Source organism: Grosmannia clavigera, assembly GCF_000143105.1.
Source record: "Grosmannia clavigera kw1407 unplaced genomic scaffold GCSC_89, whole genome shotgun sequence".
Classification (NCBI taxonomy): domain Eukaryota; kingdom Fungi; phylum Ascomycota; class Sordariomycetes; order Ophiostomatales; family Ophiostomataceae; genus Leptographium; species Leptographium clavigerum.
The window spans coordinates 106858-372123 of NW_014040569.1; the positions used below are offsets into that span (position 1 = coordinate 106858).

Consider the following 265266-nt stretch of genomic DNA (forward strand, 5'->3'; position numbering starts at 1 on the left):
GAAACAGTGATGCTCCAAGTGAATACGTCGTACGCGAGATACTTTCTTGCAGGCGTCCTCGCATGGAGCATACGCCCATGCCCGAGAGGGTCTACGACGTATGTCGGGCCAGGGGGTAGGAGGGGCGTCGTTCCCCACCCACACCACACCCCTCTACTCCGTACATAGTACTTCAGTCCGCTCTACTGAGTAATGTTGTACGGAGTACTTGCATCTGTATCCACAACATCGAACGACGAATGCGTGATGGTGTATGAGAAAAAGTGTGGATGGATGCGAGTGCGATGAAAGACGAGAAGTGACTGGGCACTACATGTTTGTGCTTGTGCAGATAGAAACGAAGTTGCAAAGGAAAAGACAATTTAGCTGATTAAAAAATTAGTACGTCGTACGTAGTAGGAAAATGCCAGCGCCGTGATGCCTGAGGAAGCATGAGAAACTGGCTTCGTACGATTGCTCCTGCCCCTTCTCCCACTGGCACTCCACAAAGTGTGTATTACCTGTCGTACGTACTATGAAAGGAACGGGCGCGCGGTCTAGCACGGCCACCTTTTGCGGCCGGCATACGAGTACTGTGTACGAGTGTTGATTCAATCGTATCGACACTGTGCCTTGCAGCAACTTGGGTCTTTTATGCGGCAATCGAGCGGAAACGGAGAAGGGGCCTGCAGTCGTAGTCGTCCGTAATTTGGAATGTGCCTTTTTATATTGAGAATTCGTCACTTTACTTTCGTCCTTTTGCTCTTATTTCTGTGCGCGTAGTGTTCTTCTTGTGAAAGTGGCCGCATGGGATATAGGTCGCATATCTTACTCCTACTCCGTACGGAGTATGAGTAAGATACGATGGCATCGAACGAAACTGCGCTTGCAGAAGTATGCTTATGTGATCGCTTCCCGTTCCCCTGCTCCTTTCTTTCAATAGCAGGTTTCTGCAAGCCAAGTCTTTCGTTATGCAAACACGGGCAACGGGCGGATAGCCACCTCTTCTTCCACCCCATATACGACGTGTCTTACAACGTACGGAGTACTCCGTAGTACGAGCTCAATACTCAGTTCCCTTCCTGTTTTGGCTTTCTTTCCCTTTTTTCTGCGACAACCTTCCAGCTCTCCACCCGATTTCTGGTGCAACGCTGATTCTCTCGACCCTGGCCCCAGTCGAATCCCTGCATCCTTGCCTGCATTCCGCTATTCGAATTTGTCAGTAACATACAAAAGAAATACGATGTACTTGTATACCTTGACCTGCGTGTTTTCTTTTTTTTTTCGGGCTCTTCTCACCTCCAGAGCACAGCCTTAGTAAGTCCTTCAGTGTAATTCACCTGAAGCAATCTATAGCACCGTTTCTTTCTTGTTCGGGTCATCTCTCTTCGTCGACTTCCGCGCGAATGACGAGGGTAGTAGGGCGACAAACGACGAAGGTTTGACTATGCAGAGCGGGTGACAAGCCCGCCACTGGCCGCGGCTGCTTAGCGCTGCTCGGAGCTGTCTGGGTAGCAGTGAGGTTAGCTTTACACAGTATATCTGCATCCCAATGCGAAAACTGCCCTTTAAGTTGACGCGCCAATGAATCAGAATACCCTGCGCTGGTAAAAGATAAATAGTTAAATATATCAGCATCCAGCGTCGTTAAAAGCATCGGTACGGCAGATCTACAGAAGATCTTTGCAGTTCGACTACGAACCATCGCGATTTTAGTCCCCCAGGGCAGCAGTCTCTTTCTCCCTCTATTTTTGATAGACTAGGTTTTCTACGCAAGCGATGTAGCAAACATGAGGTATTGCGCCGTCCTTTACTCCAAACAGCCATGCTCCCAGCAATACTTGGAGGCGCATATTCGATTTTCATGTTTGAAGAGGACAGCTCAAAAGAGAAACAGCCTTTGGAGGTACAATGTGTTGTGGAGCCAATATCAGGACAGCCGTTAGGCGGGGAGTGGGGAAAGAGAAGAGACAGCGTGCTTTACGAGTTGTTTTCATTACATGAACGGCCTAGTTTAGCGTGCTCTTCTCGCTTCCTTATCACGCACCAGTCTTCGCATATTCTACATTTGTTTGCACCATGCGAGGTACTCTAGCGGCCTTCCAGGACCAAAAGCGGACTTATCAACGGCACGGTTCGGTGCGAAAATGTGGAAACCTGTGGAAATGCAACGGAAAGACGGATGGAGAGCGAGCGAGCAGGCCTAGGAAAGCGAGTCATGAGGTAGAGGCATAATATGTGCAAGACGAAGGCAAGCAAGATTTGAAGAGGATTGATGGGAAAACGGCCCCCTAGAAGTGAAGAAAGACGGTTTAGAACAAGGCGCGGAAATCTCAGCAAGAAGGCCAAGAAGCAAGATCCGGCATCATAAGAGCACCACAAAACGTGGCAGGCCGGAAGGGGAGGACGTCAGCCAGACGATATTAGGCTTCTGCGTTGGAAAGATCGCAGCAGTTGCATGACCAGTGCGCGAGTACTCATATGGACTTACAAGTCAGATGCTCGTTACTCGTACTCCGTACTTAGGACGGGGAAGCAGATCCTGCGCATATGCGTAAGAATCAAATTGTGCTGAGCGGTACTCCGTACTTGTACACAGTAGTAGTAGCAAATCACCCCAGCACCGATCAGCGCCCATTAGCGCTACTACGACGTATGAAAGCGCTGTGGAGTATACCATATGGGGCGTCATTATTGGAACTACTCCGTACGAAGTACGGAGTAATATACACACAAATAATAACCCTACTATATATTACCTGCGCCGTGCTTAACCGCACTTGCAACACGGGTACTCACAGACGGTGCACAAGGCACTGTTATTAAGCCCTGATCTCCCATTAGGGGTCCGTTATGGCGTGTGCTTTCGCTTCATTCCGGGAATCAGAAGGGCCGTTGCCGCGTGGGGGCTTTAGGGCGTCTGCTTGGGCCTTCTGTCCCCCGCTAGTGGATGCTAGCCGTTGCCTCCCGAGCTGAGAGCGTGGCCGGACCACACAGCAGGAGTACGGAGTAGCTGGTGAGACGTGGTATCTTACTCCGTACTGTGTACGAGTTCGAAGCACGGGTAACACTACTATGTATCATACAAATAGCACAGGCGTTCTCGTATGAGGTAGAGTGCTGCACGCCATGGATCAGGCCGCCAACCAAACCCTTGGCTGGCTGGTATCTGGCTCTGTGATCCTAGTCATAATGAGGCGATTCCTTGTCATGACGGGTGTAACTGTCAGCAGGGAATTTTGCAAGTATTCGTATATTAAATAGTACATGGAGTACTCGGAATAGAAGACAGGACGTCGCTTAGTCGAGATTGCCGAACCCTGGTACGCGTACCATACTTTGACAGAAAAGAAAGGGGGCAAAATAGAAAAGATGGAATGCTTGGCTCAAATGTCACAAACAGGGGACAGGTCGACCTCTGCAGCACGCACCGAACAGCTCAAGAAAGGTCTTACTTGCAGAAAATGCGGCTGCCCCCCACGGGCAGTCGTCAATGCAGGCCTCTGCTGGTGGGAGTATTACGGAGTGATTCCGAACTCGTTGTAAAACAAAGGGAATGAGCGCTGGTCAGGAGCTAAGAAAGGAAAAGGAGTTGCCTTGGTCCTACTTGTAAGACACGACGTAACTTTGTGTACGGGGATCCTTGTGAAAATAGAAATCGGCCGTCTTATGCCCTATTACAGTCAAGCACGGAGATTCCTACTGTGTACGACGTACTCCGTAATATGTCGGGCTTGGTGACAAAGCGGGCCCCAACCTCCCTCGAGACGTCTCGTACAAGATGAACCAGACTGAAACGGAGGGGGTGTACGAGTAGGCTGGATGTGAGACACGCTGTACCATGTATGTACATGGTAGGTCCAGCTGTCAGGTCGAAGCCGTTGCAGATGAAGGAGGGCGAAGAGAGAAGCAGACGTGTCTGAAATAAAGGGGGAAGACGTGTTATTAATTGGCCGAGATCTACGGCGCACACAGTCATAAGAGTATTCCGTAAGGAGCAGTGAGAGACGAGATATATCACAAGCTGGGGTCGGGGTGTTCATGTGTGTGGTGGGCACGATGCTTTCTTTTGATAACGGTGAATATTACAAAGAGAGCCCGGCCCGATCCCAGCGGCCTGGGCTCGTTCCTTTTTGGTGATTTTGACAAGCACGCCCCTCCTTCCTTCGTTTCTTACTTTTCTTACGTGGAAAAATATCCTGCTCGGCTACGGCGAGCACTACATTGTACTTGTACGGAGTAGATACTATGTAAGATATCTTACGTATCTTAGTAAGATATCCTGGGGGATAAGGCAAGCCTGTTGAGGGACCCGCGTCGCCGGCTATTTATCCCGATCGGTCTGGACCCTCTTTTCTGTTTTCCATTCTATCCTCTGCAGCCACTCGCGACAATTTCTACCTTTGCTTCTGCATTCCGTGCTTGTAGGGCCACATGCAGGGCTGCGCTCTTGCACAACAAATCAGTATTAGTATCTTACTCACATAGCAAGAGTAGTGTGCTCTGCTCGTACAGTAGACTGCAGCGGGCTTAGATATTCACTATGCTGTGAGCGAACCGGAACGACTTACTGGCTCTCCCGTTCGACTAGGGGAGTGGGCACGTCCCCCATTCTGCATCTCGTCTCCGGAGTGTGAGAATGTGGAAACGTTGCAGGCCGATCACCACAAATGAAGAAGCTGACCGCTTCGCGTTGCTGGAGGTACGAGTACGAGTACGACTTGTGTACAAAGTGTGCACGAATGTGTCGACGCGAGTGTGCATGTTTGTTCAGGCTCGTACAGAAGATATTCGTACTCCGTACGGAGTAAGATACATACACGAGCTGTACTTCGTATACGAGCATTCGTACTCCTGCAACCACAAGCAGCCTGCAGCCGCAGCAAGACAGCTCAGCCGTCGGGGCTACTGGTAAGCTATGGAGTACTCCGTACTGCTCCATACGTATCCTGCATGGCCTTTGATTTCCGTTTTTCCACTTTGTGGGGCTCGAGGCCGGGGACAAATGGCCCGCAAAAAATAAGAACGTGCCAACGCGAGCGTCCGTCTGTTCTACCCTCGCACGGCTTCTCCTGCCGGCAATGGGTGCTCACCTTGTCCTGAAACGCGGATTACACGAGCTTTCGTGCTCCGTACGAGTACTATGTACGTGGGAGCCTGCTTTCACAGGTGCCGCGTGCTTGCCGCAATACCACGCTGTCCCTCCCCTGTATTGCGGTCTCTTACGACGTACGGAGTACGAATTCTCGTGCTCTGTACTCCGTACTCCGTACAATGTGCAGTGCTCTTATCTGCGTAGATACGAAGTAGATGCGAGTAAAATACGAGTGTGCAGAGCTGCTGTTTTTCCACCCCTCCGGAGCGTTATCTCCTAGGCACCGTCTTCCCTCCCCTCAAGCAAAGCACACTTTGCAGACCAGAGCTGCTCGCAGCGACAATAAACACACATGGCCTACGGAGTACGAAATACAAGTAGAACGCGTCCCGGCCAGGTGGTCACGCTCATCTGCCTCCCCTTCCCCTTCCCCTTACATAGTATTTTCTAGGCCCCACCATGATCCACGCAGCGAGGCTTCCGTGATAAGCGCTATGTGAGATATGTGCAGACCCGGTATCGTATTACGAAGTGGGCTTTGACCGCCTGCTCATTCGTCCGAGCAGGCGCAATGGCCAGCTGCAGGCGGGCAGTCTACCTGTAAGGAGAATTGCAAGCCGGCGAGGCCCATGATAACGCCCGGGTGGAGAATCTTCCTCCTCTCTCTCTCTTCTCTCACAATCCCTTTCCCTATCACCTGCATAAGGAGAGGGAAGGCGGACCCGTGTAGCCGGGATCGAGAAGGTCATGATCGATTGCCGAACCAGGCAATATAGCTCTCGTTTTCGTTCTCGCTCGTTATAATGGCTCCATGCTACTAAGTAGGAGACCAAATCTTCAAATTTCTCATTTAGACGGCATGACACATGCGCAAGACAGGAAGACAGGAAGAGGTTGTGGATCCGGAAAGAGTTACGTGAGCTGACGTACTGTCATTGCTACCACTGTCACTCTGCATAGCCCATCCCTAACCAAGGAGCTTCGTCGCGGGCCGAAATCGAAATGCTTGTATGTTAGCTGGTGACACAAAAAGACACATGGAAGAGCGTGTGACATATTAGCAGTAGGGAGAATCTCACACATTTTACGGAGTGCATAGCACGGACATTGCTCCTTCGAGCAGTGACAGGAAACGTGAGCAAAAAGGCGGTATGTTACCTTATGCTAGGTTGCCTGCTTCCAGGCCACAGAGGATACTTTCGGGAGAGGGCACGAGGCAGCTGCATACTCCGATGCAGGTGGGGAGGCACAGAGATTGCAAAGAGATAATACACGCCCTTCGGATTTGGCTCTCTCCTTTCTCCTCGCTTTTCCGGGGTTTAGTTTCGCACAACCGTCCGGCCCAGCGCTGAGAGACAGCATTAGAAGGGCAGAAACGACTGTGTCATATGGAGTACTCGTATGCGGTGTGACACAAGTTCACGGACACAGGAGATAGAGCCGTCTGCATATATGCACTCAAATGCAGGCTTTCTGTTTGCTGTCCTGCCCCACCAGACGGGCTTCTGTGCAGCCACGCTGCAGAGAGCAGCTGTTCTCTTGGCCTCGCTCTTTTGCCTCGGCCGTCTCTGCAGGTTGAAACAGGACAAGACGAAACAGAAAGCAAGACAGCTAGAGGGTCAACGGGACGCGTGCGCACGATAGCCGCACAGCACCGCAATGAAATGCGGGCTTCCGTCATGGCCCGTTACACCGGAGAAAAAGGCAATGGTAGGCGAGTCGTGCTTGCCGTCTTCCTGGTTGTTGTCTCGCCGTTTCGCCGTCTCGTTTCATCGTTTCATCAAAATCGCCCCGCCGTCTCCAGCATTTGTCAATGGACATCCACAAACGCAGCCTGCAAGTCGGCCGCGTTTCACTCTGTGCCGTCTGAGATTTTCCGGAGTGGTAGTGCAGGGCATGTTATGTCCCGTGTCTTTACTTCTGCACATCCGACGTCGCAACCGCTCCTCCACTCGCTGCTGAGCCGAAAGGAGGGCCGATCTCATGCCAGCAAACTTGCGCATACCCCTCCCCTCCCCCTTCTTCTCCGAGGCTCACCTTCAGTTCTTTGCTCTGTGTCGGCTTCTCGCCAGGTCCCGCTACATAAGTTTGGTCGTACGCATGTGATGACACGCTACTTGCCTTCCTACCAGGCTATGTTCTACCGAGCTAGAGTCTATCTCTCAGCTCGACCGGTTCTCCTGGATCTTGCACCTGTCTGTCACGAAAACACTGTACTTCGTACGCAGCCCAATGCCGGGCACATATCAAACAGGAACTTGCTTGCTAAGCGGGTCAATAGGTAAGATACATAGTAGCGCTGCGGGAGGGTTTACATTGGCCACACTGGTCCAGGGAGAGCACGATACGCGTTGATGGAGCATCGAGACAGTAAAGAGAGAGCAGTCTCTACGCTGTACGAGCAAGTGAGAACTGGCGATATCACCGTTACCCAGACCGCGCCCTAGATTTGAGGTAAGATAACTCCTAGGATGCTATCGTGCGGTCGACCCTTCTCAACCCGTCTGGAAGACGGTGTTTTCCATTGGTGGCAGTATCCACAGCTTCATCAGCCTGCTCACGATGAGAATGCAACACTGCCAACAAGGGGCAGCAGAAGAGGGCAGCCAATTAGCCCGGTAAGTTTCGCCACCGCCGTCAACCGAAGGTTTCGCTGTACGGAGTACTCCGTACATACTCCGTACAGCGTAGTAGCATTAGCGGATGCAATTCAATATGCCAGGTGCCAGATATGGAAAAAACGTCTTCACTGTCGTACATAATCAACGGCATAGGCCGAATTAAGAAGGGAAAAAACCTAGAGCTGTGCTATGACCATAACGATTACAATTATTAATGATACGGGGTAGCGTTGTAAGTGGCTCCTAACCGACTGTTCAAAGTATCTTACGAAGTACTCGTACGCGTTATTATACGTTCTTACCATGTATACTCTGTGCTCCGTTCTTTTTTTTAATCACATCTGCTCTCATCATCTCATCGGATCATCTGTCGCCATCGGCACATCGTCTCATCGTCTTCCTACCCTATCTCTTTCCGCACGACGCTCGCTCCATTCTTGGCCTACGGGGTCGTGGTCAGAAGCCGGCCGGGCTACCGGTGAACTAATATGTACGTAGCCCGCGGATCTAGAATGGCAGAGCCCGAGTGTGATATACTACAAGTGCTTGAATTAGTCGGGGAGTCCCGTGCGGTAGCAGCGGCGCTTCCTCTTGCTGTTAGCTGCCTGATTTAGACAGGGAAAGGCGACAAATCTTACAAGCATGATCATGATGCATCTTGCTGGGATGGAGGGAGGAAACGCCCGCTGCCAGTGCTACACCCCTCTGACGAAGGATAAGAGTGGGACGGAGAGAGGAAAAGAACAGAGAGAGCTTGACAGAAAAAGAAAAATAAAGAAAAGAAAGAAAAGAGAAAGAGAGACCATGCCTACGACGTATGGAGTACGATGCGGGTGCGTGATGCGGAGGCGATGATACTGTATTGGGAGAGAGGGGCAGCCCCATCTATTCTCCATTCTCCATTCTCCCACCCCCGTTTCCTCCAGCCATCCTTCGTCCAACCCTCCAAGTCTATTCAGACCAACGGCAAATCTGGCTAGCAACGACGGCCAATACCACGCAAAAACGCAGCCAGGCCCCAAAGAGAAGGAGGGCCAGAGTGGAAGGGCAAACGGAGACGGTGTGCGGCAGGTTTAACTTTATTTTCTTCTCGCTATTCTCGTCTTATTCCCCTCGGCCTCGACCCTGCTAGCCCAAGCCTCCGTCTCTCTGCCTCGTCCGCCGGCATGCTACATACATTGTATTGCTACATAGTGCATCGCCCGTCAGATCACTCCACCGCTTACCGCAACCGGACATTGCGCACTCGCGGGCTTCCCTCTCACCGACAGATTTTGGACCTTGGGGGCTAGAGGGGGGACAGTGGACTGCTGGCCCATAACCCTTAGGTACGAGCAGGCTTTGCACTCCGTACAGTAACGCGTCATTTTATCACCCTGCCGTGGAGGCAATGCGTTTGTCTTACACATACCTTTATGTACGTGCTTGTCCTTGTCATTCACCTGCTTTTTCTAGTCTTGATTTCTTCTTTTTTCATTTTATTTCTCGTCGTTTTTTCTTATCCTTCTCCCCCTTCAGATCTCCCCCCTGTCTGCGGCGCTGCCCCTCTTCGGACCTGCTTCGGTGTTGGGCCCGAGGCTTTATTGAAAGAGGGTAAAATACAAAGAGTAATGAGCAAATCGTCGTAAAGAGAATGTCTCCCAGCGGAGTTCCCCGCAGTCAAGCATATGGTTGACCACCAGGTCAGAAACGCAGACCGTACTCCGTGAAGTCTATGGGCCAGTGCTCCTATCTCCATAGAGAATCCCGATAACGTCGTCGAATTCTGAGAGTCTTGCGAATCTTGTGCGTCAATTCCACCGACATAGGCATAGCATTAGGTCGACAGGCTCTGCTGGGCGCCATTATTGCACGCTGCAGCAAGGCAGACCCGGACGATGAATGAGAGAGGAGAAACTACAAAGAGGGAAATAACAGACGGCATAGTGACATTCTTGCATCCTGTTCGTATATATTCCATACGCTGTAGGCTATCATCTATCCCATCTCTATCTCCATATCCGCCTCTAGGGGTACTCGTATATTCCATTAACATAAACAACACGTGCCTCCTGAGGTCACTGTCTTTTTATTATCAGCACGAGGATTTGAAGGACTTGGCGGCCTGGGCATTGTTGACTATATCACCCTGTGTAGCATTCTGCAGACTTTTTGTCTGTACTGTCTGACCTGTGGAGCACACTGATGCTTTTATACTCCAAATACATTCCAACCGACTCTAGATATCTTCATTGACATGCCACAAGAGTACAACCACACCGCTCGGATCTCCCAGTACCTCTTGTGCCTCCCTCTCTCTCCTACCCCCCCCCCTGGGCCGCTCCCCTACTCGCTCAGTCGGTCAGGCCGGCTTGCTTCACCAACCCGTAAAAGCGTCCCCGTTTAGCAATAAGTTCCTGCGGCGTCCCAAACTCAGCCACCTCGCCCTTGTCCAGAACCACCACTCGGTCACTGTCCAAAATAGTGTTGATACGATGGGCCACTGTGATGATTGTGCGGTTCGCAAACATCGGGGACCGCAACGTCGTCTGTAGCATCCGGTCCGTCTCCACATCGACGGCAGCCGTGGCCTCATCGAGAACCAGGATGTTGGACGGAGTTAGCATCGCTCGCGCCAGCGAAACCAGCTGGCGCTGACCCTGGGAAAGATTGGAGCCTAAGAATGCGTGACGGGCATGCGTTAGCACACGTAGCAAGCAGAGAGGTAAAAACAAAGGCAGTCAGACGCTAAGCGGAGAGGCGCATGGCTGCGATGCGGATCCGACGGTCTCCATCTCGACTACAGAGGAAATCAATGGCGACTGCCGAGACAACAGTAACTTTAAGAAAAGAAAAAAGAAACGACGATTTGCACCACTTGGGCGGCCGAGAAACCCTTGTACATGGTTGCACGGTGGTCGCTCCTCGAGCTTTTTACACCTGCCTGTGCTCTGCTCTGTGAGAGGCCATCGGTGTTGTCCGCTCTGTCTGCTCAACCCATGGCTGCAGCCAGACATAAGCTGAAAAGACGGTGACCCGAGGACATACAAACGTTGAGTCATGTGCCATGCAGGCCGAAAGGAAACAGACGACAAGAAAGGGAAAACAGGGGAAAGGGGGCTCCGACCATCCGGCGTGCTAACGGACAGAAAAAACTCGAACACGTACCTCCTTCGTTTATTCTGGATTCTAGACCGCCTCCCATCGATGACACGTGGTCCTTCAAGCGGGCATGTTCTAGACAAACGCAAACACGCAGACAGTCAGCGACAAGTGTAGAGAGAAAATGCCGAGGATGGCCAGGATAGCATGACTTACCAAGAACGGACCACAAGTCCGTGTCGTCGTGCACATGCGCTGGGTCAAGGTTGTCGCGGACGGTGCCCTCGAAGAGTGCGGCATCCTGTGGGATGATGGCCAGTCGACGCCGGAGGTCCAGCAGACCGATGGTCGACGTGTTCAGGTCGTCGATGCGGATGTGGCCTGTGTCTGGCTCGATGATGCGGAACAGAGCCAGGGTCAGCGAGGACTTGCCGGCGCCGGTGCGTCCGACCACGCCGATCTTCTCACGCGGCTTGATGTCCAGGGTAATGTTCTTCAGCACCAGGTCGAGGCCCTCGCGGTACCGGGCGCTGTAGTCGCGAAACTCAACCTCGCCGTTGGATGGCCAGCTGACCGGCGGCCGGTGACGCTTGATGATCTCGGGCGCTTCGCTGGGCAGCTGCGCATACTCTAGCACGCGCTCGACCGACACAATGTTTGTCTCCACCTCGACCGACAGCCGCACGATCCAGTTCAGCGCCGTAACAATCTGCAGCGCGTAGGACATGGCCAGACCAACCATGCCCGCGCTGAGACCGCTGTGGTTGGCCACTGAGATGACTGACAAGCCAGCTGCTCCGAGAATCACGGCTGCTCCGATAAACTCGAGCCGCACGGCCAGCCACCGGTTGGAGCTGATCGACGGGAAGAAGGCGCGCAGGTTTGCGTCCATGCGCCACTCGTTCTCCATCTCGAAACGCTTCTGCTGCCCGTAGGCCCGGATCGTCGACGTACCGCCCAGAGACTCCTGAAAGTGAGCGTAAATGGGGCTCTTGGTGACGCTGTCGAGGCGTTTGAGCTCCCGCGACGTGTGCAAATAGTAGCGCTGGATCCAGATGTACATGATGCTCAGTGGGATGACTAGTGCTGTGAAGGCAGGAGTCGATACCGAAATGATAGCCAGCGTGAAGCCAGACTTGGAAATGTTAACAAACAGCATGTTGAACGTCCGAGCAAGCACCTCATCGACACGATAGATATCGCTCGAGAACCGGTTCAGGATCCGTCCAGCCGGCGTGACGTCGAAAAAGGACATGGGCGATCGAAAAATCGCAGTAGCCATTCTCTCGTGCAGCTTGCGTGATGCCTGTGCAGAGATGAGTCAGCATACGTGGCCATCGTGTCTGGAGAAGCCGCTTCTTACCTCGATAGAGCAGAGTATCCACAGGATGAGCATTTGTGCAGCCGTCAGGAGTGCGCCGCCTATGCCAAACGCGAAGTAGACACCAATGTACTTGCCGACGTGGAAGTTGCCTCCGTTGCCTGCATTGTATTCAGCCCATTTCTTGAGCCATACGCTGCCACCCATGCTGGCCGTTTGGGAGGCAACGAGGGCCACTAGGTAGACTGCCACAGCTACCAGATTGTTTGCCTTGGCATACTCAATGTACACTGTGTTAGGAGAGATGATTGTCAGTACAGAAACACTAGATAGACAAATGGTTCCCTCCCTCTTACCTTGCCATTTCACCTTTCCTTGCTCTGAATGTTCCTTGTTCTGCTTCGTCCTGTTGCCGGTAGCCTCCTCGTCCCCGAGTTTGCCCCGAGGGCCGCGGAAGCTGGCCGCGCTGGCCCTACGGAGCGTGACCGTGCTGTTGGCCCGCTGTTTCTTGGGAGGCCTGGACGACGCCCCGGGCCTGAAGCTTTCTAGGGGAGCCAGGCCCTCCTGAGCCTCTTCTATTTCGTCGTCCATGAGCGGCGTCGTCTCTGTGTCAATGACCGTCGATGTCTCGCTGCCCGACTCGGCAGCAGATGCCGACCCGGACTCGTGCCCAGACGTCCGGATCAAGTCGCTCACAAGACCCTTCATGGCCATCAGCTGGTCGTAGGTGCCCTTCTCGGCAATCTTGCCATCACGCAGCATGTATATCGAGTTGCACTCTGTCAGGACAGGAATGGAGTTGGTGGCCAGGATTCGTGTCTTGGAGCTGAGGAGGCCTTCAGGGCCGAGGACGTTGTCTATAAGGTGACGGCCGACGTGTGAGTCCACGGCAGATAGCACGTCATCGAGCAGGTACACATCGGCACGAGCGTAGACGGCACGAGCAAGGGTCACGCGGGCCTTCTGGCCGCCGCTCAGGGAGATACCCCGCTCGCCCACCACGGTCTCATCGCCGTCCGGTAGCTGCAGAAAATCGTCTAGGAGCGCGCACGCCTGGACGGTCTGCTCGTAGAAGTGCGAGTCGAAGCGATGGCCGAATAGAATGTTCTCTTTGACGGTAGCGTTCATGATCCAAGATTGCTGGGCCACGTATGCCACGCAACCGGCGACTTCGACGGTGCCCTTAATCTTCCATAGGTCACCAAGAATTGCCTGAAGCAGCGACGACTTGCCGGTACCGACGCGGCCGACCAAGCAGGTGAGCTCGCCCTTGTGGGCGAAGAAGTCGATGTGGCTGAGGGCAGGCTTGTTCTCATGGCGGTCCCAGGAGAAGCTACCGTCACGGATGCTGACGGCCTCCTCGCCAGCCTCTACGGAAGGCTTGGAGGTAACGGCGTCGGACTGAATCTCTTCGGCGATGAGGAAGTTCGTCAGACGCGAGACGGCAACGCTGGCCTCAATAATGGAGGTGATGACCATCGGCAGCACGGACAGAGGAAACGAAAGTAAGTTGAACAGTGCCAGTGCGGGGAAGATGATCTCGGTCGTCAGCGGTTCGTCGTGGGTCAAGACAAAGACGGCAAAAGTCATGCACGAGACGAGGAAGGGCGTGGTGGTCCAGGTGAAGTTGGCAAAGGCCTGGTTTGCGCCAATGCGCCGAAGATTTTTGAGCTCCATGTCATTACGGATGTAGTTGAGCTTGTTCATAAAGGCAGCACCCCAGGCGTACAGCTTGATGCTCTTCATGTTGTTGATGATCTCAGAGATCAGACGACTGCGGGCATCCTTGTTCTTCATCTGCTGCTTCTGCAACGTCTTCATCCTGCGGGCGATAAAGCCATTCACGGGCACCATGACGATCATGGCACTGACTCCTGCGAACATGGTCCAGCCAACGAGCTGATAGAGCGAGAACATGCAGATAACCATCTGGAAGGGCGCTGACCATAGCTGGTGGGCAAACTGGGTCAGGTCCTGCAACCGCTGGACATCGACAGCCATATAGTTGACAATGTCGCCGGTGGTCTTGCTGGCACGGCCCTCATTGGACAGCTTCAGGGCCTTGCGATAGATGGACGAAGTCAGACCGCCTTTGATGCGCATGCCAGAGACAAATGTTAATTGGAAATACTGGTGGATCATTATCGTCTGGAAGACGGCAACGCCAAACATGCCCAGGGCGATGGCGGCACCCTGGATAGCCGGCTGCGGCTCCGTGCTCAGGTTGTACGAGTCGACAAAGGCGATGAGGTAGCGCAGCAGCTGCGGCTGCGAGAAGGCAGCCAGGTCGTTGCCAACCTTGAACACGGCGGCCATGGCGTACGGAGCGCCGAAGGCCCGGAAGAGGGTGGTCCAGAGAGACGGCCGATCAGGTCGAGTCTTGAGTTCCCGCTCCCAGGCAGCTTCAAAGGTGGCGCCAGTCACGGCAGTACGGTCGCTACTGACGAGGCCCCAAAGGTCGCCTTCCGTCAAATACGTCGAGTAGCCGTAACGCATGAGTGGCGTCATCCAGGAGAAGGTGAGGAGGGAAAAGATGGTAGCATGCTCGGCCGGGCACTCCTCGCGCTCATCAACAAGAACCTCATAATCGCTAGATATCTGGCGCGGCGCCAGCCATTCGATGAAAAAGGTAGCGGCAGCCAAACCGAAGCCGACGGCGTAGGTGACGAAGTAGGCCAGGTGGTCGACATAGATTTGCTGGGAGACCAGGGAGCGAAGCTTGACGGAGAGGGCGATGATGAGAAATAGCCAGTAAAAAAGGACCACGGCATTTGCGTTGCGCAGACGGGTGTGTTCAGCCCATTGGATGGCGAAGATGACGGCAAACGACACGATGGTGAGGATGGTAGTGTAGACGCGGAAGTCAGCAAACCACAAGGACGAGTAGCTGGTGATCTGGAAGACCAGTTGGGCCACAAAGTCGCTAATGACGGTAAGGAGAAGAGTCTGCAGTTGTCAGCAAAGGTCCAGCTTTGTGACCAGTCTTTGTGTCGCCTTCACTCTTCTCTCTCACCTGCTTCAGCCAGAATGCCCAGTTTTTGGGCAGGCTGTTGGACGTCTTCTTCGCAAAAAGCCACCAGAGCGTGACAGCACCAAACAGTACTCCAAAGGCAGACACGGACGCCACCCAGATGTCGATGAAGCATGGCGTAAAGTCGTAACGAAAGGGACTGAGAGGACCCCATCCCTCGTCATTCTTGCAAAACGGTTGTTCCGACCTGGCGGAACTGAGGTAGCCGCTGCCCAGTGGGTGCAGTGGCCGGTACCCAGAGAACGAACCCGTCTGCGCCATGACCTTCTGGGAGGAGGCGGAGAAGGCCGGGAAGAGGCCTTCGAAGCCGTCGTCCATGATGGGCAAACGCAGCTCGGCTGTAAGGACAGGCGGGATCGGGTGGTTTCACGAAGTTGATCTCAGACCCAGTGAGCAGGCATGCCGATGTATGTGTGGTATGGGAGGCCGGCCCTGCGCGGTTGCTGCTGATCTGGGAGAAGCCGCGTGCCTGCTTCACTGTTCGATGGCAACTATTCCGGGAGGGATGGAATCTCGACCGTAGCTCGTTCAAGGTAAGACAGCAGGAATAGCAGCTTTTCAAAGCTGGCAGTGAACGGTGAAAAAAGCTGTCCGATTGCCGGGACAAATGGACATGGGCGAACAACAATTGGTAGGCCGTGGGGAGCGTGCAGAAGATAAGGAGACGAAAGAAGCACGGAAAACGCGCGAGATTACGGAGTATGTATAGCCTCTCTGCCTTGCTGCAGTCGCCACCAATTAGCACGATGGAAGTAGGAACGACGTGCGAGGCCGCACTAGTTCTAATGAAGATAGGCGCTTGGTAGGTGTCAGATTTCGGATTTTTTTTTCCTCCTCTTTTTCCTTAACCGGGCGTGCAGATTTGTAAGCACCACTGACCGACGTTTGCTCTGAAACTACGAGCGGCAGTGGATGGAGCATGGCAGAATGGATTGGAGACGCGTTTGGGGCTGCACCAGCGATGCCGGACTTCCGTTGCTAGGAGCAGTCGTCAGGCTACACCGCAAGAGCAGCACGGGATGCCATGGGCTTGCGTCGGAGGATGCACGACGCTATTAGGCTAATGCTAGAATTACAGTGCGCGTAAATGTTCGACTGGTGAGAAGGTGTTCGGACAGTTTTGTTTATAAGAGCAGCAAAGTGACAGAAACGACAGCCTAGAGCTGTATGTCTACTTGTCATGCCGATGTCTGTATTTCTGTACTCTCGTCCCAGACGTTTTCGCAGCGGAGTCAGATTTGCCCAAGCTATAACATTCTACAACGGCTCATATTTCAGTCGTAGATATTTTTAAGACTTGGCAGCTCTTGTATCAACGTATTGAATACTTCTTTCCCAGCTGTCAGAGAGACAAGACTGTTTGCCAATCTTCCCAGAGACAAAAACTTGCGTGAATATATTTACTGTATCGCATCATGCCCATCGCCCAATTTCGGTGTTTAGGAAAATATATAGTGGAAAATAACCCCTCAACGACGTCATCCACCACCTCTGCAATGTTCAACTTCGTGGCCCTGTGGACTTGTAATTTCCGGTTGCGTCTCCGTGGTCACCTCTGCGCTCCTCTTTGCTCTTCTCGCAGCACTTTGTACGTCTCCCGCCACCATGTCCTGGTACCAAAAATCCTTCTCGCTGCCGTCGCGCTCCCGTGGGTCTTATCTCATCACCGACGTTGTCCTCCGCGAGCTGCCCGCCATCCGCGACTATAAAGTCGGCCTTCTGCACCTCTTTATTCAACACACAAGCTGTGCGCTCAGCCTCAATGAGAATTATGACCCAAATGTGCGCAGCGACCTGAGCGACGCCCTCGACCGCATCGCCCCGACTGAGGGCCCCAAGGGTGAGGCGCTGTACCGCCACGATGACGAGGGGCCGGACGACATGCCCGTGGGTGCTAAATTCTGCTGCCGAAGCAACTTTATAAGCTGACCGTGTTACCACCGCCCAGGCACATATCAAGAGCGCCCTCATTGGCGCAAGTGTGACGATTCCTATCCGCGATGGCAAATTGGTACGTACACCCCCCAATTACTTCCTTTTGTCCCTTTCCCTGGCTGATCTGTGCTGCGCCCATACTCAAGGCCACCGGGACCTGGCAAGGCATCTGGTACCTGGAGTTCCGCGCCTACAAGCACACGCGCAACATCGTGGCCACCATCCAAGGCGAAAAGGCATGAGCGCTATCTGGTTCCTTTACTCTTTGCCTAACAACTGGGATCGCACGATGTCAAGCAGAGCGGCAAAAAAGGCAAGGCGGTTCATACCAAAAAATAATATTATGTCGCTGCCAGACAAAAAGCACAATAAAGATTTTTGTCCGTCTCCTGTTGATTGAAGAACGGATGGAACTCGACTTCCCCTCGCCCCGATGCTTGTCAAATTCAACAGCTTATCTCGCGCCTTCAGTGTGTACCATTCTCCGTGTTCATGTCGGTGTCCTCACCCGCCAGTACCTTGGCCTGCAGCTCCTCGCCACCCAGCGACGCCCCTGACCCTGGCGTCGCAGCCACTACGTTGTCATCCTCGTCATAGAACTCAAAGTTGTACCGGCTCAGCAAATGGGGGATGGCCGACAGCTGGGGGCCATATCGGGCTGTGTTGTCGTAGAGCTCAAACAGCGGCACGGCCAGCAGCTTCATGTTTTTGGGGACGCTTAGCACTTCTTGGAGTTTGTTAGCAGTCGTAATATAGGTCTTGTCCCTCCGTCCTTCACCCCAACTTACTTGACTTGGGCAGCTGAATAAAATATAACTTCTTGCACTCCTTTGGCCGCGTGACGTGTGCCGGGATAAACGGATACATGAATGTTTCAAAGTTCGGTCGCCACCATTGGGCCAGACACTCGCCGACCTGCCAGTCGCCGGCCTCCTCGCCCTCACCGAGCCGGCCCACAGGCGCTAGGCGTTCGTCCAGCCGCGACTTGAAGCCCTCCACCTCCTCGTCCTCAGGTCGCAGGTAGTCGCCCGGCAGCTTGAAGAAGGCGTTGGCGATCTGCAGCATCAGGATGTGCGGGTGGTTGTGCTCGTGGCATACCAGAATACCTTCACACGTGCGCCGCATACCGTGGACTGTGTAGTGTTCCTCGAGCCGCCGCAGTCGCGCCACCACCGAAGGGTCCTCTTCCGGCTGCGTCTCCTTGACGCCAAACGTGTAGTTTGACAACGGGTACAGCTTGATTGTCTCGGGTTGGTTGCCATTGAACGGCAGTGGCACGATCGGCGGGTGGCCCGACTGCAGCGCGTTTCCGGTGATCGTAGACATTTTTGAACTTGTATTAAGGTGAATAAGTGGGAGAGCGGAGAAAGGGGGTATCGTATGTGATGTTGCTGTGTCAATTCGGCCGTCTTCTGCGCCGATGCTTCTCTCCCTGCTAGAGTCGCCTTTAGGCTGAGAGCTCGTTTGATCGCGTCGCCTGTTCGCTGATAGGTATCAGGTTGATATCACGCGCGACTCTGCCCGGGGCGAATGTGGCACACGGTGATGGTTCGACAGCTGGCGACAAGTAGTAGTCCGTACACAGCTCCAGTTGCTCATTGCAGCGGCTCCGTCCAAAACAAGCTCCGGCAGAATACGATGTCCTGAAGAGAAGGCGGTGAGAGCTGCGAGGCGTTTGTGATAACTAATCACCGGCCGCAATGCTTAACCTCGCAACACAACTGCCAGTCGACATGCTCGCCTTGGGGTACATATTTGTGGTTGCGGTCATGAAAAGGATACGCTTTTCCCGAAGCTTTCATCCCGTCTCTTTGAGGATGCCTTTAGAATGTGTACTATTTCTCGGCTTGCATTGATGCTTGCATTGACATTAAATGTCTTTTCAAGCGAAAGACATCTGACATGGCTGTCTTCTATGCTCTTTTGCTTCGACGTCGCTCCTTCTCACTCGATCTTCAGGAAGCGAATGCCAATTGGTGACTAGCTAAAGTAGTCTTCATACTACCTGATTATCACGTTTGTACTCGCTTAAAGCAAGTCTGTAACTCAGCCATGACCAAGTAACAAATCTCTAGCCCACGTTCACCTTGCTCTGTCTTCTTTGAAGCATTACTGCGTATATTCTTCCAGAGACTGTCCAGAGTATTTTCATCTCTCGGATTTATATGCTGACACGATTTTTCATGCCATAAAACGTCCTGCTCTTTGTTATTATTAGAGCTGTTCAGGTGGGCAGAAACTTACGTTAATTTTATTTTCCCTTTTCAATAGCTATCCATATTCACAGCACATATTTCTAGTTGTCACCATTAAACAACGCGGCAATATACCAGTTTATGAGTGCGTGATATAGCGGTCACAAATGCTTCACGGTATCCTGACTTCGAATCAACCTCGCACCCTGCCTTCTACAAAATATGGCTTCTAGAAGGAGCAATGGTGCAAGTAATTCGCCGCTGGTCATATATATTGACGATGATGGTGTTGGTGAGCTTCATGGGAGAAGCGGAAATGCTGTTTTGAACCAACGGAGTGGGAGTCCGCAGATCAAGACGGAGCCATCCGAGCAGTGGTGGGATGTAGACGCCTTTGATATTTCGCCCGTTTGTATCTCTGACGACGAAGATGGCACCGACGCCAATAACAGAAGCAGTGCTGCTGCTATTGAAATTGAAAACATCCCACAGCCCGAGGCGAAACATGAGGATGACGATGACAATGAAGCCCCACATGCCGAAGTGGCAACAGAACAAAGTCGAGAAGTCGCATCGTTGTACGAAACGCTGTATGGGGAGATTTCCTCGCTGCAGCCACAAACAGAGACTGCTGTCTTCAGTTTGGTTCAAACTGCACCAATGTACGATGAAGAGACTGTTGGTGCCGAAGACAATGAGCCTGGGCTCTTTGTGGACCAGTATGAGCCGATAATTGACAGCCAGATCGTGACCCGAGACGCAGACCTTGATTCTCTCTTCTCCTCTCCAGGTCCTGAGCCCCAGCTGGGGGACGTCAATGATTTGGCCTTGCTGGCCTTGCTAAACGAGCAGCGGCCGGATGAACAAAATATAGCTTCTAATTCCATGTTGGCTCAGCACAACATTTCCGAGTTGCATTTCCCAATGCCGTCTGGCGGCCATGGGCCAAGACTGGGAGGAGCTTCCCTGCCGACCACCGCACCGGACCAAGCGACGATCGATATTGATGATGCCTCAGATCCCATTCACGAAACTACACATAAAGGCCTAGAAGTAAGGTCTCCCCGTCAGATCACACCCGGGCCTTCTCTTCCAATCATGCTCCACGCAACCGCTGCGGCCGCACCCGATCCTCCGGTGTTTTCTTGGACCAATCTCCAGGCCGTCATTGCCTCAGGCTCACAGCCTCTCATGGTTGAAGCGGTAAGAATAGCCCGCTCCCTGCTTCGCCACCTCGCCAGTCCTCTCAGAGACATCGAGGAGCGTATTGAGGGGCCCGGATGGACGCAGCGCATAGCCCAACTACAGAACCACGCAAAGCCCACTCCGGTGCTGATTGGCATTGTCGGCCGCACGGGGTCTGGCAAGAGTTCTGTCATCAATGCTGTGCTGGACGAGGATCGCGTGCTGCCGACTAACGGCTTGCGGGCGTGCACGGCCGTAGTAACGGAGATTTCGTGGAATTCATCCGACCGCGAGGCTGAGCGATACCGAGCGGAGATCGAGTTTGTGCAGCCAGAGGACTGGCACCGGGAGCTGACACGGCTTTTTGATGATGTGACCGAGTCCTGGGACATTCACGACACTCGAGACACGGCTGGGGATTCGCCTGAGGCCAGCGTCGCACTTGCCAAGTTGCGTGCCGTGTTCCCCAACCGGGCTACCAGCCGATCCGCCTTGCTGGGCAGCTGTAGCCTCCAGACACTCATCGATGATCCGCAGGTCAGCAGCCTCCTCGGCAAGGTGCGGTCGGTGGCAGCCGCCAACCCGCAGACGTTTTATACACAGCTGCAGGCGTATCTCGACAGCAGCGGCAGTGGAGGCTGGTCACCGCTTACGGGGACTGCAGACGCACAAAAGCAGGCAGACATGGCCCTATGGCCATTGATCAAAGTAGTCCGGGTGTTTCTCAAATCAGATGCGTTATCTACCGGGGTGGTGCTGGTTGATCTGGTATGTTGTCCCCTCTCTCTACGGAAATGCCATGAGATTAATCTGCGACACAGCCCGGATTTGGTGATGCCAATGCGGCCAGAGACACAATAGCCGAACGTTACATCTCGCGGTGCGCAGCCATCTGGATCGTGAGTCCCATCACGCGCGCAGTCGACGACCGCGAGGCGCGTGAGCTGCTGGGCCGCTCGTTCCGGCGACAGCTAGTTTTGGACGGAACCTATAGCAGCCTGAGCTTTATCTGCTCGAAGACGGACGACATATCTGTGAGAGAGGTAGCCGAGTCGCTTGATGTTTCCGGTGACGTGCGTCGCATCTCTGCCAGCTTGGCGTCAATAGAGCAGCAGTTGGCACGGCAGATGCAACACCTCAGCGTGGTCAAGCAGCAGCAGAACCAGGCGTCCAGACAGCTGGACGACGTCATGACACGGCTGAACACCTTGGATGCTGCCGGACGGGATGTTTTAGACGGGCAGAAGAGAGCAGCAGAAGCAGACGGTCGTGGCAGCTTGAAGCGAGCGAGGTTGACAGGTGAGGCTACGGATATTACCGAGGACGACGAGCCAGCTGCAATCAAGGAGCCATGTACATCCGACGAAGCAGCCCTCAGGGACGTTGCTGCAGCCTACAAAGAAGCTTTCCCAGATGCTGACCTCAGCACAAACGGCTCTGATGTGGAGGATATGGAGGCTGAGATGGAGCTGGAGTTGCAACGGCTGATGCAGGCACGAGAGGACGCCATGGAACTGCTTTCGTCGGCGTATCTGGACATGAGTCGTGCACAGGAAGACTGCCAAGCCACCGAGCAAAAGCGCAACGAGCTCGTGAACGAGCGTGTGGCCATGTGCATGCAGCTGCGCAATGCCTATTCGCGAGCACACATCAAGACGGACTTTGCCCAAGGCCAGAAATAGTGCGTCTCCTTTTCTTCTTCCTTCTGTCCTTCGGCACGCTAACGTGGCTCAGTATCGACGACGAGAGCGCTCTGGTCACAAGAGAGTCAGCCGATGCTCGCAAGTATGATGACCTAGCCAAATCGCTGCCTGTGTTCTGTGTCAGCAGCCGTGCCTACCAGCAATTCCGCGGGCGGGCGGGCTCAGATGAGAACGGCAGTAGCAGTGGCAACGGCACCAGCGACGAACTCGGCGGCCTTGTCGACCGGCTGGCCGGCTCTACCTTTCCCCTGGGCTACCGACACGCTGGCGAGACAGAAATCCCACAGCTCCAGCAGCATGCCCGACGTCTCGGCACAGAATGTCTCGCAAGGCGTGATCGCAAAGTGCTCACCGACTTTGCCCAACTGCTGACATCGCTGACTGTGTGGGTGAGTAGCAGCGCCGGCGGCTTCGGGCTGCAGATCCATCTGGACCAGGAGCGCCGGGGCTACGAGATGCGTCATCTGGAACAGGCATACGACGAGCTGAAGCATGTAAGATACGCAAGAACGCAGTCGCCCCCCCTGGAGACCCTCCTGCTGATGCAGTCCCACAGAACCTGACTAGCACGGCCGACAAGTTCATTGCCAGTCTCCGAAGGGTCATGGAGACGGAGGTACTCATGAAGCAGACCCAGGTTCTGGCCAAATGTGTCGATGCGGCACCGGATATCGCGACCTCGTGGGCGGCGCCACGGAAAGCCGGCGGGCTCCTGTTTAACACTTACCGGTCGATATGCCGCAATGGGTACCGTCCTGCTCCCTCCCATTGGTCTTTCCACGGAAATCTTGCTGACTCTTTCCAGGGGATTTCCAACAAGCTCCAAGATCCGGCGCAACTTTAATGAGGGCGAGCATACACTCTCTTCCAGCAATATCTACTCTAGAGTATGCTAACTTCCAAAGAACTGCTTTGCTCTCTTCTGGACACCATCGCGCCCGCTTGGGACGTTGCTTTCAGCACCCAGATTCCTGCTGCTTTGTCCGAGTGTCAGGCTGTTGCCGAACAGCTCATTGAGCACTTCCACAGAAGGATGCGTGATCGCCCGATCCTGAGCCTGTGTGCCCAGAACACTGGCCTTGGCATGCTTTTGGAACACGAGATCCGCGGCTTAAAGCACCTTTTCCGCGAGGCTCTCGAGCTTGCCCGCCACCACATCGATACCTTTCGCCGCGATGCCAACCGCCTTCCGCTTGAGTGTGTCCACAGCGCCATGGCGCCGGCGTACATGACATGTGCCCAAGAATCTGGTATGTTTGCACTCTATCTTCTCACCCCGCCGGCTTCTTCTTCGTCAACTCACGCGACAGGCGCTGGCTGTATGGCCCGCATGCGAACAGCTATGGCCGACCATGTTCAGGCTTGCCGCAATCCCATGTACGCAAGCATCGAGTCGGCAGCCCGCGATCGTCTGGCAGTCTTCTCAGACGGCGTCCTCAAGGAGTTGCTCGTCGGTCACTACGACTCCCTGGCAAGCCTGTACCAAGACTGCAGAAACATGATTGTCGGCGTCGAGGCACCCGAGACCACGCGCAGCGCCAGGGACTTTGTGCAGCAGCTGCTCCAACAAGCCGACACGGCCTTCGCGTCTGACGTGCTCAACGCCGCCGAAGGAACCTAAGATAAGACGGGACCAGAATAACAGAAGGGGGGTTGAAGTGCAAGGCGAAAGGGGCAAAGAAGACGGGAAGGAAGGAGGGAAGAAGCACAATTCGGGATAAAGCAGAGAAGAGGGCGTATGACGAGACTGGACGCACACTTCTCGGGAAAGTGCACGCAGATGAGTGCCCGTTTACGAGCGTCAGCTATCTAAATATAGCTACTGCGACTTTTCATTCCATCTTTCTTACTATTCCGTAGTGTTTCCTACCCATACGATTTGATCTTTCTCTGAGGCTAACATCTCTAGAGCCATTCGGGCAGTCACCCACCTGGAGAGGGCTCCTTCCAGGACAGTCGGACACAGCCGTCACCATTTCTTCGACGTTCACTTGAAGGTGGCTGCGTGGCTTATGGGCGTCAGTCAGTTTACGCGGCACGCAAAAAGCCGAAGCTAATGACTGGGGTTGCTAGCGTCAGCCTCGTCTCGCGGGGCGTAGCACCGTGTCCGTCATACGAAACTACGAGTAGAAGGACGTACTCCGTACTCCGTACACGTCTGTTGTATGGCAAAATTTCACGATGCATACGGGGAGTAAGGCAGGCTGCATTATATTCGCATGAAGTCGCTATATTGAATACTCCGCAACTAATGTGTAATAAAACATGGCATCGCCTTCGTATCGCAGCATGTGGTCATGTGCGTGTCACTGCTATCTATCTACTGTTCCCTGTTACAGCAGTCCGGATCAAGGACGAGAGCCGATCGCCGCTGGATTAGTCACGGCTGCTCCCCACCTGCCCTGCAGCCCGCGCGTTTGGCTGACAGCTGCGGCCCACCTGTCCCCCATGGAGCGTAAGTCCGAGGGCTAGATCGCTGCTTCCCTTTTTCCCCTTTGCTGCCCTTGCTAATGCAATTTTTTCTTTTCTTTTCCTGGAGGGCTCTTAGTTGGTGTCATATGACCAATTCATGCCGACTAGAGATTCGTCCTGCTGTCGCCTCTTGACCGTCCCATTTCTCTCTTCTCCATCCCCTCTCTAACCTCTATACCCTCTCCGGTCTCTCTCACCGACCTGGATTTTACGCGTTGCCCACGCATTATACGACAGAGAACAGCTGATCCCGGCTGCCAGGCTGGCGCTGACCTGATCCGCCTGTGGACCAATCCTGGCGCAGCAGAGCCTCTGCACGGCCGCCTGGAGAGAGCCTAAAAGGATCCTCGCAAGAGTCAGCCCCCCTGCTACATAGGCGATAGTGGCCACGCTGTTTGCATTGTTTCCGCATTTCCTTCTCTCCCGACCTCAATGAAGCCCATCTCGACCGCGGCTTTCCCTTTCCCTCTTCGCCATGGATGACGAGAGAGTCCGGCTGGTGTCAGCCCTGCGGACGAGGCTGACTGATCTGGACGCCAAGGTAGTCGCATACCGCCGCAACCAGGCCGACGAGTTCCGCCGCTATGCTGCTAACCTGTTGAATGCCGTGGCCGCCGACGTGGCTGCTGATGTGGCCGAGACGATCAACAGCGGGGCCAAAGAGGCCAGAGAGGTCAGCGACAACAGCATCGACAGCAGCAGCACCGGCCATGCCCACTATGCCGCCCTGTACCCGGGTTTTCTGCGTGACGGCGAGACCGCCGACGTGGTCCTTCTGTCTGCCACCCCTCCGCCAGTGCTGCCGGATCCTTCACCACCGCGCAGTCGCAACGACGACTTCCGTGGTGTCTTCACGCCCCCTTTTCTCCCCCTTCTCGACGGCTCCACCCACAACCGGCCGGCGCGCTCGCTCTCAGATCCCGTGGCCGCCACTGCCAGAACAGATACAGCCGCAGCCGCCACACCATCTTTGTCATTCCCACCCCTACCGGCAAAAGAGACGGAGCCAGAGGAGCAACCACGGCTCAAAGGCGCACTGCGCCGGCCATCTCGGAGCCTATCGTCGCGCAGCCCGGCAGAATCGCGACGTGTGCGCTTTGCCTTCGACGGCCGCGAAGTGTTGCCCACGTCGCCTCCTCAGATCGACCACGTGCAGGACTTTTCATGGTTGCTGCCGAACTATCATACCAGCGGCTTCGGCAACGGCGGTGCTTTCGAAGAGATCGACCTGTCCCGTCACAGCGACAATACCGGCAGAAACAACACCAAAGAGTCAAGCTCTCTTCAGCCTAAAGACCCAGGTATCGCGACTGCCTTTGTGGGCCTGCATGCGTCAACACGTTCGCCGGCTGGAGGCGAACATGATCACGTGTTTCTGTCGGCTGGCAATGACTCACAGCAGCAGCAGCGACAACAACAACAAACAGAGCTGCCTGCAGGTGACCGCTTGTCGCTAGGCAGTAGTAGCGACGGCAGCGGCCTAGAATCCCACCGTCGCCGACACAGCCTCGTCCTTGACGATGACGAGCTGGAGCCTATACCGCTGACTCGTCGAATATCCTCTTCGGACCGCCTGCGCGCGCTCTCCAAAGTCCCCATTGAAGACCCTTCGACGTGGACAGTTGTCGACCCACAGTCTGATCCCGCAGATGTTAAGCTGGACGCAAGCACTTTTGTCTCGCAACCGACAAAGGCAGAGGACCACAATAGCCACAATCACAACCGCGGTAGCGATGGTAGCGATAGGAGCATCGCTGATTCATCTATCTCTATGCGATCACCGTGGGAGAAGACACGGTTGAAGGAGGCTGCCGACGTGGCAAATTCACCGGCGGCCCCGCTTTCGAGTCCGTCTGTAGTGCTGAGCAAGTCTCCTCCAGAGCCGACGGTCGAGGAACCTTCGCCAGCCGAGAACGGGACCGTTGTTGCCCCCATTACTGCTGCTTCTACCGCTGCTTATGAAAGTGCTACTACCACGCCCCCTGTGCAAAATCCAGCTATTGCCACGAGTGAAGAACATTCAACTTTGCAACCGAAGAAACTGGCGCCACAGATTGAAGTCGAGCTGGCAGAAGAGGACGACTTTTTTGAGTTCGAGCACGACATTGGCGGTGGAAACGACGATGCAGTGGGCTACCCTCTGGCTCGTGTCTCAAGCGTGAGGCCGTACATTAACGATGACGACAGCGATGCGGACGACGCCGAGACAGCTCTGGCCGAGGCAGGTGGCCTAGATGAGGAAGAGGCCAGGCTGGATGAGGAGAGCGGCAAGCTGGACGAGGAGGCGAGCGGACTGGACGAGAAGGCTGACGAGCTGCCGGCGACGATGGAAGAGACGAAGGAAGAGGCAGGTGGTGTGGATGACGCGGACCAAATGAACGGTGCCAGCACAAAGGCCGAATTGCTACAGGGCCTGCCTACCGTCGTGGCAAACCACCGGCAAATGATGCCGCGAGACGTCAGCCAGTCGCTGACGCGAGCGAGCCAGAACCGGACGAGCTATAGCCAGAACCAGAAGCATGGCCAAAACATAAGCCTCAGTCTGGGCTCAGCACATGGCGCGGCCTCATCCAGATTTGGGCGCGCTGGGATGGCCATGTCGCCATCCACGATGCTAGCAATGCCGACGTCACCGACATCTCCCACAACGCCGACATCGCCGACATTTGCCGCCTCTGTCGGTTCCTATCGCGGCCGGTCCATCTCCATGTTCAATGTGGTCAAGGACCCACGTATCCTGCAGGAAGTCGCCCAGTTAGGCGACTTCAACTCCTTTGTCGGCGGCGTGGACGGCCGCACGGGCGTGGACGGAGTCGACGATGTCGTTGGCAGCTTCGCGACCCGCGACCCTTTCAACAGCAACAGCATGGGCCTGTCAGGCACGCCGCGCAGCCTGTCCGAGCGCATGGCCATGGAAGATTCTTTCCGGGGGCGGCGGTGATAACGGACGACCTGTCTGGCGACCTCATCTCATCTACAGCGAACTACACAATTAGGACTGTACTTTTTTTGTCATTTTCTCTTGGGATGCTCTGATGCTCTACATTCCTTTATTTGCCTTCCCAAAGGCTTCTTAGTTTCCGGCTTAGCATCTTTTCCCGGCTTCTGTACCACTATATACAACTTGTAAACCTCCGCCACAATGGCCGGCAATAGCTATAGACAACATGTACTTGTAGGAATTATATACAACTATGGCTTCCAATCCGTTGCTGCCTATTGCTTTAGTGGCTTGTTCCGTGGTGGGGGTTGTTTCTTGCCTCTGGACCCACCCACGCCACTCGCAAATATGTACTCCGTACCCTGGGCAGTAGCCCCTCTTCCTCGCCCCCTCCTTTCGTTTCCTGCCGCCTTTTGGGCATCCCCCAATAACCGCCGCCATCCCTTATCCGTTTTATTTCTTCCGACTGGCCATCCCGCCTATCCTCCGTACAACAGCCGCAACAGCACATCGGCGCATATTTTTGTCTCCCTCTTTTTCTTTTTTCTTTCTTTCCCCTTCTGCTTGTCGCTATTCCGCCGATTTTCCGTCACATTGCCTCTCTCTGTGCTCCTCTACGCTGGCTTCTCCATCTCGACAACCTCAGGTTGTCGACGACATCAGCAAGGTCTTGGCTAGAACAAGCACGCCTGGTGCCGTACTTTTTTCGGGCGATCGACGAACAATCAGCCTCACCAACATCCCAGCAGCGACGGTAGCAGGCGCGTATACAACACCGACCCCTGCAACTCTGCCCTTACGATCGTACTCGCTCCCGCCCCAGCCTCCGCCTGTCCCTCACTATCGTGTATTCCCCTTTGCCACCGGCCGCCGCGAGTTTGAGGCAGAAGAGTCCAAGATGGACGGCAAGCGGCATCTCAACTCGTTCCAGCAGCTGGAGAAGCTGGGCGAGGGCACTTATGCTACAGTAAGCCTGTTTCTCCGCCGATATGGACAGACAATGCACTAACCGGGCCAGGTCTTCAAAGGTAGAAATAGGCATACCGGCGAGCTCGTAGCACTCAAGGAGATTCACCTGGACTCAGAAGAGGGTACCCCCTCGACGGCAATCCGTGAGATCTCGCTCATGAAGGAGCTCAAACACGAAAACATCGTCGCGCTGCACGACGTCATCCACACGGAGAACAAGCTAATGCTCGTGTTTGAGCACATGGACTGCGACCTCAAAAAGTACATGGACACGCACGGCGACCGCGGCGCGCTCAAGCCGATGCTCATCAAGTCGTTCATGTATCAGCTGCTCAAAGGTGTCGACTTCTGCCACCAGAACCGGGTGCTGCACCGCGACCTCAAGCCGCAGAACCTGTTGACCAACAGCAAGGGCCAGCTCAAGCTGGGCGACTTTGGCCTGGCCCGCGCCTTTGGCATCCCTGTCAACACATTTTCCAACGAGGTAGTCACGCTCTGGTACCGCGCCCCCGACGTCCTACTCGGCAGCCGTACCTACAACACCAGCATCGACATCTGGTCTGCTGGCTGCATCATGGCCGAAATGTTCACCGGTCGTCCTCTCTTCCCGGGCACCACCAACGAGGATCAGATCGTGCGCATCTTCCGCATCATGGGCACGCCCACCGAACACACCTGGCCCGGCATCAGCCAGTTCCCCGAGTACAAGCCGACTTTCCAGCGTTACGCCCCACAGGACTTGCACCACATCCTGCCCCAGATCGACCCTTCTGGCATCGATTTGTTGCAACGTATGCTGCAGCTGCGTCCCGAGCTCCGCACCAGTGCTCACGACGCCCTAAAGCATGCCTGGTTCCACGACCTCCTTGTCCAGCAGCACCATGCCCCCGCCGTTGCCGTGGGCACCCAACAGCAGCAGGCACAGTCCGTTGCCAAGCAGCAGCAGCAGCAGGCCGCTGCCTTGCAGAACCAGGCTGCCCGGGGTGGATACCAGCAGCAACCGCACGCACCCATCCAGACCTCGTACGATGGCTACTAGAGGACTTACACCACCTGGCCCGCTCTTACAAGTCAGTGCTCGCCACCCGGTTAACGGGCGGCATCTACTCCTGCTACGTAGTGGGCCTTCTTCAACGTATCGTACAAGCGGATGTCTTGCTACAAGTTGCCTTGGGTCCGTCAAGTCTGTTACTCCTCCTTCTGCTGGCATGATAAAAGGAACGCGTGGGAGGTATATGGACGAGGCTTTGCATCCTGTTCCGGCGCTAGTTCTGTGTTTTTGATCGTTTTACTTGTCTGATTCGGTTCTGTCCCCGTTTGTTTTGGTTATGATGGGGTTTCGAGGTCATTGGCTTCAGCGCTGGGTACTTCTGGTTTTGCGATTGCATTTTATACTATTTTTTCCCTGCTTGGCCGTGGGAAGGGCACGATTAGTTTGGAAGTGCGCTATTATGGGAACTTGATGAGACAGAATGATGGTGAACTATGATACCAAACAACAAAAAAAGAGTGGAGGATGTGGTGCATAATCCGGAGGTGGGGAGGTCTAGTCAGGGGTCGATGGCCATGGATGATGCCATTGCATGTTTCTTTTACGTTGCATCAGATATTCCTTGTTACGATTGCAGAGTGGAATAAAAAGGGTTAATTCTGCGAGTTGAATTGGATTATTAAGAAGCTTTCAAGATGTCTGTTCGCCTGCCTTTTTTTGTACCATGTGACTTTCTCGATTGCTTACTAACGATAAGACGTGGGTCGTAGATAACAGCCGGGCGTCATCCACATAATTTCGCCAAAACCGCGACATCTACGGAGCACCACATCTGCATTTCCTCTCCTTCTTCTTCCCCTCCATCCCCGCCCATTTTAAGACTAGGCTTTCTTCCCTGTGATCTTCCGGCCGTTTTAGCTTATTCTGTTGTTCGAATTGTCGCACCGGACGACCTCCAGCCCCCACCACCACAGCAAGGACCACAATCCCCCTTACGAGTGCTTAACAATAGCCATATATCGAAGATGACCGATGTGCGAAAGGGTCCATCGTCATCTCCGGCACCAGTCACGCCAGTAACGGGAAAGAAGACATCGTCAGTAACGCCAAAACAGAAGCCTGACGAAGAGACGATAAAAGTAGCGTCAAAGAAAGATGGAGCGGCCGGTAGTGCACCCAAAAACGGCGTGATTAAATTGAAGAAGCTACCGCCAAAGCACAAGCAACCAGGAAACTGGAAGGAGGGGACATTTGTTGACCGTGAGTGTACTGCAAGGCTGGAGGCACCTTCTGCCATGGTATTTCTTGATTATTGCTGACCTGCGGCTCCCCCCATGGCAGAAGAGAAGAAGAAGGCTGCCAAGTCGAACATCCCGGCGCCGTCACCGAGTCCAGTGGTCAACCAGCTTGACGAGACTGCGCGTGAAACGTTTGCTACTGGCAGACCGCTAGAAGACGCGCCCGACCTGCAGATATGCAAGCACTGCAAGAAGAGCGTGCTAAGCACGGCGGCCAAGCAGCACATTGCGGCGTGTCTCAAGATCAAAAAGGAAAAGGCTCAGCGTAAGAAGGAGGCCAAGGAGGCGCGCGAGCGAGCACGCGAGCAGCAAGCACGCGATGAGGAGGAGGCAGCTCGCCGGGCAGAGCAGGGTGCAGGGGGCGGCAAGGATGACGATAGCGACAGTGACGATGACGGTGGTGGTGGTGGTGGTGGCGGCGGTACCGATAAGAAGATAAGCGGCAAGCTGACGGGAAAGAAAGCGGCGGCGGCGGCGGCGGCAGCAGAGGCAGCAGGTGGCAAAAAGACCGAGGCCGGAGGCAGCGGCAGCGTGGATGCCAAGGGTGGTGTGGGCTCGAACAAGAAGCGCAAGGCAGACAGCGAGCTCGACAAGGCAGGGCCCAAGAAAAAGAAGAAGGAGGAGGTCAAGCCAAAGACGGCTAAGCCCAAGGGACCAGTAGACGTGGAGAGGCAGTGCGGTGTGATCCTGCCTAACGGGCAGCCTTGCGCGCGGTCACTGACCTGCAAGAGCCATAGCATGGGGGCTAAGCGGGCAGTGCCTGGCCGGTCGCTACCGTACGACATGTTGCTGGCGGCATACCAGAAGAAGAACCAGGCAAAGCAGCAGAGTGAGTTTTTTGCTTTGTGTATAATGTTCTGGCTACCGCCTCCCTCCTTACTAACTCGGTTCCAGAGGCTGCCATTGACGCGACCGCGCCAGTCGAGGACGAGGACGAGGCCAACAGCGGCGCGATCGACTCGGAGGAGGAAGCCAGCGCGGTCATGAGCGCAATGGCGCGGTGGCGGCCGCAACCAGTAGTGCCGCAGCCGACGTTTGCGCCCATCCGGCGCCAGTACCAACTAGCCCGGCTGCACGAGCAGCTCAACATGGCCACTAACGGCGGCCGCGTCAACATATTCCGCGTCGTCGGCTACGGCGCCCAGAAGCTGCCCGACGGCCACCCCGGCCTGTTGGACAGCGAGGATGCACCCGGCGAGCCCGACGATGCCATGATGATGCTGCCGCCTGCCCAGCCGGCCTCTGCAGGCGGTGGTGGCGGCCTGCCCTCTGTCACGCCCGTTCTACCGCCGATCCCGCCATCCATGGGCGCTATGGGTGCGTCCTCGTCGCCGTCATCGATGCGCAACCAGAGCAGTCCGGCAGCGATGTCGCAACACAACCAGCAGCAGCATCAACAGCAGCACCAGCGGCCAATACCCGTACCCTTGGCTGGCCGGGCATAAAAACCCCGGCCTGCAAAAGGCCAGGAGCAAGAAAAAGGCAAAATAACAAGCAATAGGGAATAGGCCGTTTTTGGATGCTGATATTCAGGGGGTTAGAGGAGGCGCAGGTGTGTGGGAGAGCAGCTGGACCAAAAGGCGTTTGGATTTCACGAGTCGAGACGAGTTGGAAGGGCGTTTTGAAAGACAAGGAGGGAAGGGAACCTAGCTTCATGGACCCAGGGTAAAGGTGCAGCAAACCGGGACTGCATCGGGCGCAAATGGAAACGGGGGAAGCAAGCGTTGGATTTCGGGCTTCTTTCACTTGTACTACATATTTTAGCATAATATCTTTTTACTTATGACTGTAACTGTGGGACAGCTGAGTTTTGAGAATGCCAAAACGACGTCGTTTTGGCTGATATTTGAGCTGCAACATGGCATTTTCTTGCACTGGAATTTCTTCTTCTTTGCACTATCAGATCTTACGCCGACAAGAGCCCGGTCTGCGCAATAGCAGCCCACTGACCGCCTTTCCTTGACGCATACATCGCCGCCGTCTCGCCGCCCTGGTCTTGTAGCGTGCGGATGTCAGCATGTGACGAGATCGATGGCGGCCGAACTAGCCCAATCTGCTCAGCCGACTGCAGCACAGCAGGCGGGAAGGCGTCCAAGGGAAGCTGGGACGAGAGGAAGAGCAGGAGGTACAGCACTTCCTCCTGCTCCTTCTCGACGGCTAGGTGCAGTCCGCTCTGTAGCCGACCCAGTGGGTCCTGGTAGCGTAGGAGCAATTCGGGAGAAAGCTTCGAGGTGCTGTCTTGCTCGTCCTCTTCCGTCTCATCCTCCTCATCCTCAGAGAAAAGGCCGACGATACCCATGACGTCGCCAGCGGCACACATGGTCAGAAATGCCCGAGCTGGGCGCGCCTCTGGATGGACCTGGAGGTAGGCCTCCTCGGCGAGGTCTGGATATATGTCATAGTTCTCCTGCAGCCCGCCCTCGTTGACATAGCGTGTGAGGATCTGGACACCGCTAGGTGGCAGCAAGCTAGACGACGACGAAGAAGAAGCAGCAGGAGGAGGCGTCGCGGAGAGGTTCGTCCTACATGACGGGCAGCTGAACGAGGTGGCCACTTGGGCAGCTTCATCCAGGAGGCATTGCCTGGAGAGGATAGCAGGAAGAGTCAGAAAACAAGGGAAATTGTGCACAGGGGACAGAACGCGTTTAATGACGGGACAGAGGCACTTGCCAGTGAAAATGGCAGCCACACGGGAGGAGGAGGTCGTCAGGGATGATCTCCTCGTCGGCCGCCGTTTCGGGGTCCGCGTCGACGAACACCAAGAGTTCCTTGCAGCTGACACAAGTAGCCATCTAGAGATGGACGGTTGCCAGGAAGGATGGGAGAAAGGTCAGAAAGCTGATGTGAGCCAACTTGGAGGGTACGCGAGAGGAGAATGAGAGAAAAACACAAGAGAGCATGGCAGAGAAGGGCCAGATGTAGGCCTTCCCAGATGCCTCAGCCTGCCAGAGCGACAAGCCAAAAATACTAAAAAGATCTGGTCCGGTCTGGATCCATCTGCGCCACCCGAGTGTGTCCATACCCCATAGAGGAAACGGAAGCCAGACACAAAGAAGATGGCGGGCGAGTTGGGGAAAAGGGAGAAGCAAATACTGAAAAGCAAGACAAATGAGACACAAGAGGCTTAGAAATGCGCTCTGTCGACTTACCGTCAATGTATTCGGCTGCCTGAACTGGTTCTTTCTTTGTGTTAGGCAGCCACAGAGCTTGTCCTCTTCGTTACGTTTCACGTAGGTCTTGCAAGACTCGTAGGCCTGACGCAAATCGTATCAAAAGATGATGGGGCAAAGGTGAAGGAAGGAGCTTGAAAAGGCTGCACTTGAAAATTTAATTCGTACAGAGTACGGGAGTACTGGGGAGAACCAGCTGCCCCACATCGGCCTCTCACGGCTGCCTGTGTACGGAGTACGAGAATACGCGCACTTCGCTGTGGCTGGAGCGGCCAGCTAGTGAGAGCTAGTGAAAGCCCTCCGTCACCTGGTTGACGTTTCGGCTGTCGCTCTCTGTAGCTGAGGTTACTCGGTCGTTCCTGCCCCGCCGCCCCCCCGCCAAAGTCCTTTTAACGAGCAGGGCCGCCGCATCACACCTTCCTAGCTTTTGTTCCATGCGCCGACTTGTTGAATTTGCCTCAACTGTCGCGGCGTTTTCTGTCCTTTTCCCCTCTCTAATTTCCCTATTCTCCCTACCGACGAATCCGATCTCTTAGAAGAGGATAGACACACAGAAGAGAGGCCACAGCCGACAAATCAGAACAGTCGACCAGATTGTTCCTGCCAAGCTCACGGGCTAGTTGCTACAGAGCCCGCGTCCCTTTGGTTCTCTTTTGGAACTTCCCGTCCTCATCCGTCGAAAACCCGCTCCCTCTCCGGGATAGATTGTGCAACTGACAGCGGTTGCACTTTCGTAATCATGAATGTTCTCAAGATCCAGAGGTGACTAAAAGCCCGTGCCTTGCACCCCTCTGTTCACCCTCGCCCCAGGGATGCTCTCTTGACTGCTCTTGACTGACACTTCCGTGCCAGGAAATTTCCTCAATTTCAGCAGAACGAGCTCTTTGATCTAAGCAGTGCCTTCCGCAAGCTCGACATCGATGACAAAGGCTATATCGACGAGGCCACCGCAATCAAGAGCACGCAGCAGAGCGAGCGCCAGCCATACGATGTTGTGCGCCAGGCCCTGAAGGAGGTTGACCTAGACTCGTCCAGACGGGTAGAGCTGGAGGACTATATCGGGGTGAGCATTTCGTCGTGTTCATACGCACGTGCAACAGCAAGAACGTTTCTAATACCTGTCGCAGCTCATTGCCAACCTGCGCAACTCGTCAGTCGCGCAGAAGCGAATGTCTGGCACCGTCCCGGCGCAGCCCGGCCTGGTCTCACCGCAGGGCACCGGCATCGTCTCGCAACGAACAGGAGGCCATGCGTCCAAGGGCAGCGTCGGTGGTCGTATCCATGTGCAGGGATCGAGCTCCAACACCACGCACACAATCAACGAGGACGAGCGCACTGAGTTCACCCGCCACATCAATGCCGTGCTGGCTGGCGACCCGGATGTCGCCAGCCGCCTGCCCTTCGCCATCCACACCTTTGAGATGTTTGACGAGTGCAAAGACGGCCTCGTGCTGGCCAAGCTCATCAACGACAGCGTGCCTGATACCATTGACGAGCGCGTGCTGAACGTGCCGGGGCGCAAGATCAAGAAACTTAACAACTTCCACATGACCGAAAATAACAACATTGTTATCGAGTCCGCCAAGGGCATCGGCTGCTCCGTTGTCAATATTGGCAGCGGCGACATCATGGAGGTGCGCGAGCACCTTATCCTGGGTCTCATCTGGCAGATCATCCGCCGCGGCCTGTTGGGCAAGATCGACATCAAGCTGCACCCCGAATTGTACCGTTTGCTCGAAGAGGACGAGACGCTGGAGCAGTTTCTTCGCCTGCCGCCTGAGCAGATTCTGCTGCGCTGGTTCAACTACCACCTGAAGGCAGCAAACTGGCCTCAAAGGTTAGTTATACGTCTCATTCAGTCTCCCTCACGCTCCCTCTCCCACTCTTCTGACTTGTCCTAGGGTCAACAACTTCTCATCTGATGTTAAGGATGGAACAAACTACACCGTTCTCCTTGCGCAGATCGGCCAGGAATACGGCGTCACGCGCGCCCCCCTTCAGACACACGACTTGCTGCAGCGAGCTGAAGAGGTGCTGCAGAACGCCGAGAGGTTGGACTGCCGCAAGTTCTTGACGCCATCGTCCCTTGTGGCCGGTAACCCAAAGCTTAATTTGGCGTTCGTTGCCAACCTGTTCAACAACCACCCGTGTCTAGATCCAATTACGGAAGAGGAGAAGGCAGAGGTGGAGGACTTCGATGCTGAGGGCGAGCGAGAGGCGAGAGTGTTCACGTTGTGGCTTAACAGCCTGGACGTGCAGCCATCGGTGCAGTCGTTCTTTGATGATCTGCGCGACGGAACTCTGCTGCTGCAGGCATATGACAAGGTGATCAAGGGATCTGTCAACTGGCGCCACGTGAACAAGCGGCCGGCTCATGGTGGCGAGGTAATGCGGTTTAAGGCAGTGGAGAACACCAACTACGCGATCGAACTGGGCAAGCAGCTCGGATTTTCACTTGTGGGCATCCAGGGCGCCGACATTACGGACGGACAGAAGACGTTGACGCTCGGACTCGTGTGGCAGCTGATGCGGCGGGACATCACGGTGACGCTTTCAGCACTGGCGCAGCGGCTGGGCAAGAAAGAAATCACGGATTCAGAGATGGTGCGGTGGGCCAACGATATGTCGCGCAAGGGCGGTCAGACGTCGTCTATCCGGTCTTTCAAAGACCCGGCTATCGGCACGGGTGTCTTCTTGCTAGATGTGCTGAACGGTATGAAGAGCAACTATGTGGACTACGACCTCGTGACCAGCGGACGGACCGACGAGGACGCATACCTGAACGCCAAGCTCAGCATCAGCATTGCGCGAAAGCTGGGGGCAACCATCTGGCTGGTGCCCGAGGACATTTGTCAGGTGCGGTCGCGCCTCGTGACGACGTTTATCGGCTCGCTGATGGCGACGCACGAAAAGATGGCGTCTTAGGCCATTCTGGTTGCATCCGCTTGTACACCTTCCATTCTGCCAGTCTGCCAACCTATCAACCTGCTTACCCGCCAGCCCACCAGTCTACCTTTCAACTTGGGCCTGGTACCACCTGGATATCTAAAACGAGTGGAATAGGAGAGGAGACTGGCTGGTTGTGCAACTGTTTAGGGCTAAGATAAAATTGTGTCGGGTACAGGTGCTTTTGCTCTTAATTTCCTACTCTCTTCCTGTTTTGTCTCTTCAAGCTCTCTTCTTCTTGTGTCTGATCTATATTTGAGATCAAGTGATGTACGGAGTACGTTCCCTGTTTGATAGGTCTCGTAGCAGCAGTTTCCGTGTTTTTATTGCCATTGTCACCTGTTTTCATTCTTCCAGCAGTTTCACTGAATGTTGAACGCCACCCTTTATCAGGAGCAGCAAATTGGCTAATATCGGCAACGCTATTGTTGGGTCATGAACTTTGTTCGGCGGAGCGGGTTTCATTAGTAATCCCAAAAGCCGTTGACAGCGACCCAAACGACGTCATGCCACTGCCATCAGCAGGCGTTCGCATGCTCTGCGGACTCCGCTTTCCCGCGTGCGAGGTAGCTCTTAGCAGCTGGGTCGCGGCAGCCTCGGCTTACGTGAGGAAAGAGGCGACAGACTACTGCAGTCCTGTCAATCATCAGCCGTTGATCGTTCTTGCATCTGGGTGCGCAAGGAAGATGAAAGAAGTGCGAGGAAGTCGCAACCGGCACTTTCGGAGCGCTAGGCACCAGAGGCACCTCGCGGGTTCCCTCCGCTTAGGTTGCTGGGGGCTCATCTGGATGCAGCAAAAATCTCAAACACCCCCCAATTGTTTACGAGCATTGGCTCGGCATTCGTTTTTTTCCACACCCCCTTTAAGGCCAGGCGCAACGGTCGTCGGAGCTTTTGCGTCGGCCGACTGCATCCTGGGTCGTCCGAAGCAGCCGTAGCCCTGCTCGCCGAGCACGAGGCAGACCAGTCTTTTTTCCTTTCCCTTTTTGCGAAATCCGCCCAATCCGCCTTTCTTCCAAATAAGTACACTTATTTGCTCTCAATCTCTCGCATCGACGCATTCGCATTTACATTTGCAACACCTACATATAAAATATACCGAAAAACGTACGCGACCGCACAGATAAGACACAAGCATACAGCCTCGCCAAACCAATCCGAATTACTTTGTCCCCTAAGCCTCGTGGATATAAGCTTTGTCTGAAGTGACTAAAGCCGTTGATCGTCCTCTCATCTGCACCCCTGTTTTGTTTGAACGACCATTTATTCTCTCCCGGCAAATAAGCTGAGCCATCATGGCCCCCGACGGGTCTATTGCAATTATCACTGCCGCGTCCAGGCGTCCTACCGCGCTGGGCGAGGCTCTCCGTGCGGCTGCGGCCGCCGGGGACAACACGACAAATACAGGCACCAACAGTTCTGACGTGTCCGTCGCTGCGTCAGACAGCCCCAGTGAGGAAGACTACGACGAGCTGACAGCCGGGCCACCCGACCCAATGGTGCTGCGCCAGCGCCGTCAGCCAACGCAATTGCGCCACGAGGTAGCGCAGGAGGATGGTGCTGGAGATAAGGAGGACCACACGGGCAAGAGTGGTGGCGTACGCACAGGACCTGCGGCCGCTGGTGCTTCGTCGACGCCGCAGGTCTCATCCGCTGCTGCTGCGGTTGCTACCGCCACTGGAATTGCTATAAATTCTGTGTCTTCGTCCTCGCGGCCGCGGCACGGCGGTCGCAAGCTGTCGGCAACAGTTATCTTTGAGGAGATCAGCCCGGCAGTCAGGGCAAGGCTGTCGGGAGCGACGAATGTAATTAACTCGTCAGATCTGACAGAGTCGACCAATGGCGATATTGGTGGTAACGTCAGCACAGGCGACAGCGCTGTGGACGTCGAGTTCAAGGGAGAAGCAGGAAGCAACGGCGGTGCGGTTGTGAACGGCGCAGCGAACAATGCACCGGTAGTTGACGAGATCGACGCGCCCGGGGACAAAACGAGCGGACAGAGCTTTGTGATATCGATCGACGACCCGAAGCTGGCGGAGATGCTGCGCGAGGACCTGCAGCAGATGCGTGAGGAGCTGGAGGAGCGGCGAAGGCTAAAGGAAGAGGAGGCAGAGGAACTGGCTGCCGGACCAACGGGGACTGGCAAAAAGCGACCGCAGCAGGCGAAGCGGCGGCGACGACGGGGTGACAAGTTTCGCGACTTTGTGTTTACGCGCAAGTTCTCGGCTTTTGACCGGCAGAACGAAGCGGCAGCGAACAGCCCATACCATGGCTTTTTTGCGCTCTTCTGGATATCAGTCTTTCTCTTTATCGTCAAGATCGCGGCAGAGAACTGGCGCAATACGGGCAGCCCGCTGGGAACAAACGAGATCATGGCCACCATGTTCCACCGCGACGTGGTGCTCATGCTGGCGTCAGATGGCATGATGTGCGCGCTGACGGGCGTCAGCTGGCTGCTGCAACGGGCCATCCTGGCCGACTGGCTTGATTGGGACGGCGCCGGTTGGGTGCTACAGAACGCCTGGCAGGCGTTGTTCGTGGCCGGCTTTGTCGGTTGGACCCAGCTGCGCGAGTGGCCCTGGTCACACACCGTCTACTTTGTCCTGCACGGTCTCGTCATGTTGATGAAGCAGCACTCGTACGCCTTCTACAACGGCTATTTGTCGACCATGTATAAGCGGCAAGCCTCACTGCGGACGCAGCTGGAGCAGCTCGAGGGGCGGCAATTGAGTGGGGAGAAGGACGAAGAAGGCGCCCCGGCCGTCAGTGAGGGACTAAACGGAAGCGATGAAAACAGGCTGGGGGAGAAGGTCGCTGATGCCCCCACCACCTCGCTCGCCTCGCTCGCCTCCATCCCTCCGCTAACCCCCTCAGCCAATCCGGAGGCAGTTGAACGGGTGGTGGCAGCACTGCAAACGGGCCGGCCGCTGGACGACGATCAGCAGCGCGTCTTTGAGCGCATTCTCCGTTGGGAGATGGACAGCCTGACCGAGGAGCTGCGCGGCAAGGCCACACAACCCGAGCGGGCCTACCCCCACAACCTTACGGTTGCTAACCACTACGAGTACATTGTGCTGCCGACGCTGGTCTACGAGCTCGAGTACCCGCGTTCCGACACCATCAGCTGGCGTTATGCGGCCGAGAAGCTGGTGGCTTGCTTCGGCATCATCTTTGTCATGATCAGCGTCTCCCAGTCAGCCATCTACCCGGTGGTTATGCGCACAGTCGCCATGAAGGAGGACGGCATCCCACTAGCCGAGCGCTTCCGCGCCTTTCCCTGGATGATGAGCGAGCTGATATTTCCGTTTATGATGGAGTACCTGGTGAGTTTGCCTCTTTGTGCCTTGTTCCTGTCCTTCTCTAACATCGCAGCTCGCCTGGTATCTCATCTGGGAGACTATTCTCAATTTCCTCGCCGAGATGACTTATTTTGCCGACCGCAGCTTCTACGCGGCCTGGTGGAATTCGGTTACCTGGGACGAGTTTGCCCGCGACTGGAACCGCCCTGTCCACCTGTTTCTGCTGCGCCATGTGTATCATAGCTCCATCTCCGCCATGAAGGTCAACAAACACACCGCCACGCTTATTACTTTTTTCCTGTCCGCCTGCATCCACGAGCTTGTCATGTGGTGCATTTTCAAGAAGCTGCGCGGCTACCTACTGTTCCTGCAGATGTGCCAGCTGCCGGTATGTATCTTTTTCCTTCAGGTTCTGTCTGCTCCTTGTCGACTATTGCTGACTCATATAGCTCGTGCGCCTGAGCCGGACAACTTTTTTGCGCAATCGCAAGACCCTGGGCAACGTCATGTTTTGGCTTGGCCTCTTTATGGGGCCGAGCATGCTGTGCAGTCTCTACCTGATTCTGTAGTGTCGACGTCTCACCAGAGCATGAGAGCTCCCGATGTCCTGTGCGCGCATCGTATTGAATGACCAGGGACAAGAAGGAAGTGGGGGACAGGGGAACAGACCAATGCAGGCAGGGCCGGCACAGCTTCCCCGGAGAACAGGCATAGGAGATTGGTAGACCGGGCGCAGCCTGCAATCTGCAGGCATCAGACGTGCCGCGAATGAGACCTGACAGCCGTTGATTTTTAGCATGTTTTTGCATATATTTACACGCCATTGCTATGTTTAGAGAATGTAGCCGGTTAGAGCATACAATACCCAACCTCTTCTTACTTTCCATTTAGATGCTTATAGTTTTATTTGCTTTCAATAGATGCTATGCAAGAATCATGGCAAGTTGCAAGTTGCCCCTAGTATACTATGTCCCACATTATATATTATAGTTGAAAACCTATGCTTTACGTCTGCCACGGCAGGTTTATATAATTTACTAAAGTTGTAGCATAACGTAAGCTTGTACTGAGTACACTCTTGCCTTTTCATTCTTGCTGGCTTTTCTTTGTATGCATCACGTGGTCCCGCCCTTTTTTCCTCCACGAATCGCATTAGTCCGGATTGGGGCTAGCTCTCTAGAGCTCCAAAGGCGCCGTGCCTGCTTTCCCTTTGGGTCGCATCTTCTTTGTGTCCGACTTTTTTCCGCCTCGCAACCCATCTGTCCTCCATTGCACGCCCTTCACCTCATCCTCGCACGGCCACTCATCTACCGCGGCTGAAAGCGATCACCCGAGTACTGCCCTTGTTCCGGAACGAGAAGGGTGTTTTTTTGTCCAGTCCATTTCCCCCATCCTCCACATCCCCTTTGTCTTCTGCTAAAAACTGTCACCCGGTCATCTCCTCCCCCATCAGTTTTTCCCCCTTTCTTACTGCTCTTCTCGATACAAACTCTGCAGACATGTCTCGCGGCGGCACCACTCTTTACGTCACTGGCTTCAGCCACGGCACGCGCGCTCGTGACCTTGCCTACGAGTTCGAACGGTACGTTTCTTAGACACTTACCTGGTTCTCCTCCATCCGCCTAGAGTCGACGATCGTCTACACTCGGAGACCCGCATCATTCGTTCATATTTTCTTCTCGGTCGCCTCGTCACATTCTCCTCCTCCGTTCCTCCTTCTTCTCCTCCCTATCGCGAGCGGAACGATGCTCTCCGGCGCAGCCTACAGAGACCGCTTTGACCATCGTCCTCCGTCCTCCGTCCTCCGCTTTCCGTCCTACGTTCTGCGTCCTCTTCCGTCCGCCCCCCGTGTCCCCCCCAGATGCGCTCTTGCTATCGTGCCCCATACACTTTGGCTCCCCGTCATGCCGATGCCTTCGCTACCGCGCCTGCTGTCGTCCCCACTCCAAAACCCGAAGCCGCGCGATGTCGGTCGCGACGTATGCATCCTGTTGCCTGACAGTCACTCCTCCCAACGAACGAGTTCGTCGTTACGCCATGGGCTGGAGTTCTTCTGCCTGGCATTTGGTGAGGCAGGCCTGGCTCCAACCCCTCAACACCCATGCCATCTATCAGGAAGGATCGCACTCGCATTGCTTCTGTACACATCCATGGCACAGAGGAAACGGCATGGCTGGCTCCAGACGGCCAACACCCCGCAGTTCACCTTCTTCCCTCAATGCTTGAAATAGACGCAGTGTTCTAACGATGACTGTCTTCTAGCTACGGACGCCTTGTCCGCTGCGATATCCCGGCTCCCCGGTCAGCTAGCAGCCGCCTGTATGTAACTCTATGCATGTGCGGTGTATGCATCGGCTTGGCTAACCCTGTTCCAGGTTTGCCTTTGTGGAGTACGAGGACCGTCGTGACGCTGATGATGCGTATCACGATATGCACAACAAGCGTATCGGTCGTGACGACATCCTGAAAATTGAGGTATGTTCATTGTCGTGTTTTGGTCTTTGAGATTGCCACAGCCCAGTGTTTCGGACGCTGACGTGTTTACTCTTTACAGTGGGCCCGCACGCCTCCCTCTGCTTCATGGCGGTTCGATTCTGGCCGCGACCGCGACCGCCGCCGCTCTCCGCGCCGTGGCGGTCGCTCTCCGTCTCCCCGTCGCCGGGACTATTCGCCTCGGAAGGATGACCGGCGAGACCGCGACCGCGACTACGACCGCGATTCCCGCCGTGACCGTGGTGATCGGTCCCGCAGCCCCGAAAACCGGTATGCCTCCTATACTGATGGCAAGCATGCTTTCTATGCTACGGCCAATTGCTGACTCTGCTCCTAGTGACCGTGATCGCGACGCGAAGGACGACCGCGACGACCGTGACGACCGTGACGATCGGGACGAGCGCCGCGAAAGTGCCACCAACGGCGACGACCGGAAGGGTGTGTAACGATGCATGAAGATCTGCTCCTGACCCAGTCGCCAATGCATACTAACATAGTGGCATATAGAGCGTGATCCCCAAGATAGCCCCCCGCCGGCGGCCCACGACGACCTGGATATCGCGGAGTAAACTGCCCATACATGGCCAAGAACAGCATGCATGTCCATCAACACTCATGAAATTGCTGCATTCGATATCGAAGACTTGACGGCCACAGTCCATTGACAAGACAAGGTTTATTGTTCCGTCTAGCCTGCTGATTATTTTTGCTCCCACGTCTCCGTTGCCAAGAAGAAAAGGAAGAGGGTTGAGTAAAAAACAAGAACAGCACCTTTCACGGGTTGCTGTTTTGTATCACCTCTTGCGGCGTTTTTGCTTGACCTCTTCCAGCTTTTTGTCCTTGTTTCTTGTTCTTTTATAGTGATCAGGTCGATCGGCGTCCTATCGCAAGCCTCTCCAACTCCCATTTCCACCCCGAAGTCCAAACGGCCGACCGGGCAACTTTTCACCTCTTGTCCCCCTATCACGTTCGAACGGAATGGCTCACGGAGGAAAACGAGCCTTCGGCGGTTTGTCTCGAGTTTCGGAAATCGGAACGGAACGGCGGATTGCGCACGGCGGCCAATGTCCAGGTTTCAATCAAAAGTAATGTAACTGTTGTTCTGTTTTCTGTTTTCTTTGTTCCCGATTTTGTTTTATTTTGTGATTGTGTTGTCTCCAATCAACAGAAAATACATAACTACGAGTACTCGTACGTAAAATAGAGGCACTGTGCTAGAGCACGCGAGATGTAAAAGTGTTGTGTTGAGGTAAATGTGCTGTGGTACCCTAGACATGTCATGTTATGAGTTTATGCAACCGGCCGAATCCAGAACACGTCGTAACTGCCGATAGGCAAACGGGCCTTCTCCCAAGTCCATGTCTTGTGCTACTGTCATATGTTAGTAACCAACGGAGGAAGTCGCCGAGATTCGGCTACTACAGCCTAGCGAGTAACCGGGATAGACTGTGCCCATGAGCCAACATCGGCAACACGAGCTTTGGTACTCCGTACTCGTAGAGCAAGCGCACGCGAGAGTCCTCAGAATTGTGCCTGGCAGAGGGACCCTGCTGCTGTCTCACGCCCGCTATGCAATCTGGTCACAGGATGGCCCCCAATTTTTGGTGAATCGGGCCTGCCGGGAGAGACAACAGCCGGAGCGGCTCAGTGTACGTTGCTGTGCTTGCTGTAAGACACCCGCCACCTTGTAACAGCAGGCACACTGCTCCTAATTCCGTCCAGGCCTATCAGCCTCGCCCGGCCAGAGGCTCCACCATTGTACCAACTTTCCCTTGCCGCTAAAAGGGAAGGTAGTTCCGTAATCTGGTCGTGACCATGACCTCGGGAAGAAGGCAAAGGCAACAAACTGTGGATAGAAAGAAAAGCCCCATATTTATAGGAGATATGAGATTTTGGTCTCGCTTGCTCTTTCTCGATCATGGTTTCCTGCTAACAAGGAGCAATACATAGTATCGTCATTATGGTCAGGGTAGTTCGTTACTCTGTCTATGGTCTCCCTTTTTTTGCCACCACCTTACACAGCCTTCGTTTCCTAAGATAATTTTTACTTGAACAGTCAGACGACAAAACGCGCACTCCCCAATAGAACTACACTGCTTGGCAAGCTGCCACGTTTACTCACACACTCCCGGCACTTCTGTTCGGCACCTGTTCGTACAAAATAGCGAAGAAACTAAAGCAAAAGTCAAAGCCACTCGCACTCAACCATCGGCCAGATACGCCTTCTCATAAAGGGATTTGAGCTCCTTATTTTGTCTCCTATAAAGGTGGCGGCCTGGCAATGCCACTCACTTCATTTCGCCTGCGCTATATATGATCAACTCAGCAGCCTTGCCCCCCTTTGAACGACACAGCGTCAACTCTGGTACGCCATTGGGTGATGCCGTAGCTCTTCTCTCAGCAAGCAAACTAAGACCGCCTCGTTCAATGCCATTTCTTACGCCCGCGCCTCGTGCCGATCCCATTTTGGCCTCCTCGTCTTCTTTTTCCTTTGCTCCCAGTCTTTCCGAAATACCCCTGCTATTCTATCTGTCTGTCGGCTCCTCTTATTAGCGACCTAATACGCGCATCCACCCAAAGTCGTCTCCTCCGCAAAGCCGCCCATTTCGGATTAGCTCTCACTTTGTATTTTTATTATTTTTATATCATCTAAAAAAAGGGCGCGGCTACGCCCGCGATCACAGCAGGCCGCTGCACACTGCTCTTGCGCCTTGAGAGGCTCTCTAGAGCGCTTTCAGCGAGTTCATCTGCGCTCCCTGCATCTGACTCATCTGTCCATCTTTCACAATGGCTTCTGTACGTTTTCAGAGTCTATCCATTGCGCAATTTGAGAGAGCTGGCTGCGCGCATCCGCATATGCTAACATTTTCTCAGGAGGATGTTCTTAAACCACCACCCCGGCCCGCCTCGTCCCCGGCGGTGACCCAGTTCTATAATTTCATATCCGATCCTCTGGTTGCCGCATTTTGTGGTGGTGGAGTGGCCGGTGCCGTCTCCCGCACCGTCGTCTCTCCGCTCGAGCGTCTCAAGATCCTGTTTCAAGTGCAGAGCGCCGGGCGCACCGAGTACCAACTATCCGTGGGCAAGGCGCTCAAGAAGATGTGGGTAGAGGAAGGCTGGCGTGGCTTTATGCGTGGCAATGGCACCAACTGCATTCGCATCGTGCCGTACTCTGCCGTACAGTTTGGGAGCTACAATGCGTACAAGAAGGTAGGCCAAAGCACGCACGGCTCTTACCCGTCTCTGAGATTATTCCGATGGCTGACCTTGTATGCAACCGCAGTTTTTCGAACCATATCCTGGGGCAGATATGACTTCACTTTCTCGCCTAATATGTGGTGGCTTCGCAGGTATCACCTCGGTAATATGCACCTATCCTCTCGACATCGTGCGGACACGACTCTCCATCCAGTCAGCGTCCTTCGCCGACCTGGGCAGCCGGCCACAAAAGCTACCGGGCATGTGGGAGACGCTGCTCTTGATGTATAAAAACGAAGGTGGCATGTTGGCCCTCTACCGCGGCATCATTCCAACAGTAGCCGGCGTGGCACCATATGTAAGCATGTCCCCCCTGCTCATCTTTCTAACAGTTGAGGTGGATTTGTGGATTTGAAGCTGACCGTTGACAGGTTGGGCTCAACTTTATGGTTTATGAGGCAGCTCGAAAGTACCTCACAAAAGAGGGCGAGCAGAACCCTTCGGCTGTGCGTAAGCTGTTGGCAGGTGCCATTTCCGGCGCAGTCGCACAGACCTGCACATATCCATTGTACGCACTCCCGGGTTATCCAATCCATATGTATTGCTACATACCAAGACTGACATTCGCCCGACAGTGACGTGCTGCGCCGCCGATTCCAGATCAACACCATGTCCGGCATGGGCTACCAGTACAAGTCAATATATGATGCTATCCGCGTCATTGTTATGCAAGAAGGACTGAGGGGTCTTTACAAAGGTGTCGTCCCGAATCTGCTAAAAGTTACGCCTAGCATGGCGTCCAACTGGCTAAGCTTTGAGGTAACCAGAGACTTCCTTGTCGGCTTACGTCCCGAGCCGGAAGACATAGCATCATAGCTATGACCTGTATGTTAAGTAGAAGGGGGATTGCGACCAAAAATAGCATATGCGGCGATTAATCGCTAAACTCTAGATAAAGCCTCTTTCCGTTGTTTCTTGCGGCCTTGGGTAAAAGCAGACAGGCGGATTAGAGGCACTGTACCTATTTTGGTCACACACATCTAAAGACAGGACCTTGTTCGATGAAACAGTCATCGGCAATGGTGATGGGCAGCGTTGGTTAAGTTAAGCTTAAGCTTTTGCATTATTAGGAAGGGATTCGAGATAGAATTTTGAGGACATAAGGCAATTAAACAAATGTTTGAAATGTTTGAGCATTGCAGCACGTCTGATGCAGAGCCATAGCTCTTTCACTTTGCACAGGAGTGAAGCAATGACGCCTGGTACATAGCAGACGCATCTTGCGGAGTACTCATCTTTGATGCCCGAATTCTCGGGCGCCGAATTGGTGTACTGTACGGAGTACGGAGTACAGAGTAAGATTTCTCAATTACCCTAATTGCCAGTACTCACCGCCTGCACACCAATTAATTTCGTGTGGCTCTCTCTGCATGGCAGATTTTCGACCCGCCAAAGCTTTAGTGTCCTAATTTTCGTCTTTTTCTTTTGTTAAGGCCCCCTCTGCCGTTCTTTTTTTTCTCTTTTTTCCAACCATCACGACTTTCTGCCTCGACAAAATCAACGTTCGGGTCCTGGGGGATTTTCTTATTTTCGAATCCTTAAGTCGACTTCAAGATGGGTACGTGAGAGATTACAGCATTCTTCCTGAAATATGGGAGAACGGCTCTTGTTAAGAGTGTGCGAGTGGAGGGAAGCTGGAGGGTGATGACGGACGAGGCAGTCAAAGGACCGAAAGAGAGAGACAGGGAATATGAGGTCGGCGATTGATTGGATCTATCCGCCCTGGAAAATGGGCTGAACATGACCATCTCTCTCCCTTCCTCCCTGTCGATGATCTTGATCGTCCTCTTGTGCTCCCCCGCCGCCACTGCCCTACTTCTTCCCATCTGCGAACCTTGGCATTGGTGTCGAGCGATTGAGGCTGGCAGCTATTTTCATTCTTTGATCTCACCCCTGGACGGGGAAGGGGGAAGAGAAAGACATGACGACGGCTGCTTTCCTCTCTCGGTTCTATCTCGACCCAGCCATCTGTTCCAATTTTTACAAATTGTTTTCTGAGCATACCAAAGAGACCAAATCGGCTGACTGGGAGGACACGACCTTTTCGGTTTCTTTTTCTTTGTTTTTATGTAGGTATCGATCTGAACAAGAAGCACGTGCGGTCTACGCACCGCAAGGCGCCCAAGAGCGACAACGTCTACCTCAAGCTGCTCGTGAAGCTGTACCGCTTCCTTGCTCGTAAGTTATCTCCTCCTTCCGTTTTGGCTCTTGGTTCTTCTTGACCGTGTCGTCTGTGGTACTGACAACGGTATCCTAATCACCTCCGCCAGGCCGTACGGACTCTTCATTCAACAAGGTCATCCTGCGCCGTCTCTTTATGAGCCGCATCAACCGGCCTCCCGTCTCGCTCTCGCGCATTGCGGCCAACACGCGCAACGGTGACAGTGCCAAGAAGACGATCGTCGTTGTCGCCACCATCACCGACGACAACCGCCTGCTTAAGGTGCCCAAGCTCGACATTGCTGCCCTGCGCTTCACGGCTACGGCCCGCGCTCGCATCGCTGCTGCCGGCGGCCGTGCCCTGACCCTGGATCAGCTTGCGCTCGAGAAGCCGACTGGTGCCAACACGCTGCTCCTGCGCGGCCCCAAGAACGCTCGTGAGGCGTTCAAGCACTTCGGCTTCGGCCCGCACAGCCACAAGGTCCGTCCACACCCTACTCCTGTCTTTTTTCTTCTGTTCTTTCTCTCTTCTAACCCCATTATAGAAGCCCTACGTCGCATCCAAGGGCCGCAAGTTCGAGCGTGCTCGTGGCCGGAGACGGTCTCGCGGCTTCAAGGTCTAAGCGAGACCTTGTTGCGTGGGGTTCTGTGGTGGGAAGATCTGCGTGTGTCTGTGTTTGCTTTCTTTTCTCTCCGGTTGCTGGATTGGGAGCGTCGGGCTCTCTGCTGTTTTCACGCCTTGCTCTCCGTGTCTAGAAGGAGGGCATGCATATCCAACCAGCAAAAGAGAAAGATGTGAAAGGACAATAAAAGAACGAAAAGGTCACAATGTGTTGGGGGGCGGGGATTACGATCTCGAATGGACTCTGTGTTGCATGATTTGGCGTGAATGGGCTTTATACCGCAACTACAAACCAAATCAAAACCGAATGATAACAATCAAATTAAGAGCTGTTGCGGACACTATATATGCGAGAGTAGGACTGTGAGTGGTATCGTCGTAAATATACAAGTATGTTTTACAAAAGTTGCACTTGTTTATATCGTCATTGAAGGTCCTCCCATTTGACGTTGCCTTTCCGTCTTAGCGCTACAAAAAAGGACTCTTTCGATTCCTATAAAACGATTTGCAATGTGTGTCAATCAGCCTGTTCCCACGATTCGTTTTTGGCATGCGCAATCAAAGAGACAACTCACACTCCTTGACGAGTTGGGCTTCTCCCGGTGCACCTTGGCAAACATCTTTAACAGGCGTGTCTCCAGGGCTTTGTCTTCACCGCCCTGGTAGAACTTGCAGACAAAGTGGCCGCCGGGTCGCAGCGTGTCACTGGCGAATTCGAGGGCGGCAGCGCAGAGGTCCTGGGAAACTATCAGTAGGAGATACGAGCGGAAATAGCGGGCGAGGTGGGAGTTCGTACCATACTTCCAGCGTGATCGCGGAAGGGCGTGCCGCTCGTGTTCATCATCCTGTACGGGTTACTTAGAGTTCTCAGCCAGAAGCCGTAAGTTTGGGGCCAGGGCGCTGACATGTCGCTCAAAACTACCTAAAGGGTGTCAGCGAAAAACATATGAAACACAACGATGAAGAGATGACAGAAATATGAAAAGGGTGAGCCGCACATCTACCGTGCGGCTGCTGTCGATGCTGTCTTGGACAGGCGCCACATCCTCGCCTGTCAATGGGAGGGCGCTGGTTAAAGCTTCCTCCTGTCCTATCTGGAGGTAGCTGGGGCGGTCGAGCACGATATCAGTAGCCTCTTCAAAATCGTCAGGAGCTCTGGCGTCGGGGTCGGACTTCGACTCGCGATTTCTGGCGATCGGCCGCTTCTTTGATGTGGCCAGGTACTCCTTGACCAAAGCGCGCACCGATGGTGCCAGGAAGTTTCCCTGGATGGTCGATACACCGCGTGGAGGCTGGGCAGGAATGAGATCGATGCCGAGCACTCGACCAGTCGGTTTTGTTCGCTCCAAGGCCACCTTTTAGGAGTGAGGGGAGAGGCGAGGCAGGCACGTTAAAAAGAAACTCCTGCCTGAGCAGCATGTCCTGTGCAGAAAGGCAACTCACCTGGGACCAGCTTCCCGGAGCATAACCCTTTTGGAGGTGTTAACAGGTCATTCTCCACAGGAGCCCGAACGAGAAGGAAGACTTACGAGATCCACGACCATCTGGCCAGGCCTAAAAAGGCGATATTTACTATCCATCTGCCAGATGTAAGCCCGTAGAAAGCAATCAAAAGGCAAGTAGAAAGCAAGAGGATATCACACCTCTAGCAGCTTAAAGGCGGCACGGCCCTTGAGACCCCTGACCTTGGCCTCGCGAGCATAGATGTCTTTCTCCTGGCGCGAGGTCCATCGCGAGCTAGACGACCCGGCGACCACGCCGGTTATGGAAAACAGCCGCCTTTGGCAGCGCCAACAGCATTTGGTTGCCGGCACCGGGAGGGCAGCCAGTCCTGCTGGCCGGCGGGAGACCGAAGATGCGTATGCAGGCCCGAGGCTGCCGGTGAGGCCTAGTCGCACCGCTAGCCGGCCGCCAAGCCTCTCAATGGCCGGTGACATGAGGGGGCGAAGGCGGATGCAGACACCGGGACGTTGGATAGCCGGCTGTTAAGGTGCAGAAGCTGTGCATTATCTCTGTTGGGACTGTTTTTGAGTTACAAAGCACGAAAAAATTGGGAATATTATTGGCAGCGAAGCAGAATGGCGGCCGCTGATTGGTGGCCGGTGTTACCTGCAGTTGGCTCACTTGTATGCCTGGCATCGTTGTGTGCTTTAGTGCTATCATTTGTCTAGTATTGAAGCAATTTGGGTGCTATTATATATAAAATAGTCGCAGAGGAAGAGCGCGCACTGACTTTAAAAAACAACGAGCGACCGGACGAGAAGCAAGTGATCCAGCTCGCAGGGCAACCACGATGCACAACCGATAGCCTTAGCAGCAGGACCGGTGTTTTTCGCATCGCTTTTATTCTTCGAGAGCCAGATATTTCATATTTACGCTACATATCTGCTCTAAACTGCAAGCAAATAAGAATATTATGCCAATGTGTTTTAAGGACTGCCTTCTTACTTGTGTCTCTTGTTAAGAGGGGTACAAACAGATAGCGCGCGGTGGGGCTTACGAAGCTCATGTTCAGAGCTGAGCTTCTGGAGTAAGATACTTTTTGCCTCTCTTCTAAGCCTTCTCTGTCTACGCTCTCATTATGTAAGAGACACAACTTCCCTTTTCTTCCTTCTAATACTTCTCCCTATTGACTGGCCTTGTTTCTCTACTTATGTATGCCCTCCGCCCCTCCTTTGTGTCCCAGAACTTCCCCTGGGCTCCGGCATTCACGGAAAAAAACCTTCCGGATCTCTCTGGTCGCGTCTACATCGTCACGGGGGCAAACACCGGAGTCGGCCGCGAGCTCACTCGCATACTCTATGGAGCTAACGCTATTGTCTATCTGGCCTGCCGTTCCGAGACTAAGGGCCGCCAGGCCATAGAAGAGCTCCAACTGGCAGCCACTCCCACTCACGGCCGTCTCGAGTTCCTGCTGCTCGACTTGGCCGACCTGCGAAGCATCAAGCCTGCGGTCGATGTCTTTCTCGCGCGCGAGTCACGCCTCGACGTGCTGTTCAACAACGCCGGCGTCCTAGTGCCGCCCGAGGACGAGCCCAGGACGGCGCAGGGCTACGACCTCGAGATCGGGGTCAATTGCTTGGCGCCTTTTTTGTTCACCCGCCTGCTGACACCCATGCTGGCAGCAACGGCCAGGTCTGGCGAAACGACGCCTCCCGGCAGCGTCCGCGTTGTCTGGGTTTCGTCCATCGCCGCCGAAATGTCGGACACTGGCGGCATCGACGTTGTCAACCTGCCTGCTACCACCCCTTCTTCACCCATCTTTCTTGCAAAGTACGCTGCCAGCAAGGCAGGAAACTATCTGCATAGCACCGAGTTTGCTCGCCGGCACCGTGTCGACGGCATCGTTAGTATCGCCGCCAACCCCGGCAACCTCGATTCCGACCTCTACCGCAACTCTGACAACAAGGCTGGCCTTTTGCATACGCTCGTCATGAAGGCCTTTGTCCGCTTCATGCTGTACCCTTCCGTCTACGGCGCCTACACGGAGCTGTTTGCCGGTCTGTCGCCAGACGTCACGCTGGACAAGTCTGGTGGATGGAGTGCGTGTCTCTACCCCTATTGTTGCGCTCTTAGCTAATCCAAGCAGTCGGCCCGTGGGGCCGCTTCCTCAGCATGCGCAGTGACATTCTCCATAATGCCCAGCCCAAGTCCGAGGGAGGTGGCGGTGGCGGCGAGGCATTCTGGGACTGGAGCGAGGAGCAGGTGAAGCTGTTCATGTGACATGTCCAGCAGGCAGTCCTGTTGATGTTCTACAAATGCAACATATCCCGAAGAGCGAAATCATCACCAGACATGACCATACAGCTTATAGTACCATGCCAGGATACCCGGGCTATCCAATCAATGTACACCCGCTCTATGCCAACCCAGAAAAGAAAAACACCTAATGCTAAGAACATATTGCCGACTCCTCACCCAATGCATAATGCATGCAAAATAACAGGTGCCTCAAGCAAGGAAACTTGCGTTTACTCCACGTCGGTCTCTCTTCAATGGTGAAAAGCCGCCACCGACAGCCCCAAAAGCATTTCGAACACCACCCAACATCGTCCGCTTGCCTGCTCCGGTCGCCATAGGCCGCGTGCCACCTAGCGCCTTAGCTGTGCGCTTGACCGTCGGTCCGGATGCTCCTGCTACTGCTTCTTCCACCACACTACCCTTTACACCTGCATCGTCGTCATCATTAAAGATGGTGCTGTTGCTGGCGCCCAGAATCTTCCGCTTCTTCTTCTTGGGCTCCGGCTCAGCTACAACTTTCGTTGTCACCGATCCTACGGCTCCCAGCACCTTCTTCGCCACTGCTGCCTTGATGGGAGGCCGGTTCTCCTGTTCGTTAGATGCCTCTGCAGCCGGCCCTTCTCTTGCCACCGTGCTCTCCTTTCCGCTGGACGCCGAGACTTGCACAATTTTCTTCAATGCCAGCATCTCACCCAGCACCTTCTCCTTGGGTGGCCGTCCACGTCTTTTGGGGGCTTCGCCACCGTCGGCCTTTTTCGACTTTACCGCAGCGATTGCTGGGACGTCGACAGAAGGCAGAGCTATGGACGACGTCACGGTCGTACCCAGGATTGAATCTTGCAACTCTGACTCGCCTTCGTCTTCCGGTGCTGATGCTGCCGCTTCGTCTGATTCTGGCCCTGGCACCAGGCCTTCTGTTTCAGATGGCCCGGCTGGCTCGGCCTCCACGTCGTCTTCCGCCATGCTCGCCGTCTTGTTGAGGAACGGCGTGATGGAAAAGTTCGACTTCTCAACAGCAACTATGCGGTCAAAGCCCCTCTTCTTAAGCGGCCGCTTCATTCGCCCTTCGTCGCCAATGCCGGGCGTCTGGAGGAGGAGCTCTGGGCCGGTTTGTTCAGCGCCTCGCCGCTTCCGCTGCGCTTGTGTCTGTAACTTTGTCGTTGTCTTGGCCGTCTTCTTGGGAATATCGGGAATGTGGTTCACGCTCTCTTTGGTCGTTGCCAGCTCTACACGAGCGGCTTTGAGCTCGTCCCGGACTTCGCGCAACTTCGCCTTGAGGTCTGCTACTCGCTGCTCAAGAGCCTCAGTTTGGCTGCGTGCTTCGGATAATTCCGTCTCGGCCTCCTTTCGGATACGCTGGCTTTCGCGCTTCTCGCCCTCCAGCGCCCTCTCTAGATCATTTATCGCATTCTTGAGCTTCTCGGTGGCTTTGCTGCCTTCCTTGCTCATCCGTTGCTCGGCTGTCTGGGTTTCCTGCCCCAACTGCGCCTCGAGCTCCTGGATCCGTTGTTGCATTTCGGTTTTGGACTCCATTTGCGCGTCCTTGGCGCGTCTCTCGCTGGCGACCTTCTTTTCGAGATCCTGTACCTGCTGGCGGAGCTCTTTTTCCATCTCGCTCTCCTGGCTTTCCTGTCGTTGAGCTGCTCGTTGTGCCGCCCGTTTTTCGTTAGCCAGCTCAAGCTCGAGCGTGTTTAGCTGTCGTTCGAGCGCCAGCTTCTCAGCCAGCACATCCTTTTGGTGTGCCAATTGGGACCTCAGATGCTCCACTTCGGGCTTCAGAACTGAAATCTCACGAGACAGAGCAAGTTTCTCTGTCAACACCTTGGTAGAGTCCTGGGTCACACTGCTGAGTGACATCAGTTCCGTCTGCACTCAGTCAGCAACTCTGTTTTCGAATTACATGCAATGGAATACAAAGTTACCCGCAGAGTAGAATGCTCGCGGACCTGCGCGCGCAACTGCTTTTCTTGTTCCTGGCATTTTAGTTCCATGCTATCCAGCTTGATGCGCGCATCTTCGTAGTCGAATGAAATCGTCTTCATGCGATAGTTCAGCTGAGACAGCTGGTCCTCAAGCTGGTCATTTTTCTCGTGCAGAAGTACAGCTTGCACCTTCTGTTTCCGAGATTCTTCCTCCTTGACCACGATGATTTCTTGGTGTCTGGCCTCTAAGTACTTAAGGCCAAGCTCATGGCTCCTCTCAGACTTCTGTCGCGTCTGCTGTCAGTCACCAAGCGGTCTAGATTGGAAGAGCTGTGGCGTTTCGGCGCACCTTGTCAATATCCATGTTGCTGATGACTATAGACGCGTCTCGTCGCAAGAGCGACTCGCCAATAAATAAAATAAACCGAGAAAAGAAAAGGAAGCAAACCCCCTGAAATAAAGACACTGGATAAGGAGAGCTATAGCAGATAATGAGCAAGCCGCCTCGATCCCGAAGGTCACACTATTGGCGAGATTTGACAATATAGCCCCAAAAGACGGACAAGTAACAAGGGAAAGGCAGGGCGTGTTTTGTTGTGTGAGTTGTTTACTTTGCGTCCAAATGAAGCTAGTGTTGATTAGCTCAGCATGTGAAGCAAGAGCTAGCCTTGCTCGGATCGGTACTAGAATGGTCCGGAGGAGCAGCACGTAAGATACGACGTACAACTACGAGTAGCCAATCAGTGGAAGAATTTCGTTACGGCGTACGTGGTTCCTTGAATTGGTCTAACAGAGAGCTGCAGCAGCTTCGCCAACAACGAAAGCCAGGTCTCTTCCCCTCTGGCTACACTCGCAGTCTTTGTTCGACAGCACCGACCCCTCGGCCCAGACGAAGAGTGCACGTCGTGTTCTGGCAGTTCTGTTCTTGGCACGCCCAACACCAATTTCCTACTTGTGCCCCAACAATTGCGAAAATGCGCTGGTTCTCGCTGCTCGTCTCGTCCGCCTTCGTGGCGGGCTCCCTCGCCGCTGCTCCCAAGGCCGATCTGTTCCTGGACTTTCATGCCCAGCAGCTCTCTTCGACCCCCATCAAGATCAACGATGCCAAGTACGGCAAACTTATCAGCGCACAGCGCAACTACAGCTCGGTCGTGCTGCTAACCGCCATGGACGCCCGGTTCGGCTGCCAGCTGTGCCGTGAGTTCCAGCCCGAGTTTGACCTGCTGGCCCGCAGCTGGACCAAGGGTGACAAGGCTGGCGAGTCCCGGGTCGTCTTTTCCTCGCTCGACTTCAACGAGGGTCGGGAGACGTTCATGTCGGTATGTGACGGCAGAACGCCTCTGCCACGCACTTGGGGCCCTCGAGGCTAATCCGGTTTCTTCTGCACAGCTCGGCCTCCAGACGGCCCCCGTCCTCTTCTTCTTCCCGCCCACAGCCGGTCCGTTTGCAGTCAGCAAGGCCGACCCAATCCGCTACGACTTTGGCAATGGGTACGTTGCGGGCTGAATGACTGAAAGACAGGACGACAATGTACAGACGCTGACAGGCCGTTGCTCATCAGTCCCGGCAAAGCTGAGGTGGTCCAGAACTGGCTGGCACGCCACCTCCCTGACCGGCCTCACCCGCCCATCCAGCGTCCGATCAACTGGGTTGGCTGGGCCACCGGTATCACCATTTTCTTGGGTGCGATCACAACCCTGTTTGTCGCTTGGCCCTACGTTCTCCCCGTTGTCCAGAATCGCAACCTCTGGGCGGCCACCAGCCTGATCGCCATTCTCCTCTTTACCAGCGGCCACATGTTCAACCAAATCCGCAAGGTGCCCTACGTGACCGGAGACGGTCGCGGTGGCATCACGTACTTTGCTGGCGGGTTCCAGAACCAGTTCGGAATGGAGACGCAGATTGTCGCTGCTATGTGTAAGAATTATGCACACTTTGGACATTTTGTCGGCTTGTCGCTGAGCGGATGCTGACCTCTTGTCTACTAGATGCCGTGCTGTCGTTCGCTACGATTTCTCTCGCCATCAAGGTACCGAGAATCACGGACGCGCGGACGCAGAAGCTGGCTGCTGCCATCTGGGCCGGTGTCATTTTCGTCATGTACAGCTTCTTGCTGAGCGTCTTCCGCATGAAGAATCAGGGCTACCCGTTCTCCCTGCCTCCGTTTATGTGAGCGCGGAGAAACGGGTGTCACGTTAGCGGCCCGGAGAGATGAAGCGTAAAGACATGACTGTGGTGCACCTACAGGGACAGTAAAATATGTTGTAGGCTGGCCAAGGTGCATGACGGCGGGCGAGACAACAGGGGAGAATGGAACGCAGTCGACATGTGTACAGTTAAACTCAGCACGAAGGGTGACATAAAAGGAGCAGTGTTAGATTTTAGCCCTGGATGGTAAAAATGTACGGATAACATGGGACGTCGGTCAATTTCTAGACGGTTACAATCGATTGTTGTAAACTTGTCGTTGGGAGCAATAGCCTTCATCAGAATCACGTGCTACCTCACATGTCCCTCTGGCCCGAACCGCCGCCGGCTAAGCTGAGAATGGAAAGCGGGGCTGGCCATTTACACGAGCAGGACCGGAATACGGCTATAGTTGCCCCGAAAGACCCGAGTTTGGGGACCCCATGTGGCCAGTGATTTTATTTGCAACCTACACGTACACATGCAATTTCGGCTTCTCGCCGGGTAGTGGGTCTGCAGTTCTTCGCAGCTTCTTGTGCACTGGAGAGACATGTCTCGCGTTGGTTGTGTGGATTGACGTCCTCCGACCCGTCTCTTGACTTCCGCTGGTCCTTGGAGCGGCCACAGCCGAACGTCTGCCTAGCTGCCACAACGGCGATGGGAGCTCTCCGGTTTCTGCCCCTGCGATGCAGCCGCCACACGCACTGCACCGCGCGGGTAGCACATCAACGGCGAGCGGTATCGTCGTCGTCGTCGATTCCGCTGGCAACACCGCGGCCGCGGCCAAAGACGGCAATCTTCTTTCCAGGTGGGTGCGCATCTTGTCAGCTTGTTCCCTCTTCGATCGGTGGCGGTGCCGGCTGCTGACACAGATGCTCGACCAGGCCAGGGCGTGCAGAGGGTGGGAATGTTGACGCCGTGGCTGGAGGCGTTTCCGGCGACGACGCGCGAGACGATGGAGGAGATTGACGACTGCATGGGATACCGGCTGACGGAGGTGATTCAGTCGGGGCCAGGACGACTGCTAACGGCGACGGCGCAGGCACAGCCGGCGATCATGGCGACGTCAATCCTGATCGTTCGGGTGCTGGAGCGCGACTTTGGGTTCCGGATATCCGAGCACATGGACGTGACGCTGGGACACTCGCTGGGAGAGTTTGCGGCACTGGTGGCAGGTGGCTACCTGCAGTTTCGCGACAGTCTCTGGCTGGTGCGACGGCGGGCTGAGGCGATGGCCAAGGCGACGCGGCAGGCGGTGACAGCGCACGGCGGCGGCGAGTACGGCATGGTGGCGGTGCTGACGGAGCCTGAGTATCTGCCCGGCCTCGTCAGGGCGATCGAGCGGATTCTGGGGGAGAAAAGACAGACACCACTGCTGTCGTCGTTTTCGCTGCCGTCGCTGTCGTCGCTGTCGTCGCTGGACCTGACACCGCCGTCGCCGTACGTTCCGTTCTGCCATCCGGCGCCGGTACACATTGGCAATATCAACAGCAAGAACCAGATTGTGCTGAGCGGCAGCATCGAGCGGATTCAGCGGCTTCTCGGCCAGGTGCGGCAGTTTATGGGCCACGATCCGCGGGCGGTGCGGCTCAGCAGCGACAGCCCTTTCCACTGCGCAATCATGCGGCCGGCCGTGGCGGAGATGCGGCAAATGCTGGAGCAGGAGCGGCCGTGGGCGGTGCAGTTTCCAGGCCGGCTGCCATGCATCAGCAACGTGACGGCGCGACCGTTTAGCAGCCGGCCCGAGCTGACAGAGCTGCTGGCGCGCCAGTGCGAGGAGACGGTGCAGTGGTGGGACAGCATCCGCTACCTGGACCAGGAGCAGCGCGTGCGGCGCTGGGTTGGCATTGGGCCCGGAAAGGTCGGCCGCAACCTAGTCGGCAAGGAGGTCGGCATGCGCGGTAAGGATCCGGTCAAAGGTGGCGGCGTGTGGGCCATCACAGACCCTAGCGAGATCGAAGAGGTGCTGCGGGGACTAGAGGAGACCGAGTCGTTTGTCGACGAGGAGTGAGCTGTCTGCGTGTCCTGTGTACGAGTGTTCTGGGTGTCTGGCTTGAATCTGGGAAAATGAGGCTCTAAATTGGACATTGTAGGATATATCCTTTACTATACAGAGTACTACTATTGTTATGTACACCGACCACGGGGAAGGTGCAGATAGGCTGGAGGCTACTACGGAGTATGTAGCGAGGCAGGCGCGACCGCTGATGACTAGCGGTGACTGCCCGGCTCCACTGCTGATGCAGCCGGAAGACCCACTAAAGTGCAGCCTTGACATTTGGATTCTAGCTATTGCCACTTGTCTTGGTCCTTTGGCTTGACATGTTTGTGGACGTGCTCTTCTTAATGTCAGTTTAGTTTACCCTCTTGCCTGTCGACATGTCCCACAGTAAGCTTCAGCTTTCCGAATCTATGCTCCTGTCTCGTCCTCTCGTCCTCTCGTCTGCCCTGCTAACCTACCAGGCAAGCGCAACACCAGCCGAGCCGTCTTCACGGCGCACGAGCGGTCGCTGGCCAAGGCTGCCTGGACAGTCTCGTCGGCACGGTTGACGCGCGAGTCGTTTCTGCCCTTTGGCGCCTGCGCCCTCTGCCTAGAGCCGGCCCAGGACCCGGTCGCCTGTCCAGCCGGCGACGTGTTCTGTCGCGAGTGCGCGCTGCGCAACCTGCTGGCCCAGAAGCAGGAGCTGCAGCGGCTAGATCGTCTGCGGGCACAGGCTGAGCGTGATCGTGAGGAGTACCGTCTGCGTGAGGCCGCCGAGGATGAGGCTCGTGCCGTCGTGCAGTTCGACCTCGTGCAAGCAGGGTTGGGAGGAGGAGGAGGCGGCGGCGAGGTGAGGCTGCGAGACGAAAAGCAAGAACGAGAAACTCGGTCAAAACCTCTGCTAGCTATCACTGTTGCCGCTGCCAGCACCACGACCACCGCCACTGCCGATACCTCGTCGCCTACCCGCAAACGCAAGTTTGAGCTCGACGACGGCGATCTGCAGCGCGTCGTCGATGAGGACCGCGCGCGTGCTCGTCGTGCCATTGAGGCCGATCGTGTTGCTGCCAGAGATGCCTCGGCGCTGCCGTCATTCTGGGCCCCGTCCGAGACCCCGTCGTCCAACCGAGGCGTCGTCATCGGCTCGACATCAGCCAACGGCACCACCAACACCACCACAGCCTGTCCCGCATCCAACGATGGTCACGCCCTCTCTCTGCGCACGCTCGTGTCGCTGCAGTTCGCCGAGGACGACGCCGGCCGTCGCATCTGTCCAGCCTGCAAGCGCTCGCTGTCCAATGCGTCACGTGCCGTCATGGCTAAACCGTGTGGTCACGTGCTCTGCCGCAGCTGCGTGCACCAGTTCGTGCGGCCGATAGAGGGCGGCAGTGGTGCCGGTGCCGGTGCCGGCATGCTGCTGCACGATCCCCACGCACCCGAGGACGAGGCCGGCGTGGTGCGCTGCTACGTCTGTGAGGCCGACCTGACCGAGGAGGCCGAGGGCAAGAAGCGCAAAAAGGACCGCAAGGACAGGCACAAGAAGGAAAAAGAACGCGTCCGGCCTGGGCTCGTCGAGCTGCGCAGCGAGGGCACCGGCTTCTCGGCCGGCGGTGCTAGCGAGGTCAAGAAGAACGCTGTGGCGTTTCAGTGTTGAGAGGGGATAGGATAGATATTGCCGGATCCTCCGGATGACTTGGTTTACCATTCTAATACACCATAAAGATACCAACGCTATGACAAGATGCTCCGTCGCCTGGTTCCCGTATATCCGATATCCTACCACACAACCCGCTGTGTGCGCGAGATCATGTTGTAGATGACCGTGCCCTCTTCCTCGTCCTCCTCGACGTTGTTATCGCTGTAGCCGTAAAAGGCCTCGCTCGGGCCCTGGATGCTCGGGCCGGAGATGTCGATGTTCTGCAGCCGGTCTGCCACATCCTCGTGCAGGCTTCGGTCGATGGTCACCAGCCCCTTGGCTGGCGGCGACGCCTGCAGCGCCTGCGGCCGTATCAACGCGTTGGTCGGCTGCGCTTGTGGCATCGGGCTGTCTAGGACGTAGCTGGTGTGCTCCTCGACCATGCCGAGAGACATGCCACCACCACCATAATATCGGCTCGGTGTCGAGGCCGCCAGCTGTTTCTGCTGCACAGGTATCTGCACAATCTTCAGCTCCACTGGGGGGGCTGGTATGGATGCCTTGACCGGTACCGGAGAGTCGACCCGGTGAACAGCATCAGGTTTCGGGACGACCAGCGAAGGCTTCGCCCGGGTGAAAGCCTCTGTCGAGGTCTCCTGGGTTGCCTGGACCTGTTCAAAGGCCATCTGCACCTCCTCCTGGGACTCAAACTGGTGCTCGTGCACCTGCTTCTGCAGCATCAGCTGCTGCGGCCGGACCGATTCGACCGTGTTCTCAACGGCTCGGTTCGCGTCCTCGTCGCGGACGTAGACCAATTTCCGGTCGTACGTCTGCTCTGTGTTCGTCCAATCCGGCAGACGGTTTGCATCTCTGCTCTTCCGTGCACGTCGGCCTTCGATCAGCCGCGTCAGCGCCCCCGCAACAGCATAGGCTAGCCGCAGCACGATGGTGTACAGCACCCGCTGGCCCGCCATGGTCAGGCCGTGGCTGAGAGCCGCCCGTGCCAGCACATGTGGCAGGCCCGCAAAGAGGGCCAGTGGCCGTCGTCTCTGGGGCGGCCGGGCCATGTCAACCGTGGCCGGGGTCGTGGCTGTGGTTGTGCTCCTGGAAGGGTGGAGCACGTCCTTGAAATCGGCAGCTTTGGGGCTTTCCGGGGGTGTGTCGACTGCAGGTGCTCCAGCAGACACCCCGGCAGCAGGGCTCTTGGCCACTTCCGCTGCGTCCTTTGCAATGCTCGCCATCTTGATCTCCACATCGGTTCGTGAGCCAAACAGCTGATTCCCCGTTGTCTCGGCCGCCTTTGCCGCCAGAACCCTGTCGATCCGCTCTGCCCGCTCTGCCCGCTCTGCCCTGTCTGCCCTCTCTGCCCGATCCATCTCCTCCTGCTGGCGGCCCGCTGTGAGCAGCGGGTACGTGAGCGTCGTGGAGACGGCCTTGCTGACGGCTGCGAGCACAAAGACAATCGCAGTGTCGAGAGCCGCGCGCGCAGCGAGCCGTGCTGCATGTTCGATTCGTCCCTGCTGGTGTCGTCTCCGGCCGCTGCCATAGCGCAGACGCTGCAGCCACGGCAGCTTCTGGCAATTGTAACCGAGCACCTGCTGCAGACAGAAGGCGATGCCGGGGTCCAGCGTCAGGGCCAGGTCCTCGGCCGAGCTGCTACGCCGGCTGGCCAGCAGGCCAGCCAGCCCATCGGCGGCCGTGTTCGCCGAGAAGATGTGCGAGCAGGCGGCCGCTGCTGTCGAGGCGAGAAACTCGTTGAAGCCGAGCTTTGTTGGTGTGGCTGTCGGCGACCGTTTCTGGTGGCGGACAATGTAGCCGTAGACGAAGAAGAAGAGGAAGCCATCGGCTGCGCAGATGAATGTCGATGTCGATGTCGATGTCGATGTCAAAGCCGAAGACGGCCGCTGTCGCTTGGCCGGTCCAAAGACACGGTCGCCCACAACAGATGCCGCTGCTGCAGCCGCTGCTCCGGAGACGGCCAACGACAGCACCGGGAGCGACATGTGGGGATGACTAGACCGGGCAAAAGCAAATGCCAGAGGCCAGAGGCCAAGTGCCAGACGCCAAAAGCCAAAAACCAAGAGCCAAAAGCCAAAAGCCAAAAAGGTGCCAGATGCAGCAAAAGGAGGGAGAGCGAATATAAAGCAGGGGGCTTGTGATACGACGGATCAGAACTCGTGGACCACCCTCTTCGACACTCTTTTGTACTGTCGGGAACTGGAAATCCGGATGGAAGATTGTGAAGAAAACGAGGCCAAGCCGCTTTCTGCTTCCCCCCATTCTGACCCCTGGCCGAGCGCCTGGGGCCACCAGAGCACACCGACTGCTTTTATTTACGTGTACTCCGTAATTTAGCTGCGCCGTCCAACGCCCCACAGAGGCCTGATAGTGGACCTGCCAACAACGCAGTCTAGGACAGACTGTGCAGCAGGTCAGCTGCGGCTGCACCCGACTGGCTGGCTTTGTGCTGGCGAGTTGGTCGACAGTTGGTGGAAACGGTGTGTTTGATCGTCTTGCAGACGTGTCCAAGATGATGAGTATCGTGCTTTGTTATTCGTGGTCAGCGGTGAAGCATGCAGGGATTGTCCTGTGCAGAATCACTCGCTTGTCGGCTATTGCCACTCGGCCAGGACCCGGCCGCCTGTTCTTCCCAGCTTGCCGCTACCACGCCGGCTTCTTCGCCCGCCCCGGCCATGTAACTCTGACGCCATCAGCTGCTCGTCTGTGGGCCTCTATGCACGCTCAGATGCCAGCATGGCTGTCAGCAATGCTGCCGAGGCCGTGGATCCCCGCCATGCACGAGTTCCTATGTACCGTTCGTACGGACTACGGAGTAGTCGACTGGTGGCAGGAACTTGACGCTCTGCATTCATGAGGTTTAATGCAATGCTTTGCGTTTTTGTTCAATGGCAAGCCAATGTAAACAAGTACCTTACGACTCGACTGTTCCTTGCAACTTCTTTGATTCTTCCTTGTTCTGACAGCCAGGCGCGCCCAGTGGGCCTTCTCCCCACCCCCTTTCTCTCCAGAAGGTTCGGTAGCAATGCGACTAGGCTACGAAATTGAGAGCGTGACCCCTTTTCGATTTCTTCGGCTGCACAGGACAGAAATTCCGCAGGGTAAAATTTGTTCTGGAAGCTTGATTAGCTGCCTTCACTAACCTTGCCTATTGCTCTTTACACACTTCAGCCGTTACGGTGCATCTCGAGTCATTTCGTTGCAGCGGAGCAGCCCGTTGTGTTGATGCATGTTGTGCTTTTGGTACGGATTAGACGCCATCAGTCAATTTCATACGTACTTTCTAATACGGAGTATGGAGTAATAATGTCTATAAATACACAAAATTCGAGTGCCATTTCACCACCTTTCGACGGAACTGTTGAGGGCTACACCGAGCGTACATTCCTATTCAGGTCTATTATGCGCGGTATGCTAGCCACACAATTTCAATGGCAGATTCTCCTGTTTTGCGCCTTCCTTGTCTATGCCCAATAACTCCGTCCAGTTGCTGCCTAGTTCTTCTCTCCACTGTCGCTATCCCATTCGACTGTCAGCGGGCTCCTTTTGCCATCTACGTCTCATGCGCATGCTGGTTCTTGCGCTTCCGCGTCGGTCGTGCCCGGTGCGAGAGCACCTGCGACATGATAAAGTGGCTGACGTCCTCGTCGGCCCAGTAGGCCATGTGCGAGGCGATGGTGTTGATGGGATTGAAGTCGAGCACGCTCCTGAAGAGGTTAATACTAATCAAAGGACAGCAGCATCCAAGAAAGACAAACTCACTCCTGAATGCTATAGTCCACACGGCCGTTGCGATTGAGCGCCCGCACCTTGGCCTCCTCACGACGCATGCGCTGCGCTTTGGCCTCTTCGGCCAGCCACTGGCTGCTGTGGCTGCCTGTCGTCGCATCCTCGCCTTTCAGGCTGGCGCGCTTCTTCTGAAAGTGCGAGTACAACGTCTCAACATCGCCGTCGACAAGCGCCACATCTCCCCCGGGAGACACAGCAGCAGCACCGCCCGCCTCCTGGCCTAGCTTCGCCACGTCTTCCTGGCTGAAGCCCAGGCTGCGGTTCAGCAGGTTGCTCGCAATTCCAGCCGACAAGCTCGACCACAGGCCCGACACGCTCTGACCAACCTTGGCACCGATGCCGGTCAGTCCCTGTGGCGCCACGCTGCCAAAGAGGCCGCGCTTGGTGTAGGGCAGCACCTGCGGCTTGAGGCTGGCCATGGGCGGTGAGATCAGCGGTTCCAGCCGGTAGCTGATCGGGTCCGACGGGTGGAACACGTTGAACAGCTGTGACACCCGCGGCGATGACACCACCCGCGGCTCAGCATCCGACTCGTTCAACGTGAGGTCCACAAACGCTGTGCGTCCTTTTCCTCCTCCTTTTGTTCCCCCATCGCTGCTTTCAGGCCGTGCCGCAATGGTCCGACCCTCCAGCATCTGGAATAGGCCCACCGGTGAGCCCAGACAGTAAAAGTCCTCAACGTCAAACGCAAGGCTCAGGTCCCGGGCTTGCTTGGAACTGCCACTGCCAGGCCTCGACTGCGCTACTGTCCGGTCATCCCGCTGCCGACAGAATATGTCAAACAGAATGGCTGAGCCGAGCGAGTGTCCGACGGCGTGCACCGTGCCCTTGAAGCCCGGGTTGCGCTCACGGAACAGCCGGTAGATCCGGTTCGCCTCCCGCACCACAATCTCCGAGATCTGGTCGCGGTAGGAGCTCTGGAACAGCAGCACGTCCAGCGCCAGATCTGAGATTAGCGACCGCGCAAACGCCATCCCCTCAATCGTGATATCCTCCAGGGCCGGATCTTGTGCATGTCAGACAGCGTCTCAAAAAGGCAAAAACAGCGAGCCACCACACACTTACATGAATCTTCCTCCTCGTTCATGTCACCGAGGTCCTGCGTCTGCTGCCGTCCCTCGTTACGCTTGGGAAAGTCCAAGATGTGACGCCAGCACACTGGTAGCACCTGGATGCGACAGTTGCCTGGACCGCCCGGCAGCTCCGAGTTCAGCGCCCGCAGACTGGGTGAGCCCGCGTACACTGCCTTAAGCGTCTTGCGCAGCATGTTGACGTCGTGGATGAAGTCTAGGCTCTCCATGCTGGACGTGTTAGTGTATGCGTGTAGCGTATACCGTATAACGTATTATGTCAGCATCATGAAGATGACTCACCGAATTCCCAGTAGTTGTCCGATTCCGTGAGTCACCAGGACAAGATGTTCGATCTCGCGACCCTGCGTCTCTCCACTCTGCCCGTTGTAGTCATCCTGGATCTCCTTTTCCTCCCGCTTGCGGATCTCCTCTTCTTGTGCCTCTGGCACGTTCGCGCTGCTGTTGCTGCGGCTGCTCTTTCCGCCGCCTCCCATCAAAGATGACAGCAGCTGCTTGCCTCGGAACTGCACCTCAGACACCGCCTCTGCATCGTCGCCGCCGCCAATGTCGCCGTCCGATCGCTCCGACTGTATGCTGGGCGGCGCCGACCGCCTCTTGAGCGCCTTGGCCCTCTTTTCGTCGGTTGCATTCCCGCCGGTCGGCTGCTGCTGCTGCTGCTTCTCTTTGCCGTCCTTTGCGTCCTTGGTCTCCTTGGTCTCTTTGGCCTCCTTGGCTTCCTTGGCCTTCTTTGGCTCCGAGTACCCACGCACCAGCTTGACGCCGCTCATGAAGCCACCGCCCGAAAAGCGCTCGTACACGGTCGACGTCACCCACGACAGCATCCCGTCCGTCGACAGCCAGGCCGTCGTCGCGTCTTGATATGTGGCCACATGGTTCATGTACTGCCCAAACAACCGGTGCGTCTGCAGCTGCGAGGAGTCGCCAGCCGTCGTAGACGTAGTGGCAGAGGTTAGAGGAGGCGTAGATGCAGAACTCCCCGGACCGCCAGAGCCACCAGAGCTACTGGAGCCTCCAGGACCGCCCGCATCTTCAGTCAAGCTCTCGCTCGCATATTGCCACGGCCGCACCTTCAGGTAGCCCTCCTCCAGCTGTGCCGCCAAGTTCTCCTCACACGGCCGCAGCGTCGAGCCCTCCTGATAGAACCAGCTGCCGCGCCGCACGTCATAGACCGGTCCGAGCCAGTAGACCGGCGTCAGCTCGCGGTCCTCAACATTCACGTCGAACAAGAAATCCTCGTTGACCGGCACTTTGACGCCGCGGCCGTGACGGGAACCAGGCTGGCCGGTCTGTCCGCGTCCCAGTCCGTCAACATCGCTTCCCTCCATCCCCATATCGCCCAGGTCGCCCGAATCGGCCGTGTCCCGTCGTGAGGATGGCGACCGCCGGCGCGTACCCCACGCCTGCGCTCCCGACGTCCGTCGGCTGTCCTCCATCTTTTCCAGCACCGCCTGGTACGCCGTCTCGATCGATCGGCTGTCAGATATCGAGAAAGCCACGTACTTTTTCGGCCGTGGCGGTGGTTTGCCGTCCTTGGCCACCGCCTTCTTGCCCTTGAACCACTCGGCCTTGCGCTTCGGCACGTCCACGGCGTGGAACCACTGCACGTTCAGCAGCGGGCATCCGGCTGGATACTCGCGGATGCTCCGTCCATAGAATGGGCTGATGCTGTGGTCCTGCACGCCCCCTGACGGTGTTGCTGCGCCAGAACCCATCGTTGGCCCCGACGTCGAGCCTAGTCCCAGTACTGTTGCTGCCCCTGTCGCTCCGGCTGCCGCAACTGCTCCGATTCCTCCTGGCCCGCTAGCCACACCAACAGACGGCGTCTCGGCCTCGGACCCTCGCGCCGGCGACGCGTTGCGCCGAGATGCTCCCCACGGGTTGATCGAGCTCAGCAGCGTCGCCCTGTCCGCCTTCTTCTCGCTCGTCGGCGCCATAGTCTCGCACGCACCACCCCGGTCGCACCACCGTCGCCCGATCGCTTCCTGGATGTCGCTGCTAGCTACCGTCGATGCCTCGAGGCTGCTCGTGCTCGTCGGAAGGCTGCAAAGCCGGCTGGCCAGCTGCGGACGCAGGCGCACTGCAACGGGAAGACGTCTCGCGGCGGGCGCCAACGTCGGTCGGGAACAGCAGAACTGCTGATTGCTAATTGCTGATTGCTGTCGCGACTGGTCACTGACTGTGGAGAGCAGTGGGGGTGCACCCGGATACCAGCGGGAGTGGCGGATTGGATGTTGCGATGTGGCCACGCAATCGCAGAGAAAGCTTTTTTTCTTTCCTCGTAGCAGTCACACCGTCGATGACAGCGAGCCCATTGGCAGAAAAGGGGAGACTGAAAAGGATTACGGAAAAGTAAGAAAGCCGAGTTGCTGATCCCCGAGGTCTGATCCGCCGAGAATACGAGCTAGAAGAAGTGGATGTGTCCGCACCTATTCACAACTGCCTATGACGGCATATAGATTAGTAGGCACTTAATCCTTATCTTTTGTTATGCCTTTAAGAGCAATAATCACGGCTCCGACCGCGATGAGTTATACTGTGTTTCTACGAGCGATGCACTGTACTTTTATACAGTCCATACAAGCGCAGCACTACGTAATTATGTATACCGATTCGCCGTATCACGTGCATCCACTAATTTTTAGAATGTTCAATTTGATAAATTCATACAACGGTTCATCTATCTCGTAGCCTCGTACGCCGGAGGTGGCGCTTCGTCCCAAAAGGTAGGGTTCTTGCGGTTCTCGTCGTAGACCCGCCTGGCAATCTCGCTCGCCATCTTCATAATCCACTCCTTCTCCACCACTGTTGACGAGTCGTTCTGTGCTGTCTGCGGTGGCCGTGCGTTGGGCCGTGCGCCGGACCGTGTACCTGGTCTTATGCCTGGCCGCGTTGATGTTGCTAATGCTGCGGCTGCTGTTACCGCCGCCGCCTGAGATCGCCGCTTTTCGTCGGCCAGCGCCGCTTCTAGCACGCCCCCCGCGTGCATAAACCCGGGCACCATCGCCCTTGGCACTGCTGCTTCTGCCGTTTCAGGCGCCTTCTGGTCCGGGGCACGGCCGGCTGCTGCCAGCGTTGCGCCAATGCTGGTGACTGGCTCGATGGCAATGGCGGCCGCTGTCTGTGCCTGCACTCCTTGTCCTGCCGGCTGTCCCAGTTCTGCTAGCCCAGCTAGCCCTGGTCTGCCCGGGGGCCCTGTCGCCAGTTCTGGCTGTACTTCCAGTTCATTCTCCTCGGGAATCGATGCTGGAAGAATGGGCTCCGACAAGGCGCCCTGCACCGATACGCTATCGGATCCTGTCTCGACCTCGCTGACCGGCGCACCGACACCAATGGGGGCCTTGCTGCTGCTGCTGCTGCTGTCGCTGCTCTTGCGCAGATTGACCACGCGCGTCTTCTTCTTGCGCGCGCCGCCATAGGCCTTGCTATGTCGGCTGTGATTGGCACCCAGGGACAGTCCTGTAGTCACGGAGCCCATGCTGACCATTGATGGCCGTGCAGGTAAATGACCGTGAACTTGGCTGCCCGTGTCGGAGAATGTATATGTGGTAGTAGTGGCGGTCGTGGATGTTGCTGCTGCCGTATACGAGTTGTACCGCGCCAGATTCGGTGTCGAGAACGGCGGACTGCTGCTGCTGCCGGTTCCGCCGCTGCCGTTGGCATCCTGCCGATCAACTGGCCGTGTCCATGCCCGAAAGACAACTTCCCGAATGCCAGGGGTGAACAGCGACAGTGTCCGGTGTGAGTTGGTAAGCGCCGCCAGCCGCACAAGGTTCTTCTGCGAGAAGAGCGACTGGGTTTCTGGGCTGCCTGTGGTCGACAGTGACGATATCTCGCCAGCGTCGATGGGGTTGCCATACGCGTCCACCGCATCTGGCGGCACGTCGGCTAACGGGTTCACGCGCACCTCACCGTCATCATCGGCGGTAGCGTTGCTGTCCTCCTTGGGTGCCTGGTCGGGCGACCACAGCTGAAGTGACAGGCGGTGAATGATGGCCGGCAGCTCATTCATCATCAGGTCGCGGAGTTTGCCCTCGATCGTCCGTTGCAGGTAGTCCCTAACAAACTGAATGGAGTCAAAGGTCGACGAGACCTTGAGCGATTCGAGGGGGTCATTGCGAAATACAAGAGTCAACCCCTTCTGTTTTGAAAAAACGACAATAATGAAGGCGGAGAGTTTGATTTCGGATAATGTGATTTGGAGTGGGATCGTCAAGCTGGATGCCGCGGCGAGTGGTTCTGGAGAGGTGAAGGATGGTTTGGAGGAGAGATATGTGTTTAGCGGATTGGCCTATTGTTACAGGACAACGCATGTTAGCAACTATGACATGCAATGACATTGAGGTGTAGTAAAAATGGGAAATGAGGTGTGTAAGAAAATACCGAGAAAGAGATATTGGCAACACCTTTCACGGCAGAATTGCAAGAGCTAAGAGAAACGAAAATAAACAAACAGCGGGGTTCCAAACATCTTCTTTCGGAAACAATGAGACTAAGCACCGTGAGATGCGACCAAGGGCGTTTATGGACGAAGAAAATGCACCAAGGTGTGATTGCCCGACGGCAGCCGGCACGATAACAGAAACAGAGACAAGAGTGGAGAGAAAGTTGCCAAAAATGGAATAGAAAGACGTTATCGTGTGTTCACCGCCGCTCGGACCCACTGCCCACGGAAGAGAGGGGCCGAAGACGCAGCACATGAGAGTGGGTGTTGCGGAGGCGGACGACAAGCAGCGTTACAGAGAACGCAGAATATCACTAACCTGTACGCGTGTTTTGAGGGTGAGAAAGGCATCGCCCGTATAGCACATTTTGAAGATGCCGCGGAACCGGTCGGCGGCGATATCGCCGATCTCGAGGATTTCGAGGTCGGGAGGGACGGAGCCTAGATTGAATTCGGTGACAATGATGTCGTCGACGATAATGGGAGGCTTCGGAGTCTTGTTCAGGGCAGTGGTCAGGAGGTCCCGGGCGCGCTGGTAGAAGCTGGCATCGGCCGCAAGCGGCGACCAGTTAAAGTTGAAGGCCATGGCGGCGGCGCCCGGGGCAAGAGCGTGTGTGCGTACCGCGTGCTTGCTAATCCCGTTTCCCAATCGCTTATACGGTCTCAAGACCTTGCTGCATGTTGAACCAAGTTGGAGGCTGCGGCAGTGCAAGAAAGAATTGAGGGTTGAACTTCGCGGGAGAGTAGTGGTATAGTCGAAGAGGGAAGGAGGGGAAGAGGAGGGAGAGTTCACAGAAGTCTTGAAGCTGAATGAGACTTCGGCTTTCGGTTATACTGGGGCGTTGAGGCCGTCGAGTCGAAGGCAGCGTTGAGGCCGGAGAGAAAACAAAAAGACAAAGAAAACGGGAGCAGGTTGAAATGTCAAGATTAGAACTAGGCTATGCAAACAATGAGGACAAGAACGTGCAAAGCAAATGAAGGACGCGAAACAATAGAGAAGCAGAGCAGCCAAGCTAGAATGAGCGACGAGAAAAAAAAAGAAGAAAAAAACCCCGAGGCGGTTGGGGAACTGTTCATGTGTGTGTGGGTGGGCGAGTGGCTGTGGTGGAGAAAGCCGGAGAGACGGATGGAAAGAAAAAAAAAATAGCAGAGCACGGGAGAAAAAAGCCCCCCGAGAAAAATGGGTGGTGTGAGGAAATTGGTTACAAGGCCGGTCGGCGTGCCAATTAGACGCGTATTTTTAGCTCCCTTAAACCCCCGCAACGCACTAGGATCTACTCCGTATTTGCAGTTTTTGGGAGTAGTGCACGTGATAACAGGCCGCCGCGGGACAGCGTGCCACAGTGGTCACAGCACGGCGATGGCTTAGCGACAACACACTACAGCACACTGCAGCACACTACAGCACACTACAGTGCTAGCGAGTGCTAGCGTGCAGGGACTGTAAAAATATCCGGGGGGGTTTTTCGGTGGGGTGACAACGAGAAGCTCACACGATTCTTTTCAGGCTGGCGGGGCACTGCACTGCAAAGGGGAGGGGAAGCCAATACTCCGTACGAGAGCCCAGTTGACTGCTTTTCGTGTGGCCTGTTATGACGTCTGTCCCCGAGCGGCCTCTCACGAGCGGCTGGGCCAAGCGGAAGTTCACGGAGGCATGTGAGATATCCTGAGACACCCGGCAAGGGGGATGTTCAGGAGGGCTGTAGAAGCTCATGTGCCTTATCGGACAGGCAAGAATAAGGGAAAAAAGACAACTAGTACTCCGTACTCCGTAGGCCGTCTTACGTGGGTGTACGAGTGAGACAAACTCAGCATTGGGCAAGACAACAGAACGCATGCAAGGAGAGGAGAGGCGGTGACGGCGCGAGGCTCCACCGCCTTTTCGAATTGTCTCGACGGCCAGTGGCCACAGTTGGGCAGCTGAGACAGAAGAGGGCGATGCCGGGGAGCCAAGGTGAAGGGAATGGACGAGAGAGAGATGGCCCGAGAGCCTTGCATGCCGTAACTCTCACGGACCGAAATGGGCAAGCAGAAGAGGGACGGATGCAGAGTGCATGCAGAAGAGGGCCAGGGCCGTGCATGGGTGCGATACAGCCCCTGCGAGGTGGCCAGGAACATCAGGCGTCCACATGCCCCATGTCAGTGGGGGGGAGGACTGCCGGGCGTGATAGATCAGATCACAGGGTAGATCAGAGGAGAGATTAGAAGAGACGGGAGGAGATTAAAAGGGAACTATTTGTGGTTGTGGCCGTGTTCAGGGTTTGTGGTTCGTGGTCCCTGGCCGTGCTCCCGCGGGTAAGACGGTCCTGCCGGACGGGCCTGTCGCCAATGAGAGCAGGCGGCGTGGTGTGCATCTGACGTCCTCGTTCAGGTGGTGCATGGGCTGATGGGCTGCCATCCCTGGGATGTAGGCTGTGAGAGGCCGAGAGGAGCGGGAATCTAAGCGGATATCTGAATACGAGTATGCTCGTACATGGGGATTATGAGATGACACGTAATCTAGGAGGAACGAGGCGCAACAGGAGACGGCCAGAAGAGGAAGCGGCGACGAGACGGCCGAGGTCGTTGGGCATTAGGAGAAAAGGGGGAAAAAAGCAGCCGTGGTGTTTACTGCAGGCGGCTCTGGCGGCGCCTGCCGTTTACTATGTATCTTACATATCTTTGAACGTAGCCTGCCTCCCGTTTTAATTGCCAATTTCGGCCGCGAACGAAGACATCTATTTCTTTAGCCCAACACCTTCTTTTGGTGTTCTTTTCAAGCGTCGCCGGTTTTTGGGGCCCGGGGCGCCAATCTGCCAGACAAGCATTCTTTTTTTCCCTTCTCTGCCCACGTCCACGACCCCCATACCCTTCCCTTCTCCCCCCACGCTCTCTTTCCCCACAGCCGACTGTTCTGGGTTGGTTTCTGCGCTCTGGCATCTCTTCACGAGCCCACCCCCCCAATCGCACTCTCGCTAGCCAATGGCCGGAAAAGGGGACGATGCTGCCATCGTCGTCCCGCCGGCTGGCGATGTTGCCGGCGCCTCTGCTGTCTCAACTGTCGTCTCCACCTCCAACTCGACATCCACATCTACCCGGAGATCCTTTCCGCCTTCCGCCAAGCTAGGTGTCCTTCCCACGACGGTGACCTGTACCTTTGCTGCTGAGGGCTCCGCCAATGCAGTCTTCCAGATGAGGCCGGGAGGTGTTGCTGCTGCTTCTACAGCTGCCTCTGCAGCGCCTGTATCCACCACGATGCTGCACCCTTCCATCATCACCTCGCATCTTCTCCGCGTCCCCAAGGCTGCTCCTGGCGTCAGTCCCCACGTCTGCATCGACCACCACGATTACTATGTGTCAGTGCTGCAGCCTTTGATTGGCCCTGACTATCTCGTCGGCCAGCGTCTTGTCTGCGGTGTCACTCAGCTTCACCCCCATCTCAACCGCCTGCTGGCAGCCCACGACGACGATCCTCACCGCCGCCGTCGTCCCGACTGGGCCGGCTGTCTGGTGGCCGATAACGTTGACGTCGCCCTGCTCGTCGAGGACATGACCGCTGCCACCGCTGCCACCGCCACCATCCAGTTCAAGCCAAAGTGGCTTGCCCAGTCGCCCACCGCTCCTTCTGGCGCCCGTCGTTGTCGCACCTGCGCCCTGTCGGCTGCCCTGGCCAGCAAGGGACCTGGAAAGACCAGCAGGACTCCTAAGCCGTGTCCGCTCGTGCTCGTGGCCGAAGAGCAGGCGCTCCGTGCAAATGGAACGGCCAAGGCGGCCGATCGCCTCGACGATGCCCTCTGGGATTACCTCAGCCGCCACCTCGGGCCCAACGACCCTGCCTCGGCGCTGCTTCCGGCTGCCCGTGCTGCCATTGTGCGCTGGGTACGCACGACCGATCTCTTCCGCCGCCTGGCCGTCATCCAGAGAGAGTACGACCCCAAGGGCGCGCTGTGTATCCGACCGGGCGACGACGGCGCTGCTGCTGCTCAGGCGCTGGACCGTCTCCAGACCGCCATGACGCTGCGCGACTGCACCTGTTACCTGCGCGTGTCTCTGCACGTCGACGGTCGCGTCTCTGCCGTCAGTGCCAAGCTCGGCGACCTCGACCGCAAGGACGGCCGCCGCCGTCTGGCCCGCTGGCAGGCCCAGGAGCGCGAGCTGATCGACGGCGGCTTCTACACGGCCGCCGAGGAGCCGCGGCAGGCCACGCAGTGCTGGCTGGAGCGCTGACTCCTGGCGGCTTATTCTGTATACTACTTGTACTTCTAGGACTAGGCATCATATATTTAGACATTCGGCTGGCTTCAGCATCACGGGCGAGGTTGGACCTAGACAGACATAAACAGCTGGGATCTGGGAGCTAGGGGCTGGCGGAATCTGGCATTTACTGGGAGCATTTATGCATTTATAGTCTGTCACCTCTTCATACATACACGGTGGCACATTTTCGGACAAGAGATAACGAGACCATTACACAGCATGATCGTGCTAACATTCACGCGTGGTGGAACGCGAGTGTGGTGACTTTTACATGGTAACGGTTCAAATATCATTAGCTGCTTGTATCTTGCCGTAGGACGCCATTGCAATGAAGAAGAAAAAGTACATAAAAGAGAGAGAAGTAAAAGCAATGCCGTAAACGCCTAGTACAACAGGCGACAAATATCCAGTATCTAAAATCGTAAGTACTCATGCAGCTTGCCGCTTCTAGGCAATGCATTGTAGATGAAGGAGAAGAGCAAAGACCCAAACCCAGACAGACGAGCGCATATCAAGGAAACAAAGCGGTCATATCCGCGCAACCGTAAAGCTGAGCAGGCTGCCGACTGTCAGGCCGGCCACCAGACAGAGACCCATGAAACCACCGGCCGCCTCCTGCTCGCCGTCGCTGACCCACTCGCCGGCCGCCATCATGGCGCTGGAGCTGAGGAAGCCACTGCTCAGGCCAAATGGCAGCTGCACACAAAAGAGGTAGAACAGATCGCTGTTAACCGAGGCACCGCGTCCTCCCAGATTGCACAACAAGTACAGCGGCAAGAAGGCCAGCCGCGCCACACTCGGCACGAAGAGCACCACGGGCCGCTGGCGCAGCCTCGTCGCCATCGGGAGCATAGTTGACATGCGGCCCAGCAGGTCGCCCAGGTTCCAGAAGAAGAAGGCGAGTGGGATGAAGGCCGACGGCTGCAACAGTCTCGGCTGCTGCGACATCGGCGGGGGCTGCGCTGCGTCGGGGCTGGTACTCGATGCCGGTGACCGCGGCGTCGTGACAGACAGCACCTTGGGCGTGAAGACGGGAAAGAACATGGTGATGAGGAAGCACATAAACACGGTCAGCGCGACCCAATGCAGCTTGCGAAATAGCGCCTTCATGCCGATGACCTTGCGTGCAGTCCGCTCAGCCTCTTCGATCGATGCCATGCTCTCCGAGAGCGCCTCGACCATGCGGGCCTCCACGAGCCGGTGGTGGCGTCTGACCAGCGGCTGGAAGGCGGCAAGGGCCACGACAGAGATGGTGACTGCCGTCAAGAAGTAGAAGAATGCCGACGTGCCGGCGGCCGCGATGGCGTCCTGGTTGCTGATAACGTCGTTGCTGGTGGCTGATACCAACTTCGGTGGTGGGCCGCCGGGTGGCCCTCCAGACGGCGCAAAGGCGAGCACAGAAACCATCTGGGCAATGGGCGGCAGCACGCCGGCAACGGCCTGTCCGGCCATGATCGCCTGAGTGTACTCGGGGCGACCAAACGACGCGGCAAAGGCAAAGGCGCCGTTCTGGATGAGGCCGCAGGCCCAGGCCGCAGCCGAGACCATGAGCAGCAAGAAGGCGAGGTAGACGGTCGGCGAGACGTGCAGGAAGAGCGAAGTCGAGGCCGTCAGCAGGCCGAACACGGCAACGTTGATGACCAGCGCCGAGTTGATACGAAACGGGTATGAGGCCGAGTACTGAATGTTGGTCAGCACCAGCATAGCTGCTAGATTGGTCCCAGTCGAGACGGATGTGATGGTCGACTGGAAGTTGGCTAGGGCCCACGGGTCGGTAGCGAAGCGCATCTGGAAGTATGGCGCCGCCGCTAAGAACATGTTCCACGCCCAGAGCATGGCCACGCCGATGATGGCGAAGATGCTGTACTCCATCCACGAAAAGACAGCCTCGTTCTCTGTCTCGATGTCTTCGCCCGAGCCTTCCAGCAGCGACGAAGTCGCGTAACCGTTTTCGTCCTCGCCCACGAGCGCCAGCGGGCCCCCATTCAGCGGCGCATACTCGCGCTCCTCCGCTGCCTTGGCCGGCAGGATGCCCCGCAGCCGGTCTATGATGGCCATGATGGGAATATGTGTCTTGCTGGTACGCCTGATGGGCGTATTGTAGGTATTAGGGGTGCGAGCTTGACAGAAGCTGTCCCTTCTTATGGACGACACGGGCAGATCGAGTTCGTCCTCTGGCTTGCCTGCCGCTGCATTTCTGGGGGAAAGACCCGCGATTTTATCGGAATGAATATGGGGGTCGGGACTGCTCGTGACGTTGATGGTGTTGCTGGTGTAGAGAAGGTCGATGGCGGATCTATCGGTCAGTAGGCTGACTGGTAGCCTCTCAGAATGACCCCCACTAAAATCAGAGACAGGGCTCCCAGTCGCCGCGGAGTAGAGGCCTGAAACCACGGCCGCCACTAGAAACGTGGCACACCGGCAAAAAGAAAGCCAGACAAGTGATCAATCGCCTTGATCGTCGTGGGTCAAAATCGGACTTGTCTGACGGACGTGGCTGACAGACGACGCGTGCCTGCCCTGCTTTTCAGCAGAATGCGGAGGGAAGCGACGAATGGGGCGCGTCGGATCATGCGCCACTACAGCTCGGGCGCGAGGCAGCAGCGTTTCGTACCAGGCAGAGGCCACACGCCCCCGCGTTCAGCAGATCGCCCGGCCGGAGCAGCCCGCTTCAGGCTGCTAAGCAATTCGCACAGCGCGAAAATCAGCGCCTAGCACGTCCTCGTCCAAGTTACCAGTCTCTCGTCTGCCTACGATGCAAAGTCGTTTATCTTCTATTTCGGTCAAAAAGACCAACGGCCTCGCCACAGGCTCTGATTTCTATTAGGTGTATCCTGTACGCCCTGATATCGTATGGCCTGCCTGCAAGTGGAAGGCAACATCCCATTACACGACAACATAGGGTCATCAGAAAAGCACTAGATATCAAAATGTAAAAACTTATGGGCTCTCAGTAGATCACCGTGTCCTCCTCTGTCTCCACCATGATATCCCTGTCTCTGTCGTCATGGTCGTGCCGGTGTGTCTGATCGTCATGATGTTCGGGCTCCTCCGCCTCCTCTGCCTGATCGTCCTTCTCGTCCGATACAGGATGTAGTGGAGACATTACTGATGGCAGAGGCGGAGCTGGTTCTTGGTCCTCGGGCTCCTTGCTGGCAGCCGTGGTAGGTCCATCTGCCGTAGCCTTGTCCTCCACTTCCGTCTTAGCAGCGCTGGTCGTGACCTCAGGCTCATGTGGTGGGCTCGATGCCACGACGCCCAGCACTGCAAGTCTCTCTCGCTTCTGGCGTGCAAACTCGCTTGTTTCACGCTCAATATTTTCTTCTGCGGCTAGTATCTGATCCTCAATGATCTGCTCCTGATGTTTGCTAAGCTCCCACGGACGGTAGTACTGTAATCGTGTCAGCGTACGGTCCCAGACTGTCCATTCGGCTGGAGATAGGACATGACTGTGGTAGCACTCACTAGTTTCGGCTCGCTCCTGGTCTGCAGGTTGCGCGCGAGGGCAAGCAGATTCGAATGGCGAGCGAGCATCTTCCAGTGTTAGCTCGGACCATGCGCAAAGGATGGGAGTACCGGTCACCCACCACTCTTTCGTCAAACTTGATCTGTTCGATCTTGCGTGCCGTCGCCAGCTTGGCAACGCGCTCAGCCTGTTGCTGCTTCTCTTCTCTGCTTTCTCGCTTCTCTGGCTGCTGCTGCTGCTGCTCTGGTTCCTGCCTCCGATGCGCCTGTGGCGCTGAGCGCTTTGCAGGCTGACTGAGTGCGCTGAGAAGGCCGCCAAAGAGCCGTTGTCCGCGCTTGCGCTCTTCCTGCGAGACACTGACCTTGCGCCGGTTCGGTGCATCCCGTGCGCTCGGCTCGGCTACAGGAGAAGGACGCCTGCTGTGTGACCGGCCTTGTTCGTTGCGTTCCCTGCGTTCCTCGCGGTTCGTAGACTCTCTGCGATCCCAGCTTCCCCGTTGCTCTCCCCCTTCGTGATCGGAGTAGTTGAGGCCCTGGCTGCCCACCGACCCAGGGCCTGATCTGCCGTTTCGGCCATGGCTATGGCGACGACTGTGGATGTCGTCTCGGCCGGTTTCGTCTTGGCGCCCGTTGCGCGCCGGCCCTTCGTCGTCGCCTCGCTCATCAGCCACCTTGGCCCGCTTGATCGCCGGCTCGTCGTCTCGGGGGTCGTCATTCGGTTGCGGTCCCGTGTCTTCTACCTCTCCCAGGGACATACACCCTTCTGAGTCTCTCCGTCTCTTGCCTGTCTGCGGCGACGTTGGCTGTCCGTTTTTGCGGTCCTCCCAATGCGAGTTGGTTACAGCCTGGTCTGATCGGGGTTCCTCACCATCTGGGGTGAGGAAGGAATCGCTGCATGAGGCCAAGCCCTCGTTAGCATGGAAGACTCGCCACGCGCCGACTTGAGATCTCGCGCAAGCCTCTTGGCTACTCGCCTATTGGTCGTCATGACTATCCAAGATACAAGCTGCCCCTTTCGGAGATTTACTGAAGTCTTGATGGTGGGGACGGAGCGAGCAGGGATTACATATTCTTTCCCCAAAGTGTCAAGGATCGCCTCGTGGGCATGATGGCCGATTGAAACGCCGGCTACAGAACCGAGAATGCTTGAGATAAAACAATCCGGCTGAGCTTCTGGAAGGTTGAGCTAAATGGCTAATTCGACAATTCGATAAGAACAATAGTGGATACATGCATAGGTGCTAGAGGCTTGAAACAGTAACAGATACAGCATGTACCATACAAAAGCAGATGCAATTCCTGTATACTCTGAACATTATGCTTTTCTCTTGAGTTCTGCTTATTCACACTGGCATGTAACATATGTCGGTTTCCGTATTCTGTACTCCGTAAATCGGGAAACTCGAATCCAGAGCCGCATCTTACGTGCCACTAGTTACAAATATGCACCAGCCACAGAAGTGGCTGGAAACCAGTGGCAAAGCGGTGATAAATCCAAGCCATACAGCAACAGCTTCTGTCTTCCAACTTCGACAAACGCTCGACAGCACCAAGTGCAACCGATTGTCTGTTGAAGCTCACTCGGACGAAAACACTTTATATCATCGATTCCCCCGCTGCTCCATTAGCCCAGCTCGCCTAACAACAGCTCGCCATGTCTCGCCATCACCCCGATCTCGTCATGTGCCGGAAGCAGCCAGGCATTGCCATCGGCCGGCTATGCGACAAGTGCGATGGAAAGTGCCCCGTCTGCGACTCGTACGTGCGGCCGACAACGCTTGTGCGGATCTGTGACGAGTGCAGCTTCGGCAACTACCAGAACAAGTGCGTTGTGTGTGGTGGCGAGGGCATTTCGGACGCCTTTTACTGCTTTGAGTGCACACGGCTGGAAAAGGACCGGGACGGGTGTCCCAAGATTATAAACCTGGGCAGTTCAAGGACAGATGTAAGTGTTTCCGCTCCAGACAGAGGGTCGAAGATAAACAGGCTGCATGCTAACAAACCAACAGCTCTTCTACCAAAAGAAAACAAATCGGACGCAATACTAGCATTGGCTTTGCCCTGGGTTTGGGGCTTGTTACACGGCACATCCGGTCCTCTGTTGAATTCAAGGCATTGCACTTCTAGAGTTGGCCAGGCCAGAGGAAACAATTAGGCACAGAGGTGGTATTCGGTCTGATTATTTTGATACCCACAGCATGATAGAAGCCTTGGGGGGAGAAGAAAGCGAGGGAGAACCAAGATTGAAGTAAGGAAAGGATCCTGTTTTATATAAAGGAAAGGGGGACATTTCGACGGTTGGAAAGAAGCCTGATAAAATAAAATAGTTGTACAACATAATAGCCCCGTGAAGAGATACCTGGGTTCGCATATCCGCTCCAGACGTGAAGACACAGACGCCTAGATGTAACTGACTTTAACACCCATGCCGGCCGTAGCCCTGACCTTGTTCCACCCGCTGCCCAGGACACGAGCCAGACGCTCCCGAACATTTCGCTTCCCCAACATGACGAGCAACGCAGAAATGAACAGAAGGGTACGGACTAGGGCCATTGGGCTTGCCTGGAACCTGGCGCCCATCTGGTCGACGAGGGTCCGGAGGCTGTGAAAGATGAGAGCGGTGCGTGATCCCAGGGAGGCATTGGCCTTGCCTTTGCCCTTTGGCGTGGCCGCGGAAGCAGCATCTGTTGCCGCTGTTGCGGACGCGGCCCCATTTGCTGTGGACGGTCGTGATGATGGGGAGGACCGGCCCCGTCCAGCATAGGACGGGGCCTTGTGACGGTGGGTGACGGAGCCGTGTTCGCTGGCGGCGTCTTCACGGCGAGCACGTTCCTCTTCTATTCGGCGCTGCTCGCGCTCCTCGTTTTCAGCCCGGGTCCGGCGGGCGTCCTCAAGCTGCTGCTGGTGCTGCTCACGCTCCTCCTGCTCGCGCTGGCTGGCCAGCTGCTGCTCCTCGCGCAGGCTCTGCAGGGCCTGCAGAAAGGCCTCCCGGCGCTCCTCGTCCAGGACGGGGCTGGCGCTGATAAAGTCCCGGGCGTAGTCCCACTCGTCGTTGCGGAGGAGCACATGCAGGGTGTAGAGCTCCAGGATCTTGACGCGGGCATTGAGGTCCCGGGGCGTGTCGGTGCCGGGCGTAGGCTTGGTCGCCGATCGGTGGCGCGACTGGTGGCGCGGGGATGGCGGCACGTCAAAGTGGCCTGACAGGTCCAGGTTCGGCATCTGCGAGTAGGACAGATAGCTCTCGAGCCGCTTCTGGTTCACGGCCTGCGACGGCGCGTGTGCCAACAAAAGCGTGGCACTGGATGGAAGACAGGATGTGAGCAGGGCTGCGAGAGCGACGGTGGAGAGTGGGTCAGACAGAGAAGAGAAGGAAGGCTTACAGATTGATGACGACATCAGCGTCAACGTCACCTTCCTGGCCATGATAGCCGTTCCGGACGACCTCGTCCCAGATGTCGCCATCGCGCACCTTTGCGCAGAGAGAGCGCCATTCCTGGGTGCCAAAGGATTCCTTGCCCTCGTCGGGCTCGAGCTCGAGGATGGCGTTGAGGACGGTGAGGTAGAGGCTCCACACCTTGACGCGGGTGGTGCGAGACGCACTCGCGAGCGGAGCCGGTTCGACAGCGGCTGCAGACGGGGCATCGGAGCCGTTTGTGCCGTTTGTGTCATTGGTGCCGTCCGTTTCGACAGGCCGCGGAATGAGAAGCGGCAGCAGCGTCGACAGGGCCTCGGGCAGCCGACGCGTCAGGAAGAGCGAGGAGGCCTGGCGATAGATCTTGGACATGCTGTTGCCGGCTTGGCTGTGATGGTGGCGTGGATGACCATGGCGCGACGACACGGAGGTGGAGAGCGACGAGATGGACGACGAGAGCAGCAACTGGCCACCGCGTCCGCCGCTTCTGCCGTTGCCGGCAAAGGCCGGGTTGATGGCGGCGGTATACGAGGTGCGGGAGGCCATGGCGGAGAAGCAGTCTCGTCGGACAGTCGCGTCTGGTGATGCGGATGACGAAAGACGAGGAAGGCTGGTGGAGGATACGGAGGGCTAGGAAGAAAAGACGCGTGCTTGCTCCTCGGAGATGGATCGGGCGCCGCTCTGCTGCTTAGTGGAGAGAATCACGGACAGCGGGCGAGGCCATGGACGCGATGTGTCGTGTTGTCGGTCGCATTCCTTGTCCCCCCTTCGACATGCTTTTCAGCGCGGCTGGACTCGTGGAGGAGAAATTGGCTGGAATCTCGGCAGGAGAGGCAGCTCTGCCTCGGCTTGCACCTGATCAAATTTGTGTGGGGTATTCCTTGCGTACGGAGTACTTGCGCTTGTTAGTCTGGAGAGCCGGGAGCCAGGTACCGGACTCCGTCTAGTAGCTGAGACCGCTTACATAAACGACACGCTATCCGATACGGGAGCTAGCGTGTTTTCGACATAGGGGCGGACATCTGGCCATGTCCAGCTCACCGCCATGCTCACTGCGAGCTTGTCTGGCCAGTATCGCTCATAAACACCTATATCCGCAAGCACAACGGTCGCATTCGTGTCGTGCCGTGCGGCTAAAGCAAAGGCATACTCCGTACGATACATAGGATTTTGCCACGTGACATCGGGACATCGGGACATTTCTTACCTAATCTGGCGTTGCTGTGAGCAAGAGTGGGCCTTTTGAGCTCGTCACCCCATCAACGAAACGCCCAGCCATAGACCAACACACAGCTGCAGGACAAGCTCACCGCACAACACCACGACAGACCAGGCCAATCAGCGCCTCTGTTGCCGGCGAGAGCTACCGCAGCGTGCTGCAGGTTGCCAGGATTTTGCCCGTATCTGGACACGAGCGGGGGGAGGGATCCGACGATTAAGCCTGATTCCAGTATTTTTTTCCATTACGCCGTATTTACCATCTCCGCCTCTTTCTGCCATTTCTGCCGTTTGTTTCTTTTTGGTCTCTCACATTCCTGTTACCCCTTTTGTCGGCACCGGGAGCTGCGGGCCCTATCGAATATTGCCGTCGTCCAAGGATCGCAAACACATATCAGCACGTCGGCACATTAGGACACATTCTTTGCTTCATCACTGCATATCAAGCAGGCGGGTTTCAACGACACAGGCCGGGCCGTTGTCGTGTCTTACTTGAGCGCAGCGGAGGAGCTGAGTAATAGTGAGCGGCGGCCGTTGTGACCTGGCCGTCCCGCATTCCTCAGCCAAGCAGGAGACGAACAGCGACCAACGACGACTACGACGCTGCCAAAGCGGCCACCATGGCGCCGGTCGACACCCTGGCTGCGGCCGGGTCCAGCTCCTACTCGTCGAACACACTCGAGGTCGGCGACGGGACCTGGGACTATACCAAGAATGATTTTCTGCTGCCCAATCTCGAGGGCCTCAACTTTGCAACGATGCGCTACAATGGTGGGTCCAGCTGCATTCCTCTTCTTGACAGCGTGGTGGTGACGTGAACTGACCGAGACGTCGTTCTCCTTGACAGGAATGGGCAACCGGTTCTCCAGCATCGCACAGTACCATTCGCTAGTGACGGGCCATGCGGTCATGGGAGCCATCACGTTCCTGGTACTCATCCCGATCAGCGTGATGATTGCGCGGTTCAGCCGAAGCCGGTCGGGCCATGCGATACGCTACCACACGTACCTCAACGTGGTGGCGGCCATGTTCTCGACGGTGGTGTTGATCCTCGGCTGGTTTGCCGTCGGTCCCCGCCGCAGCCTCAGCAACCCGCATCACGGCATCGGGATCGCCATCTACACGCTGATCATGGTGCAGACGATTGGCGGCCGACTCGTTCGCCACCTTGCCGGGCGCCACTCGCTGCGTCTAAATCTGCACCGCTGGACTGGCCGTGCCGTTGCCCTGCTGGGCATCGTGCAGGTGCCGCTGGGCCTGACGCTGTACGGCTCGCCCAAGGTGCTCTTCATTCTGTTCGCCATCTGGATGGCCTTTTTGCTGCTGGTCTACTTTGTTCTCAGCCACCGCCAGGGTGGTAGCTACCGTTCCGGCTCGTACCACAGCAGCAGACGGTCGTCAGGGCGCAAGTCGACGGTGGTCGGAGGCAGTAGCGCCGGTGGTAGCAGCGGTGGCGGCATGATGCGCTGGATAGCGCCTCTGGCGGCCGGAGCAGGGGCGTGGGCGCTCTTTCGAGGCCGGAACAAGGCACGATCTCGCAGCCGGTCGCGTGTGGACAGTCGATCCCGTGCGGACAGCCGGAGTCGCAGCCGGAGTCGCAGCCGCAGCTTCAGTCGCAGTCGAACGGACATGATGTCGTCACACCGAGGCTCAGAGAGCTTTGTGGAGGACGAAAAGTACCGCAACAAGAAGCCAGCGGGCGGTGGGTTCATGAGCAAGATGATGGCGGCCGGAGCAGCCGGCGGGGCGGGTGCACTTTTCAGCAATCTGCTATCGAAGCGCAAGGACCGCAACCGGGACGAGGAGTACTCGGCCGTGGAAACGGACACGCCTAGCCGATACGGCCGCAACAGCCAGGTGAGCCGGGCGCAGCGCCCACCACCGCGACGACAGCCGATACCCCAGAGCGAGATCAGCAGCTACTTTACGGAAGACGAGAGCAGTCGACTGCCGGCGCGGACAACATCGCCGACGCCGGCCTCTCGCCGTGGCCACGGTGTGGGCAAAGCAGTTGCAGTAGGAGCAGCGGCCGGAGCCGCAGCAGGGGCAGCAAGCTCGTCCCGACGCAACAATGACTATGACGGCAGCAGCATCAGCAGGCCGGTGACGCCGCCGCGGCCGTCACACCAGCGGCATCAGTCGGTGCAGGACAACGACGACGTATCGGACGACTCGCCGTACCAAAGCCCGTCGCAACGGACGCCAGCGGCGACGAGACCGGGCAACACGGCAAAGACAGGAATGTTTGGCGGGATGGGGCTCGGGTGGATCGCGAATAAGATTCGGGGAGGCCGGACGGCAGCAGAGGACGAGGATGACGGGCGATTGGGAGGACAAGGCAATCCGACGCCGTTGCGACGGGACCGGCGGTCGGAGACGGGAGGAAGCGGACGACCACCGACACGGATGCAGTCGATGTCAGACATGACGGACTCGGTGTTGGATCCAGTGAGCTCGCTGGCACCAGCGGCACCAGTGATTCCCGGCCAGGGGACGTCGAACCCGCGGCGGTCGGGACAGGTGTCGATGCCGGCGATGCCGGACTCGGATGTGTCGTCTGTCCTGCCGACGGTCCTGCCACAGCGACAGCGACGAGACTCGCAGGGGCAGGGAGAGAGCAGCCGACGAGCAGAGCGAGAACGAGAACGAGAACGAGAACGAGAACAGGAGCGACGACCAACGAATTCGGGTGGCGGCAGCAGCAGCAACAACCCGGTGAGCGTGCGGCTGCGGGTGCATGACGACCGTGGCGGCAACGTCACTTTGCGGCGGTTGACGGATGAGGAGGCCGCAGCAGAGCGCGCAGGCGGTGGCAGCCAGCAGCAGTTTCAACCGGCGCCATCGCAGCTGCACTCACAGCCATCACAGCCGTCCCAGCGGTCGCAGCAGCCGCGACGACGATACGACGACTCGGCGAGCAGCCTGTCAGAGGTGGACTCGCCAAGCACACGACGATACCGACGCGACTCAAACGGCATTCGGAGGGCAGAGCAGTCAGCTGAGCGGCGGACGACAGAGGCCCAGCAACAGATGCAGTCGCCGCCCCAGCTGCAGCTGACTAATCCGTCCGAGAGCACGGTGCACGCGCCATTGGATCCCCCGAATCCACCGTTTGCAGGTGGCCGGCGGCCCAAGGACTCGACGTACTATTCGGGCGGGGCTGCAGCCGGTCGCGGTGGTGGCGGCGAGAGCCACGACGAGCACGAGGCCGAGAGCAGTGTCGGCGCTGCAGGACCATCGAACAACAACAACATGATGCACCCGGCAGGACCAGATCAAGGCACGCTGTCCAGCATAGTCAGCCAGGACACACACGGGACGTGGAGCGCCATGAGTCCGTCGCCACGGGGACGACGTGCAGCCGCTCGTCCGGGGTCGAGCGGGCGGCAGGGCAGTGATGGCGCAAGCACGCTGGCGCCAGACCTCTCGGGACCATCAGCAGCCGAACGGCGGCGGAGAAGGCGGCTGGAGAGAAGCGAGACGAGCAGACAGCCGTCGCGGGTGGACTACCAATAGGCCTTGTTTGATCTGCATGAGTCGTTGGTGTTGCATAGCCGTATGTGAGATGCGAGATGTGAGATGTAGTTACATTATAGAGAGACAGGTCGGCCTGATGTTAATGAAATGGTGGTTGGTTTCAGCAGTTGCCTTTACGTGCATATAGAGTACAGAGTACGGAGTACATGTTGTAATTGATGTTTAATTGCATATTTGGCGTATCGATAAGACGCGTCTGACCCCCGCGCCAACGAAGCCGGCGCAAACAACGAGACGCAGCACGGCAGAATGGCGACACCGGACGAGACGGCGGAAACGGCGGAAACGGCGGGACCTGAACGTGACGACGGTGACGGGGACGCGATGGATGTCGGCCAGCCAGACGACGAGGTGGATGCGAGTGGAGAGCAGCAAGAAGAACAAGAAGAACAAGAAGAACAAGAAGAACAAGAGCAGCAGCAGGAAGAGGCACCGCGGCCGGGACCACGGGCGACGCGGCTGCAGGATCTCTTTGGCACGACGCTGGCACACACGCTGGCGCGCGTGAGCTGGGACGACTTCGCGGCCTGCTATCCGACAGCGGCGACCCGCAGTCCGGCAGCCCTGCGAACGGTCCACGGGGCCATGGTGCGGCGGCTGGGCGAGCTGTGTGCGGCCGAGTTTGGCGTCGTCATGCGGCAGCGCCAGGTGGTTCAGCGGCTGAACGAGCTGGAGGCGCTCGGCCGGGCCGCTCGACAGCGGCGGCTCGCACAGCCTTCACAGCCACCCCAACCACCACGACCGCCGCACACGCTTCCCCCGGCCGTCGTCCTCGACGCCCATCTCGCTCCCCAGAGACGCGTCCAGGCTGCCGATCTGGCCGCTCGCCTGCGCGCCTCCCACCAGACCAACGCGGCTCGCTTCGCCCGCCTCGCTGCTCAGCAGGCCGAGGCCGATCGGCTCGCCAGTACCCTCGAACGCGCCCTCGCCGACGCTGACGCTGCTGCCTCCCTGCTCGACCACCGCGGATCCGACGACGCTGCTCTGCTCGCTGAGCTCGCACGCGAGACGCGCACTGCTGAGGCCGAGATGACGGGCGTCTAGAAATGATGACTAAGCATTGATTGGTTCTCTCTCGTTCCCTCTACGACATCACGGCGTTACAAGGCGTCCTCACATGTTCTCTCCTGTATTCGTATTTTTGCCTGCGTGCCTCCTACCATGCTCCAATACAAGATTTTCCGTCCAAATGCAGGTCGCTGTGGTGTCTCCTACTTCCACGGTGGCCATGCCAAGATGTTGTCGATCCAAGAAAGAGAATGCAAAACGCCGCTGATGACCCAAGCCAAAGGTAAGAGACAAAAGGTATATACATCCGCTCCGCCCCGGCCATCCTCAGATCCGCGCGTTCTCCGTCCGGACCACCTGCCAGGGCCCAAACAGCTCGACCTCGCCGTAGCGCGGCGGGCTGACACGGAACATGTTGCCCGTCGTCCAGTCGACGAACCACTGCTTGCCGCGCATGACAATGTAGTTGCTCTTGCGCGGACTGCGGAACAGCAGCGTCGCATAGCACAGCTTGGCGTACACCATGTCGTGCGTCGTCGTCCAGCGGTGTCGCGGCTGCCACTTGCCCGTCTGCGTGTCGACCGCGTCGTTTGGATAGTCTGTCGCCGACAGTCGCGTGGCCAAGGGGGCCATCGGTGCCACCAAGGCCGCAGCTGCCTGGGCAGCAGCTGCTGCACGAGCAGCAGCAGCAGAAGCAGCCGCCGAAGCAGCCGCCGAAGCCGCTGGCGGTCCCGAAACGGTCCTCTCGCTCAGCCGCGATGTGGCCGTAAAGACAGACGATCGGGAGACGATCCTGCCCAAGCTAATGCCACTGCCCTCTTCCACACCTCCACCCAGGCTTTCCGCCCGCTGCAGCTCGCCGTCGAGGGCCTCCTGCAGCTCGCGGGCACCGTCTTGCTGGGCGCCCGCCTCGCGATCACGTCCACGATACCACCGGATTCGCTGCAGCCGCGGGATGCTCTGGTCTCGCGGAAAATCGCGCTCGTCAATGGGCAGCGCGATGCTGAGTGCCGCAAAAAGTGCGTCCAGCCAGCGCACAAACGTCTCCAGCTCGATGCACGCAAGCAGGAATTGGTCCGTCTCGGCTCGCACGCGGATGACATAACGACGTCTGCCGGGAGTGGACGTGCTCGTTAGCCACAGCCTCTCTTGGCACAGGCAGGACCGACACGACTTACTTGATGTAGTCGGATGCTATGCCCGCGTCCGCATACGTCAGGTTGTAGCTCTTCTCCAGGCTGCCAGGCCGCAGCCACGGCGGGTTATCCGGCGAGACACCCGGCCCTCCACGGGCCATCCGTCCGACCCAGCTGCGGTCCTTGCGGCAACTGTACACCTCGAGAGCCGTGCCACGCAGTTTCACCACCACCGGCGACCACCGCCGGTCGGCCGCTCGCTTGGTCGTGTTTTCGATCTCCATCTTGCGCTGGAACACGCCCTCCATGTTGATGTCGCACGTGTACGCTGGCAGCTCCTCGACCGCGCTGCTGCTGCGCACAAGCCCGTCCAGCCGTTCTTTGCCCTTGCTCTTGACCTTGCGCATCACCGTCGACGACACGGCCAAGGCTGGAGAGACCGGCTCTGCTGGTGCCGCTTCGCCCGCCTCCGCCCGCCGCATCTTCTTGAGCGTTGACTCGTACGATGGTGGCGGCTCCCTCGGCTTTTTGTCCACCGTCATCAACTGCCGGTAGAAGTAGTCCTCCTCCAGGGACGAGCGTCGTTGCAGCGTCGGCGACGGCGGTGCTGCCGAAGATCCTGGCCCCGCTAGCCTGAGCGTTTCCTGGGACACTGTTCGCTCCATCATCATTGCACGTCTTATTTCGTTGTCGTCAACAATTTCCGACTTTTGTCGTCGAGTCCGCGTCTGCCTCCCCCCTCCGCTCGCTCTCTCTCTCTCTCTCAACCCCAGTCGTCGAGTCCTGCTATAATAGCACCCAGCCCGGTATAGACAGATCAAAGGCAGTCCCGTCGTATGTCTGTGGGCGAGACATTGAGCACAACCACGTTGTGCAAACCATGAAGTGGAAATAACAGAGAACAGAGCACGAGTAATACTCGTATAATAATACGGAAAAAATAATGAATGAGCCGTTGCCCGCATCCGTCTAAGCCGGCCGGCAACAGGTGCCAGTCACGCCCACACTAGCATCTCCAGGCCTCGTTATGCCTCTCTTTCCATCAGTGCTTGCGGAGAGCATCAGCTCTAGCGCCCGACGCGCACTGCTGTGTGCGCTAAAAAGCCTGTCTAGTCAGAGGGGCTCCCCTTCTGCGTCACCGCCTGCCATCCTCTCTCGTAATCCCATTACCTATCAAGCGGTCCTGCCAGCACAGCTCCTTCCTATAACAGTCACGTTGTGCGGCTGATGGGCCGGGGAAGGCAAGAACACCATGGCCGATCCACCAGGGACAACGGCCACTGCAGCAGGACTAGCCCATGGCCCATTGAGGCTGTGCAGCGCCGAGTCCACGCAGCCAAACCACCAGCTAGGCTCTTCGAGGTAGGTGCTTTCCTGTCATGCTGTTGCCACACAAACTCTTATAGCCGAGTCTGCTTATCAGCTGCTGGGTCTGTGCGATAGCGTTATTACCGTGCTCTGTCCTCGTACGGGCAAGCTCCCCTGCCTCTGCGCCATTTGTCTCCTCTGAATTTCCCGACGATCGGCGCTATCAACGAACCCCAGAAACACCACCACACCCGGGCGAACACTATTCGGGAAGGCGCTTTACTAAGATGAGCCTTCTTTGTTTTGCCGCTCTTCTTACTGGATGTTGCCCCCTGCGAACTAAGAGACATCGCAACAACGGCCGAGTATTTAGGTCGTCCACTCCGTCTCCCGATGCAGCTCCGTGACCATTGCGTCGTACTCGTACGCCTCCAGTTCTGATCGACAAAAGTTGAAATACGAGTCTACGGAGTACTCGTACAGAGTATGAGTATCCCACCTGCTCGTGCGAGCCCTCTTTCCGATGTCCCTTGTCATTGTCCATGTCCGTGTCCTTGTCGACAATCTTCTGGCCGTGGCTCCAGAAAAAGCGGGGCGCGAGATTTCTGTTTTGATGAACACGGACCAAACATCGCTGGCCGCCTTTGCCGCCACCAGGACGGTTTGCTGTAACCGTGTGTCGTACCGAATACTATGTAGAGCTGGCCAGCCAATTCCTCACACCATCGTATCTCACAATCTCGACCATTTTCCACGAATCTACAGAGTGCTCGTAAGGCAAAGGCCAACACCCTTTAGTTATTCATGTCTCGATTATTCTTTACTGCCTTGCCACATCCTGGCATCCCGCCCTGATTTCCTAATGTACAGGCCCCCTTTCATTTACCCGTCTCCAGAACCGCCCCGAATGAAGGTGTGAAGCAGTATAGCATTTGCCCACGGGCATCATGCTGTCCTGTCTCGTGTGTCCCCCTCCCATCTCCCCCTTTATGCCGCTTGCCCCTCTCCCGCCTCCAGGCCTCTTGTAAATGCTTCAACCAAGCGGTTCAGAGAACAAAAGAAAAAAGAAAAACAATGTTGAACGAGGTCGAAGAAGCAAGAAAAGGCCAGGGGATCGTCACATATGAGAAGCAACGGCAGGGGTCTCTCGTTCATCCCCCACCCATTGCTTTCTTTTCCATATGCTCCTCTTCTCCTCCTATCCTCCTCCCTCTCCCTTTCGCTGTGCATGCTCTCACAAATCCTCACTTTTGACAAATCATGAAGCTTTTGTATCACAAATCAGCGCCGTACCGAAATCCAGCAAGAAAATAGTCCCCCTACTAACGAACGACCGAATCCGTTTAAAGATGAGAACAAGCCCCTCCGTAAAAGCCATACCCGAACTTTTGAAGGCCTGATTAAGGGAAAGAAAAGCTCAAATTGGCCCTTGGACCGCCACAACCGTACCCGACCGCCACGTTCATCGTGGCGCGTTCACTTACGACTTCTTCCAGCTTGATCTGGGAGTTCTCGACGTCTCTGGAGCCTTCACCAACAGCACATGTGGACTTCCGGCTCCTCACCGCTTCTCAGTGGCAAGACCGAAGAATAACCCGTTTAGGCGCTGGCCACCTGAGAAGGGGCACCACGGCCGCGGGCAGCACCGTTAGCACCACCGCGGCTGCGGTTCTGACCGCCCGAGAAATTGCCGCGACCACCTCCCTGGTTGCCGCCACGGCCTTCATAGCCGCCACGACCGCGACCGGACACACCTCCCCGGTTGTTGCTATAGTTAGCTCCGCCGTAGGCGCTGGCCTTAGGACGCCGTGCCTCCACCACAATGTTCTCGCCATTGATGGTGTGCGGGTTAGCAGCAACAGCAGCCAGGTAACCAGCAGGCGAAGCAAATTCGATAAATGCACAATTCTATAAAATTGTGTCAGCAAACACCCCGTGGTGTCAAGGAAGAGAAAAAAAGCTCACCTTCAGCCGGTTGATGTCGAAGTACACTACCGGTCCAAACGATTCCAAGTGCAGGCGAAGTGTCGGCTCGTCCACCTTCTCCGTCACATACTTAACGTATCCGAGAGTCGTATCCTTGTCCTGGGCAGAGCCGGAAATCGACTGTGCGCGGTTTTGCCGCCTAGAGTCGCTACCAGCCGTCTGCCACTCGCCGATATCTTTAGGGGCTGCAGCCGCAACGGGGGTGGCCGCGGCAGCAACAGGGGTCTCCGAGGCCGACTTTGAAACCGGTGCCGCCGGAGCTGCCGCAGCAGCGGGTGCCACGGGGGGTGCCGCAGCGGGTACCGCAGGCTTGTTAATGCTAGACGCAGGGGAAGCCAGCTTCGGCATGGCCACGGCTGGCCGTGTTGTTCCAGCTGCAGCTGCCGCACGGCTAGCCCATGTCATCGGCTTAGGAGGTCCCTTTGGCTTCTCAGGCTCCGCAGGAGCAGCCGCAACGGGGGCACTGGGAGCAGCCGGGGTAGAATTGGGCTCCTTTGGTGCCTCAACCTTCTTTACATCTTCCTCGGCGATTTCTTCGACGACCTTCTCCGTGTCCGGGAGCTGAGCAGGTGCGGCCACGCTTTCGGTAGAATTGGCAGTGGCAACATTCACAACAGATTCCGCAGGGGTGGCGACATCAGTAATTGACGAGTCCTTGACCTCCGTGCTTGCTTCCTCGAGCTTCTTGTCAACGACAATAGCATCAAGCTCGGGCTCCGGCACCGTCACCTCGGCCGTCTCCACCTCAGGCTCCTGCTCTGTCTCGGCCTCAGCCTCAACAGTGGCAGCTGCGGGCTCGACAACCTCGGCGGAGGCTGCTACCTCAGCAGTATCCTCCTCCTCTTCCTTAATGAAGCGCAGTATATCGTTGAGCACAAAGTAGCCGGATGGTTGCTGGGCGAGAACAAAGGTTTGGACGAATTTCCGGGGCTCTTCTGCTTTGTTGGAAGTCTCACCGATAACCTGGATGACGATGTTGTCGAAGGATGCCTGAGCATCGACGTTGGAGATCCGCACCTTGCAGTCCTGGAAGTCGAGCTTGTGGATACGTTCCTGGATGTCCTGTATTTAAAGTTACACATTAGTAAGAGGGATAGGCCACTGTAGTTAACATAGCTGCAATAAATTCATACCTGGCGGCCAACAGAGACCGGGGAAACCTCAGCCTCAAGCCCGTAGACGAACTGTGACTTCTTTCCGTAAAAAAGCTAATGAGGGGGCGGGGACATTTTTGTCAGCATATGCCTTGCAACGTTGGGTGTTTACGAATAAGTTCAAATTCTACTCACATGAAGCTTGTCAGGAGATTTGCTCAGTGTGGTGTAATACTGCTCCACAAAGTACCAGCCAACCTCGTCTTTAGAGAGGTTGCCGCCGGAGGAGGAGTTTTGGCTCGTCTCGTTGGTACTGGAAACAGTAGCACTGTACTGCTCGTGGCTAACTCCGTTTGTCGACATTTTCGAAATTTTTAAATGTGGTTTCTAGAGAGGCAGTATCGGTATGCACAAGGTTCGGTAGCTGTTGGGATGCTTAGATGCCAGGGGCGGGGACAAAAGAAAGAAGAGGGCGCGGTGGTCCGACTGGAGACGTGAGAAACAAATCAACTACGGCTTGCAGCAACCAAACGGCCGGGGGGGGAACTGATAATAGAAGCGGTAGATTTGCCACGAAAAGGCAGAGGCAGGCTTGTAGTAAAGGTCAACGAGTCGTGGTGCGGAAATAATCGCAAAATAAAGTGTTGCCAAATGTGGCAGATAGGGGGTTTAGTGGTGGGGGAATGAGCAACGGATGGTAGAAATATGTAAGTGCTGGTGAGCCTTTTTATTGCCTTGACAAGGTGTTCCGATGTCGTCTGTGCTCCTCGTCGATTGTCCACTTCGGGTGTTGTGGGCGATTTGAAGTGATGATGATAGAACACACAAATCAGGTTGAGGTTAAGGTTGACGTACTGGCATTCGCTTTTCGAACGTGACAAAAAAATTACAGGTAAAAAAGAAAATTAACCGTGCAAGAGACAAAAAGTGGGTCTCGCTGGTAAAGGGCAGGCGCGACCCAAAAAGTGTATCGTCTTTCCGGTAATCGTAAATATGAAATGCACGAATGCATAAATCCGTAAGTTCCAATATGCATGAAAACATAACGCATTTAGGAACAACAGACGCATGACAAGAGTTTTAAAAGTCTTGGCATGATGGAGAGTTTAAAGGAAAGTACAATACTTCTTCTTTTATTTTGTCCTCGCTTCTACCAAGACGTGAAGTTTGTACCTACATATCTTACTCCGTACAATGAATTGAATAAGAAACATAGGCTGCCAGTCCGCAAAGAAGATATTCGTATCCTAACATTTGTGAAATGAGTTATCACAGCGCTGTGCTAGACAACCTATGCTTCTGTTTATGTTCGATCGTTTTGGATTTTTGTTGAAGTAAAGACTGCTAGGCCGGTAAAGGATGCTACCAAGAATTCTATAGACTCTGCAGTTGTTTAAATTGTTAATGTATTCCGTTTTAGGCGCTGTTAGGCAAATTTCTACACAAGGCTATGCCGCGGCCTATCAGGACAACTCCATCTTGGGATCGTATTTGTATCTTGCCTTGCAAAGAGGTGCCAGAGCCTTTCCTTGTTTAGCTGAGAATACAAGGCTGGGTCGACTTACAGGGGAATGTGGGGGCGTTGTTCCAAAAACGGCGCCATACGTTCACCGTCTGCAAGTCAAGCGGCAGCACAGCCTAGTCGTGCCCAGGCCGTATCAGCAATGGTAGTTATTCTCCCAAGGTGCCGGTATATCTACCACCTACGTTGCATTGCATCTTTAAGATTATGGTCCCAGGTCTACCCCTCCTACAAGCTGAAGCGGCCAGGCATGATAGAGGCTTGTCAGCCCGCATAATAGTATGTTGCATCAGAACGAGAACAGGAACCCTAATGCCTTGGCCCAAGCCCCTATTTATCATAGCTTAGATCAATTGAGCCATGCCAAGAAAATCAGACGGACCGATACAAAATTTGGGGGGTTCGAATTTGGTGATTATAACCGACTGGTAGTAGATTTATACAGTCGTTCGTCCTGTACTGATTTGGCATCAATAGAGCACTTGCCATAGGACGGCGTGTAGAAAGGTACAATGTCCGTTCGCCAACTCGCCGATAGGAGTCTCATCTAAAGACGTGCCAGCCTCCGTTGGCCATATAAAAGCATGTTACCCCCAGACATACGCGGGCGACCGTCTCTTGTCTTCGATTCAGGTATCTTATAACCTAGCCTGTGTGCCGTTCTTTTCTCTTCTGCGGGCGTGTTCATCCGTGCTCCCCTTCCCTAATAACCGATACTGTTGCTCATCAGCTCCATGCATTCGTCCCGGTTCTGACTTGCCTTCTCCTACGATGGCGAGCATCACTTGCTATAACCTCCCCCACCGTGCGACTTCTGTATGCCGACGCGCTGACCGACACCTTCTTTGTCGGCTGCATAATTTTTGCGCTGCTGCTGCTGCTGCTCGCCGGCGCTGGAATATTCTCAGGAACACAGGCGACGGAAGCTAGCACTGTCACCAAGCTCAAGAAAGGCATGGATATTGCGTTCGCAGGCGTCAGCACGAAGATCGGTGCTTTCTGCCTCTTTTCCATCCCAGCCATTCGTTTCCGCTCCGTGAAAGGCAACAAGCTCTTCACCATCGATATCAGCCAGTATCAGTTTGAGTCCCGCTGGCGGATGCTGCTGTATGTTATCAACGTCTTGTACTGCATTATCATGTGAGCTGTGCCGACCCTAAGTTCCGTCCTATGTGGGGTGCCTGACCTTGTGGCTTCTGACAGATCTGGTCTACCTACCGAGAAGCCGAAGTTGCCCTCGGCAAAAGACAGTGTGCCGAGAAGCACGACTGGTGGTACGTTCTTAGGCACTCGAACACGCTGCCCTTATCGTCCGATAGACGACTAGTCTACTGGACCGCTGACCTTCGTTCTTGTGACTACTAATCATCGTCTGTAGCTAGTACGTACTATATGCTATGTCGATGGTCGTGGTGGTTTTCGTGTATACAATCGTTCCACTCGGTGCTCATGTACCCGTGGGTTTCCGCCATCAGTCTAAACACGAACGCAGGCACATTGCGCTACAGTATAACACAAGGGCCTACCGATGGACCAGATACTGCCGAAGCATTGATATCCATATTCAGAAAAGGGGTTTGGCTAGATAGAATAACAATTTTTCTTGAGGGTTGCTTTTTGTACGATATATTAGATTTTTCATAAGCTTTTCATGCACGTTACCTACAACCACCTACTTGATACTGTACCAGCCATCATTGTTCAAGTAACACTTACTATAGGACTAACACGCAACTCCGCGTGCCTAAATAGGGTGCAGCAAGTGCTAGAAGGCAGAGAAGAAAGACGCTGTTATAGCAACGGTGCTCTGAATTCAACGGTGTAGTTACTGAGACACTGCCTAAAAGGGCGATACGCAGAACCTCACTTGTAATCAGTTATCCTCCTTTGATTTATGCCCTCTGCTTGAACGGTTCATACACATTTTATTACTCGACCAACCCTTCTGTACCCTCTCCATCCTGTCACTTCTTCTAGTCTACCGGCGCCGTGCCTATCAAGTCCGCCTCTTCCTCATCATCATTATCAACCTCCACGTTAATTGCCTCCAGTCAACTGCTTCGAGTTGCCAGCTGCATGTCCACACCCCTAGGGCGGCTGCGCAACTTTGCCGGCGGTGGTTCTCGGGAGACGAGCTTTCCCCGTGCTTGGAACCGGTAGATGTGCCGGTGGTCCCAGACTGTGGTAAGCTCTGCCTTTGTACCTTACGTGCCTTCTTTCAGTTTGCACAATCTCAACAACCTTCAGGTATACCAGAGAAAGAACCGTGAAAATAGCTATCCCCTACGAATTTATGTCGCTTTGATCATAAAACTCCGATCATACTAGAGACCTCGTCTACTTACGGTGTATTTCTGCTCAGGCCTATAACCCTAAATGACTCAATCGCTGCTCCTGTCGATCAGGGATCATGCAAGAGCGGAGCTCCGGAGGGGTAGAAGATACTTACTCCGTACATGGCAGAGGCGTGAAGAAAAGCAAAACTGACCACTTTTTCCGTCCATATCCCAGAAGCCACCTTCCATAGGCTAAGAATGAGACTGAGAGAGCGGTGGAATGGACGTGTCGCAATCCGACCCACATTCGGTATAAGCCGTGCAAGCTACGAAGTATGGCACATCGTCTCACAAGCGACGTCGCAGTAGGGAGGGCGTGCGTGATTTGGTCGTTAATGCTGTACTCGGTACTCGTTAGGGCTCCCGCAGCTTAGGAGGTTCATCCAATAACCACAACGGCTAGATGCCCGTCCCGGACATACATCAAACAGGGCTGATCAATCCTTGCACCTTGCCAAGGCCGTATGAGCACTCCGTAGATGGATTTAAAATAAAGAAGGCCGGTGCTAAATTAATAATGGGCGTCCCGATGCGGGTATGATTGGCTTAGTGGGGATTACTGTTAGGTCAGCAACAGGCAAGAGTTAAGAAAAATCGAAAGATGGTCAATGCATTATTGGCAGTCGTTGCTTTGTATAAGCAAGCTGTTGCTGGCTCACTTTGTAGCTTTTTCGGACTTGCGGGAGCAGAAAACGAAGGCAGTATGATACAGAAAGGTCCGTTGGTAAGAGACTTTTGTCGATGGCAGAAACTCTTATAGATGGCCGGAGAGTATAACGAATCGGACGATACTTGTTCAACACCAGGAACCAAATTAGGCTCTAATTCTAGGGCCACTTCTGCCAATGCCCCCAGTTTTCAGTCCACTTTTTAGGGTGGACTACCTAATTACGACGTATAGCGAGAGGTGCTCCTGCTTCTGTACATAGTACGAGTACTCTTGGGTCAGCACTTGTAATTCGTACTCGTAATTTTCCTACTTAGATCTGATCCTCCAACGATCTGGTTTCCCTTTTCGACAGTTCTTTTTCCTCTCTCCCCCCATAAACGCCTCTCTTCCCGGCTTCCGTCCGGCACACAGCTTCGGAAGCACTGCCGTACCTTCACGCGAAACGCCAACAGCATTGCCCCTACTAACGTCTAAAAAAGAGGATCCCTGATACCCTAGTCCACACTGACGACAATACGACTCGTGACCGTTTCAGTGGTCGGCTAAAGCAGCCAACGATCTGAATTCCTAAAACAGACAAGAGAAGACATATCCCGACGACAGAAGCGAGGCAGCCGGCACTGGCACATCCTCCCCCCCTCCCACCGCATCCACTTTGTCTGTCACCCATGGTCGAAGCGAATCAGTAACGCTTCCCACCCTCCACTGCTCCCTCTTGTAGCTCCCCTCTCTTCGAAGCCTACGGAGGACGGAGCACGGCCGCACGTCATGGTTTTTTGTGGCAAGGCGTCTCTTAGCTGCAAGAATTGTCGCATAAGACGAATCAAGGTGCGTGCCCTTGTAGGCTTTATGTCCGGTCTATATCGTATTCCATATTGGTCTGGCGTGGCTCGCTTTTCTCCACGCTCCCCGGCTAGGCTATGGCATGCAGCGTGGCCAGCCCGGGTCCCCTCCATTCCTCTCCGGCCTAACCCCTGCAGTGGGCCTGTTTAACGATCAGCAAGATTGCTGACGTGGCTGCGCCTCTGCTTCTCTCTCTATCAGTGCAACAAGCTACAGCCCGAATGTTCGCAATGCACGCGGGCTGGCAAGAAGTGCCCCGGCTACCGAGACCAGCTGTCGCTGATGTTCCGGGACGAGACGGTCAAAGTGCGGAGCAAGTTCCAAGAGATTCATCCTCGCGGCGGCCCGGCGACCGCGTCGTCCTCAGCTTCCACGTCAGTGGCCAGCACCAAAGATGCGAATGCCCTGCTAGTCACTCCGGAGGCATCTTCCTCTGGCACACTGGGACGGTGGCCAAGAACCACGTCTCGCAGCGGGTCCAACCAGGTTGACAGGCCCTTGGTCAAGGAAGAAGACGGAGACGACAGAACAGACGAGAGGGCCATAGCATGGTTAGTGGAGACAAACAGGGAGAGCAGGCGCCTGTCCCAGACGCCGGATAACCTCGCGATTGTATCGGGCCGCAAGCCCTGTCCTCTGGCGGTGGGACCGCAGACAACGATGGCCGAGCGCGGGCTGCATTTTTACATTGGCAGCTACATGTACGGACAGGCGCATGAGCCATCAGACTCGGCGCTGCTCGCGATCGAGTACCCATGGCTGTTCCAGCCAGCGACGACTTCGCTCGTGTCGGCTGTAGGCCTCGTGGCTATGGCTAACCTGACTGGCGACAAGGAGCTACGGGACGTGTCGAGACAGCACTACCTGTCTGGACTGCGGCAGACGAACCAGTCGCTGATGAGCGCGCGGCTGCAGGATATGGAGACAACGATACGTGGCATTGTACTAATGGCCATGTTCGAGGTGAGCTAACGGGCATGGGGATGCTGAAGTTGAGGGATCCGACCTGTGCTGACCGATTCTATACAGGTCGTCCGGGGCGACAATGAGTCGTTTGATATTGCCAGCGTACATGTCAAGGGCGCCGCAGCGCTTATGCGCAACTTCCTGCCGCTGCTACCACCGGCGGCACAGCCGTTCCGGAGTCTGATGCAGTATTGCTTTTCCTTGGTACGAATTATACGGGGCGCCGCTCTGAAACCCCCTCTGGATCGCATTTCGCTCACTCTTCTAGCTAATTCCATGCTATGCGACGGGAGCTCGCATGCCACCAGTTGTCCTCGACTACGTCACGGCTGGGTCGCGCAACGTACCGGCGAATGAGCGAGCGATCACAGAGCTGTTGGTGGTGGCGGCTGGCTTCGTCAATCTGTCGGCGCACGTGAGGAGTCACGTGATTGCAGATAATATGGCATCAACAACTACCTTGATAGCAAAGACACGACAGCTGGATGCACGGCTGTCTGCATGGGAGCGCAGTGTACTTACGTCCAAGCAATGGCAAATGGAGTTGTGCCAGACGACGGTGCTGCCGCCAGATGCCTGTTTCGGCGGGCATTTCTACCGCTATGCCGACATGCCGACAGCCCGTATGTGGAGCTACTACAGATGGGTGCGGATCCTGAATAGCGAGCTGCTGCTGGACATGGCGGAGAAATGTCCACAGTCAGCAGAGGCGGCGATGCGTGTGCCAGTGGGAACAGGGAGACCAGGAAGCTCTGACATCGATGGCAACCAAGACGACCCAGACACAGGAGACAAGACCTTTGACTGCCTGCGGGCGCATCTCCTGCGGGTCATCCGCCGCATGGCCGAGGGGATTCTGGTCAGCACGCCCACATTCTGGCGACACCCGCGCGTGCCAAGAGAGGTCTACGACGCGCTGACAGCGCCGACAACGGTCCCGCCGCGCAAGGCCGGCGCCGGGGCGGTGGGTATGCCGCCATTGCTATTCCACCTGCAGGCGGCTGGCTGTGGGCGTGGGGTGCCCGAAGCTCAGTGGCGATGGGCACTGGCCGTGGTCGAAATGGTGTGGGCGAAGCTGGGCATGCAGCAAGCGCGGAAGATAGCTGACGCCATGAGGGCAAGCCGGCATGGCTGGCAGGGGATGCCCAAAAGAGAAGGCCAATGGGACGTAGTCTCTCCTTTTGACTCACAATACATGCGGACATGTACCACAGGAGGTGTTGAATAGTCGTGGTCGACAGGACGTACGATAAGTCTACGAATATGTTGCCATACGCATATAAATCAATACCATACATGCATGGTGCAGCTTCTCTGCAGCCCATTTCAGGGCCGGCCCCCTCCTTTTTTGTATACCAAACGCCAACAAGCAAATATGTGAGATGTTCCGGTCCGCCGTCTTTACTCCTGGTTGACTAGGCTGTCATCGATATGGCTGCGATAACGCTTCAAATGGGGTTCGCGGGCCCAGGTCTCGGCGAGACCGAGGGCAGGGTCTTCGTCGGGGTAACCGAGCTGGCGACGCAGCTTGAGGACCTCGTCGCGGACGCGCATGGCGACCTCTCGGCGGAGGGCGGCAGCGGGAGACTCGGTGGAGGAATCCGAGGGGGCGTCGGCACCGCCGGCAGCCACGAGCTTGCGCCAGCGCGCACGTTCCTCGGCAAAGGCGTCGGAGCCGAGGGCGTCGCCAAAAACGACGCGGATATGCTGGCCGACACGCGGCAGGAAGCGGGGAAACTCGCGGTCCTCGGGCATGACGCGGTCAGGTCCGTCGATGAACATGGGCACGACCTCGGGGGCTGGCTCGCTCTCAAGAATCAGCCGGGCGATGCCCCAACGGAAGTAGCGGAGTCCGCGGTCGCGTTGTTGGTGCACGGCGCCCTCGGGGAAGATGTGCACCCAACCGGGTCGGTTGCAAGCGAACGAGGCCGGCGATGGCCAGCGATCGACCCCGTTGGTCGAAAAGAAGGGCGCCATGGCGGTGGCGGACATTTTTGTCGTTGTTGTCGTCGTCGTCGGCGTCGATGACGGCAGCGAGAGCACGCCCACGGCCTGCTCAATGGTCGGCTGGAAGAGACCGCCCAGCGGTGAGTGGTTCAGGCGGTGTGTTGGCAGCGTCTGGCCACTGTAGAAGAAGTGGCCCAGCAGGCTGCCGGCAGCTGTATGAGCAGAGATGATCGAGGCCATGACCAGAATCCGAGACACTCACCTGTTCTTGTAGCAGATGTCGTGGGCACCGAGGCCCCATCGCAGGTTCCGGTGGTCCAGGGTGTACCGCCACGGCAGGACGCCCCAGATGAGCGGGTCGTCGAGGCTGCAGGCCGGTCAGTTGTGTGTGTGGGTGATTGTGTGGGTGTGGTACATTATGTGCCTGAAGACACGACACCTACACAGATACGTGGTTGCAGACTTGTCCATGTCAGCAGAAGATTAAACAGGATGAGACAGATGGAAACTACCCACCAGTGATGAGCCCCCGCTGCCGCGCCTCAATGTCGCGCCGTGAGTCCAGCAGAGCCAGGAACTTGTCCAGGCCGTGGACCTCAACGCTGCTGAGACCGTAGAGAAAGGTGCGGCAGATCAAGCCGGTGGTGGCCATGACGGCCGTGGACGCAGTCCGCCAGAGCAGGCTGGGCTGCTGCTGCGGTGCCTTGGAGACAGACATTGTACCGAGGAGAGAAAAGTCGGAGAGGTTTCCGTCTTGGATTCGAGGCTACGGGAAGGCTGCGTAGGCTGTAAGCGAGCGGGATGCAGTGCGGAAGAAGATGTGGGGGGCTGTCCGTCTGGGATGATCGTCTTGATGCCTCAATCGTTCGTTTTCCGAGATCCCTCGCCCATCCGTCTTGTCGGCCTCGATCACAGGGTTCGGGGGCGCCCTGGTTGTCCGCCTGCGAACCTCGTTGCAGACATTGAATAATATTTTGTTGAATCGATTTTCTGTTTTGGCCGAAAGCGGAGCCCTTTAGCGAAGAAATCGAGGCCTTCGCAACCAATCACGGCCACGATTCGGCCCACACGCGCTGAAGACAGAAACCTCCCACAGCACGCCAGGGGCTTCTTTCAGCGGCCGAGCCCGCTAACAGCATTTTGTGTCCGCTTGGCAAGTTAGCGTCAGCCAGCTGTGTCTGAGTAGGGCCGTCCCGTTCTCAACAACTCGTTTCAATACCGCCAATTCATCTTCTTCTTCTCCAACCTCACTTCGACTCGATATCCATCGCAACGCTTCGCCCCCCGCCCTCCACCATGGCGTCCACCATCCCGTCTATTGCCTGTCTGGGCGTGATCGGACGAAACGTAAGGCGGACTCTGAAAATAGCAGGGAGACTGGACTTCCCGAAAAGCAGCAAGCTGACGTCCCCCTAGAATAACCCCCTCCATATTTCCGTCTTTCCCTCCTACGACGCGGCCACCAACAGCCTCGTGCCCGTCCGCACGCCCCTCCAGTTCTCGCTCATCATCTGCGGGACGCTCGACATCTTTGCCGTGCGCTCCGCTGCCGCCGTCACTGCCAAGACCACCGGCTCCAGCAGCGCCGGCCTCAGCGGCGCCAGCGACGCCAACGGGCTGCTGCTGCTGCACGCCCTCGACGACCGCCTGGCCGCCTACGGCTACGAGACAAATACCGGGATCAAGCTCGTGGCTGTCGTCGATATGCGCGGTCGTCGCGCTTCCGTCCTGGGCGGCAACCTCGTCGCCGCCACCCCGAGCTCTGGAACGGGCGCAAGCTCGGGCTCAGCTTCTGCCGGCAATCGCAACTCTATGTCGCTGGGAGGCAGCGTGACCGGACTGCGGGAAACAGACCTGAAGCCCGTACGTCTTGCTGCATAGCTCACTCCTCCATGCCTCCCTGCCTTCCAGTCCTCTCACTGACCCCCTATCTCAGGTCTTCAAGGCCATGCAGGCCGCCTTTGTACGGCTGCTCCAGAACCCCTTCTTCGATCCCGACGAACACTCGCCACCCTCAGGTCATGGAGGGAAGAAGATCACCAGCCGTCGCTTCGACGGAGACATGCAGCGCATCGGCGAGGCCTGGATGCCAGGCGTCAGCATCGCATAAGCTGGTTGCACTAGAACCTGGACACCATCTGATTCTCTGGGCGGCTGTACCACGAGTCTTCTGGGCATCTTGCCATATATACCGAGCTGAGCCCTACCGGGCCGCGCGACACTGTCTACTGGCCCTCTCCGGCTAAGCCGCGACAACGCTTTGTACCCCAGCCGGTCTTCAGCTCCCGCCACATTGCACTAAGCCGTGCCGAACGGCTGGTCCTGGGACTCGGGCTGAACTCCAGTATCAAAGACTGGTTTTCACGCCACTACAAGCACCCAGAGAAACTGATGCAACGTCACACCGCGCGACGGGCTGTCAGTACTGATGCTCATCCGTGCCACCTGCGTTCCTCAGACAGAACTGCCCTATCTCGATTGCATGGCGGGATCAAAGCAGGTGGTAGGGACAAAGCCGGAAAATGGGACCTTGTCTGCGAGGAGCGTTGAAAACACAATGTGAAGATAAACAAGTAAATAGACAACATTACGACTGCTATGAATGTATAAACACAAGACTGACGAAATTCTGACGCTTTCCTGTACCGCCTCCTTACTATTCAAGGAGAGGACCGATTCTGCAGCCTGAAGTGTTTGGTCACTAAGGCTCGCCATACATGTTATAGGGACTACTACTTGTGGTGCTTTGGGCTACTTGGTCTTGAATCAGGCATGCCTATCCAGTTTTACTTGCTTGAATGCTCGTGCTCATCCTTTAGCGTTGTCGTGGCATTGCGATCTCCGACGACTTTCCTCTACAGGCTCGGCTGACATAGTTTTGACTGATGATGTCACTTGTTCCCAACAATAAAATGCTGCCACTCAATGGATGATGCGCTTAACAGCCGCCTAGTATTGTCGTAATCCCCCCAAGGGCTCGCAGCGTATGACAGTGCGTAAGTTTATCATTGTTCTACTCGTAATAAATAGCCTTCAACAATGTTTCGGACAGACTCAGCAGGTATGCGAACTCTCGCAATGCGCTGCCTCAAACGAAATGCTGTCTTAAGATACATTTAAGCTGGGCAAGGAACAGGGCGGTGAAACGGTACCTGCCTCTATGGGCTGGTCGGGTCTTACGTGGTTGGACAAATAGGGATTAGCTCTTCCCGCGCTCAGAGCAAATTAGTGGATTTCAATGTGTTGTCCACGACAGCAAGACCAAGCTCAATACAGCAGCGAGCTGACCAGTAGCAGAGCAGAGTTGAATAGAGGTTCCGCCTCAAAATAAAAAAATACAGCAAAAAAAATACAAAAATACAAAGTCAAAAAATCGATCTTGCGGACCGTAAGAGGCAGACAGAAAAAAGGCCCTGCACAATCGTTGTCAAATGTCATCGGGCCAGCTGTTTCCGCCTCGCTGGGCCACACACACGCACTTCTCAACCCAATCTCCTCTTTAGCTCCTTTGTTTCTGCATCCGCATCTGCATAACAACACCATCCACTTTGCATCGCGAGCCGCATCTTTGCATCAAATTCGTCGGACCGTCTTTTTGCCTGCGCTTTTTCCTCGTCGTCAACGGATACGGTCATATCCATCTCCCTGTCCGTCATCGCGAAATCTCATCCGCGCCCATCGTCGACGTCACCCGAGATCTCGCGATTGCTTTGACGCATCCCTTACCCCCCTGACCAACGGCTTTCGGCCATCGGTCATCGGCCTGTCGTCGACAGTCAACGACCGAACGACATCTCTCACACCGCTCTGTCGAGCTGGCAACTACCATAGCACATCGCAAACATGTTCTCCCCTCTTGAAGGAGGCCCGGCCACGGCCACGCGCAGCCGGCGGCGGCAGCGGCCCATCACATCCGATACCATACACCAACAACCAAAGGCTAAGCGCCAGCGCCTTCCCCTGAGCGAGCAGACTTTTCGCAACCCCGAAGTCGCGCCCGAGATGTTCCAGGTCAAGGCCGACAAGGCGGCCATGATGACCGTGAAGCGTGACGGCATCGAAAACGCCCTGCCGCCCGTCCAGGCCGCACCCAAGAAGGAGCTCAGCGTTCGCTCCAAAAAGTCCAAGGCCGGCGAGCGGATCAGCAAAGGCGACGGAAGCATTGTCTTGGTACGTTCCCCATCTCTCTCCCTCATAGCCGACGCGGCTAACATATCGTGAAGGCCGGCAACAGCGCGTACACAGTGAGGGCAAGCTGCCCGCTCTACCAGACAGGCTTCGGGCTGAACCCGGTAGTGAGTCTCCTCTCTCGACGCGACTTTATACGGCTGCAGACGTTCAAGACGAATCCACTACCCATCTAACCGTCACAGGCTTTCAACATGGATCCATCTACTCAGCCAACGGCTATGCCGTCAGCCTCACACACACCCACGCCATCGTCTGGCCCTATACCGCGAACAGCCCATCCCCCGAGACTTTCACATTCGCGCTACCCTATCCGTCAAGACACGCGTCCGATCCCCTTCCTCTCGGCGCCCTCGTGGCTCCGTCTGCGTCATCTGAAGAGCCCGGCCTGATTGTCATCATGCCCATGACCGGCAAAGTCAGCTACTGGGAGTCCATCTCGAGCGCGGCCACACTGGACTTCTTGCGCCAACAGCGAACTGGCGTCGAAGACGTCATTCCCGGCATCTCCTCGACTGAGTATGTGACCGAGATCATCAACGCCGAGCCTGCTGGCTTCATTCTCCTGACCAGCAGCGGCCGGCTCGCCTGCATGAATGTGCGGGATGCGCATGGTCGGCCGGCCATCTCGGTGCAATTCTTGCGGAGCGCCGGGATGAGCGCCGTCTCGACTGGCTTCTTCGGTAGCATTCGTTACGCGCTGAAGCAGTCCGCTGCCAGAGAGGACGTGGTTGCCGTTCGGGCAGGCCCTGTCTTCAGGATTGGTGAGCGCACCGTGTTGGCCGCCAATTCCAAGGGCAAGTTCAGCGCCTGGAAGGTCCACCGCGGAGGCAGTTATGACACTGTTCTCGACACAGACGCACGGGAGCCAATCATTAGTGCTATCTGTCAGTTTGACGCCAGCGTGGACAGCTTCGCAGCCGAGTCCCTGGAGATTGTCGACTTCACCTTTGTGCCCAAGGGCATCGAACACAAGTACACTGATGCTGTCCGTCTTAGCAACTTCACCGAGTCCGACGATTCCTCCATACATCAGCTCCTACTGTTGGTCGCCCTGCCACGAAAGACGCGCACACCATACTACCTCATCGAGCTCATCATCTCACACGATGTCGCCCAGGTGGGCATGGTTCGACCGATCACGTCTCTCACGTCTCCGATTACCACACACCAGCCATCTGCCGAGCAGCGCCCCCGTGTGTATCTTCCCAGACCGGCCGTTGTTGCTTACGTTGTGCTCGACAAGACAGTTGTCATCGCATCGCTTGCGCAGCCTCCCGAGACTCCGGACTCTCAGCTACAGGGCGAGGATAGGCACCTCCCTGCTAGTTTCGAGGACGTGGTCGACTTTCGCAGCGACAGCACGCTGGAAATCGTCGGCTCGGGTGTTGAGGAGCCCATGGGCAATGGCTCGTCCGAACTGGACGGCCCGGGTGCCGGCGCTGTAGCATCGCGCCTGCATCGTCACAAGACAAAAAACCCGGCCGCGGTCCTGATTGTGCGCGGCGTCGGCGTGGTCCGTCTGGCCACGATAGATGTCGATCGCTTCATCAGCGACAGACCTCCTGAGGTAACGGCGAAGAGCAAGCTAGAGGAGGCGGTTTTTTTCGGCATCAAAGACGACAACCCGCTGGTCTTTGATGGCAAGCGGCCGTCGCCATTCTCTGACCACGAAATTGGCGAGGCGGCCATGGAGTTGAGCCGCGACATCCTCGGCTCGAAGACGTCGTTTACGCCCAAGGTGCCAGCGTCGCTCGAGAGCAATTTGCAGACACGTGCAAACTACCTCTCCAGACTCGTGAAGCACCTGAGCGCGCGGCACGTCCGGCTCAGCCGCCGCGTGCGCTGGCGGCTGCTGTGGGACGCGGAAAAGATGGCGACGGCGTCGGCGATGTGGTTTTTGCACGAGCAGTTCCTCACGGACCGCGCAGACGGCAAGACGCTCGAGCGAAAGACGATTGTCTCGGAGATTGTCGAGTACATCCACGAGGACGAGAAGAAGAATCCCAACCGCGAGGTTGGCGAGGTGGATCGCGTGCGGCACTTTTTCGTCAACGACGTCTGGCGCATGGACCTGTTCATCGCGTGGGCATACGAGGTGATCAAGTACGTGTACAAAGACCATCTACTAGACGACCGTGGCGTGACGCGACTCATGTACGAGGGCGTGCAAGTCAACTCTGGTGCGCTCAACGGGTCGGCAAAGTACCGCGTGGACCATCTCAGCTTCTACGGGCTGGAGAAGGAGGACCTGGAGTCTGGCATTCTCGTGCAGGGTTACGAAGGTTTGCCAGAGCCGTGGACATCGACATACTTTATTACGAACAATGCGAAGCGGCTGGTGGATCTCTGCTGCAACTGGCTCGACCAGTTCTACCCGAACAAGGTAACGTCCGCAGCGGCACCGGACCCAGGGCTGATCGAGTCGATACGAGAGGCGCTGCCAAGCTTGACAGACCGCTACCTGCTGGCACTGCAGGAGCACTACCGGTGGACGCAGACGCGCGAGGCTGAGTCTGAGCGTCTATACGGCGACCGCTGCTCCAAGACGTACTCTGAGGACCGTTACTCCAAGGTGTACCGGCTCAAGAACTACGGGCTCTGGGACGACGCCATCGCGGTGGCCAGGAAGCACAACTCGATCACGGCGCTAGCCGAGATCATGGTGGAAGAGGTGCGCAAGCTGCGCAGCGACGCGATGACGGTGGACGCGGGCACCAGCCGGGCGACGGAGAAGCGTGCCTCAGCGCTCGCTAAGGAACAGCGGATAGCCGAGTGCTTTGTGGAGTACGGACGGCCGTTTGCCTTTGCCGTGTACGACATTCTGCTCCGCGACGACGGGATCAAGGCAGTGCTGGACTTCCCGGGCGACACGATCGGATTCGCGACACAGTATCTGCGGTCAAAGCCGGAGCTGGCCAAGATCTCGTGGATCAACGACGTGGAGCGTGAGCGCGACGTGGAGAAGGCGGCCGGCACGCTGCTGACGCTGGGCATGGACCGGGAGCAGCGGCTATGGAACAAGAAGATCGAGCTGAGCCTGGGCAAGCTGGCCTTGTTGGCAGAACAGGGGCCGACAGCGGCGCTAACAACGGCCATGGCGACACTGACGACAGCTGCACCGACCGAAGCAGCAGCCTCAGCGGGCAGCATCGCTCAGGTGGACCGGCAGTTGGGGATCATAAAGATCCAAGACCTGGTGTACAGCTGGGTGCTGCCGTCGATCGAGGCGGCAGTGGACGAGGGAGCCGAGTTGCAGCTGGCGATGGAGAAGCACGCAGGACGGATCCCGAAGCGACAGAAGGCGCTGCTACACGTGTTGGAAGACGGGTTGAGCCGGCTACTGCGACACGAGGCGCTAGATGCGTTTGGGCTGATTGACGTGCTGACGTTGATGGATGCACGTCGTGACGAGGTGCCGGTTGATCAGGATGTCTTCTATCTGGCGCTGCAAGTAGCCTACGGAGGTCTGCGCGACGGCGAGGAGCGACAGCAGGCTCAGCGGCTGATCTGGCGACGCTGCTTTGCGCGGGACGACTGGACTAAGATCAACAACACACAGCTGCAGGACGACGAGTCGACGGCAGCTGTGCTGGCGATGACAGCAGTATACACGACGGCGTACGCGCTGTGCATTGAGCGTGAGTTCCAGAGTGGTGAGGGGATGGATCTGTTCGAAGGAGCCGGATGCTAACTGGGTGCAGACAAACTCGACGCTTCCATCTCATATGCAGTGGTTAAGCCATCCGAGGCCCTGGGCGTCTACACAGACGGCGGCGATCCGGCGACGACGGCGCGCTTTGCCAACTTGGAGGACGCGTTCCGCGAGAAGATGCTGGATGCGATGCGGCAGGAGGACACGCTGCTCCGGCGGTACATTGACAAGTGCCGGCTGGATGACTGGTGTCGAGCAGCCGTGGAGGCGGCCGAGAAGGCGTGCCAGGCCGAGGTGGACCGCTTGACGGTTGACCGAGAGGGCGCGAAGGCACCAGTGGCACAGGCGAATGGGAAGAAGCTCTTCGGAGAACGGTCGTCGTAATGCAAGGGCGGAGTGATGAAAGAAAAAGAAGAGAGGATGCACACGACAGGAAAGACTGAAAGTCTGAAAGGCTGAAAAAAGGCTGGAGCAATACGGCGTTGGTGGTCTGCGGGTCTGCGTACGACCAGGGTAATGGATGTTCTCCTGACTTAGACTTACTGGAGAACAAGCTGTCCTGAAGAAAGTACCTGTCTTTTTTTTGTTTCTCCGTTCTTTGTTCTTTGTATCTTAACTGTTTGTGTACGGGCTCTTTTTGGGGGAAGGAAGGGGGAAGAGGCTGGCCATAGGATTCCATGTATACACACTAACACACACACTTTTTTTGTATACAAAGGGAAGAGATGTGGGACGAGCGAATGGCAACATGCAGGTCGTCCAGTATACGGGTAGAAAGGTAGCTTTCAAGGAAACCTGTACTGTCAGACATCACGTACGATACGAAAACGAACGGATGTCAAGCACAGTGCTTCCGCACAGTATGTATGTACGAGACACTGGCATTTGGTCAGAACTGTGTCAGCAACCTGCAGCCAAAAAACGTTTACTGTGGAGGAGAGATCAAATTTGACAGACGGAGAGCCAGGCCCTTCGTCGAGCCCAAATCGACAGCCAGGCGGCTAGTTTCACATTTTGGACGGCCAATAACGGCCCACTGAAAAGTGGTTGGGCCATCGTTACGGAGTCTCGTAATGTCGGTGTGCTCGGACAAAGGAGGGCTGTTGCAGGGCTGCCGCTGCAGGGCCGAAAAGTGAAACTGTCGTTTGTCCGAGTTTCGAGTACGGTTGAGCATTGCTGTACGACGATGCCATAGCTTCTGACAATGTGTGCTGCTTTACTATCTTGCATAGTAGCCTGGCTGGTCCAATCGGGAGGCGGCAGACAGCTGGCAGAGCTAACGGGGCTTTCGACGGTCTGGCCGGCCTGCTTCTTGTTCATGCTCTGCCTTTGTCAAATGCTACGCGTCTTCTCCTGTTCCCGCCCCGTCCTCATTTCTCCCATTCCCTCATTCTCTCGCAAGAAGGGAGTACGTAAGATACTACATAGCATGTATCTTACTGCGCACTCCGTACTCCGTACTCCAAAGCTTTGCACGGCTAACGCTGCAGAGATGTGGGGGACTGGTTGCTTGGTTGCATTGGTAGGCATGTAGCGTTGAACTGGGGTATCGCGCATGCAAGGCCCAGTCGGATTCTGGGCTTTTCTCGCCCATTGCAGCTCGCCGGGGCGGTTGGAAGGGCTTGCCGCCCTGGGTCTCCTTTTCGTTGCTGCTCTGCTCCTTATTTTAGAGTCGGGTGGCAAGAAGCAAAGAAGTCGTCTCTTCTAGCCCGCTCCAGCCTGCCTTCTCGTGCCTGGCCTCTTTGTCGCCGACGGCGAGAAAGCGCTGCACAGCCTCGCGCACACCCGACAGACCTGGCCTGACTCGTCTGGCTCTGCTGTCAGGGTTGGCCGATGATCTCAAGATGGTCCGTACGGGCAGGGTGGACCTGCGGTGTTGCGGCTGGGAGGATGCAGGCACTGGACGGCCTTCGAGGCTCGTATTCCATGCGCGACGCAAAGAAAACCCTTCTGCGCATCTTACGATAATCAATACGACAGCTCAATGGACGACCGGACAGGCCTGAGACATGGCCTCTTTGTCGCGCCCAATGCTGTGGCCGCCACAGCATGATGGCACGGCGATGACGGTAAGCAGCTGCTGCTTTGGGGGGCGTCGGCCGCGTGCCGTCTCTCCATTTGCTGGCGCTGCTCAGACACGCCTTGTCCTGCTGACTCGATGGCCTCTCTCTTCATTATTCTGGCCTCCCCAGTAAAATACGCAATCCGCTGCGCCAAAAGGAGAGGCCCACCTGCAATTCCTCGGCCGACTCCACCTGGCGGCCCTCTTTCCCCCTTTCCCTCCTGGCCTTGCCGTGCACAATTGCCATGTCTCCATGTCACTCGGTCAGAGATAGGAAGGTGCGACGACATTGTAGATAGGAATCTGCTGCTCTGCTCGTACAAGTGCAGACGTGTGTCCGCTGGAACGCGTCAGGTTGGGAGGAGCAAAGCATCAAGGCAAGAGCCCGAAGTGATAGCTCGCCAATCATCTGTACTCGACGTGCCATGGCAGCTAGCCACTCTTACTCCGTATCCTGCCCGCTGCTAGCTCTGTTGCCCTGAACCACCCAGCCCGTGCCAGCACCCATAGCGCTACCTGCCACTGCAAGGTACCTAATGGTCCAGCCCATAAAAATCTAATCTGTTGGCCCCAGCCGCTATTGTTGGGGGCCTGCCATTGCTGTCGTCGCCCCTTCTCCCTTTTCCTGCAGCGCTTCCTCTCCTTTTCCTTCTCTGTCTCGTCCGTCCTTCTTTTCTCGCCGTTAACGTCGCAAGTATTCCTCTCGTCTTCTTCGCCCTTCCTAACCCATGTCTCGCTCCCCCTCGTCTCTCCTCGTGACCGTTGCCGTTCTCCCGTGCCTCTCTGCATCCTGCAAGGCCAGTAAGGAATGCCGCCTTTCCCCTCTTGACCGCCTGTCCCATAATTCTCGACCTCAAGCCAGCCAACCACCTTCTACCACAGTCCCTGTCTATTTCGGTAATAGTCCATAATACGACGCCACAGGTAGCTTGCTGCCCACAACAGACACACCAGACTACTACCCGCCCCCCCCCCCCCCCCCCCCCCCCCAAATTGCGGCCTCGCCTAGTTTTTATCGTATCCTGCCTTACTGGTACTTCTGCTTTACTCTCCTTTTTCCTCTTACTCCTTTTTCCCATCCTCCTCTTCTTCTCTTCTTCCTCTCCTTTCTTTCCTTCCCTCTCCTTCCCTCCCTCCGTCTCTCCTTCCCTTACTCCCAATTGCCACAACAGAGTCCTTCGAGTCGGTGACCCCTTGGCGTTCTAGTCCGACTCGTCGAGCTCGCCGTATTCGTTGTCATCGCGCCTCGTTACCTTGGCTAGCTGTGACCCCCAGCGGCCGCCACCGACACCGATCCAACCAAAATGGCTTCATCGTCATCAAACGTCGTCGGCGTGCACTACCGCGTCGGCAAGAAAATCGGAGAGGGTTCGTTTGGTGTCATTTTCGAAGGCACCAACTTGTTAAACAGCCAGCAGGTCGCCATCAAATTCGTATGTCGCATCCCATTCCATCTTCGACATGCTTTCCATCTCGCTTGCCCATCACCACTCCGATTACCCGCTCTCTAACCACCCCATAGGAACCTAGGAAGAGTGACGCCCCCCAACTTCGAGATGAATACCGCACGTACAAGATTCTCGTCGGCTGCCGTGAGTTCTTTGGTCTTGCTGCAATCCATTCGGACTACGTCGATAACCTGATGCTAATCTATCATTTCGCTAGCCGGTATCCCCAATGTCTACTACTTCGGTCAGGAGGGTCTCCACAACATCCTAGTCATCGATCTGCTCGGCCCTTCGTTGGAAGACTTGTTTGATCACTGCAACCGGCGATTCACTATCAAGACCGTGGTGATGGTTGCAAAGCAGATGGTACGGTGCCAGCCCCTGGCTCCATTTGTTAATCATGGTATTCTAACACTAGCAACAGCTCTCCCGTGTCCAGACGATCCACGAGAAGAACCTCATCTACCGTGACATCAAGCCCGACAACTTCCTTATTGGCCGGCCAGGCACCAAGGCTGCCAATGTCATCCATGTCGTTGACTTTGGCATGGCCAAGCAGTACCGCGACCCCAAGACCAAGCAGCACATTCCTTATCGCGAACGCAAGTCCTTGTCCGGAACGGCCCGCTACATGAGCATTAACACGCATCTTGGTCGCGAGCAATCACGACGTGATGACCTGGAGGCCTTGGGCCATGTGTTCATGTACTTCCTTCGCGGTGGCCTGCCGTGGCAAGGTCTGAAGGCTGCTACAAACAAGCAGAAGTACGAAAAGATTGGCGAGAAGAAGCAGACGACTGCTATTAAGGATCTTTGCGAGGGCTTCCCCCTGCAGTTCGAGAAGTACTTGACCTATGTGCGCAATCTTGGCTTCGAGGACACCCCCGACTACGACTACCTGCGCGACCTTTTCACCCAGGCTCTGAAGGACACCGGTGGTGTTGAGGACGGCGAGTATGACTGGCTCAAGGTTGGCAAGGAAACTTCCAAGAAGCCCGAATGGGACCGCCTGCACAACCCGAACCAGCGCCCGGGCCCGTCCAACATCGAGCTCCACGCCAACTCTCGCGGCGGCACCGGTACGCCTCACCAGAACGATCCCCGTGCCCGTCTGACTGCCGACCGTTTAAACGCCGCACAGCCCCCGCCTCCTTCACCGATCAAACCGAGTACCAGGAAAGATCGGCAAAGCGCCCCCGTCGCCACCTTGCCGACGAGGGGGAGCAGCGGAGCCGGGGGTCTTCGCGACATGAACACGCCGGCAGGTTCAACCCAGGCTCAGTTCCAGACCAGTACTCAAAACCTGCCTCGCCCCGCTGATCCGAGCAGCATTCCGCAACCGCCGCCAGCTGCTGTGCCCAACAGTCGTGCTCCCGAGCCGCAGCCCACAGGCTTCCAGAAGTTCATGAAGGCCGTTTGCTGTGGCTAAATTTGCGGTGATACCCGGCCCCTTGACCGATTGAAGGACTTCACCGGCTGAGGGGTCATCCCATACACTTTACACTGTCGCTTTTACTACCACCGCATGTTCTCACATGATTCTGTCTCCTCGTTTTCGTGCCTCCTCCCCAATTTGCGCGGTCTTCAAACTTCCCGAAGTTTCTACCGCTGCCGGTACATTGCACCTGGGAATGCTTGGCACTGATTGAGAGATAGACGGTGGCAGGCGAATTTCTCTTTTTCTCTCTTTGTCTCTCTTTTTTACTGGGGAAGAATCGAATCAGGCTTGTCCCGAGCAGTTGCCATCAACATATTGTCGTCTCCAGAAGGGGAAGGAGAAATGGAAACCGATCCGGTGCAATCACGCATCGCTTCTGTCTCTTGACCAGATCCGTCTGTTTCTATACTCGCTCTGGTCCTTCATATGTCAGAGACACGCAGATCCGGAGTCAAACAGGGCCGTGCTGCCTGACTGCAGAGTCCGAACAGCGAGAACAAAAGTGGCAAGAAAGAAACAAAAACATGTCACGGCTTTATTTCTTTGATGAGCTCAGGATCAACTTCGATTTTCGACCAATCAATCGCGCAGCACGGCGCCAGGGAAGTATGCTTTTAAAGGGATATTGCATTGGGTCTGGCAGTTCGTTTTGTTCTTATACTGTCATGTTTTTGTATCGTCGTATTAATATTGTGGGGTGGGAAAGAGTCAAGATTTCATTTCTCATTTTGAAGATAGCCAAAGCCAGAAAAGCATAGACGAATCGACTAAACATTCATTTGAGGAAAAGAAAGACGTGTCTCGTTTTGTATTGTAGTATCGACGTAGCACTACAATAACAAATTCGGGATTTTTTTTGAAGAAGACCAGTTGGTTATGTACAGTTCCTTCACGAACCCCCCTACTATTTTGTATCTAACCCCCGAAGCAAGCCTACCGACGAACCCAGATTCCAATCGTGTCTTTTCTAGGTGAGCTTTTGCTTGATGAAGAAGGACCGCAGGTGTGACAACTGCCAAGTGCAGGTGACGCCGAGCACGACAAGCTGGATAACGATCCAGCGGATGACACGGGCGTTGGTAGCCTCAGACTGATCACGAAAATCAGCCTCGCGTTCCTGGGAACGAGGGCGGTTGTCAGAACGAGAGACAGAAGACTGGGCAGAAGAGAGGGAGATGAACTCACGCGCTGGAACACCTGTTCGCGTCGGATGCCGTTGAGGCGCGAGTTGAGATCGCGCAGGCGGCCTTCGAGGTCCTCGAGCTTGCCCTTGTCCGTGCTCTCGAGCTTGCTAGACTCGCCGATAGCCAGGTCGAGGTTCAACTTGACGCCGCCGTTCCGCCCGCTGTTGGAGTTGGGCGTGAAACAGATCTTGTGCTCGCCAGCCTCGGCGGCGGTGAAGGTGAAGCGGCCGTTGGCAGCGCCGCGCTGCGAGACGACCCGGTGGTCATTGTCAAAGGTCTCCTACCATATTTGCAGCCTGTCAGCTCGAGCATGGTGAGAAGGCACGCGCATACGGGCGTGTGTCCGATGCAGAAAGACAAGAACCTACGTCGACCGAGATATAGGTGCTGATGCCGTCATGCTGTTGCCAGCTGTTGGTTCTATCGTCAAATTCGGCGGTATTGTAATGTCCGACCACCAGGGTGTCCTTGGGCAGCTCCTCGAAGAAGCACTTGGGCTTGGTGTTGTCAATGTACAAGTGCAAAGCGCTGGCTGCGCTGGCCAGCGTCAGCAGAGGGAGAATCGCCTTCATCGTGGCTGCTGTGTTTTGTCTGCTGCGTTTGCGGGCGCTCGTGGGTGCGGCGGGCCGTCTGTCTTCGTTCCTCGGGCTCGACGGAAGGATTGGCCAATTGGCTGGGGATGGCTCCAGCAAGAAATGGCGGAAGAGAGGGTCGTCGAGGTGGCAGATCACAATAATGCCGTCAGAGTTGTCGCGCGCTGGCTCTTGCAGAAATGTCCCCAAGCTGCCACGTTCGAAAAAAGGGACTTCGTTGGCCGTAGAGCAATCACGTGCAAAGCTATACATCCGCGACGACGAGGACACGCGCTTGATTGGACTACCTCTTGAGCGTGCAGTTATAGGGGCGAAGCACACTAAAAGCTTTAGCTCTGCCTCATGGCATCACGTGCACGTTTGGGGTAATCATTAAACGCGATTGCAGAATTATTTTCTACAAGAGTCGATGCACGACGACAATACATACTTTTATCCCCCTAACGCCGCTCTTTTCTTCTGCTATCCGTGCCGCCATAGAATGGGTGCCTTCGTACGTGCGTAGGAGCCTCCCGTTTCACGACTCGGATGCGATAGATAGACGGGCCAGAGAGCGAAGTCGGCGCATTTGAACAGCTAGACAGCAACGAACCGTGATCCATCGATAGGCCATCGAATATGTCATCGTCAGACGTGCGAGACGTGCTGAGCCTTCACCAGGATGGCGCAGGAAGCAGCGGAGCGGCCAGTCGACCGTCGAAGAAGCAGAAGACGGGGACATCATCGGCCTTTCTATCCGCATCGCGATCGAGCTTGAAGGGTCTGGCGCGAGAAATCCAGAGCCTCGGCGGAGCGAACCCCATCGCGATTGTACCACAGCTGATGCCGAGCTTCAAGAAGAGGAGAATATTTAACCGCAAGCCGACGGCGCACTGGGAGCTGCGGGCATTTAAGAACTCGGCACGCGAGGATGGAAGTCTGGTGCTGCGGCACTGGCGACGACAACCCGAGGCGAGCGAAGGCGCAGCACAACAGCAGACGGAACCTGGGAGCACAGTGGACTCAGAGGGCACAGTACCAGAGCCAGCACTAGAAGCAGCACCAGCACCAGCACTAGTGCCGGCACCAGAGGCGTCCATGGAGGATTCAGTGTTTGCCAAGTTTAACGTCAAGGTGGTTGTGCCACAGTACAACGACGACCAGTACAATGCCAATCTGGTGCACCCGGACTGGACGCGGGAGGAGACAGACTACCTGCTTGAACTTGTCAAGGACTTCGATCTCCGCTGGCCGCTCATCTGGGACCGCTACGACTACCGACCAGGCGGCGGCGGAACTGGAGGAGCGATTTCCTCGTCCACGTCACTCGTCACGGCATCTGGCACAGCATCGTCTCGGTCGATGGAGGATTTGAAAGCGCGGTACTACGAGATTGCAGCGAAGATGATGGCAGTGCAGAAGCCGGCGCAGTATATGACGCAAGCCGAGTACAATTTGCACGGGATGATGGCCAACTTCAAGCCGCAGCAGGAAAAGGCACGGAAGGCGTTTGTCAGCAATGCGCTGACCCGGTCCCGGGACGAGGTGCGCGAAGAGGAGGCTCTGCTGCTGGAGGTCAGGCGTATTATGGCTCGCGTCGAGCGGACAAACGAGGAACGACGCGAGCTGTATAACCGGCTCGACTTTCCCCACGCCGACACGGACATCAGCTCCTTCAAGACGAGCTCGGGCCTGCACACGCTGCTGCAGAGCCTCATGTTCCACAGCGAGAAGTCCAAGAAGCGCAAGAGTCTTGCAGCGGGCGAGGTGGCAAATCCGATGCCCGGCGGCGCTGCTGGCGGCTCCGGCTCGACGGCAGCAGTGGGCGGAGCGGCCGAGTCGGGCGGACGGCGTGACAGCATTGCGGCATCAGCTGCAGGCGGCCACCACCACCACCGGCGCGATTCCAGCACGGTCAACCTGGCGAACGTGGATGCAGGAGGAGCGGCAGCGGGGGTAGCGTCGGCGATGTCGGGTCCTGGGAAGAACAAGAAGGGCGGTGCACAGGCAGAACGGCGCAAGCTGACTGACCAGGAACGAGATGTGTATGGCGTGACGTACCACGACCGACTTGGATCCGGGCCGACGTTCCGATACGAGAAGATTAACAAGCTCTTTTCGCACAAGAGCGGCCAACAGCAGCTGCGCATCACGAACATCTTGAACGAGCTGGACATGCCAGCACGGTTGTTTATGCCGACGGCAGCGGTGACGGCGCAGTTTGAGCAGCTGGTCAATGCGGTCGTGCAGCTGGTGGACCTGCGCAAGGGCAGCGACAAGCTGGACAGTGAGATCAAGATCGAGGAGCAGCGGAAGATGGAGCGCGACAAGACTCGGCCGCCGCTGGCTGCCCGGGCAGAAGGGGTCAGCAGCGGAGACGCAGCGGGATTAGATAAGAAGAAGGCTGATGCTGTTATCTCGACGGGCGAAGCGTCTGCTGCTTCTGACACGATCACGGCAGATGGAAAGACGGAAGATGTCACGGCTGCTGAAGAGCGGCAACCGAGGAGGAACAGGACGGAAGACGGCAAAAGATCATCCGACAACGTGGCCTTGAAGACCGAAGAGGAAGATCAGAAGCCAGCAACGACGACAGCCGGCACCGGCACCGGCACCAGCAGCAGCGGCAGTGCAGAAGCTGATGCCGATGCCGATACAGAGGACGGCGACCCGGGCAGGCTGGCAGTACCGGGCTCGCGGCCGGGAAGCAGCAGCAGCGGCATTGCGCTGGTGAACACAGGGCAAAAGCGCAGTGCCAGCGTGCTGAGTGCAGCCAGCGACAAGAGCGCAAAGCGGCAGAAGAAGTGAGGTCGCTGTTCAAATTTACGATAACATGCAGTATTACAATGTATTGCCATTGCTTGCAGAATGTGTGCGTTACAGAGTGTAATATGTTGAGAATGCTTGTGATCTGGACTTGCACATTCGTTGCTACCGTTTGAGAAGAGTTTCTTGAATCTAATGGCAGTGGTGAACGACTCGCACGCTCGAGACACGGCATCTGCCAAGACGCGGGCCAGGCAAACAGGTCCGATGACCGTTACAGAAAGCAGCCGGTGTCGTCCTTCCGGAACACTGGGAGAAGCTCTGCCCAAAATGAAGGACGTCGAGATTGTGGGGACGGACATAAATAGAAGCTCGACAGCATCGCACCAATGAAACGGCTGATGCGTATCTTCCGCTGCAGAAGACGGGCATTGCACTGGGCGGCTTCGTCATGTAAAACAAAGGCCCGGCGGGATCACCCTCTGCTATCCGCGGCTACAAGACAAAGGGCCAATTAGGGGCCCAGAGATGCGGCCGCCAACGTCTCGAACCACACGTCACATCATCTCCGAGGAGGAGTCCAATCGGGGTCATATAGTTGCTATAATTAGGTCTCAGAAAGAGATGAGCAGGGAGGCGACCGAAAGGTCACGAACCTGTCGATATCTATGCACCTTGGCTTACGCCTATCTTGCTAAGCGCTAAGGGAATGAAGAAGCCAACAAGATGCTCGTGCATGCGTACCACTTCGGCTGCGAAGGAGCACGCGCTGTCCAGCACATGTCGTTGCAATATGCTTAACATGACACTATCATCTTGTGTCTATAAATAAATGGACACAAGCAGGCAAGGCGCCTGGAATCCGTACCTGCAGGTGATGTGTTAGTGGCTGCTTCCTGCCATGTTTCTAGAGCCTCGCATTGGCTCTATGCTGGTCAGAGACGGGCCACGCACGAGTGCTTGTATGAGATATCAAGCGGCAACTAGTAGCAACACCCCAGCCCAGTCTCATCTGTCAAGGTCCCCCCTGATCCAACGCCACGGACTGCCATGCAGAGGAGATCAGAGAGAGGGAGGGGGTGTGTGCAACAAGAAGCCCCTCCAGCCGTTTTCATGGCCGTTGGTTTCCTCGCAGGCCAGCCTGGTCGTGGCAGAGATGACTTACATCCCGATCTGGCAAGCCGTCAATGGTCCGTTTCATAAGGCCGTGGGACTTGTAGCGGCTGCTCCACCAGTGAGAGGTCATTATCTTCTGCTCCCAGTATCTGCAGAGGCTGGAGAGAGCCAAGATGAGCAACCGACCTGGGGAAAGAGGGGGGAGTGCTGTTGTAGAGTCCACCACAGCGTCTCGCCTGGACACGGTACCTGCGCCGTGACAGACTGACGGGCTGCGAGTGACGGAACGATGGAGCTGTGACGCCGTCTGACTTGGCAGGGCTGGCCGCCTCGTCCCAGGGTGTCGGGTATTGGGCAGCAGCCTGCCTGCCTGCCGCGCTGCTGCTTCCCCTCCACTGTGACTCGGCAGTCGAGTCAGCAGCAGCAGCGGCAGCAGCCTGCCAGGGCTCAAAGATGGTGTGGGGATGTCAGGGGAAAAGAAGGGGGGCCGATACTTGTGCTTGGGGGCAGGGCGGCAAAGAAAAAAGGGTGCATCACCATCAGCCTTTCATCGACCTTTATTCGCCGACTTTGAGTTGTGTCCTTCTCCGGTTCCCTCCCAGCCGTGTTTCTGCACGCGGAGAGTTGGGCCTTGTCTGACACATCATCCTGGTCGGCATCCTCTCCCCAAAAATAGACCTGACCGGCCGTTGACGCCGGGACGATGGAGGGAAGCGCCCATGTCACCCATCGAGCGTCCCTCCCATGTCCGTTCAATTTCGCATTCTTTCCTGCTGCAGGACGCACCGCCCAACACGTCCTCAGAAAGGACGCGCCAGATGTTCGCAGAGCCTCAATATACGAGATGGTGGTGAGGGGCAATTGTGTGGAGAGAAAGGCCAGGCGAAGGCCAAATCAAGCAGGAAAAACACCGAAAATAGTCGGCTATCCGTGAGGACGAATGGCGGAGGCGCCTTGGAGCCAGGCGCAGAATCTTCGGGTCCTCCGTGTCTATTCTTATTCGACAGATATCTGGGGTGAGATGTCGGGCGCTTGCGGCTTAATAAAGTGGGCGGCTATTTTGGATGCTCCTGATTTGCTGCTGTCAGACAAGAGTCAGCGACTAAGAAACCAGTAGGGGAGAGGTACGGAGTAGTAGAGACTATCGAGATTCGGTGCCGGCCTGAACCACACTGGAAAACAGCATCGGCAAGCCAGAATCTGGCGAGGTTGACTCAGACCGTATGCGCAATCAAATGAAGGCTATCGAACAGAAGTGGTGCGTCACGTGTGTCCAACGTGGCGGTCTTTTCGGGAAAGAGCAAAGCATGCGGCAGGCATCCGTATTCGATCAGTACTTTTAGCCGCCGTGGCAAAGAACAAAAAAGGATGGGGGAGTTGCGCCATTGTGCCGGCCGTTATTGTTTCAATTTCTCAGTGTTCATTTTACCGCTTCCCTTGGAAAAAAGAGGGGAGGCGAAAAATACAGTGGGGGTCGTGTGCTGGCCGCCAGCCGTATTTCGCAAGTAGGCAAACCAGACCGTTGGGAACAAATGGCCCCCAAACATCGTTAGCAGACCGTTTCGTCGACAAGAGGACGAGGAGTACGCAAAGGCAAGAAACAAGACAGGCGGCGGGATGCCCGTGTGATATTCGCCGAGACCCGTGGCACAGAAGATGGCCTTGCATCTGGGCCGAGCGCAAGCAAAGCCGCAGAATCGCCTGTTCGTCTCTTGCCATCTCTACAGGCAGCTAAGATACGAGTACATGCTCGTTCGTATCTACACAATCGCAGAAAAACGCAGTGAAAGCCGACAGCCGAGGAGAGATGGCCGGCTGATCGTTCGAGTCTGAGCACGGGCATCCGAGCACGGAGTACTTTGTTTGTACTCCGTACAGAAGAAGACGAGAACTGCGGCTGGTCATTCCACATCCTGGCAGGAAGGGAGGGGGGGTAGGGGGGGATGAGGACATGCATGCATGCAACATTACAACATTGTGCCAACACGGACGGAGACCAACAGACACATGTAGCATGCAGCCCGCCGTAAATAGCAACACCTATCTGCATTGGGGGAAAAGGCCGAGCAGCCAGTCCTGGTGTTCGTCCATGGAGATGCCAATGGCGAACAACATCCCGCTTGCAGTAATCTTTTCTTGTGAGCCGTTTTGCCTGCCGGTCAGACGAAAAGCTGAACGTTGACTTGTCTGCCTGCCTGCTTACCTGCTGGCGTGCATCGCCCTGCGGTTCGTTCTGCAGCCGATGTGCTCATGCACCTGCTGACAGCATTGGCCCCAACCATCCCCATTTTCTTTGTCTTGCCATCCAGACACTACCCCGCGGATGCTGTTCCGTTTCCTAGTCTGTCTCTCCCGCCAACGCCAGCTCGCACCAGTTCGCGCCAATTCGCACCCTTCAACCATCGCCGTTCAACTTCGTTGTCCCGTCCCGTCGTATCTTAATTTGCTCAAAACTGGGCAAATGCAGGCTTTCGAACGGGAGGTGTCGTCACTGCTGCTGCTTTTTTTTTTTTCGTGTTTCTGCGACGCTCGCTTGCGGCTTAGCGATGGGCAAGGATCACTCGGTGTGTTTCGTTCTTCTGCTCCTTGCAGGCTGTCGTTCCCCACAGTGCTGCTCGTACCCACGGAGACCTCCGTTGCCGTACGGAGTACGGAGTACGGAATAGAGGAGACCAGGGAAAAAAAGTATCTTAAGATACGTTAGGGGAGAACAAGCGTCCGGTCATCTCCCAAAGCGCCTGTCCTGACGGCATTTTCGACCAATCACGATTCAGAGCTGGGTCGGCTCCCCATCTTCTCGTCACGCTTGTTCCCTGCGGGCCACAGCACCTGCAAATGCCGCGCTCCTATTTGCAGGCCGGCGGTAAATGGCCGGGTAGGCTAAGAGCAGCTTGCATGCGGGTGAAATCATGAAAGGGGGGTGACTGGTCGTACTCAGTACTCGTTCGCAGAGATCGCAATCCGCCTCCCGGCTGACCCACATCCGAGACAAGCGCCACAGCAGAGGTCTCGGGGTGAGCAAGCACGCGTTACGGCGCAGAAGACAGAGAGAGATCACAAGACGGGTTGGGAGGCAAAAGTTCACAGGCAGTTGGAAGGCCGGATGGCTGAATGGCTAAAGGAAGATCCCGTCGTCGAGACGGGCCCTCTATGCTGCGCTCGGCCGCATCGCTCATTTTGTTGCTGCATGAGCGGACGGACACACACATCCTAAGCAGTGCATTCTCGAAGCAGGCCCCTGCTCCATCTGGGGTTGGTTTGTGCTAAAATTATCTTTCGCGCCAGGCACAATCATCGCCCTGTCGGTCGGCGCCTCTGAGGGTAGAAGGACGGCCATTCGCAGAAATGTTTTGAGTCTGTACGGGCATTGCCCCAACCGTTGATTGCCTCTCGCAGGATGCTCGGGCTTTAAAGGAAATAAGGACAATCCATGCACGTCGTGCTGTGTCTTTAACGATCCAGATGGCAGAGCCCGGGTGTTCCTTTTTCGGAAAGATTACCCGCCGGCCGGGGTCATCGTACTTTGTAGCGCAATACTTCTGGGGTTGTCGCTTGCTCTTTTTTTCCAGTCGGTCCCACTCAAAGAATGAGTCAAGGCAGAGCAGCGGAGCTGACATGAGAACAGGCCCTGGCGTACGAGTATACCGGGGATTAGGGCAAGAGCATCCGCAAGAAGGACGAAGAGACAGAGGCACGAGGCGTGCTCTTCCTATCGTAGATAGATTGGCCCATGCAGATACTGATGCCCAGATGCATATGCGTATGCCGGAACACGTTTTCGTTGTTCACTTATCGCATGTAGGCCCGCACTGCCGCGACGAGTGGTCCTTGACAGGGGACGAGAGGGAGGCATAACGGTGCCGATGAAGGATATATTGAGGCAAGGACGTTGGCTTGAAGGCTCGGGGCGTGGGATTTGGAGTGGACAAGACTACGGAGTACGAGTACACAGCACTCCGTACGAGTACTCAGGTGTGGATATTTCTGCTAGGGGTGGAATGGCGATGTGAGGGGGTGTGAGCGTAGTGGGGCTGCTGGCGTGAAGCGCAGCAATGCACCCTGAGACTTGCTCTGTAAACGCGGGTGGGGAGCCGTGCCTGCCCTGAAGCGAAAATCTTGCTCGCACTACTCGTATATCTGCAAAGCTATACTCGTACACAGTACACAGTAGCATGCACAGGGGGGGAAGGTGCGACGAAGGAGGAAGGTAGGAAACCGTGACAGGAAGGAAGGCAGGAATGCAGGAAGGCAAAACGAGAAGGAAGGCAGGAAGACTCGAGCACTGTGCACGGGAGACGCCTGTTCATTGTGTGCGTACACGTGCTCTGATTGGGCGGTCGCCTAAAAAGCCGGCCCCGCCGGCTGCTTCTGTTTCGATGCCCGCTCCTCCTTCCCGCTGGCGCATGCCAGATACATACATAGAGTAGTACTCGTACTCGTACAGGCGTGTACGTGCCCTCCGGACACACAGGCGAAGCCAACAGACGAGGAGGGGGAGGGGGGCTGCTTTTCTGGGCTCTGGTTGGCCAGCACTGCGGGATGAAGCACCGCCCACTGCGCCTGTTGGGCTCTTGCAGCGCTTCGTCACCAATCACAGCGGTCAACGACTACGGCAAATGGCCGCGTCCGGCAAAACCAAGATACGTTGGATGCGCAGGCCGGCCAGCTTCGAGTCCCGCTGGCGCTGCGTTTTTTTCTTGCTTGTCGTCGTCGTAGTCGTCCATGTCTCATTATTCCTGCATTGTCACCTTGAGTGGTCCCCTCTGTCTGCCTTTCTCTCCCTGCGGTGTGCGTGTGTGTTCTCCCTGCTCTCGTACCGCTCTGCTCTCGGACGCGTACACCTCGTCACGCTCGTACCTTAATCGTGCACCTAATTTGCGCCGCAATTTGACTCGTGCTCTGTGCGCTAGCTCCGTGCTCTGCCTGCTAGATGCTGCAACCAGCTGATTATTCTATCATAAACGACCAGCATGGGCAGATAATGATCCTCGCAACCAAGTCTCCTTCTCAGCATCTCTCTTTTCGAGTATTTTCTACTGGGAAGGTGGGGTCCGCAGACCCGAAAGCACCATCCAGAGGAAGTACAAGTACGTACTACGGAATAAAGCATCTGGTTCCAACGTACTGAGTAAGTGCAAAGTATGTTCGTACACGTACTCGTACGGAGTAGAGAGGAAGGGGTGTGGATGTGTGTTGGCATCTGACCAGGGGCCGGCTGCCAGCTCGCCGGCGGCAAAGCGTCTCCAGAAAGAAAGCTTGTACCTGTACTCGGACGAAAGAGCGAGGGAGGATCTGCCAGAGAGAGCAAGCGAGACACGACACCGTTGTCGGACAGAGAAGACAGAGGGGAGATGAGGGAGAGGGAAAAAAAGAAAGAAAGAGCCAGGAATGGGCATGGCGGCGTACTTGGCATCCAGCGCGTGGGGCGGGCCCTTTTTACGCGAGCCCCAGCTGTTCGCATGCATGCCAGCCAGCCTGCACAACTGTACTCTCCGTACGAGGAATTATTCATTCTGGACAGGTGTGGGTTCTGGTGGATTTGCCAGCGAGACAAGGTTCCTGGCATATCGCGCTGCATTACTGCTACTCGTGCTAGGGCCGGTCTGGTGGCGATCCGGGCGTTTCCAGGAGGACTCCTGTTGCTTCAGCGGTTGGCTCTAATTGTCAATCGTCCTAGCGTGTGAGCTGCGACACGACCCGGCCGGTAACGAGGGCGGCGGGAGGGTGCGCTGAGTTAGCGTACACTACGCAGCTAGCTGGCTAGCTCGGCCTGCTACGACGACGGCGTAAGGGTAGTGCTTGCAGGGCCCCTAGCACTCTCAGCGCTGTGGCCGCCCAACTCGGCCTGCTGTGGGCTATCTTATCGGACCGGTACCTGAGACGCCTTGTCCAGGAAGGCTCGGCGCCCGAAGCGCCAAGCATCGTACGGAAAGAGAATTGACAGATTAAAGGAAAAGGGAAAAAGTGCAGCCAAGAGGTCGACGGAAGTAGCGGTGGCACTGCTACATAGTATCTTGCAGGCCAGGTGTTCTGCCTGTCTGCCCGTGCGCAAGGCATAGGAATCGTACTATGTATCATTCAATGTGTACATAGTATTGACTCCATAGTCTTCCGGTATCATCTTCGCCTCGTCTTTTGGGCGCCTGGTCGCTCACCGCGCTCGACTGCCGGCCATCCGTGTCTGTGGCCGACTGCCGCCCACCCGCCTATTCCCTCTTTGGCGAATGCTCGTATCGTATCTTACTATGTAAGATACTCGTACTGTCAGGTCCCGGCGGTCGCACCGCCTTCAGCCCCATATCTGGCTCTCGTGCAGCTTTGCCAGCAAACGAGACGGCTCCAACAAGCTTCGCCTGCGCGCCCAATACGAAAGAAGGGCGAGGCCGTCTCATTCGTTGCGGTCAACGCCGCTAGACGTAAGACAGGCAGGCACGACGGGGGGGGCCCACCGCGACTCCCACATCCGACTCGCAGAAGAGCACCGAGAGCGCACAGGCTCTTTGCCTCTTTGCCTCTTTGCCTTATTCGGGCGTCCTCAATCTGCCAGGACAAGCCGCCCTACTATGTACTCCGTACTGACTGAGACACCAAACAGGCGCACCGCCCACAATAATCGCGCGCCAAAGCTCAAGCGCCCGCCCGCTCGCTCTCGAGTGTCTTCCCTCGACCCTTCCTTCGCCCAACTATTGCTGCTCCTGCTCCACTATAATCGCGAGGGAAAGACTTATTTTTGGCCCGAATTTGGCAGCGACGATTCAACTCAACTGCGCAAGTGCGACGAACACACCCCCCTCTTTCAGGCCCCAAACTAACTCTCACCCCCCCCTCCACCTTTCTCTCTCTCTTGTCCCTTCCTCTCTCTTTCCTCTCTCTTTCTCTCTCCGCCCCCCAGAACAACCGACGGTCATAAAGTGGGGAGACCACAGGTGACATCTCAACGCCTAGCCCGCAGCTTCGGCACGCCGCCTTCTCCTTCTTGAGCTTCGGCTGCCTGCCAGCCAATCCGTACGAGTAAGAACCCCCCTTCCCCTGAGGTAAACCGACCGTCCTCTTAGCCGTCTATTATTATTATCATTGTTATTGTCGCCTTTTAGTCGCCAGCGCTTGCTGCGTCCTCTGAGGTCTCTTCTCCGCCTCTACCTCTCTCCGCCTCTCTTCGCCCTTCTCTCTGCCTCTCTCTGCCTCTCTCTGCCCTCTCGACCTTACTCGCGTTTCCACAACGCCCTGCTCTCCTCCTTTTCTCTACTGCTGCCTCCCCAATCTCCAAATATCTGCTCGACACCCCCCCACCCCCCCAAAACCACATCGTCGGCCTCGCTCTCCTCTTCTCTCTTTTCTCCTCTTCATCTGCTCGCCAACCGCCTCCTCTCGGCATTCTGCTGCTCCGTCGCTCCTTCAGCTCCACCGCTCAGCTGACCTCGCGTCCATTGTCCTCTGCACCCAGAGTACCTCATCTTCCAACATTTTGTCTACCGCAGCTCTGGAGACGGCGAGCATCTGCTTCTGCTTCTAATACATACGCATCGCTAGCTCGCTCGCCTTCTTTTGCTCACTCTCTTTTCTCCGCCAGCCGGCTAGACTTATCCAGATCTGGGACAGCTCTCTTTATCGCCGCAGTCCCTTTCTTAGCCGCAGCAGCCTCTTCGTTCTACTCGTCCTGTCCACCCCTTTGCTTACGCTGGTCCGTTGCAATCCGTGGGTTCCATTCTACGTCTTACACAGCTCACCGAGCCGAATCGTTCGTTCACCTCAGGCCAATTCCAGCTGCCCCTCCACGCGCATTTGCTTCCGCGTATGTTACTGGCCTCGGATCAACGCGAGGACCTCTGGACGAAGATGCCAGCCTTCACGGCGCTCAACGGCGGTGCTGGCTCACCGAGGACGGCGGATGGCGATGTCGGCGGCTCCATTGAGGTGAGGCTGCCGCCAACGAGGTCTGACGAGAGAGAGTATAGCGGGAACAGCCAGCCGCCCAACGCAACCGAGCCGAGGACAATGCCTGACATCACTGCCTCCACCCGCAGAGACCGCGAGATCTGGAGTGGCCCGACTGTCGAGCAGTCGTCACGCCAACCTGCTGCTGCCTATCCAGATATTGAAAACCCTGTCAAAAGCCCGCAAAAACGCAAGCGGTCCCTGTCCGTAGACGAGTCGGCGCACCGGCTGGCTTCTGCACAGCAGACCAGCTCGGACCAATTGCAACAACAACAGCAACAACCGCAATACGGCCCTGACACAATGGCTATAGCGGCCGCTGCTGTGGCAGCTCGGGGTGCGTCGAGAGACGGCGAGCTGGATCGGCCTCACTCGACCACCGAGCAACGCGATCCCTATAACCTTCCACGCAGCCGGGACTACAGCGCTCGTTTGGCCGAGAACGACGAGCTGCAACGTGGACAGCGCGATCTGCATCAACGCGGGCAGCAGCGTGTCGAGCTCTGGTACCCTTCCTCCCAGCAGCCGTCTCGCGAGGACCGGCCTTCGGTCTCTGCCTACGAAGATGCCCGATACACAACTGGCGCATCCTCTATGCAGTCGCCTGCCGACGATCAGCCAGGCAGCGACCCGCATCAGCATGACCGGTCGGCTGGACGTGATTCCGGCTCCCCACAAAGCGAGTACGCTGGGCGCACTCCAGATGAGGATGACCGGCCATCTTCTATGCCTGCAGGCCACTCGCCCAGCCAGCAGCGCCGGGATCCCACAACTCTCCAGCACGGCGACCCGAAGCGGAGGAAGCGGAACTTTAGCAATCGCACCAAAACCGGCTGTCTCACATGCCGCAAGAGGAAGAAGAAGTGTGATGAGACCAAGCCAGAATGTAAGCTTCTGTCGCTTCCCCGATACCTTAGTCTGCTGGTCAAAATATAGTGCTGACCGTACTCCTTTTCAGGCAGCAATTGCGTTCGCGGTGGCTTCATCTGTGCAGGATACCCGCCGCAGAAGGGCCAATGGGGAAAAATCGAGCTGCCAAAGACTACTGTGCAGATCGAGTCCAAGGATCCCACCTACGTGCCTCCGGGGGCTTATGGAATGCCGCGAATCAGCGCCCTAGACAGTCAACCAGGAGCGTACCAACAGCAGAGACGAGAGCAGCAGCCGCCTTACCGTGGTCCGACCCTGCGTATCGAGCCGCCACAGGGTCGACCTCTGCAATCGGACGACGACCGGACGGCAACAACCATGCCAAGCTCCATCGCGGCCAGTCCGGAAAACAACAAGCTGTCTGCGATCTATGCAGCACCAGCAGCGTTTCCAACACCCGTCAGCGCCAACACGACGGTCCCTTTCATGGACCGGACACCCAAGGAGTACCAGCGTGTGCCTCCGCTGCATGATCTCAGCCGCAACGAGCCGGAAACGCCACAGCACTCGAGTCCTCTGACGCAACTGAACATCCGGCACTCGGACAGCCCCGTCCAACAGCAACGATCGCCACCGCAGCACCAGCTACACCACCCTTCACAGCACCCCCAGTCGGCGCCCCAACATAACCAACAGCCTGCACAGCAATCGGTGCAGCAGCCTCCGCTGCAGCCTGTTCAACCATCTGTGCAGCAACCGTCGCAGCCGCCTGTTCAGCTTCTCCACCAGCACGTGCCGCAACATCACCAACCACCTTTGCAGCAGCAGAAGCAGGCTCATCACGTGCTGCAGCACCAACCACCGCAACACGGACAGGAACAGCACGCAGTGCACGTGCACCAGCATCGTCCTTCATTCCCTCACCAGTATAATCCCCACCACCTTACCCAACAGCAGCAGGAGCCGTCTCCGATAGAGCAACCCCACAGGATTCAGCACCGGCCCTACTCGCCGCCGCCTGCCATGCAGCAGCAGGCTCCGCCAGTTGCTAACGAAGATGGCGGCAACCACAATACCAACGACAACAACAGAATTGGCAGCGGCGAGACCCGGCCTCGGCCACGGCGCAATGTGCCATTCTTTAACACTATCCCAGGAGCTCGGCGGGAGCGGGATGAGATGTACGCTGGCCGTCCATTCTTCCCGTTCGACAAGGAGCTGGTCGCGGAGCGAGAGCGATGCTCTGCGGCTTGCTGGAAATTCAACAACTCAATGAACCCGAACGTCGGCGTCTCACTGAGCGAACGCACGCGGCTGTTCAAGGAGATTCTGCAGCCACGCGACGAACTGCAGATGTCTCCCATTGCCCACACCGGGTCGGTGGGCGACCAGGTGATCGTGGAGGCGCCGTTCCACGCAGACTACGGGTACAACATCACGATCGGTGAAGACGTGTACATTGGGCGGAACTGCCACATCTCTGATGCGATGCCGGTGAGCATCGGCAACCGGGTTTACATTGGACCCAACGTGTCCTTTTACACGACGACGCTCCCGACCGACCACACGCAGCGCGAGGGCGTGCACAGCGCCATCCACGGACGCGGCATCACGATTGGCGACGACGTGTTCATTGGCGGCAACGTGACGATCCTCGCGGGCGTGAACATCGGGCACGGCACCACGGTGGGAGCGGGATCGGTTGTGTCCACGGTAACTTGAATCCAGCTTCCGCAAGACGTCAAAGGGCCTCAGACTGACTTGTGGAAAAGTCGCTTCCGAGATATACAGTCTGCTATGGCAGGCCGGCCAAGGTGAGGCGAGGGGTTGCGTTGGTGTAGATGTATAGCTTTTCCTGGTGTCTGCTGTTTTTCTCTTATGTGTGAGAGTGTAATGTGTCTATGCGGTCTAGGACAGTTGTGGCGTTTCTTTTTTATGTTTTGGCATGATACCCTGCAATGCGTACGGATGACATGTTGCGATTGCTGCACGATCAAAAGCAGAGGACAAGAGGGCCGCGGAAGAACAGAAGGACTGAAGATGATCTCTACGTGGATGCTTGCCAGTTGGATATGTTTTGATTTCCGATCATGTACACGAAAGACGATCTATCTGTAAGTAAGTGCGAACATGTATGTACCATTAGCGACAGCGTGATTTTGGATATAACAGCCTAATATAAACACGAAAACTGTCATTGACAATTTCCTTCTTCGGAGGTACACCCGTGCTGTAAGCAGTCCCTTGAAGCAAGATGGGTCTGATCGGTTAACGAGGGGAAGTATTATGTGATGGCTAAAATATCCCTCCTTTTGATAGGGCCAGTTTTTTAGACTAGTCGGCCTTGGATGTTGCAAGCTTGGGCTTTGCACGAACAAGCGATGTCTTGACGGCAGGCTGCCTTCAAGGAGACCGTTCCCTTTTAGCGGTAACTTGCCATCCTGGAAGAACTGTGATTCCTAGACACCTGCTAGCCTGCCAACGCAAGTAAAACGTGGTGGATGATAGCTGGGTCGGAAGATCTTACCGCAAGCCACTCTGCATTGATCACCGTCGCTGTCCCGAAATATTGCCTTCCTCCTATCGTCACGAAGCTAGACTGAGCGATCCACTCGTATTGGCTGCCGGCGAGGGGGCTTGCCGGCGATAGAAGTCCGGACACGTTTTCATGGACGGTGCGGTATTCATCCCAAGCGCAATGGATGGCAGTGTTGGTATGGAGTGCGATGGAAAGGGCCTTCCGGACAGTTGTCATATCTGTGATTTCTGCTCGCGAAGTTCGTGTATCTTTTGTACGTGTACATACGCGTTGAAGGCGTTGACGAGGGTAAGGTGATCTGAGAGCGGGTGTGCAAAATACCTATTTAGCCATTCTAGCACATTAGTATAGATTTTATAACTAGTCTTAAGTTAAGCCTAGGCTTAAATAGCCGTCTATATAACGCTATCCTAGTAGTAGTTAATCGCTATATAAAGCATAGCATATTTCACATCTTGGCTAGATCTGCAGCCTGTCGAAGTTCGAAAGGCCGTAGGAAGATTGGCCTCTGAGAGCTACATAGCAGCGCTATCTCGAGCATTTCTGTTGAACAGTTGAGCTTCGAGTCAGCCTTCGGGTCGAGCTTCGAGGCGACTTCTATGGCTCGATACCAAAAGGACTCGAGGGGACATGTCGCAGCTTTTATTCTAGATGCGGTAAGCTTGGCTTTCTTATCGAGTAGCCTCCTATTTCGCCCACGGTCAGTAAAGTGTTCAAGGGCAGATGAGGCAGATGATCTCGAAACACATGCCGGTATAGGAGGTCCTGGGCGGCACGAGAGATGGACTGTTTAAGGGTTACAGTAGCTGGGTTATAGTCGAAATCGACCTCCGGCCTGACCGCAAAGCTGCGTTGATTGCATTGAATGGGAATTGCATGGCCAGCATTGTTAACAAAGATTCGTGTATAGCTCGGCTCAGATGGCAAACGGCGGCCTTATATTACCGACAAACCTGTCCGCCAACCCGTCGCTCCCACTCTGGCCACTCATGAGAGCAGTTCTGTCAACAGCCTCTCCAGTGTGCTAACCAGCTCTACCACTGCCACTATCAACAACCTCAGCAATCCCCGGGCCCTTGCCATTTCTCTGCTGCTGAGCCCATATCTTCGACCGGCATGGGTTGAAACGACGAATCTGATGGAAACAAGGAAGCTTACCATCAATGTAATTAAATACGGATTGATGATTAGTGCGACTAATCAACACCATTTGGTCCTATGTGCCTTCCGCCCTTATCGAAGGGGGCGGCCAAAAGAAACATGGCGAGGTTGACTGCTCTAAGAAGGTTGTTGACGCAGATAAGGCGTCGATTCGTTCAGACCTTAGACTTATCTTCACAATCATCAATAGGCGAAGTTCTTGTATTCGGATTAATACCGATCATTACCAAACTTATCATCGGGTTGTCAGCTTCTACTTACTTTGCCAATAGGTGTGGTATTAATATGATTGCCGTGCTTGCTTGTTTGCTGGATGTGACCGTAGTTTCGGTTTCTTGTACGAGTTGGGTAGAAAAAGTAAAAATGCTGGGTGAAATATTCATCTCGTCCCCATAACAAAACCAAACTGTCATTTATATGGCCGAGGTTGGTCTATTCGGTCCTTTCTGGCCACACAACTCAAGTATTTTAGGCAACAACCGCGTCAGGCGTCCGTTCACCTTCCAGCCACACAAGCATAAATTCGGCGTAATTAAAAAACAATTCATAGCACCTAAACGAAGAAAATAAAAGCCTGGCCAACAAAGTTCAGAACATACGCACCACAAGATACCAACCAGTTCTCAACCAGCGAGATCACCTCCATTTAATATCAAGTATGGCCGCAAGATAGTTCAAGATCAAATTTTCGAAGACGACCTTGTCGGCCTTGCAGAGTTTTCGGCTGCGGCCAAGGGCTGGTATACTACCCCATCTTTTTAGAGTTTCTTTTCCACAAATAGGGGTACAACCACCAAAACAATTACCACAGGGACCCAAGATATAGAGAAACTCGAGTTTGAATACACGGTCTGGCCCACTGCTTGGAAGGACGAGGAAGATGACAGAACCGAAGGAGCCAATCTGGACGTGTTACTCTCCAATGCACATAAACGCGAGAAGTACTGGGAGTCTGTTGGAGTGCCGTACCGTCGAGTTATCTCGGACGGCCATGGGAAGCTCAAATACCAAAGCCAACAGTGGGCTAGCTTACTTGCAGCCGAGTCTGACCAGCACGACGACAGACTCGATACAGAGTATGTAGCCCTGAGCCGAGCCGCCGCCGTCGATCAGCCCGGAAAAGAAACGGTATACAGTCACACGGGCGACAGAGTTCAGGGAGTAGACTGGGTCATCGTACCCGTGTCCGACGTACCCATTCTCCAGGCCGAAGGTTGGGAACTTTCGTTTGCTCCGACACCCGCCTTTGAAGTGAACAGGGGCTACAACGACCTGAGGAAGTTCCGAAGCCAGTGGACATCGTGACAACGGGCCATCCTGCCGCTGACTCTGCACGCTTCCTTGATTGCGGCAACAAACTCATCGCCTCTGACATGACGAGAAGCAAGTGGTCTTATGGCCAACTAATTGGTGAGGGTGGATCGAGATCTGAGACAATCGCCCAATCTCCCACACATGCGCCATTCACCCCAGAATCTGAACGGACGGAGCATCGCTTAGTCACGTCAACCGCACATGTCAGGCAGCATCGTCGACCGTTTGGTTTCGGTCTTGGCCGAGGAGACTACGACCGGTTCCATACTTGGGAGGCATACGGCTGTCGAGTGACTGAGGATATGGTGGAGGATAAGCAGTGGTCGACGGATCCGTTTGAGCCAATGACATTAGTGAACGAGGAAGGAATAGTTGTGCGCACCGTCAAGATACCCTTCACAGAGGAAGATCTACCGCATGACAGGCTCTAGTCACTCTACGACGTTCTCTATGACGGTGACGCTAAAGAATCTAAGCCAAAGACCCCGGCAGCTCGCTATTCCGATACCAGGACTGGGCTTGAACAACCAAAGGCAAGAAGTGATAAAGCTACACCGAACCTTTGCCCGCGATTTATCCGGATAACCGCCTTGTTACCCCCCCTTTTTTAATTCCATGGACGAAAGTCCACGCGAACTTGCACTCAATGACCGAAAGATCAGTTTGATGATTACCGAAAGGTTGTTCTTGATAACTGAAAAGCCTTGGGTCTGGCCCTTAAGCGTCATTGGTGTTCAACCTGGTCGCCCTAAATAATCACGTATAAGGGGAGCGAGTTCGAATCTCGCGTGACGAGGTCTTGGCAGGGGAAGATTGATGGTTTTCGTCACTTATAACGAAAGACGATACTATAAAATAGGCAGCAAGAGTGTTCTCGGACTAAAGCACCTTTATAATCGGATTTGCCTATTTGGGAGCAGGAAACATCAGTACAAGAGCCGGAGATAAGCTCTTTCCGAACAAGGAAATAAATAATTGGGCCCGTATCGAACATCGCGCGCTGGTTTATATGCATCACTCCTGGCTTTGTTGCCTTTTCTGTTTTCTTCGGCACTATCTCAATACAGCCCATTGTAACAGGACATGACATATCTGGCCGACTATACATCGGTATTCCGAGTTCGGCTCGGAAATAAGGATGGAACCGGAATTGGTGGCAGCGGCAGCAGCAGTCAGAGAGGGGATCAGCAAGCAGACCTATCTGGCGTGAGCAGCTTGACGGGGGGACAAGGGTCGTCGTTGTTGACAGCACGGCGGGCGCAAGAACGGACGCGAGCGCGTCCAGTGGTGAGCTGTCACGCGTGTCGGACACGCAAGCAGAAGTGTGACCGTCTGCTGCCGTGCAGGACGTGCAGACGACGGGGTGATGAGGCGCTGTGTCGGTACGACAGCGACAGGGTAGAAGGCGTGACAGACTGGCCGGCGTCGCAGTCGTCGGGAGGGGGAAGGAGTGACAGCATCGGCGAGGTGGCAGCGGTGCGACAGGAGACGCAGGTGCAGCTGCAGAAGCTGGAGATGCTCGTGAACGGCATGGTGGCTCGATCGGAGGCCGAGGACGGTAAGGGGGGTGGGAAGAGAGGCGGCAGCAGGAGGAGACGAACGAGCAACGCAGCCAGAGGCGTGGCGACAGAAGGGAGCTACGACCAGGAGCAGCGGGAGCCGAGAGAGCGAGAGGAGCAACAGCGACAGCGACAGAAAGAGGCACAGAAAGATTTTGACCAACATGACCAACAAAACCTCTTCCCGGTGACTGATATGACTGGCGAGATGCCTGGGGCAACCAACTGGGCAACAGTGCTGGACAGCATCCGGGATATCCAGAGCTACCTGGGCAACACGGGCTCGGACGAGAAGACGGACGAGGCACGAATGGGACAGTCGCCCCGGGTGCAGCCACAGGTGGCGATGCTGGAAGAGGCAGAGTCGGACATTATCTTTGCGACGACGACAGGGGGAAGAAGCGGGAGCGGACAGGGCGGACGATTTACGGCAGCATCAGCAGCAGGGGAGCTGCCGGGACGGCAGGAATGCGACCGGCTGCTGACAGAGTACTTCCAGGCGCGCTTCATGAGGCAGCCATTTGTGCACGCAGGACACTTCCAACGGACGTACTCGCGTTTCTGGGCGACAGCGTCGGCGTCGGGAATCTGCGGCGGGTCCCCATTTCTGTGGCTCAGCATGCTGGCATCGACGCTGAGCATTGCGGCAACGATCACGGGGACGCGACAGGACAACTGGCTGCCCGAGAGAGAGAGGAGAGGAGGATTGGGGGACGAGGAAGAGGAAGGCAGCAATGCAGACCTGGCACTGGCGGCACGGCTGCGACGGCTGTCGACGCGCTGTCTTCTGGCGGGCGACTACCTGACAGCACAACCGCTAGTAGTGGAGGCGCTGCTACTCAACGCATTGACACGGTTGGTGCAGCGTCGCGACGCCGACCCAGCGCTCTGGGGGACATTTTGTGTGGCGACACGACTGGCGCAACGGATGGGCTACCAGCAGGTGGACGGCGGCAGGGTCGGAGGCTGTGGCCGCAGTCTACTGACGCCATTTGAGAAGGAGATGCGGCGGCGGACATGGTATGTGGTCGAGGCCTACGACATGCTCTACAGCTTCCAATTCGGCATGCCGGCCATTGTGCACGAGGCCGACACAGCGACAGATCTGCCACATAACCTGCGCGACGACGACTTTGACGAGTTCTGCGCGGAACTGCCACCTGACCGGCCGGTATCCGATGCATCCGTGGCCCTATACCACGCCTTGAAGCTGCGGTACATCCGGCTGTTGCGCCGTGTGGTCCGGCTGACGGGACGGGGGGGCGGCGATGCTGAGTCAGCTGAGTCAGCAGACTCTCTGGACCGCCTGGCGGCCGAGCTGCACGCCGTCTACGGCAGCCTGCCGGCGCACCTGCAGATGCCATGCCGTATTCGCGACTGTCCGTTCAGCGATACGAGCCACGACGTCATGAACCGGCTGGTGCTGGACCTGCTCTATCACAAGGCCATCTGCATGCTCTTCCGACAGGCGTTGACGCGTGACAGCCGGACGGCCTCGCAGTCGACGCGCCAGCACCGCCGCTGCTGTCTGGTCTCGGCCCTGCGCATCCTCGACTTGCACATAGACTTTGAGATGGAGACGCGGCCGGCGAGCACGGCACCATGCGGAACCGGCCGGCTGGCCACTGACCGCCACATGTTTGGCAGCGTGGCCCTGCATGATTTTCTGCTGGCTGCCACCATCCTCTGTCTAGACCTGATGGAGGGACAGGAGGACCAGGAGGATGGGTCGGAAGTGCTTGCCAGTACACACTCCGATAATTCGCTAGAGCAGCGCGCCGACGACCGCGACGCCAAGCTGTCGGCCCTGCGCGGTGCCTTTGCCCTCTGGAACGACCGCCGGCTGACGTCACGTGACGCTGCTCATGCTGCTCGTGTGCTGGGTGCCATTGTGCGGAAGCTGGAGGAAGCTGACAGGCCAAAGGGCGCGTCTGCAACGACGTCTCCTACCACCCTCTCCCATATGCCAACACACATGACATACGACTGGGCCGACCCCGGACCTTTTGACGCGGTGCTCAATGGCCCCTACAACCTGGACTGGGTGCGTATTTCCGTCTGCTCGTGGTGCCCGAACTCTGCTGACGGTCTACCCTCACACAGTATGCAATCGACTCGTTTTTGCTGGACCGTCAGCCAGAAGCTGACGTGGGCAGCATGTTGTGGTCGGCCGACCTGATGGCGCTGGAGAACGATTGACGATAATACGGAGTGAATCGGTATTCAGTATATATTTACACGAGATGCGTGTATCAGGAATGCATCTACTGCGTATAAATTCGTATGCATACATCAGCACCGCAGCTCGACCCCCCCTTTGCTGATGGTCAGGTACTTGACCCCTTTGAACGGCTTGACGCCCTCGCCGAGGCCGCGGCTGCGCCGCGGGTCCAGCACAATGCTGTCGATGCGCACACCGCTGGCAAGCCAGCCCTTGACGGAGAAGCTGACGGCCGCCGATGCCGGCATCAACATTCGGTTGCGGTCTCTCCTGCGCTTGGCGGCGGCGGCGGCGGCCTCGTCCTTTGCGTCCTGGGCCTCCTTCTCGTCTCTGGCGCTGGCGGCGGCCTTTTCTGCCATTTCTGCCTTTGCGGCCTTTGCTGCCGCCCTCTTCTTCTTCTTCTTCTTGGTCTGGGCCGGCGTCTGGTATGCGCCCTCGTTGATGGTGTCGTCACCGTCAGCGCCGTCGTCGTAGGAAGCCGTCGTGCGGAAGCCAAACTCGTCGCCACCGTCGGGACCGAGGCCGGCATTGTTATTGTCGTCTTCCGGGTCGTCGGGGCCGCTGTCGTGGCCGACGACAGTGCAGCGCAGACCAAAGTAGGTAGTGCCGGCAGCAATGTCACGTGCTGCAATATGCCAGGCGAGGAAGCGGTCGCCAGGATTGTAGGCGGCGTCGCCCTTGGTGGGCCGGACTTCGGCGAGGTTGCGAATGCCAGCGGGCAGCGGAACGGTGATATGAACGTCCTGCAGCAACGGCGAAGCGGGGGTGCCAGCGCTGCCGTGGTTGCCATTGCCGCTGCCGCCGGTGCCAGTGGCAAAGGAGCGGTTGACGTGGACGCGCAGGTCAAAGTCAGCGCCAACAGGGCCAAGGCTGGTGCGCATATCGACGGTGACGGGGAGGCGCAGCGGGTTGAGGGGGGTCTGGCCAGGGACAGCGCCGGCCATCAGATCGACCTCGTAGGCGGCCAGGACAAAGCGGCCGTCGGGCGGAACGAAGCTGAGATGGCCAGGGTGTTCACGCCAGCGAGCCAGACGGACGCAGGGATGGAAGACAGGCAGGTCAAGGAGGCGAGCATCCGACAGGGTGAGCAGAACGTCAGGCAGGCCGGAGATCTTGGCGGTGAAGGCGATGGAGCCGTGGGCGAAGGCGGCGAGAGGCCGGCCCGAGGGTGCGAGGGTGACGGCGAGCGATTCGACCACGTCAGCATACAGCTCATTGGACGTGTGGCGGACGTTGGCACGGCGCCAAGGCAGAGCGGGAGAGGAGGCAGAAGAGAGCGACGAGAGCGACGAGGGCAGGAGAGAGGGTGAAGCAGAGGACGAAGCGGCAGATGTGGCGGCAGATGTGGCGGCCGAAAGCGCAGCAGCCGCCTTTCCGGGAAGCGAGATGCTGCCGAGAAGCTTGCCGACGAGGCCTTCAACCTCGACGAGATCGTGCAGGGCATTGCCTTCGGTGGTGCCGACGGCGCCAGCATCGCACATCTCGGTCAGCAGCTGGGCCGCCACGTCATAGGAAGCCTCGATACGGGCAGCCGTCAACGGGCTGCCGAGAAAGTCTTCGAGCGCATCGGCGACGCGGTGCAGAAACTCGAGGGCCAGCAGCGGTTCGAGCTCCGAGGTGGTGGTCAGAAGCAGCAGCAGCGGGCCGTGGCTGATAGCGAACACGAGCGTCGGTGGCGTCGTTGCCGGCACGTACACGAGGCCGGGTGGTGGGGACCGTGTGGAGGAAGAGGTCGAGGTTGCGGCTTGAGAAGAGGACAGCCCTCCGCTCAGCTGCTGCAGTCGATCGAGATACAGCGGCAGCAGCTGGGCAGCCGACAGCGGCCGCGCCGTGTATGCGTGCGACAGAACCGGCTTGCTGGCAGGGTTAGGACAGGACACAGAGGCCGCGCGCGGAGGGACACCCACTTGTGCTCATCGTAGATGTGCAGCGCCTCAATGACACCGTCCATAGTTCGTCGTGATGGCCATGAGCCTGGGCGATGACGCTGGAGAAAGAACAGACGTGGGGCCACGACAGCGGTATAGCTGATAGAGGAAAGCGGTGAGCTGGCCACAGGCGGTGTGCTATGGCAGAAACATACTGCAGTGCTGCACAGTATTTTACCGTGCGCATAGTATTCGTGCTCGTTGCTCCATTTTGCAAGCATCCCACCACCCACCCACCATGGCCGGCGACAAGATCCCGACGCTCGCGTCGCTCGAGCGGCCAGAAAAGTACCAGAACCTGCTGAAGGAGGACCGCGGCGACGACTGTCTGCCGTGCCGTGTGATTGGTGGGTGCTGCTCTCCTGCGCGCGAGCACGGAGCACGAAGCACGAAGCACGAAGCACGACGTACTGACTGTATCCAGGCGGCGGAGCGTTTCTCGGCCTCGGAGCCTACAGCTATATCTCCGGCCAGGCACAGCTCGAGCAGCAGCGTGCGGCCATCCTGCAGAGCAAGTCCATGTTTGGCATGCGCAGCCGCAAGTTTGGCATTACCGGCATCTCGCTGGGACTTGTCTGGCTGGGCGTGTGGCGGCTGTTTGCGTGAGCAGACGGTGAGCGCCAGGCAGCTAGAAAGAACGAACAGAACACGGATGGCCTGTCCAGAGAGCGTGGTTTCAAGATGTGTGTAATATATTGTATTCGTTGTCAAATAGCAGCTTTTAGACGGGCGTGACACCACAGGTTAGGGGACAGTGCGGGTGATCTCACACACTGTACTATCTACTGGAAAAGTCTTCGAACAAGCAGCAGCGTTGACGACGACCACATCCCCGCAAATCTCATTCTTCGCTACAAACATCGTGATCGGCCGAGCACCGGGACACGTAAGGAACTGTGTCTACGAACCTATATGCCCATCACCATCCTCCGGCCCGAGCGGCCAGCGGCTCGGCGGTTTGTCGCGGCCGCCAACGACGGCTCAGACGACTCGGACGCCAGCGACAACGGGGGAGCATCTGTGGGACGGGCAGCAGCAGCAGCAGCGGCGAGCAGCCGGAGGAACCGCAAGCGGAGGCGAGGTGGCGATGGGGGAGACGAGATCGTGACGCCGGGCGAGGTGGTGACGGAAGATGCCAAATGGATGCGGTGAGTGCTTTTCTGTTCTGCCTCTCTTTTTTTTTTCTCTTTCTCTCTCTCTCTTTCTCTTTCTTTTTCTCTCTCCCTCTTCTCTTCTACCTTCTCCTTCTCCCTTCTCCCGCTAACTATCCCAGCGGCCACGGCACCTATGCAGACGAGTCTGGCGCCGGCATCGTCAGTTCGCTAGCCGGCACCGTCATGCGCACCAACCGGCTGCTGTCGGTGCGTCCGCTGCGTGCCCGCTACGCGCCCGAGGTTGGTGATCTGGTTGTCGGCCGCATCGTCGAGGTCCAGGCCCGCCGCTGGCGCGTCGACGTGGGTGCCGCCCAGCTGGCAGCCCTGCCGCTCTCGGCCATCAACCTGCCTGGCGGCGTGTTGCGCAAGCGTACCGAGACCGACGAGCTGCAGATCCGTTCTTTCTTTGCCGAGGGCGACCTGCTGCTGGCCGAGGTCCAGCAGATCTTTGCCGACGGTGCCGCCGTCCTGCACACCCGCTCCCTTCGCTACGGCAAGCTGCGCAACGGCGTCTTTGCTGCCGTCGCCGGCGGTGGTGCTGGCGCTGGCGCCGGCGTCGTCCGTGCTCGCCGTCAGCTCTGGACCATCGGCCGAGGTGGTGGTGGTGGCGATGGGGGCGGCCTCGACGACGACGACGACGACGACGATGCCCAGAACGAGATGCTCCATGATCACGGTCACGAGACCAGTCACGTGGTCTCGGCTCTCGGCACCGGCGCCGGCAAGATCGACGTCATCCTCGGCGTCAACGGCTACGTCTTCATCGGCGCTCACGTCGCGCCGCCATCGCCCGACGCTGCGGTTGATGCGGCTGGCGATGCTGGCCGGTCTGCCACACACACCTCTCATGCCTCGCACGCCGCCCCAGGCCCCCCTTCGGCCGTCGGGCTCAACAACATGGAGGAGGCCGTCAGCGCGGCCATCTACTCGAGCCAGAACGACCCTGTCAGCCGCGAGACCATGCGCGAGATCGCCCGGCTGCGCAGCGTCGTGTCCATGCTCGTCGAGCACCGCCTGCCCATCGACGAACCCATGGTCATGCGCGCGTACCGCGAGGCCATCGACTTGGCCCACCTGACGCCCGACCAGGCCGACGACGACGTCTATCTGGGCGGTGACCGCGGCGACAAGCTGGCTGCCGTGCTCGCCGGCAGGTGAGGGCAGCCAGAAGTGACCGCGTGATACACATGTACAGCATGCCGTTCAGATGTGGGGCGTATCTTACATTGCATGGCCATGGAAAACAGGCAGGGAATAATAGGAGTACAAGAGGACAATCTGGCCTGTCATAGAGCAAAAATATTCAGTGTCACAAGCCACAACATACACAACTGTGAACCGTCTCTCCCTCTTCATTTCTCCTCACCCCCTATTCCAGATCAGCGTCGTCAAGGCCTTAACATCACGGCCGCTATATGCCAGCAGGACAGCCAGACAGCCGCACCAGCGTACAAACGCACCTTTGGCGCCGGTGCCACCGAGGCCGAGCAGCAGCTTGACCCAATAGCCAAGCCCACGGACGGAGCGGCCGGTGCGGTCAAACTTGGGCTTGGGCGCTAGCAGATTCATCAGGCGGGTGTGACGGGAGTCGTAGGGCATGTAGCGCACGCGCAGAAAGCGGTCCATCCAGCCGGGCGTCTCGGCCACGGTGCGGCGGTGGGTGAAGGCGTCAAACGAGGCGTAGCCGCGATAGGAACCGGTGCCCGAATGGCCAACGCCGCCAAAGGCAACAGAGCTGACAGAGCCATGGGTGAAGGAGTCGTTGATGTTGGCGCCGCCAGAATTGACAGAGCCGAGGACTGGGTTGTTAGAGAAGGAGGAAAAAGGAAGAAAAGAAGAAAAGAACTCACTTTTCTTAACCTCCTCCTTGTTACCAAAAGCAAACAAAGCCAACGGGGTCGGGTCGACGTCGTTGGCGATACGGATGGCCTCGTCGAGGCTGTCGACGGGCAGAATGCTGAAGATGGGTCCAAAGGTCTCGGAGCGGATGAGCGGGTCACTGGCCGAGTCGACCAAGACGGCGGTGGGCTCCATGAAGAGGGCGGCCTGGTCCATGCGGCCGCCGACGACGACGCGGCCGGCAGAGGCGTCAAGCAGGCCCTTGAGACGGGCAAAGTGGCGGTCGCTGACGACGTGGGCGAGATCGCTCTGGTGGGCGCCATCGGGAAAGGAGACGGCAAAAGCGGCCTGGAGAGCGTGGATGAAGGGGTCGAGCACCTTGCGATGGACGAGGACGTAATTGTGGGAGATGCAGACCTGGCCGGCATTCAGAGACTTGCCCCAGAGAAGGCGTCGAGCAGCAAGGGCGAGGTCAGGCGTATGATCGGTGACAAAAGCCGGGTTGAGGCCACCGAGTTCCAGCACGACGGGCGTGAGGGTCTGGGCAGCCTTGGTGGCGATGATGCGGGCCACCTGGCGGCTGCCGGTGTAGAGGATCTTGGCCCAGCCCCTCGGAACGTCCTCGGACACGGAGACGGCAGCCGTATCGCGAAAGTCGAGCAGGGCCGTAGTCTCGTCGATGGCCCCGTTGACCACCCGGAAGGCGTCGCTGTCGAGCCGGTCTTCGATCAGCGTGCGCAGCACCATGGCCGTGGCCGGAGCCATCTCGGACGGCTTGACGACGGCCGTGCAGCCAGCCGCGATAGCAGCCACGAGTGGACTCAGCAGCAGCTGCACCGGGAAGTTGAAGGCGCCGATGATCAGAACGGCACCCAACGGCTCCTTGCGCGTGCGCAGTCCGGCCAGCGCAAACGTCGCCGGCACCTCGGGCGCACCCAGTCGCTCATCGGCCGCCAGCCGGTCCACATGGGCCTCCAGGAACAGGCAGTCGCTCTTGACAAAGTCCAGCTCCGACAGCGCTGCCTCGAAGCCGCACTTGTGCAGGTCCTGCTGCAGCGCTGCCTTGAGCGGCCCCGTGTAGTCCTCAATCGCCCAGTATAACCGCCGCAGCTGCACCTTGCGCCAGGCCACGTCCTTGGTCCGGCCGCTGCGGAATGTCGCCGCCACCCCGGCACACTTGGCCGGGATCGCGTCCAGGCTCGTGGCCTCAAACGGAGGGATCCCTTCCATCGCCTGCGGTTGGCTGACAAAAACGGATACGAACAACGGGGACGGTGCTGACAGGTCAGAAATACGACGTAGAGCGATGGCAGATCGGCGATAAATGGGCGACAGACCACGATACACTGATGACCAGCGGGATGAACGGGATGAAGCCGAATCCGATCACCCCCAGAGCTTTAAACACTTCGGGCAGGGACAGCTGCCCACACAGTTATGCTTAGTCATCGGACCGAGGCCCGCCTGCCAAACGTATGACGCGCCAACGGCTAAAGAGGAGAAGCGAAAAGGAGGAGAAGCGATCCTGGACGTTGGATGCATGCAGTCGTTCGGACTGTCGGTTTCACTTTGTATATTCCTGTACTGATACATGCTGGCACGTGTATCACATGCATGTCTCGCATCGGCCGTTGTAGATGTCCTGCTGTCAGCCTTCTGCTTCCCAGCCAGCCACTTTCGCCAGCATTCTCCCCAGCATTTCCAGCCTACCACCACCCCTATCGCCGTGCTCGCACTAGCTCGGCCACCTTGTCTGCCAGCGGGCTGTCCGACGCTGCCGGCGCCGCCAGCGAAGCCGCCACGCGCTGGGCCCCGTCCACCAGCGTGCCCTGGGCCATCTTCTGCTGGTCGGCTAGGAAGGCCTGTGCGCGCAATGCCTGCAGCTGCTGGCGTCGCTCCTCCGTCAGCCGCCACGCCTTGGGGAACTTGGGCTTGGTCTTGAACGTGTGGTGCCGCGTGTCGAGCGGGATGTCCTCCAACGTGTCGGCAGGGTCCTGACCGTTAGCTTGACTTTCTCTCTTTCTCTCTTTCTCTCTTTCTCTGTCTCTCTTCTCTCTCTCTCCCCACAATCCACTCACCTTGGCTTCGGCCACCAGCTTCTCCACCAGGTCGCCCAAGTACCGCTTGTTCTGCGCCTGGTGCTCAAACTGCTCGCAGCTCATCCGCACAATCTCCGTCTCCGGGTTGTAGCGCGCGCCCACCAGCTTAGTCAGCTTCCGCTGCTGCACGTCCGTCAAGCCCAGGTCCGCCGGACAGAACTCCACCACCACCTTCTTCTCGGCCGGGTGGAACTCGCCCAGGTACGACGTGAAGCGGAAGCGTAGCGGCATGTCGGCCGTCGGCGGCTCAAATGGTTTTGCCAGTTCTGGGGACGTAAGCGAGGGTTTTACGTATTGAAAGGGAAAGAGGAAGAAAAAACTCACTCGACAAAAGTGGCATCTCCCATGCTGCCAGCCGCGCATAGTGTCGCCGCTCGCGCAGCTCGTCCAGCTTGCCGTGTGCCATGCTCGTAATGTCGTCGCCGCGGAACTCGTCTTCGCCCACCTCGTCCGTGATCAGCTCGCCGTCTGGCTCCTCCTCGTTCCAGAACGTGTTCCGCTTCCGCGGCGTGCCTCGTCGTCCCAGCGCAAACTCTCGCCGCATCTCCACGAGCAGCCGTGCCTCCTGCTCGGTCCCCGCTCCCTTAGCCTCTGCCAGACCGGCTCGCTGCTCCGCCGTCAGCGTCGCCCGCAGCGCCTCCGAGATCGTCATGATCCGCTCGCTAGCTGCCTCTTTGGCCATCAGCTCCACCTCCCACGGCTCCAGCGCCTGGTCCTTGCCGCCCGCACCGTCCCCGCCGCCGTCCCCGCCTTCCCGCGCATACCGACGCCCGCTCGTGCTTGACAGCTGCCGTGCCCCGACTATTGCTGCTGCTGCTGCTGATGTCGTCGTTCGGATCCCTGCTCTGGCTCCTCCCCGTCGAGCCGCTGCTCCTGCACAGCATCTGCGCACGCAGAGCTGTAGCGACTGAACCGTGCTTGCCATACTTCCGGTTGCAATTGACTCCGTCTCGGCCCCTGGACGTGTGTGGACGTGCGTGGGCGTGCGTCGTGCGTCGTGTGTCGCCTCTGCTTTACTGACGTTGGCCTAGGAATTGTGTGCCGATTCCTGAAAATTTACATGTCACGTGCAAAACAAACGGCCCTGTGCACGGACCACTCTTTCCCTTGCAGAGCCAGTCTTGGCTTACATCCATTGTAGATGTTTAAACGAACAATGTTGGGATGTCGCACCATTCAATCCTAGCCAGCAGTTCAAGGCTTCAACAATTAGACTACCTATATCACAAACCGAACAGCTTCACATAAGGGATCGGAAGATTCTCTAAATGCCACTAGGCCAAACTCTCTTATGCCTTCTTCCCTGACCAGCCAATTGCGTCCCAGTCCTTGATCAGCAGGATATATATGCCACACACAAAACATCAGAACAGCCAACCACCAGCAAAAGGCTGAGTCGTCTACTCGTCATACAAGTCCAACTCATTGCCACCAGCCTCAGGGACTGCCGGCCCCGCTTCGATTTGTTTCTCTCCATCCTTTCCGCCATAGAAAGGATATAGAAGTCTCCTCGCATAAGCTGATTGTGTGTCCCTGTCCGGGTAGAAGTCAGGCCATCTTTCCAGGATGTCCTGAAATAGACTGCAGACTCGAGCCATGGCCGTCTGCTCTGGGCGGCCGGCATTGATTTTTCCAAGGCATGGATACACATCCTTGCCTAGCCCGAACACGATGCCGATCAGGTTTGAGGGTGCTCCCGCCGCGGCTCTGGTGCTGGCCGATGCCACTGACGATGCCTTTTCCGTCCCCGGTATCTTCTTGCGCGGTGCGGGGGGGACCTTGATATCAATCAATGGATCGCCGTCACATCGGAGGCACATTGCCAGGCCCAGCACAACACACTCTGGGTGGGCTACACCGACAAGCGCCTTTCGGGCCTTTTCCAGATCCTCTGTCAATGCCCGTCTCAGCCCGTCGGTCGGGCTATCTGCCTGTCGATTTTTCACTTGAATCAGCAGAATGGCCAGATCCTCGTCATCTCCCATGCAGATCGGGATGGCGATATCCATCCCTGGAAAGTTTGTAGGAAGAAAAAGAGCGGCTCCTTGTCTATACGCCAAGGCTAGGTCGTCCATGGTTGGGATGTGACTCGTCCGGACGAAGTGGTTGTAAAAGATCATGCCGTTCTCGAGTGTATGCACGATATTCGGAGCGTTCGAATAACGCCGCTCGACAGCCAACCAGCTCGAAGATCCAAGGAAGGATGTCCAGAGGTCCCTCATGCTCCTAGAATGGGGTCGTGACTCCAGAGGCCGGGAGACGTAATCGGCTGCAAACAGCAGGACCAGGGCCGCGATCATCTCTCCGGAATCGCCAAGGTTGCAGGCGCCCTTCTGCAGGTTGCTAAACCACGCCTTGACACAGCGTAGCCGCACCGCAGGATCTTGAAGCTCTCTGGACGAAACATATGCGAGGACAGGCTCACTAGGCTGCACCGTAAGCATGGTGTTGTCGTCTGAAAAGGATACGAGATACCGCATCCAAGAGGCGACGAGCGTCTCTGCCAGCTGGCGCGAAGTGATGTAGAAATTAACTCGACAGGACAGCAAGGCCAAAAGTCGAGCATCTGTGTTGCCTGCCATCTTGTTTGCAGCGAGCCGTACCAGCTCGCCGAGGCTGTCACCAGCCTCCATGTTCGCAGCCCAGAGCGGACGGCCATACGAGAACAGCTTCGTCACAGAGGCATCCGACCCATCGGCATCGTGCGGGCTCCTGTCCGCCAATATGTCCCAAGTATCGATTCGATATATGGGCGGAAAGACGGTTTTTTCGCTGAACTTTCTCGATGGGTCTTGCTCTACGGGCGGCACAAAATGGCTGATACGAGAGGTTGTGTCGAGCAGGATTATGAAGAACGGCGCACTTTGGTTGTCCTCGAACACTTTCCCGGCCGCTTCGCGCAGGGCTCGAAAGGACATGTTGTCAGAATCGTCGTGTAGCAGTGCTCGTGCCTCGTCTAGACAGATAATTGTGAAGGCGTCGTCTCGCTCTTTTGGATCTGTAAAAGGCAACGAATTTTGGCCGTGTTTGAGCAACACATCCTTGCAGGCAGCCAGATTTTCTTGCATTGTAGCTTCTGAGGAGGTCTGTAGAGGCCATCGCTTCTGGACAATATCGGGTTCGGCCGAGGTCATCAAAGAAAACAACCCCGGAGCGGTGATGCCGTTCTGCTGGCTGCAACGAACCAGATGAAGCTGCAGATCCAGGAATTTTATCCAGGTCTTCACCAGACTTGCGCGGTCGGATTTGTTTGTCATCAGAGGAAGCTCGCCAACCACAACAGGCCGTGGGTAACACTTTGACTGCGCAGAAGCAAGGTTGGAATACGCCACGTAGAAGCCGTGGCGTACGGCAAACTGCTTGATGGTAAAGGTCTTGCCAATCCCCGAGGGGCCGATGATTGTGGTGTACGGCCCCATCCATAAAGAGGGGGCGTCAACGTACTGAGCGAACTGGCCTCGCAGCTCCTCGATGACGGCAAAACTGGGGTAGCCGTGACTAGCAGTTGATTTTTCTGCTCTGTCGAATGCTGCCGATCGTCGTCTGGTTTCACTTTCATTCCAAGCAGTTGCCTGCCCCTTCGTCTCCTTGGCTTCATATTTTGCAAGAAGCTTGCGGTAGAAAGAATTAGTTTCATCCGCCGAGGCCGTCTTGCGTTCTTGAATCATTTCCAGCCATAGATGGACCACATTGTCAGGATCTTGGATGGTCATGATGCCCGGGTGTTTGCTCAAATTAAATGATGCAAACTCGATAATAAATTCGGCCAAAGTATGCCCCTTTCGCTTTCTTTCCTTGAACAGGTGCACGAAGTAGGCCTTCTCAAACCCATCGAGTCCGCTTCGGTCACAAAATTCTTCCGCCGTGATACTTTGACGCCACCAGGCCGAGTGAAGTTGGGAAGCCATGATAGGCAGGGTGCCGATACACGAAAGGAAAGGAGACACAAGTCGGAAAACGCTGTGCTTGTGCTTCCGACTAGAAGACGGAAGTGTTTCTGCGAGAGTAAAGAGAAGAGGGCATTGAAGAGGAAATCTTCTAGTCGTAATGTTGGGTGAAATTTCATAAGCGTCTACCTATACGCAAGATATAGGGCCGAGAAAAAAATATTTTTAAAAAAAATCAGAAAAATCAGAAAAATCAAAACAGTCCTCGCATAATCCCCCACGTAACACAAAGCTCCTGACTTTCCACGGAAACGAGAGAAGAAGACAGAAGTCGAAAGAAGCGAATACTGTCCACATACAGGTGAGATACAGAACAACAGCCCTACGCTGCTTACAAGATGGGTCATCAATTAGCGCCACTGCAGACGCACGGACCACTACTTTATTTAATGAAACCCTCCGGCCTTGGACTTGACAGCTGCCACGATTAAATAAAGAAGCATCACGGGAATTACAAAGGACCTGACCAACCACGATTATGTCGCAGCAACAGGAGCAGGGCGTCGAGGCCTACAAGACTGACAATCCGTTTGGAAGGAGATGCTTTGTGACGGTGGGCGCCACGGCGAGTTTTTATCGTTTGCTGGAAGAGATTCTGAGCGCGGACTTTCTCGACTTCCTGGGTGCCAAGGGCTTCGCAGAGCTGCTGGTACAGACGGGGCCGGACCAAGACGCGGTTCAGACGCGGATGCGGCAGCTGACGGAAGAGAGACAGCAGACGTCGAGCCGGTGGCCAGCCGTGAAGACGTTCTCGTACACGGCCGACATCCCGTCAGCGATGGTGCCATGCCGGGGTCGAGTTGGCGAGCGGCGGCCGGGCGTGGTGATCTCGCACGCAGGATCGGGGTCGATTCTGGACACGGTGCGCATGGACATTCCACTGGTGGTGGTGGCCAACGGGGCACTGCTGGGAAACCACCAGGAGGAGCTGGCCGAGGCAGTGCAGACGGCCGGCTGGGCTATCAAGGGCGAGCTAGGCCGACTCCAGGACGCGGTCGAGCGGGCGGTCGAGAACGCTGACCTGGACCTGCTGGCCGGCCGATTCCGGCAGCCGGAGCCGGACCAGTTCCCCATAGCCGAGTCCGAGCGCAGCGGACTGTTCGACTGGGCGGCCGTGGCTGCCAGCAGCTGTGGCCTGCCGGCACCAGAAGCGACGTTGGTGCAGCTGGACTGAATGGGAAGAAAGTGCTTGGATACTACTCTCATTTAGGGCGATTGGCAGGCGTATGCTTGCCCATGTATTCTATGTATTCCTACAAGCAAGCTGTACGACTCACTGCAGTCCTTGCACGTTCCAGATCTTGACGGCAGCATCGACGCCGGCACTGGCGATCTTGGAGCCACCATCGACCCAGGCGATGCCGTTGACGCCGTCCTTGTGAGCATTGAGTGCCTTGACCCGGGTGCCGGGCTTGGCCAGACTCCAGACAAAGACGTTGGTGTCGAGGGCACCGCTGGCCGCGTGGGTGCCAGCAGCGTTCCAGGCAATGGCGGTGACGCGGGCAGTGTGGGCCGACCAGCGATCAGTGGCCACGGCCCAGGAAGCAGTGTCGTAGGCAACGATCTTGCCGCCGGAGTTGCCGGCCGCGAGATGTGTGCCGTCAGCCGAGAAGGCGAGGGCGGTGACAGGGGCCGTCGAGCCAGTGAGTTGCTGTACGGCCGTGAGCTTGCTGCTGCTGCCGTCGTTGTCGGCTTTGTAGATGCGGACGAGCGGGTCAGATGGGCTGCTGACAGCCACGACGGTGCCATGGGCAGCAATGGCAGCCGGCGTGTAGCCCTCGGTGGCCAGCTCGCCGACGAGACGGTCCTGCCGGTAGACGACAATCTTGCCCGAAGCCAACGAGACGTACACATGACCGGTCGAGACAGCGGCCACGCCGAGCGGCTGGGCGCCCAGCTGGACACCCTCGGAGCCAGTAAACGTGCGAGCAGCCTCGTCGACGGTGCGCAGGGTGTCGTCCCAGCCGACGCTCCAGGTGTGGCCATCGGCCGCGGCAAACTGGCTGACCTGGTTCGAGTGTGCCTGGCCGTCGACGAGGGCGGCCTTGCCAGCAGCCACGTCCCAGTGGCAGACACGGCCATCAAAGCTGCCGGTCCACAGGTCGAGGCCCTTATCGTCCGAGGCAGCACCCAGGGCAGTGATGGACTTGTTGTGGCCCTGGACGACACGAAGGGGGCGGTCCTGGCCGGGCACGAGATAGTTGAGGTCACCGCTGAGGCTGATGCTGATGATGAGGTCATCGCTGCGACCGTGCGGCCAGACGACGCCGACCTGCTGGTCGGCCACGCTGGCCACCACGCCGGCTTCGCTGCTGCTGTTGCCAGGCCGCCAGAGCTGCAGCAGGCTGCCCGAGTCGACGTCCCAAGCCCGCACGGTCTGGTCGGCGCTGGCCGTGACGAGACGCCGTGAGTCAGCGGCCCAGCTGACGGCAAAGATGCTGCCCGTGTGGGCGTCGTCACCGCTGCTGCTGCCCACAGTTCCCGTCGGCTCGCCCGTCTTGCCGTCGTACAGCTGGATGCGACGGTCGGCGCCCACCGTCACCAGACGGCTGCCATCGGGCGAAAAGGCCGCGCCAAAAACAAAGCCCCGGTGCAGGTTGTCGGTCTTGGCGTTGAACTTGAAGGGCGCTCCGTGCAAGAAGCACATGGAGCCGTCGTCCGACACGGTGGCCGCCCGCAACGGCCGCTGTTGCCGCAGTGCCACCGCGTTCACCACCTTGCTGTGGCCGCTCACCTCGCCCACGCTGTTGCCGCTGTCGGCCGTGATGCAGTGGCCAAATCGCTCGCGCCCGTCGCCCACCGCAATAATACGTTGGCTGTCGCCGTCCCATCCAATGTCGTTGATCCGCCCCGACACGATCCCGTACTCGCCCTTGGTGTTGACTGCCTCGACCGCATCCCACACCCGCACCTTGCCCGACACGTCGCCGCTGGCCACGTAGAAGCCCGACGGCGAGAACCGCGCCACCGTCGTCGCCGCCGTGTGGCCTGTGTACTGCTTGCACTCGGCCGGCTCGTCGATCCGCCGCACAAAGATCGACTTGCCCGACTGTGATCGTCAGTACTGTGTTTCTGCTTCTTCTTCTCCTCTCATCCCCTCTTCTCCTTCTACTCTCGCAGTCTTTTGGTCATTCTTACTGCATATGCTATCCGCTCGCCCTTGGCATCCGCCGAGAGCTGCGTTGGCTGTCCCCGAATCGTCACCGGCGCCGCCGCCAGAATCTTCTCCACCGAAATCATCGCCATCGTCTGTCAATGCTAGCTTCTGTAGGAACTCTTGTCGTCACTGAAATCACCCAGACGCTCCTCGACTTCCGTGCAATCTTGCTGCCTGGACAAGCTAGCCAGCCAGACACCTCCAAATTGAAGCTGGCCTTTTGGCTTGGAGGGGCATTTCTTGCGGGGCTACCTGCAACAGGCGCTAGGACGCCCTGGCCGTTAGTGCATTAAGCGAGCCTAGGCCTAGTGCCGGCTGAAACTGGGAACAATCCATTAGTCAAGCTGCGGAACCTACGGGGGGAAACTACAACGATATCTTACATACGGGTACATACTGTAAAGTAGACTGATGTCCCACCAGATCCTTAGGCAACATGACAAAACACCCCTCAAACCATTGTTACCCCTTCTTCGCATGTCTGCCAGTCCCGGCATCAGGCTTATACATTATCTTACGTAACTGCTTTGCTGACCATCTTATCGGAAGTGGACGTGTCTTGGCCCACTGCCTCCAGCTTGTGCAGGTGTATCTCGTCCTTGCATATGTCTGTTCTGGCCGTTGTTTCGCTGCATGCAAGAGCCGCCGCAGGCCGGCGGAAGAGGCATCTGTTGCGGCGTTTCTAGTCGTCCTGCATACGGCTGGTAAGGGGACGACCATCCATTCGTCAGAGTGCCTGTCCGCTGCCCTGGTGTTGTCTGCCGATGTGAAGACACATTTTGGGGCGTCTGGTTGCCGTAGAAAGCTCTAGCTGCTGTGGGCGTTTGTGGGGCTCGCGGGAATCGCATGTTTTGCTGTTGCATCTGGTGGTGCCTCCGTCTCTGGTTTTCCACTTGCCATGCACCTCTCTGGTCCTTCTGGCTGTTTGAGTTGGCCTGGTAGGCCTGATTGATCTGATTGGCCTGGTTGCTTACCCAATTATTGCTATTCTGGTTGCCGGCATGACCCTGAGCACCTCTGTCCACCCAAAGATTCTTCTTCTTCTTCTTCTTTTTATGGTGGTCATGTGCCTCTGCGCTCGTGTTGTTGTGAGATGGCAGCCCAACTTGTCCCGTGTTCTGTGCTCTTCCGGCCGGAGTCATGACCTCCCTCGGCGTCCCATTTGCTTGCCAGCTCTGTCCCGGTGTAGATGGTCCAGCGTGTTGTGCCTGGCCCGCATTGCCCTGTCCAGACTGCTGTCGGTCTTTGGATCGGATCGACAGCGTGACGTTGTAGCCTTCTGGAGCTGTGATGGCTGAATTGACGCCCGAGCCATCGTACATATTGCTGCCTCTGGGACCATCCATGTTCTCCCAATTGGCCGCATGGGGTTCTACTGCAGGCCCACTGTTCTGTCTGTTCATGTTCTGGTTCCTCCGCGCCTGTCGCAAGTTCCTGCGCCATTCGGTCCTCAGTTGCGCCTTGATCTTCAAGATATCCGGGGGCACGCAGAACCTGTCATATCGCTTGACCACGAACTCGAAGAGACGCATCTTTGCCGTGCTCTTCACTCTCGACCGTCGCAGGCCATAGTGCATCAGCTGTGCCTCGTACCAGTGACCCGGATAGTCCTTCTCATCATTAGACTTATACAGAGCCCGGAGCTCCGCTGCCATCGCACGTCGGTGAAGCTTGTGACCGGTGGTCTCAGCATAGAGCTCTCCAGAGAATGTGAAGCCGTCTTTGGATACCGGTGGAACGTCTGCCATCGTTGACGTGTGTTGGTGTGTAGCGAGCGCGGGCACGACAGGAACGCACACAGACAACCAGAGAAAAATGATTAGAAAAAAAGGGAGAGAAACCCTAAACAGTTTGCTCTATGTTTCACAGAGCGATCACCTCTTGTGGGCAGATTTTTTCAGTCTGGTCTTCACTTTGGCCTCAGATTGATGTCTTCTACCACAAAGTTCGCATACCAACTACAAGTTTTCTAGGCACCGCCTTTCCTTCCCATTATATCATTGCTACCAATCTACATATAAAAAACTTTCGTCCCTATCGCTTGAAGCGTGGGCAAAAATCGGGATTGTACGAGAGTCTTTTGTCTAAGATGAGGCAGCAGGGTTCTTGAAAATTATTAGCTCTAATCATACTCCGTACATGGGAGAGAGAGAAACCACTGAGACGCCAAGAATGAGCCAGATCGTAGAGATATCACAGGAATCTACTCTCAGTTTAGTGGGTTTCTTTTCTTTTATAAACAATTTCCTCCTAGAGAGACCTGCGTTTGCTGCTGCGACACATACTCGAAGATGTGTACGACGAAAATCACGTGACATATATCTTATCGCCCAAGACGGTTCAGTATTAGAGACGCCATAAAGTTTTTGTAGTTCGCAATCGTGTTCTGCTGCAAGCCTTGGATAGTCACTGAGAAATGCTGTAATAAGCATCGCGTCTTCGCCGAAACACATCCCACAGGAACGATTCGGGTAGGTCTATCTTCCCCATGGTGCTTTTGCCGCGCAGCGTGGCCTTGCTTCACACCGATCTTTGCTTTCGTGTCATCGAGCTTGAAAGGGAGCCACTTGCGTTTGTTTTATCCGAAAGCAGCAAGCTGTCATTTTTGCTTTTAATAGCCCGGCAACATATCCAGTTTCGCGTTTCTCATTGTTCCCTAGCCACGAGCTTTGCGACCGCTCAGGCGACCCGATTCAAAACTCTTCTTTTGCTTCTTTTACTGACACGCGCCGCCATAGGAGCTACGTAGCTCAACACGTCATCGGGCCATCCCCTCATAGCAGGACGGGCATAAGCAAACGAAGAGCCTGACCGGCGGAAACATAGAGCAAAATGTCTGAGACGAAGCCAGAGGAGTCAGCGACCGAGTCGCTGGAGAAATCCTTCGATGTGGGCAACGACGAGGTGAGAACAAACATCATGGCGAAGAGGAGGACTAGGAGACGAACATGAAAATGTGCCTTGAACGGGAGATGGAAAAGGAGAAGAGGAAAATGAAACCCTGACGAGGAGGCGCAGGAGGAAATCTCGGCGATGAAGCGACGCGTTGCCGAGATGGAAGAGGAGGCCGCCCGACTCCGCGAGATGCAGAAGGACACCGAGCATCAGAGCCAGGAGCTTGCCGACAACAAGGAGGATGTCGACTCGCGGAGCATCTTTGTCGGCAACGTCGACTACTCCGCATCTCCCGAGGAGATCCAAGCACACTTCCAGAGCTGCGGCTCCATCAACCGCGTGACCATCCTGCTGGACAAGTTTACGGGACAGCCCAAGGGGTACGTCTGAACAGAACGATGCAAAATGCAACCACTTGTGCTCGGCCCAGTCCGGCCCGCTAATGCGTGTGCACAGATACGCCTACGTCGAGTTCTCAGAGCCCAGCCTCGTCGCCCAGGCGCTGGTCCTGAACGAGAGCGTCTTCAAGGGCCGCAACATCAAGGTAAGTGGGACAGGCTCCAAGCATCCACCCACCTCCTGCATCGCTACAAGCTAACCATACGGCTCCGCCGGCTGTAGGTCGTGCCCAAGCGCACGAACATTCCTGGGATGAGCCGGGGCCGCGGACGAGGCGGTTTTGGCCGGGGTGGTGGACGGGGGGCTTTTGGTCGGGGCGGTTTTATGCCCCGAGGCGGATATCGCGGCGGGTATCGAGGCCGTGGGCGAGGCGGCTTCGCACCTTACTGAACTGATCTGCCACGGCCGTGCGGACTCGGTCTTTTCTCTTGTTGATTGGGAGTTCTCGCAGGAGGCAATACGGCGTGTCGGGTTGCGTTCCCCAAGAGACCATAAGCTGTCCTCCTCCCTGGACGTGTACGATAGCATGAACTCGCGGGGGGGAAAAGACGGATTATTCTGGATGGAGGATCTCGCAGGCGGACGGGTAATATGCTGTACAAGTCAACGTCCCTGGCAAGGGGTTAATACAGCTCTTTTGGAATACGACGGTAGTATCGCATGCTCGCATGCTCGGATTGAGGTGCTATACTCCGTACTCGTACTCCGTAATGGCCGCACGGAGTACTCCGTACTTCGTAGACATGGCGCAAGGTGGTATCTTCAATGTCTGCTCACGCCTGCCTATTCGGGCAAGCTTACGTTATCAGCCAAGCATATGCTCGTACGCTTCTGGCTGCTTCTCGGCGCTAAAAATCAGAACCCCTCACTGGCAACAGCCGCGGGGGCGGCGGGCCAGAGCCACACCGAGCGCTAAGGCCTAGACTGAGACCTTGTAGCAGGCGAGTCACTACTATGCGCTGATATGTGCGCTGCATGTTCGCCCCTCCCCTCCTTTGGCGACCGCAGGCCTCCTCGGTTTCTCGTACGCTCGTCCCCTCCCAATCCGGCGACCTGCAAAAAGAAGCCGCAACGGCGCTGCCTCTTGCCTTTTCAGTGTGTTTACTGTTTCACTATTCAAAACCGTTGTTTGTGAATCTCTTTGCGCCCTTCGCTCTTCCATAACGCCTCGTCTGGGCGAGCATTCATCCAACGACACGATTCGTTGGAGTCCACCCGGTTGCACTGTCCCTTTTTCCTCCACATACGGCCTCCCTGCTTATCTCTTGCATCCTTTGCTTACTGAGCGTGGCCAGCCTGCTGCAAATGCTTGTTGATACTGTCAGCCGTGACCGAATCAATCCGAGTTGCCGTCTAATTCAAGACTGACGAAGAGGGCTGACGCAAAGGCAACAAATGAAAGCGGAAAGGCGTACAGAGTACTCCGTAGCGTTGGAAAAACAGCACAGCCCCAACGCTATCGCTAACTGGGCACTCCACCTTACGAAACGAGTTCAGGACGAATCCACGAGCCTGCAACTTTGTCATTCTTCTTTCGCCCCCTGACTGTCGCTTTCTGCCAGCCACTCTCCCTCATCTTCCGGAAAGAAAGGGCTTCTTGTGCTGCGTTGGTCGACATCTGTCGAATCATCGCACTCGCTTGGCATTTCTTCCCCTTTCCCGCCGCTCGATTGCACAACCCATCCGACACTTCGACCAGGACTTCTTTCGACTTCAGCCTCCACCTCTCCCCTGCATCGGTTGATTGAACACTCCACGTGTCTAGCGACCAGACCCGAAATCCGCCATCGCCTTTTTTGGTCTCGATTGCCTGCACTAGCCTTCCCAGCCTGCTGTTGATGCATTCGCCTGTCTCGCTATGAGCAGCAGCCGGGTAGATGCAGGGCTTTCAGCGTAAGTTCTCCTGTCTGCTTCCACAGCCTTGCCGGCAATGGGTGACCGGGAGCCTCTACGGACAAAGCTCCAAGGCCAGACCAGTCATGTATTGCCTTGACGACATGGGAACATGAACATGGAACTGACAGCTCTTCTCGGATACAGCCAGCCCAATCTTCGCGTAACAAGTATGGCATTACATCTCCGTGCTCTGACGTGGCTGTTTTGTTCCGGCCAGCTTAATTAACCTTTCTGCTTCTAGTCATCGCTGCAGATGGCCTTTACAAACGAGACGTCTTTCGTATGTGCCCTCCCTTCTGTGTCCTGCGTTTTTGCAGTTTCAAGCTCTTGGCTGACCTCGTTGTCTCACTCTCTCAGGCTTCCCGGACCCGTTCGCCGTCGCTACGATTGGAGGCGAACAAACCAAGACAACATCCGTTAGCAAAAGAACCTTGAACCCATATTGGAACGAGAGTTTTGACTTGTATGCATCTTTTTACCTGCCTGCCTTGCTCTTGTTCTTCGATGTCCTCTCGCCAGCAGCCACTAACGTTGTGCACCACCACGCTACAGCCGAGTAAACGAAGACAGCATATTGGCCGTCCAAGTGTTTGATCAAAGGAAATTCAAGAAGAAGGACCAAGGCTTCCTGGGCGTTGTCAACATCCGCGTTGGCGATGTGATCGAACTGGCTTCCGACGCGGACGGTGAGTGATTACCTAATCATCTTGCGCCCTTTCCTGGTTCTCATTAATACTTCACCGTTCTCATCGCCCCCCGCATGCACGACTTACAAAGTCACCACGCACATGGCTGACAATCCCTTTATATAGATCAAATGCTCGCACCTGACTTGAAGAAATCTACGGATAACCTCGTCGTTCACGGAAAGCTGATCCTCAATCTGTCTACCGACCTTTCGGCGCCCATCCGCCAGAACCAACCCGCCCCTCACGGTTCGCAACAGTCGTTGTCTCATCAAGCGTCTGCGCATTCGTCCAGCCGTGTATCGGTCAACACTACACCAGGATCAACCTTGTCAACCAGCACTGTCGATCGGTCTGACAGACCGCCGTCGTTTGCGGCCGGATCGAATGGTGCCTTGAGCCCGAACGGCACTGCTTTGCCGCATCGCCCTGCAAGCGTGGCTGCACCTACCCCCTCCCCCAACGGCGCTTCTGGTACGGCAAGCGCTCCGAGCGCGGCGATCACCACGACTCCAGCTTCTGGAACCGCTGCTGCGGGCGGGGCCTCGGCCGGCTCGCACGCACGCACCACCAGCACGATGAGTCCTTTCGAGGACCATCTGGGTCGACTGCCCCCCGGCTGGGAACGACGCGAGGACAATCTAGGCAGACAGTACTATGTTGACCACAACACTCGGACGACAAGCTGGACGCGGCCCACGGCTGGTGGCGCAGTCGAACGGTCGAACCAGCAGGAAGCGGCCACCCAGGTCGAGCGCCAGCGCCATCAGAACCGGACGCTACCCGAGGACCGCACGGGTGCAAATTCACCAACACTGCAGCAGCAACAAGCGCAGCAGGCGGCTGCCCAGACCGCAAGCTCATCAACCATGATGCACACGGGTGCTACTAGTCCTGGCACCGGGGAGCTGCCTCCAGGATGGGAGCAGAGATGGACACCCGAGGGCAGGGCCTACTTTGTCGACCACAACACACGCACAACCACGTGGGTCGACCCTCGCCGGCAGCAGTACATTCGTATGTACGGCGGCCAGAACAACGCAAATGGCGTCATCCAGCAGCAGCCCGTTTCTCAGCTGGGACCCCTGCCTAGTGGGTGGGAAATGCGGCTTACGAACACGGCCCGTGTCTACTTTGTCGACCACAATACTAAGACTACGACGTGGGACGACCCTCGGCTGCCGTCATCTCTGGACCAGAACGTGCCGCAGTACAAGCGCGACTTCCGACGGAAGCTGATCTACTTCCGCTCCCAGCCGGCTATGCGCATCCTCTCGGGTCAGTGCCACATCAAGGTGCGGCGCTCGCATATCTTTGAGGATTCATTTGCGGAGATCACGCGTCAGTCGCCGACGGACCTGAAGAAACGCCTGATGATAAAGTTTGACGGCGAAGACGGTTTGGATTACGGTGGTCTGTCACGAGAGTTTTTCTTCCTCCTATCGCACGAGATGTTCAACCCGTTTTACTGCCTGTTCGAGTACTCGGCGCACGACAACTACACGCTGCAGATCAACCCGCACTCTGGAATCAATCCCGAGCACCTGAACTACTTCCGGTTTATTGGCCGCGTTGTCGGCCTCGCTATCTTTCACCGCCGCTTCCTCGACGCCTTTTTTATTGGTGCTCTGTATAAGATGATTCTGGGCAAGATGGTCGTTTTGGCTGACATGGAGGGTGTCGACGCTGATTTCCACCGCTCTTTGCAATGGATCTTGGACAACGACATTTCTGGGGGGATTTTGGAGCAGACCTTTTCGACCGAAGACGAGCGTTTTGGTGTCATCACTGTGGAAGATCTGATTGAGGATGGCCGCAACATTGATGTGACCAACGAGAACAAGAAGGAATACGTTGATCTGATGGTCAAGTGGCGCATTCAGAAGCGGATTGCTGAGCAGTTCCAGGCATTCAAGGAGGGTTTCAACGAGCTGATCCCGCAGGACCTGATCAATGTGTTTGACGAGCGCGAGCTGGAGCTGCTCATGGGTGGTATTGCGGAGATCGACGTTGACGACTGGAAGAAGCACACTGATTATCGCGGCTACACGGAGTCGGACGATGTGATTCAGTTCTTCTGGCAGACTGTTCGGTCATGGGACGGCGAACAGAAGTCTCGACTCTTACAGTTTACCACGGGCACTTCTCGAATCCCAGTCAACGGATTCAAGGACCTCCAAGGTAGTGACGGTCCGAGACGGTTCACAATCGAAAAGGCGGGAGATATCCAAACGCTTCCAAAGGCACATACATGGTATGTTCTTGTTCTGATAACATTTAACGCTTTCCGCAACTGAGCAAGATGCTAATCGTGTCCCTTAGTTTCAACCGGCTGGACCTACCACCGTACAAGAACCTGGAACAATTGCAAGGAAAGATGACGATTGCCGTGGAGGAAACGATGGGTTTTGGCCAGGAGTAATGTTTTTGGAGTTCGACTCTATTTCGGTCCCGTTGTTTCTTGTCGATTCTGTGACTGCGAATGGCTCACGAACAAATAAATGCTTAACTCGCAAATCCTCAGCACCATATGATATTTCAGCTCACGCGTTGGATGACCTTTTCTTCTCCTACTATAAATCGACATGTGTTTCTTGTTGCGGTGGTACCTCGAGTGTCTCGAATGATTGAACATGTATCTGCCAGGAAATGCAGGTAAAATCGGCAAAACGCACGACAGCTGTTCGATGACGTGGAGAACTAGTGCCAAGCTGGCATGTCATCGTGGGCAAATAGCAAGCTAGACGACAATGTTCTTGTACAATGATTGCCAACGCAAAAAAAAAAAAAAATAGTGTAAGATGTATATATGTACATGTTTGCACAAATGGGCAAGGCGAATAAACGTGAATAAAATGATTTTGTCCCCTTGACAGAAACAGGCTTCTAGTCTGCTTTGTCTGTTTGGATGCCGTGATATATGTAGCATCTTCAGGGCGTCACGACGCGTTCTGTGAGACGTCCTCTCGTCTAGATGCTCCGGGACCGGGCTCTCGGTCTCGTTCGTCGCCGTTGTCTCCTCCTCGGGTGGACCATTACTTCCGGTACCACAGACGGGACGTCCGGGTGTTGCGCATCTTCCTCTGCAGCTGGAAGATGCCGTACATCAGCGCCTCGCTCGTGGGCGGGCAACCGGGCACGTAGACGTCGACCGGCACGATGCGGTCGCATCCACGGACGACAGAGTAGCTGTAGTGGTAGTAGCCACCGCCGTTGGCGCACGAGCCCATACTGATGACCCAGCGCGGCTCGGGCATCTGGTCGTAGACCTGGCGCAGGGCCGGGGCCATCTTGTTGGTCAGGGTGCCGGCGACGATCATGACGTCGGACTGACGAGGCGACGCGCGGAAGATGATGCCGAAGCGGTCCTGGTCGTAACGTGGCGTCGAGAGGTGCATCATCTCGACGGCACAGCAGGCAAGGCCAAAGGTCATGGGCCAGAAAGAGCCCTGGCGGCCCCAGTTGGCAATGATGTCGAGTGTGGTACTGAGCGGTGGTCAGCGGCAGCTTCCCCGATCCCAAGCATCTCTTTTTTCTTCCGTCTTGACCTACAGTGCATATTGGACGAGGCTCTTGGTGCCCTCCTGGCTGGCCAGCGGCACTTCCTTGCGCTCGCGCCGCGCAATGCCGGTCGCGCTATGTGGTGCAGCAACGTGCTCGACAGCCGAGGCGTTCTTCCGGCGGGCCGACGAGGAGATGGGGGCTTGGGAATTGATGTGGGAGAGGGCAACGGTCGGGGCGCCGCGGAAGGAGACCAGGGCGGAAGAGGTGCTGATCGAGCTCGGCTTGGCTGTTCCGACGACGTGTCTGGTTAGCACATGGAAAGGGGGAAGAAAGGGCGGGCAGACAGGGCAGAATGCCGGAGCTGAGGCTGACGAGCTGCCTGAACTGCCCAAACGGATTGGCCGCTCGGAGACGGTGACGGTAGCAACGCACCACGCAGCAGGGCCGTGGCCCTTGTCCGCAAAGATGCAGACATGTCTGTAATGGTTCTGTGGTGACGTGGACGGGAGACGGTTCGGCCGGAGAGGGGGATGAGGACCCGGTAAAAAAAGAGTACAGATTCGAGAGGAGGAGCTAGGGAGAAAGATCGATTCCTCCTCTCCGTATGGCCGGTCAGAAACAGTCAATTGAGGATTGCCGGCGGACGGGCGGGGGGGATCTGGGTCGATTGTGGAAGAGAAGCCGGGCTGGCCGTGATGGGAAGCGGAGTGTGATTGTTCTGTGTGCGTGGGATGGGGAAAAACAGTGGTGATAATTCCCCGGGTAGATAGAAAAATGGCCATTTTTGCGGCTTTTGTCGCTTTAGCCGTTGGTCAGAATAAGGAGACGCACGATTGGCCAGGACTAGGTCCAGTGGAGCACTTTGCGGGGCCAGGCGGAGGCTGTATACGTGCTTAAGCGCATTTCGCTGTATCCGTGCATTGGCGAGGCACATCACAATCGTGGCAGCGTGTGTAGTGCACAAGCATGACTAAGCAATCATATATACGTCGTATGCTGGGAAACAAGCCTCCCTCTTCAATGTGTCTAATAATGGCGTTGGATATCTTGCACGTCCCCGTCTGCGGGCCTGGCCGCCTAGTTTTTTTGCTTGTAGCGCTCCTCGAGCAAGTCGTTGACGCTCTTTTTCATGACGGTGCTGTCGGGTTTTTCGTATCGTTGCTGGAGAGCGACTTCGACGTCGGACGTCTTGCCGGCCGTTTGGGCGGTGTTGACAAGTTTGGACGTGTCGACAGCGAGGGCCTCCTTGGTCTTGCTGGCACCGCGTTCGACGGCACGGGTAGCAGCAGTGACAGCGCCAGCGACGCCGGCCTGAACGGTCTTGGCCTCAGTCTTGACGGCGTCAGCGACCTCGGCGACCTTGTCGCGGGCGGCATGGGCATTGCTGCTGCCGGCGACGCGCGACCAGATATTGCTGGCAGCGGTCTCGGCGTCCTCGCGCACCTCGACCCAGTCGGTCGTCTGGACCCAGCGGACGGCACCGGCCACCTCGGCGTTCCAGCGGTCCTTGAGCTCGTCGACGAAGCTGGAGCGCGGCCGCAGCCGTGACTGCTCCGGCTCGGTCGGATACGAAAGCGATGGCAGCGGCGTCGAGAGATCCGGCACAGCCGCTGGTGCCGCGGCCAGTCGTGCAGCCGAGACCGGGTCTGACCGGGCCAGCGCCCGCAGCACGCCCGTGTTGACGCGCAGGGCGTCGCACTGCACCTGGCGGTTGCGCTGGTGCGTCAGCACGGTGAGATAGGCCACGCCGAGCGTCAAGGTCACGCCGCCTGTCTGGGAGGTGTCAGCAGAAAGAAGAAAGAAGAGCGGGCTCCGTGTGTGCGAGACGGGTGCGATCGTACGAAACCGGTGGTGAAGCCCATCGTGACGGGCGCAGGACGGCGCAGGCGCTCAGGTCAGCCCAGAAACAGATGACAGAGAGAAAGGAATTGGAGCGGCTGAGTCGCTGTGGTGTCGTCGGGATGCCGTGTCGCGGAATGGAGATCGTAGCGTCGGCTCAGAAGACTGGAAAATCTTCCATGCTCACGAGCAAAAGCAGCCGCATCTGCGCCAGCGCTGGCCTGCGCTATTTCCCAGGGGACTTGTCGCACAGCGTCTAGCGGCTGTTATCGCCGATAAGCCCTGCGGCAGAGGCCCGCTTTTCGACGGCACTGCTGTACGCTCACGTGCGGGCGGAAAAAGTTCAATTCGAGGCTGTCTGGAAGGTGTGAGAGAGTCAGAAGGCAGCCTTGTCGCCACACCCATACATCCCGGGACCGAGCAGCAATTCAGGGTGCAGAAGACCGTGTCGACAGAAGAAAGAAGCACTTTTTGCAGCTCGCAGCTCGCAGCTTCCGCACACAGCCCACCATGGCCGGAGGTCTGGTCAAGTACCGGCACCTTAGCCGATCGTCATCGCATCGGCAGGCGCTGCTGCGGAACCTGGTGACGTCGCTGGTGAAGAACGAGGCGATCCACACGACGTGGCCCAAGGCGAAGGAGGCCCAGCGGCTGGCCGAGAAGCTGATCACGCTGGCCAAGCGAGACAACGAGGAGACCCGGCGAAAGGCCCAAGCGATTCTCTATGTGAGCTGAACAGACAGACAGACAGAAAGACAGACGATGCTGACCAACAGACCCCCCAGCTGCTGTTGCCGAAGCTCTTTGGCACGCTCAAGAGCCGGTATGCTGACCGGCCGGGCGGCTACACGCGCGTGCTGCGCACCGAGCCCAAGAAGGGCGACCAGGCGCCTTCAGCTGTGCTGGAGCTGGTTGACGGGCCGCGTGACATGCGTTTCGCCGTCACGGCTGCCGCTGTGGCCCGGGACCGTACCCTCGGCCGTCAGCACAGCGACCTGACGCTGCGCAACCGTGCCAAGGTCACGCGCTTCCGCCATGACGGCGAGACCGCCTTCGAGACCATGGTCGCCCGCACGCAGTCCCTCCGGCTCGCCGATGCTGGCCCCCAGATGGCCGACGTCGAGACCAGCATCTTCCAGCGCAGCGACCCCCACTGGACGCCCCGCAAGACCAAGCCCGTGCTCGACTTCTGGGATCCCAAGAGCACCAAGGCCAGGACCAGCCGCAGCTCACGAGACCTCGTCGACGCCCTCGGCGACCCCAGTCTCAGCAAGGCCGAGGCGGCTGCCAACAGACGGCGACCAAGGGCATGAGGCCGGCTGGAGGACTCGCGGTTGGCCAATCGGATCTCGCTCTCTCTGTTGATCTGCCACCACTGTACACTTCCACTTTTGCGTAGGATAAACTGCATTCAAGCATGTGTGATCATGTTGGGTATGTTGTGAGCTGTGAGCCGCGAACTGTGAATTGTGAGCCGAAACGTTGTATTTCCGTTCTGCCCATATAAAGGTCACTCTATATTGAATTTGCATTCTACCCCCCCCTGGCTTTTCCTCCCTCAGAACGCCCGCTCCTCCTCAAAGACAAAAGTGTCGCTCTGCTCGCGCAGCATCTGGCCGATGCGCTGGCTGCCGACGATGCGCTCCAGGCGGAAGGCGTCGTAGCGTGAGAAGACGGCACGGACGGAGCCCTGGCCGGGGCCGAGGCGTTGGCTGCGCTGACTGCGGGCGAGGTAGCCGCCGGCGATCTCGGCGTAAAAGGCCGGGTTGTCGGGCAGGCCGTAGAAGACGACGCGGCGCACGCCGCTGATCTGGTGGCGGCGGAAGTGGTGTGCGCGTTCGGTGTAGAGAAGCACGCTGTGGCGGCCGGTCAGGAAGAACGAGAGCGCGCGCGAAGCCTCGGCCGTGGATGCGTACTCGGACACCTGGCCGAAGCTGATGTTGGCCGTGGCCACAGACGTGGAGAACCAGTTGCGGACGCGGACAAAATCGAGGTACGACGGGATGAAGACGAGAATCCCACCGGACGATGTCGAGGCTACCGAGCCGGCCGATCGACCGGCCTTGGTGATCACAGCCGGCACGACGGCCTTGATGAAGTAGTCGAACCGGGCGTCCGGCTCAGCCTCGACGGTCGGCGCACTAAAGCGCGAAAACGTCTGTCGCAAACCGCGCACGCCCAGCCGGCCGATCACGCCGGCATGTTCGACCGGCTGCACGCGCACCTTGCCGGTCCAATTGGCTGCGTGGTGGCGGAACAGCTCGGCCAGCGCCGGCGTGTGCATGGCCGACAGCACAACGGTCTGCCGGAAGTGGCTCGCCTGGCCGTCCAGATACCAGCTGCGCACCCGGTTGAAGTCGCAGCCATGCGCGTCACGTGGCTGCCGGTTTAGGTGTGCAAAAATGTGCTCCACATGCTCCCAGTTCTGCATCAGCAGCGCGTCCGCCTGGTCGACCACGACGAGCTCGATCGAGCTCAGAAAGTCGTAGTCCGTCTTGCTGCGGCTGTTGCTGTCACTCTGGCCGTCCGCTGACGCCTTCTTGGACGTCAGGAGCGTGTCGTCTGAGCCCATGGCCATCCGCAGGCCCAGCGGACTCGCCAGGATGATGTCCGAGTTGTAGAACTGCGAAAAGTACTTGATCGACCGCCGCGTGAACTTGAGTCCCAGCCGGAACATGTCGTCGTCGTTGCCGTCAAACAGGTCCCGGAAGTCTGCCGGCCGATCCTCGCCCGACACCGCCAACCGGTCGTCGTACGTGTCGTCAAACCGCTTCCGGTTCTCCTGCTGCTCCGGCCGCCAGATTCCGCAGATCGCCTCCACCATCCGCACGCATGACTGCCGCGTCGGCAGCAACATCAGCACCTTGGGCCGCGTGTACCCCTGATCGCGGTACTCCACGTCGTCCCGTCCGTCGTCCCGGGCTACCTTGGCATTGTTCTTAATCACCTTGTCCCGTGTCCTAGGCGTATCGGTTAGCACAAGGTCAGAATGCTACAAGGGGAAGTACGGTGTCGGTCCACCAACTTAAACACATGATTCACTGCGTGCAGACAGGCAATGTGCCGCAGGCTCTGTCCGTTGGCCGGCGTCCGCTCGCAATACAGCATGTCATAGTAGTTGAAGAGCAGCGGTGCCAGCGACTGCTCCACGGCGTCAAAGACTGGCCGCTTCGACTGCAGCACGCTCTCAAGCAGCTTCTGTTTCAGCTTGAGGTCGCCCGGACCGGTCACGGCCGCTGGTGGAGAGAAGGCAGCCGCACTGCTGCTGCTGCTGCCGCTGCCCGGAAGAGAAAACACCATGCGCGAGCCTCCATCCGAAACCTTGGCCGTCGTCCACTCGTTCTTCTTGATCGAATGTATTCGCCGGGTCACCTTCTGCTCGTCTGGGCTGACGAAGTGCGTTTCAAACGGATCTGCCGTGTCAGCCTGGTCCTCCTCTTCGTCTTCGTCGTCTGAATCTGACTGGTCTTCCGTTTCGTCGACGTGATCAGGGTCTTTTGGAAGGTCGTCCTCCTCCTCGTCCACATCCGCTTTTTCCTCTTCCTCCTCCTCCTCCTCTTCGCTATCGCTGACACCAACTGCTGGCTCGACCTGGGCTGTTTCGACACTGTCACTGTGGTCAAGCTTGCGCTTCTTCGACGCAGGCTGAGAAGAACCGCTCTCGAGGCTCTTAAGAAGAGACATGTACGTCTTCTTCTTCCTCTCGGTTTCGGATTCTTCGTCCGACTCTTCGTCCGACTCTGGATTTGAATCCTCTGAGACGACCTCTTCTGCCGGTGGCTGTCCTTCCTCGTCTCTGTGCACATGTCAGAAATTTCAGCCGAAAGTGAGATACCGTGTACCCATGAGGAACTTACTCGCGCTTCTCAGCCAACCGAGAGCTGTCAAATCGGTTCCGCCATCTGTCGTGCTTCGAACCTCCTCTTGCAGCGCCCCGGCCTCTTCCCCGTCCTCGGCCGCCGCCACGTGGCCCGCCTCGCGAGCCCCCTCGTGAGCCCCCTCGGCCGCGAGAGCTGGATCTTGGCCCCATTTTCCAAACAGAATGACAAGAATTGGTGGACAGATTCACCGTAGACACACTCAGAATGCGCTCCTGCCGCCAAGAGACAAGAAGCTTTACCACTTATAAGTACGGCAGAAAAAAAAAAACTGGCGCCACAGGATCTGCGCCACACCATCCTATCGGCTTATCTTAGCGCGCACAACCACCCCCACCAGCAAATGCGAATGCCCTCGAAAATATTCTTTCACGAATTTCCACACCGAGCGAGAAGAGAGGGCCAGACCACCGACTCGCCGACCGAACCGCCGTACCCGATCCGCCAACCATCCGCATTTCAGCCGCTGCGACCATGGCTATCGATCAGGAGGAGTTTCTGCACCTCGCGCGCCCTGTGCTGCCGACGGGCGCAGGCTTCAGCACCATCACCGCGCCGCTTTCCGTGTCCATCCAGCCCCAGGTATAGAGTCTAGCCCGTTTGAGATGTGTTTGTCTGCGTACATCGAGCTTACCCCCCCCCGTGACAGGCAGTAGTATCGATCCTGGACCATGCCGTGCGGCGAGAGACGTCGTCGACACAGTCGGCCCGCGTCATCGGAGCGCTGGTGGGCGTGCGATCCGAAGACGGCCTCGAGGTCGAGGTCCGGTCGTGCTTTGCGATCCCCCATACCGAGACGGACGACCAGGTCGAGGTCGACGTCGAGTACCAGAAGAACATGCTGGCCCTGACTCTCAAGGCCGCCCCGCGCGAGTCGCTGCTCGGCTGGTACACCACCTCCCACGCACTCGATTCCTTCTCGGCTCTGATCCAAAACTTCTTTGCTGCTCCCGACACCGGCACCTTTCCGCACCCGGCCGTCCATCTGACCATCAGCACCGAGCCCGGCCGCGACATTGAGAGCCGCTGCTACGTGTCCTCGCCCGTCGCCGCCTCGCCCGATCGTGCTGCCGACTCGTGCTTCTTCGTCGAGGTCCCTCATCGCCTGCTCTACGGCGACGCTGACCGCGCCGCTCTCGAGGCTGTCGCTGCTGCTGCCACTCCTGCTCACCTCGACTCGCGGGCTGCTCCCGTCGTGTCTGACGTTGAGGCCCTCGCTAGCAGCATCGAGCAGACCCTCGACCTGCTCGACCGGACCGCTGACTTTGTCGGTGGCGTCATCGACGAGGAACGCGAGCCTAACCACGCCATCGGCCAGTACCTCATGAACGCTATGTCTCTCGCTCCCAAGGCTGACAACCTTGGCATCGAGCGCGATTTCAACAACCACATCCAGGACGTGCTCATGGTCTCCTACCTCGCCAACACCATCCGCACCCAGATCGACCTCGCCCAGCGCCTCGCTACCGCCACCCTTACCGCCCCCGACAAGGACGAGAAGAAGGACGGCGACGACAGCAAGAACGAGCGCGGCGCCGGCGGCCAGCGTGGTGGCAAGCGTGGTGGCCGTGGTGGCGGCCGTGGCGGCCAGCGGGGAGAAAACCGCGAGCCCAGAGAACCAAGAGAGTCCAGAGAGCCCCGAGAGTCAAGGGAGCCGCGGGAGGACTGATCTGCTTCTGATCCGCTTCTGATCTGCTTCTCGTATTTCCTCTCTTTTACCCCTTCCCTTTGTCGTCTACGAAAAGGATGAGAAACACGCATTTTCCGTCTGGATGGCCGGAAAATCGGTCTAGGTTTTGGTGCCCTTTGTGCCCTGAAGGAGGGCGGCCGGAGGAGGACAACTTTCCAACACGGCGCCGGCGTTGGCTGCCTGTCTTTAGAGACGGTAGGCGGCGGGGACCACTAAAAAAATCAAAGCAAAAGCCTTTCTTGTTCCCTACCTCTATACAGTGTTCGCTGCGTGCCCTCTATGAACCAACTGGCCTTGCCGGGGCATATGTCGCCTTTTACCTCATTCTAGTCCGAACTCTGCAAAGGACACGCAAATCCGCTGATGACGATGACGCCCGTTCGCCTGCATAGACCGTCCTCTTATCTCTCCCATCCTTCAGGACAGGACTTGAAAGGTCCCACTTCCCGTCCAAATAAAAAACGAATTATAGAGCCGTAATACACAACATGTCGAAAACGCCAATATGAAACCGTCCCTGTGTACGCCAATGCATGTTCGTTCCCAGCCCTGTCTGCACTGTCTGCACTGATTGCTCAATGTCGCAGTTCTGCCGCCGTCGCAGGCTTTTGCGGCAACGTCGCTGGGTTCCCGTAGTTGGGCAGATAGCTGAATGCCTGCGGCCTTGCTACCGGACCCGGTGCCACGCCTGCCTTCTTCGGTCCATATACAGGACCGTGTTGGACGTGTTGCTTGTGGATGTGTGCTGCGCCGTGAGACGGTCCCCGCGGGGGCGCGTGAAACGGCACCATATTGGGTCCGCGAGCGGCCACTTGGCTGCGAGGGCCGTGAACAGCAGGGTCCAGTGCCGGCCCATGCGGAGTCACACCATGCGAAGCCGGTCCCGGTCCTTGATATGCCATCGGCCCCTGAACCTGAGCCTGAGCGAACGGCGGCCCCGAGTTGTTTGAACCCTGTCGCAGCATGCCGTAGCTGGACACGGGACCCTCGCCGTACGGAGACACCGAGAGCGCTGGTAGCTGTTGATAACCATTTCCACCATATGCATTCGGCGGTCCTGCAGTTTGACCCTGTGGAAGGCCGACCATAGGTACATGCATGCCGCCACCGTAGTGCATCGGTGGACCCGGCGGCGGTATCGCTCCGTTCCCGGGCACAAACGACTGAGTCTGCGGGTTAAACGAATGGCGATTGTAGTTTCCCGCATAGCTTCCAGGAATGGGGTGCTGGCTCTTCGGGTCGTTGGGATTAACATTGACGGGCAGCTGGCCAAACGCATATGGAATTCCGACATGAGGCGGCAACGTTCGTGACTGTGGACTCGGGAATGGGTTCGGACTGAATGATGGAGGGGGCTGCTGCCACCGCTGTGCCGCCATGCCTGGCTGGACGGTCGGAGCATATGGAAAGCCGGGAGGAGCGGATTGTGTCGGGTAGCGCGATGGCACTGGCTGTGGGGGATATTGCTGATAAAGAAGATCAGTACCAGTACAACGTCACAAACATCTCCAGCAAGAGTCTGGAATCCACGCTGCTGATAGCATACCTGAGGGGAGGCGCCGGCCTGGGGAACAAGACCATTGCCTGGTGCTGCTTGAGGATAGCCCGATGGCGGGTTGCCATACGCAACCTGCGGCTGTATTGCGTTGGCGAAAGGTGGCGTTTGAACTTGCGCCGGCAGTGGCTGCACCTGCTGCTGGGACAGAGGGGGCTGTGCCTGTTGCATGACGGCCTGCCCTTGGGAGTACTGGACGTTGCCTGCGGGGATTATGTATTGCGGAGGAATCCAAGTCGGCTGTTGCGGGTGCGTATAGTATGGGGTATACTGAGACCTGGAGTCAAAACTCTCTGAGTCGTCTCGCCTTTGCTTTCCTGCCTTTAGTTTCTTGTTCAAGGCTGCCTTGTCCTTTGCGGACACAGAGCTTGCTCGTGAGATCCCCGTCCCGTCGTCGTTTTCTGTACACGTCATGTGAGCACATCACTGGTACATTGAATTTTTCATATTCTGAGCTTGGAACAACTTACCAGGTGTGGACGACTCTGCCGGCATGGAGCTGCCAAAGATGCGCTCCCTCGCTTTGTTGTAGGCCTCTTCGCGGGCTTCTCTCGACAAACTGAAGCGGCCTCGTCAGCACACTAGACCCAAAAATCGGTTAAATGGCTCTCAAGTTCTCACGTTTCCTTTGCCCGGGCTCCTTTGTCCTTGGAGTCACTTCCAGTCTCAGAATTTGCCTTCGATGGCCCTGCGCTAAGAGAGAGTTCCGTGTCTTCACCTCGCCGCATGATCTTCTTTGGCTGGATGGTCGGAGGAGGCGTGTTGCTACTCGGAGGGTTGACAGCGACCAGGCTGGCCAGCGGTGGGGGAACGCGGCAGAACGGTGTCCTGAATATGCGAACAGAACCGGCGACGGCCTCGAAAGAGTGTGTCATGTGGTAGTAATCAGCCAGCTTGTGCGTGAGCATCCGACAAAAAGAGTTGCTCGGTGGCAAGTCCATGAACGGTTCCCTACAATGAGTTACAAGTTAGTACGTAAACCCCATTGACAATCCATGTGAAGAGGCGACTGTAGAGACTGACTTTGAGTTTTGCACGAAATTGACAACGTCGCTTTCCAGCCTGAGAAGAAAGAGGCGGTCTTTTGGAGTCTGCATCGCATCGAGGAGCTTCTCATCCGGGCTCTGCCCATTCAGAGCATCGGGAGGCACTGTGATCGTGGCCAACTGCACCCGAGCCTCAGTCACCGGTTGCTGCTCTGAGGATAGGCTCCGAGGGGTCACGATGCCAGGAACAGCCGGCTCCGGGCTTATGTGGGCAATGATACGGGGTGGCATATCACCAATCTGGATACGGTGGATGCGAGGGGCAATATCAGAGCCCAGGCGAGAATTGACCACCAAGGAGCCACGGACCGAGAACGTGTCATCTTCGTCGGCTGCGGCCTTGACGCTTGCGCTGTCATCGGGTCTCAAGCTCTCCTTCTCATCAAGGGCGTTGAAGGTCGTCCCGGATGTGATGCTTTTGCCATCGAGACTGGGAGGCTTTGTGCCGAATTCAGAGTCGGCCTTCTGAGAGACATCATCAGATGATGGCTGCGACTGGATACTGCCATTGCTGTAGGATGGCTTGGTGCTCCTATCCGCCGAAGAAGATGCCATGCCACTGAGGACCAGATCAGGCCTTTTGAGCTCTGTCACTCTTAAGGCCTCGAGATCCGCCGTCCCCTCAGCAAAGCCAGCAAGTGAAGAAGTTTCCTTTCTGCTTGCCTTCTTTCGCTCTTCCATGCCTTCGCAGGTACTTTTACCTTCTACGGCAGTCAGACGAGCAGGCAAGCTGGAGCTCACAGATACATCAGGCGTTCCAGGAGATGCGACACTTGCAGAGGTCGTAGCGCCTTGAGCTCTGGAGGTAGAATTCACCAGAACAATTTCCTTCTTCGAGGCCGAGGCAGCTACCTACATTAAGAGTTTGCATTAGTCTCGAATTCCCATGTCACAGTACAAGTGGAAATCAATCTGAGCGTGCGGAAATTACCTTTGCAAAAGACAGCTTTCCAGCGTCAGCTGTTATTGGGGATGTTGCCATATTTGCTTTTAGGCCGAGCCGAGTGTTGATGGCGGTCAAGTCGCGATCAGAAGATTGACCCGATAGTGACGGCCTACCACGAACTGTTATATAGAACCACCAGACTAGACGTTTGATATTTTGCGCTTCAACGTCTCAAGCAAACAAGATCTGACAATCGTATATTGCCTTTTCGAAGCCGAAGTCAAACACGGAGATGCAGTCGAGTCTAAGGAACAGAAAATTTCAAAGCAGTCCTAGTGGAATGAGGTGCAATGGGGGTCATCGTCGTCGTTAATCCTTGGTATTCACGTCGTTGGGTCGCTATAATGTAGGACTTGTGTTCGTTTGAAAGAGGTAACAAGCCTGCTACCCGTGAGTCTATGTCGTTTGCCCAAATTCTCAAATGGGATCCACAGCGGCTTTGCGGTAGGTGAAATGAAGGGGTAGTTTGCGGTAGAGGATCTCGATGGTGTCCGGTGTCGAAACCTGGCCTAGAAAATGGCAAAGGGCAGCCTGCTGGGGAAGCACAATAACGGACGGGGCGGAGTGAGTGGCACGGTCACACGAAAATGGCGTCTAACTGCCGGGTGGCTGAGGCTTAGAGGACGCAGCGACAGTGTCGAGAAGAAGGTGAAAATAGAACGAGCGATGTGCAAGCAGGTCGGAAGACAGTCGACGTTGACTGTGTATAGGAGCAGAAATGTGAAGATGGCGTGAAAGAGGATGAGCAAGGGGCAACGTGGCAGCAAGGCCTGCTAAAATTGAGGCCGTCTTGGACGAGAACGAGTTCCAGTAAGTGAAGAGAGAGAGCAAGAAGAAAGTAAGGGGCCCAGAAAGGTAAAAAAAAAAGAGAAAGGAGGAAGCCGACGATCGGGCAGCTGTCAGAGCTGTTCCCATCCCTTTGCGCAGGCCGGCTCAGGTTCTTCCAGTATGCGCAAGGCGACAGCGGCAGACTAAGATGCAAAGTCTCCGGAACAGACACCGAATGAAGAATTGGCTGCGCCGTACCGGCTTGCAAGGCTGAAAGACAGGCACAGACAGGCTTGACTGGCAGCGTCAATGGTGATAGATTTTGGAGATGAGAAAACAACCAGTTTGATGGAGAAAGTGGAGCCGTGGGAAAAAGTGGACTGCAGCGTCTTCCAACTCAAACAGCCCCACTACGCTCTGCTCTGTAGAAACAAAATTGACCAGATTTGGACAGTCACGTGCAACCGGCCTCTGCATGTCCGACATACAGATTTACCGATGCTTTGTAGCAATCACAGAACAAGCTGCCGCGACGCGACACGACACAACGCCTCCCAGCCCCCCAGCTGCCGACGTTCGTGGGTGCTCAAACTGATTTGTCTTCTCCCGTCGCGTCACGCCTCAGATCCATAGAGATGAGTTCCTACGCCGGCCGTCGAGGGCCTCCAAAGACGACACCATCTACCGTGTTGTGCCAGAAGTGCCTGAAAAGAGATATGTTCTGCGCGCAGCCCCTTATGCCAAGCTTTAGCTAACATGCTTCGACCACGCCACTACTCGTATGAGTGCAAGGTGACCCCTCAGGAGCGCCCGTACAAGGCTCGGCCATCCCGTTCGCAGCAGCTCCGGAACCCCAAACTCGTCCCCAAGCTACACGAGGACACGTTCAATGCTCTCCAAATCAAGTAAGAAGGCGGCGCAATATAATCTGCGCATCTATTTGGGCCATTCCTCTAATTAAACGAACAAAACAGGGAAGGAGTAGCCGATCAAGAGCTAGCCAAGAGGGAGGCAGAGAGGGCAAAGACCCAGAAACACGGCGACAAGGAGGGAAACAAGAGCAGCGAGACGAAGCGTGGAAGACAGCGCTCCGTAAGCTACTCTGGTTCTGACTCTGGCTCTGACTCCGATTCTGCATCCTCTGTCGCATCGCGGTCAACAACCTCGCGTGGCCCAGAAGCGACTGCATCAGCACCCACGCAGCGGCCGAAACTGCTCGATGCACCGCCACCGAAATACGACAGACGCTCGATCTCCCCTGCCTCCCGTTCCCCTTCGCCATACGCGTCAGCCGACAATCGTCCCGCGCCGTCTAGGCGTATTGCGTCCAGACGCAGTCCATCGGTAGTTTCGGCCGGTCCTCAAACACGGGACTCTCCTCCATCACGTTTTCGGCAGCCATCTCCACACGCCCGACGAGACGATCCACACAAGGCACGTCTTATCTCATCCGACTTTTTTGATCGTCCAGAAGCAGTGGATCGTGGCCATGGGGCTCGTCCACAGCGACGACGGGACTCTAGGTCTCCAGATCGGCCCCCATCAGCGAGGGAGTCAGAAAGGGGGGGCCGACAGCATTACAGACAACGGGATGACGCGAGGGATAGAGAGAGCCAGAATGTGTACGCCAAACAGCAGTCGTCCGTGCGCGAGCGGAGTTTGAGCCCTTTCAGTAAACGGTTAGCAATAACAAAAGGCGCCAACCGAGGAAGGTGATGGATATAAACAGGTGCAAGGGCGTTGTAAAGAATAGCTGGGTATCAGTTTTATGCCCAAAGGCGGACACATACATACTTTTGGCGACTGGTTTCGCACCCACAAAACACGCCAAGAGCTGTTTCTGTTTACCGCAAGTGATTTGGACCTTTGCCTTTGGACTGTTGCGAAAGCCGCGTGCATCATTCGTCTTCCTCCGCCTCACGCTCCCGCCGCTCTTCCTTCTCTGCTTCTTGCTCCCGTATCCGAATGCCCTCTACAAAGGCAGCGCCCTCCAGAGCCCCTTGGCCGTCATCGCCTGTGCTGGCTGATGCCTGTGTCTGTTTCTGGCCCGACTGCTGCTTTGCCGACAGACGCTCGCGGACAATCTTGGAAATAGCTCTGTCGGTGCGCGCGTTGAGCGGCTCCAACCGCTTGTTCAGTTCTCTCTTCAGGTCCCAGTTTGGTTTCTTCGGCTGCAGCTTGAAGAGGTCAATGCCCTTGCTGCTAGCGGCAGCGGCACCGCCATCACCGCCGTCCTTTCCATTCGCGTCCGCTTCGTCCTCCTCTTCTTGCTGTCTCCGTATGTCGGCCTCGATGTCGGCTGCCTTGGCCTCCAGTGTGTCGCTACCGGCAGCCAGGTTCGGGGGTGCCTCAAAGCCCAGCTTTGCGCCACGCGCCTCGGGGTCGTAGTTTCGCCCAGACAGATGAAGCCGCGAGACATCGGGCGCCTCTTCTTCGGCAGTGTGCTCTGCACCACTGTCTTCCAACCCGGTGAGTACTGCTGGCGATACGCGGTCGGACTCTGGTGGCACGATCTCGTCTCCGGGCTGCTTGCGCTTGATTGACCGTAGCTTGGCAAGCCGTGCCTTGCGGTCGTCGGCTGCCGCACTCAGCGTGGCATGTGAAGATGACATTTTGACTTTGGAGAATCTGTCTGAAGCGGGAAGCTGCAAAAAGCTTCAAATTCGCTGCTCTCAAGCAAGGTATGCCGGTAGCTGTCGTGTCTGTAGGAAAACAACGAAATTTTAGTGTTATAAACGGATGACTAATATACGCCACAATGCAGCGCGCCTATCGTCGATAAGATGTCGGCGCCACTAAAGAGAAAATACCGGCAACTCGTCTTGACTTCACTCGTCTTGTCCACGGTTTCATAAAACGCAGGCTGCCTTAAGATGCCCGCCAATACTTGATAATTGGGCAATCGGCCTATTTGTGGACGATGCAGGCTTGCCCCTGCACTCGCGTGCGGCTACTCTGGCAATGCCAGCGGAATTGGCATCCGCCCCGGTCGTTCTCAACCGCTCCGGGAGCGAGAAACTTGTCGCAAGTAGCCGAAAGCAGCGCTCACTCCGACGACCCTGCACTGGACCGCTACATTCCTGGGAACCCTGAAAAATCAGCCCCCGAATTATTGGACGAACAACCAAACAAGGCCAGCAATAGTGAGCAGGGTGGGGCAATCTGGAGCAATTACGATGAGCTTTGGGGAGCTGCTGCAGCTGCGGTGGAAGGTGTCGAAAATGGGGTGCAGGCGTTGAGACAGGAATCCTCTTCAATAGCAGAAAACCGGGAGCCCATACGAAGGTCGGAGCCTGGGCGCCGTCCGAGCCGGCCATCTCCCGTACGAGACACAAAGTCGACGGCTACGACACATCTACGACACCCTCAATCAAAGAAACGCTGGACAAAGCGGAAATCACAGGAACTTCTGAATGCCCATGGATTTTTCAGACGCGCTGTCTCTCCAGAAGACTACCTACGCGCGAATGCGGCGTTCTGGTTATGGAAGAAACAGCTTTCAGAGACCTGGCAGATGCTCGAATCGTCCCAGCTTCCCCGAGCTGAAAGCGAGAGCAACATGCTTCGGTGGCTCCTAGAGCACAAAGATGGAGGCAAGAGCATGCATAAGCTACGAGAGACTTGGTCGAAGCTTTCACCAGAGCGGCGCCGTGATTTATGGCCATCCATCATGGTTTCTGCTCTGCGTTCTCATCCTGGCCGTGCGCACATCATATTTTCGGCGACGTTTGATGCTGCTCATATTCCATACTACGCCGTGCAAGACACCATCCATCATTTCTGTCGCCAGCTTGCGGAAAAGCCCTCGACGGACGGCTCTATGCACCCAACAGCTGACGAGGTCTACGAGCTCCTCAAAATGGTCTTGGAGAACAGCTCGTCAAATTACTTACGCTTGCGGCAGTCCACAATTTTTTTCCTTGTAAAGGCAACGAAGACAACGGAGAGCGTGGACAACCTGTATCACCTCTTAGTTAAACACGGGCACCCACTCCATAAGTTCACGCGGCTGCAGATGGCCAGTCGCGTCGCCAGAAACGCTGCGTTCAAAATGCCGACTGTCGAAATGCTTCAGGCCGCGCTGTCGGCAACGGATCTTGACATCAACACACCACAGGGAGCAGCACTGTGTACCACCATTCTGTCGGTGGAGGGAAGTGAGGGGACGGCAACGACCGACGGGCAACCCTCGCTGACGCCGGCAGAGATGTTTGAACAGCTGCTGCGATGCGGGCTTGAGCCGAACCTCATCACGTACACGACTATAATACGTGGCCTCTGTCTCAAAGGCGAACTGGAGGCAGCCCAGCAGGTGCTGCAACTGATGATCAATAATCAAACAGAACCCGATGAATACGTTTACTCCACGATGATGAACGGGGCCAAGCTTCGCGGGGACTTCTCCGTTCTCCGTCGGGTAGCCGAGACAGCAGCAGCCCAGAGGATCAATCATCCGATAGTGTGGAACGACTTTATCCAATCCATATATTCAACCGCCTTCGCCGAGGCGAGGGCGAATCCTGCCATCAAGCGGCCGCGTGTCGTGCCGTCGTTCCCGCTCATGCTGCAGACCTATTCCAAGATATTCGCACTTGAGCCGCTGCGCACTATTCTCCCTGATGCCGGATCGGGCGGCGGCCTGACCTCATCACACGCACAAGGACGGCAGACTGACGCCCTGCACGGCCGCTGGGAATTTGCCGCACAATTAGGACCGACAGTGCATGCGTTGCCCAAGCTGGAGCCAGGCGAGATTGTGGAACCGACCAGCTTAACGCTGACCACCATGATCTTGGGCTACATCCAGGGTGTGTCTAACCCTTATGACGTGATCGCGTTTTATTCGCACTTCCGCCGTCTGTTGCAAGCGGGCGACCCTGTAGCCACGGGTCTAGTGCGTGACCAGGGAACGCTGGTGCACGACGTTGTGGTGATGGCGTTGTGCGAGTATGAGGGCATGCTGCGCGTTGCTCTGGACGTTGTGGGCGACATGTTGCGGGATGCCGCCACAGATTTGCAGCATGGCGACAGCGAGGCCGCCGACTACCAGCCGCAACATCCGCCGCCCAGCGTGTACACCTGGTCAATCCTGCTGAATGGCTTCATGTTCCACCGACAGGTCAGGCAGGGCGAGCGTATCTTGCACATGATGCGCGACCGCGGCGTCGAGCCCAACCAGGTGACGTGGAACACGCTGATGGCGGGTTACGCACGGTTGCAGAACGTCAAAAAGACAGCCGTGACGTTGCAGCGGCTGGAGCGCGCAGGCTTCGAGCCAGACGACTTCACCTTCCGTGCCTTCTCGTACCTGGGTGACAAGTCGGCCATTCTGCGCTACATGGAAACGCGGAAGACAGCAGCAGCAGCTGCTAGTAGTGGTCCAAAATCAAAGATTGCAGGACAGCAATACGATCAGATGGCAGAAGAAGAGCGACAGGCACAGGCCGGAACTCCATCACCGCCACACGCAAGCAGCAGTGAACGTGGCTTGGGTCTGGGCCATGGTGTCGAGTCCCAATCTGGTCGCCGGCCAGCGGATGCAGTCACCAATGAGCTGCGCATGCTGGAAAATGAGGTGGAGGAAATTGCCAAGATGATGGACGAAGAGCAGCGGGATAGCGCAACCGCCAGCTTTTGATAAGCGTTCGGTTTGCTGGATGTTTTTGGAATCATTGCAAAGCACATCTGGCTCTGTTTCAGCCCTTTGTAAGATAGCATGAAAGATCGTCGGTACAGGATTTGGCTTGATAAGAAGGTCGATTTCTCCCTGCTTGTTTCCTCTTGCGACAAAGTGTGCGAAAAACAAAGACGGGGACACCGCAGTGAACGCACGAGGTTGGAACGCTCTTTTATCGTATTTGCGAACAGTCCCCTTTTTCTTTCCTTCTCTTCTTCTCCGTTGTTTCGGATGCAATCGGCCTTGAGTTGGTTGAGGGGAGCAAAATGCGAAAGGAGCTGTCGGCCTCGGAGGACAGACTGATGTACAAAAAGGCCCTTCGCCATCGCACCTTCCCCGTGCGGAAAAGCCTGATATCTAGCAATCGGCCCCTTTCTGCAAAAATAAACCTTCTCTAATGTTTATTTATCTTGATTCCATATCTTTCTCACGTTCTTCTCTTCCCCTCTATAGCTTCTCATCACTGTTTTCGTCTTGCGTTTATACCACCTCCAAGTCGACCCTGGCGGTTGACAGCATTGCCTTCTTCATAGAACAAACAGGCTTGGACTGCCGTATGCTTTTTAGCGCACGACATCCGAACAAAAGACAAGAAACTCGTTCTCAACATGGACGACAAAACCAGCGCCTCCCGGGACCCAGTCACTACTCCACCGTCGTCGGTGCGTGCTATAGTGAGTTGGCTAGAGACATCAGCATCGGGCACGGTTGCCAAGGCTGGAAGTACCGGTAGCACGGCCAGTGTTGGTCGCAGAGGCAAGATTGCAACTTCAGCAGTCGTTACCTCTCCGACAATTCCTCCACAGCCGTCGACAGTCCCCCAGAACATGCGTTGCCTTACAAGACAGCAACAGCAGCAGCAGCAGAACTGCGACGCTGAAACAGACCCCTTCATCTCCACGAGGCCAGTACATCGCCAGCTCTCATCGGCATCTACTGCCACAAGCTCCACCGCCACCACTGCCTCCTCTACCTCCACTGCCCCGACCACGTTGACCTCTTCCTCTGCGCCCTTCAGCAACACCCCGGAAGGACCTACCCGGCCCGTTCTAGAGCAGAAGACGTACCTGCTGCCAAAGCCACCGCCAGTACGCGGCCTTGATGGCGCCGTTGGTGGACACAGCAAGATAGGCACTGATGCTTTGTGCGCAGGCTGGCTCTGTGACGACAATCTCCACAATCACCACCATAAGACCAGCTCGCTGCAGCGGCTGGATGAGGTGATGCGAGAGCTGGCATGGTTCGCCGAGACAGACGGCCACTTGGACGACGACAGCTTTGAGAAGCAGGAAAAGGAGCTAAAATATTCAGGGCGTGTGTCGCATAGACGGCCTCCACAGGAGGTAGATGCCTATTGGCACTCTGTTCGACAATACTTGCACGTAACTGATGAAGAGCTGTACGGGTGACGGGCTGACGATACTATGAGGGTTGTCGGCTTAAAACATTTGCGGCGTCTATGTCGAATAGCGATACCCCGTCTCAGCCACGCTTCCCTTTGTAGCATTCACGGTACGAATTGGAAGAGCAAAAGGAGTTCGGCGTTTAATCTCATTTGAAATAAACGCGGAAAAAGTATAGAAAAGCTAGGAAATGGCTGCAAAAAAGGGGAGCCGAAGAGGGTCCAAAAAACCAGTAGGGGCATAGAGACAATTAATCTAGGTATCACACTTCTTCAACACACAAGTTCTCCCCCTTCATGCACTCATAGGAAACCGGTCATCATCCTTCTCGGGCTCGAACAAAAACTGCCGCGATCGAGCACTCTCTGCCTTGTACGGCACCTTGACTCCCAGTCTGTCTGCACTTGGTGAACTAGACACGCCAGACACGCCACTGTCCTTTTCATCGTATGTGATGCCCAGGCCGTTGGCCGCCTTATCCGATACCTTTCGCTGGCCGGTCGTAGACAGTGCTGCTACCAACATCCTCTTCTCGTCGTCGCCCAAAACATTGGCGTCGTCATAATCATCATCGTCCCTGATGGCCCTGTCGCCCTCTAGCATCCCCTGGCTGGCTCTGAGCTGCTCGTCAAGATTCATGAGCGCCGGCGGTCGGTGTTGCATTTCGCGCGCCTTGGTGAGAGAGATGGTCTTCTGCTGGTATGTGGTCGTAACAGGCACGGTGTCGTCGCGATCGATAGTGGCCTTGACTAGTGCTGCCATCCACAGGCGCCCTTGCGAAACGTTCGGCACCGCAAAGTAGTGCACCATGGGCTTGGTGAAGTTGACGGCCCGAGACAGGCCGGCTCGCGGCGGCGTGAGCTTGAAAATAAAGATGGAGTCCGATGATGTCGCCGCCTTGAGTGCCATCTCCGAATCTGCGCCTGTTTCTGCCAGCGTCGGCATAGAGCTGTTCGCAGGCACGGCTGGCGAAGCGGAGGCTCCCATGATGGTAGCATGGAGTCCCGTCAGACGATCGTTGTCGGCCGGCAACACACGGTGGAAAGAGATGTCAATCAGGCCCTTCTCTTCCTCGTCGTCTTCGGAATAGTAGTAGGCCAGCCGGCGGCCCTTGAGGACAAACAGGCGGGGCTTCCAGGTGGCCATCAGGTTCGAGCTCTTTTTCTTCATCCAGCCACTGTAGTCCGCATCTAGCATGGCTTCACGAGGCGAGATCTTCAGCAGCCCGCGCTGGTAGGCGCTGGTCTCCTTTTTGTTCTTTCTGCGGGCAGCGTTCGTGCGGGCTGACATCCCAGTGCCCGTGGTGCTGGGGCTCTTAGCGTCAGGCGAGTCGAGCTCAAAACTTGGGCCGACAGATGGCGTGCTGGAGTCAGTTCGTGATGGAGACTGCATGGGCGAGTCCTTGGGAAAGGTGTCGGAATGAGCGACGGGAGATATGATCTTGCCACGATCATGGCCAGAGACGGCGTCTGACAGCGCACGCAAGCCAAACCCAGGGGCTTTGAAGCCAGGCTTCACGGAAAACCACTCGCCATTGCGGTTAGATGCCGGTGATGCAGGGGAGACAGGAGACGGCCGTGTCCTGTCAAAGGAGGTCCGCCCATTGTTGTTGTTCGAAGCAGTGTCAAGCCGGGTGACGGTAGGAGCCAACGTATCCTTCGGAGGTAGAATGGGTCGCATGATCGACGAATCAGCCGTGTTGGAAGATGTGGTTCTGCGGTGCGGACCGGAACCGCCATTGGTAGCCACTCCATAGTATTTCTGCGCCGCAGGCGATATCGTCGAGTCTCGTACGGAATCGACACTTCCAAAGCGAGAGTGCCGCGATAGGGCCGTGGCACTTCTCACACGCTGCTCTTCCGCATACGAGTTTCCGGAGATGGACGCAGTTCCACGGCCATATTTCAATGCGCTATCACGCTGCTTCTTCTGTAGGAAAGACTTTCGGCGGTTCTCCGTATCGGGACCGGAGAAATAGCCCCGGTCGTAGTCGATAGCGGACTCGCCCAGGCCGCCTGCAAGACCGCCCATATCCAGACGCAGATCAAGCTCTGGGCTGGCCACTATATCGCGAACGCCGGCCGAAGACAGGGGCCGCATCTGCACGGACTCGCGTTGCACCCGCTGCCCTTGTGGCGCCTGTGAGGTATTGGCGGAGGCGCCGCCGAGCGTCCAATTGCGGTCAAACGAGGGCTGCTTCTTATGCTGTGGTGTAGGTTCGTCTGGCTCGGCAAAGTTACCGTTGTTGGACATCCGCTGAGCCACAGAAGACGTGCTTGGCAGGCGATAGTCGACAGATGAATGCCGACGTGAGTGGTGCAGATCGCGGATAGACGCCGCCGACGGCCTCTTTTCGTGGAAAACCGGCCGTCCTGACGCATTACCGTCGGAAGACAGACCTTGGGGCGACTTGTGCGAGGCGGGCGACATGGTAGGGTCCATCCTCGAGGCCTGGCTGAAAGACAGGCGTCTGGACTGGATGGAAAAGGGGCGGTCGTCGATGGGGGGCAGTCTCTGCTGCTGATAGACGGGGGTATTCGAAGAGCTGGTGATGGTGTTTGTCCGGCTGCGGCTAGGGCGCCGTGCATCATCAGAGCCGACGTCACTGCCATATGTTTGGGTGCTTCGTCGGGTATGGCTTGTGGTCGGTCGCACCAGGTTGTTGACCTCGTCCTGCAGAGTCTTGATCTTCTGCCACGTCTTCAAGCGCCGCCCAACCGGGCCCAAGTCAAATGCCTTGATGAAAAGAGACGCCTGGTCCATGCCCAATAGCACCTCGCCCGAAATTTCCTGATCGCGGAACACCTCGCAATGGTGCTTCTCGACTCCGGCTGTAAACAGAAACTCAGCAACATCGTCAGGGTTCCACGACTCCACCTCCGATCGTGTGTGCAAAGCCTCCTCCTCTTCGTCGGTCTCCTCGCCGTGGATATAAGACATGCGGTGGTCGAGCTGCGAGCTGTACTCGCTGCCCGAGTCCGCAGTCACAGCTAGCATGCCTCCGTTGCTGTCGGACGGTGAGCGCAGGTCCGTAATGTGCTCGTCGATCACGTTCAGCGTCTCGTGTAAGACCTGGCTGTCCTGGCTCGAGCTGACGCGACCGTTTAGCGTCATGGAGGAAGTGGGGGTTGTTGGTTGTAACAACGATCGGAGGGACGAAGCCGGCGCCGCGGCTGACACGGCAGCGAAAGACGGCGAGGGCTGTGAAGAGTCTGATGTTGATATGGTGTCTGTTAGGGTACCAGCTGTTGTGGGAGGCGATACATTGTTTGTTGTGGCAGCAGCAGTCGGGGACGGCACACCAGAGGCGACCGCAGCTTGCGACCCGTTTTCTGTTTGCGGCGCGAGACCCATGTCTCTACTTGCTTCTTCCGACTCGGTAGGCGTCTGGTTTCGGCTCTCCTCAGGTGAGCTTTCAGCTTCTGGGACAGGCGGCATGGACTGTTGCTTTGCAGCAGCTAGCGCACTCGGTCCAGTCAGGAAGCTCTTAGGCCCTGGTCGAGTGTACACTATAGAAGAAGAACTCGACGTCAGCAACGAACTAGGGTCTTTGGGCGCGCAAGCAGTGACCCGGCGATGGCTCATCGGGGGTTATTCGATTGCGTGCCACGACGACGCAGGAAACGGAAGGCCACGTACCTTCTGGGAAGAGTCCCGTATTCCCACTGACCATCTGCTTTCCCAGGAACCAGCCGTCGCCGAATTCATCATCACGATCCAGCAATTCTACCCGGTCGCCCTTTGCCAGCGTGAGTTCGTCGGAGCTGCGAGCCTGGAAGTCGTCTGCAAAATGGGAGTCAGCCATGTGGCAATGCAGCGCTCGTCTTCTCGTCTGGGACAAAATCGGGCCAACTCACGGATGACAATGAGAATGTCGCCCACATCGGGCCGGGACTGATGTGCTGCAGCCATGGCGGCAGCAATTAATAGAAGCGCGATTCGATGGCGATAGAAGCAGGCAGGCTGCGGCAGCAGGCAAACGGAGGGCCGAGAAACAAAAGGAAATGAAGACAAGGTTGGGCGCGCGAGATCCAAGAAGCCGGAAAGAAGGGGGGGTTTTCGGGGGGCGAAAGATATGGCCACGAATTCGATGAAAGGGGGCGTGGGCTTGCGAAATTGGGGAAAGCCGAACGAATGTTTGACGGGCGAGGCTTTGACGACAGGGAAGCTGGTTTGTTAAATCTCGCCGGGTATGTCTCGAGTAGTCCGTATGGCAGATCGAAAAGGGGAGGGGGGTAGCACCGATCGAGGGTATCGAATAGAGTGAGTGGGAACAGCAAAGGCGGACCAGAAGCGGAGGCGAATGTTGGAACGTTGTCTTAGACGGCAGGTAGACGAAGGGAACGTGGTTGGCGGTCTGGATTGCAAGAAGAAGAAAAAAATACAAATAACTATTAAGGAAACTCGAAAGACAAGAAGATGAGGATGGATTACAGAAAAAGAGCGAATTGGTTGCAGGACCGATTGGGCGGGCTAGAAGGACAAGGTAGAAGGAAAAAAAAATAGGGAAAGGAGGAGGGGGGAACAGTGGGTTTTGGCAGTCGATCGTGGCCGAAATTGAGTGGAAGGCACCAGAGGAAGGGCCTAAAAGGGCAAGCCAAAATTATACTATGCAGCCGGCAACGAGAATGGTCAGCCGATATGATGCCGCAGCTGGAGATGAATCCGCTCTGGGAGCTGGAGGATGCACGGAGCGAGACGGCCGTTGTCCGAACTCGTATCTCAACTTAAGATACATAGTACGAGCAGGAATGCATGCGGACTCCATACGATGCCAGCTCGTATTAGCGGCGGGCCACTCGTGCTCTAGGCGCCAGGCACGGCAAAACGCAAAACAAGAGCGATCTTGCCAGAGGCGACGCGTTCTTGCGCAAGAGAGGCTGCAGTTGCGCTGCAGCTGACCGTGCGCGCACTGAGTGCCACGCGAAGGGGAGAGAGCAGGTGCGAGGCGGAGCGGCAGGCCCTCTTTCCCTGCAGCAGCACGGGCGGGTGGGCGGTGGTCTATTCGTTTGACGATCGCGCGTAGGAGGGGCAAGGGTTTGATTAGCGGGGGGCCATAGGGGGGGGCATGGTGCGGTACAGGCGGTCTAGGGGGTGCGGAGTAGCCCAGCTAGGGTGTTGGGGAAGTTCTGCAACCCGATGGGTATTACGGACTACGGAGCATTGCTCCTTGGTGCTGTGTAAGATACGGAGTACTGTACAAGGCAGGCATTGCCCCGTTCAGAAGGAACGAGAAGGAGCGGATGACGGAGACGTAAAAACGATCGAATTTCGGTTCCAAACAACAAAGCATCAGAAAAGGAATGACAGCCCAACAGCCCCGGCTCGCCTGCAGGCTAGGGGCTCCCTTGCTGCGGCTGCAGAGAATGCATCGATAATATCATGAGCTCGCGCATATCTCACAGGCGGAACCATCACAGTAGCTGTTCGGTCGTAACGTGACACACAGTGTGGTACAGTGCATGTCTTCATTAGCACGGTCTCGACAGCCCGTGGCTGCCAGACGGCCTTTGGGAGCCTCGGCATCTCGAGATGTAAGTTGGGGTATTAAACAAGCCGACAGAGCTGCACTTTCCTGCAGACAATGGTCTTCAACCTGCTCCTCCTCCCACCATACCACCGCCACTCGCCATCATGACCCTTGAATACATCAGCATCGGCCGCCCGGCCGAATATGTCGTGCACGTCGAGCTGCAACGTCCCGACAAGATCAACGCCTTCGTGCCGGCCATGTGGGCCGAGCTGGGCCAAGTGTTTCGCCAGTTGTCGCGCGACCCCGACGTGCGCGCCATCGTGCTGTCAGGTGCCGGCGACCGCGGCTTCACCGCCGGCCTGGACGTCTTTGCCGCCGGCGAGTGGATGGGCGAGGCCTCGAGCCACCCGGAACCGGCCCGCCGTGCCACCAACCTCCGTCGTTTTGTCCACGACTTCCAGGCCTGCATCAGTGCCGTTGAAGAGTGCGAGAAGCGTATGTGCCATGCATTCTTGTTCATGTCCTCCTGTCTCTCAGTTTTGTCCTAACGGTCCAGCCATAATCTGCGCCATCCATGGCATCGCCTTCGGTCTCGCCATCGACATCGCCTGTTGTGCCGACATCCGCATCTGCACCCAGGACGCCCGCTTCAGCGTCAAGGAGGTCGACATCGGGCTCGCTGCTGACATCGGCACGCTCGCTCGCCTGCCTAAGATCGTTGCGTCCTCCTCGTGGGTGCGTGACGTCTGCCTGACTGCCCGCGTCTTTCCTGCCGCCGAGGCCGAGGCTGTCGGCTTTGTCAGCCGCGTCCTGCCGTCCAAGGCTGCCGTCGTCGCTGTCGCCCTTGAAACCGCCACCCTCATCGCTTCCAAGAGCCCGGTGGCCGTGCAAGGCACCAAGGAGCTTCTCCAGCACGCCCGAGACCACTCCGTTGCCGAGAGTGCGTCCTGTCCACCTCTCCTCCCCCCTTATTTGCTACTGACGCGCTGACTACGTACGTTTTCCGAATGCAGACCTCCGATACACGACCGTGTGGAACTCGGCAGCGCTTCAGTCCAACGATGTTCAGGCGGCGCTGGTATCAGGCATGCAGAAGACCCGTCCGACATTTGAGAAGCTGTAGCCTGGATTCATGAAGGATGTCACTGCCACCCACACGCGCATGAGCACAAGAGTCACTGCATTAAGTATATCGTATTAGGACAAGACGTAACTGTCGATGAAAAAAAAAGCCTTAGTAACGCCGCTTTCTGTCTAGTTCGAGTCCGACTCTTCGTCCTCCTGTTGTGTGGTTTCCTTTAGACGCTGCAAATACTGAGTTAGAAGACGACTGGGTTCGCCAGAAGTATGATACTACTCACGTCATCCAGCTTTGTCTTGAGCGACACCATCATATTCTCCTTTACCACGAGGCGCTGCTCGTCGAGCTCCTCAATAATGTAGTCGTGGTTCTGGCTGTCAATGTTCACGATGATGGACTTGATAGCCGGGTCGCACTCGACCAGCACTCCTACAGAGACCGGTCAGAATCCGACAGGACCACAAACCACAGGACTTATATGCACAGCGCGAACCTCGAATAGCGCGCACCATCTTTTCGTACTTGGCTTTTCGTGGACTGATTGATGAAAATAGATGGTGGGTTGGCCTGAGCACTGCACGCAGTCAGTCATGTTATTTCCAGACGATTTACGGCGTATCACATGCTAGTGTTCGTTTCTTTGCCGCTTTTATGCATGTTTTTATCGTTCTGCTTTATTAATGAAAAGAGATGTTGCGCACGGATAGCTGCATACCATGTACAATTCGCATCTTCATTCAAGACAGTAACCCCAACTTCAAAGCGTTGATACCTTACTCTGTACGCAATCACTCTCTGGGGCCCACACAAAGCCATTTTTATCTTCAGCTAAAGTGTATTAGACCGTTCTTTGGCTTTTGAATCTCGTCTTTGACAGTTAAAGTATATACTCTGTGGCCCCCTTTTCACATGGCTGAAGTCTACATCTTTTCCAATCCTCAAGCGCTTGCACCAATTCGTCAGCAGCCATTTAGTAGGCCTTTTATCCCCAAAAAGACAGCCTCTTCCCTGTCAGTTGTCTCCCGAAAGACTCTCTCCTGTAAAGCAAGCTCCCCGCGGATAGCCTTAGAGGTACCTAACTACAACAATACATGCGTGGTCACGGATAGCCGTTTTACGTCTGTATGTGCCAATCTGAACTTCATCTGAATGCTGTCTAAGAACTGCACTCTGTATATTTTGCTATACGAGCACTAATGGCAAAAGTGAGGGAATATCGTGTTGCATAGTAATTGTTGATTTTACGACACATGGTGGATATAACAAGCATTGAATATCTGCAGTCAAGAATACATCGACAATCTTCCTTTAACCTTGAACTTCGGCTTTCCACCTTCTCGGTCCGCCTACGGAGCTATGGCTAATGACAAAGGAAGGCGGCCGCTGCCAACCGGACCACCGACGCCACAGTTTTGTGAAACTGCCCACCGAGCTATTCTGGATGATCTGGCAGATGGACCTTTTCACCGACACTAAGTTAAGGCTGCATTACTACTCGCTTTCATACATCGACGACTAAGGCCAGGTCCTTGTCCCAAATGTCGTAAAGTCAATGGCCTTATTGATTTTCACCTCCTAGGCCAGTGGTAAAAGGGTAGGTGAACAGGACACGCTATTATAGCCAAGATAAGCCACAGACGGCCATGTTATCCAATGTGATACATAAGCATACACTGTTGGTTGAGCGGACCTGCCGCGACATCAACTATCTAAAGCAGTGCGGTACATTGATAAGCTTATGCTAGACATGAGATTCCCCCTTTGACGCGCGTTTGGCCGATTCGCTGACATGGCAAATAACCCCGAGCTAAGACCGCCGGACACCCATCTCCGACATGTTTAAGATTACGATAGGCATTCTTTCAGATTGTTGATCATCTGTCAAACCATAAGGCAGGTGTCCTAAGGGGGACTCATGGGGAACAGAGATCTCCAGTAGAAGTACATACATTTAAGCAGACAGTTCTTAACGGCCATAGAGTTCTGTCTTTAATTTACACAATTATTTCCATCTTACAACCCTTGTAAGGCTTTCTACAGCACTAATTTCTTAAACCTAATCTCTTTCTCCTTTAAAGTTTCTCTATCTTTATAATTACAAGCAAAAGTATGCCTTAGCCAAAGTGGTCTCATTAATCGAAGAGGAGCCTGTTGTTTTAGCTAACAAGTGTCTAAGCTATATCAGGACATGTGTATTTGTAACGTCCTTCAAACTATCCTTCATTATTGCCGCTCGTTGTGTAAAGGCAACAAGGCTTGCAATCAATATACGTTGCCTGCTAAATTGCTGTCATAAAACATTGTGCTTTTATAACTATCAATTATACAGTTAAAGCAATCATAATCTGCTTCAGATAACCAAAAAAGAACGGTATAGCGCTTGTCTGTTCGCTCCGCCGCTCTGGTCGCAGTACCGATCGCTACGATCTTTCTTACCCCGCCTAGACAGACAGTAAGAGGATGTGAGATAGGCTAGGAACTAGGAAATACAGCCAGGGATTACCAACTATGATATCAACTCTCTCTTTCTGTGTTTTATTATCTAAGAAAGTTCTGAAAACAATTCAGGGAGTTATTCCAATCTTTGGATTTCTTATAAGTGAACAATGAGCTATCCTGCTCCGTTTTAACATGTGACAGCTTGATGCAATAACCGCAATAGGTTGGTCAAGTCTGTAGATGGAGCGTAGTAAATGGCGTGATCGACGCCTTGTAAGGCGATATCAAACAGCTTGGCCAATGGTATGTTGCGCTTCATCTATCTACCATTAGCCTTGCGCATATGTCGTCAGTGGGGTTGTTGATGTCGGGGGTTCGATATTGAATATGAGAATTGTTTAAAATTGAGGTGAGTCCCACCTCCAGATGAGTCCTACCTTTTGTGTAATAATTTGCGTGTAGTTGCGGCTAAACTGTGCAATCCAGATCATCTATTTCAACCAAATATCTGTATCACATATCTAGCGTTAAGCATGAGTTCAGAGATTGAGAAGACAGGCAACCGGCCAGTGGACAGGCCGTTCCTTGGGCCCGAGCATGACGATACGGTTGACGAGACTGCGTTGCTCCGGAAGATCGATATTCGGCTACTGCCTGCAGTTGGCATCCTTTACCTGCTGTCTTTCTTGGACCGCAGCAATGGTATGAATTTCTTGACGGATTGTCGGTCCAGAACCAGGTGGAACGACCTTCCAAGATAACTTCTAACATTGCCAGTTGGGAATGCCAAGCTTGAGGGCCTAGCTACTGATTTGCATATGAGTAAGACCTTTGTCTAAAACCTCGGCTTTGAAACTGCGCACAGCTTCCTGACGAGACAAACAGCTGGGAATCAATATCTCACTGGATTGACTTTATACTTCATCGGATATGTCTTGCTCGAGGTAACTGAGAGTTCCGTTCTTTTGGGCTGGCAGCGATCGTATTACTTACACGACTGTCAAGATTCCTTGCAACATCATCCTTAAAAGGACGCGTCCAAGACTCTGGCTGCCGACTTTGACTATTTTCTGGGGCATAGTGGCTACGTTACTGGGCGTCGTACACAGCCTGGCTGGCTTTTTTGTTGCACGCCTCTTCCTTGGCCGTTCGTTTCCACATCTCCATCTGTTTTATGCCGTTTGATCTATGGATGCAGAGACGACTAAGCACTAAATATAGTCACCGAGAGTGGTCTCTTTCCAGGCGTGGTATACTATTTCTCTCTCTGGTATCGACGACGTGCACGGCAGTTTCGAATCTCCCTCTTCTTCAGCGCTGCGGCCCTCGCAGGATCTTTTGGTGGCATATTAGCATATGTGAGCCTGTCTCGCGGCTGGGTTGAGAAGATGATAGACTGACACTAAAGCGAAAGGGTATCGGCTTTATGAGAGGGACTGTATGGAAAAATGGATGGCACTGGATATTTATCCTGGTGAGTACCCCCGAGGATACTTTGGAGGCCGGGCACCCGGCCATCTAACAGACGTTGCAGGAAGGGCTATTTACCATAGTGGTGGCAGCACTGTCATATCTCTTCATCTATAACTATCCAGCGACAGCAGAGTTTCTCAGCGACAAGCAACGCCTGTATATTCAGAGATATCTGGCAGCCGATAGTGACGCCACTCATGATGAAGCATTCACTTGGGGAAATGTTGCGAAAGCGCTTCGGGACCCGAAATGCTGGCTTTACGGACTCAGTTTTCATACAATGAGTCTTCCCCTGTACACTTACTCTCTGTTCATCGTGAGTGTCCCTTTTCTTGTCAACGATAATCCTGTCTACCCATTAGCTGACCGCATTGCAGCCTACTATCATCAGTGCGTTAGGATACAAAGCTGCTAGTGCACAGCTTTTGACCATACCACCGTATGCTTTTGCCTTCATCACGACTATTGCCGTGGCCACCATATCGGAGAGGCTCAACCAAAGAGCCTTGTTTATGGCTGGCTCAGCAGTCTTTGCAGCTATCGGGTACATTATCCTCCTCACCAACAGCGAGCCTACCCGTCGACCTGGGGTATCATATGTAGGCACGTTTTTTGCAGCTGGAGGTATTTATCCAGCAACTGCACTTTCATTGTCCTGGCCTGCCATCAACGTTTCTGGCCAGACGAAGCGCGCCATTGCCAACGCGATGCAGATCAGTATCGGAAACCTGGGAGCAGTATTGGGAACGCAGCTATACCGTGCCACAGATGGGCCGCGATATTTTGTAGGGCACAGTGTTGCCCTTGGTTACCTCGTCGCAAACGCTGTGGTTTCCGGGGGCATTTATTGGATATTGAAGAGGGAAAATAGCAGAAGAGCTGGCCTTACTGAGGAAGTGAAAGAGATAGGATACATTGTAGACTGGGAGGGTGACGATGATCCTCGCTGGCGCTTCCAGTATTAAGCATATCGGGAGGTAGAGATTTTGTTTTGATTTAAGAAGGAACCTATACATCATCGAGCAGTAAAGCTGTTTCCCCTTCGTATATCCCTCAACTTAGCTGTAACCTCGGTGAGACATAATGTCTGGATTTGTACCGCAACTCTCTTGACACAGAGTCTTTCAATCATGGCACAGACTTGATATATTTCATGCTTGTCAGAATCTTCTCTGTCTGGCTGCATGGGGATTACGACATCGCCGTTGACTATCGGGAGCACAAACCCTTTCACCAGTACTTTGTATGCGTGGCTACCTAATCTGTGCTGATCTTGATCCTCTGGATACCCTTTACTCTGTATCACGGGCCAATTGGGCCCAACCCATATAATATGGGTTCCGGGAACCGGCATCACCTAGAGGTATCCTGCTACTTTGTACGACAATCTGACGTTCTGTAAGCGTATATTACTAAAAGCATTATGCGTAGTAGAGCTTAAGTCAACTATTCCTTCCTTGTCAAACAATCTTAAGTCAAGTTGCCCTGTCTAGCTCCGATAGGACTATAACCAAAGAGTAGAGTATAAACTACTAAAACCCTGTCAAGAAGATCGACTACGCTGAACTACACTTGACTGAAGAATTGGGATTAAGCAACAGTTGGACTCGGGTCTTAGTGGATCAGGTTCAAAGGGCCCTGTTTACGATGAGGGTCGGAGTAGATAGCCGGCCTAGTCTGATCCCCTTCATCTGACACCTTGCCCTAAACAGCAACAGTTGACGTTCCAAATTCGGTAGTATAAGAAGAGTATTCGAGCTATGTAGAGACGCTATCCTGCTTCTTTCTCGTCATTCCCAGCACCTGGTTTACCATAGCTCTAGAATCTGAACATATAGGATGGTTCTTGTCATGCCTAGATAGACAGATCCGGAGACCAGGTAAGGAGGCCGTAAAGAAATTCCCCACCTCTCCCGTCACATTCTCCTAGGGGGGCACGGGCTTAACCCCTCTGTTGATCAATTGTATGTGACGCGATATGGGGCGGTGCTACGACATTCGGATTTTTGCACGCTTTACCATGGAACTGGTACTGTACTCTACGGCTTACGACTACGGGACGATGGTAACAGCTCTCGCTTATGATATAATAGTGCAGGAAAGCTTGGCATGGACGAAAACGACTAATCCATGAAAGCCTTGTGTGGGGGCGGTATCTAAACTCCTTTCGGCCAGTAATCTACATAAACTGTTCCAAATGCTAACGACTTCGCCATAGAAGGTCACGTCCTACCATAAGTGCACCTATCCGCTTCGTTTAAAAAGTTTGGAAATTCTTCAGAGGTAATAGTAACAAAACGGCCCCGAAGTCGTGTCCATAACGTTTCTGATTGTAGTGGATGGCGCAGCATATCCCAGATCAATCACATCGTCAAGCGTTGTGTAGCGGGATGCCGGCTTGTTGTTCCAGGTTATGTGTCCAAAGTTGCCCGCCTTGAGGTCACTGTGGCGGACAGCAGGGTCAAGAGTTTGCCTACGCGATTCTTGTGAGAACGGGGTTTTTGAGAGTCGCACTAAGAACAAATGAGGACAGGACATACCAGAGCGCCCACATTCGGTCCATCTGGCAGTGATGGAGCCAGAAAACAGGGTCACCGGGGGATGCAAAAAGATCGCTACTCGGATCGCCACTATAGTTATGTATATTAGCGCGGTCTACTTTGCGTCTTTGTTTTCTCCTTCTGACTCTCTTTTCTTCCAGCTCACTCACCCAATCGTGTTGTGAATACCGCCGTGAGGCCCAAGAACAATGTTGTTCGGGATGCCTTCGAGGAGGGCACGATACGTATCAATGTTGGCTTTGCCGAGAAGGTCTATACAGCTGATTAGTACTGGTTAGACCAGGCGATTAGTACTCTATCACTTACCTAGAACAGTAGTATAGTTTGCGTATTCCATGTTCATGACGCTTGCAATATCACGCGTCAATGTGCGCGGGTTATAGCCCAAGCCGCCGTCCGGACCAGGGACCATGCCCTTGACACCACCGACGGGACCAAGGTTCACAGTCAAGTTGGCAAAGGCACCAGTCGTGACGTTGCCGCCGCCATCTCCGGCCGGCAGCTGGATATCAGAGCCATTAGAGCCTGCAGGGGCCGTAATAACGCGGCCAGAATGCGGGAAGTAGTCTCCGTTGCCACCGAGACTTGTATCGCTGCCATCAAATATGGGAGAGTCCTCGGTTGCGTTGGCGTAAAGCGGCCAGTCCCAGTACTTGTAGCTGTCAGAAAGCGGTGCATGTGGAAAGTATCAAGTATTCACCACTTACGGGCTGGTAGCCTTGATAGCCACACTCATCGCGCAATGCCTTTTCGTATGAGTATACAAACCAGCGATGCCAAGCCATAAAGTTGCCGGAGTAGTGAATGGTTAGCGTCTGTTGGATATGAGTGGCAACAAAGTCATCAAACTAGTAGCGGTATCAGTCACGGATCTAGCCGAGAAAAACGAGAAATCCCTCACTCACACGGGACCTGGCACCCGAAGAAACGTTGGCCGGCGTGCGAGACGGCAAGATCATGAGACACTTGACGGCACCAATGTAGTCGAGTTTCTCATGTCTAGATAAGGCGCCACTGTCCGAGTCAGTGACAAGGGGAGGAAATGTAGTAAACAGCACAACCTACTATGCTCGGCGGTAAACAATCTTATCCGGCGTGCAGCTGGAGTTTGATTTCGTAGCGTTTAGCTGTAGGCGAAACTGAAACAGGTCCGTGATGTCGGCAATGACAGTTTTGACCGTTATCTCATCCTCGATCAGGTCTCGGGAACTGGACGGAACTGTAACAGCAGCAGCCACAGAGGCCAGGAGGCCAGCCGTAGACGCAAAAACAGGTGCAACCTTCATTCTGAAGAGACAGACCGCGAACTGGGTCAGCTTGATTGGAGGTATAGAGGTAGGGTCTCTGACCAGAAGAAGTGGCCTTTCGCAATCTCGTCAAGGAATTGGCCGAGTACATATAACAAGTTTCTAATCTCTACATCCCCCGGCTACCAGCCAGGCGAAAATAAAACGCTCACCATCTGGCAAACAATACGACGTTGATAATGGTGAGAGGAAAACCCTGCAGGTCAATCGTTGTCGAAACGAACTACTATGGCATGTAGTGGTATGCCTACTTCTTAAATGCTGGGCGGCTCCACAGTTATACGCGTGCAACAAATCGTCAGCAGTAAGTACTTCGTACGCGTATTCAGCGAACATACGGAGTACCCCGTACGGAGCAGTAGAAATCGCCGTGACCGGGCAAGATAGCTACGTCGTAGGCCCTTGGCACTGGTACTGCAATAATAGTTGTCTAGGTAGTGGGTTTGCTTTAGAAGGATCCACCTGTCACTCAACAAGGAGATCCGTAACTGGTCGGATCTGACCCGCATAGGGATCCCTTCCTGCCGCCATTATTGCCGGGTCACTAAGGGCGCATATACCAATCACAGTTGCAGAAAGCAGTAGCAACGTAGGAGCCGCTTGGATCGCGCTCTCGGGCCACTTACAAGGCAACGTGCCAGGATCGTACAAAATAGATGACGTTGGACAGTGGAGGAGGGTAGTACTCCGTAAAGAGTACACTACATAGTACGAAGTACTCCGTATATATGTAAGATAGGACCGTATGTAATACATGATGACGTGCCCTGGGGTTTCGTTCATCTTTCCGTACATACGGAGTAGTAGCGGCACATGGGAAATTCCACGCCTTCTAGCCAGTAGAGCCCGTGGACGGAGCCGATGTGGCCCAGACTGCTATCGGCTTTGCCAAGGAGACTATACTTTTTTGACAACGGTTAGTCTGGCTAGTGTGAGTTGGTCGATTTCTTTACTAAGTACAACGTATCTTACGAGTAGAATTGCCGGGCTTCTTGTTGCTGCCAATTCCGGAAGGAAGTATTGTCACCGTTCAACGTGCATTGGTTAAACCAGTTCGGGCAGCTGGTAATGGAGCAGACTTGAAATGCTCTTGGCAGTCCTCCAATTCGACAGGCCCACGAGTGCCCCTCCAATAAAATCCCTTAACTGCCGATCTCTGGTGCCATCGTTTTTCAAGGTAGCAGGGGTATCGAAAAAATTCGTACAACGTAGATCTCCGACGTGCATAAACCCGGTCGCACTACGAGTAGGCTTGCTATTTGCATATCGTAATACGAACAACATAGAATTGGTGGGCTTTACGACCAATGTCGACTATACTTGTTTTGTTTTTGCACTTGCTGGTTATTGCTTCTAGTCATGCTAATAAGTACACAAAGATACGAACAAATTCCTTTGCCAGTAATATGATACGCTTCCTATATATTAGACTGTTCTCTATATACTTTCTTCTAGACGATGCTAGTCGTATCGGTTTAGGGTTTTGTTGTACAGTCTAATAAGCTTATCAAAATGTCCGCAAGCTCCGACTGCAGCCGTCATACTATGGTACACCTTACAAAACAAGATGGTAAAAAAAAGCATACACAGTTTGCTTTCCATTTTCTTGTATATGATAATATAGCTACCACTGCGACACAGCTTACAGACTTGCCCGTGAAAGCTTGCAGTGGCCGTCAGAGCGTAGCAGGTTGGCCTATGCCCATCGGCTAGCACAAGATATGTGATAACGATCAACTTGCCCACCTGTTCACGCCTGAGTGCTAAAATGAAATCTATTTTTTGTCGTAAGTACAGAGCCGTGATAATATTAGCTTAACCTTCAGCGTGATTTCTAAGCACATGATCCTGACATCTTGTAGCTGTCTCTCTTGCCTATATTCTAGATCGCCTTGGCTTTGTTATTGAGACTCTTGTTGTTTAGGCACATCCTTCGATTATGCCCCTCCTCCCCCAGGGCCCGTCTTACCAGACCATCCATGAGACCAGCCGCATAAACCCTTCGTCACTGTCCACATCTGGCCATTCGCGGCTCTCGATTTCGCCGCGGGCCTTCTTGGCGCTTTCGTGCGTCTCTGCCGCAGCCTGCTCTTCCTGGCCTAGAGCGGTACCCATGAGGTTACCCAGGAACCAGAGCGCCCGCGCCCTGTGGCTCTGCATGATCGGTTGCGTACCGGCCATGGACACAATTTCGCGCAGAAGCTGGGCCGCTAACACAGGCTCACCGTCGTCGCGCAGCATCGTAGCCAAGATAAAGATGGCGTCAGCGACGCGGGGGCCGGCAATCTCGCCAAAGGTGCCGCGGCGCATAGTGATGGCCCGGGAGGCGAGCTCGCGGGCTGCGCTCCTCTTGTCTTTTCCGTCCTGTTTGTCCCTTTCACCTTGCAGCCAGAGGATTCGGGCCAAGAGGACAATGTCGCCGCTGTGTTTAGGATACTGGGACGTGGCGATCTGGTCTTGTGTCATGTCCTGGAGCTTCCAGCACTGCTGGATGGCGTCGAGGGCATTGTCGGCCTGACCGTCGCGCAGACAGGCCATGGAGCGGATGGCCAGGGTGCGGGACATCTTGGACGGGTCGTGGGCGTTATGAATGGCCGTGGCGCGATCGACAAAGTCAAATGCGTTATGTATATCGCCAGCCTCTGTGTATGCACAGGCGATGGAATCGTACACATCGGCAATGGGGGGAGAATCCGGGAGCTCGATGGCCTCGCGTACGGTGAGGGCCTGCTTGTAGGCAGCCAGTCCGGCCCGAGGGTGAGCGAGATCGACCGAGATGTGACCCAGATATCGGTAAGCCTGGGCCACGACGGGGCTGTTTGAGTCGTCGTCGATGCTGAGGCCAGTTTCGAAAAATGCTCTTGCTAGCAACTGCTGATCCTTTTCCCACAGGTACCTATGTTGTTTTGCTGGTCAAAATCAAAACAACTAGTATATAAACATGACTAGATTCTTGCAACTCACGCTCCCGTTCTAAAAATAAGTTCTGCCCAGATTTCAGCGTTGCCTGTTTTGATATTGTACTTTTTGGACATGTCCATGAGGAAAGAGACATGGGGCAGGATTTCACTGCAAGTCGTCCAGTAGGTGAAACCATGGCCCTGGTGCGGTCCTCTCGCGTTCCATGTGTTTGGAAAGCCGTAGTATAACAACCGCGTGGCCGTGTCAAAGTACATTGGGCGGTCCTTCTTGGATATGCGCAAAAACACAGCAAGCTGCACAAGGCGGTGCATCGAGAAAGATTCAGAGTATGAAAGTTTCGAAATCATGGATCCTCGGGTGAGTTCCACTACCGCTTCACTGAAACTATTTGCCAACAGTCAAGCCCGCGCAGGGTATGAACCACAAGACCACAAGATAGAGTTGACTTACTCAAAAGAGTCCTTCAGGAACTCAAAGTCTGGATCATCTAGCCCATTAGCATCCTCAGATAGGCAGACTAGCTTCTCAAGGATTTTGTCAGGGTCAAAAAAGACAAGTAAATTCTGCAGACGGGCCGCTTCGGCAGACAGTTTCTCCAGTGAGATTTCCCATGTAGTCAGCACCGTGTGGTCGTAGCCGACCAGGTTGTCCGCCTTGGCGAGCACTTTGTGGGCCGACTTATCGTATATCTTTAAAAACTCGGCATACGTGCAGCCTCTCTCGCGGATGAAGTCGGCGACTTGCGACACGGCCAGAGGCAAGCCGCCTAGCCGCTTGCAAATTTCTGCCGATGCAGCATCTTCCTCAGGCGAGGAGCAAATCGTACCGGACATGGCTACCAAAATGGACGGGCTAGTATCAGCGGGGAAGCAGCCCAGCGGCATGGTCTTGGTGGCCCATTTTGCCGCCAACACCGGTGATCGGGTTGTGATGATGATGGAACCCTTGTTGCTTGAAGGCCAAATATGGCGCAGCAGCTTGATGTCGTCGACATTGTCAAAGATGAGAAGAAACGTTTTTCCCGACGTGTTGAGCCAGTCTCGGACCACCTCAATGCTTATGTAGTCGTCTTGATTCGCTTCGCCGGCCAGTCCCAGCTTACGAGCGAGGTCGGACAAGCTCTGGATGAGCTTGATCTGGGACTCGGAGGCAATCCAAGCAATCAAGTCATATACTTGCATCGACGTGTTGGCGTACTGGAGAGCCAGCTGCGACTTGCCGACACCGCCGAGTCCATGGATGCCGACGGCCTGGAGCTGTGTCCTGGACGACGAGGACGGGTCCAGGCATTCTTGGAGGGTCTGCAGTTCCATCTCCCTGGCGAATAAATGAAGGTGGAGTCCGTACGGTACCGAAAAACAGGGAAACTTGGCAGGAGGACCCTTGTTGCCCTTAAGCTGCAAATTCTTAAAGGCGGCCACCGTTTCCACCGTGCGTGCTTCTCTAGAGAGCCGGATCATGTCTGCCGTCTCGTCCACTCGGCGAGACAGCTTCTGGATGTTCTCCACGACCATTGCAAAATCTCTGCTGAATTGAGACCAGGCATGGCGATTCGGGCCTACGTTCGGATTGTTGCGGAAAAAGGCAATGGCGTGGGCGCAGAACACAATCACTTCGCTGTACATGTCGAGGAGGGCCTTTTCGAGCGGCTCAGTCATGGGCAGCTCATTTTCGTACATTTGCATGCGTGGCAAGGCATGGTGCAGGGTCTCGAGCATTTTTACAATGTCGGGCAAAATGGGTTGCGCAAACTGAGCATCGCCGAAGGAGTCAGCCCGGTGACAAAGCAAAGAGGAAAAGCCAAAGAGAAAGATGGAAAATATCCCGTAAAACAGCAACTTACCTTGATAATGAGCCGAATGGAACCCCACAGAACGGCCGCCACCTTGCCTTCCATGCCCAACGCCCACGCTGCGAGAGCAGCAAAGTCATTGAGTCCAAGCAGGATGGGCCGAAGCTGCGATAGGTTCTTCGTCCATGCTCTGGATTGGTCGCTCTGACTGGGACTGAATGCTTCGATCTGGGCTAGCAGTTCTTCGGGGCTCCTGATGCGCCAGAGGTCTCTGTCAATGACAGCGGCTTTGATTCCGCCCTTGGCGAGCTCGTCGTAGTATCTTTCAATGGCGGCCAGCCAAATGCTGGTCGTAGGGCTGGACGGAGCGATGTCGTCCGTTTTGGGGTGCCCTTTGGAATTGGGATGAACGGAGGAGATAGACATTGTGGGCGGTGAGCTGCTCGAAAGACGCCGAAAAAACTAGCACCCAAAGAAATATGGCATGTACTCGTTTAACCGCACGAGGACGCTCTTATTAGACTGCTACTGACTCTCGTGGCTGCGGCTGCTTCCCCTCTTTTCGTCTTCCCTTCTCTCTGCATGAGGATGCTGTCGTGCCCCACAAGTTATCCAATCACACCTGGTAATCCAATCACAATTGGTTATCCAATCGCAGCTGACATTGGGCAGCGGTTAAATCACTCGTGTTTTTATGAGCAGTTCTGTAATGGAGGCGAGGCAAGGCAGGGGCTCAGCTTGCCGGGATGTTAAGCTGACGGGATATGTTCTCAACTCATGCATTGTGTCCAGAAGCCTCCGGTTTGCGAATTGTATTCAGAGAAAGGCAACAGAGTTGCAAATAGCGTAAAACCTATCACTGATACCATGTCTCACGAGCAAAGCCGCCTGCGGGGTAGCGCTACTGTCCACAAGCGGGCGCTAACGAGCAACACAAGTATGAGAGAATATTATGGGTTGTATGTGGATAACAGAGAATCAACTAACAAAGCTCTCCGTCGCTCTCTAGGACAAATCGCTTTAGCGAAAGGGCGACGGTCGATCGGTAACCAGGGGGGAGTGATCGATCTGGATTGGTATCGGCCGTGGCTACGAGAACAGCGACGCAAACATCCTGCGTTTCCCGACAACAGGAACGACAGGAATGACAGAAACCCCACGCATTTCGTCTTGGACGACGCCGACTTTGACACGCTCGAATCGGCGATATTGAAGCACATCCGTACCACTCGTGGCCTAAGCATTGACGACGTTATTGAGCACCTTGACTGGGACAGCCTGGATCTGGACGCTTCGCAATCTGGCCCATCGACATACTTCAAGCGGTCGCTCATCTTCTCCATTCTCGGGTGGCAATCGATGGTCTACCAGCCCGAGTTCAAGGTGTGCCCGGACAGCTCGCTCGCCATCTACCGCGCTGAGCCCGACTCGCGGCTCGTCTATGACACCTATACTGTGCCCGTCGACCTGTGCGACCGGCCGTTATACGTGCTGCTCAAGGGCTTTGGAAATCTGCTACCGGCTCGGTCAAAAAGCAACAGCAACTCCGCCGCCGCTGTCGAGAGCAGCAAGGCGGTCGCGTCGTGGACGGCTCTGTATCCAGACCAGATGAACGCGTACCTGCTGCACTCGCTGTTGCGCTGCAAGTTCCGCTGGGTGGACACACTGGCGCTGCACCTGGACTACGACAAGTCGACGCGAACGCTATCGCTCTTTTGCTTCCCCTCCATGTGCGCGTCGCAGCTACAGTGTAATCGCTGCGGTGCCATATTTGCCTTTGCTAGCACTGAGCTAGACGCGGCTGACCCGCGGGCTGACGAAAGCGACATTGCCCACTTTCTTCAAGAGGTCTTGGCCTCGTTCAGGCTGCTATTTGGCCAGTCGGCCAAGTCACGCCGACTCTTCCGCCTCGTGTACAACGAGAGCATGGCGCCGTTTGCACAGCCCGACAGTTTACTCCTACGGCTGTGCATGGATAAAAGACAGGCCGGGACCACTGAGGGGGCCGCCGAGGCTGCCGCATGTCTACCACAGGACCGCCGAGTCTACTATGCGGCCCGCGACTTTCCCGTCCTGTACGAACGCGTGGAGCTGCTAGCCAACGAGCTGAAGAGCGCCAAGCCCACAACGTTACGTGACCTGGTGCGCGACCGCCGAGATACGCTGCAGTTCTGGACCTTTTGGCTCGTGACCATCTTTGGGGGCGCAAGCATCGTGCTAAGCATTGTGCAAGCCGCCCTGGCGGTCATTCAGATTCTCCAGGCTGCGGGAAAGATCTGAAACTATTTGGTCGAAGGATATAGCGGAGGATAGAAAGGACGCGCTAAATGAGTGTGCAAAAATGGTTACGTGTACTGGTACGGAGTACAGAAGGAGAAAATAAATAGCCCCAAAGGCAAAGAAGGATACACAACTAGAAAGGCCTGCAAAAAAACATGTTTGAAAAGAGAATATCACGCCATAACCACGTTGCCTGTGCAGATCGTCTTTCCAGTAGACTCTAGTAGATGCCGTCGAGAAAGTCGACAACAGTGACCTTTGCCAGGATGTCGCCAACGCTCTTGGAAAAAGCTAGATGCACCGGGTCTTTGCTGACGTAGTAGTCTCTGTCCTCGGCCGACGCAAATGTCGCGACAAATCCATGAGTGAGACCATTCTGCTCTGGTTAGCTTCTAGGTGTCTATGTGTGCACATAATGGGAATTCTGTTATGGGGGAGAACGTACCTGCATGCCCTCGGGAGAATTATCCTTGCCACCCTTGAGCGACAGGATATAGGGCTTGTTGGTAGTCGGGTAAATGCACGAATCTTTGAGAGACAGAAAGTGCTCGCATGCTTTTTTCACAGCTTCTGGCTGGCTGTCTTCCTTGAACTGGAAGAGCACTGTATGGACGAGAGTCATGGTGGATGGGGTGGATACAAGCATTCGGTCGTGAGGGTCGTAAGGGTTGGAATATGTCCAGATTCCACAAATGGTGAGAGACACGGTGATCAAGGTTATCAAAGCAACGATGCGCGAAATCGTGGGTTTGCGTGATAAAGGCATGGTAGTTGGGTGCACTGGAGGTCCGGAGTAATATTTCCATGACCTAGACGGCGGCCACGCATTGGAGGACGTGGATGATGCGGCGGGGTAGCGGGGAGTAGGATAAAAAAAGAGTTGCTATGTATCTTACTCCGTAATAGGACGGCGTTCTCTTGCTACTGGGACTGTAATAGTTCGGAGTAGTAAGTATCTTACAAAGTACACCGAACAAATAACAATACGGATAGGCCCGTATAAAATCCGAGAGGCCGGGAAGCGTATGCGCCGCTTAAACGAGATTAAAGTAGGAGGTAGTGATAATAACGAAATAGTGCCCATTTGGCCGGCTAGCACCACCTAAGGTGGTGCGCGTTTTATAACGCGCACCCTGGGCGGGGCACGAGTATAGCTTTTCCGCCCCCCCAGTAAATAGGGACACTGCCTCCTATCGGCCCCTGTAACGACGCCTACATATATTACTACAAGGCATGGTCTGCAACGTACCGGAATCATGTCGCAGACCGACTGTGCTCCCAGTACTCTACTGATGCCCATCGCATGTGGTCGATTCTGACTGGCAAGATGACCAGGGCCGAGGACGGCTCGTCCTGGCTGTTTGATCTTGGGTACAATGACTTGTACACTAGTCTCTTTTCCCTCATCATTGCGATGATAAATGCGATCACCTGTTGGTACTCCATAGATGACGACTACCGCATCACTGGGGTCATCGACTGGACCTTAACTGTCAACTTGCTCATCTGTTCACGCTTAAGTGCTAGAATGCAATCCAATTTTGCCGTCGGCACAAAACCGTAATAATACTGGCTTTGCCCTTCAGCGCGAGTGTCAAGCACACGTGAAATAGGCATCCTGTAGCTCCCTGTCTATATTCTACTTTATTGCTACGTACCAAGCCTACGGCTACCGCTATTGAGATGTAAGAGGACAATACATGCCCCTTTACTAGCCATTTTTTTTATCTCTCTAGGTAAAGTGTAGACGATGTGGCGCAAGATAAATGCTTTCTCTAACGCTAAGTACAAGAAAACTAACACACTCCCATAATATACAGATGTTTTTCTAACCTCAGCAGAAGGAATCGTCTTCCAGATGTTTCAAGCTTGTCTCTAGGGCAGAATTATCTTGGCAATTTCCGCCTGTTTGGCGTAAAGACTCTCCAACTCCATTCTCAACGTCCCTCTTTCTCCGGTGGGTGTCTCCGAGGGTGACCTGCCCTCATAGAATTTTCGTTGTCTAGAAATCGGCGGGGATGTAAAACTCGCCAATTGTGAAAAATGACGCCGCTTCTGGTGATCAATGAGGTTGGCCTTTCTTGCGAATCCTTGGACGTGACGGTTGCATGAAGTGATAGAGCAATAGTGCTTCTGTGATCCGTGAACCTCACGATTGTGTCGATCCAGACCACCCTTAGTACCAAAGCGGGTGTGTCTGCATGCTGGCTCTTGACAGATGTAAGGCTTATTGTGTTTGTCTTCGTGCTTTCTGATATTTGTCAGTGCTAGCATCAGGATACTCGTAGGAGGAGAGTTTACAGACCGAATTTCAACGTCGGTGAGGAACTCGCGATCTTCTGGGCACCCGGACCTTGAGCATCGCAGTGGGGACCTATGACCAGCGGTGTTTCCTGACTCGATAGGGGCAGCAATCGTAGGGGTTTCTGCAGTCATATTATAGTCGAGATATGTGTTGAAGCAATGTTGCTGTCTAAAAAGGGTTGTCAGATACCTCGCACCCTATAATGCGATGCGATTATTTGATTTAAAAAGGTGGTCAAATGGATTAATATTGGCTGCTCGTGGCATACCCTGCAGTATGGCACTGGCTATCGTGGAGATGGCCGAACGGATCATCGTTACCCGAAGGCACATGGCTCACATCTGTATATTTGTGAGTATATACTTGAAGGAGGGGGTGCTTTGAAGTTTCCAAGCTCACTCCTGTTGTTGTTGAAAGGAATATTGATCAAGTGTGAATCTGTAAGACAGTTAATAGTGTAAGATAAATGACTCGATTCATAGTCCCTCTGGCTGCTCACAAGCCAGGAGAATAGGTGGTGAGACAGTCGAAGGTAGTGAGGAGGGACGAAGACGAAGGAGAATGGCAATGTAGAGGTTTGATGGATTGAGGATAGGTTGTGAGATGTGTTGACATTTTCACGTACTGAATTCGACATCTCGCTGACCGACAGGCTGCCCAGGCAAGGAAGCACCTTCTAAACCTATAGTACATTAGCAGCGGCGACTTGTGGGCATTTTTTTCTGATATTCGGGGCTGCCTCACACGCTGAAACAACAAGCGATTGATTTGTATTAGTGAGAACCGAATTCGGGTCTTGGAGGATTCCAGGGTTTGTCAAATTGATGTTAGTGAAAGGGAGGCTTGTAAAATCGAGGTAAGGTGTCTGAACGCTGAAGTTAGTAGTGTAGTTCTCCATTGTGCCTGTAGTGATGGACAAATACTATCTTACCTTCACGCAAAGGGGTCAAGTTGTGTTTATAGTTTTTACGCAAATGTTGGATGGAAAAGACATCGTTCTTGCTTTCTTGCTCCAAAAGCATAGTCATTGATCCAAGGAGTTACGAAATTATTTATACTCTCCAAGGGAAACGGCTTCTTTTAAAAAGTCTGTACAGTAACCCATATGGTCACGTGCAACATAACCTCTATTAAAATTAGAGGGGCAAGACGACCCAAGGCAGAATCCTATAAAGCTGCAAGGCGAAGTGTCCTGATTTTCCACCTCGTATAGAGCGCCCAAGGAAAATATCCCTAACTCTTAAGGCAAGCGGCTACTTTTACCGCTATTTCGTATCATGGCTTGGTACGCAAAGTGGCAAGACGGACCTTGATTCTTAGGTGGAGAAAATTAGTAGCGGTATGACTTAACACGCGAGCCTGAAATTTCCAACCGCCCAAGGCATTTCGTCTCACTTCTTGGGCGAAGCACGAAATCCTTTGCATCACTACCAGGTTGCTAGAGCGGGGTTGGGACAACTACTTGGGTTTTAGGGAATTACCTTAGTACAATGGGGATTCTGACATAAACACAGACCTGCGGGATTTGTATCCTGCCAGCTTTTCCTTTCAAGTGCCTGGAACCTAAGGAAGTACAGGACGAGGCTCGAGACATCCAGCGGGTCAACAAGGGACTACGTTTCCCAGTCCTATCAAATCTTTCTCACCTATACGGAGTAGTGGTCGCCATGCAACTTTGTCATGCGTTCGTAGCAGACACGGCCTCATCAGCGATTGCGAGACACTTCCGCACCTGTCGCCTCGCGTATGGCGAGTTTTCCGAGGTGGCTGACGTAGGCTTCTCAACCGAGACGTGGAACGGCAGACAGTCCTGACAGCCAAGTTCTTCTTTCACCCTGTACTCTTCCCACAGCCTGCTCGGGTACGAGCGACACCGTATGCAGATGTTTGTCAGGTATTTACTTGGTTCTGTGTGGCTGCGCGCCACTGCTGCTGCCGTCACCGGAACTGCTGTGGGATTGATGCGTGCGCCACCAAGGTTAGGGAGGCTGGAGCTTTGCCAGCCTCACCGGCCGCCACCATTAGTGCAGGCCGAGCAGAATACGTGGCAGCATGACAGAAAATGACAGAAAGACTGGCTTGTTGGCCCCACAGACGTTGTCGAAGCAATCCCTGTTGCTAATGCACGGGCCGTAAAGGCGCCTTGGCTAGACTCGAAATCGGCCATGGAGGCATTTAGACATTGGCCACGCGCTCAAATTCGGGCACCAAGCCTTGACATCCGGAAGCACATAGAGGCCTCCAGCTTGACTGAATGGCGGACAGACGTTCGGTGGCTTTGTGTGTATGCGCCTCGTTGGCAGGGTCGCAAAGGCCCAAGGCGCTTTCGGTTTGTATGCCTTCTTGTTCGCGGCGTCCTGGTTCCGGTGCCGAAACCTGAAGGTTTGTGCTAGCCGTAAACACCATCACTGCACTACCTTCCGAGGGCACTAGCGCCGTCGACGAGCTTCACCCATATGACGCGGAGCTTGAATGTCTAGTCGGCTGTGCTCTTGCCCTGCACACAATGCTCTATTGCCTGGACGTCATGTGGCTTCTGTGCCGGCTGCGGGTAATTGACGCGGGGGTGCGATTTAATATACAAACTGCGCCGAAACATGCCTTCTGGAATGTGATCACGATGGCATTGACGCATGGCTGCCATCGATATTGTTATGAAATCTGCGGTAATACTTGCATCATTAATATTGTTAATATCTGGAAGCGAGACAACGGGCGCAGTGAATTCAATAATCCCGTCAATAAGATCGCAAAGCACACAGCTTATAGCTTCGCGGCAGTTGTTGATGTCCTGCCAAGTGCTCGGGTGATTTTCGCGATCATCTCGGCCAACTAAGCAGTATAGTGTTTTATAGCCGCATATGGCAGCAGCGCTCACAAACATTGGTAGCACCCAACTCGGCCGGTGGACATGTTATATTGACGCGCATAATTCATACTACTCTTTAGCTGTACGGTGGAGATGATTGGTTTCATCTCTTAGAAACATGTAAGGAAGAGCAGTCTCGACACCTACGAGGAAATTACTACCTTCGGAACTAGTAAGCCAAATTGTGCGGTCCTTCTCACGAACTTGCTACGATCGAGGACGAGGAAGTCGAGTTCTATTATATGCCTCGTGTAACTCGTGCTACATCGGGTCAGAACTCTATATCAACGATAGGGTACTAGTTGTTGCATGCAAAATCTGGAACTTCCAGATCTAGGTGAGTTACATATCTAGGACTATAATGTGTTAAATTTCATTGCTTGTCCTGTACCGTACTTGAGCCTTTAAAGAGTGCTGGCGGGGTCATTTTAAAAGACTTGCCTTTCAATGCTTACGTACTCCGTATACTAAATGAGTCTTTCAGCTTGTTCCGTATTCTCGTTTCTTGCTCTTGCCCCAAAAGCTGAACGTAACTTTAAAAATGTCAACTGTTTCGTATCCATCGTTTTAAATGTTTCGATTTTGGGATTGCGCTGTGAAGTCATGCTCAAGGGCAGCGGCCATCGACATTGGCACCTGCGAAAAATGCAGGTCCATGTTCTGCGCCGACCATATTCGGTCTTCACGACACACATGTACAGCAAGTCTATCAGTCAAAGGCACTTTTTGAAGTCTAGCCTCTGTGCGCTAACACACTGAGGATGACCCCCTTGATGATGCTGATCCTCTCGGCCGCCAAAAAATGGGCGGCATGCATATCCACCGAGAGATTTTGTTTGACGACGGTAGCGTCTGGCTTGCCCGGATCCTGCGCGAGAACCACACGTCGTTTGACGACCGGCTAAGCAACCAGATTTTGCTAAGCGAGTGTGCCACGCTGCAATGGCTGCAAAGCGTAGACGGCGTGCCTTCGCCTAGAGTGCACGGCTTCGGTCTGCGTGGTGATCGTCAGAACAATGAAGTGGGCGACGTGGCCTACATGCTGATCGAGAAGTTGCCCGGACGGCCATTTGATACGCATATAGCGACGAAAGGGCAGCGAAACAAGGTTCTTAGCCAGTGGGCCAACATCCTCTTTTCTCTTAGCAAACACCCCCTCGACAAAATCGGATCATTACAATTTGAATCCGAAGTGAAAAAAGAAGCCACATCAGCATCACTTTCCACGAGTCCTCATACTATAAAAATCGGCTCTCTGGCCAGCGACCGGACAGGAACGCTGCCTCCAATTGGCCCTTTTGACGACGCCTACAATTACTACAAGGCATGGGCTACAACATACCGAAATCTTGTCGCAGATGGTCAGCTGTGCAACGCATATGGTCATTTCTGGCCGACAAGATGACCAGGACCGAAGACGGTTCTTCCTGGCTGTCTGATCGCGGCTATAATGGCTTGCACACTGGTCCCTTTTTCCTCAAGCATTGCGACGATAAGGGCGACCACCTGCTGGTGGATGACGACTACCGCATCACTGGGGTCATCGACTGGACCTTTGCACGGGCAGTGCCCGCCTACGAAGCTTTTGGGCCCTCGCTCATATCGGCCGACATGGACAGCCTCTACTCGGGGCGCTTGGGTCTCAGCGGTGCGGACAGGCTGCTAGGCAAGGAGATGGCTAATAGCAATATCAAGTTCTCTTGCTTCTTCAAAAGCGACAAGATGCGGCGTTTCATCTTTGGTTTGGGCATGGGTCTTGGCATTTCCAGAGAGGAAGTACATAACCTGGCCAAGTGTCTGTTGAAGACTTTTGGACACGACGAAATGCCAGACTGGAGCACGCTTCCTGCTCCCACTGCACGCTTTGCAACCTGTTCCGTCGGCGACTGCAACCGGCCTGGTGTTCGAGGACGCAGCTGTCCAACCTGCTGTCAACATCTCTGTGCCGTTCACATCCTCCCGCTACGACACACATGCCCGTCGAGCAGAGACATGGACGACGCCACCTGGGAAGCCAACCTCCAGGCCGAAATCGACTCTCTCCTAGCGCAGGTGAATGTCGCTGCACTCGAGCAACGGGCCAGTCATCTCCGCGGTGGCATGACCTGCACCTTCATTCCAGGTAGTCGCCACTCTGGCGCTGGCGACGAAAACGCTCTCCTCATGGGCTGTGCCAACTATCATGCACGCCTCCGCTTTGCCGACGGCGTCGAGTGGCTTGCTCGTATACCGCGGACAACAGGCTTTGGTGACGTGCCCCTTCCATTGGTCGACTACTTGATCAGGAGCGAGTTCGCAACGCTGCACTTTCTTGAGACGATCGGTCACGTGCCTGCTCCCCGAGCCTATGACTACGGGCTCTTCGGCGACCCTGCCAATACCATTGGTGTCGGTTACATTCTAGAAGATGCCATTCCGGGACAGCCTTTTTATGCGAGCGAAGCGACGGCAGAGCAGAAGGCACATGTCTATGCTCAATATGCTGAGATCTTGGCTCTTCTCAGCAAACATCCACAGCCACAGGCATGCTCTCTCGTTCCCAACGACGATGGTAAACGGGGCGTGGAATGTGGTCCAATTGCGAGTGATCGGTTTCTGACTCTCGGGGAATACGGACCATTCGATAACTCGCTAGCCTACTTCTCGTCGACAGCTGACCTCCGTCTCGACCTGATTGCCGACGGGCAGTTATTTCCAAAATACCCCAAGGAGGCATTTGTATTCTACCGTCTGTTACGTGATCGGATAGGACCAGTTCTTGCTTCTGAAACGTCTCCTTTGCCGCTGGGGTCCTTCTTTCTCAAACATGTTGACGACAAGGGTGACCATGTGCTAGTCGACGACAACTATAATATTACCGCCGTGATCGACTGGCAATTTGCTCGCTTCGTCCCAGCCTGTGAGGCCTTTGGGCCAAGCCTGTTCACGGCAGATCTGGGTTGTCTATATGGCGGCGAGGCTGGCCTGAGCGCAGACGATGGTCTTTTTGCGGCCAGCTTTGCCAAGGCGGGACACCCCAAACTTGCCAAGATTGCGGGAGAGAATGATTTGGCGAGGCGCTTCCACTTGGGGCTTGCGTCTGGAATGTCGAGGCAAGACGTTTTGAGACTGACGGAAGCGGTGCTGTCACTACTTGGAGAGTCTGTCAACGATGTTGAAGAATGGATAGAGCAGGAATGGCATGTCTTGGCAGATACACGACGTGACAAGGCGGAAGCATTGACAAGAGACCAGAATACAGAGTAGACCTGAGACGAAATTGAGCCAGGTCGAAGCGGCTAAAGGAGGCTACGGATTACAGTACACAAGTTGGTTAAAGTTGTGTTAGAGTTGCGTAATATACCAATTCTCTCTGACCGTTTCGTCGCACTAGATGCTGCGAATTAAGCTGCTCTCCCTTATACCTAAACACAATTTTCTGTAAAAGACATACGAGCATAAGCCCTGTTCCTATACGCCCTCCTTCCAGCAGCATCTATACTTGCATCCGCCGTCTTAACCCAGAGTCCTACCAAGACAATGAAAATGCTTACTAAAGCTCGCCTTGCGTACATTATAGATATACAACTCACCACTTCCTCGTAAATCTAAAATGCTGAAAGGTGCCTATTATCCTGCGCCTTGGAACACATCTATAAGTATAACTCATTACACGTGGCTTAGCTGAGGTTATCTAACTAGACGCTGCCTAATGTAGTCTGATTGAATTTCAAACTGCTTGTTACAACTTTGCCACGGTATATTTTAGTGGCTATAAACTCTTATGTTATATTATAGACGATAGAATTAGTAGAATCTCTACAAGTGACTAGTTTTGATAAGCGTCTTAGACACGTTTCCTTTTTATGACAATCTACTATAAGAAACATGTGCTTCTGATCTCTTCAGATGTAGGCATATCGATAGCACCATCTATCTTTCTGCAGACACGGCTTAGTATCTGCTTACGACAGGACGCTAAAGATCTTCCTAAACGAAGGTTCCTCGTCCTGAATAGCACCCTCTCGCGCCCAAAGATCGGCCTCTGCGTTGAGATCCCGTGGGATCTTCCAAAAATACAGCTGCAGTCCCAATACAGCCAGCTTGTCGAGCTCAGCCCAGAGCGCCAGCCAGAGATCCTTGTTCCGGACCAGTCCTCTAGCCGTGTACCAGCCGTATTGCTGCCAACGATACACCCATTCAGTCGCGCCCTTGAAGACGTATTCCGAGTCGGTAGCGATGACGACGCTCTTGAGCCCTTCGCCAGGCCAGTATCGAACCTGCAGGGCAGCCAGAACGGCCCGCATTTCGGCACGGTTGCTCGTCTGTGGATGCGGCTCACCACTGGGACCCCTGTTCTAGAGCCGAAAAGCCAAGTGTCCGCCGTTGCCCGGCTCGCGTTCGCAAAAAACAACGCCGCAGCCGGCTTGCGGGTCTGCACGGCCATTGCTGAGACACGAGCCGTCGGTGTAGATGAGAAGCTGGCTCGGGTCGTTTCGGTTCACAAATCGTCGATGACTCATGGGCGTGCTCCCCAACTGGAAGATCTCCCGAGGGTTTGCCGCTCCGCCTGTGTATGGTGCAAACGATGATGGCATTGGAATCCTAATACCACTGACATTATTCACAGAAGAAAGATCTTGGATAAGGGCTTGGAAAAGGGTATCGTCGGTGTTATTAGACAGCAGACTAGACAGCAGACTGAGTACTTCGTTCGTGGAGCTGTAATCACAGTAGCATATGTGGCAGGTCACACGTCGGTGATCCCGACAGACAAGTCGGCCTTCTGGTAGCACAATGGGTCTGTCGGGGAGAGGCATGTTGCACAGCGAAGAATTCGTGCTCAACACTATGTAGTAGTTTGGAAACAGGTGTCACGATGGAAATTGCAAAGAAATACGGGGTTTTGTGAGTTTAATAACGCAAACGCACAAAGAGTGAGTCCTTTTCATACACAGAGATAACATAAGCTACTCTGATATAAAGCGGGATTATGTAGTGGCGATTTAAAGGTAAACTGGGAGATGCAATACTGATTCATAGGAGACGCCAAGAAGCTTAGTTGCCTCACCGAGGTTGAAGGAGCTTTGATCCTTTTTGGAATGTGTCAACAAGAGCCTTTGTTTCAACGAGATTCCTAGGCGCAAATTATGTCTCGTCTTTCCAGCTCTTTTCTATTGCTGTCTGCCTTCGGCGCACGGCCTTATCTTACATAAATTACCTTCTCGCCATGCAACTGCTATACCTTAGCACCTAGATAACCGGGAAGCCTTACCAACTGTCACGTGGACCTTTGCACTTGAAACTCCTAACCTGCTGTATTAAATATAATTAGATACTAGTACAGCCAGCTGAACTGATTTGGGATTACTCTCCGATTTCATTAAGTGGTTCCATCAGCAGATCTCACATCGAGCATAGATATCTGACCCAATACAACTCCAGTCCACCGTCCGATGGTACCAATAAAAATCATTGTGCATGTGTGATCGACACAACAGACGCCTGCAAAAGAGATCCCCCTCCCAAAACACCGCTGGCACCGAAAGAGAAACAAAAAAGGAGAGAAGTGAGAGGTTAGATAGAGCGGGCTCGCGCAGCCATGATCACCTGTCGGCCGCAGACGGTCTCGCTGCCGGTGCTGGGACGCTTGGACTGTAGGACGGGGGCAGACTGGGCGGGACAGCGGGCGAAGAGGAAGCATCAGCAGGTTGTGGTTGTGGTTGTGCTGCCGATGACGGCGCAACGGAGTATGGTGCAGTGGCGGCTCGGACATGTGTGGGTGCGGGCACGGCTAGCAGCGATGGCGACGGCGTCGGCTGCTGGGCGACCTGATCTTCGGCGGCCTTTGTGTGCATGGCAGCCATCTCATAGGGCGGCGGTGCCTCGCCGAGCTCGTTCAGGCCGTCTTCACGGCGTCGGACACGGCTGCCACCACCGCTCATCGCTGCTATGCCGGCAGCGTTTGTCCAGGCCCAGCGGTTGGCCGTCGGCGGCGACTGTATGCGACTGCCGTTTGTGTAGGATGGCAGCTGCTGCTGTTGGCCTGGCTGCGCGGCATCGGTGCCAGCAGTGCCGTTGTGGCCGTCCTCCAACACATCACGCGCAAGAGCGAGGCGGCCCTGCTGGTTGAGCGACAGACCCTGGCGTGTCCGACGGTTGCGCCGGATGACGACGAGCGCCATGGTGCACGCGCCGAGGACGATGAGCACGGGCACGACGAGGCCGGCCACGTGCAGATGGGAGAAGTTGGAGCTGACATCGTCCCCGTCGCTGTCGGACATGGTCTCGGTGGGGGGATGGCGGACGAGCAGGACGTGAGCAGTGGGCCTGGGGGATTCTGGAGCTGTCTCGAAGAGCTATCGACGGCGGATGCGGGGACAAATGTGAGGCATGCTCGCGCAGAGCAGACAAGTCAGGGTGAGATGCAAAACGGGCAAGCTAGATCGAGTTCGTGTCCTGGCCGTGGAGAGGCGCACAGAGGTGGCCTGGCCGTGAGCTTGGCTGTCGGGATGCAAAAGAACGCCGACAGAGCGGTGGGAGAGTGCGCGCGCGAGACGGAACGCAGCGGGAGAGCAGAGACAGGGGTCGGCGGGAATGTCTTGGGTGCGTGGAGGTGGAGAGGGCCACGAAGAAGTCGGCTTTGTCTCAAGAGCAACGTCGATATGCAGAACTGTCGTTGGTCGGGGCTGCAGGACGTTTTCAAAAACCGGCGCCCGTTGCTACTATAGCAGCAGCTCCACAGTGAGTAAGGAGAAGTCGTATGGGGTTCCCCCCTTATGGGTAATGCTTGCGGATCCCTTCCTAGACTTGTTTCATTGCGTCTTGCAGCTCTTTTTCCGGGCCTCCCGGTCATCAATAGCACAAATGGGCCTAGAAGCGTCGTAGCTGCCAGAATTGCTAGGCCATTGGGTGCCGCTAATCTGCATTGGGAAGGGTCCTCTCTTATTACGCAGACGAAGTACGACGTAGGCTTGCTTATTCATCCTCTTGTTCACGTCATGGTGTCTTGAGCTGTTTTATTCTCCTCTATCGATGGGTGCATCTATTTTATAACAGCACCTGCAGATCCAGCTCGAGTGTGCTTACGGGGTACCTGGGCAGTCAGCAAGTGGTGAGGGTAGGTAAACAGAAACAACAGAAAACGACAGAAAACTCACCGTAGGTCATATGCCTCCAGCACGGTCGGGTGCAGCACGCCCAGCTCGCCTATCCGCTTGCTCTCGCCGCCGATGCGGACGTAGATGGCGGCGGCGCGGCCGGGAAAGAAGGTCGGGTCATCGATCTCGCGGATGAAGTAGCCGTCGAGGCCGGCACCGCTGCCGGAGGTGAGGCCCTCCTCGCGCGTCAAAAAGGCGCAGCGGAGCATCAGCATGACGCGGTCGAGCAGGCCGTGAACCTGCTCAAAGCCGGCCGAGCGGGACGAGTAGGCGGCAGCCCAGTGGCGCTCGTTGCGGGCCTTGCGCTCGACAGACTCGTCCTTGATGGTCACGTCGGACACCTCGTTGATCATGATCGGCAGCGGCACGCTCTTATTCTCGCGGATAGTCTTGAGCAGGCCCGGCAGCAGGGACGTGCGCACGACCTGGTACTCGGCCGTCTTGGGGTTGGCCAGCCGGACGGCCGTCTGGCCGTCGTCGCGCCGGTTCAGCCAGGCAAAGTTCTCGTCGTGCGAGCACAGGATCAGCGGCATCACCTCGATCCAGCCGGCCATGGCCGCCTCCAGCCGCACAATGTCGGCCAGCTTGTTGATCGGCAGCGGCCGTCCGATCGTGGCCGCCTTGTTCGGCGACGACCGCGGCAGGTTGTTGAAGCCGTACGCCACCGCCACGTCCTCCACAATGTCACACGGGTGCAGAATGTCGGCGCGTGTTGGCGGTACCGACACGTGCAGCACCGTTCCGTCGGCTGACGGGACCGACGAAAACGTCACCTTCTTCAGCAGCCGGCCCAGCGCCTCGGGCGATTCGTTCAGTCCGCACACCTCGTTGATGTGACGCACCTCCACGTCCACCACCCGCGTCGTCAGGCTCGGCGTGATCCGGCTGGTCCCATTGTGCTCCGACACGATCCGCACAGGCTCGACCGTGAACGGCTTGGCGCAGTAGCGCGAGAACATGGTGACCATCATGTTGCAGACTGCAGGTTAGCATAAGGCCATGACAGAAACATCGCCCCATTCACCCCACCTACCAATGTCCAGCTTCGTCTCGTCCGTCGCCGTGATCTCGATAAAGACGTTCTTCGTCTTCAGCGTGATCTTGGAGTGCTCGCTGTTGATGATGGGTGGCAGCGAACACACGACCCGGTTAGCATCGTAGATCACCGGGTACACGTCCTTGTCGCGGATGATGTGCAGGTAGCGGCCCAGCTGCCGGTCGGTCTCGTAGAAGGACATAAGCTCGTCGCCGGCAAACGTCTTGGTCTGGTTGAGCGGGACGAAGTTGATGTCCTTGGGCGCCTGCGCCTCGTACGTAAAGGGGCCCTGGATCGTGTCGAGGTCGTGGGTGCCGATCGAGACGCTGCCGGTCGTCGAGAGCGAGTCAGCGAGAACCATAAGATTAAAACACTAAACCACAAACGTACAGCGTTCTCTGGCGCGCCAGGTTCTGGTGTAGCTTATCCTGCAGGCTGATGAACGAGTCGTACACGGCCTTGTCAAAGGTGACATCGCGCAGGATGGCGCCAGCCACAAACGGCCGCACGCGTGCCGTCTCCTTGCTGACCGTGATCGTCTGCAGCTTCTCGACCGGGATGTCGAGCAGCTGGAACTGTGGCATGGGAATCTTGCCGCGGAACACGTTGAGGTTCATGGCGATGCCCTCAAAGCAGAGCATGTCGTAGCGGTTCGCACCGATCTCAATCTTTAGCTCCGGCGGCTCATCCTTGGGCCGTGACGGATCATCCTCCGTGTCCTCGTCCACCTCCACGCCAAACTCAAAGGCGAGGTCCTGGAAGGCATCGGGCGTGAAGCTGCACAACGGCCGTTAGAGACATATGCGAAGCGCAATTGCAGACACGGAGACACTGACGTCTGGCCGAGCTCTTCGAAGAGCCGGTACTTGTCCACGGCAATCGTAGGCATCTTCGGCTTGCTGCGTGCTCTATGAAGACCGCGGGTCGGATACGCTCGTCCGTTCTGATAGTTTGGGTCACAGCCAAAATTCGCAAACACCCCCCACGACAGAATTAGGCGGGGTTTGCAGGCCGTGTGGCGCACGGCTCGATAAAACCGGGCTCACCGTCTTTGAGTTACGGATACGGAGGTCCCTCCCAGAAGAAAGGGCTCACCGCTTTTCCATAGTAGCAATATACGGAGAAAACCATTAGCGACAGCTCGCTAAAGCCTAGTAGACTACCTCACTAATTTGATCCGCTTATTAATATAGCTACAGGGCTCCCAGCACATAAGACTGCGCTAATAAATTGGTGGTAAATACAGTGTTAACAAATAAACGTACTATTCACCTACTTATTTTGCCAAAAGCGGTGAGCCCTTACTTTTGGGACTCGGATTCCACCCATTTCAGCCTCCCATTCTACCCACTCTCACAGGAGCAGACGCACTGCCCGTCCAGCCTTCCAGAGCAGCCCGCAGCCGCCAAAAACGGTCGACAGGCCGGTGAAGATGATTAGCGGCCCGTAACTGGTGCTGTAGCCGGCATGTGCGCCGACTGTCGAGCCTGTGGCCGCTGTCACTGCCGCCGTGCCAGACTGGAGCAGGCTGACGCTGATGAAGCCACCGCTGATGTAGCCGATGCCGCGGGCGCCGTTCAGCAGCCCGTACACGAATCCGCTGTCGACCGGCTCGTTGCGCAGGGCCGCCTCGCGCTCGAGGTCGGACATGACGCCAGCCCAGGTGGCGCTATAGCCGCCGGCAAAGAAGCCAAAGACGAGCGCGAACAGCACGAGCAGGGCCATGTCACCGCGGGCGGCCAGACCCCAGAGCAGCCAGGCGGCCAGGGCAGAGCTGACGGCCGAGAGGCCGGTGACGGCGGGCGTCGAGAGCAGATGCAGACGCAGCAGTGGGTGGAACCGCGTCTGTCGGACACGGTCGTCGCTAAGGAAGCCGAAAAAGGCCGACGATGCGATGCTGGGGATGTTGAAGAGCGTTAGCAGTAGCGTGGCCGACCCGCCCGACAGCTGGGTCACGTCGTGGGCGTACGTGTTGAGGTACGTCTGCGGGATGCCGTAGCCGGAGCTCTGCAGCACCGTGGCGACTGCGTAGACATAAAAGGTGCTGTGCCGGAGAAAGTTCCACGGGACCGAACGGCTGCGATGATCTGGAGCTGGCAGACCACTGCTGCCTCCACCGCCCGACACCAGCAGGATGGCGACCACGCCCGAAACGGCCGTCACGGCCGCCCAGACACGCAGGGCCACACGGAAGCCCAGACGGTCCAGCAGCAGGCGGAACAGAAACGGACAGGTCGAGCCGACAACGTTTTTGCACGACAGGCCAGCAAACAGAAATGGCATCGCCAAGTACATGACCTCGTTGGACGTCGTGCCAATCACGCCCGTCGCGCTCTGGCTGCCTGCCAGCGTCCAGTGCTCCGAAAAGTGCTCCTGGAACACGCCGAAGCCCATGGCAAATCCTGATTGGTCAGCATCCTCCCAGACATCCCAGACGGCATCGTACTCACCTCAGATCGGCAGCTGCAGCAGCGCCTGGCCCGCCAGCACCCTTGCGTCACGCATCGACAGCTTGGCCCCTCGCACGGTCGCCGAATTCGCCTCCAGAGGCACCGCCTCGCTGTCCATCTCTCGCTGCACCGTGCTGTTGGAACGTTGCACCTCCTGAAGAGCCACACTTTCGGTCCACGGCATCGTGTATCAATATTCGTTTCGTCTTCTGCTTCTGTCGTTCTTGCTGTGCATCACTCTCCTAAGAAAAAGATGAAAGGTTGTCTCTAGTCACAATCACGTCTGGTTATCGGACGCAGGCATATTTAAATATCACACAGCACACGGAGCTGAGCCGAGTAAGCAGGAAAGCGGAGACAGTAAATCCCGTTTTGTTGCCGCCTCTTATCTTCACGCATTAGTTTATCAACCGCACTATTGCAACGTTCAAATCGGTTGCATAATTTCACTCCTATTCGCCTCTTATCCACCTCCTATTCATCTCCTATTCACCTCCTTTTATCTCCTTCTTTATAAACACCATACATGCTCCATTCCGCTGTTCTTATACATATATGCCTTATTTTGCAAAGGAAACCAAAATTATGCTCACTTCATCTCCAAAACTCCGGGGGGGGGATGTGATGTGGCAGAGACGGCATCAAAACAAGGACGGGAAACGCTTAAAACGATTTGACGAGAAGGCATTAAAACCTACTTGGAAATTAAAGCAAAAGACATCATGTCTGAGGGGGTTGAAGTTAAATCGGGGGTTGTACAATGCAAAAAGGGCTGGGGGATGTGGGAGAAGGGGATATGCCATAAATATGCACCAACGCAGGAGAAGATTAAACACGTTCTGTAGAGGGTGGGGGGATATGGGAAGGGGGGGTAATAGTAGATTGAGATCGCTGAGCTGCATTCAACCGTTCATACCTGTTCCTACTTCTTGTTTGCCAACTTGTGTTCTTCGAGAGCCTCGGCAAGCTTCTGAGCAGCTTCCTTGGTCTTGACCTGCAACATCCAAGTCTCCAGCCCAGTGCCTGCCTCGTTGGACGTCGTCAGCTTGACGTACTTGGCATTGGGCTCCGGCTTGTAGTTGAAGTCCGCCAGAAGAACCCGGTTGAGCGCAACGTTGCCGCGAGGCTCTGCTCGCAGCAGCAGCCGCACCGCACCCGTCGTCTTGTGCTTCAGCACCCGGAGGGAACCGACGCCCTCCGTCTTCCACGGGTTCTTCTTGTCCTTTGCGGCCGGCGAGCCGCCGTCTGTTTCCTTAGCCGAAGCCAACCTGAGCGCTTTGGCACGAACTTCATAGGCGACGGCCTCGTCCTCCTCGCCCGGTCCGCCTTCGGTTAAATTGATTTGTTCCTGTGGGGCCTCATCTCCGTCAGCCTGGTGTCCATTATGGTCCGAATTGTCTTGGGCGGCACCAGGCTCGGGAGTGCCCGTGGCCGGTGTAGTGGCCAGGCTAGAAGCGCCACCGAGATTGGTGAAGGGGGTATCTGCAAGAAGCGCACGCTTGTTAGCGACTCTACATGCGCCACCACATCCCAGCCGCAACAGGGGAATTCTTGAATAACTCACTAGTACCTGTAGATGTCCCGCCAACTGGAGGGGCGAGATTGAACATGGAACCGCCGAGGGCCGGCTGCTGCTGCTGCTGTCCGAAGATGGGCGTGTTGCTGGGCTGTGCCTGAGCACCACCACCGAAGCTGAACATTGAACTGCCGTTGGCACCACCAGATGCTGCCGGCGTGGCTCCGAACAAGTTCCCAGGTGCTGCGTTGACTGGCTGGCTCGACGGCTGTGCCCCGGCACCAAACGAAAACGACATCCCGCCAGAGGCCGGAGGTGCTACCGCAGGCGTCGTGGTAGCCCCGAACTGGAACGCAGACGAGCTTACCGTGGCCGATGCAACGCCCCCAAAGCTCAGAGACGGAGCAGCTTCGGCCCCAGCACCGCCAAAGGAAAACGGATTGTGGAATCCTTGGTTGCTGGTGTCACCTCCAACGCTGAACGTGAAAGATGAGGGAGCCGACACAGTATTGCCACCACCAAATATGGGCGCCGGTGGTGCGCTGTCTTGTGCAGCCGTCGACGCTCCAATAGAGAAGGACGACGGGACTGGTGGAGCTGCGCTGCTGTTGGTGTTGCCAAAGTTGAAAATCGAGCCACTGACAGGATTGGCGGCCGCCGTTGTCGTGCTCCCAAACAGGCTAGTAGCCTGTGTCTTTGCCGGCTCTGCCGCACTGCCGTTGATAGTTGACCCAAACAGCGACTTGGCCGTCTCTCCTGGAACCTTGGACCCACCGCTCACTCCATTCGTGCTTGTGCTGCCAAAAGAGAAGAGCGGGGCGGAAGACGGAGCTTGCGAAGACGGCGTAGTGCTGCCGAATAGAGGCCGCTTTGCCTGAGGCTCGTCCTTGCTGGAGGTGCCGTTCTGGAGAGCGCCACCAAAGAGGGAAGCCCCCGACGTTGCAGCCGCTGACGAACTTCCCTTGTCGTCCGCAGTGCGCTTCAGTCCTTGCGGCTCAAGTTCCGGTTTGGGAGCACCGCCAAACAGAGTATGCGACTGCAGCACAGAGCCAGATGCCGTCTTCGACGTACCCGCAGCGTTACCAAACAAAGACGTGGCCGTCGTCGTGGCCGGCTTTTCTTGTGCCTTACCAAAAAGCGAAGTAGCCGGCGTTCCAGACCCTGCAGTGCTGGCGCCAAACAGCGAGGGTGCAGCAGGCGTGCTTGGGCCAGCTGGCTTGTTCGAAAAGCCGAAAAGCGGCGCTTCAGTGGGCTGTGCATCCGCGGTACTTGCTGCAGGCGTTGTGGACGTGAACTGCGGCGCATCTTTGGCGGTATTGCCGAACAATGTCGCTGGCGTCTTGGAACCGAATAGAGAGACAGGCGCGTCAACTTTGGTGTCCTTCGGTGCCGCCGCAGCAGACCCGAAGAGGGAAGTAGGAGCAGCTGATTTCGGCTCCTTCAGTGCAGAAACAGAGCCGAACAGAGATGGTGGAGCGTCCGATTTGCTTTCTTTGGACGCCGACGCGAACAAATTCGGCGTGGTGCTGGCTGCAGAAGCCGGGCCGCTGTTGGTCGTGGATGCACCAAACAGGGACTTCGCTGGCGTAGAGCTGTTACCACCGGCGAACTTGATAGGCGTATCGGCGCTCCATGTTTTGTTTCCGCCAAACAGAGCAGGTTCCTTCTCGAGACTCGGCCGCTCAGGTGCGCCCTTAGCGCCAAATGCGGACGTGCCGAAGGGTGAGCTGTTGCTCTCAGCACCAAACACACGAATCGGCTGGCCATCACTGGTCTTGTTGACGCGATCAAAAAGACTGCGTCCCGCGGCGGATTCAGAAACGTCCGAGGAAGCGCTCGAGCCGGCCAGAGCGCCTGTGGCCCCAGGCACCAAGCTTGCCGGTTTGGCGGCGGAGAAGAGCGACGGCGCCGATTTTGCAGTGGCATTGGTGATGCCGTTGGCAGAAGCGCCAGTGCTGTCGCTTGACACTTGTGCTTCGGGTTCCTCTTGGCCGTCTGACTCGTCGGAATCCTCCGCGTCAGCATCGGCATTGTCATTGCCGCTGCCCTTTGCAGAGCTTGCGTCTGACAGATAGCCAAATATGTTGCCACCAGCTGGACCTGCATTCGTCTTCAGGCCACTCTCCAGGACGGAACGGGCCAGGCTGCCGGAGGATGACTTGGGCAGCTGTCCCGTAGTGTTCGGCTTAAAGGCTGCCTTCAAGCTTGAGCCACTCTCGCCAAATGGCTTGGAAACTAGAATAGACGGAGTCTCGGTTGCAGCTGGCTCCTTGGAAGGAGAGTTTGCATACTTCTCAAACAACGCCCTGGTGGCAGACGTGGCCGCAGAAGGCGGATTCGGCGTTGCCTTCTGCATCTTTGACCGCTGAATCTGCTCGGCGTTGTTGTTCTGGGCTGCCTTCCGCTTGGACTGGTTGAGAGGGGTGCTTGTTTCCGTCAGGGGCTCCCGTTCGGCCTTGAAACCTTCAGAAGGCCGCGATCGCTTGTTCGCCGAAAAGGTTGATGAGGAGGACTCCATGGCAGCAGGATCGATTACGTCTTGGGCCTTGCGTTTCCCGGATTGGAGAATGCCTTCAGTGCCATTGAGCTTCGAGGCCTTTGGCACAGTTGTCGACTTGCTTGTCATGGTATCCTCAAGCTCATCTTCCTCCATCAGATCGGGGATGTTGTTGTCCGCCTTCCATTTCTGGAAGACGTCCTTCGACACCTTGACCGTCTTGAATTCGTAAAGGCCGTATCGCAGCATGATCAGGCTCCGGTTCTTCTCGTACTCCTTTGCGAAGTTCAAAATGTTCAATTTCCAGTCCTTTTTGACAAAAACTTCGTCGGCAGCATACTTCAGGCGCCGCAGATCCAAAATGCAGAAGAACTGGTTGCGCTGTTCCTCGCTGAAGTCAGGGGGGCAAAGATGGGCCAAGTATTCATTCGCGTAGACGGACCGACTTCCGGCCTTGAGATCTTTCGGTACCATGCCAGCAATGGCCTCGCCGCTCAACTTCGGATCCGGGTCGGGAATCTTCATTGCAAACAAATCGCTGAATGAGGTCTTGGCCATCTCCTGGCTGCTTAGCTCAATGCCCGAAGAGCGGAACGACCGGCCCGGTGTTGTTGCAGGGAAGCCGCCCCTCATGGTGTTGGCCGGAACACGGGGAGTGAATGTAAACGCAGGCACGTCGCGAGACATGGAATCGCGAAATACGTTTTTCGGAGTGGTTGCAGAGGGGAAGTTCGTCCGCTTTGGCGTAGTGGCTAGGTGGCTATCGAAGCTGACGCTGTGGTAGCTCTTGTTGCTCTCGCCGCGGGCAGAGCTGGAGTGTGCTGCTGCAGCACCAGCCCTACCAGACGGACCTTGGGCGCGTTCATGCATCTTGCGCTGTGCCAGCTGACTTGGTGAGGCGCGCTTGACTGGGCTCTCGGGGGACTCGACAGGGGGGGCGGAGAAGGTGCCCGAGTAGCGGGAGGGCGTAGTATGGCCTGCCTGAGCAGAGCGAAGACGGTAGGAGAATGAATCAACGTTTTCTGTCTTCTTGCCTGTGATAACGCCCGCAGCCACGCCAGATGCGGTATCTTGCGCAGAAGAGCGGCTGCCACTGACGAGGCCAGTGAGGCTGCTAAGCCACGACTTCTGCCGTCTCTGAGGAGTCTCCATTGTATTGAAGGTATGTGTGGCTGTGATTGTAGATGGAAACGGAGAGAAGATGAGGTAGATGACGATGCTGCAACGTCGGCAATCTAAATGGGATGCATTGACACCGCGCTTCGACGAAATTCGATCGCGACAAGAACGTTGTCTCGAGCGGGTGAAGAAACAGCCGCCAAGGAACAGAAAACTGGAACGGACACCAGGTACTTAGAAGACAAGTACGGACAGTCGAAATGAATGACGCGTCGATGAGATTTAGATGGAGTCGCTGATGGACGTCGCGACAAGTTTGGAGAAACGTGAGAGAAAAAAAATTAGTGAGGAGATGCGCTAGGGCGCCAAAGAAGTCTGAGCAGGTCAAGAAATAAAAACTAAAGAAAAAAAATAGTAAAGGAGAATTTGCTTGTCCTCTATGCCAGTTAGGGAACGCGCTCCTGATTTTTGGCCAGCCAATGGGGTCGCGATTAAGTGGGTACATGGAAGGGGGGCGAAGTATCCTACTGTGAGAATGGAAGAACGGGCGCCGATAAAAACAAGTGAGAAATAACTCCATTATTGGCGGCGCGAATGGGCGGGCAAGAGCGCAAGTTGCACCGCACAATTCGCACTGTGCTATGATGTAGTGGGGTAAAAGGTCCATCATTGGCGCGATTATGCTGTTAGAAGACGACGATGAGATATACCGGTCGGAATGGTGTGGACAGAAACGATAAAACCTCGGTTAGAAACAATGGTAGAGTCCGAATACATGCAGGAAGACGGCTATGTTCCGGTCTGCGAGCATTCTCCGGCTTCATGCGGACGGGAAAAGGCTTGAAATGGTGTATAGGTGGAATATTGTGTTTGCATTTTAGTTACAGAGAACAGACTAGTCCTGGAATTATACTGCTTTTACAGCTGACCAGCAGCACCAAAGTCCTGCAGGGCCTCAGTGACTCTGGCCTTCATCGTCTTCTCGCCCTCACGCACCCAGACGCGCGGGTCGTACTTCTTCTTGTTAGGCTTGTCAACGCCCTCGGGGTTGCCGACCTGGGTCTTAAGATATTCAATGTTCTTGACAATGAAGTCACGGTGACCAGACAGGTACGCCCACTGCATGTCGGTGTCGAGGTTGACCTTGACCACACCGTGAGAGATGGCCTCGGCGAACTCGGCCTTGGACGAGCCAGAGCCGCCGTGGAAGACGAAAAAGACGGGCTTGCCGGACTTGTCCTGGAGCTTCTCCGAGACATATGCCTGGTGCTTGCCCAGAAGCTCGGGGTGCAGACGCACGTTGCCCGGGTGGTAGACACCGTGAACGTTGCCAAAGGCGGCAGCAATGCTGAAGTATGGTGAGATGGCACTCAGAGTCTTCTGGATCTCCCAGATGTCCTCCGGCTGGGTGTACAGGGAAGCGTTATCGACGTTCTCGTTGTTGACACCGTCCTCCTCACCACCAGTCAGGCCAACCTCCATCTCGAGCCACTGCTTCCAGGGCTTGGCACGCTTGAAGTAGCTGGCCGTGATCTCAACGTTCTCCTTCAGCGGCTCCTCCGACAGGTCGATCATGTGGCTGCTGAACAGAGGGTGGCCGTGCTCCTTGAAGAAGGCCTCGTCCGCGTCATACATGCCGTCGAGCCATGGGAGCAGCTTCTTGGCGCTGTACGGGTCAGCAATCGCGCTCGAATACAATTGGCTGGAAGGAAGGGGGGCTTATACGTACCAGTGGTCGGTGTGAAGGACGATTGGGATCTCGTAAAGAGGGGCAACGGAGCGGATGAAGTGGGCAGCCGCAATGGCGCCACCAACCGAAGCTTCCTGCTTCTCCTTGCTGTTGGTGATGCCCTTACCGGCAAAGAAGGCAGCACCGCCGTTGGAGAACTGCATGATGATGGGAGATTTTGCGTCGCGAGCAGCCTCGAGCGCAGCCACAACGGTGGACGACGATGTCACATTGATGGCGGGGATGGCAAAGCCGTGGACCTGTGCATACTGAAACAGCTTAAGCACATCATCGCCGTAGATGACGCCCACCGGCAGCTTCAGGTCTGAGAGAATGCCCATGGTGCAGATGTAGATGCGCGATTATAGTGAGGGGTTTGTCGAGAAGCAAAACAGAGGGAAGACGAAAATTGAGCGGAGGGGTAGGAGCTCTATTTGTACTGGCCACATCAGGTGACCTTTGGACCTGAAATATCGCACTGTCTCCCCGTGGGGCAGTTCTGAGGTCCTCTTAGTTGTCCCTTAACCAAGGCTAGCTGTCGGCCCCGGCTCGATTTGCCGGCGCAAAGCTGTCGTTTTCCGTTTTGTTTTCTTGAGCACGGCGTTGGCAACCCGTTGCTTCTCGCTGTTCTCATGGCTGCCGGGAATGCTAATGCAAGGCTCACTTCTGCCCAACTGCCTGCTTGCCCTTTTTCCCAACGGCTCTACGACCACGCCGCCTCTTCGACAACGGGACCTCGCAGGTGCGACGAAACCGGAAGTGAGCTTACCTTGCCAGACCAGCTTCAGCCCAAGAGTCAGACTACGTGGGGGCGCTCAAAGGCCATCACATCATGTACACATTATTCGCATGACAAGTCGCAGCATCTCAAAGGGAGCGATTTTATGATGGAAGTGTACAAAGTCGATTGCCGATACGAATGGCCATGTTCCCACAACCGTATGTCAATTAACGGACAACCGTTAGCCACTTGCGCGGATTGCAAAGCAGGCACTGTGACAGAGTGGATTGGCAGCCCGGTTGAGGTGCCAATGCAGCGCGGGTTTCTATGCAGGGCGGCAAAAGTGGATTATAGTAGCCGTAGACAGCTAGCCAAACGACCTGTCTGCCGGCATCAGGAGACACATGCGAGCACGATTATATCAACGTAAGAAAGCGCTCGTATGAGGCAAAGTGTGATGCTGTATCTTACAAGAATATAACCGACAGGTCTCCCACTAAAATGCGCGAGAATCTTCGCGGAAAAGAAAAAAAAGACTCAACAAGCCTGTGTTATCCTATCCTAGCAATCCCATTTCGTGCCTACACTTATTATCGGCCCGTGCTCACAATTTCGCCTTCGTCTGGCCTTGCGCCTTGTTAAGAATGGGTTCAAGCTTGGCTGCCTTCATCACGTTGCCCTTGATCTTGAGCTTGCCAGACATAAACAAGGATTGCGCCTTGGCCTTGCCCAGGACAAGCTTGCCAAAGTCCTCGTCGGACAGCCGCAGCTCAACTAGGTACGGTTAGTCATCCGCATGCAGAAAGCGATTCAAATAAAAGCGGGCTTTTGCAAACGGACGGGGCAGGGGAACTGATGAGGTATGGCAAAAGAAGAGAAAAATTAGAGCAAAAGTCAATGTAAGAACGTACCATCAGACTTGTCTAGACCCTGCACAACCTTGCCCTCCTTGGCCAGGTCAATGAACCAGCTCTCGGTTTCACCGGCCGGGTTTTTCAGTGTGATGCCGAAAACAGCCTTGGCCTGCTTGATAGCCTCCTTCTTGAAGTCGTCGTTGGCGAGGGCATCGTTGATGGCGTCGAAAGCCACGGAGGAGGGATACTTTTCTGTTGTTTTGGTGCTCGTTAGCCTACAGCAACTATGATACGATTGCCGGATTAATACGGAGGAGCCCGCAAGGCTCCCTCCGCAATAGCTCCATGCTACTTACCGTTCTGGAGAGGCATGGTGATCTTTTTTAGGATGTGTATTTGGAAAAAAGAAAGGGTCTACTAGGTATCGGCTGTAGGACGGAGAGTAGGGTTCGAGGCGTGTGAAGTCGTGAGTAATTGGAGAATTGAAATAAGAATGGAAGAAGGAGGAATCGGCAGTGGGGAAGAAGAATCTGGGGTTTAGCTATTCGGCTGTTTTTGTATCTTGTCTAACAATGACGGCGATGTAAGCACGCGAACATGTGAACCTCGGCGATCACGTCGCAGCGCCTGATTAGCCACATGTATATTATGCAATTATTCGGCAAGTACTTTACGTGGCCGATCCTTCTCCGCATTTGAAGACAGCGGTCAAGCGTTGGTGACTCGTGCGACCAACGGGCTCCTTGGCTGTCAGGTGGTAGCACCTGGCATATGGTGTACGTGTTGGTCATCCCTAAGGTCCCTGCACGTCTACGTCGTAGTTACCGCCAGGACTTTTTCTGCCTATCTTTCTACTCCGTACTCTTTTACGAAACTCTTTTTTACAGAGTAATACATATTCTTTAAACCGCGTTAAGCCGACTAAGGCAATCATGCTAACCCAAATCAAGGAAGTCAAGCCAACTAAGTCAACCAAGCCAATCCATGTAAACAAGGCAATCTAACAACCGCAATTGCGACTTAGTGCTGATAGCCTTAGAAGCTTGCCGAGATTGTAAGCACTGCAGACTCAGTCGAAATGTAGAGTTGCTACAAACGTCGCACTCTGTAATGGGACTAAATTGTTTTGCTAATCGGATCAGTTTTTATTTCAATAATCACAATATTGGATGGATATTTTTGTCTTTACAATCAATAGAATTTCGCCAGTCTCTCTGTCCTAGTTTTGTTTTTTGGCTTAGGTTGTGAATACTTAAAAAATCACCTCCCGCCGAAGAAACCTAGTATAAAAACTTCTAACACTTTGACAGCCGGCCAACGCACAGAATCAAAGGCGTGCACAGAGGGCTTGTACAGGTTTTTATTGCAACATTTAACAAGAGCGTTATCTGCACTACGCTTGTCGCCTGTAGAGACCACACGTTCCGAAATATATTTACTCTAGACATTGCTATGATGGACGGTTGCCCGAATGCACAGATGACGACCTCGCCTCCTGTTGCCTGATTTGCCTCCAAAGCCTTCATCATCAGCTGAGACATTCACCAGCTCCAGCCACATGCCAAATTGATGAGCAGCTTCAAATTTTCTGCGAGTCATCACTGCAGACCATTCTTGCGCGGGCAGTAGATGCTGTGGCAGTGAATAAATACCCTACGATCAACTACTGGATTTTGGGTGATCTTTGTGGGCTTCCGTCTCAGCTGTGCGATCTCGGTCAGATGCGCTAGAAATTGATGGCAAGAAGACATTCATAATTTCCGTCAAGAAATAGGCGATGTTTCTTAAAAGTGAAGTTTATCAAGACACCCTAAGAGCTAATGCAGGCTCCTGGTAGAGCTCCATGCTCTCGCACCAGGACGATTAGCAGTTCCATGTAGTATTTTTAATTATGTGCACGTTACATTGACTATGGAACTTGTTGAAAGATATCGTAGTAGGCTTTACACTCTAGACTCTTCCCACGGAGACGAAGACAACGTTGTGATTTTGTAGTTGTACTACACTACCCTTCTGGCCGAATACTGAATTCGTCTAAGTGGTGATTTGGAACAAAACAAGACGAATACCACTGAACAAGAACAGAAAAGATCAGTACATACCATGTAAACCCAATTACGACGCCAAATCGTCATCCTTTAGAAGACGGCACGTGGGTTACCGGACCACGCTGTTGCTGCAGCCTCCTGTGCATCCGCTGCCTTCTGTGCTAATTCAGTGATATTCGTGATGATTGCGAGAAAAACGGTGGTAGGCGGTGCGCTCCTCATACGTAATCTGTTAGAAGGCTGCTATGAAGGCGGCAAAGCGAATATATTACGTAGGCCCGGAGTGGTTCTAGCCATTTCCGAGCTTGAGATTGAAATTCGCCATATAAAACTCGCCTACTACGCTGGGAAGTATGGTTCAAGCTCAGGCCAAACCATAATTTAATCGATCAAGCAGATATCTCAGAGATGGACTAGCCAATATGAAGTTTGAATTTGCAAATATCCGGAACGAGTACAGAGTCGTAAGGTTCCAGACTACAGAATTTGGCGAATCCATCACATAACGGAGCTCACGGAGGTTAATACTTGTTTCATTGCTCAGTCAGTCTCCCAAGTCTCTGTATGGTTGTTCTATTGCTAACAAGATTTAGGCACACGAACTTTGAACTTCGACATCGTAACGCATCCATGATAGTTTCCGAAACACCTCTAAGCGCACTAAGAGACATTCGGATTTAAAGTGCCTACCCAGCTTTTTATATATTATATTATCCCTTAACCTGCTGGTGGACAGTTACTTAAACACTCTCTAAAGCCAACTTTTGAATAGGCGGTGCGAACATGATATTTTGTATGTTTGCCTATGGTCCTTAGTTTTACATACTATAGTAGGGAAAAGATGACTTGCTAGTTTGTACTTTGTAAGCCTTTGAAGGATAGGCTAATATTCTTATAAATGAACTCGATTGCTTTTTGCTTGTTTGTCAACCTCAAATAGGAGAACTCCTAGGTCCTTTTTCTCTCATATAAACTTTCTGTAGTATAGGAATGATCCGCCTCTGTGACTTTATTAAGCCTTGCGTTATTCGAAATGTTCAACTGTTGCGTGATGGCGAGTAGTAAGAAATTCACGCAAGATAATCAAATAATCGATATTAATTCAAAGCTAGATAACTGTGCTAGATAAGCCGATCTAAGCCTGGCGACACGCCGTATTATAGAGCCTTGTATTGATTAGAATAGTGCAAAATAGTGTCTGCTAACTTCGGTGAGTTTTAGCAAATCTACGGACGGACATTATGCCTATTCTGATAGAGGCCAGCAAAACAAAGCTGGAGAACGAAGGTTCCCGACTTTTTCTACCTGTTGTAAACAATATCTGACAATATATCATATGGTCAGCTTTACTATCGTCCAAGACAAAGGCCCTTCTCGGCGTACAACATGCTCATTTGCTCTTTATATAGCCCCGATTTTAGACTAAAGAGAGAGATGCAAGCGATAGGGATGAAACAAGGCCGCCTGCGGGTTGGAAATTGCCTGGAATAGCCCAGAACAGTCGCTTATGTATTACACAGAAACGGCTATGATGCAGCGTGTAAGCTGTACAGGATCGGGGCACCCAATTTCTCCGAGACAGCCAACTACAGCAACGGCCTAGTGTCGATAGGCTAGGTCGAGAACTGTTCTTTTTGGTTAACCACAGGTGTCCTTCTGACACAATTTGCGCAGACCGTGGCAGTGCTGTTATTAACAGCTTGTTACAGACACAGCTGTAGAAATATTAGTTCTTCTGATTATAAGTCTTGGCCTTGCGTTTCCTCGCCTCGCCCCCTTTTGATGATTGTCACGAATACTCGTTGCTCTGTCCTGTTAAACGCACGAGCCAGTCTCTTCTCCATCTCAGGAAGCAAAAGAACAAACAAGCAATAAGCTTGCTAGCTCCCTCCAATACAGATGTCGTTTTTTAGATGGGCCCGTCTTCACACAGGTCTCCACAGCTGTGTCCACACCGCTGAGCGAAATGTGCAGGCTTGCACGCAAAATTTCTGCGCCTGTCGTTGCGGCCGTAGCCGTCTCCAGAATATGGGCTACTTTAGGCCGGAACCTTTACGCAAGCGGTGAAGCAAGGTCCATGTTGGATGCTTAAACGTTCCGGACACTGCGATTGAATGAGTAGCCTTTGGGGAGATGCAACATACGCATTGCACACGAGCGGAATAAGACGATATCGGCTTGTCTGATCGATATACAGCCTATATGACGGACACAGCTGGGGACGGCCTGATCCGTGGACCCCGGCTCTCTAGGGCCCTCCCTTGTGTCACAGCAGTGCCGTGGCAGGCCTCTCTTCGCCTTGGACACGTAGCGTAGCTGGCCTAGGTCGGATCAGCTCGATCGATCGAACGGCTCCGAGGCGGCGTCCTCGCTTGGTCACCATAGCTGGCAGTCAATCATGCTATGGAGAGAGTGCTAAAGGCGGCACCACAAAAAGCAAGACATGGCTGTCTGTCGATTGATTGAGCCCACTGACGAGCTCGCTGGCGCCACCTAAATCGTTTCTGAAGTTATTGCATAACGCCCTCAGTGATTTCTTCACCCCACTGTACTTCGCCCCTGTTGTCCATGTTGAAGCAAAACCGACAGCTGAGTGGTCAGCGCAGGCTGAAAGCAATAAAAAGCAAACTGGACTATCAGTCGGCACTCTACACCCGTCATGGCGACAATGGGCTCGAAATAAGGAAAGCCTTGTTTTCCCTTTCGGCCTGCCATTGGGCTTGCCGTGCCGGCACGAGACCAAGGACCGACGCATGTCTCGAGACCAGCACAGGCCTCCCAGCAGACCAATCGCTTCTTTGCACCTCTGGCAGCGTCGGACATGTCCGTTCGTTGCGTATGTGTCATAGGATCAGCGCATCTGCTTTTGCCAGCAGTCCAAGACGAGACAGTTGAGGCAGTCGAGGCAGCTCTGTGACGCTCGAACCGCACTCTTCCTCTGCGAGAATGCTGGTTGGGTGGGTCTCTCTCTTCTTTTGCTGGGGACCCTGGGCTATCCGCTCGACCCCAGAGCACTACCAGTAGTCTGCCACGGCCCAAGCCTCGCTGTAACCCTACCAGGATGGCGCACACTTCGGGATTGCGCGATCCCTGCTTTCCCCCTCCCTTATTCCAACCAACCCTTCAATAGTGCAGGGCGTATGAACTGTGTCTTAACGGCCGTCACTTCAGAAACAGGCCGGCCGTTGAGTCCTTCTACCTCCTGGTTGGCCATCCCCGTGTCGTAGAGAGATTGATCTGCGCGCCTTGTCAGCAGGGCTGTAAATAAAAGTTGTGGGCGTTAATCCGGAGGGCCAGGGAGGCAGGAGGGCCGAAAAAGAAAAGAAAGCGACCTCGATAGCTTCGCGCCCAGCTCATTGGCTACAGCTGTGCTGTCTTTCTTTCATAGGCCTCCCCTGAAAAGCGGACCGCCATTAAAAGCTGGCGGGCGAGCGTGCGGCGCTCTTTCCTTTCCGGTCTCTTCGTCGCGATCTATAGCCTCCTCCCTTCCTGTCCTGGGGTGTGTCATATTGCTTGCCCATCTGCTTTTGCTTGCTAGAAAGCGGCCTTGTGAAATTGCCCCTTGTTTTGCTTCCCATCCGTTTTCTTCATAAATACCGACGACAACCGTGCCCCTGTCATCGGATTTCCACAACCTCGGCCTCACACACTGTCCATTGTCACCAGCCGCATCTGCACAACCCTGTCGTTGCACAGTCCCCGTGCTCGTTTAATCGCGCCCTCTGAGACAATACCCCCGACGCAGCTGGAGTGCTTTGTCCTGGTGGTGACTCGTGCAGAAGCCATCGGTCCGGAGAAGCATCACTATCACCAATCCTCCCGTCACTGCCGTCGGACTCTTCCACTTCTCTAGTGTTGTCGGCACCTTAATATCCACGCCTGCGATTACCGGCCTCGCCTGTCTAGACCTTTTGTCGATATCGTTCACCCAGATCATGCAGCACCGGATCCCATCCAAGAAGATAGATCCTTCACAGCAAGCCGTTAATTCCTCAGTATCCTCCTGATCTTGCTGTGTGTCTGTCTATAATTCTTCCCTATATTTCTTGATCCCTCTCCTCGTCGTGTCTTTGGACTTCTCCCACACACCTTTGGTACAACGCCAAAACATACAAGCATCCCGCCTGACGCCAGGCCACGCTGTGTTCATTACAGCCGTGCTGAACAGCCTTTTAACATATTGTCATTGCCGTTTATATTTCTTCTTGGTCCTTTGCTTCGATTTGCACCATTTGTTGTGGCGGTTGTCTCTATTCATCGCATCGGCTGTCCGACTCCATTGTTTCGCCCCTCTTGGAAAACTTGCTCAACTTGCGCAGCGATTTCAGCCTTCTCGAGCTTTACAGACAAGCCGCTCTCCCTTTACCAGACAATTCTCTTGCTGCATGTTGACTACCACTGCTATACCGCGCATTAGGGCCTCTACCAAGACCTCTTTTCGTTTCTTCCGGTTTTTTGCCATCAGCCTTCTTGCGGAAACGCAAGATACTGTGGGAACACAAGCCACACTACCCCCCGCCCCGTGTACACGGCAGGAAGATGTCGCAGTACTAGTATGATAAAGAAGGAAATACAGTGACATGAAAATCAGCAATTGTCGACACCGGTGTGGGCCATTTACTTTACTCGCCCTATCAGCTTGTCCCCCCCCCGTCTGAGACCTCTCCATCTATTCTAAAAAGGTCTCTCTCTGCAGGCTCTCTCTTCTCTGACGGGAAGAAAGTCTCACGGCAGCTAACTCGGCTTCCGCGAACGCCAGCGCTGCCATTGTGTTCACTCCGGTGCCGTGATTACCGACGCATTGTGCGGAAATGAACAAAGGCGTGGGCATGAGCCTGGGGACAACAAATCGGCGTTGTCCTTCTTCACCCTCGTCAGTTCCTCTCGCACACACGACAACACTTCCGCCTTGCTTGGGCCATCCAGCTTCGGCTTCTTCAGCTGGCACTCTGCCAACATTGTCAGCAACAGGAGACCTCCGGGCTGAAAACCACGCAGACACCTTTCTTCCCCGAGGCCAAGCGAGTACAGGCAACGAAAATGCTTGCAGAATTCTCTCTGTTGGCCAAAACAATGACTTCAGAATTTCTGATCCCATGCGTCCCCGGCATTATACCTCGCTTGTGCCAGAAGGCGATTTTTCGGCAACGCTTCCACTGCCGTATATCACACTTCCTCCTCTTTCTATCCCACACTCACCACATACTACTCACTTCTTATCCACGAAGCCCCTGCTTCCGCCTCCGCCTCATCTTCCACACCCAGAGGACTTGTGGAGGATGAAGTCATCTCAGCCGGCCAGGGGCGATCCCATAACGACACACGACAACAATGACCAATCCCCAACCGGATGGCGCTCTTCTGCGCCCCAAAGCCGAAGAAATAGTGGCCTTGGGACTACCCAAACTCGTCCTAGTACGGCACAAAGTCGCAGGAGCAGCCAAGCGAGTCCTCATCCGAGCGTGGGCTCTGTCGAAGGCAACAGATCAAGCTTGCAGAATCCGACAGCTGTCAAGGTAGAGCTAACACCTACGCCACCAACAACGGGTAAAGGAAAGAAGCAGAACCATTTGTTGGCTTCCTCTGCAGCAGTTCAGACACCGACCAAGTCAAGACGGGTTCGTACCGGTTGCCTCACATGCAGAGAGCGACATTTGAAATGTGATGAGAGTGTCCCTGATTGCCTAAACTGCCGCAAAGGTAGCCGGGAATGCAAGAGAGGTCTACGACTGAACTTTGTCGATATTCAGACGAAACCAATCCCTTTCGTGCCACCTGTATCGGAATGGACTGGTGAGCTTACCCCGAGGCAGACTAAAATTGTCGACACTGAAGCTTACTTTTCATTGACAGTTTCCTTCATCGACGAGTCTCGATTGATTGCTTCGGAATACGCCGGGGGCGTCAGTCGTTATCCCCCTTCCGATGAGGCGTTTATACATTTGCCTGAAGTGAAGGCTCGTGCATATCCCGTCGCCAAACGCAGGCGCCTCTCCGGAAACACCAAAACCCCCGACAAACAAAATGGCGGCCACTGCGGATCAGCACTCGCCGTTCCGAACCTGCCGTCATCCGCGAGCCTAGCTCGAGGACTGGTCGGTATAGATACGGTACCCCCTAGTGCATTGACTCAAGAGAGAATACAAGCTCTACCGATCTCTAGCATTGGCATTAACGAAGAGGGCATCTTTGGTCTTGTGCCCATAAAAGAAGAAACAAACGAGCGAGCAAGTGACTCTTTCGTCAGTGACTCGTCTAGCATTGCTTCGCCGGTGGTGCCCCAAATGAGAAAGCCTTCATCTATCACGTCTTTCCGTGCAGAACTAGGAATCACCTCCGGGGGCGTTGTCTCGAGAAATAGGACCCCTCGTGCCGGCACACGTCAACCTCGCAATGCTTTACCTGACACGCTACCCACACCTCCGTCCGAGAAGATACATGTTGGCAGAGAGACTGGGATTGGCGTCGTCAAGTTTGGCAACGAATTCAGTGACAATATAGGCGAAAAAGAATATCTCAGCTCGCCGGATGAGATCCTGTACATGCAAGTGTTCATGGAAAAAGTGGGAATCTGGATGGACTTGCTGGACAGAAATAAACACTTTAGCCGCATCATCCCGTTCTTGGCTCTCAAGTCGCCCATGCTACTCAACGCATTCTTGGCCTGCGGTGTCAAGCATCTGACATTGACGAACCAGGTCAGCAAGGATGGCAAGGCCCTACTCTACTACGATACGTCAACCACTCAGCTTTTACGCAACCTACAGAATCCGGACAGAAATATGACAGAGTGTGCTACAACTGCTGTCGTTTTGAACGTCTACGAGATTATGAGCGAAGAGCCCAATGACCGGATGAGCCATATTGCTGGGGCACGCGCTCTGATTCGTGAGTGTGGCTGGAACGCTCAGAGCGAAGGAATTGGTGCCGCTTGTTTTTGGCTCAACATTGGTATGGAGGTGCTCAGCTGTCTCTCTTTCAACTGGCCAACAGCATGGGACCCGAATCACTGGGGGCTCGACCTTGGCTTCGTCGACGACTTCGTTGGCCGCAGTGACAAGAGGGCCATTGAAGCTTCGGCTCATAGGGGGGATGGAAACAAAGACCAGCCGGACGACGAAAAACGAGTAGCTGAAGCACCAACAGACAATACTGGGGATTGTGCTGATGAGGTGTGGACACACCGCATGTTTTACATTGTTGCGAAAATAGCCAACTTTCGAGCCAACATTCCTCGGTTTCAAGAGCCGTCGCCCCATGTCGAGCAATTACGCCTACAGAATCGGTTTACCGAGTGGAAGCTTCTGAAAAGTCTTTGTGATGGTTGGAATCGCGAATGTCCGCGTTCCATGAAGCCGTTCGGTTATCTCTATCCAACACAGATCTCCCCTTCTGGATCGGTCTTCCCCAAAGTCTGGTTAGTTGTACACGCTGCGCCCTTTCTTCTTAACCGGGTACTAATAGTCTGAAAAGGCTTGTCAGGCGAGCTGCGGTGATCGGCCGCCTACTGTACCACACAGCTATGATATTGCTTCATCAAACCAACCCGATGAAACCTTCGGACTTGGGCGCAAATCAAACGGCCCAGATACATCATGCGCACCAAGTATGCGGGATCGTGGCTCACACAAAAGACGGTGGTGTAATCAGTGTGGCCTTTCGCAGTCTCGTCATAGCTGCACATGTCTTGCGAAACCGCCGCGAACAGGACGAAGTGACTACACTCTTCAACAAAATAGCCACAGAAACAGGCTTGCGCACTGTGAAAGTATACCAAGAACTGCTCCATGCTTGGAAGCGTGACAATGACGTGTGGGGCGTTGCATCCTCTGCATCTCCCTCTGATTTCAGGTCGCCTCTTGCAGAAGTACCCGCAAGCGGTGTTCTTGGAAATGGCTTTAGAAGAAGGTCTGCGCTCAGCTCTGGGCCAGAATCCAGTCCTACGGCCATCACTGGTCTCAGCCTATACCTTTCTGGAGCACAACCAATCTATCGAGAATATCCTGGCCCAAGTGTCGGTGCTTCAACCACAGCCAGACATTTCGTTCGAGCGCCAGGAAGCTCTGCAATGACTGAGTCTTCTGGCCACATTCACATGCACCCTACCGCCTCAGTCTCCTCCATTATGTCGTCATCTGCATGTGAAGGAATGTCCCCATCAGCGAATTCCTCGCCAGGGACTCCTGGTCCGACAGCTCATGGACAACAACAAGTAGTAAACCCATTGCTACGTGCAGACTTCAGTCTGCCTGATCATCCATACAAGGCATTTTACAAGCCTCCCAGCGAGACAACGATGTGCAGCACGCATACAACCTGGCAAAGATATGATGTCTGAAGGGGTTTTGTACATTATAAATTCGCAATGCTTTTCTTGCGACTCCTTTTTTGACTCTTCCACTGCTGATTTTTATTTTTATTTTTGTATCTGTACCCCTTTAACGTTTCCTACGAATGTCAGGAAGCACATCCTATCATCTTATTGTATGCCACTGGTGGGAAACAGCAACGACTAGACGGCCTCATTGTTGGGTTCAAGAACGCTCCGACAGGATTGGAAACGGAGCTTTCCGATTTGTGTACTTGTCTGGAGATGTAAATAATGGATACCCTTTATGAGTTTTGCATATGATGTCAATATCTAATGTCTATATCAAGGAATGAGATGGAACAATGCCCCTTTTGACTATCAGCGTACAGAAATGATAGATCTATACGTCCAGACAACAAATACTCTATCCCGTTCAAAAAGCTGGGGCAGATTCAGCTTTGAAGACAGAAGGATCTTCGGCAGCGGCCTTCATGGAGGGCAGGCTGTCGACTTCAGGGGATGGAACGACGATGCCGTAGTGATGGTAAGGAAAGGATTCGAGAGAGGCGAGATACTCGGACCAGCCATCGTCGATCTGGCCAGCAGGAGTGTCGGCGCCAGTGTCTCCAGCCTCACCGGTAGTGCCGGCGAGGACGTCTGGCTCGCGGCCAGCATACTCCTCTTTGAGGAGTGGGTGGGGACACCAGACAACGCGCATGCCAGCACGGCGGCCAGCCTCAACGCCCGGGACACTGTCCTCAAAGACGAGGCACTCTTCCGGGGTGATGGGAGGCTCACCGGGCGAAAGCGTGTCGTTGATGGTTTTGAGGGCCAGCAGGTAAATATCGGGCAGGGGCTTGCCCCGGCCGGGGGCAATGCGGGAATCATCGCCGAGAACGCGGCGAGGGGCCTCGAAGACGGAGAAGAGATCTTGCAGATGGGCGGTCTTGAGGCGGAAGTTGGCCGCGTGGGAAGAGGTGGCGAGGGCGATGTGGACGCGATGGCCAGTGGGAGTGGCGTCGGGCAAGTCCCAGTAGCGAGTGCGGCCGAGACAGCGCAACAAGTCGACGACACCAGGCAGCGGCTGTGTGCTGGGAAACTTGTCGGCCTGCAGGACGGAATTCTCCTGGCGAAACTGCTCCTGGGAAATAGGCAACTGGGCCCAGGACATGAAAACGGCGTTGGCCTGGGGCATGGGGCGGCCCTGCATCTTGGCCTTGATGGACCAGGGCATGTCCGGGCGGCCGTAGCGGGCGAGGATGGTATTGATGCAGAGAGTGTAGATGTCCTCGGTGTCGATCAGGAGGCCATCCATGTCAAAGAGGCACGCCCGCACGGGTGGAAAGCTGGCGATTGATTGCGCGATTAGCAAAGCGTGGTTCCACTTTCAGGGCGCCTTTCTCGGTCGCCGGGAGCTGCAGGGTGCATACTCTGTCTTGGGAGCCATTGCGTTTTTTCTGCTGTGCGCTCTTGTCGGGTTGCTTCCGCAGGATCACGGCGACGCAGAATTGACTCAGATGAGGTGAAAAGAAGGATGAATGTCCAACAGCGGCGCTTGTGTCTATTGTGGTTAGCGTGGGATTCTAGGTCCCGCAGGTGGACAGAAAGTGGGACTGATGGCGTATGCAAATTGGCTATCGACCCCTCTTGGCCAACTTATCGGGCAGGCTAAAAACCAGAAGACAGAAGGGGGAAGAAGCAAAGATCGCGACGAATGTACACAGCCAGCCGCCACGCATCCACGTGAGACTGCGATGTCTGGGCTCTCTGGAACCGCCAACGGGCCTCATGCAGCAGTAGCAGCCGGGGAAGAGAAGAGGGCAGACGAAGGCGGGGCGAATCCGACGATGAAAACTGGCCGTGATGATGAAGATACAGCAGCAGGCAACGAGACGGAGGACGAGCCAACCGGCCTCTCTCCTGAGCAGGAAGCAGTAAGATTGGTGTCTCGTTTGTTTGATTTTTTTTTCCTTTCATTCTACTGTTTTTCTTCTTTCTCGTCTCTCTCTCTCGTTTCACTCCCCTTGTCTTTTACGTCTTGCTGATGTGACTGTGCCAGGAGCTGCTGGCTGCAGCGAATGCCCACAAGGCCGAAGCCAATGCGCACTTTGGCCATGGCCGGACCGACGCCGCCCTGACGGCGTACGAGGCAGCAGCGGCGGTACTACCGGCGCACCACGACTACGACCTGGCGGTGCTACGGTCCAACATGGCGGCCTGCCACCTGAAGATGGAAGCATGGAAGGAGGCAGTGACAGCGGCGACGCAGGCGCTGGATGCACTGGAGCGTGAGAAGAGGGAGAAAGAAGGAGGAGAAAAGGAGAAGGAGGAGAAAGAAGGAGACAAAAAAGAGGAGCCATCTGAGGACGAGGTGGAGGAAGAGATCATCAGTGCCGGGGCCAGCAAGGCGGCGCCGATAGCCAAGGCGGCGTTGACACCAGCTCAAATGGCAGCTCGCGACCGCGAGCGTATCCGAGCCAAGGTGCTGCTGCGGCGAGGACGCGCTCGCGCCATGCTGGGGGGCTGGTCGAACCTGTCGGGTGCCGAGGAGGACTACCGGGCGCTGGCAGCACTGGAGCCCGACAGCACGGCGCTAACGGCGGCCGACCGACGACTGATACAGACACAGCTGCGGCAGTTGCCAGCTCGGACAAAGGCGGCACAGGAGGCTGAGATGGGCGAGATGTGGGGGAAGCTCAAGGAGCTCGGAAACGGGATCCTTCGGCCGTTTGGCATGAGCACGGACAACTTCAAGATGGTCCGGGACGAGAAGACGGGCGGCTACAGCATGAACTTTCAGCAGGGATCGTAGGGTTCCCACGATACTCCGTACTTCATACAGCTTTCATCTGCAACTTGAACCGCTGCCAATGCGCCCATGACCAATGACAGCCGCACCTTCCGTAAAAGTGGAGATGACCTGTCCCAATCCGGAAAACGAGCTTTTCCCCCCCACAAGCGAGAATTAATGCCTGCTTCCGTGATTTAGAAACACAACGGTTCTTCTTCTTGCAACCAAAGCACAGCAGCCTCCCCACCCCCCCCCCCCCTTTTCCTCCTGCCCCGGACGCCCCAGCCGGCCTGTCGTCGTTGGCTACTATTTGCTTTGCTCGCGTTCTTTGTCGCCCCTCGGAGCCTGTCAGCTGACGACTGCCTGCCACCCACACCCCCCTTCTTCCTCGTCCAGCCAAAGAAGCACCCACCCACCCATCCCGAGAGAGCACACACACGTGTTTCTTCTCCAGCTGGCTGGCACACGATCGGCCGGCTAGCTGCGGCCCCGGCCGAGAGCCGTCAAGCGAGACGTGGTATTGGGCCGTTGCAGCCAGGCCTTCCGGGCGTCTGGAAATGCAGAATGGGCGCCTCAGGGCTGTCCCAAGAGCAGTCCGATGCATCCGCACCCGGCTTCTTCCAGGTGATCTCCCTGGGCGATGCCAGCAGCAGTGCCCAGCAGACACGTGACTACAAACGGCGACGCACCCACAAGAAGTCACGGGGCGGCTGTTCCGCCTGCAAGCTGAAGCGGGTCAAGGTAAGCACGGAGGAAGTAGTGGACAGTCGTGGGGCATCAGCGCGCTAACAGGCCCTACGACTAGTGTGACCAGGCCCTGCCGACGTGTCTGCGCTGTCGACGCAACCAGCGCGAGTGCGTGTATGAGCATCCGAAGACGGGTCCGGATGGCGAGCCGGCAGGCTCTGTGGTCGGACAGACGTCAACTGCACTCGTCCAGCGGCCATTGCAGGCTAGCCGACCAGAAAGAGGGACGACGACGATGACGATGACGAAAGCCGTCCGATTGGACGCCATCTCGGCCACTTCCCGTCCCAATTTCCGCACGCTCTGCGACCAGCCGTTTCCCGACAGCGACCAGGAACTGGGCACGTCTTCGGCCGCGCTTCTGCACCACTTTGAGACGGTTGGCCGTATTGCCGTCTTTGACATGCCCGATTTTGTGCGGTCTATTCTGCCGCTGGCCGTGCGCCACTCCCACCTGCGCGGCACCGTTATCTCCGTGGCGGCCTCGCATCTGTGCCACTGGGCCCCCGGCAGCCGTGAGAACCGGATAGCCTTGCTCTACCAGCAGAATATGGCCATGCAGGCGTATCGCCAGGCCCTGTCGATGCCGCTGGCCGAGCAGGGCCAGGCCGCCATTGACGCGCTGCTGATCACGGCCATGATCATCAACATGCTCGCCTTTATCGTGCCCACGGACGAGTCGGACGTCGTGATGGAGTGGCACGGGGCAAGCAAGAACGGTCACCAGGGCTGGCTGGGCCGCAGCCCGAGCGCCAACCTGGACATTGATCCCCGTCGGTCGTGGGTCTTTAGCACGCAGCCCAACCGGCTCGTCTGGCTCGCCGTGGCCATGGGCCTGGCCCCGCTGATCGAGGCCACGGCTCCGTGGCGCACAAACAGCTCGCTGCGCGACCTCTTTGCCAACAGCGACGACGAGCGGCGCATCCTGTCGGGAACCTGGCAGAGCGTTCACCGCGTGCCGCAGGCCTGGCTCGACCTCTTTGGCATCGACCGCCGCATCAAGCGGTATGTGAAGCATCCGGCTCCGGAAGAGGCCCGCTTGTCGACGTCTAGCCGTGCTAGTAGCCAGGCCAACCCCAGCAGTCCCAGCGGAAGCAGTGTATGCAGCAGCAGCAGTGGTGGCAGTGGTGGCAGTGGTGGAAGTGGTGGAAGCAGCAGTGGCAGTGGCAGTGGCAGTGGGAGGGCCAGAGCCGACACGGCTGTCCAGACAGAGGCAGACCGGCTGTACCGTAGACCTCTGCGCGTCTTGGCCGAGCTGTGGACGCTGCCGGCCAACGGACGGACGGTGCTGCTCTACTTTCAGTTTCTCAGCCAGCTGACGCCCGAGATCCGCCATCTCCTCTTTGTGCGCGACCACAAGACCCTCTGGCTCTTCGGCATGTGGATGGGGCTGCTGTGTCGTCTCGTCGACGTCTGGTGGGTGCCGCGACGCGCCCGCTGCGACTTTCGCGCCATCCGCCTCTGGCTCGACCTTGCCGGCGTCCATCGTCGGCCCGGTCCCGACGGACCGCTCTGGCGCCAGTTGCTGCACGACCTCGACCGCACGTGGCAGTACGACTTTGCCGGCGACACAATGGTACAGCAGATGCGCTACTCCTTTCAGCATATGCCTTCCGTCTAGGAGGTCGGACCGGTCTTGGATACGACTCTGTAATGCTAGTATGGACGTTACGCAGAATGATGACGATGACTTTGGCTTTAGGCTCTGTATGCATTGCAGGCGGTTTCGCTTTTTTGTATACGCTGTATGCTGTCGTAGTCTGGACGACTCAATAATAGAGCACTATCTTTGCAGTGGATCAACTGATACTCGCTTCAGTCTCCTGTCCTACATACAACTCACGTCCTCGTTAGCGCAGTTTCATTCACTCAACTTGTCAGCTACACTTCACTTGCATTTCACCATAAACCTGACCCATCTCCAGACAGCGAAGCTGTTCCAGCACGTCTACCCTCGCCTTCGTCTAGCAGGAACAGCCAGAACAGGTTACGATCCGACCTCATTCCCCAGCTTGTCGCAGGCTCTTGGTTGCTCTCCTTTCGCCTGAACCCCCCCTGTCCGAGTGAGCAACACAATCACAACCCATCCATCTGCACAATGGCCCATCCCAACGTGGCCGCCGTTGCCTTGAGCACGCTGTCTGCGCGAGAAACCGAGCTGCTGATCCTGGCGATGCAGTGCTTCGTCGGAGGCGAGCCCAAGGTAAACGATACGGGTCCCCGACTATCACCACGTTCTCTTGCTAACTGCCAACCAAAACCAGATCGACCACCCCAAGTTTGCCGCTGCAGCCGGTCTGGCCAGCCCCAAAGGCGGCATGGACTCATGGTACCGCATCCGCAAGAAGCTCGGCCTCATCACCACCCCGGCAGCCAAAACTCCCCTCAAGAAGGAGGAAGTCGGTACCAGTACAGGCACTGACGCTGCATCCGGAGCCGATGCTGCGGTTGCCACCCCCAAGCGCGCTCGAACCAAGCGCAAGGCCGTCAAGAAGGAAGAAACACAGGACCAGGACGATGGCGATGCCATCAAGACCGAAAATGACAACTCTTCGGAGCCGGCAGAGCCCCCCAAGAAAAAGAGGACGGCCACCCGTCGTCATGCTGACACTGCTGTTCCTGTCTTCCATGAAGACAATGTGAATGGGCCTTTCTAAAACAAAAGAGGCCGAGCTCTGGTACACGATGTGAGACACTCGTCAATTACCATCCACTTCATCATGCATCATAGAATCAATGAAGACTGGCTCAAATTTCCTGGATGACTATCTCCGGATAGTGCCGCGGATGGCGGTTTATTTCCTAAAAAGACGGATAGGGAATCTATAGTAAATTGTAAAACATGCGCAAACGAATAAACCAAGGAAATGTGCTCTGCTCAAAACACCCCAAATATAAGCCGAGCTCATTGAGTCGCCCGTACGATCTGGTCGACCGCCTTTGCAAAATACTCGACGTTGTTCGTGTTCAGACCGGCCATGCTGATCCTCCCGTTCTTAGTCATATAGATGTGGTAGTCCTCACGCAGCTTCAGCACCTGCTTTTCCGACAGGCCCGTAAACGAGAACATGCCGATCTGGTCGGTGATGTGGTTCCACGTTCCCGGCGTGCCCAGCTCTTCGAGCTTCTCCCGCAGCGCCGTGCGCATGCCGATGATGCGCCCCGACATCGTCCGCAGGTTCTCCTCCCACTCGGCAAACAGTGCAGGGTCGTTCAGCACTGTGCTGGCAACACGTGCGCCGTAGATGGGCGGGTTGGAGATCTCAGACCGCTGCAGCACTGCCAGCTGCGATGCAACCCGGCTGGTGGTGTCGGCAGCTGCGGCCCCCGGGGCCGACACAAAGTGCAGGCAGCCGGCCCGCTCGCCGTACAGACCAAAGTTCTTGGCAAATGACTGGGCCAGCAGCAGCTCGAAGCCCTGCTCGACAAAGTAGCGGATGGCGCCGGCATCGCGAGCGAGATCGCCCGAGGCGAAACCCTGGTAGGCGCAGTCGAAGAACGGCAGGTGGTGCTTGCGACGCAGAATGTCGGCGATCTGGCGCCACTGCTCGGCAGTAGGATCAACACCGGTTGGGTTGTGGGCACAGGCGTGCATGAGGATGATGGAGTGGTCCGGGGCAGCCTCAATGGCCCTGGTCATGCCGGCAAAGTCGAGACCTCGCGACTGCTTGTCAAAGTAGGGATACAGGGCGGTAGGCAAGCCGACATTGGCAAAAATCTGGTTGTGGTTGGCCCAAGTCGGGTTGGAGAGGTAGACGGTGCGGTTGCCATGGAAAAAGCGGTCGAGGAAGAGCCCGCCAAGGTGGCAGGCACCGGTGCCAGAGATCGTCTGGACCGACACAACGCGCTTCTCGACAATGGCCGGCGATGAGGCGCCAAAGATCAGCTCGGCGGCCTTGCCAGTAAAAGAGGCCAGGCCAGCAATGGGCAGGTATTCGTGGTTGGCTTCGGGATCATTGCGAATGATTTCATCGGCCTAGCGAAAACCAAAAATAAAAATCAGCTCATGTCCTCCATCGAACAGGTGAGGGCGGGGAATAAGGATTCGCAAAATACGGGGTGCATTCGGGGTGCACCGGCGTTATTTCGGCAATGGGCTATGGGGCAATGTATGGGGTCTGGGGTTGGGCGCGTGGGGGATAAACCCAGCAATAGCGAATAGCTTCAGTCTCAATGGAGAGTGCCATTTTTAGCAATCGACCTCACCTTTTTGACCACCGGCAGCACCCATGGTTTGCCGTTGTTGTCGCGATAAGCACCGATTCCCTGGACAGTAATTAGCAAGTCGTGTAAAAATAGATTGTGTAGGCTGAACACAGTGAGTCCAGATCAGGAGGCGCACGATGTGCGCAAACACACAAAGCACGAGACACAAGGCACAAAGCATAAGCACAAAGGAAGGACGAAAAGCGCAAGTCTTACCAGGTCCACCTTATCTTTGCTCTTGTCGGCGCGGTATTCACGCATAAGCCCAAAGAGCGGATCCTCAGGTGCCTGGGGCACAGCGTCTGCCGGGAAGCTGGTGGCGCTGACGCCGTTTGTCTGGGCAGCCATGTGTTGTGCGATGTGATGAAGGCGGTCGGAGGCCGTAGAAGACGATGGGGATGGGAGAGAGGAAGAAAGCTTGGAGGAAAGAGAGTTGAATTGCGCGGCGAACACTGAAGGGGGTGAATAAGGGAGAAGATCAGAGCCAGAAGCCGCCGAAAAAGTGGAGCGTGCGTTTGCCATTCTGATGAAGGATGATTAGGAGTGATGGTGCAATAAGAGGCAGCGCGTTGCAGACGGGATGGATTTCCGAGCTGGCCTTTTCGGAGAGAAGAGAGAGAGAGGCGAGGGAGAGAGAGACAGAGGGTAGATAATGGGAGAGAGGGGTTGTCGCCGGAACCGCAGCCCGTTGATTATTATGCAGATGTGCCTGCAACAAGGTAGGGGGTGTGTACGAGTACTCCGTACTCGTATGTGGAAGGTGCGAGGTGCACGGTGCAGGGTGTCTAGGGCGCGACCGCGGAGAAGGAACGCAGAGACGGGAGGGCCACAGGGCAGCTACGAGGCGACCGGAGAGCTAGACGTCCGCCTGTATCGTCCGGTTGTCCGCCAGAGGCCAGGGCGGGGCCGTTGGCAAATCAGAGCGCGGCGAATCAGCGGTTTCCGTTTGGGAATGAGACCACCACAGCTCTAGCTGGCACACGCTGAAGGGCTGTGTGAGTCACCAGACTGGTAACAAGATTACGGTGGAGCAGGCGATTGCCTGAGGACGAGCAGTGAAGGAAGGAATCGGTCTTGGCCATCTGGCACGGACGAGGTCCAGAGATATCAGCAAAGCAGCATAGCCCAGCCAGTCGCATGTGAGCTGATGCCAGACCCATGAGCTGATCAGGCCGAGGCAAATGGCGGGGGTTACGGGGGAGGAGCAAGATCATGACACATTGCCGTGGCGTCAGCCTAACTTGGTCTTGTCTGGTACGTGTATCAGAACGAGGCCCGATCAATCCGCCTGCGAATAGCGGACTAGCATGTACGACGTTCTCGTATGCGCATCGCCGGAATGCGACAGCAGCGGCGCAACGGAAACGAAAAAAAAGGCGGGCGACCTGGTCCTTGTCCTCTGCTCCGTAAAAAGCCTAAAAGGGCAAACGGAGAAAAGGGCCCTAAGGGCGATGGAAAAGGATAAATTGAAGAAAATAGGGGCCCTGTGTAGGGGGAAGGGAACGGGGGAAAAAATGATAAAAATATTGGGGAAATGAGAAATGAGAAAAGACCAGAGGGAATCTACAATACGACGTACTCTGTAAGATACTTGGTAGTTCGTACGAGTTGTACATGTTCGTACTCCGTACCCCGTAGCTCGTATATCTTATCTCGCCCCGTCCGGCTAAAAACAGTAAGCCCCGTTACCATTAGCATAAGGTCCCCCACACATCCTCTGAGCCGCACCTGGTGCATCGTGCAATTTCCCATCGGCGCGCGCTCCTCGTAAGATGTGTGTCAGCCGCTCCCGTACTCACACGAAGAAATCCCACACCACCACGAAGAGGCACAGGCCGCTGGCTGCGTAGAACGTGTACCGTGCCGCGCTCGGGCGGTCTAGCGCCTTCTTGAGCTCCTGATTGCCGCGCGCCACGTTCTGTGCCGTATTGACCGAGTCCGCCACCATCTGGTCCACGTGTGCCGACTGTAGCTCCAGGTTGCCGACGAGCATCGACTGCAGCTCCGAGATCTCCACCAGTGACTGCTCCGCCGCGCTGTGTGTGTTAGAGCGGTGTAGGCGGTGTGGGAAGAAGGAAGAGCAGGACGGGGACAAGGGAGGGGAAAGGAGAACAAAAAGAAAAAGAAAAGAGGAAAACCGGAAAGGAGCGGGAGAAAAAAAACTCACCGAACTTTGTCCAGCGTGGTCTCGTAGTACTTGAGCATGTCCAGGTTGTCGTGCTCAAACATCTGCAGCTGCTCCTGCGTCAGGCCGGCCTCTGTGTCGAGGGCGGGCGAGCTGTCGTGGCTCTTTTCGTCCTGTTCCAAGGCTGTTGCTGTCGCCATTCCTCCACCTCCTCCTACCCCGTATCCCGCCACCGTCGTCTCCACCACCATGCGCGCCACCCGCGCCTCCATCATCGTCTGCTGTGCTTGGCCGCACGCTTGCAGCCGCTGTCGTAGCAGCCAGAGGATGCTCTCACGATGGGCTGCCACCTGGCCGAGCGCCTCCTCGGCGGCGGCCTGCTCGGCTGACCTGTGCGACGGCAGCAGCGCGAGCCCGGCCAGCCGCATGCCCATCCCTCCGCCGCCCAGGCGGCGCCGCACGAGCGCCCGCTGCGTCTCCTGGTGCAGGGCCTCGGCGTCGGCCAGGCCGCGGATCGACGCGTTGAGGTCGCGCAGCAGCCGCTTAGCGTTGCCGTCAATCTCCTCGCGCTGGCCGTCGGTCAGGCCGGTCATGGTCGTCGTGCCGCCCACATCGCCGCGCCGCGGCTTGATGCGCCGCGGCCGTGCTGTCGAGAGGTAGGCCGGCCGGATGTCGCCGAGCTGCTTCGAGAGCGTCGCGATGTGGCCGTTCTGCGCGCGCGCACATCGTCAGCCTGGTCTTCCTCGCCTTTACTCTCCCTCGCTGAAACCCACAATTCGGTAGGCCTCCTTGAGAAAACCACTCGTCGTGTCCGGGACGCCTTTCGCTCCGGTCGTCGGCCGGCCGCCATGCTTCTTCAACAGCTCGTCAAAGACGGCCGTCAGATCGGCCGCATACATTGTGGGCAGTCCGGGGCGCAATTCTGTTCTGGTGCCACTGCTGCTTCGTCTGCTGCTGCTGCTGCTGCTGCTATTTGCGGTGGTGCCTCATTGGCTGTGTTCTCTATCTCGGCATGCTCGTAAATTCGTGTTAGGCGAGGCCCGTCAGTTCTTCGTCGACAGCAGCTTGGTCGTCTTGCGAGCTTGTGAAGCTCAAATGTGGCGACGTTGCTAACAGCCACAATGAGTTTGCTGTGGCGCTTAGCGACCCCACCCACCAACTCTGACCTTTGGAGGCACGTGCCAAGACGTCACTTAAACGCAATACTCTCCTGCCTTTCGTACCCTTTTCGGCCGGACATATGCCGGTCCTCCGACCTCTCGTGGCCGAAGCTTCCGATACCGCTTCGTTGATGATAATCCCCTCACAGCGGACTTGCTCCGTCTGGGCAGCCGTCTCGTAAGCAACCAATCAGGTTCAGCCTCATCAAGCGGTCAGATACCAATGCGGTGTTCGAGCTTGTTGCTAGGCCCGTAGATCTATCTTCCTGTTCGTGAGGCTACCGGCTGATCTCTGAACTGCCCGGAAATAAGTCGCCTCCCGTTGTTACCCTGCGTCCAGACGTGAAGGGGGCCCACTTCTACTGCCTTTCGACAGTATTTCCATTATGCTCTCCCGGCTCAGGACCGCCTGCCCGATCAAGACGTCCGGCCGCTGTAAACCAATCAGGCAGGAGCCGACTCGGCGTTGATCCGACAGCCTCGCTGCGCCTTCCTCAACTCTTGTATATCTGCTTTCCTTGTCCGTCTCTTTCTGGCTCGAGCATTTACTTGTCCGGCATCGATATACGGTATCCATCCAATGCTGCCATGCATGCTCATGAATCCTCCGCACAAAAATCAGTCAATCCTGATGTAGCCGTTGCCAACACCCGGCCGGCCAAGCTGGGCGGTGAGCCGGCGTTGGACACCGACTCCGCTGCAGCCAATGCTGTACAAAGCCACGAGGAAGAACGAGAAGAAGCAGCGGGCCGCTTCAGCAGCTCAGACAGCGACTCTGACGACTCTGACGACGTTGACGGTCTCGGCGTCAGCGCCCACACCATATCGGCATCGGGAGCCGCAGCCGCCGCCGCAACCACGGCCACGTTTGCTGCTCCCGGCGAAACCGGTCCGCCGCCCGACAATGTCAACGATCTGGAACGGCTGGCTCGCGTCAACAGCGGCCCCGTCTACAGCGTCTTTACTAGCCGCCAGAAGCTCTTCATCGTCAGCGTCGTGACCATGACCAGCTTCGTCTCGCCCATGACGGCCAACATCTACTTCCCGGCCCTCAACCCGATCGCGGCCTCGCTCGGCGTGTCCGTCAGCCTGATCAACCTCACCCTGACAACATACATGATCTTCCAGGGCATTGCACCGACCGTCTTTGGCGACTTTGGCGACATGGCCGGCCGCCGGCCCGCCTTCATCATCGCGCTCGTCATCTACTTTTTTGCCAACATCGGCCTCGCCCTGCAGGACAGCTATGCCGTCCTGATGGTCCTGCGCATGATTCAGAGCGGCGGCAGCAGTGGCACCCTGGCCCTCAGTTACGCCGTCGTTGCCGACATGGCCGTCAGCTCCGAGCGTGGCAAGTACATGGCTTATGTCGGCGCCGGTGTCAACGTCGGGCCTGCTCTCAGTCCTGTCCTCGGCGGTCTCCTGTCAGAATACCTCGGCTGGCGCTCCATCTTTTGGTTCTGCTGCATTCTATCTGCCTGTCTGCTGCTCGTCTACGTGCCCTTTGTACCTGAGACGTCGCGCAATGTCGTCGGCAACGGCTCCGTCCGTCCGCGCTGGCTCAACAGGACCCTACTCGACATCGTGCGCCAGCACCGCCATCCCTCCGACCTCCCTCCACCGCCCCGGAACAAACTTCGCTTCCCTAACCCGCTGCGAACCCTCCGCGTCGTGCTCGAGAAGGACATCTTCCTCATTCTCATCTTCGCCGCCATGCTCTACGTCGTCTTCATGATCTGCGTCGCCACCTTGTCCACCATCTTCGCCGACCTCTACGGCCTCGACAACCTGCAGATCGGCCTCTGCTATCTGCCCTACGGTGTCGGCTGCTGCATCTCTGCCATCGCACAGGGTCACGTGCTCGACTGGAACTACCGCCGCGTCGCCCGCAACATCGGCTTCACCATCGACCACAAGCGTGGCGACGATCTGTCCGACTTCCCCATCGAACTCGCCCGCATACAGCCCATGCTGCCCCTCATGGTCCTCGGCATCTTCGCCGTCATCGCCTACGGTTGGGTCCTCGATTTCCGCCAGCCCCTGGCCGCCCCGCTCGTCATCCTGTTCCTGATCGGCCTCGGCATCACCGGCTCCTTTGGCATCCTCAACACCCTCGTTGTCGACCTGTACCCCCAGGCCCCCGCTACCGCTGTCGCCGGCGTCAACCTAGTCCGCTGCCTCTGTGGTGCCGGTGTCATGGCCTTTATCGAAACCATGCTCGTCCGCCTAGGTCGCGGCTGGACCTTCACCCTGTGGGCCCTGTTGTGTCTAGCCATGTCTCCCATTCTCTGGCTCATCTACCGCCGTGGGCCACAGTGGCGGAAAGAGCGGCGCCTGCGGCTCGAGAAGAAGGCCGCCGAGCAAAAGGACCTCGCAAGACGACAGAAGGACCGGGCACCAGGAACCGTCATGGAGGTGGAGCCACAGACGTCAGTAGCCACGCATATTTCAGAGAAGTAGATTTCGAGTGGAGGCAGGGGGAGGTATGAGCTTACAATGCTGGATAGCAGTCATTGGCTTTTGATTCTACAGAGGCCAATACAGTTGCAGATATGTATTTACGATGTGATGTGAGATGGCAATATAAGACTTTTCTGGCCCAAAGAGAACAAATCGTACTTTATTAGGCCTAACAGTGTTGGCTCTACTTGTCTTGGTAACCAGCTTTCCATATGCACAGTATCTTTGTAAGTTCTGTGAGTTTAATACGCTCTGGGATTGAAAGATGTCCATCACTGAGGTGTTGCTATCGTTATCACTCATAACAGTCTTCAGACCAGTCTTTCAATGGGTACCTATCACAGGTCAATGTAGAATAGACTGTACAAAAGCAAAACTATATTCTTAAACTAATCGTACATACAATCAACAACAACTTTCACTTAATGACTACATCTCTGCGAATCTAAAATACACATGTTGGGCAGGTCCATTTTTCACTGAAAATATGTCATTTTTCTGTTCTATCCTCTGGTGTGTGTACATGTTTCTAACCAAAGTCCGGTGATTTAGTACCGGCGGTGTCGGTCTTGAGAGGAGATTATTCTTTTGATCTTGCGCGTATCGAGATTGCAATACGCAGATGATCGCTGTTATGTTGAAATTAAGGAACTGATGCGTCGTAGCTAATTCGAGAAGCCCGCCTAGAAGGTGCCAGTGAAGAACGGGTTTTCTTCTCACAGTATATACTTTTCTGTTAGATGTGTTCCTCTAGTATATAAGTCTCGGCACATGCCTCGAAATTAGTCCAGTGTGATTGTGCAAACGTAGATCATTTCGGGCTTCACAAATTCGACACAAATTCGACGGTAATGGAGAATTCAGTTGTTACCAAGTAATGACTTGCACCGATAGACTTGTACATTGATCCAAAAGTCATGACTTCTTCCAGGTTGATGAGATTATTCAAACCTACCGTGACTGGCATAATCAGAAATAAGGCCATGTCGCAAAATGTTGGTTTCGATGGCGAAAATTCCTGGTATATAAATTGAGGGAGGTCAGCTAATGGCTGAGTTGATGCCCTCTTATTGAACAAAATTAATTTACACATCAGTGCCGAAGCCCAAGGTCAAACAAAACACAGAGGGACACTCATCTGTTTGTCAAGCACAGCGGCACTGATTCGAACTTGGGGCTCAGATGGATTCCTATAAAGGACGAGGAGTGGGTTACTGTGTTTGTTTATTCTCTTTTTTTTTTTTTTTTTTTTTTTTTTTTTTTTTTTGAGGAACGGATGGGTGGGTGTCCATAATTTCAAGGATCCTTCGATTATTTCACCTGTGATGAGAACCTGCAAGCATTAGCTAGGATGCAGCAACTGCTGATGTTTGCAATATGTTTCTGAGGCGCCTTACATGAAAATCTGCGACAATGTGGCACCGAGTCGGTTATCGCACTGAGGCTCAATGACAACATGGCCTGGTCATAATGTAGACCGAAAACGGGAGATGGAGATCAAGTGACCGTAGAGATGAAAGCGATAATCAGGAAGAAGAAAAGTAAGAATCTGCGGGCGATATAGGAGTTTGGGTATGAAATTTTTGAGAGGTAAGCACAGCCAATGGCAGGAAGTATTAAATTCAAATGAATGATAGGGGGAAGGGACAAAGTAGACATGAAGAAGAGAGTATGCCAGAGGATGTGAAAGACTGGGCATTGTTCAAGGAGCTTTCCTTTTCCTCGTGTTCGTCAATGTCTCCTTCCTAAAGACGTTATTTCTGTTGCTGATAGCAAAAGGAAAGCGCATATTGGCAGTCGAAACGGGGACCTTCTACAAGCAGACTTTATAAGGTTGTAAGTACGGAAAGTGCAAGTTATGTGGGTGGTCTAGGTTATAAGGGAGGAGAGAAGTGCACCATTCAGTATCAAATGATGGATCTAAAGGACGAGAAAAGGAAGTCATATTGGCTGTGTGCATGTTGTGCGAAACGTCGTGCAGAAAACAGGAGCGATAAAACGCCAAATTCCCTTTATGTGTTATGTGGAAGGAACCACATTTGCAACCTGTTAAGAGCATTTCGACCTGTCCGGTCACAAATCTACATAGTTCTAGCACAAGTATCGTGAAAAGGATCAGCGAAAGAGAAGCCAGCCCAAATATGGTCGGTCTTAAGGTGAGACAGAAGAACAAAGGTTCTAGCGCAACCGAGAGGACATGTGCCTAGCAACAGTTTATAGGGTACTTCTATATTAAGAAGGCTATCGTCATACATTAATTTCTGTAGAGATCATCGTACGAGAATAGTGGGAAAGTGCAGCTCTCGGTATGCTATTGCCTAATTTGTTTTTCGTAAATAAGCACTGGCACCTTCCTGTAAATTAAGATTTTTATACAAGTGCAGGCTGATCTTATAGCATGTAGTGTCAAATACAGCAGGGGCGTTGCAGCTTGTCTATTGGCGTTTAGTGCGTCTCGTCAGATCTTGCCGGCATAACTTTAAGCTACGCCAAAGTCTAAATTAGTGGTGTTAACGAAATATCCTGTTTCTGTTTTGCGCAAACTCCTCTGCTATTCGCAGACCCGAAACTGTAGATGGGGAAACACCAGGGCCGTCATACCACCGTCGCAGCGGCGGGTGAGAAGACCGGAAAGAAGCCCATCGGGTTGTCCTCGGCTCTACTTCCGTCGTCATTTCAAGAATCCTGACGACCTTAGTCCCCTGGCTCTACGGAGTAAATGCCAGGTATTTCTTACCGCGATAAACAAGAGATAGCTTAGCTCTCCGTCTCTTAGCGACTACCTCAACATCGTTGCAACTGCCTTCGTAGTTGCTTTTTCTTCCCTCGTGGCTGTGTCCGTTGTGCTGTCTCGTTAAATTCGTGCCACGAATAAAAGCTTGGCCAGAATGACTTCCCGGAGTGATCGACTTGCAGCTGATTATCAGCGGCAGGTCGCAGATGCGGTCCCGGAAGGAGGACGAGAGCATTCCGGTACGTTGATACTACGTAAATATGCACTGCACGATGACAGACCTCTCGTTGGGCAGCAGGACAGCAGGTCGCGCTCACGGGAATGGGCCTGGTGTTCCGGAACTGATAATCATCATTTGCGATGGTTGCAAAGGCGGCTAGCCGCCTTACTAGTAAAGCCATGTTTAGACGGAGGCTCAACGAATAGGGTTTGGGGGTTATCTTCCGTCCATTTGTCGAGTACCGGCTCCACTGATCAGCTCTGGCTGTGCCTTATGAAAGGATTCTCGAATTCGGGAAAGCCCGGCAACACCCTAGATTGGCCAGATGGCGCAGATATGCAACGGCGCCTTCACGACGTAGATTTCAGGATGCACAAAACCTTCTTTTCCGGGCCTAATACTCGACCACGTGGTCGTATCGCGGAGGAGCTTATGAAGTTCCCCGTGCCATCCTTTTGTAGATGGTGCAATTGCCCGTCAAAGCCTCAACAGGTCCTCAAAGTGCCACCTCTAGTTTCGCACTCTTCACCGCTATGCCTCCATCTCCACGGATTGATACATTTATCTTTTAGCGACGTCTTTTTGCTTGTTAAACGCGTACCAATCATATACCAAGTATGCGCATGCCTCGGACACGGCTACGACACATGCACCTTCATTACTCGTCTCTCTGCAGAATAACGTGCCATTTCCCTAGCAGAATACATAAGATATAAATAAAAACAAGTCAAAAGAATGAGCGGCTATTATCTCGCCGACCGGTGTCGTTGCCCAATGTACTGGCCTGCAACCGTCGTGTGATAAAGCACCGTCGAATAAGAGCTTAGGAAAACAAGAGCAGAAAGACGTATGAAGAGGCCGATATCCACGGCAAGCACTCCCTCCTCTTCCCCTATGGGCTTTCGTACACCGACTCTCTACCTAATAGTTGTCCAACTTTGATTTGCCGTCCTAAATTTTCTCGCTGATGACTTCAAACCAGATCCACCGTATGGCGACTGCACCTCGGCGGCGTGATGGCTGGCAGCGGCCTATATAAACCATGCCTTGCCTTCCTGTTCTTTTCAAATCAATATGCATACCACAAAGCATCTGATATCAGAGCAAACCTAAACTTTTCGCCGGCCCCAGCTTTCAGCCCTACCTTGCATCATGTCTTCTCCTGAAGTGCGCTCCTTCCTTTCAACTGCAAGAGCCATTGTATACTAACTTGAGACACTAAGCTGTCCTGTCTTTGCCATGGCGTACTGGCTTCCCGCTGTCTGGGTGAGTAACGATGATGTCGAGGATACACTTCTGCCCCCGTTTGATTTACAATGGCTGCCATGACAGTGTTGCTGAGTACTTGAAGTCCACAACAATAGCAGCGAGAACTCTGTTGCGCATCAATGTGGGACTGCCATCCAAAAATCCCAAGACAATCTATCACGCTCACAAACTCACAGACCCAAGTCACGGGGCAGAAGTACGAACCCATCTGCCCCAACGCACCCAGCATGTCCAGTCTCAGCTTGTAGCGTACGTCGGTACAAGCCTGCACGTCCAAGTCTCCCAGAGCAACTATACTAGTCATGGTACCCCTCGCAGATACTCCGTAAGCGAGTTCAACACCGATGCCGACGGACTATCTGTTGATGTGCGTGTTGCTCCGAGCCATGAGCCTGACAACATATCTGGTAATACCGGATCATCGGTAGCGTCATGAGCGGTAACGCCGACAACGCCCAAAATTGTATGCCACCTATAAGAGGAGGCCTGCATACCTTGGAACGGCAACGTTGAGGCAGCCAAGGAGGTCGATAGTGTGGCTAGCGGACGCAAAGCTTGCAGCTGTCAGCGCCAGAATACCAACTGGAGTTGAGTAGAGCAAGGGAGCCGAGGAAGACAAAGAGGCAAGAGTACCAAATCTCAGGGTAGCAGAACACAACGGTCAAAATGTTCGGATGATAGAAGGGTCATTTTCGTCGTTTTAGTTATAGAGAGAGATATTCAAACAGTTTACTCGATGTTGCCCGCCCATCTTCACATCTGCACTGAGAGCTCAGCTTAAAGTGCTGGTACCGCGACCTCCAACGGATCCGGCTGGAATTCCCAAGCAAGCCAGTCCGACCGTGTAGTCCTGTAATATGTGTCAGCCTTTGTGAAAACGCCGAAAACCGCCCGATCAAGGAGGCGAGAACGTACGGCAAAAGTCCCATCGCATTGACCTTCCAGACACCCATCGCCAGCGCCACAAACTGAAACACCACGTATGCCAGCTTCACTTGCAGCAGCTGGGCGCCGTTGGTCGGCGACTCGAACCGCTCAAAGGTGCTCTGTGTGGCCAGCAGGCCGGCAATGGGGTTCTTGAACGCCATGAAGACCGTCATGATCGTGAAGATCTGGAGGGAATTGCCCGACATGTACATCATGATAGCCGTCATGGGCAGGCTCTTGATCGGGGCCAGCGCCACCTCCCATGCTTTTTTGACCTTCAGCGTGTCCATCTGCTCTGGGGTCGGCGGCTTCTTGGCCGGCGGTGCCGTTTTTGCGTCCTTGCCATCGCGTTTCTGCTCGCGCCATTGGTCAGCAAGGCGCCCTCTGCAGAACGACAAGAGAGATGCCGCATAGGCAGGCGCATACCTTTCCACCAGTCGATGGGGCCTGGGAGGGAAATCCCGCCGGGTCGATGATACCGTTGGCCTTGGCTCTTGGAGGTGGCGATTCCAGCTCAAGAACCCATCTGGGCGGTGCTGCGGGCACAAGCTTGAGTTCCGACATGGTGTGTCTGCTGTGGCTCATTGTTTTCTCCTTAGTCGAGGCCAGCGATGGTCGTTTCGTAAGCTGCTACGAGATAAAGAGCTGTCCTGATTTTCCAGCGACTGCAGCCCACTTTTCTGTCGTTATCTTACTAAACAGGCAGTGCTTACTCCGTAGACATTCCGCCCCACCTTCCGCCCCTTGCCGCTGTGGCGTCGGAAAAAGGGGACACAGAATCGCTGGAGAATATAGCAGGTGAACCGGTCGGTGGTCTTGGCCCAACTCGCGACCAAAAAAAAGCATCCAAAGACACGACAGCTAGAGATCAGAAGTGCAGTTTCCAGTCACCCCGGAGTGACTCCATTTCCCCAGGAACGACGTCCCCCTGCAACAAGCCGCCTATCCGCCTTTCCTGGCCATTCTCGGACGCATCCTCTCCGCCAAACTTGTCCAAGCTTCGATTGCTCCAGTTGCTGCCAATTGGTAAGACCACGGCGGGAAAAGACAGAGAACAGCGCTCCTTAGACCTCCCGTTGCTTCAAATGCGGTAACATCGGTCCAGATCTGGTGCTGTGCTGCCGTTGTGATCTGCGAAAATCCCAGAGACCCCTTCTCTCTTTTCCTTTTGTCTTCACACGACTTTCTTGTATCGATATACCTGCATGATACATGTCCAATGGCAAACAACAGACACCAGGCTAACCGTCTTCATTAACCCTGCCAGTCACATTAGTCTCCCGTCAGCTGCGGCACCCAGCTAAGATACATCCTGTCCGCTTGGCACCCCCTCCAGACACCCCCTCCAGACACCGATAAGTCCTCGAGATATAACGGCCGACCACTCTTAGAGCAATCGCCATGTCGAGCTCACAAGGAGGTGGCGACTCCAAGCTGTTCGCTCGAGTATGTTCCCATCCTCTCCCTGCGACCGCATCTTCGATTGCCCTTTCTCCTCCTCGTGTATGACGCACGGACAGACATTATACCCCCATGCTATCGTCATGCCCTTTCCCCTCATCTTGAACAGCAACTGTACTTTTGCTGTGTCCCCATTCCAGGCATCACACCACTATCGGCGTGCTGCCCACCGCCGTCCCCAATTTTCGTGGCGCATCGTCTTCATGTTGCCGAAATGTTCATGGCATATATGCCTCCGGCAGATCACCTGTACTCACGACGAAAAACTTCACAGGGCAAGGTTGCCGAGCTGCGCCTCGAGCTGAACAGCGGCGGCAAGAAGGACAAGAACAATACAGCCAAGAAGATCGCGCTCAAGAAGATCGTCGCCAATATGACCATGAGCAACAACGACATGGTTGCCCTCTTCCCCGACATCATCGGATGCATGCATATCCAAAGCATCGAGATCAAGAAGATGTGAGCGTCGCCTCGGTGCTGGTCTCCAAGACGATGAGCTAATGGCGTCCCAGGTGCTTCCTCTTCTTGGTAAACTACTCAAGAATGCGCCCTGAGATTGCGGTCAAGGCAATTCCCGTTCTCGAGAATGTGTGTTGCGCTGCATGCCCTTCCTCCTTCATGACGATGCGCCACTAACATGGCATGCGCAGGATATGGAAAACGCCAGTCCGCTAGTTCGCGCTCTTGCGCTGCGCACAATGTCCTACGTTCATGTCCGGGAGTTTGTCGAGGCCACTGTACCGTTGGTCAAGGTGCTGCTAAAGGACGCGGACCCGTACGTGCGCAAAACAGCTGCTTTTTGCGTCGCCAAGCTCTACGACCACGACAAGGCGATGGTGGAAGGGTCAGACCTCATCGACCGGTTGAACACGCTGCTGCGTGACGACAACCCGACCGTTGTGGCGAGTGCCCTCGCCAGTCTGATGGACATCTGGGAGCGAAGCGATGCCATCAAGCTCACTATCGACTATGGCAATGCATCCAAGATGGTGTCTATTCTCCCCGACTGCTCAGAGTAGGTCCTCGTCACGTCTGGCTGACTGATATTCTTCTCTTCCGCTTCCATCCTGCTCACAGTGTCTGCAGATGGGGTCAAACCTACATTCTCGAGGCTCTGATGTCATACACGCCGCAGGAATCCACCGAGGCGACGCTCCTCGCCGAACGCATCGCCCCACGGCTCTCGCACTCAAACTCAGCTGTGGTGCTTACGTGCATCCGCGTCATCCTCTACCTCATGAACTACATTGCCGACCAGAAGCAGATCTCGGCGCTGTGCAGGAAGCTGTCGCCGCCGCTCGTCACCCTTTTGGCTAAGGGCCCTGAGGTCCAGTACCTGGCTCTGCGCAATGCTCTGCTCATCCTGCAACGCCGGCCAGAGGTGCTGCGAAACGACATCCGCGTGTTCTTCTGCAAATACAACGACCCGATCTACGTCAAGGTGACGAAGCTCGAGCTAATCTTCATGCTCGCCAGCGAGAAAAACATTGACGAGGTGCTCACGGAGCTCCGGGAGTACGCTACCGAGATCGACGTGCACTTTGTTCGCAAGGCCGTCCGTGCCATCGGCAAGCTTGCTATCAAGATCGAGCCGGCGGCCCGCCGCTGCATCAACCTGCTGCTCGACCTCGTCGCCACCAAGGTCACATACATTGTGCAGGAGGCCACCGTCGTGATCCGCAACATCTTCCGCAAGTACCCCAACCAGTACGAGTCCATTATCGGGACCCTCTGCGAGAACCTAGACTCGTTAGACGAGCCCGAGGCCAAGGCCGCGATGGTGTGGGTCATTGGCCAGTACGCCAGCCGGATTGAGAACGCGGACGTGCTCTTGGAAGACTTTCTCTTCTCCTTTGCCGAGGAGCCGGTCGAGGTGCAGCTGTCCCTGCTGACGGCCACGGTGAAGCTCTTCATCCAGCGTCCGACCAAAGGCCAGGAGCTCGTTCCGCGCGTCCTCAAGTGGGCGACCGAGGAGACCGACAACCCAGACCTGCGCGACCGGGCATACATGTACTGGCGTCTGCTCTCGACCGACATGGAGGCCGCCAAACAGGTTGTCATGGGCGAGAAGCCTTCCATCACGGCCGAGGCCGAGCGTCTGGACCCGCAGACCCTGGAGGAGATGTGCCTCAACGTCGGCACCCTGGCTACCGTCTACCTCAAGCCCGTGCAGACCGTCTTCCGCTCGGCCCGACCACGGCGCCTGCAGGACTCGCCTGCGCTGCAGCGGCAGCCCAGCTCGAACAAGGGCTCCGCGCTGTCCATGGCCCTATCACCGGCCTCCCAGCAACAGCTCATCCAGCAGCAGCAACAGAAGCAGCAGCAGCAGCAACAACAGCAACAGCAACAACAAATCCTACAGCAGCAGCAGCAGATGCAGATGCAGATGCAGTATCAGCAGCAGATGTACCAGCAGCCGATGTCAGGGATGCCGGTCGACCTGCTGTACGACTCGAACAAGAGCCTTTCCATGCTGGGCAACGGCGGCCAGCCGTCTAACATCGACCTGCTCAGCCGCGACGTGCAGGGCCAAAATGCCGGCGGCCAGGCCAACGGCAACGCCATCGAGGAGGCCGACATGTACTTTTCTCAGATGCGCATCCAGGAGCAGCCTGACGCGTTTGGCGGCGGCGGATATCTGGTCAACCAAAACGCACCGCAGTCTGTGTTTCATCCATCACAAGGGGTGATGAACAACGGGGATCTGCTGTTGTAGCGAGGTCCTCTGCGGCGTGCGTGTAATTGGTATATAGGAAAGCATTCCATGTGGTCAGGATCTTTATGTGATTGGTTTGCCCTGACAAAGGCGAAGAGTTTGGGCTAATGTTGTATTTTCAGTATAGCGGTCCTTTTTGGAAAATTGATTTGTATTTTCGACTAAAATGAAATGTCCTAGCTGTAATAATAGACATCCTTGTGCCTTGCTCAACTCGTCCGTTACTCACATATCCCGCGTCAGGTTAATTTGACCTTAAAACTATAGCATTTCGTCTGACATGTTGTTTCCTCTTCGTGTGGTCTACTTTATGCCCCCTAAATTCAAGCCGACCATCACCTTTGTTTTCGCTATCAACTTACGTCTCTTGCGGAACCCGATTGAGACAGAGTATCCCGTCTGTAATTCAGGCGGCTACCACAAATGCCAGAGCAATGGAGAACAGGGATGCACCCATGACAGCGAGAAGCGAGTTGTGCGATCCGTGGGCCGAATGGGCACTGCCGGAGTGGTGAATGCTTGTGGGCGTTGTAATGGGAGTCGTCTCGCTTTCGGTCGGGGGAATGGTCAAGCTGGGCTGAACTGACGCGCTGGATGCTGTGACCGGCGTGCTAGAGCTCACGGACAGAGACGATCTGAAAGAAGCGGAACTGCCCGTGGATGCCATCTCCCCAGGTCTCGTGGTAGAGACTGTCCCCGTAGGACTGACAACCACGGTTGTATCTTTGGTTGTCGGTGTGGGTCTGACGTCTGGGGTTGTATAAACTTGGGTTGTTCCAATGGCACCTGTTTCCTTGGTAGAAGTCGAATGAGAAACTGCTGTGGGCAGTGTGCCGTAGTCCTCGATCTCGGTGACTGTTGTCACCGCACGATGAAGGTGCATGCCTTTGTGCTGCTGGGCCAGCTCAGGCACGGCAGCTGTTACGGTCGAGACGGCCACGCTGGTCAAGACTCGCGTATCCGGCTCGCCGGTGTAGCTGGCTTTGTAAATTGTGAAAGTCGCGTTGGAGACAGTGCTAGCAACCAGATCACTACAAAGTGATTAGTTCGCTGCCATGTCGTAAACAGTGAGCGACAATACATACGTTGTTTTGTGGATCGTGATATTGGGGCTCAGGTAGGTGGTGAAGGCATCACCCAGTGAGCCATCACCTCTTCCACAATGAAAAGCATCGGCTTGGTAGGCAACTACAAGAAATGTAGCACCAAGACGGACGGCCCTGGTGATAAGCATGGTTTCGGTGCTGGCTGAAGTTGTGAGGCGTAGAAGTAGACAAGATGGAAATCGAAATGGCTCTTGAAATCTGAGCTTTTTAGTTGAAGGAAGCTTTCAAGAGAAAAATTCCGGGCAGATGTATGTCCAGAAAAATCAGGCGACTGGCAAGAAAGTGGCAGGGAGCAGGAGTAACTGGTAGAAAGCGGAAGGAGCGACGCATCTACCACGACTATGAAATAGGAAAGAGCGTGAAAATAACATCACTAGAGGCCTTTTGTGTCACCTTAAGATGTAACTGTCATAGCGTATTCACTCATGATGAAACTCCATGTGGGATATCGCGCTCCTTATCGTCGTCACCTCTTAAGATGAAGATGGCTTCACATCTGGCACTGGGACGATCATTCTGCCTATTCTGTAGCCAGAGTTTCTTCTCCAAGACTGAAGATCCTACGAAGTATATTCAATCTCTGGTATGTTATAGTGATAACATAAACATGACTGAAGTCAATGCAGCCGGATCTAAAGGTGTAGATGCATACTCAAGGAAGGCGGATAAATACGAGCGACCCTTGTCATGCGGCTAGCAACCTGCCTACGGCTCGGGCGGGTCTGATTGCTTGCGGGGTGGAACTCTTAGCAATCGTTGTCTGGGGTAAGTGCAGGGGCTATTTCGTAAAGTTGACGAAGTGGACAGCGAGATTGCGCAGGAGGCTATATGTAGCCGCAAGACCGGATCGATTGCTCCACGACGGCCTCTATTGTCCAAAGTATGGTAGTATCACGCAACTTGTGGTGGTCACCCAATGAAAGACATTGCGATTATGCGCCCTTGCCCTCTTCTTTATGATATCTTACCAGTTGTTAGCTTCGGTGGCCCACATGTCTTGCCGCTGTAACCCGACTCGAAAAAGACGATGAATTCATGACACGAAAATAGTGTCTGCAATGCTTATCTCTGTCGCAGTCTAGCATGCGCTCTGCACGTGCAGGAAAGGCACGGATGGCAAGGATGGCAAAGGTGCAAAAATGCCTTGGCCTGATCGATATCGACAGTAGCCGACGAGTGAAGAGTTTGCCAGAGGCAATACCGATTTCGGCCCATTCGGCGTGCTCGGCAATGGCGACAACACGAGCAAAATGGAAGGGGCAAATACTGGCCGTCAAGCAAACAAATCTAGGCCTTGGAATAGTTGGGCCCACCGTGTGGCACGGTGAAGCCGCCGGTTGGGCAGGAGGTGATTGGAGTAGTCTTGAACGAACCTCGAAACCCTCAGCTGCAGCGGCCCTATAATGCGATGTGGGGGTTCTGCCGCTTTTGCGTTGTATTGCTTCTGCTTTGCTTCTGCTGCTATTTCTTTTCCTGCCTCCTCCTTTCTTTTCTTTCTTTTTTATCCGATTCCGTGTTTGTTCACAACCTCCTTCCTCTTCCCTCCTGCTTTTTGCCTACTGGCTGCTAGACACCTTTTTTGCCCGGCCTTTGTCATCAGGACCCCTATTATTTTAGTAGCCTGTTCCCTGGAAGGCGTCGACTCCTTCGGACCAATCGGTCACCTATCTTTCAGCGGCAACACGCTTGGAGACACTGACCCGCTGCAAGCTCCTTTCCACTGGTCGGCTTGTCTCGCATCCTTCTTTCTTCCCTCTCTTTTCGCACACGCACGCCCTCTCTTCCGCACTCCACAAAAAGAGCAGACTGCATTATTGTTTTGTGTTGCATGACACCATTATCATCACGTTGAGTTGATACCTATTTTGCTTATACCGACCGCTCAATTGTTTGCTTGTGCCAAGTCCACGCATTCAATCCTTTGATTGGCTTTCTCGATCTCGCCCAGCCTACTGCATAGTATCATAATATCCAGTCTCCATGGCCTCGTGCACGGCTCGATAGCCAAGAAAAGACTTGCATTTTTGCCTTTTTCTCTCGCCCGGTCCGTCTGAGATCAACTGATTTCGCCTGCCGTTGTGCTGTCGCCCCCTTTTGCCCAGCTTACTCGACGATCAGCAAGACGCTCAAGAATTGCGTTATTCGCCGGCCTACCATACATTGCTGCACGTTTTCCCGGTAAGAGGTAAGACAGGATCGTGTGACAACGGGTACACGCCAGCCATCCACCGTACAGTCTGCCGTAGGCTTCTCATACGCGGCACACTACCCACCTTGCCTCGTTTGCCAACACCAGGCTCGTCAGCGGCAGGAAGACGCGACACGCTCTGATACAACCGAGCCTAATTGTGTTTTGCACGAAGAAAAATCAGGTTGACACTGGCGCAAGTCGACTTACGCATCTGCACCTGAACGAAGACCGGAACAATGGCCGACGCGGAGCCTGTTATGAGTGGCGCGAAGGAAAGTGTCGTGGCGGCTAAGGTCCTACCCATTGCGGGAGATGCTACAGTAGCATCAACAGCAACGACAGCAACGACAGCAGCGACAGAGACGACTGGTGCCGAGACGGGGGAGGAGGATGAAACAGCGACTGTCAGCGGTGTTGCAGGCGAGGGCGTGGCTGCGACGGAAAACAAAGACAAACAGAAGGAGACAGCCGAGCCCGAGGCGTCTTCCTCTGCAGTCGCTGCGACCACGGACGGACTTGTGCAGCCGGCGGTGGCGGCAGTAACACGGAATCGTGGAGATTCATTGTCGATCGGGGCTCCGGATGATGGAACAATCTCAGGAGCGGCGGTGGACGACACTGTGGTGTGCAACATCACGCTGTTGCTGCCAACGGGTGCGAGACATCCTTACCGCATCGATGAGAAGTACCTGGCCAAGCGAAACGTCGACGTTCCTGGTGTGACGGAGTCTGGGAAGAAGGACCCGTTCAGTGTATCTGTCTACAAGCTGAAAGAACTGATTCTTCGCGAATGGCGTGATGAGTGGGAGGGCAAGCCAGCTAGCCCCAGCAGCATCCGCTTGATCCACTTTGGCAAGCTTCTCGACGACAAGGAGCAGCTGACGAGTATGTACCATGACACACAATGACTCTGGGACGACCTGCTGACCATGACCGTGCTTGCAGCATACCACTTTAGTGCAGAGGCGCCCAACGTCGTCCACATGTCGGTCAAGCCGGCCGAGCTGGTGGACGATGACGAGACCACGAAGAACAATACCAACGGCAGGGTATTGCGCAGCCGGGAAGGCGGTGCTGGCTGCTGTGTGATTTTATAGGCGGCTCATCACGGCGGTGTGATTTTTCTCTGGCTGGTATGTCGGAGATTCGTCGGTTGTATCTTGCATTGTGCTTCACCTCCAGCCCGCCTCTCCGTTTTGCTGTTTTTCTGATTTTGGACGGAAATGTCTGCCGGAGACGGGGCTGCTTTGTGTTGTTTCTGCTCTGGGTCTCCTGCTGCATCTGACACGAGCGAACATGCATGCAAATGCCTGTAGGCATATGAGTAGTCGTCCCGTTGAGACTGAGAGGGACGGTCGCGGCCACACTTGCGGATCTTAATGAACACACGCATACATTTTTTATTTTGCTTGGGTATAGGCATGGGCTGTTTTATTCCGGGATTGCTGCATGTTTATTTGTTCTTTGTACGGAGAGATGCGACTGGCGTCCTATCAAGTTGTTTCCGTGTTATGTTTATGTTTGTATGCCCGGCATGTTCTGGGTGCTTCTGTTGTGTTTCCTACTAGTTGTGAGCGTGAATCCAGTATAATTTACAGAACACGCATGATAGAATCGTCCTGACGAGAGCGCAGCGATGTTGTTATGCTGTTTTTGTCCGTATTTCTAGACTTGTTGGAATGAAGGGTTCTCTCGTACGCATAATGGTTCTTTCCACCTCTTGTGTATCCTCTCGTCCTCCTACATCCGCAGCTTCCGCTCCATCTCGTCGTGCATCCCGGGCACGGTCCGGGTCTCGTCGCCGGCAAAGACGTCTTCCCACTCGACGGTAGCCTCACAGGCCATCAGGATGTCCTCGTGGACGCTGCGTGGCAGCTGGCCCATACCGACGCCACCGGCCGACCGCAGCACCTGCGGCCGCCACTCGCCCTCGCGCGTGATCTTGAGCTCCATGCCGCGGCGCACCGGCTCGGCCACGCCAAAGGCCCGCCGCAGCGTTTCCATGCGCAGCGCCTCGCGCGTGGCCTCCCACTGCTTCAGCCGCGCCTCGAGGGGATGTGCCGAGTCGGGTGTCGATGCGGCGTCGGGGCTCGTCGTCGCCTTGGTCGGACCAACGCCTCGCCGGAGCAAGTCGTGTAGGCCCGGTGCCGACGGGGCGCCCTTTTCCCGGGCGCCAATATGGCTGAACGAGGCCGTGTGCACGTCGGCCGGGACGATGCGGAGAGACTGCACAGATTAGCGTGGGCGCCCGCGGCAGACGCACGGAAACGGCTGGCCTACCATGTTGTGCGTTGTGCGGTCGTGTAGTCGTGCGGTCGTGCGGTCGTGCGGTCGTGCGGTCGTGATGGCTATGTGCAGTGTTGAGCCGAGTTGACCTGTCGTCGCTGGAAACGGACTTGGCTGCAAACAGGCTGCAGCTTGCATTCGCAGCTACAGCTCGCCGTCGTGTGGCACAGCTTGTGGCTTGAAAGCCCCACCTATTCAGTCCACCAAGTCACGTGGTGGAACCCGCTTAGTCTCCCCGCCCACCTACAACCTGTATGATAGTCGAGACTTTGATCTGCATACGGCAGAAGACAGACTGTCTGGCTTGTCCCTGGCATGACTCTGCCGTCTGTGACAGAGCGCGAAACACTCTGCCCATGCCGTCCCTGTCGGCGCTGTCGGTGCGGCCGCCCATTGTGCGGATCGCCAACGGCACCTTTTACCGACAGCATCCCAGTTCAGTGCCAGCGAGAACCGGTCCGCAAGCAGCCCAGGGCCACCGGCCGCTGTTTTCGAATCTGCGCTTCGAGCTGCCTGCAGGCGATGGCGCGTCGTCCTGGTGTGTTGTCGGGCCCTCTCTGTCCGGCAAGACGACCTTTCTGCAGCTCCTGCAGGGCCAGCACATCTGCCTGCCTCCAGCGGCCCGGTCGTTTCCGTATCTGGCCACCGAAGCGGTGCCGGCGCGGCTCAAGAGCGCCTCACAGGCCCTGCGCTATGTCGGGTTCGACACCGAGGGCAGCGGTCTGGGTCCGGCCACGTCGGCCTACCTGTCGGCGCGGTATGAGTCGTTGCGCGAGACGACCGACTTTTCGCTGCGCGACTACCTTGGCGGCAACACGGAGCTGAATCCGTACGAGGGCACCGACCAGAGGCCGTCGTCCTCGTCCGGTCTATTTGAGCGCGTCGTCTGTGATCTGCGGCTCGACAGCCTGCTGGACCTGCCGGTGGCCTTTCTGTCCAACGGCCAGGGCCGGCGCGCTCGCATCGGACGAGCACTGCTGATGCGACCGGCCGTGCTGCTGCTGGACGAGCCATTCATGGGCCTGGACCCACCGACAGTGGCCGGACTGAGTCCTCTGCTGCGCGATATGGCCGCGGCCGCCGAGCCGCAGCTGGTTCTGAGCTCACGGCCACAGGACCCACTGCCGACCTGGATCACTCATCTGGCGTATTTGCGGACAGATTGCCAGGTGGCGGCCATGGGGCCACGCGACATGGTGCTGGACCGGCTGCGCAGCTATGTGCGTGGCGTGCGGGCCGGCACGCTGGCTGAGGACGACAAGATGCCGGTGCGCACGCTCGGCGAGATGGGCCGGCTGTTGACGGATCGAGGAATCCAAGGTCGGGGATTGGACGAGGAGACACATCCAATACAACCAACACAAACAGTAAAGACTACCCCCACCCCCCTCGGTGAGCCCCTCGTCGAGATGGACGGCTGTCGGGTGCAGTATGGCGATCATGTGGTGCTGGGCAACTGGACCGACAGCTCCCAGGCCTCGTCTGGGCTCGTCTGGACCGTTCGACGCGGCGAGCGCTGGGGCCTGTTTGGGCCCAACGGCTCCGGCAAGACCACGCTCGTGTCGCTGCTGTGCTCGGACCATCCGCAGACGTATTCGCTGCCGATCCGGCTGTTTGGCCGCAGCCGTCTGCCGGAACGGCCATCGGACTCGTCGTCGTCGTCGTCGGTCCCCTACCGGCCCCCCCTTACCTTCTGGGACATTCAGGCCCGCATCGGCCACTCAAGCCCCGAGGTCCACCAGCACATGCCGCGCAGCCTGACGGCTCGCCAGGTCGTTGAGAGTGCCTGGGCCGACACGTTCCGGTCGCGGCCACAGCTGTCAGCCGAGGCCCCGGACTTGGTCGATGCCTGTCTGCAGTGGTTCGCGCCAGAGCTGGGGACGAGCCGCGGAGGGAGCTCGACCGATGTCCCCCTCTTTGGCGAGCTTTCCTTTAGCGCACAGCGTGTCCTCTTGCTCGTCCGCGCTGCCATCAAGCACCCCGACATCGTCGTCCTCGACGAGGCTTTCAGCGGCATGGACGAACGCGTCCGCGACAAGTGCGCCCACTTCCTCAGCCACGGCATCCCGCACCACGACCGCCTCACCGGCCTCACCGACCGTCAGGCCCTCATCTGCATCGCTCACGTCCGAGAAGAGGTCCCCGACATCGTGCGCGAGTGGCTGTGCCTACCAGAGGCCAACACCGGACGGCCACCGCGCTTCGGCCGCCTCGATGGTCCCCTGCGGACCAGTCGTCGTCGCTGGGATGATATTTGGGGACAGATGAGTACAGTTGAAAGTTCAGTCGATTGATCGATTGCCACAGTACAGTGACATCTCACTAAAATCACTATGACTCTAAAACACGCCAA

General features: G+C 55.7%; 86 protein-coding genes across 86 annotated transcripts; 44 read left to right on the top strand and 42 right to left on the bottom strand.

The window, feature by feature from the left end:
* Nucleotides 1–10028: 10028 nt before the first annotated feature.
* CMQ_5654 (ABC metal ion transporter) lies at nucleotides 10029–15446 on the bottom strand (the record flags this gene model as incomplete). Its single annotated transcript, XM_014313241.1, has 6 exons — nucleotides 10029–10351; nucleotides 10843–10911; nucleotides 10993–12082; nucleotides 12140–12387; nucleotides 12454–15043; nucleotides 15111–15446. The coding sequence occupies 6 exons, from the start codon at nucleotides 15444–15446 to the stop codon at nucleotides 10029–10031; spliced, it is 4656 nt and encodes a 1551-aa protein (XP_014168716.1).
* A 1287-nt stretch (nucleotides 15447–16733) lies between these two features.
* CMQ_5709 (upf0047 domain containing protein) lies at nucleotides 16734–17305 on the top strand (the record flags this gene model as incomplete). Its single annotated transcript, XM_014313296.1, has 3 exons — nucleotides 16734–17015; nucleotides 17077–17139; nucleotides 17210–17305. The coding sequence occupies 3 exons, from the start codon at nucleotides 16734–16736 to the stop codon at nucleotides 17303–17305; spliced, it is 441 nt and encodes a 146-aa protein (XP_014168771.1).
* A 225-nt stretch (nucleotides 17306–17530) lies between these two features.
* CMQ_5770 (cleavage and polyadenylation specific factor 5) lies at nucleotides 17531–18389 on the bottom strand (the record flags this gene model as incomplete). The annotated part of the gene is made up of 2 exons (XM_014313357.1): nucleotides 17531–17790; nucleotides 17852–18389. 2 exons carry the CDS (start codon nucleotides 18387–18389, stop codon nucleotides 17531–17533), a joined length of 798 nt encoding a protein of 265 aa, XP_014168832.1.
* Nucleotides 18390–19480: 1091 nt separating this feature from the next.
* On the top strand, nucleotides 19481–23767 carry CMQ_5534 (uncharacterized protein; the record flags this gene model as incomplete). The annotated part of the gene is made up of 7 exons (XM_014313121.1): nucleotides 19481–21211; nucleotides 21265–22124; nucleotides 22178–22640; nucleotides 22703–22893; nucleotides 22952–23033; nucleotides 23114–23396; nucleotides 23457–23767. The coding sequence occupies 7 exons, from the start codon at nucleotides 19481–19483 to the stop codon at nucleotides 23765–23767; spliced, it is 3921 nt and encodes a 1306-aa protein (XP_014168596.1).
* Nucleotides 23768–25093: 1326 nt separating this feature from the next.
* CMQ_5792 (uncharacterized protein) lies at nucleotides 25094–27559 on the top strand (the record flags this gene model as incomplete). The annotated part of the gene is made up of 1 exon (XM_014313379.1): nucleotides 25094–27559. The coding sequence occupies one exon, from the start codon at nucleotides 25094–25096 to the stop codon at nucleotides 27557–27559; it is 2466 nt and encodes an 821-aa protein (XP_014168854.1).
* Nucleotides 27560–27760: 201 nt separating this feature from the next.
* On the top strand, nucleotides 27761–29567 carry CMQ_5765 (negative regulator of the pho system protein; the record flags this gene model as incomplete). The annotated part of the gene is made up of 3 exons (XM_014313352.1): nucleotides 27761–27787; nucleotides 28206–28526; nucleotides 28578–29567. The coding sequence occupies 3 exons, from the start codon at nucleotides 27761–27763 to the stop codon at nucleotides 29565–29567; spliced, it is 1338 nt and encodes a 445-aa protein (XP_014168827.1).
* Nucleotides 29568–30544: 977 nt separating this feature from the next.
* On the top strand, nucleotides 30545–32262 carry CMQ_5673 (saga complex component; the record flags this gene model as incomplete). Its single annotated transcript, XM_014313260.1, has 3 exons — nucleotides 30545–30779; nucleotides 30861–31646; nucleotides 31712–32262. The coding sequence occupies 3 exons, from the start codon at nucleotides 30545–30547 to the stop codon at nucleotides 32260–32262; spliced, it is 1572 nt and encodes a 523-aa protein (XP_014168735.1).
* Nucleotides 32263–32723: 461 nt separating this feature from the next.
* Nucleotides 32724–33609, bottom strand: CMQ_5591 (uncharacterized protein; the record flags this gene model as incomplete). Its single annotated transcript, XM_014313178.1, has 2 exons — nucleotides 32724–33399; nucleotides 33509–33609. 2 exons carry the CDS (start codon nucleotides 33607–33609, stop codon nucleotides 32724–32726), a joined length of 777 nt encoding a protein of 258 aa, XP_014168653.1.
* A 1117-nt stretch (nucleotides 33610–34726) lies between these two features.
* Nucleotides 34727–36912, top strand: CMQ_5515 (actin-bundling protein; the record flags this gene model as incomplete). The annotated part of the gene is made up of 4 exons (XM_014313102.1): nucleotides 34727–34749; nucleotides 34840–35050; nucleotides 35115–35824; nucleotides 35889–36912. 4 exons carry the CDS (start codon nucleotides 34727–34729, stop codon nucleotides 36910–36912), a joined length of 1968 nt encoding a protein of 655 aa, XP_014168577.1.
* A 1316-nt stretch (nucleotides 36913–38228) lies between these two features.
* CMQ_5542 (sterol O-acyltransferase 1) lies at nucleotides 38229–40801 on the top strand (the record flags this gene model as incomplete). The annotated part of the gene is made up of 3 exons (XM_014313129.1): nucleotides 38229–40256; nucleotides 40306–40620; nucleotides 40682–40801. The coding sequence occupies 3 exons, from the start codon at nucleotides 38229–38231 to the stop codon at nucleotides 40799–40801; spliced, it is 2463 nt and encodes an 820-aa protein (XP_014168604.1).
* A 930-nt stretch (nucleotides 40802–41731) lies between these two features.
* On the top strand, nucleotides 41732–43171 carry CMQ_5683 (pre-mRNA splicing factor; the record flags this gene model as incomplete). Its single annotated transcript, XM_014313270.1, has 5 exons — nucleotides 41732–41814; nucleotides 42495–42533; nucleotides 42608–42707; nucleotides 42787–42995; nucleotides 43063–43171. 5 exons carry the CDS (start codon nucleotides 41732–41734, stop codon nucleotides 43169–43171), a joined length of 540 nt encoding a protein of 179 aa, XP_014168745.1.
* Nucleotides 43172–45512: 2341 nt separating this feature from the next.
* CMQ_5670 (mitochondrial carrier protein) lies at nucleotides 45513–46799 on the top strand (the record flags this gene model as incomplete). The annotated part of the gene is made up of 5 exons (XM_014313257.1): nucleotides 45513–45521; nucleotides 45600–45935; nucleotides 46138–46281; nucleotides 46355–46491; nucleotides 46559–46799. The coding sequence occupies 5 exons, from the start codon at nucleotides 45513–45515 to the stop codon at nucleotides 46797–46799; spliced, it is 867 nt and encodes a 288-aa protein (XP_014168732.1).
* Nucleotides 46800–47537: 738 nt separating this feature from the next.
* Nucleotides 47538–48766, top strand: CMQ_5705 (60S ribosomal protein l18; the record flags this gene model as incomplete). The annotated part of the gene is made up of 4 exons (XM_014313292.1): nucleotides 47538–47541; nucleotides 48057–48161; nucleotides 48254–48624; nucleotides 48689–48766. The coding sequence occupies 4 exons, from the start codon at nucleotides 47538–47540 to the stop codon at nucleotides 48764–48766; spliced, it is 558 nt and encodes a 185-aa protein (XP_014168767.1).
* A 423-nt stretch (nucleotides 48767–49189) lies between these two features.
* Nucleotides 49190–50702, bottom strand: CMQ_5710 (cell division protein; the record flags this gene model as incomplete). Its single annotated transcript, XM_014313297.1, has 8 exons — nucleotides 49190–49258; nucleotides 49341–49502; nucleotides 49562–49610; nucleotides 49671–49687; nucleotides 49764–50120; nucleotides 50209–50235; nucleotides 50295–50345; nucleotides 50409–50702. 8 exons carry the CDS (start codon nucleotides 50700–50702, stop codon nucleotides 49190–49192), a joined length of 1026 nt encoding a protein of 341 aa, XP_014168772.1.
* A 716-nt stretch (nucleotides 50703–51418) lies between these two features.
* Nucleotides 51419–52488, top strand: CMQ_5693 (short chain dehydrogenase reductase; the record flags this gene model as incomplete). Its single annotated transcript, XM_014313280.1, has 2 exons — nucleotides 51419–52307; nucleotides 52355–52488. The coding sequence occupies 2 exons, from the start codon at nucleotides 51419–51421 to the stop codon at nucleotides 52486–52488; spliced, it is 1023 nt and encodes a 340-aa protein (XP_014168755.1).
* Nucleotides 52019–52491, bottom strand: CMQ_5786 (uncharacterized protein; the record flags this gene model as incomplete). The annotated part of the gene is made up of 2 exons (XM_014313373.1): nucleotides 52019–52285; nucleotides 52393–52491. The coding sequence occupies 2 exons, from the start codon at nucleotides 52489–52491 to the stop codon at nucleotides 52019–52021; spliced, it is 366 nt and encodes a 121-aa protein (XP_014168848.1).
* Nucleotides 52492–52716: 225 nt separating this feature from the next.
* On the bottom strand, nucleotides 52717–54792 carry CMQ_5725 (viral a-type inclusion protein; the record flags this gene model as incomplete). Its single annotated transcript, XM_014313312.1, has 3 exons — nucleotides 52717–54372; nucleotides 54429–54713; nucleotides 54778–54792. The coding sequence occupies 3 exons, from the start codon at nucleotides 54790–54792 to the stop codon at nucleotides 52717–52719; spliced, it is 1956 nt and encodes a 651-aa protein (XP_014168787.1).
* Nucleotides 54793–55402: 610 nt separating this feature from the next.
* On the top strand, nucleotides 55403–60250 carry CMQ_5484 (malonyl-acyl carrier protein; the record flags this gene model as incomplete). Its single annotated transcript, XM_014313071.1, has 8 exons — nucleotides 55403–55747; nucleotides 55818–55918; nucleotides 55990–56345; nucleotides 56417–56597; nucleotides 57308–57423; nucleotides 57500–58611; nucleotides 58974–59004; nucleotides 59079–60250. The coding sequence occupies 8 exons, from the start codon at nucleotides 55403–55405 to the stop codon at nucleotides 60248–60250; spliced, it is 3414 nt and encodes a 1137-aa protein (XP_014168546.1).
* A 122-nt stretch (nucleotides 60251–60372) lies between these two features.
* CMQ_5620 (uncharacterized protein) lies at nucleotides 60373–62235 on the bottom strand (the record flags this gene model as incomplete). The annotated part of the gene is made up of 1 exon (XM_014313207.1): nucleotides 60373–62235. The coding sequence occupies one exon, from the start codon at nucleotides 62233–62235 to the stop codon at nucleotides 60373–60375; it is 1863 nt and encodes a 620-aa protein (XP_014168682.1).
* Nucleotides 62236–63803: 1568 nt separating this feature from the next.
* On the bottom strand, nucleotides 63804–70160 carry CMQ_5569 (ddhd domain containing protein; the record flags this gene model as incomplete). Its single annotated transcript, XM_014313156.1, has 6 exons — nucleotides 63804–63957; nucleotides 64013–65045; nucleotides 65105–65340; nucleotides 65413–67305; nucleotides 67830–69421; nucleotides 69894–70160. The coding sequence occupies 6 exons, from the start codon at nucleotides 70158–70160 to the stop codon at nucleotides 63804–63806; spliced, it is 5175 nt and encodes a 1724-aa protein (XP_014168631.1).
* Nucleotides 70161–72535: 2375 nt separating this feature from the next.
* CMQ_5746 (uncharacterized protein) lies at nucleotides 72536–73780 on the top strand (the record flags this gene model as incomplete). The annotated part of the gene is made up of 1 exon (XM_014313333.1): nucleotides 72536–73780. The coding sequence occupies one exon, from the start codon at nucleotides 72536–72538 to the stop codon at nucleotides 73778–73780; it is 1245 nt and encodes a 414-aa protein (XP_014168808.1).
* A 558-nt stretch (nucleotides 73781–74338) lies between these two features.
* CMQ_5798 (nucleoside transporter family) lies at nucleotides 74339–78030 on the bottom strand (the record flags this gene model as incomplete). The annotated part of the gene is made up of 5 exons (XM_014313385.1): nucleotides 74339–76212; nucleotides 76425–76521; nucleotides 76773–77201; nucleotides 77276–77344; nucleotides 77398–78030. 5 exons carry the CDS (start codon nucleotides 78028–78030, stop codon nucleotides 74339–74341), a joined length of 3102 nt encoding a protein of 1033 aa, XP_014168860.1.
* Nucleotides 78031–78929: 899 nt separating this feature from the next.
* On the top strand, nucleotides 78930–79323 carry CMQ_5766 (pre-mRNA splicing factor ini1; the record flags this gene model as incomplete). The annotated part of the gene is made up of 2 exons (XM_014313353.1): nucleotides 78930–79220; nucleotides 79285–79323. The coding sequence occupies 2 exons, from the start codon at nucleotides 78930–78932 to the stop codon at nucleotides 79321–79323; spliced, it is 330 nt and encodes a 109-aa protein (XP_014168828.1).
* Nucleotides 79324–79675: 352 nt separating this feature from the next.
* CMQ_5699 (peroxin 26) lies at nucleotides 79676–81233 on the bottom strand (the record flags this gene model as incomplete). The annotated part of the gene is made up of 2 exons (XM_014313286.1): nucleotides 79676–80573; nucleotides 80656–81233. The coding sequence occupies 2 exons, from the start codon at nucleotides 81231–81233 to the stop codon at nucleotides 79676–79678; spliced, it is 1476 nt and encodes a 491-aa protein (XP_014168761.1).
* Nucleotides 81234–82525: 1292 nt separating this feature from the next.
* CMQ_5506 (uncharacterized protein) lies at nucleotides 82526–85421 on the top strand (the record flags this gene model as incomplete). Its single annotated transcript, XM_014313093.1, has 2 exons — nucleotides 82526–82676; nucleotides 82753–85421. The coding sequence occupies 2 exons, from the start codon at nucleotides 82526–82528 to the stop codon at nucleotides 85419–85421; spliced, it is 2820 nt and encodes a 939-aa protein (XP_014168568.1).
* A 270-nt stretch (nucleotides 85422–85691) lies between these two features.
* On the top strand, nucleotides 85692–86486 carry CMQ_5616 (mind kinetochore complex component; the record flags this gene model as incomplete). The annotated part of the gene is made up of 1 exon (XM_014313203.1): nucleotides 85692–86486. One exon carries the CDS (start codon nucleotides 85692–85694, stop codon nucleotides 86484–86486), a length of 795 nt encoding a protein of 264 aa, XP_014168678.1.
* Nucleotides 86487–86777: 291 nt separating this feature from the next.
* CMQ_5650 (spectrin beta) lies at nucleotides 86778–88257 on the bottom strand (the record flags this gene model as incomplete). Its single annotated transcript, XM_014313237.1, has 2 exons — nucleotides 86778–87561; nucleotides 87629–88257. The coding sequence occupies 2 exons, from the start codon at nucleotides 88255–88257 to the stop codon at nucleotides 86778–86780; spliced, it is 1413 nt and encodes a 470-aa protein (XP_014168712.1).
* Nucleotides 88258–90493: 2236 nt separating this feature from the next.
* On the bottom strand, nucleotides 90494–92337 carry CMQ_5713 (ntf2 and rrm domain containing protein; the record flags this gene model as incomplete). The annotated part of the gene is made up of 4 exons (XM_014313300.1): nucleotides 90494–90802; nucleotides 90860–91942; nucleotides 92014–92088; nucleotides 92170–92337. 4 exons carry the CDS (start codon nucleotides 92335–92337, stop codon nucleotides 90494–90496), a joined length of 1635 nt encoding a protein of 544 aa, XP_014168775.1.
* Nucleotides 92338–93703: 1366 nt separating this feature from the next.
* On the top strand, nucleotides 93704–99539 carry CMQ_5691 (c6 zinc finger domain containing protein; the record flags this gene model as incomplete). The annotated part of the gene is made up of 7 exons (XM_014313278.1): nucleotides 93704–93775; nucleotides 94227–94636; nucleotides 94700–94770; nucleotides 96499–96533; nucleotides 97547–98308; nucleotides 98375–98515; nucleotides 98580–99539. 7 exons carry the CDS (start codon nucleotides 93704–93706, stop codon nucleotides 99537–99539), a joined length of 2451 nt encoding a protein of 816 aa, XP_014168753.1.
* A 173-nt stretch (nucleotides 99540–99712) lies between these two features.
* CMQ_5736 (tafazzin) lies at nucleotides 99713–100976 on the bottom strand (the record flags this gene model as incomplete). The annotated part of the gene is made up of 3 exons (XM_014313323.1): nucleotides 99713–100436; nucleotides 100521–100625; nucleotides 100771–100976. 3 exons carry the CDS (start codon nucleotides 100974–100976, stop codon nucleotides 99713–99715), a joined length of 1035 nt encoding a protein of 344 aa, XP_014168798.1.
* A 578-nt stretch (nucleotides 100977–101554) lies between these two features.
* On the top strand, nucleotides 101555–102368 carry CMQ_5537 (sedlin; the record flags this gene model as incomplete). Its single annotated transcript, XM_014313124.1, has 3 exons — nucleotides 101555–101605; nucleotides 101675–102121; nucleotides 102195–102368. The coding sequence occupies 3 exons, from the start codon at nucleotides 101555–101557 to the stop codon at nucleotides 102366–102368; spliced, it is 672 nt and encodes a 223-aa protein (XP_014168599.1).
* Nucleotides 102369–104101: 1733 nt separating this feature from the next.
* On the top strand, nucleotides 104102–108485 carry CMQ_5600 (nuclear pore complex subunit; the record flags this gene model as incomplete). Its single annotated transcript, XM_014313187.1, has 4 exons — nucleotides 104102–104428; nucleotides 104493–104553; nucleotides 104632–108087; nucleotides 108151–108485. 4 exons carry the CDS (start codon nucleotides 104102–104104, stop codon nucleotides 108483–108485), a joined length of 4179 nt encoding a protein of 1392 aa, XP_014168662.1.
* Nucleotides 108486–111467: 2982 nt separating this feature from the next.
* CMQ_5511 (casein kinase 1) lies at nucleotides 111468–113040 on the top strand (the record flags this gene model as incomplete). The annotated part of the gene is made up of 4 exons (XM_014313098.1): nucleotides 111468–111596; nucleotides 111686–111755; nucleotides 111829–111977; nucleotides 112036–113040. 4 exons carry the CDS (start codon nucleotides 111468–111470, stop codon nucleotides 113038–113040), a joined length of 1353 nt encoding a protein of 450 aa, XP_014168573.1.
* Nucleotides 113041–114016: 976 nt separating this feature from the next.
* On the bottom strand, nucleotides 114017–114805 carry CMQ_5489 (endosomal cargo receptor; the record flags this gene model as incomplete). The annotated part of the gene is made up of 3 exons (XM_014313076.1): nucleotides 114017–114166; nucleotides 114235–114513; nucleotides 114602–114805. The coding sequence occupies 3 exons, from the start codon at nucleotides 114803–114805 to the stop codon at nucleotides 114017–114019; spliced, it is 633 nt and encodes a 210-aa protein (XP_014168551.1).
* Nucleotides 114806–115444: 639 nt separating this feature from the next.
* CMQ_5753 (DNA methyltransferase 1-associated protein dmap1) lies at nucleotides 115445–117613 on the top strand (the record flags this gene model as incomplete). The annotated part of the gene is made up of 1 exon (XM_014313340.1): nucleotides 115445–117613. One exon carries the CDS (start codon nucleotides 115445–115447, stop codon nucleotides 117611–117613), a length of 2169 nt encoding a protein of 722 aa, XP_014168815.1.
* An 8868-nt stretch (nucleotides 117614–126481) lies between these two features.
* CMQ_5605 (nodulation protein l) lies at nucleotides 126482–129214 on the top strand (the record flags this gene model as incomplete). Its single annotated transcript, XM_014313192.1, has 2 exons — nucleotides 126482–127508; nucleotides 127581–129214. The coding sequence occupies 2 exons, from the start codon at nucleotides 126482–126484 to the stop codon at nucleotides 129212–129214; spliced, it is 2661 nt and encodes an 886-aa protein (XP_014168667.1).
* Nucleotides 129215–131609: 2395 nt separating this feature from the next.
* Nucleotides 131610–132497, top strand: CMQ_5517 (uncharacterized protein; the record flags this gene model as incomplete). Its single annotated transcript, XM_014313104.1, has 2 exons — nucleotides 131610–131631; nucleotides 132004–132497. 2 exons carry the CDS (start codon nucleotides 131610–131612, stop codon nucleotides 132495–132497), a joined length of 516 nt encoding a protein of 171 aa, XP_014168579.1.
* Nucleotides 132498–133589: 1092 nt separating this feature from the next.
* Nucleotides 133590–136264, top strand: CMQ_5579 (c6 zinc finger domain containing protein; the record flags this gene model as incomplete). The annotated part of the gene is made up of 2 exons (XM_014313166.1): nucleotides 133590–136109; nucleotides 136169–136264. 2 exons carry the CDS (start codon nucleotides 133590–133592, stop codon nucleotides 136262–136264), a joined length of 2616 nt encoding a protein of 871 aa, XP_014168641.1.
* Nucleotides 136265–136357: 93 nt separating this feature from the next.
* Nucleotides 136358–138237, bottom strand: CMQ_5706 (ap-3 adaptor complex subunit; the record flags this gene model as incomplete). The annotated part of the gene is made up of 2 exons (XM_014313293.1): nucleotides 136358–138143; nucleotides 138194–138237. 2 exons carry the CDS (start codon nucleotides 138235–138237, stop codon nucleotides 136358–136360), a joined length of 1830 nt encoding a protein of 609 aa, XP_014168768.1.
* A 215-nt stretch (nucleotides 138238–138452) lies between these two features.
* Nucleotides 138453–140526, top strand: CMQ_5805 (exosome complex exonuclease; the record flags this gene model as incomplete). The annotated part of the gene is made up of 4 exons (XM_014313392.1): nucleotides 138453–138561; nucleotides 138639–138816; nucleotides 138958–139362; nucleotides 139488–140526. 4 exons carry the CDS (start codon nucleotides 138453–138455, stop codon nucleotides 140524–140526), a joined length of 1731 nt encoding a protein of 576 aa, XP_014168867.1.
* Nucleotides 140527–140730: 204 nt separating this feature from the next.
* CMQ_5678 (fatty aldehyde dehydrogenase) lies at nucleotides 140731–142437 on the bottom strand (the record flags this gene model as incomplete). The annotated part of the gene is made up of 2 exons (XM_014313265.1): nucleotides 140731–141167; nucleotides 141219–142437. 2 exons carry the CDS (start codon nucleotides 142435–142437, stop codon nucleotides 140731–140733), a joined length of 1656 nt encoding a protein of 551 aa, XP_014168740.1.
* Nucleotides 142438–142925: 488 nt separating this feature from the next.
* On the bottom strand, nucleotides 142926–144231 carry CMQ_5748 (37S ribosomal protein; the record flags this gene model as incomplete). The annotated part of the gene is made up of 3 exons (XM_014313335.1): nucleotides 142926–143201; nucleotides 143286–143572; nucleotides 143631–144231. 3 exons carry the CDS (start codon nucleotides 144229–144231, stop codon nucleotides 142926–142928), a joined length of 1164 nt encoding a protein of 387 aa, XP_014168810.1.
* Nucleotides 144232–144706: 475 nt separating this feature from the next.
* CMQ_5712 (uncharacterized protein) lies at nucleotides 144707–147214 on the bottom strand (the record flags this gene model as incomplete). Its single annotated transcript, XM_014313299.1, has 1 exon — nucleotides 144707–147214. One exon carries the CDS (start codon nucleotides 147212–147214, stop codon nucleotides 144707–144709), a length of 2508 nt encoding a protein of 835 aa, XP_014168774.1.
* Nucleotides 147215–147731: 517 nt separating this feature from the next.
* CMQ_5648 (glycosyltransferase family) lies at nucleotides 147732–148427 on the top strand (the record flags this gene model as incomplete). The annotated part of the gene is made up of 1 exon (XM_014313235.1): nucleotides 147732–148427. The coding sequence occupies one exon, from the start codon at nucleotides 147732–147734 to the stop codon at nucleotides 148425–148427; it is 696 nt and encodes a 231-aa protein (XP_014168710.1).
* Nucleotides 148428–148526: 99 nt separating this feature from the next.
* CMQ_5768 (actin cortical patch) lies at nucleotides 148527–150499 on the bottom strand (the record flags this gene model as incomplete). Its single annotated transcript, XM_014313355.1, has 2 exons — nucleotides 148527–150302; nucleotides 150392–150499. 2 exons carry the CDS (start codon nucleotides 150497–150499, stop codon nucleotides 148527–148529), a joined length of 1884 nt encoding a protein of 627 aa, XP_014168830.1.
* Nucleotides 150500–150949: 450 nt separating this feature from the next.
* CMQ_5564 (uncharacterized protein) lies at nucleotides 150950–152158 on the bottom strand (the record flags this gene model as incomplete). Its single annotated transcript, XM_014313151.1, has 1 exon — nucleotides 150950–152158. One exon carries the CDS (start codon nucleotides 152156–152158, stop codon nucleotides 150950–150952), a length of 1209 nt encoding a protein of 402 aa, XP_014168626.1.
* Nucleotides 152159–153242: 1084 nt separating this feature from the next.
* Nucleotides 153243–154094, top strand: CMQ_5594 (rnp domain containing protein; the record flags this gene model as incomplete). Its single annotated transcript, XM_014313181.1, has 4 exons — nucleotides 153243–153314; nucleotides 153429–153685; nucleotides 153762–153849; nucleotides 153927–154094. 4 exons carry the CDS (start codon nucleotides 153243–153245, stop codon nucleotides 154092–154094), a joined length of 585 nt encoding a protein of 194 aa, XP_014168656.1.
* Nucleotides 154095–155562: 1468 nt separating this feature from the next.
* On the top strand, nucleotides 155563–158708 carry CMQ_5533 (ubiquitin-protein ligase; the record flags this gene model as incomplete). Its single annotated transcript, XM_014313120.1, has 7 exons — nucleotides 155563–155597; nucleotides 155745–155767; nucleotides 155842–155880; nucleotides 155958–156063; nucleotides 156153–156286; nucleotides 156413–158540; nucleotides 158609–158708. The coding sequence occupies 7 exons, from the start codon at nucleotides 155563–155565 to the stop codon at nucleotides 158706–158708; spliced, it is 2565 nt and encodes an 854-aa protein (XP_014168595.1).
* Nucleotides 158709–159321: 613 nt separating this feature from the next.
* CMQ_5631 (NADH-ubiquinone oxidoreductase subunit) lies at nucleotides 159322–160265 on the bottom strand (the record flags this gene model as incomplete). The annotated part of the gene is made up of 3 exons (XM_014313218.1): nucleotides 159322–159772; nucleotides 159839–160076; nucleotides 160223–160265. 3 exons carry the CDS (start codon nucleotides 160263–160265, stop codon nucleotides 159322–159324), a joined length of 732 nt encoding a protein of 243 aa, XP_014168693.1.
* Nucleotides 160266–160867: 602 nt separating this feature from the next.
* CMQ_5503 (uncharacterized protein) lies at nucleotides 160868–161652 on the bottom strand (the record flags this gene model as incomplete). Its single annotated transcript, XM_014313090.1, has 2 exons — nucleotides 160868–161563; nucleotides 161632–161652. The coding sequence occupies 2 exons, from the start codon at nucleotides 161650–161652 to the stop codon at nucleotides 160868–160870; spliced, it is 717 nt and encodes a 238-aa protein (XP_014168565.1).
* A 487-nt stretch (nucleotides 161653–162139) lies between these two features.
* Nucleotides 162140–162942, top strand: CMQ_5698 (50S ribosomal protein l17; the record flags this gene model as incomplete). Its single annotated transcript, XM_014313285.1, has 2 exons — nucleotides 162140–162355; nucleotides 162415–162942. The coding sequence occupies 2 exons, from the start codon at nucleotides 162140–162142 to the stop codon at nucleotides 162940–162942; spliced, it is 744 nt and encodes a 247-aa protein (XP_014168760.1).
* A 245-nt stretch (nucleotides 162943–163187) lies between these two features.
* CMQ_5628 (nucleolus protein required for cell) lies at nucleotides 163188–165807 on the bottom strand (the record flags this gene model as incomplete). Its single annotated transcript, XM_014313215.1, has 4 exons — nucleotides 163188–164589; nucleotides 164655–165423; nucleotides 165487–165642; nucleotides 165780–165807. 4 exons carry the CDS (start codon nucleotides 165805–165807, stop codon nucleotides 163188–163190), a joined length of 2355 nt encoding a protein of 784 aa, XP_014168690.1.
* A 174-nt stretch (nucleotides 165808–165981) lies between these two features.
* On the top strand, nucleotides 165982–167589 carry CMQ_5716 (eukaryotic translation initiation factor 3 subunit; the record flags this gene model as incomplete). The annotated part of the gene is made up of 3 exons (XM_014313303.1): nucleotides 165982–166089; nucleotides 166157–166915; nucleotides 167458–167589. The coding sequence occupies 3 exons, from the start codon at nucleotides 165982–165984 to the stop codon at nucleotides 167587–167589; spliced, it is 999 nt and encodes a 332-aa protein (XP_014168778.1).
* Nucleotides 167590–167772: 183 nt separating this feature from the next.
* CMQ_5657 (r3h domain protein) lies at nucleotides 167773–170479 on the bottom strand (the record flags this gene model as incomplete). The annotated part of the gene is made up of 5 exons (XM_014313244.1): nucleotides 167773–168663; nucleotides 168744–169153; nucleotides 169223–169311; nucleotides 169374–169703; nucleotides 169776–170479. The coding sequence occupies 5 exons, from the start codon at nucleotides 170477–170479 to the stop codon at nucleotides 167773–167775; spliced, it is 2424 nt and encodes an 807-aa protein (XP_014168719.1).
* Nucleotides 170480–172268: 1789 nt separating this feature from the next.
* CMQ_5643 (uncharacterized protein) lies at nucleotides 172269–172828 on the top strand (the record flags this gene model as incomplete). Its single annotated transcript, XM_014313230.1, has 3 exons — nucleotides 172269–172417; nucleotides 172487–172604; nucleotides 172757–172828. 3 exons carry the CDS (start codon nucleotides 172269–172271, stop codon nucleotides 172826–172828), a joined length of 339 nt encoding a protein of 112 aa, XP_014168705.1.
* A 582-nt stretch (nucleotides 172829–173410) lies between these two features.
* CMQ_5773 (cwf18-like protein) lies at nucleotides 173411–174124 on the bottom strand (the record flags this gene model as incomplete). Its single annotated transcript, XM_014313360.1, has 1 exon — nucleotides 173411–174124. One exon carries the CDS (start codon nucleotides 174122–174124, stop codon nucleotides 173411–173413), a length of 714 nt encoding a protein of 237 aa, XP_014168835.1.
* A 308-nt stretch (nucleotides 174125–174432) lies between these two features.
* CMQ_5557 (pentatricopeptide repeat protein) lies at nucleotides 174433–177150 on the top strand (the record flags this gene model as incomplete). The annotated part of the gene is made up of 1 exon (XM_014313144.1): nucleotides 174433–177150. The coding sequence occupies one exon, from the start codon at nucleotides 174433–174435 to the stop codon at nucleotides 177148–177150; it is 2718 nt and encodes a 905-aa protein (XP_014168619.1).
* Nucleotides 177151–177797: 647 nt separating this feature from the next.
* On the top strand, nucleotides 177798–178598 carry CMQ_5776 (uncharacterized protein; the record flags this gene model as incomplete). The annotated part of the gene is made up of 1 exon (XM_014313363.1): nucleotides 177798–178598. One exon carries the CDS (start codon nucleotides 177798–177800, stop codon nucleotides 178596–178598), a length of 801 nt encoding a protein of 266 aa, XP_014168838.1.
* A 288-nt stretch (nucleotides 178599–178886) lies between these two features.
* Nucleotides 178887–182504, bottom strand: CMQ_5493 (polarized growth protein; the record flags this gene model as incomplete). Its single annotated transcript, XM_014313080.1, has 3 exons — nucleotides 178887–182101; nucleotides 182232–182375; nucleotides 182450–182504. 3 exons carry the CDS (start codon nucleotides 182502–182504, stop codon nucleotides 178887–178889), a joined length of 3414 nt encoding a protein of 1137 aa, XP_014168555.1.
* Nucleotides 182505–183233: 729 nt separating this feature from the next.
* Nucleotides 183234–185188, top strand: CMQ_5806 (enoyl-hydratase isomerase family protein; the record flags this gene model as incomplete). Its single annotated transcript, XM_014313393.1, has 6 exons — nucleotides 183234–183309; nucleotides 183446–183614; nucleotides 184068–184126; nucleotides 184174–184560; nucleotides 184622–185005; nucleotides 185079–185188. 6 exons carry the CDS (start codon nucleotides 183234–183236, stop codon nucleotides 185186–185188), a joined length of 1185 nt encoding a protein of 394 aa, XP_014168868.1.
* Nucleotides 185189–185319: 131 nt separating this feature from the next.
* CMQ_5595 (RNA polymerase 2 general transcription and DNA repair factor tfiih component) lies at nucleotides 185320–185658 on the bottom strand (the record flags this gene model as incomplete). Its single annotated transcript, XM_014313182.1, has 3 exons — nucleotides 185320–185370; nucleotides 185427–185575; nucleotides 185640–185658. 3 exons carry the CDS (start codon nucleotides 185656–185658, stop codon nucleotides 185320–185322), a joined length of 219 nt encoding a protein of 72 aa, XP_014168657.1.
* A 5677-nt stretch (nucleotides 185659–191335) lies between these two features.
* On the bottom strand, nucleotides 191336–192905 carry CMQ_5632 (tyrosinase; the record flags this gene model as incomplete). The annotated part of the gene is made up of 7 exons (XM_014313219.1): nucleotides 191336–191531; nucleotides 191599–191688; nucleotides 191769–191871; nucleotides 191926–192271; nucleotides 192327–192467; nucleotides 192525–192633; nucleotides 192685–192905. 7 exons carry the CDS (start codon nucleotides 192903–192905, stop codon nucleotides 191336–191338), a joined length of 1206 nt encoding a protein of 401 aa, XP_014168694.1.
* A 1986-nt stretch (nucleotides 192906–194891) lies between these two features.
* CMQ_5671 (tpr repeat-containing protein) lies at nucleotides 194892–198066 on the bottom strand (the record flags this gene model as incomplete). Its single annotated transcript, XM_014313258.1, has 4 exons — nucleotides 194892–195822; nucleotides 195891–196232; nucleotides 196299–197599; nucleotides 197692–198066. 4 exons carry the CDS (start codon nucleotides 198064–198066, stop codon nucleotides 194892–194894), a joined length of 2949 nt encoding a protein of 982 aa, XP_014168733.1.
* Nucleotides 198067–198507: 441 nt separating this feature from the next.
* CMQ_5730 (uncharacterized protein) lies at nucleotides 198508–199920 on the top strand (the record flags this gene model as incomplete). The annotated part of the gene is made up of 2 exons (XM_014313317.1): nucleotides 198508–198577; nucleotides 198650–199920. 2 exons carry the CDS (start codon nucleotides 198508–198510, stop codon nucleotides 199918–199920), a joined length of 1341 nt encoding a protein of 446 aa, XP_014168792.1.
* A 220-nt stretch (nucleotides 199921–200140) lies between these two features.
* CMQ_5570 (stress responsive a b barrel domain containing protein) lies at nucleotides 200141–200566 on the bottom strand (the record flags this gene model as incomplete). The annotated part of the gene is made up of 2 exons (XM_014313157.1): nucleotides 200141–200296; nucleotides 200366–200566. The coding sequence occupies 2 exons, from the start codon at nucleotides 200564–200566 to the stop codon at nucleotides 200141–200143; spliced, it is 357 nt and encodes a 118-aa protein (XP_014168632.1).
* A 3337-nt stretch (nucleotides 200567–203903) lies between these two features.
* On the bottom strand, nucleotides 203904–204392 carry CMQ_5807 (uncharacterized protein; the record flags this gene model as incomplete). The annotated part of the gene is made up of 2 exons (XM_014313394.1): nucleotides 203904–204172; nucleotides 204353–204392. 2 exons carry the CDS (start codon nucleotides 204390–204392, stop codon nucleotides 203904–203906), a joined length of 309 nt encoding a protein of 102 aa, XP_014168869.1.
* A 1504-nt stretch (nucleotides 204393–205896) lies between these two features.
* On the top strand, nucleotides 205897–208340 carry CMQ_5625 (uncharacterized protein; the record flags this gene model as incomplete). Its single annotated transcript, XM_014313212.1, has 2 exons — nucleotides 205897–206213; nucleotides 206453–208340. 2 exons carry the CDS (start codon nucleotides 205897–205899, stop codon nucleotides 208338–208340), a joined length of 2205 nt encoding a protein of 734 aa, XP_014168687.1.
* Nucleotides 208341–209038: 698 nt separating this feature from the next.
* On the bottom strand, nucleotides 209039–209380 carry CMQ_5589 (ribonuclease h; the record flags this gene model as incomplete). The annotated part of the gene is made up of 1 exon (XM_014313176.1): nucleotides 209039–209380. One exon carries the CDS (start codon nucleotides 209378–209380, stop codon nucleotides 209039–209041), a length of 342 nt encoding a protein of 113 aa, XP_014168651.1.
* A 1299-nt stretch (nucleotides 209381–210679) lies between these two features.
* CMQ_5784 (phenylalanyl-tRNA beta subunit) lies at nucleotides 210680–215663 on the bottom strand (the record flags this gene model as incomplete). Its single annotated transcript, XM_014313371.1, has 6 exons — nucleotides 210680–211403; nucleotides 212234–213212; nucleotides 213267–213595; nucleotides 213660–214046; nucleotides 214106–214212; nucleotides 214641–215663. The coding sequence occupies 6 exons, from the start codon at nucleotides 215661–215663 to the stop codon at nucleotides 210680–210682; spliced, it is 3549 nt and encodes a 1182-aa protein (XP_014168846.1).
* A 57-nt stretch (nucleotides 215664–215720) lies between these two features.
* Nucleotides 215721–220884, bottom strand: CMQ_5639 (Ran-binding protein; the record flags this gene model as incomplete). The annotated part of the gene is made up of 3 exons (XM_014313226.1): nucleotides 215721–215886; nucleotides 216646–217201; nucleotides 217284–220884. 3 exons carry the CDS (start codon nucleotides 220882–220884, stop codon nucleotides 215721–215723), a joined length of 4323 nt encoding a protein of 1440 aa, XP_014168701.1.
* An 885-nt stretch (nucleotides 220885–221769) lies between these two features.
* On the bottom strand, nucleotides 221770–222921 carry CMQ_5560 (fructose-bisphosphate aldolase; the record flags this gene model as incomplete). Its single annotated transcript, XM_014313147.1, has 2 exons — nucleotides 221770–222517; nucleotides 222581–222921. The coding sequence occupies 2 exons, from the start codon at nucleotides 222919–222921 to the stop codon at nucleotides 221770–221772; spliced, it is 1089 nt and encodes a 362-aa protein (XP_014168622.1).
* A 984-nt stretch (nucleotides 222922–223905) lies between these two features.
* Nucleotides 223906–224527, bottom strand: CMQ_5780 (lipid transfer protein; the record flags this gene model as incomplete). The annotated part of the gene is made up of 3 exons (XM_014313367.1): nucleotides 223906–224075; nucleotides 224213–224407; nucleotides 224512–224527. The coding sequence occupies 3 exons, from the start codon at nucleotides 224525–224527 to the stop codon at nucleotides 223906–223908; spliced, it is 381 nt and encodes a 126-aa protein (XP_014168842.1).
* A 7007-nt stretch (nucleotides 224528–231534) lies between these two features.
* CMQ_5747 (c6 zinc finger domain containing protein) lies at nucleotides 231535–234275 on the top strand (the record flags this gene model as incomplete). Its single annotated transcript, XM_014313334.1, has 4 exons — nucleotides 231535–231665; nucleotides 232367–233620; nucleotides 233943–233971; nucleotides 234055–234275. The coding sequence occupies 4 exons, from the start codon at nucleotides 231535–231537 to the stop codon at nucleotides 234273–234275; spliced, it is 1635 nt and encodes a 544-aa protein (XP_014168809.1).
* Nucleotides 234276–234947: 672 nt separating this feature from the next.
* On the bottom strand, nucleotides 234948–235961 carry CMQ_5676 (HAD superfamily hydrolase; the record flags this gene model as incomplete). The annotated part of the gene is made up of 2 exons (XM_014313263.1): nucleotides 234948–235860; nucleotides 235945–235961. The coding sequence occupies 2 exons, from the start codon at nucleotides 235959–235961 to the stop codon at nucleotides 234948–234950; spliced, it is 930 nt and encodes a 309-aa protein (XP_014168738.1).
* Nucleotides 235962–236268: 307 nt separating this feature from the next.
* CMQ_5777 (tetratricopeptide repeat protein 1) lies at nucleotides 236269–237326 on the top strand (the record flags this gene model as incomplete). Its single annotated transcript, XM_014313364.1, has 2 exons — nucleotides 236269–236448; nucleotides 236574–237326. 2 exons carry the CDS (start codon nucleotides 236269–236271, stop codon nucleotides 237324–237326), a joined length of 933 nt encoding a protein of 310 aa, XP_014168839.1.
* A 543-nt stretch (nucleotides 237327–237869) lies between these two features.
* CMQ_5732 (c6 zinc finger domain containing protein) lies at nucleotides 237870–239673 on the top strand (the record flags this gene model as incomplete). The annotated part of the gene is made up of 3 exons (XM_014313319.1): nucleotides 237870–238046; nucleotides 238111–239057; nucleotides 239286–239673. 3 exons carry the CDS (start codon nucleotides 237870–237872, stop codon nucleotides 239671–239673), a joined length of 1512 nt encoding a protein of 503 aa, XP_014168794.1.
* A 477-nt stretch (nucleotides 239674–240150) lies between these two features.
* On the top strand, nucleotides 240151–240709 carry CMQ_5662 (uncharacterized protein; the record flags this gene model as incomplete). The annotated part of the gene is made up of 2 exons (XM_014313249.1): nucleotides 240151–240255; nucleotides 240317–240709. 2 exons carry the CDS (start codon nucleotides 240151–240153, stop codon nucleotides 240707–240709), a joined length of 498 nt encoding a protein of 165 aa, XP_014168724.1.
* Nucleotides 240710–240957: 248 nt separating this feature from the next.
* On the bottom strand, nucleotides 240958–242606 carry CMQ_5651 (aspartate aminotransferase; the record flags this gene model as incomplete). Its single annotated transcript, XM_014313238.1, has 3 exons — nucleotides 240958–242028; nucleotides 242259–242318; nucleotides 242475–242606. The coding sequence occupies 3 exons, from the start codon at nucleotides 242604–242606 to the stop codon at nucleotides 240958–240960; spliced, it is 1263 nt and encodes a 420-aa protein (XP_014168713.1).
* Nucleotides 242607–244053: 1447 nt separating this feature from the next.
* On the bottom strand, nucleotides 244054–245282 carry CMQ_5577 (snare protein; the record flags this gene model as incomplete). The annotated part of the gene is made up of 3 exons (XM_014313164.1): nucleotides 244054–244281; nucleotides 244431–245093; nucleotides 245157–245282. 3 exons carry the CDS (start codon nucleotides 245280–245282, stop codon nucleotides 244054–244056), a joined length of 1017 nt encoding a protein of 338 aa, XP_014168639.1.
* An 849-nt stretch (nucleotides 245283–246131) lies between these two features.
* Nucleotides 246132–248003, top strand: CMQ_5680 (major facilitator superfamily transporter; the record flags this gene model as incomplete). The annotated part of the gene is made up of 1 exon (XM_014313267.1): nucleotides 246132–248003. One exon carries the CDS (start codon nucleotides 246132–246134, stop codon nucleotides 248001–248003), a length of 1872 nt encoding a protein of 623 aa, XP_014168742.1.
* A 5000-nt stretch (nucleotides 248004–253003) lies between these two features.
* Nucleotides 253004–253717, bottom strand: CMQ_5769 (er membrane duf1077 domain protein; the record flags this gene model as incomplete). The annotated part of the gene is made up of 3 exons (XM_014313356.1): nucleotides 253004–253076; nucleotides 253142–253506; nucleotides 253580–253717. The coding sequence occupies 3 exons, from the start codon at nucleotides 253715–253717 to the stop codon at nucleotides 253004–253006; spliced, it is 576 nt and encodes a 191-aa protein (XP_014168831.1).
* Nucleotides 253718–254554: 837 nt separating this feature from the next.
* Nucleotides 254555–257330, top strand: CMQ_5565 (ap-2 adaptor complex subunit; the record flags this gene model as incomplete). Its single annotated transcript, XM_014313152.1, has 6 exons — nucleotides 254555–254599; nucleotides 254724–255073; nucleotides 255127–255202; nucleotides 255265–255629; nucleotides 255701–256873; nucleotides 257078–257330. 6 exons carry the CDS (start codon nucleotides 254555–254557, stop codon nucleotides 257328–257330), a joined length of 2262 nt encoding a protein of 753 aa, XP_014168627.1.
* A 406-nt stretch (nucleotides 257331–257736) lies between these two features.
* CMQ_5727 (uncharacterized protein) lies at nucleotides 257737–258564 on the bottom strand (the record flags this gene model as incomplete). Its single annotated transcript, XM_014313314.1, has 2 exons — nucleotides 257737–258361; nucleotides 258416–258564. The coding sequence occupies 2 exons, from the start codon at nucleotides 258562–258564 to the stop codon at nucleotides 257737–257739; spliced, it is 774 nt and encodes a 257-aa protein (XP_014168789.1).
* Nucleotides 258565–260863: 2299 nt separating this feature from the next.
* Nucleotides 260864–261724, top strand: CMQ_5785 (uncharacterized protein; the record flags this gene model as incomplete). Its single annotated transcript, XM_014313372.1, has 2 exons — nucleotides 260864–261512; nucleotides 261573–261724. The coding sequence occupies 2 exons, from the start codon at nucleotides 260864–260866 to the stop codon at nucleotides 261722–261724; spliced, it is 801 nt and encodes a 266-aa protein (XP_014168847.1).
* Nucleotides 261725–262367: 643 nt separating this feature from the next.
* On the bottom strand, nucleotides 262368–262910 carry CMQ_5548 (20S proteasome maturation protein; the record flags this gene model as incomplete). The annotated part of the gene is made up of 2 exons (XM_014313135.1): nucleotides 262368–262853; nucleotides 262908–262910. 2 exons carry the CDS (start codon nucleotides 262908–262910, stop codon nucleotides 262368–262370), a joined length of 489 nt encoding a protein of 162 aa, XP_014168610.1.
* A 359-nt stretch (nucleotides 262911–263269) lies between these two features.
* Nucleotides 263270–265207, top strand: CMQ_5658 (ABC transporter; the record flags this gene model as incomplete). The annotated part of the gene is made up of 1 exon (XM_014313245.1): nucleotides 263270–265207. One exon carries the CDS (start codon nucleotides 263270–263272, stop codon nucleotides 265205–265207), a length of 1938 nt encoding a protein of 645 aa, XP_014168720.1.
* Between the last annotated feature and the right edge of the window lie 59 nt (nucleotides 265208–265266).